This window comes from Hyla sarda, chromosome 3 (genome assembly GCF_029499605.1).
Source record: "Hyla sarda isolate aHylSar1 chromosome 3, aHylSar1.hap1, whole genome shotgun sequence".
NCBI lineage: Eukaryota > Metazoa > Chordata > Amphibia > Anura > Hylidae > Hyla > Hyla sarda.
The window spans coordinates 80,997,728-81,286,085 of NC_079191.1; the positions used below are offsets into that span (position 1 = coordinate 80,997,728).

Below are 288,358 nucleotides of genomic sequence, written 5' to 3' on the forward strand. Positions count from 1 at the left end.
GTAAAGGGAAAAAAAAAAAACAACTATATGAGAAATATTTTCTGAGGCGACAAACTTCTTTTATATTCGCTTAGTTATATAAATAGTCTTGGTAGTTTTAATATTTGTTACTGTAAAACACATCTGATGTTTTTGGTGTCAGTGGCTGCGACTGCAAATATTGAATCCCATCCAGATGTTTTAAAGCAAGCGCAGTATGCTAATCACAGTGCCTGCCACCTGATTGGTGGTGGGGCATCACAAAGTCACTATAATTAGCATATAGCACACTTATTTTAACAATTTTTTTTTATTTATTTTTTTACCATGGTGCCTGATAAAGCACAATACTACAAGCATCTTATGGATACTCTTTAGTGGACTGCCTTTCAATATTATAGTATGTACATTTTAGAGATTGTGCCTATACAAAAGAGCTTGTGGTATGATGCGTTTTATGTTTCCATAGAGGTGTGATTCAATATTATCAGAGTTATCACAGTACATGAGGGGACTGTTATGGTGCATTCACCTCAGGTTCTGAGGCTACAAGAAGGTATTCTGACATATACAATGTACATGCAACAGGCCCATTCACTTGAATACACTGGTACATTAGTGAGTATTATCTGTCTATTTACTATACATTTTTCCATTAAGTTTTGTAGACTACGGTCAGTCTATTAAAGTCGATGGACCCAAATTTTGCTGGTACTCCGCCTAATACCTCAAAATAGCGCTAAAACCTTAATGAGGTAATGGCTGCCACAGAAAATACAATAGCTGCAGTAAAAACAAACATTTACCTGTTAAATGCCCAGCTATAGTCATATGCCGTACATGTGTAAGCATGGCTGTGGTGGCCCAGTACAGGAGGTGTTACCACGAACCCTTGCTGCCCTGTCCGGCAGCCTCCCTTCAGTGTCCCCTGGGCCCCTTGTACTTGTTTCTCCTGTGTATATATGTTTTGCTCTGTATTATAATATATACAGTGACCCCCTGACCTACGATGGCCCCGACATACGATAATTTCAACATGCGATGGCCTTTCAGAGGCCATCGCATGTTGAAGGCAGCATCAACATACGATGCTTTTGTATGTCGGGGCCATCGCATAAACGGCTATCCGGCACCGCTGACTGCTTCAGCTGCCGCCGGATAGCAGTTTACGGTGCCCCGTGTGCTCCGGTGATGGTCTCCTACCTGTCCTCGGGGCTCTGGAGCATCCTCTTCACGATCCCCTCCATCGCCGCCGCTCTCCATCATCGTCATCACGTCGCAGGCACGCCGTCCCGTCATCCAATAGGAGCGGCGTGTGTGCGTAGTGACGTGATGACGGCGACGGAGAACGGAGAGCAAGGATCCTGGGGAAGCCGAGACGTCCGGAGCGTCGGGACATCACGGGGACGAGGCGACAGCGAAGGAAGGCGACATCCAGGGCAGCGGTGACGGGTCCGGAGAGGCGGGGACAGGTGAGTACAGCTTCCTATACTTTACATTGCGTGGCTCCCTCAACATACGATGGTTTCAACAAACGATGGTTCATTTGGAATGGATTACCATCGTATGTTGAGGGACCACTGTAATGTGTTGTTGCTTTAAGAAATGTACCATGTGATTGTTACCCAGGATGTACCAGTGACCAGGTGATCCCAGGGGTGACCTATGGGCTCCCTGCTAGTCTCCCCTATATACGCCCTTGGAGGAGCTAGCTCACTCTCTTTGAGCTCTGCTCTTTTCTGCTAAGCTGAGGTCCAGTCAAGTCCTAGTGTGTGTCCAGAGTCATTGGAGGCCTCAAGTCAAGTCTGCAGCCACAGTCAATTGCAAGTAAGCTACAGTCATAGCTTTGTCAGTCATCAGTCAAGTCAGTCCCTGTCAGCAACTGTCAAGTCAGCGTAGCCTGCATTAAATTGTCCAGTCCTACTACAAGTCCCAGCAAGCCCTTAAGGGCCCTGGCTGAACTGTATAGACTTTACCATCTGTCTACCCTCAGTAAAGGTAACGTTATCCGTATCTTGACGTTGGAGTCATTATTGCCTCCCATGTCTAGCCCACGATCTAGAGGTATACCTTCGGGTGGTATCGAGGATAAACCACGCGCTGGCATCATGAATGCAAGGGGTTAATGCCATCTGCCCCTAGGGTAACAACATCTGCCCTCATCACACCCCGTTACCACAACTTTTGGCATCACAAAAAAGATATGGGTGTGCGCCTTATGTCACAAGTCCTCCCTCAGTCTGAACTGTGTCCAGCATTACCAGAAAATTGCATGCTTATGCGAATAAAGTTTGTGCCAGAAAGTGCACAGATTTTGTCAGTGGAAAGTGTTTTACCCGAGGTGCTTGTAAAATAGAGGAGGTGGAAAAAAAGACTGTTATCTGCTTTTGAGAATAACCCTAACGTCGTGAACACTAGGTGCAAAATCCGTACTGAAGCAATGTTACGTGCCAAGATGTTTGCCACCATACTTGAAAGGGTTAATCTGTTGGAAGAAAAGTGCGTGAAAGGATCCTGCCAGAGCCAGCGTCCTGCCCCTGGGCGTGGAAGCCACATCGCAGTTCCTAGTCCTAAGTGGAACTTGAAAGGTCCGCCCCTTATTGCCCCTTGTTGAAGAAGAGGATGCACCGCCGAGTCACTTCCAGTCCCAGGCCCTGCTGATGAAGAAGTTACGGACGGCAGCCATTTTGCTGGAGACCGGTTTAAGAAGCAGAGCGGAGCCAGACATCTTCAGTCTTGCGGAAGTTCCTGGTGAGAGCAAGAAGAGGTTGAATGTGCAGCAGATTACGCATGCAAGGAGTCCACAGCGCACATGTTCCAAGAGTTAGCGAACCGTCTCCAAAAGATCTCCATCGGGGCCTGGGATGCCTGCTATCAAGTCCCGCTGCCCGAGGATGACGGAGACTGGCCAGCAACCCCGGCAGAAGGTACGCCGAAGTCTTTAAAAGGGCCGTCACCAGTAAGGCTGTCACCCAACCATCAGACCTGGGGATCCTGGGTAGAGATCTACACGGAAGAATCGGAAGTGAGTACCCCAGCTGAGGCCGTGTTCTCTACCCCTCCATCTACCCCCAGTCCAGAGCCTACACCCCAGGCGATGAGTCTGTATTAATCCAATTCATGAGGGACCGTCTCCTACCCCTGCCAGGGAAGTCCCATCCTTCTGTCCCAACTGCCTGGTCCGAGAAGGCCAAACGGGAGGCTAAAGTGGCTGACATAATGGATGAATTAAGGGCACAGAGGAGAAGAGAGTATGACCCTAAAGTAGTGCCTTATGAAGTACATCAAATCCAGCAGCAGGACACTAAAAGCCTTGAGGCCTTGTATATCAGAAGGCTGGAACAACTCTGAGAGGGAGAGCCACCCCTAGAGCGACGAAGGGCCACATTCATCAAGTTCGACAGAGTGACGGGGTATGGCACATTAATGGACTGTCACCATGGTGGTACTATTCTGGTCAACCAGAGAGTGGTGAAGAGAGACTACCTCCCTACACCTCTACTCTCCCTAGAGTGCGGGGAGATTGTAGAATACACCCCGGTACAGAGCCTGTGAGGGGAATGGGCAGCAGCTGTCACTAGGCCCAAGAATCCAACACAAATCCCCTTTGCCTACTTCCCCTCTGAAGATTGGGATTCAGATCCATTTGGTCTCCTGCCACCAAGCGTCAAGGGGAAAGTTGTCCAAGAAGAATGGTATCCTGTTATGGACCCCAGATATCTGCGTCGAGGGTCTTCTACAGATGTGCCCAGGCCAACTCCTGTGGTCGAGGAGGTTTGGCCTAACCAACAGGCACCAAGTAAAGTGACTCGGCCTACTCCTGTAGAGGAGGAGGTTTGGCCAGCCCAACAGGCACCTACACATGAATCCCCGGTGGCACAAGCTGCTGCTGTACAAGTGGTGGTCACAGTGAGCCCCACCATCACTTATTCCAGCTTGTCCCATGAGTCATGGAACACTCATGTCAGCCCTATGGAGGGGGCACAGTCTCGTGGTCCTAGGTACATGTCCCAGCCGAGAAAACAAGCTGACCATCAAGGTTGGGATGGAAAGTTGCCAGGCCACAGTGCTTGAGTCTTGCAAGATGTTTGCTACTATTTGAGTTGAAGAGACTAACTGTATTTTCGGCGAAAGCATTGTTATGTTACAGGTTATGTAACGTTCAAGAAGAAGTGCCTGACGAACCTGTCAAGACGTTTATTTGTAACCATATGTGTAAGTGTAGGTACCCGGCTTATAGCCGTGACCCTTTACTGGGAACTCAAAATGTACCAGAACTGTAGAGCGGTACTCTCCCTATACATTCAGAGTAATATATTTTGTCTATATTTTTGCACAGATGAATGCACATGTTCCTGTACCATATTGTTTATGGAGTGTTGTAATAAAATGTATATAACATGTATATACGGAGTTGTCTAAGATATCTCCTTGTGTTTATGGCGATTTATCTAGGAGGTATCCTGCCAGGTCAGGAGAAACGTAATTGCCTCAGCTGCATGACAAATTCCCACAAGGTACAAAGATTAGCTACCAACATAATGTGTAAAGTTATGTACCACACATAGTTAGTCCATACATCATCAAAATAGTCCACATACATGCAAATATCTAAGTTTGGACTGTAAAATCATTCGTAGTCCAGGTCCACAAATCTTCAATGTATGCATATATATGTCTAATGTTTTCTCTCCTGTCCACATGTACAGGGTACACTGGCCAGAGGGTTCCCCTGAGATATAGGTAAAAGCACGTATAGAGACAGAGTACAATATGTAAAGGTTACACTGTTGTATAGAATAAAAATGTATGTTGAGTTCTGGGGAGAAGTGTTGAGAACTGAAGGGACCCAGCTGCCAAGGTATTGGGAAGATAGCCTCCGGCAGCCCAATCCCCAATTTATGTGTATTGGTGTCTTAAATGTGTTACTAAAGCAGTTACAAGGTCTATTTCCCCCACATGTTTATTGCCTTAAAATATAGGAGCCTGTATGGACATTTACAAGTGCTACATGGACTCACCCCTGTTTAGTTTTTTATAACCAGACCTGTGAACGACATTTTGCATAATGCCCCAGGAACTGTCACTAGGCCCCCAGTGGCCACTTTGGTCATCCGCACTCCAGGACTGGGCGTCGAGGACGACTGTATTTAAGAGGGGGAGTTTGTGGTGGCCCAGTACGGGAGGTGTTACCCCGTACCCTTGCTGCCCTGTCTGGCAGCCTCCCTTCAGTGTCCCCTGGGCCCCTTGTACTTGTTTCCCCCCTATATATATGTTTTGCTATGTATTATAATATATTATGTGTTGTTGCTTTAAGAAATGTACCATGTGATTGTTACCCAGGAGGTACCAGTGACCAGGTGATCCTAGGGGTGACCTATGGGCTCCCTGCTAGTCTCCCCTATATAAGCACTGGGAGGAGCTCTCTCACTCTCTTTGAGCTCTGCTCTTTTCTGCTAAGGTGAGGTCCAGTCAAGTTGAGTCTAAGTGTGTGTCCAGAGTCATTGGAGGGAGGCCTCAAGTCCAGTCTGCAGCCACAGTCAATTGCAAGTAAGCTACAGTCATAGCTTTGTCAGTCGTCAGTCAAGTCAGTGCTGGCCTGCATTAAAATGTCCAGTCCTACTTCAAGTCCCAGCAAGCCCTTAGGGTCTCGGAGTCACTGGTCACCTCCGTGGGCCCTGGCTGAACTGTATAGACTTTTCCAACTGTCTACCCTCGGTAAAGCTACCGTTATCCGTAACTTGGCGTCGGAGTCATTATTGCCCCCATACCTAGCCCAGGATCCAGCGGTATACCTTCGGGTAGTATCGAGGATAAACCACACCCTGGCGTTATAAATACAAGGGGTTAATACCATCTGCCCCTAGGGTAACAACATCTGCCCTCATCACACCCCGTTACCACATGGCTATGTTCAGACAATGGAATGTCCCCATGGTTGATTTCCGTGCGGACATTCCACCAACTGCGGAGTGCTGGCAGAACATGCCGCGCGCTAGAACTGCTTGGAAATGCGCTGTTTTATAGATGGCAATACATTTCCATGCAGACTCCGCAGAAAGAATAGACATCTATTTATGTTTGTAATGTAATGTTTATTTTATATCATTTTATGATGTTCCTGTAATTCTTTAAACTCTCTGACAACCCTTTTATTGACATTCTTAGTTTTCTATTTTATTTTATTTTTTGGGCGGGGGGCAAGGGGGTGGGGGGTGGGGGGGTCACACCTCTCTGTGATCTCTAATCTCTAAAGGCCTTGAATTTGCTAGGAGATGTTCCTGGTCACCAAGAAATGTAGATATGTCAGGGCATGATTTTAGTTTAATGACTTTATATATTAGATATAGATATGTATTCATGCAAACGACAAGGGATGGAACCATCTGTCAGGTTTCCAACATGGTCTCCAGAAATGTACTGAATAAAATAGCACATCATGCTGTGCAGGTGTGAACCAAACTTTAGATGTGATTTCTAAAAGAAAATTCAGATACAATAATCTTCTGCTGCCCTGCTCTGACCACAGTTTATAGAGGGCCAAGGGGTAGGTTGGCAAAAAGGAATTCAGGGCTGCAGAGTAAACACATTGGTCTATAGTTATTAAAAGTGTTATCATTTTAGCCAAAGTGTAAGTTACACCTAGGCCAGGTCTGGCTCTCAGCATCCTAAACGATTAGATGATAGAAGGGGACACTGTGCTTTCCTTCCTTTTTTTATTTTCAGGAACAGCTCCATACATTGTGTAGTGGCTGTGCCTGGTATTGCTGCCAATTCACTATTCATATCTGCAGTGAAAGGGACAGCCACTACTAAGCATGCAGAGCTGTGTCTGGTAAACAATGAAGGGCACATAGAGCTTGCTGGAGCTTTACAGCCCCTTTGATCAGCTGATTGGTGGAAGTGCTGGGAGTTGGATATTCTCTGATCTGACATCAATGGCACAATCAATGTATAGGCCATCAATATCAAAGTCCTGTAAACCCCTTTAAACCCTAGGCGACATTTACGGCATGGCAGTGTAGGGAATCTATGAGCGAGCTCAGGAGCTGAGCTTGCTTCATAGACAGTGAGTGGCAGCTGCTATCAGACGGCACTCACAGTCAATGACTAACAGAAATCATGCTGATATCAGTCATTTAACCAGTTGAGTACTGCGATCAATAGCCTTTGTGGCATTTGAGACATTCAATGATAGGTGCTGCATTTGTCAGGTGCGTGATCAGCACATCTTTGCGGGGTGCTAGTCAGTTTCTATAGCAGCAGGAGGCTTTCAATAGGCCTCCATGTTTGACACTTGGTGATTGGCCTGAGGCAGACTGCCGATCTAACTGATCATGCAATAGCACAGCATTGATCAGTATAAGCAATCTAATAATTTTGTAAAGCCACATGCAGAATCGTCTGACCTATTAAAACGTTACATTGATCCTGTACAGAGAGGGGTTGTAAATGAAAACAAAAAAAAATCCTGAATTGCTGATTTTTGGTCAAAAAATATATATAATTAATTATATATATATATATATATATATATATATATATATATATATATATATATCAATAAAAAGAGATTTAAAAAGTCCCAACTAAACCAATAAAAACAACAGATCATGGTGCAAAAAAATAAAAATAAAATAAGCCCCCAAACAGCCCTTTAGATAGAAAATTATTAAAAGATGTAGGAGTTAGACTAGCCCAGTTTTAAGTATACTGATTTAGTAAAAAAAAATAAAAAAAAAAATATATATATATATATATATATATATATATATATATATATATATATATATATATTGGTATCATTTTAATTGTTTTGCACACAGAATAGATGCCAGTTTTACTGTAAAGTGAACTACGCAAGAATTTTCCCCCACAAATATTTTTTTTTAATTTTGCTATACATTTTATGGTAAAATAAAAGGCATCACTGCAGAGTCCAATTAGTCCCACAAAAAACAAGCCAGCATTTGGCTCAGTGGAGGCTAAAATAAAAGAGTTATGTCACTTAAAAGGTGAGGGGAAAAAAAAGAAAATGCCAAAATGAAAATCGTCTGTGTCCTCTAGGGCAAAACATGCTGTGACCTTAAGGGGTTAAAACTGTCAGCAGCTCAAACCATAAAAAAAAAAAAAATGCTGACATATACCATGGCATACGTATGGCATGCCCATAAGCAGACCGAAATACTCTACTTGTGGCTAGTCGGGTCTGTTTATGCCAGTATATTTTTTATTTCAATGATCACTAGAAACAATAAAGTCCAGTGGACGCAGCTGTAATCTAATGGATAGCTACTATATTAATGGAAGCAACATGGTGCTCTGATAAACAATCTTCAGAAGAATATAGTCGGCACTCACCACATCTTCTTAAAATCTTCTTTACTAGTACAGCCTTCAGCTGTATCCCCCCAGTCTATACCTCGGTCTTACAAAAACTGTACATGTGAGTACTAATAAAGAAGATTTAAGAAGATGTCGACTATTTATATTCTTCTGAACAGGGGCATAGCCAGGGGCATAGCTATAGAGGTAGCAGTCGCACCGGGCCCTGGTGCCTAAGGGGGCCCTAAAACACATCTGCCCTATAAGAGACCAGTATCTTAATTGGCACATGGGGCCCTGTTTCTGATTTAGCATCAGGGCCCAGAAGCTACAAGCTATGTCTCTGGACATAGCTATAGAGGTAGCAGTCACACCGGGGGGCCCTGGTGCCTAAGGGGGCCGCAAAGTACATCTGCCCCATAAGAGACCAGTATCATAATTGGCATATGGGGCCCTTTTGCTGATTTTTCATTGTTGCCCAGAAGCTAAAAGCTACGCCTCTGCTTCTAAAGATGATATTTATTTCAAAAGGTTAACTGAATGTCCCGTTAAAAATGGTAAGGAACTGAAACACAAAGCATATTCACAAGTGTCAAACTTTTCATTTATACAGTGATTACACTTTGTTTATGTAAATCTAGTGCTGATCACTAGAACCACTCATATTTTTACATTCATTTTCCTGTACCTACCATATCTATATGGACAATGCATATGTATATATCCCTTTCTGTCAGCAATAATCTTATACTATTGAATTGCATAAAGTATATTAATGGATTAGTTGATCTGTAGAGTTTTTAAGGAATTTCAGATTTGAGACTGGTGTTTGTTGCAATTTGTATACTTCACCTTTAAAGTTGTCCTCTTTTTACAATGCATTTGTGTTAAAAGGGTCTGCAAAAAGATAAACACAGGTTGTCCCTTTACATGGGCTCAGAGTAAACCCGTTATTTGTGGGGGAACCAACAGCAACTCCAGAATCATTGGGTCACCAAACAAGGTATCATTGATTGCTCTTGTGGTGACTATTGCGTCGCTATTTACCAGCCGTCCCATCCGCTCCTTTATTACTATTTACTCCTCCTTCTGGTGACCTGGCTCTCCGCAGCCAAGCGATTCAGCAGCATTTGTGGTCACACATCTCCCCACTTGGCTAAAATTGATACCAGACATCTAAAAAGATAAGCAAAATAAAACAAACATTTTATTAAACATTTACAACTACATGCTCATTTTACTGAAATCCAATTAAGATTTCACTTGTATGATAATTTGGAACACAGTGTAATTTTTGTACTGGTGTAAAGCTTGTGCTGTTCTGCATGTATCCTGTTACAGTATTATATATAGAACTAATAGGATATTTATAGTAGCCTTCACGTTTTCAAACAAACACTGAATAAACTTCCCAAGATGTTTTGTGTCCCCTGCATCATCATCCGAGCCATTATGTTCACCTGGCCAGCGTTTCAGGCGTCATTGTTTTTCTAATGCCTGCTGTGTGCGCAGTTCGAGCATTCCCTTTCTGGCAATGGAGGACACATGATGACACACAAAGGTGTAACTTAAAGGGGTACTCCAGTGGAAAAAAAAAATGTTTTAATCAACTGGTGCCAAAATGTTATAAAGATTTGTAAATGACTTCTATTTATAAATGTTAATCCTTCCAGTACTTATCAGCTGCTGTATAATACACAAGAAGTTATTTTCTTTTTGAATTTATTTTCTGTCTGACAACAGTGCTCTCTGCTGATACCTCTGTCCATGTACCTCATACTCTTGAAAAAGCTAGGTCCAACTAGCGAAACGTTGAGCCAGAGGAGGAAATTTTAGCTCAGTCCCCGTGTTATAACATGAATGGATCACGGTGCGCTGTGACACTATATCTCGAGACGGTGTCAGAGCAGAGTGCTGCAAACAGAGTTCTGTGATCAGGTTCATCCTTGCATAGAATGCGACAAAAACCACTACAAATAGGGACTGTAATTTTAAGCACACACTGCCACCTAGTGGTAATTTTGAGCACAAAAATTATTATTTTGGAATTTATTAAAAGCTAAGTTTTAGACCGCAGAGGGTCTCTATTCAGGGTTTCCCTGAGGGGATATATATCCCCAAGGTTGTTGTTCAACATGTCAGGAACTGTCCAGGGCAGGATAGGATTGCTATGGGGATTTGCTCCTGCTCTTGACAGTTCCTGAGACAGACAGAGAGCAGAGAGCACTGTGGTCAGACAGAAAATAAATTTAAAAAGAAAACAATTTCCTCTGGAGCAGTACTGGAAGGGTTAAGATTTTTAAATAGAAGTAATTTACAAATCTGTTAACATTCTGGCACCAGTTGATTTAAAAAAAAAAATGTTTTTCACCAGAGTACCCTTTAAAGCTGCTGGGTGCAACCCCCTATAGACCAGCCACAATCTGGAAGCACAGGGAGGTCTAAAAGTGAAGCACATCAATGCAACTTGTGCAGGGACTATGTGATGTGCAGCATTGGTGTATAACATATATATATATATATATATATATATATATATATATATATCGAGACAAAAAGCTGTCCTATAGTCTATCATCAGTCTTGATCAGCTTGTCTTGGGGTCAACATGTGTTGTAAGAAGTAAAAGCTATGAATTTTGGACTCCTAGTGGCAGCATGCCTAAGCGAAGTTGGTTTAGATGGTAAAACTAGACAAGTCTTTGTATCTACGAACCAGCGAAATTCAGATGAATTAACCCCTGCATTATTTATTAGAAGATGGCTAGGACTGTAATGACTAAATCATGTGGACATCTTAGCAGCTTTTTTTCACCAATTACCGTGTGCATTACAATCCGCAGATTAACAAGGATATTATGTTCAGTGAAAGCGTCCAAGTCACGGGTTCCATTAATCCCTTTTTAGCCTTAGAACTTATTTTTTTGGCAACATGAAGGAAATTAGACTCTATTTCTGGTTACAAATGGTGTCCTGAATCCAAGGTCATGTTTTGTCATCGTTTTAGTACTATTTGTTACATATACTTTGTTTATCGTAGACACATTATGGGGGAGATTTATCAAAACCTGTCCAGTTTATCAAAAATTGACCAGTTGTCCATAGCAACCAATCAGATTGCTTCTTTCATTTTTCAGACACCTTTTTCAAAAATGAAAGAAGCGATCTGATTGGTTGCTATGGGCAACTCAGCAACTTTTCCTCTGGGCAGGTTTTGATAAATCTCCCCCATTGTTACTGATAGGGCTTAAAGGAGATGTATGGGGTAATAACTGAGGAGCATGGCTGTTACTTCTGTACTGCTCATGGTAGGGACGGATCAGTATTAAATAGGATAAGTTGGCCAGCACATACTGATACTGATACACAACTATTGCATGGACCCGGCATACAGGTGCACGCAGCTAAGCTAAATATACACAAGCAGGAGAATACAGCAGCAGCAATTTTTCATTATAGCAATATAGCATTTCATATTTCCTCTATATCTTTGTGCTAGCAGTGTGCTGCTGTATTCTCCTGCTTGTGTATATTTAGCCTAGCAGCGTGCACCTGTACGCCAGGTCCATGCAATAGTTGTGTATCAGTATGTGCCAGCCAACTTATCCTATATTTTGTATTGCACATATGGGGGGAGGTGCTGGATGTCCTAGACCTTACAAGTCTGGTAACTGACTGCTCAGAGGCACATTCATGGTTTAGGGTCCATCCCAATGAGGTCACCTTATCGTGATGGGATGGTACACACTATTTGGCCAAATGGTAAGCGAAGCACCAACATTTTTCATTATAGCCATATAGCATTTCATATTTCATCTATATCTTTGTGCTAGCAGTGTGCTGCTGTATTCTCCTGCTTGCGGATCAGTAATAAGGGATTTCTATCCTTTTCACTAGTGACTCCTCCTCTGAAAAACCCTCTTGCTGGGAGACACATCATCAGCAGCTATGAGAGCCAAGGTAAGTAATACTCAGAAGTTTCCTAAATATAAGATATTATAATAAAGGGTGTACCTTCTTATTGGCCACCACATGACATCAGTGGATAGCACCAGGCTGTGTTTAGTCTAAGGGTACATTCACACTGCAGAATCTCCACTCGCAGAATTCCACGAGCGGAGATTACATCTGGTGGCCGCCACTGAAAACACTTCAACGGTAGGACCATGCGGCACTGCGCCATCACCATTGACGGCTATGCAGTGCTCGCGGACTTCCACACAAAGAATCACATCCTCAGTCACAAGAGGTTGGTTAAAACTGTGTAACTGCCCTGTTGCGTACATCCTTGATAAGTGGTAAACATAGCTATAACCAATCCATGATCTTTTTTTTTTTTTTTTTTGTCAAATATTTTTATTAGAGTTTTCCAAACAATACAGAAAACAAAACAAAAAAACTGCAAAAAGCAATACAAGCATGTATAGCTCAAGAAGGCAAATCAGGAATGCATATTAAACATTGAATAGAAAACAGTAAACCCAGAGGTACAGAATATGCACACAGGGTAGGGCAGGTAACCCAAACCCCAGGGGGCCTGTCGGAGTAAACAGTTGACCAGTACCACCCAATAAGAAAAGGAATAAAATGAGTCAAGGTAATTCCAGTAAGCCCAGAGAGCCCCTGAGAGCTTCCATACTGTACCACTCCGTGTAGCAAAAGGGGTGCACAATGTCAGCTATCTCCCGCACACTAAAGTGTGTCACTATAAAGGACTTCCACTTGCGGAAGAATTGCTTAGTACCTGTAAGTTAATGCCTTTCAGCATCGATCCTATCCACCCCCAGGAAGACTTTCATTTGAACTATCACCATAGGCAAGTTCGGTCTGCGAGCCATCTGGCAAAGAGGCAGCGCAATGCCACCAGCAAGGCTAAGTGGACAATCTGAGGGGGCCTCCTCCCCTCCCCATCCCCACCCTCCGGCAGACACAGTTAGTGGTAAAGCATGCCCCTCTGGGTCATAGGGACTCTCACCCCCCTATGATCATAAATATAACCGGCCACTAGTTCCCAATAGGACCTAGAATGAGTGAAAGTCCACACACTGTGATACAAATTGGTCAGTGGGGTGAGCACTTAGGACAGTTTGTTATTCTATCTGGAAAATCGGGAGAGGGGAGTATATTAAAGCCATAAAGAGCAGGGTGAGCCATTTTAAAGTATGTCCCTCTCCAGCGCTCATTAATGACACACTTGCGCACCATCATCCACCCAGAGAGAATGATCTCGCTCAATTCCTCATCACCGATCCATCTCTCCCACGTACAGAATAGTTTTTGTGGATCAACTTTCAGGAACCTGTTATGACAGGCCAAATATAAGGTTGAGATGGAAGAACGTTTAGGTCCAGTACTGATCACAATATCAAAAGTGTGAGTGAGGGATTCCTGTATAAGATCATGGAGCCTGCTAGTACAAAATGCGTACACCTGTTTGGCATATAACATATGAGAACTAGGGAGAGCAAACTTAGCTAGAAGTTCAGTGGGCGTGTGCCACCTACAATCTTCGTTATTCATAAGGTCCCCCAGCACCGAGACACCTTTCTCCTTCCAAAGGGATACCCAAGAAAAGGAATCCCCTTGCGGGAATTCAGGATGATGCATCAGGGGCATCCTCTTGGAAAGGAGAAAGGGGAGGCCAAAAACCTCACAGACCTCCTTTCAAGAAACAATAGTATCTCACAGGAGGACCGAATGCTTAACCCCAGGAGGTAACTTTGAGAATGCCGTATGAAGTAAGGACCCCAAATCCCACGGGGCTGCTAGATCACGTTCCAGTGACACATTAGAATAAAAGGGGAAACCATGAAGCCAGTCCATCACATGCCTAAACAAGCATACCAGGTTATAGCCCCTCACATTGGGTAAATTAAGGCCACCCTCCGCTTTGAACAACATGAGCTCCTGCAAAGCTATGCGAGGACGCTTACATTGCCAAATAAAGCAGGTAACCGCTGACGTGAGGCATTTAACGACAGTGTGCTTGAGCAGGATAGGGAGAGTCTGGAGAGGATACAACAATTTAGGGAAACTCACCATCTTCAAAAGATGGCATCGGCCAATAAAAGTCAGTGGCAGGGACTCCCACCTACGCAAGAAGGTTTCAGAGAAGAGAGGTGGGTAATTAAGGGAATACAGGGAATCAGGTGTCTTACCTATTTTGATACCCCGATACTGAATATGAGAGGATGCCTCAGACACCCCCAGGTTCCCCACTGTTGTGAGTCAACACGGAGGAGACAACCCCAAAGGATGAAGTTCACTCTTGGACATGTTAATTATATAACACGATAGACTCCCAAAATAAGAGAGAAAATGTAAAATGCGAGGGAAGTCCCCAGCCGGCTGACTAAGATATAAAAGGACATAATCTGCGAACAGTGACACCTTCACTTCTGAGGAGCACACTCTCACCCCTAAGTACAGATCCGAGGATTGTAAATAGTGTGCCAAGGGTTCAATGGCCAAATCAAACAAGAGGGGAGAGAGTGTGCACCCCTGTCTAGTGCCCTTATGTAGGAGGAAGGGCGTTGACAAGATCCCCAGCGTCGAGACCCTGGCTGTGAGATCCTTGTACAAACCAGCCAAGAAAAATGAAAACCTGCCACTGATTCCAAACTTCTCTATCACCAGGCCCAGCCAATCCAAATGCACATTATTAAAAGCCTTTTCGGCATATAAAGTCAGCAGTACTGGGTTGGTATTCGGCTGGGGCTGGTGCAGAGAACTATTTAACACCGCCAACACCTTCCTAATGTTTGCGACAGTAGATCTATTTTTCACGAAACCCACTTGCTGATCACCAATGAGGAAGGGGAGAAACGCCACCAACCGATCCGCCAGGATCTTGGACAGAAGTTGACATCCTGGTCAATCAAAGAAATGGGACGATAGGAACCCGGATCAACTGGGTCTTTCCCTGCTTTCGGAAGGACTTTAATGTATGCTAGCTCGGCCGAGGATGCCAAAACGCCCGCATGAAGGATGGTATTAAAATAGCTGGTGAGAGCATGTGCAATATGATCTACCAATGGCTTGTAGAAATCGCCCGGGTAACCATCGGGTCCTGGCGTCTTACCGATCTGGAGACCTTTGATCGCTACCCTCACCTCCTCCTCACTAATATCCACATTCAGGATGGACCGTTGTTCCTCAGATAGGGAGGGTAGGGTCAAAGTATCTAAGAAACACTTCCCTTCTCCCACATCTACCATGGAGGGAGAATAAAGAGAAACATAGAATTTACCTAGCAGGTCATTAACCATATGGGGATCCCTATGTACAGCACCTGACCTATCTTTCAAGGCTAAAACATGTGCCTAGGGTCTTAACCCTCTCGCCAACCTCGCCAATAATTTACCCGCCTTATTTCCCTGCTTGAAAAGATCCATCTCATAGACCGATCAATATATATACGAGTCACCAGGGTTTTTGACAAAGCGCAAGGAGGCGTGAAACAGCTTTGTAACCCAGGTGTGTGCTCCTGCCTATCCGCTCTGCATACTAGCTACGGAGTGATGTTCCTTTCATGTGAAGTTTGAAACAATAAAAGACACAGCAGCAGGACTCAGGTGTGTGCTCCTACCTTTTTTCTTCTCTTGCTACACACAGTATCTTTATATGGTGAGCACCTCCCATTACCCTGGTCTGCATTGGGACATCCTTATCTCCGTGTATCGGTAATGTGCTGTTACATAGGCATTTTATAATTGCTGGCGGTGCCCGGTCCGCTTTCTTCTTTGTGGAGTATATATACATTCCCTCCTATCCAACCATAAATCGAAACTTGCCCTTGCCTCCTGCCACTTGGCTTTGTTCTCCAGGGAAGAGAGCCCACAAACTCTGAATACGTGGCAGATATGGCCGAACTCGAAGAGTTATAACCCTCCAGAGTTTTCTTTTTAAGAGAAGCACAATGAGAAACTAGCTTACCCCATATATCGACTCTGGCTGTTTCCCAGTACAGAGCCAGCATGGCGACATGGGTCGAATTATCATAAGAATATTAAAGCCACTACCCTCTGAAGAGATCCAAAAAAGAATAGTCTCTCGCCAAATATGTGGGAAACCTCCAAAGAATGTCGGTACCCTTAGGGGACATTGGAAGAAGCTCTAATTACCATGTCTTTTATATCACCTATGTAAATCAATGTGCTAACAAAAAAGTAATCAATACGGGACCAAGAGTGATGTACATGGGAGAAATGAGAGCACTCGCACTCTTCCGGGTGGAGAAGGCGTCAAGCATCCTGAAGCCGAGTAGTAGTCAAAAACAAGGGAAGCTCACAATCCCCAGAACAGATGGTAACTGGAGAGGAAGTGGAGCGCGATACGATCAACCAGTGGGTAAAGAACAGTGTTCATGTCCCCACCCAATAACTTAAGTTGCAATGGATCACGCTGCACCACATCTGCCAGAGAGGCTAAAAATGATTGATTGTCACCATTTGGAGCATATACATTATAAATACTATAGGAGGCACCATTGTGATCTAATACTAAATGTGACGAGTGCAAGGACACCGGACTTGCCATAAACTGCTGGAAAACCATACACATGCCCCACCCATAACTTCTGCATCCGCTGATAGTCCGACTCATCCAGTTGTGTTTCCTGGAGATGAACTATATCAGGACGGTGCCGTTTCAGATAACGCAGAAGTTTGATGCATTTTTGATGTGAATAAATAAGCCAAATGGCACATTATGACCCAGATTGGTACAGGGGCCACGACCGTGAGGGAACAAGACTTCACTTTTTTCAGACATACAGTATGCAACTCCCCGGCAAGGAGTAAGGCTCCCAAAAATAACAAGGAGCCCAACCTGACTAACAGGACAGGTAGGAGAGGGAACGGAACCCGGGAAGAATGGAACAACACAGGAGGGAAAGACAGGAGGGTAGACAAGGAAGGAGAGAAGACAGACAGGGAGGCAGGAAGGACAAGACAGGGGCAGAGGGGAGGGGGGGAGGAAGGAAGGGAAAGGTGACTAAAAAGTGGGGGGGGGGAGGATCCAACTAAAACAGTACCCCACAGAAATAATTACAACGATAGCACAAATAAAGCATAATTAGCCAGTAGTATTAATAGGCCCTAGTGCAGGAGACCTGCCGGGTCCAGGGGAGAAGGCTGGAGAACTGCAACATTGGTGAGGCAGGGGATCGGGATGATCTGCAAATACCCAAGGATATAACCAGCAGAAACAGGGAACTGTAGGTTCAATAGACAATACAATACCAATAACTCAGGCCAATAACAGGACAGTCCTGAGCATGTTAATGGGCCATTCCCTCAAATGCAGCTTCAAGGATACAAGGCACAACAAGGAGGAGAGTAGAACAATAACCAAAGTTCACAGTACCTCGGTCTGTCCCAGAAACCGGGCAAACAAGCAGGATGCACCCCAGCAGCAAGCAGAAGAAGTAACACAGATGAAAAACCGCACAACTCAAGGCAGAGTCAGTCCGGGGAGGGAGAACGATCACTGCATGAAGGGTGATGTCTGGGTGATCTGCAAGGTTTCCTGCCATCCGTTGCAAGTGCCAAGCTGCGGCCGTCATCATGATCACGATGCATCCTGGAAGGACGAGCGTCCATCAGAGACCTGGAGCGGGATCAGGAGCATCGTCCGGGCAATTGTTCTGCAGGAGAAGGGTGCCGTTCACTCAGCAACGATTCCAGAGCAGAGGCAGCCTGGGATGCGGAAGTGTAAGACGTGGAAGTCCCATGAAGGTGGTGCACCTTTAAAGTGGTCAGATACAGCAGCTGGAAACATCTTTTTGCCTTGTATAGTTCCGAGCACAACTTGCTGAATGCACGTCTCTGTTTGAAATATTCAAACAGCAGGAGACGCCTGTTGCGAAATTCCAGCGGGTATGTGCGTTTACCATAGGCATGGAGAAGCTCCAACTTGTCATTGCAATCCAGGAGCTTGAAAATCACATGTCACGGCCGAGACTGTACACTGTCGTGATGATTTGAGCGTGAGACAGATGGCGGGTTGGAGCCCAGACGGTGCGCTCGCTCCACCTGGCATAGGTGTAGTAGTCCCAGGGTTTTAGGCAGGTCACGTTCATAGAACCTTTGCAGGTCAGAATGGGGGACTGATTCACTCACACCCCACTATGTGTAGGTTGTTGCGTGAGAGCAGTTCTCAAGGTCCTCAAATTTTTCACAAATCTGTTTCTGCACGGCGCAGACGGGTCGCCAGCCCGCTGTTCTCATCTTCCAGGGACACTATACGCTTTTCCGCCTCATCCAGCCGATCAGCATGGCCATATACATACTTTTGCAGCTTTAACACTGTGGCCTTCATGGTAGTCTGCATGGCCGCTTGTACGTCTGGTAAGATGAGCTGCACCATTTTAGCAGCCAGTGCCTGCAGATCTACAGGCCAGGCTTCTGCAGCTGAAGCAGCCTGCTTATTGAGCTGCAGGCTGCTTTACATGTCTGGAGGAGCCTCCTCAGCACTGAAGAGGAGCTGACTGCTGGTCTTCTCGTGCGCCTGTGCCATTGCAGAGCCTGGCGGGACCCCTGCGGGAGAAGATGAAGCTGCCGGATTCTGGCTGTTGAGGACTACGTATCGGTCCATCATCTCTCATGGCTCTAAGGTGAGGGGGAAGACAGAGCAGTGGCTAGGTGCCGGTCGGTGGTCCCACAGGATCTGTATGTGGTTCTGTGTGCCGGGGGTTGCGGGAGCGCTGTCCTCACACCTCCTGCAACGCCCACGTCAGAACCAGAATTCCAGTCCAGGATCTTGCACGCAATGCCACCAAGTAATCCTACACAATATTATTGATATTTCAGTCTGCACAGGGTACTTTACATATGTTCGCAGTTAGCATATGCAGATTGCATGTAATGACCAAATCCACCTCCATAGGGCTAGGTTTCCACACAGGTATTTTCTGGATCTTTTTTTCTTTGAAAACTGCTACTGCAGTTTTTGAGCCAAAGCCAGAAGTGTATTCAAAAGGAATGGAAACTACGGTATATAAGAAGGACTGATACATCTCCTTGCTGCTGGATCCACTTCCGACTGTGGCTCAAAAACTGCAGTGGCGGTTCCACAAAAGACACCAGAAAAAAACCTATGTGGAAACCTAGCATAATAAAGTATTCAGTTAAACAATGGCGTGATCATATGAAGCTTTCTTGGATGTAAGGGGACTCCATTGGAAGTTCTTTCTCTTTTGATAGAAAGGATATGCAGCACTATTCCTTCTGTCAAAACTACAGAAACCTTGAAAGAATACCAGTAGGCCCCATTAGAATTTCATTGGGTCTGTAGGTTATCACTTGTTCTGGCGTAAATATCATTGATAGCTGTAGAATGATCGATAAATGTGCTATCATAGCAACATTTATACAGTAAAATTATCAATTGATTTTTGTAAAAGCCATAACCAACAACTCCACGTCCGACAGGTTGAGGTTTTCTCCAAGCCAGTTAAGGGGATTGTATTGAGGGATATGCCCATCAGATAATTGTCCACAATTTTTCACACAGACTTTTAGATTGCCAACATTGAGCACTTATAGCAATCACTGACTTAAATGGAAAAACAAGATACATCATTTTATGACTGTAGAGCTCTTATGCTTTCATGCGTTCAGATACTGCTGCTTTAACATGTGGATGTTTTCCTTTTTGTACAAGGAAGTCAAGTTCGAGTAGAAATTCACCCCAAAAATAGTCAGCCACAGTTGTTCAACAGGCCACCTCTGCCTAAAGGTAAGTGCCTATGTTTTACATTTTCAAATCCCTGTAAATACTTAGTAAATGTATACAAGAGTCAGTTTTTTTATACCCAGAATTCTTTATAGTGTCATGTTGACCCTGCTTATCTCTGGACCCTGCTTATCTCTGGATTTTAATATACAAAAGAGAGGGAACACTTTCCTCAAGCCTGGTCTTTCATGTGCTCACCAATGGAGGCGTATAGAAATAATAATGTTGCAGTTGGATAAAAAATACAATAAATATATTATAGTAGGTTAAAATCATCTTGATTTATTATTAATATTTAAAGTATATTTCAGATAGCAGTATCTGCAGGGCCCTTGGAGATATGCTTAGGTATTGCTATCTATGGACACTGCTATCTGAAATATACTTTTAATATTAATAATAAATCAAGATTATGTTAACCTACTATAACATATTTATTGTATTTTTTATCCGACTGCAACATTATTATTATGTCTTTGTGCGTCTATTTCTATACGCCTCCATTGGTGAGCACATGAAAGACCAGGCTTGAGGAAAGTGTTCCCTCTCTTTTGTATATTCTTGTTCACAGGTTGTATTGGATACACAACTTTATACACTAGTACTTGTCTGGCACCACAATATCGTTTCACCTTTTTCCTCTGGTTCAGCTACCTATCCCCTTTGTTCTTATCTCTGGATTTTGCCTATTGCTTGTACTTTGGATTGTTGCTCTTCCATGAATTATTATAAATGATTTGGCCTTTCTCTGCTCCTCCTGACATGTCACACTGGAATGAGCCTCTGGTTGTGACCCTAGGCTTTGCCTGACTATTTTGTATGAGGAAAGCTCAGCCAGCGCGCTGTGGTGTGTAGTTCATGTGCAGTCGTGAAAGCCCTGGTGAGTTCAGTAGCACCAAAAAGCCTGAAAAAGCACAAAAGAAGTAGATGATTGCAAAATGATTCCCTTGCTGAAGGAAAGCCCATTTACAACATCCAGCCATACCAAGAATACCCTTTTTTTTTTTAGGGGTTAGGGGTATGTGTTTGTTTGTTCTTTATTGGTATGTGTAATTTTGTACGTTGGACGACTGTGAGATGATGGGTTATCCATACAATTGATCCTTTCTCTTTGGATGTGTATTACTTAAAAATAAAATAAATACATTTAAAAAAAGAATATCTCAAGGAGGTCGGCATTTCATGATAAAAGTCTACAATCAAACGATGCCATCATTGAATATACATACCAAGGCTTTATTGTAAGATGCCAACCACTGGTAACACTTAAGAACAGATACAACTATGATACCCATTTCTAGAACACGATTTTTTGGACAGATGATACCAGAAGGGTGAGAAGGGAACAGTATGGAGAAGGAAAGAAAGGGCTTGTGATCAGAAGACATCATCTGTCATACATGGCGGATGCAGCGTTATGGCATGGGATGTAATGGCTGCCAATGGAACTGGATCACTGGTGTTTATTGATGATGTGACCAGTGTAAAGAGCTTGACTTTATGAGTCTATATGACTTTGGCAATTCAGTAGACCACTCACTTTAGCTAAATGGAGAGGAAGTAAAAGGATACAGCACCATTTTGAAATTATAGTTACCATTTAAAGGGGTACTTTGCTGAAAACACTGTATCCCCTATACTTTGGATAGGGGATAAGATGTAAGATTGGGGTTCCCGCCGCTGGGGAGGCGGGACCCCCCCAATCTAACATCTTATCCCCTATCCTTTGGATAGGGGATAAGGCATTTTCAGCAAAGTACCCCTTTAAATGGTAACTATAATTTCAAAGAATAGGGGATAAGATGTTTTCAGCAGAGAATCCCTTTAATGCAAAGAAACAGAATATTCATCAGTGGCTCAGTAAGTCATCTGACCCCAAACTCTTCACAAGACAAATCTGAATGCAAGAAGACAAATAAGCAACAACTAAAGCATCTTAAGGGAAGAAACTCTGCATTCAGGGATGTTTGTGGGTTCCAGACTTCAGGTGGACATTGACTATAAAGTATTTGTATCTTGGTATTATGCAAAGAAACTATATATCAGAATAAAAAAAAAAAAAAAAACTTGCTCTACAATGCCACCGATTGAAGGAAGATTACCTGCAAATAAATGTTATACATTTAAAGGTCCTTAAAAAAACGTGATTGGGTTTATATGCCAAGCCAAAAAAGTTCTGTTATGGGTACAGAGACCTTTATATTGGGACTAGGGAGGTAATGCGTCTCCTTGAAGACACTGCCAAACTGTTCCATGGGGAAAAAATATGCAAAAAAGAATCCACAGTAAGAGAAGAACTTGCTCTATATTGCCGTATACAGAAGGTGGCTTAGCCTAAAATCAATGCTTGACCTTTAAAGGGTCTTAATATATGATTGTAGTGATGCACCAGTTTAGTAGTCTCCTCAAGGTGACATATTACCTCCCCAATCCCACATTGAAGGCCTCTGTTGAGGGGCAAGAACTCAGAAACAGCTGTCTATAGATGAGTAACTTTCCTTTCTGGTAGAGATTCTATCTTGGCATATAATTGCCAATCAAATTTAAAGGGAATGTGTCACCAAGTATAATTTTTTTTTTTTTTTTTTAGAGGTTAAATAATTATTTTACATTTTTTAAAATATTTTTGGAAATATTTACAAAAAAAATTACTTGTCACAAAATATGAAAAAATAAATAATAACTTGTCATATCTCCCGCTATTGACCAGCAGAGGGAGCTAACATGAGGAATCTGGTGAATGCAAGCAACTTCTCTGGCTGCTGCAAATGAGACCTCGCCTGTCTACCTTCCTCCTCTCTGCAATAGGAGAGGGGGAGGGGTTTTGTAGTTTTTTCAATACCATTTTGCTGGCGTCTGAAGAGTGGTAAAGAACAAACTAGATGTCTCTTAATAGGTCACTTCTCCTCAGGGACTTAAAAAAAATGGTACTGACTCCCCCTTTCATTTCACCTAGCTTGTGCTATGTACATGTGCATTAAGCAGTCCATGCTTTTCTATGAGACAATCTCAGTCTCAACTTTCCTATGCCCTGTGCCTGCCATAAAGCAACAGTGTAGGTGTCGTGAAGTGACACACCACAAAAAAGCTACAGTAATGACAGCCCCCAGTACACACTTTATTAATAACATTAAAACTACATTGTCCTAAAACTAAACACATAAATGACATGCTTTATCTTGATATAATAACTTTATTTATAAATAAAAACATTTCCTTTAAAGCACTTCAAGGGTCAAACATTTATTTGAACAAAAGCCACGTCTAGCTGGAAAGATTAGGAAAAAGGCTTCAAAGGAACCTGGCTCCACGGCGCTGACAGACCACAACAGGTGAACGGTAAAGGGGTTTATTTGACCAGAATGCAACGCGTTTTGCTGCGCTTGCATTCTGGTCAAATATACCCCTTTACCGTTCACCTGTTGTGGTCTGTCAACGCCGTGGAGCCAGGTTCCTTTGAAGCCTTTTTCCTAATCTTGCCATATACCTACCGGAGGGCAGCAGACGACCCATAACTATTCTATGCCTACATCATTGTTGTGTATGAATTTGCAAAACCACCCAGGGTGAGCATACCAATCTATATAATTATCTCACTACGGGATCTCAACGTTACTACTCTATGGAGCCCTTGTTTCTCTTACTTCTAGAACGTCTAGCTGGTGGCAATGTAGAACAGTGTATACAATATCAAGGAAAAGAGACTGCACTCACCATAGGCAATGGAGCTTTATTGCGGCATACCAGGTAACAGAAACAGGTCGATGGAGGGAGGCGGGGGACGTACACCAGGACAGGCTGTTTCACGCCGGAAACGGTGCTTCTTCAAGCTGGTACCAGCTTGAAGAAGGGCCGTTTCCGGCGTGAAACAGCCTGTCCTGGTGTACGTCCCCCGCCTCCCTCCATCCACCCGTTTTTGTTACCTGGTATGCCGCAATAAAGCTCCGTTGCCTATGGTGAGTGCAGTCTCTTTTCCTTGATATTGTATACATCGTTCTATACATGGACTTTGCACCTCCTATTATTGGCACTCCTACGGGGTTACACATGTACTCCACCACAGCTCCATTTCACTGACATCGTAACCTTAGTCCTGCTAGTGCCGGGTCAGTCTATGTCTCGTTGCAATGTAGAACAGGTTGTTTCCAATCTGGAGGAGAGGTACTATGCATAGTTTTTATTTCCCATGGAGCATTGATTGGCTTGTAAGACTCCAAATCCTAGTTTGGGGAGTCTCTTCAAGGAGACACACTCTCCCCTCAGTGCCTTTCATGGTATTCTAAAGAGTTAATTTTTGAACAGATATTTTGGTTAAACTGATATAATAATATTTGCAATTCATATTCATAGTGGTGGTGAACAGAGGCTAAATGATTACAATTGTTTCACTGTCCACAAATGTCTGCCTCCAAGTGTATAGTCATTATTTATCAGTTATATCTGGTAATGTTATAGGAGTTGTTAGGCAGTAGTGAGAGAGTCCATGCACTCCAGGCATCTGGAAAATCTGGGTGACAGCTCCTCTGTTTGCTATAATGGTGTCCTTAGTCATGGAAGGAATAAGCATTGTAAGGAGCAGCTGTCAAGCTTTGACCAACTTGACAGATGAGGGTAACTTATTTCCAAGCATATTTTATATTAAGAGGAAGGCTCTTTAATATCAACACAGAGAACAAATGCACTGAACTGCACCAGGAAAGCTGCCAATGCACTAAGGCTTTCAAGGTTACAAAGAAGCTTGACTGTCATGTGAGAACTTACTGGAACACATTGTATATATCTTGCAGATGTTACAGTTCCTACCTGGAATGGCAGCAGATGGGAGCAAATTTCGCAGCCTAGCGCCAAAGACTTTTATGGTAAGATGGACCCTTATGTATTTTAAAACAAAACATTATTAGAACTCACATATGGTTATGTACAACTGAATGAGAAACATTAAAGGGGGTACTCCGCCCCTAGACATCCTTTGGATAGGGGATAAGATGTCTGATCACGATCTTGGCTGCGGCACCCCAGACATCCGATGCACGGAGCGAACTGTTCGCTCCTCAATGCAAGTCTGTGGGTGGGGGTGTGGCCGTGACATCATGAGTGGGGCATGGGCGTGATGTCACGAGCCTCCTGCGCTGCACCCCACACTCTAAATGAATGCCAGGTGCAGCAGGGAGATCGCGGGGGTCCCCAGCGGTGGGACCCCTGCAATCCGACATCTTATCCCCTATCCTTTGGATAGAGGATAAAATGTCTAGGGGCGGAGTACCCCTTTAAAAAAGTATTAAGAGACTTTAAAACATAGTAGAAAGAAGTCCAAGATTAAACATCCGCCATATTAGAATTCTAATATGTACATACAAAGCAAGAGAATATGAAGAGCACACATTTATATAGATACACCTTAATAAAATGGGAATGGTTGGCGATATTAACTTCCTGTTTGTTGCACATTAGTATATGTGAGGGAGGAAACTTTTCAAGCTGGGTGGTGACCATGGCGGCCATTTTGAAGTTGGCCATTTTGAATCCAACTTTTGTTTTTTCAATAGGAAGAGGGTCATGTGACACATCAAACTTATTGGGAATTTCACAAGAAAAACAATGATGTGCTTGGTTTTAACGTAACTTTATTCTTTCATGAGTTATTTACAAGTTTCTGACCACTTATAACATGTGTTCAATGTGCTGCCCATTGTGTTAGATTGTCAATGCAACCCTCTTCTCCCACTCTTCACACACTGATAGCAACACCGCAGGAGAAATGCTAGCACAGGCTTCCAGTATCCGTAGTTTCAGGTGCTGCACATCTCGTATGTTCACAGCATAGACAATTGCCTTCAGATGACCCCAAAGATAAAAGTCTAAGGGGGTCAGATCGGGAGACCTGGGGGGCCATTCAACTAGCCCACGACGACCAATCCACTTTCCAGGAAACTGTTCATCTAGGAATGCTGGGACCTGACACCCATAATGTGGTTGTGCACCATCTTGCTGGAAAAACTCAGGGAACGTGCCAGCTTCAGTGCATACAGAGGGAAACACATCATCATGTAGCAATTTCACATATCCAGTGGCCTTGAGGTTTCCATTGATGAAGAATGGCCCAACTATCTTTGTACCCCATATACCACACCATACCATAATTTTTTGTGTTCCAACAGTCTTGGAGGGATCTATCCAATGTTGACACCAAAAAGAGAACCATACCAAACAATAAACAGAAAAGTAATAGAATGTACAAAATCAACTTTATTAATACAATTTAGTGATAAAAAATAGATATTAAAATTGGAACAAAGAGTAGATAGGCACTGGTGGACATACAAAGATATAGGACAATGGTAGGACACAAATACATCAAAATATGCAAGTATAAGGAGTAAATGCCACGGTAGCTGGTAGGATACAAGAGTGATACCTGCCAGAAATATGCAATAAAGGGTGCCAAACCATACCTACACCTGAACCCCAACGATCGTTTCGCTGTTATGCCGCTTCTTCAGGGGGCGTGACTAACCTGAGAGAGTCTGTAACCTTTATATCCTGCCCTAACCAATGGGATCCTCAGTATTATGATCGGCATCTATATACACCAATTGTAGCATAGCCCGTAGTTAACACACAGGTGCTACCACTAACCTCACTTCCTATTGTGCATGAGAGCACATATCTCCGTGGCGTGCTCTCCAGCATGGAACGCAGGAATCCCTATGGTGCGCAGGCGCAAACCGGAAGTCTCTAGTGTGTCCGTGATAGTGACATGTCACATGACCGCTATGTGCGGTCACATGACCTGTCAGCACGAAATCGCTGGAGGTACACACCAAGCGGGCGTAGCCAGAAATCTCCAGCGCGGCTGCATTGACAGCATGTCACGTGACCGCTAAGTGTAGTCTTTCTGGCTACGCCCGCTTGGTGTGTACCTCCAGCGATTTCGTGCTGACAGGTCATGAGGATCCCATTGGTTAGGGCAGGATATAAAGGTTACAGACTCTCTCAGGTTAGTCACGCCCCCTGAAGAAGCGGCATAACAGCGAAACGATCGTTGAGGTTCAGGTGTAGGTATGGTTTGGCACCCTTTATTGCATATTTCTGGCAGGTATCACTCTTGTATCCTACCAGCTACCGTGGCATTTACTCCTTATACTTGCATATTTTGATGTATTTGTGTCCTAACATTGTCCTATATCTTTGTATGTCCACCAGTGCCTATCTACTCTTTGTTCCAATTTTAATATCTATTTTTTATCACTAAATTGTATTAATAAAGTTGATTTTGTACATTCTATTACTTTTCTGTTTATTGTTTGGTATGGTTCTCTTTTTGGTGTCATAATTACAATTACATACCTTTACCTACTATATATGTAGGGTTATATATACCTTTGGAGGGATCTATCCAATGTGGATTAGTGTCAGACCAATAGCAGTGGTTTTGTTTGTTAACTTCACCATTCACATAAAAGTTTGCCTCATCACTGAACACAATCTTCGGCGTAAACTGAGGGTCCTGTTCCAATTTTTTTGGTTTTGCCCATTCTGCAGCACCTGAAACTACGGATACTGGAAGCCTGTGCTAGCATTTCTCCTGCGGTGTTGTTATCAGTGTGTGAAGAGTGGGAGAAGAGGGTTGCATTGACAATCCAACACAATGGGCAGCACATTGAACACATTTTATAAGTGGTCAGAAACGTGTAAATAACTCACGAAAGAATCAGGTTAGGTTAAAACCAAGCGCATCATTGTTTTTCTTGTGAAATTCCCAATAAGTTTGATGTGTCCCATGACCCTCTTCCTATTGAAAAAACATAAGTTGGATTCAAAATGGCCAACTTCAAAACTTCACCACCCATCTTAAAAAGTTTCCCCCCTCACATATACTAATGTGCCACAAACAGGAAGTTAATATCACCAACCATTCCCATTTTATTAAGGTGTATCCACATAAATGGCCCACCCTGTATATCTTAATATACATATTAAAATTAGAGGTATTGTGAATCAGGTACCTTATACCAAGCTCTTGAAAGGAAAACCTCAAAAGTATCCTGGGACTTACACAGTGGTGGGACATCAATGTCTGAATGGAGGGGTGCAGACACTTGGCACTGCCAGCTGTTCTGCAGAGACGTGACTCTAGAGCAGTTTCCAAAGGTCATGTTTTTTTGAATTTTCTCAATCTTTAACAGGTGATATAAGTGTAATGATGCCTGATGCACTGACCAGACTTATATCACCTGTAAAAGACAAAAAAAATCCTGAAAACATGACCTGTTGGGGGTATTTGAGAACTGCACTTAGGAAACACTGCTGTAGAGTGTACACAATGAAATGGGCCAGTACCAAATGGCTCCATTCATTGTGTAGTAGGTCATGGAGGGTTACTGCAACTCCTATTCACTACAGAACCATCTGGCCATGTTCATCACGTTCAAAGGCCATCAATGTCATTTAAAGGATTGTATCGCTCATTTAATTTTCCTAGTCTATTATTATTTAGTGATTTTAGATTATTTCTTTTTTAATTTCTGTACATGATCGCAGCCATTTTGCCTGAACCACTATTAACAGCATCAGAGATCTGCATCACTTTATATTAGAAAGTGTTCTAGGCATGCTCTGTGACCTGTTGAACCCCCCACGATCAGCTACTTATCCCTTATCCTGAGTATAGGTGATAAGTTATTTTGGCTGCAGTAACCCATTAAAAAACGTCAAAAATATTATGACAATTGGATCTAGTGATCTCTATAGAACAGATAGTATCAGCCTAGTGAGGTTTAGAGGTCAAAATGATATGAGGATTTTTTTTTATATAGCTGGATATAGTAATATAAAAACAAAAAAAATATTTAAAAACATTTTGAAAGTAAGTTCAACAAAAAACATAAAAATGCTGCAGAAATATATAGCCCAGTTTTGGAGGTCTTGGTCTTGTGTTTCCAGGTTGTACTAACTGTTTAGCAATTGTCAGCACCACAATTCCCAGAATGCATTGTTTTTCCTCCGCTCTTCATTACAGCCCACTTACCCTGCCTACTTCCACAGCAGTCCTAACACTTCCTCGCCCAGAGCTGCTACACAACATCCCATTTAACAGCAAACTATTGCACATTCAGTGAGGATGCAGCACCTGCTATTCATACCTTGTCTGCTCCTCTGCCTGAAGCTCTGCTCAGCACAAGAGAGCTGTTAGCACATATAATTCTCCCTAAGTCCCAATAAAGATATATGTGTATATGACAGGTAGATGGTGATATAAGCTGTAGGGGCTGGTCACAGGAGATGACATCACTCAGGGGGTGTGGCTTTAGCTCAAAGAAAATATCCGTCTTGAAAGAGTGGGAGGAGCTGAGGAGCTGGAGACAACCCCACTCTGACAATGAGAAGTCTACACAACTACCTTTCAGTGCTGACTCACACAAAATATGCTAAAGCCAGTACAATTTGTGATAACATTATATTAAGTTATATATCCATGGGTGATAGTCTTATTTAACTCCTTAAGGCTGCAGAGCATACCTGTACACCCTGAGTCCGCTCCCTTTCTATAACTCAGGGCTACGGCTTGGCCCCACGTCATACCGGGTCAGGCCCGGCACCTAGCAACGGCCGGGACCTGTGGCTAATAGCGTGCGGCACTGATCGCGGTACCGTGTGCTATTAACCCTTTAGACGTTTCGTTCAAAGTTGATTGCCACTTCTAAAGTGAAACTAAACTGCTCGCGGCTAACTCAGTGGACTGTTCGGGACCGCCGCAGTGAAATTGCCGCGTCCTGAACAGCTGTAGGACACGAGGAGGGTGTCCGATTGACGAATAACTGCTCAGTGCTTGAGATCCAGGCATGAGCAGTCAAGCGGCAGTATCATCGATCAATGGTTTCCTATGAGAAACCTTTGATCAATGTAAAAGATCAGTGTGTGCAGTGTTATAGCCCCCTACTTTTATACAAAAAAAAGGTGACAAAAAAAAGTTAATAAAGATCATTTAACCCCTTCCCTAATAAAAGTTTGAATCACCCCCCTTTTCCCATTTAAAAAAAATTAAACTGTGTAAGCAAAAATAAACATATGTGGTATTGCCGCATGCAGAAATGTCCGAATTATAAAAAAAAATATATCGTTAATTAAACCGCACGGTCAATGGCGTATATGCAAAAAAGTTCCAAAGTCCAAAATAGCGTATTTTTGGTAACTTTTTATATCATGAAAAAATGAATATAAAGCTATGAAAAAGTCCGACCAATACAAAATTGTACCGCTATAAACTTCAGATCACAGCGCAAAAAATGAGCCATGATAGCGCCCCGTATGCGGAAAAATAAAAAAGTTATAGGGGTCAGAAGATGACAATTTTAAACGTATAAATTTTCCTGCATGTAGTTATGATTTTTTCCAGAAGTACGACAAAATCATTTTAATTTAAATCATTTCAATTAAATAATTTTAATCGTATGGACCTACAGAATAAAGATAAAGTGTCATTTTTACCGATAAATGTTCTGCGTAGAAACAGAAGCCCCCAAAAGTTACAAAATTGAATTTTTTCTTCAATTTTGTCGCACATTGTTTTTTTTTTCTGTTTCGTCATAGATTTTTGGGTAAAATGACTGATTTAATTACAAAGTAGAATTGGTGGCACAAAAAATAAGCCATCATATGGATTTTTAGGTGCAAATTGAAAGGGTTATGATTTTTAAAAGGTAAGGAGGAAAAAACGAAAGTGCAAAAACGGAAAAACGCTCAGTCCTTAAGGGGTTAAATACAATTTTCTTAAACCGGAATACCCCCCCTTAAGGCCAAATAAGTAAACAGGAACTTCCTGTTAAAAGAGCCTCTCCGACCCAACACAAATGTAATAAATTGAATTAAATTAACCCCACAGCCGTCACACCCCCTACCATAGAATTGCATTGAGGGGGCGGGGTGTGATGTCATGTGGGGGCGGGGCTATGAAGTCACAAGCTCCCAGCTTCGGCTCCAGCGTTCGGAACAGTTTGTGCCAAACGCTGAGCAGTGGAGTACCCCTTTAATTGTATCAGGTTAACATGCCGTGAATTGGTATTTGACAAGATGCCTCACCTACTTAGTGTCCCTAGTTTGTCATGACATAATGTTTATAGCTGTATGGTCCACCTGTTGTATACATCAGTCCATACAGGTATTAAGAATAATTTATGGTTATAGTAGAATGGTAGCACTGATTATTTTGATGAATGAGCAGTTTACTGGTAAAGGTAACATGAAGAAAAAGCTATGCTATATCGATGCATCAGGCTCAGTCTTTGGAGTGAAAGCAAAGTTTGACAATAAAGTTAGAATATATTGTACTGAAAAACTTAGTTAAACGTAAACTGACACCTAGATTACCTGCACTAAAACCAATAAACAGGGTTACAGTGCAGGTGAACCTGATTTAAAAGAGGTATAACTCTGTCAGTGGTCTGGTTCCGGAAATCCAGGCTGTGATCAGGCAGGAAGCCAATATACAGAGCTTCCCTGCTTCCATCCTCTCTGCTCCCAAATGCCCATCCACCTTGCGTTTGAGCAAAAGGTCCATAAATAATTATGGGTTGGGCGGGCATATTAGTACAGGAGGGGACGGAGGCAGGTAAGCTCTATATATTGGCTCCTGGCTCTGTTGTGTAGGTGGATTATCAATGTTGCCTTTGGACAGCCTGGATCTCTGAAACCAGGCCACTGATCGGGCTAAGTTATACCTCTTTTTAATCAGGTTACTCAGGTTACTTAGTGAAGGTGAACAAGGTGTCAGCTTTTCCTTAAAAAACATATACCGTACATGTGTCATCTGTAATATTCAGAAATGTAAGATATATTTACTAACATACTATATTATTTACTAAAATAATGTTTCATTAGCTTACCCCTGGGATACATCTTGCCTTAAGTCAATGCCCGTCAACTTGAAGAACTTTGAGAAACTGGATACATATGCTGCGCAGGTAAGGAGAACAGGATATCCTTTTTCCTTTGTAATTTTATTAGGTCTGACGTTTGACTGAAATTACTAGAAAACAGATTGATCATTATTATTGAATTTATCAGTATCTGTGATATTTGTCTGGGTTCTAAGTATGAGGATTTGAATGGCAGAGAATCATTACAATGTGTCCTTCCTGCCCTAAACTTAGATTTTAATGGGGTGCTCCGGTTAAGTCGGAGGCCGTAATTGTGACGTCACGACCACGCCCTCTTGTGATGTCACACCCCGCTCCCTCCATTCATGTCTATGGGAGGGGGCGTGTCAGCTGACATGATGTGATGTCACAAGGGGGCTTGAAAGTGAAGTCATGACCACTGCTGCAGGAACCCGCCATACTAAACAAACGCCGGGTGCTGTGGGAGATCCCAGGGGCCCCAGCAGCGGGACCCCTGTGATCAGACATCTTAACTCATATCCTTTGGATAGGGGATAAGATGTCTAGCAGCGGAGTACCCCTTTAAGAACAATTTATATAAAAAAATGTAATAAAATAAAAAGACTTTATTAAAGAGAACTTCCACCAAGAGGTAGCCAAAGATTGGGAAGCATGTCTGTTTTACTTATGCTAGCAGTGCCCGAATATAGTATGCAATGGGTATATATTGTTAACATAGTCATACCCTGCCCTACAACCAAACAAAGGGCAAAAGTGGTATATGTACTGTGAATCCTTAGAGCAGTATACTGGTAAAGAGTGTCATTTGTAAAAATGTTTGACATGTCAAAGGTTTAGATTAAACCGGGTTCGAGTCCTGAGACCCAATGCGATTGTGAGTATTAACTGGCTGAAGTATGAGGCAGTGTTCTTCACTCCCCACCCAGCTGCCCGATCCAACTCTTTCACCCCATAAACTACTGCAGTGATAATGGTCAAATTTGATTGACAGCTGATGCACACTTCACCCAGCTATTACTGACAATCGCAGTGGGTCCCAGGACTGAGACCAGATGCAATCAAAACCTTTTTTTTTTTTTTTTTACAAATGACGCTACTGCTTCAAAATATGTATACTGAATTGCATATTATTATTTTTGTTAACATGAGTGTCTTATGGATGGAACTAAGTGGAGTCAGTTATGTATATATCAGTGGTATATGTTGGAAGGATATCCTGACAGACACTGTCAGACATAAGCTTTAATTCTTCTATTCAGTTGTGACAGACATTTTTGCATAGATGACAACTGAACTGATTTCTCAGTTATGGTAAAACTCATGGTAAACTCATACTCTGTCCTCAGTTCCTGAGAAATAAATTCAAGGGTGACAAGCAATTGTTTCATTTCTGCCCAAGCAAAACAGAGAAAACATTTAATAAATTGGGTGGAAATTCTAAGGAAATGCACAATCGGAAAATATTACAGAACTAGGGCTTCTAGGCTTATGCTACTTTAATTGAATAGTCCATTCTTATTGTTTGGAAATGTATTCAATTAATTAATACAATTATTTAAACCTGTTAATGATTGGCCACAAATGCTGCAGTATAACCATAAAGTCCATTCTAAGGATTGTTTGTTTTTTTGGCTGCCATTTTTAAATTAATGGTGTAATACGAAACACAATAAAAAAAAAAAAATTGAAAACACAACTAAAGGTATTTTGATTGTGGTGTTTTTGAAGCATTTTTTCCATAAGGCAGCATGCTTTGTTATTTTAACCCATTGACCATAAAGGAATATTCCAAGTGTGAATAAGATGTTAAAATAGAGAAAAAAAGCTATCCTTACCTACCTCTGGTCTCCCACTATTTGCACTGCTGTTCCCAGTTATTCAAAAAAATAAAAATAAAATAGTGTTGTGTGTAAAACCATCACATGATTTGAAGTCTGAAAACCACCACAAAGAAATGCATGTGGCAAAAAATACCCTTTATAATGGAACCAGTAATTTCATAAAAATGTGCTACATTTAGTAAACGCTGATTCCCATGCATTTTTATTGCCAAAATAGAACCGAGGGGTAGACTTACTAATACTGTCTTAAATTTAGACAGCATAAAACTAGACGAGACAGGCAGAAGCTGTGTCAAATGCATAACACCCCAGGCTGGGAGATAGATTTCACACACATTTCTAGATATATTTAGAGCCATTTTTCTCTTACCTATTCCATATTTACTTTCTTTCCCCATATTTTATACCCAAATAATAGTGCACACAAAGGTGGCCCATTTTACTACTTCTCTTAGCTAAGCCCCTATTCAAAACTGTCTAGTTAAAGAGTACCTGCCACTAAATAAACTTTTCTAAACTAACTCAGGCTATGTTCCCTTCCTTCTTAAATCATAAAATAAATCCCTGAATCAACAGGACATCTCACAAAATCTAGTATCCATAACTATAATATTTTTTTCCAGAAAAGCATCCATCCCCCCTTGAACTTGTTTATTGAGTCAGACATCACAACATCATGCGGCAGAGAGTTCCATAGTCTCACTGCTCTTACAGTAAAGAATCTCTGTCTGTGATGATGGTGAAACCTTCTTTCCTCTAGACGTAGAAGATGCCCCCTTGTCATGGTTACCGGCCTAGATATAAAAAGATCACTAGAAAGATCTCTGTATTATCCATTCATATATTTGTATATTGTGAACAGATCGCCCCCAAGACATCTTATCTCTAAACTAAATAGCCCCAAGCTTGATAACCCGTCTTAGTAGTGTGATCCTCCAAAACCATTAATTATCTTTGTCGCCCTCCTCTGCACCCTCTCCAGTTCAGCTATGTCCTTCTTATATACAGGTGCCCAAAATAATCCCCATGTGGTCTGACTAGTGATTTGTACTATGTTCTTGTCATATCTATGCATATTTTGATGCATCTCATGCTGTTCTTTGCTTGGCAGTCGCAGCCTGGCACAAGTTTAGTCTACAGTCCACCAATACTCCCAAGTCCTTTTCAGTGGTAGTTATACCCAGGAATTTACTATTTTGCACATAAGTGTACATATTGAAGGAGCAGATTGACAGATACATTGGAATACTCAGCACTGATTACATGGATTTAAATGAGTAAATAGTGTAAGTGATTTAAAGTGAGTCTTTGTGCCTGTGTTCGTAGGTGGCTAAACCAAATACAGTTGAAGAGTTGGTAAAATCACTGCTAAAGATGGCACGAACTGACCTGGAGAAAGTCCGTGCCATCTGGATGTGGATCTGTCACCACATAGGTGAGAAAACTTTAGAATTTCATAACGTACTTGTATATTTTAGGAGAAATGATCTGCCAGTCACAGTCGTGCACAGTATTAGAGATAAGTTATGTGAACAGAAGCAGAACAGTCATTTTACAATGTCTTTTGTACAATATATACAGCATATAGTATGTTGTATATAGGCTCCATCCATAGACATACACCCTGCCACTTAACTCTTGCTTTACCAGTAAGTACTGGTAATATACATCTGTCACCTAGTGGAAGCCTAAGCTTGTCATTCAAGCACATAACCATATTAATACACTAAGGGTATGTTTACATTGAGGAATTGGAGCGGAATTGAAGAGGAATAATTTTGGTAAGGAAAATGTAGATTTTTGGCATTTTCTCCCTTCTGCTGACGGAATTGATGGAGAATGAAGAGGATTGGAGGAGGAGAAGGAAATGCTGTGGGAGGGGAAATTTTCCATTTTAAAATTCCCCTTGTAAATTCTGTGTGAATTCCATGCGATATTTGTCAAGTAAAAAAAATCTCACTCACTTTAATGGGCTTTTAGCTGCAGATTCCGCCTGAAGAATGAACACGTTCAATCCTCAGGCAGAATTCAGCATCTGAATTCTGCTAGCTGTGTGAACAGGGCAGTAGATAGTCCATTAAAATCAAAGGAACTTTCAATTAAAGGGGTACTCCACCCCAGGACATCTTCCAAAAAGATATCAGGTCTGGCATCCTGAACATTTATGTTCAGAACGCTGGGTTCGGGTGGTCGTGGTCATGATGCCATGCCATGCCCTCTCCATTCATGTCTATGGGAGGGGGCATGAAATCTGTGGTCGCTCGTTACGCCCCCCTCCCATAGACATGAATGGAGGGAGCTTGGCATGGTGTTACGACCACGGTCGCCCAAACCCAGCGTTTTCAAAACAGGGGGTTTCACCCAGAGATCCTTTGGAAGATGTCCAGGGGTGGAGTACCCCTTTAATCGAATGTTCAATTGACTTTAATGGACTTTCCACTGCCCTGTTCACACTGCTAGCAGAATTCAGATTTTTAAGGATGATTTGGAGCAGAATAACCAATTGGAATTACTTGAGTAAATTCCTCTCCAATTCCTCAGTGTGAACATACTCTAAGGGTACGTTCACACTGCGTAATTCCCACAAGTAGAATTACGTGCTGTGAACCATAACATCAGTGTGAATGAGTTTTCCATTAGACCCGTTCACACTAAGGAATTTTAGCGGCGGACAATTCTGCCACTGAATTTGAACATGTTAATTTCTTGCGCAGAAGTCCGCGTGCACTGCATAGCTGTGGAAATTCTGCGGGTGGAGATTCCGCAGTGTGAACGTAGCCTTATAAAAGGGAGTACTCATCAGATACACTCTGCCTATATCATGGTCAGCAACTTGTACACAGCATCCATAAAATGCAACAAACTAAGAGTCTATTCAAATCATGTTTCAGTGTTACTCCAGAGATATACTTTGGAATACCTTCAAAAATACATTTCTACGTATATACCTCAATGTACTCACATTGGAGCCATTCACTTTAGACCGAATGTAGTCTACTAATGACAATGTTCAGTCTATTGCAACTTAAAGGCACAGTCAACCACGTAAGAGTGCTACAAAAAAAATAATAAATTAGCCAAATGTAGTCACTAGTAGACAACAGGGTGTGCCATTTATATGGATACACCTTAATAAAATGGGAATGGTTATTGATATTAACTTCCTGTTTGTGTCACATTAGTATATGTGAGGGAGGAAACTTTTCAAGATGGGTGGTGACCATGGCAGCCATTTTGAAGTCGGCCATTTTGAATCCAACTTTTGTTTTTTCAATAGGAAGAGGGTCATGTGACACATCAAACTTATTGGGAATTTCACAAGAAAAACAATGATGTGCTTGGTTTTAACATAACTTTATTTTAGATGTGTCACATGACCCTCTTCCTATTTTCCCCCCTCACATATACTAATGTGCCACAAACAGGAAGTTAATATCACCAACCATTCCCATTTTATTAAGGTGTATCCATATAAATGGCCCACCCTGTGCATTTGGTCTGCTGAAGTCTTTGAAGCAATTCTGAGTTATACTTCTGACATAGTGCCAAAATGTGACATAAATATGGTCCAGCACACACATACTTTAATCCAAGCATATTTATTAACCCTTCATACTAAGCATACTATTGATAGCGGAATTGTTAAATTTATTTTATATCTTATATAGAGTATGACTTAGAGGCTCTGGAAGATAAGTCAAAGTGGTGTGGTGACCCCAATCAGATACTGCTCACAGGGAAAGGAGCGTGTGAGGGATACGCAAGCTTGTTTGAAAACATGTGCAGGTAAGAGAAAGCAAAGGACTGGTTTGCCTGCGCCATTCTTTATATGTGAGAGAAGTTAATGAGCATTGTGTAAAATATAATGAAGTTGTATAGGCTTAAAAGGGGCACTCCAGTGGAAAACAAATGTTTTCAAATCAATTAGTGTCAGAAAGTTAAACAGATTTGTAAATTACTTCTATTTAAATATCTTAATCCTTCCAGTACTTATCAGCTGCTGTATGCTACAGAGGGAGTTGTGTAGTTCTTTCCAGTCTGACCACAGTGCTCTTTGCTGACACCTCTGCACATGTCAGGAACTGTCCACAGCAAGAGGTTTGCTAAGGGGATTTACTTCTACTCTAAACAGTTCCTGACACGGACAGAGGTGGCAGCAGAGAGCACTGTGGTCAGGCAGAAAAGAACAACACAACTTCTTCTGTAGTATACAGCAGCTGATAAGAACAGGGAAGGATTAATATATTTAAATAGAAGTAATTTACAAATCTACATAACTTTCTGGCACCAGCTGAATTTTGTTTTCCACAAGAGTACCTCTTTAAACTGGGTGTGTGAACAGGTTACCAAACAGGTTCAAAACAATTGTTGAGTGTTTATTAAGAGGTAAATGTATCTCGACAATAAACCAAAGTCACTTTCTAATGTCCATCTTATTGTATTCTCCTAATCCAAATGCTGCAGTAATATAAATATGGGGATTGCTCAGCCTACTCCATAGTAATACACTGCTCCAAATATTAAGGGAACACTAAAATAACACATCCTAGATCTGAATGAATGAACTAATCGTATGAAATACTTTGGTCTTTACATAGTTGAATGTGCTGACAACAAAATCACACAAAAAATATCAGTGGACATCAACTTCATCAACCCATGGAGGTCTGGATATGGAGTCACACTCAAAATCAAAGTGGAAAACCACACTACAGGCTGATCCAACTTTATGTAATGTCCTTAAAACAAGTCACAATGAGGCTCAGTAGTGTGTGTGGCCTCCACGTGCCGTATGACCTCCCTACAATTCCTGGGCATGCTCCTGATGAGGTGGCGGGTCTCCTTAGGGATGTCCTCCCAGACCTTGGCTAAAGCATCTGCCAACTCCTGGACAGTCTGTGGTGGACAGAGCGACACATGATGTCCCAGATGTGCTCGATCGGATTCAGGTCCGGGGAACAGGCGGGCCAGTCCATAGCATCAATGCCTTCCTCTTGCAGGAACTACTGACACACTCCAGCCACATGAGGTCTATCATTGTCTTGCATTAGGAGGAACCCAGGGCCAACCGCACCAGCATATGGTCTCACAAGGGGTCTGAGGATCTCATCACGGTACTTAATGGCAGTCAGGCTACCTCTGGCAAGCATATGGAGGGCTGTGCGGCCCCCCAAAGAAATGCCACCCCACACCATTACTGACCCACCACCAAACTGGTCATGCTAGAGGATGTTGCAGGCAGAAGAACGTTCTCCACGCCGTCTCCAGACTCAGTCACATCTGTCACATGTGCTCAGTGTGAACCTGCTTTCCTCTGTGAAGAGCACAGGGCGCCAGCTGTAAACACAACCCCCACTTGTGGATGTCGGGCTCTCATACCACCCTCATAGAGTCTGTTTCTGACCGTTTGAGTGGACACATGCACATTTGTGGCCTGCTGGAGGTCATTTTGCAGGGCTCTGGCAGTGCTCCTCCTTGCAAAAAAGGCGGAGGAAATGGTCATGCTGCTGGGTTGTTGCCCTCCTGAGGCCTCCTCCACGACTCCTGATGTACTGGCCTGTCTTCTGATAGTGCCTCCATGCTCTGGACTTTACGCTGACAGACACAGCAACCTTTCTTGCTCGCATTGATGTGCCATCCTGGATGAGCTGCACTACCTGTGCCACTTGTGTGGGTCGTAGACTCCTTCTCATGCTACCACTAGAGTGAAAGCACCGCCAGCATTCAAAAGTGACCAAAACATCAGCCAGGAAGCATAGGAACTGAGAAGTGGTCTGTGGTCACCACCTGCAGAACCACTTCTTTATTGGGGTGTTTTGCTAATTGCCTATAATTTCCACCTGTTGTCTGTTCCATTTGCACAACAGCATGTGAAAATTATTGTCAATCAGTGTTGCTTCCTGAGTGGACAGTGTGATTTCACAGAAGTCCTGGACAAAGCCTGTGAGGCGAAATGCGTCGGAGGTGCTGGGGGGTTTGGGGTCATAACATACCTGGTTGATATACTCTGCATGCTCTTTTATCCCCCACTTGGGGTTCTGTTTACCATATTATTAGTTACTTTTGTGCACTGTTACTCACTTTATGTACTATTTTTAAACAGAAGACATAGCTGTGGTTATATAGGCAATAACCTTCACTAAATGAGTGAGTCTCATACTTTATGCAGATACACCTATCCATGATCCTAGCCATCTCATTATGGTATATTGTTCCATGCACTTGCACTTTTTTCATTTTATTGTCTTTTATGCATGCTATATAGGGCTTATTATTGTGTTTGCCTGGAGAGTACTATCCCTCTTTTTTCTATGCCCATTGCTGTATGTGTATTTTTATGTACTACTTTGGTAAATTAATAAAATTATGTGATTTTATCATGATCCTACGGTCTATATAGTGGTTTTTGTTTCTCCTTTGGTACTGATCTATGGTGCCGTCAGTTCTATTAAACAGTTGAGGTTTTGTGTATAACTGAAATATACTGTATATGGTTAAACACAGGTACAATATAGTATTCTGAATAAAGGCTTTGTTACACGGAGCGTTGATTGGCATCACCCTGTGTAAAAGTGGGTACAATCTGTTGATGAATGAGCAAAGTCTTGTTTATCTGCTGATTCCTTCGTTTTGCGCTGATTAAAATCGTTGTTTGTTGGCTAGTAGAAAAGGCCTGTGTGAACGATCACTGAACCTTTGGTGTACCACAATTTTTTAGTTAAACCTTGTAATAGGCTCAGTAAATGACCATCGTTCTTTGAGATTGTTGCTTGTTTACAGAAAGTGTTGGGCCACTAAGGCCTAAGGGTAAATGTAGAAAGTTTAGAATAGAGGAAAACCTCTGCAGCAATATCAACCAAAATCTGCAAGGACAGCTACACAGCAAATCTACATCAAACTGTGAGGAATTTGGCGTGAATTTGCTGCTGCTCCCTGCAAATTTCCTAAGTGAAAAAAACATAACACACGTAACCATAGTTGTGGACTTTGCTGCAGATCCACAGGTAAGCTGCTGTAAACTATGCAGCAATAGGCTTTGACATCAAAAAGGAAAATGCACAATAAATCTGTGCAAACCATGATAGACATGTCCACACCATGTGCAGGAGAGTTGCTTAGTCCATGTCCACACCATGTGCAGGAGTTTCTTAGTCCATGTCCACACCATGTGCAGGAGAGTTGCTTAGTCCATGTCCACACCATGTGCAGGAGATTTGCTTAGTCCATGTTCTCACTATGTGCAGGAGATTTGCTTAGTCCATATCCACACCATGTGCAGGAGAGTTGCTTAGTCCATGTTCTCACTATGTGCAGGAGATTTGCTTAGTCCATAGCCACACCATGTGCAGGAGAGTTGCTTAGTCCATGTTCTTACTTTGTGCAGGAGATTTTCTTAGTCCATATCCACACCATGTGCAGGAGTTGCTTAGTCCATGTCCACACCATGTGCAGGAGAGTTGCTTAGTCCATGTCCACACCATGTGCAGGAGAGTTGCTTAGTCCATGTTCTCACTATGTGCAGGAGATTTGCTTAGTCCATATCCACACCATGTGCAGGAGAGTTGCTTAGTCCATGTTCTCACTTTGTGCAGGAGATTTTCTTAGTCCATATCCACACCATGTGCAGGAGAGTTGCTTAGTCCATGTTCTCACTATGTGCAGATTTGCTTAGTCCATGTTCTCACCATGTGCAGGAGATTTGCTTAGTCCATGTCTACACCATGTGCAGGAGATTTGCTTAGTCCATGTCCACACCATGTGCAGGAGAGTTGCTTAGTCCATGTTCTCACTATGTGCAGGAGATTTGCTTAGTCCATGTCCACACCATGTGCAGGAGATTTGCTTAGTCCATGTCGACACCATGTGCAGGAGATTTGCTTAGTCCATGTCGACACCATGTGTAGGAGATTTGCTTAGTCCATGGCTACACCATGTGCAGGAGATTTGCTTAGTCCATGTCGACACCATGTGCACAAGATTTGCTTAGTCCATGTCGACACCATGTGCAGGAGATTTGCTTAGTCCATGTCGACACCATGTGCACGAGATTTGCTTAGTCCATGTCGACACCATGTGCAGGAGATTTGCTTAGTCCATGTCCACACCATGTGTAGGAGATTTGCTTAGTCCATGTCGACACCATGTGTAGGAGATTTGCTTAGTCCATGGCTACACCATGTGCAGGAGATTTGCTTAGTCCATGTCGACACCATGTGCAGATTTGCTTAGTGCATGTCGACACCATGTGCACGAGATTTGCTTAGTCCATGTCGACACCATGTGCACGAGATTTGCTTAGTCCATGTCCACACCATTGCCAGGAGTTGCTTAGTCCATGTCCACACCATATGCAGGAGAGTTGCTTAGTCCATGCCCACACCACATGCAGGAGATTTGCTTAGTCCATGTCCTCACTATGTGCAGGAGATTTGCTTAGTCCATGTCCACACCATGTGCAGAAGACTTGCATAGTGTCACAAATAAACATTACTTATCTTATATATCTGCACGTCACTGCTGTTGCAGCACTCACCATTTCAACACAAGGAAATGTCTGTGTAGCTAATGACTGGTTGGGGCAGGTCACTGCTGTAGCTATTAGGGGAGATTTATCAAAACCTGTGTAGAGGAAGAGTACTGTAGTTGCCCATAGCAACCAATTAGATCCCTTCTTTCATTTTTTCACAGGCCTCTTTGAAAATGAAACAAGCAAGCTGATTGGTTGCTATGGGCATCCCCCATTGACTGGTTGTACAGGTATTTCCTGTGGATTTACCAAACCTTTTAGTTGTAAAAAGGAATACTAGACAGCACCATCATTAGCAACATTATCATACGGTACTTGCTGATGTTCTTTTACATCATTAATTTCTTTGAAAACCAAAATGCACCAAACTGACACAATATGATGAATAGATATAAATCTTTATTATTCTTATCAAATAGGATAAAATATGATAAAAAATCAGCAGCAGTTAGAAAGAAAAGGACTCCAAACAAAAATATCAAATATTGTCCAATAGGTACATAGAATGGCACATAAATATAAGCATATGATACTGAATACGAGGTGGACTTAAGAATAAGCCACAATACATATGTATAGGAATACACCTAAAGATGCCTCAGTAAACCCAGTACACTAATGTAAACAGAAAGGCCATATATAAAAGCATAGCATGTAAAGTGTCATTTGCCTAGTGCTATTGGCAGTATAAATGCAGGGAGACAAGGATGTTAACCATACAAGTCTGAGGGGAAGAAAACCACCTCAATAAGAGTTGGAGCATCGATTGTCCATGTGATAGAAATAATCATATAAGACTGTCCATGTATCTAGCCATCTGACACCCAGCTATACTTACACAAGTCAGGAGCCTACCCCTACGTCGTTTCGCTCACTGGCTTTCTCAGGGAGAGTCATATGGAGGGTAAACGGAAGTTTATATATATGGTATCGACCAATAAGAAGAAGTTCTATATGAATAAAATACCTGGTGCAGCTGTGCGCGCTGTTCGCGTGGCGTGTAATGGTCTGCGCCATCTTGTGTTCAACCGCGCATGCGCACGGCGCCACCGGAGTGAGTTCATATTGACGTCACCATGATGGTAGCGGGCGCACGCGCAGTGAACACAAGAAGCTGGAACTGGTAAGGGAAAATCCAACGCATGCGCAGACTGATAGGTAAGCTGCGCATGCGTGGACAAGATCGGCCCGTACTCAACAGGCGCATACATACTAAAGATAGTAGTATGGGGAGTGCTATATTTAAAGGATAGACAACACAAACCACATGTAGTGAGGACAAAAAAGTGGTCGTGCCCAAAATAAAATAAAGTGATCATGCTGGTGAACACAATGAAAGACATAAAGAAAGATGTAATAATAATACTACATAATGATGAATAAATAATGATTTAAAATAACGCATAAATGTATAGTTGTTACGATTCGGCAGGCTGGATGTGGATCCTCTGTGTCAGCGAGGGATTGGCGTGGACCGTGTCGGTGGACCGGTTCTAAGTTGCTACCGGTATTCACCAGAGCCCGCCGCAAAGCGGGATGGTCTTGCTGCGGCGGTAGCAACCAGGTCATATCCACCGGCAACGGCTCAACCTCGCTGACTGCTGAGAAGGCGTGGGACAGAAGGACTAGACAGAGGCAAGGTCAGACGTAGCAGAAGGTCGGGGCAGGCGGCAAGGTTCGTAGTCAATGTGGATAGCAGAAGATCTGGAACACAGGCTTTGGACAACACTAAACGCTTTCACTGGCACAAGGCAACAAGATCCGGCAAGGAAGTGCAGGGGAAGTGAGGTAATATAGACAGGGAGAAGGTGGAAGCTAATTAGGCTGATTGGGCCAGGCACCAATCATTGGTGCACTGGCCCTTTAAATCTTAGAGAGCTGGCGCGCGCGCGCGCGCCCTAGAGAGCGGAGCTGCGCGCGCCAGAACATGACAGCCGGAGACCGGGACGGGTAAGTGACTTGGGATGCGATTCGCGAGCGGGCGCGTCCCGCTATGCGAATCGCATCCCCGCCGGCAATGTCAGTGCAGCGCTCCCGGTCAGCGGGTCTGACCGGGGCGCTGCAGAGAGAGAGACGCCGCGAGCGCTCCGGGGAGGAGCAGGGACCCGGAGTGCTCGGCGTAATAGTACCCCCCCCTTAGGTCTCCCCTCTTTTTGTCTCCTTGTTCCTTCAAAAGAGACGAGAACATAGGGGACGCCTCTTGAGTCTCCTTCTGAAAAAAGAAGTCCTGGGTAGCTATACCAGCGGCAGGTAGTTCAGAAGAAGTGGGAGTGGGGAGGGGGGGCAGAGGGTGAAGCTTGTCACGGGGCAGAGTGTCACCAGGACGGGGGCTATGAGGAGGCACGGCACAGTCCAGATAGGCCTTGGGGAGACTAGGCACAGAAGGAGACACAGAGGCCCGACAGACGGGACTGGGAGCAGATGTGAGGCATTTCTTACGGCAAGCAGAACCCCAATTCTTGATCTCCCCGGTGGTCCAGTCAAGGGTGGGAGAATGATGCTGGAGCCATGGCAGACCGAGGAGGACTTCAGAGGTGCAGTTGGGAAGGACGAAAAATTCAATCTTTTCGTGATGGGGTCCAATGCACATTAAGAGGGGTTCTGCGCGGTAACGCACAGTACAGTCCAACTTCACTCCGTTGACCGAAGAAATGTAGAGCGGCTTGACGAGATGGGTCAGCGGGATGCAGAACTTATTCACCAAAGAGTCCAGAATAAAATTTCCAGAAGCACCAGAGTCCAAGCAGGCCACGGCTGAGAGGGAGGAGTTGGCAGAAGGAGAAATCCGCACGGGCACAGTGAGACGTGTAGAAGCAGACTTCGTACCAAGGGATGCCACACCCACGTGAGCTGGGTGCGTGCGTGCATTTCCTAGACGTGGAGGACGAATAGGGCAATCCACCAAGAAATGTTCGGTACTAGCGCAGTACAGACATAGATTTTTTTCCCTACGGCGAGTCCCCTCTTCATGGGTCAGGCGACACCGATCCACTTGCATAGCCTCTTCGGCGGAAGGCACAGGGGTAGATTGCAAAGGATACTGTGGGAGAGGTGCCCAGAGATCAAGGTCTTTTTCCTGGCGGAGCTCCTGGTGTCTCTCAGAAAAACACATGTCAATGCGGGTGGCCAAATGGATAAGTTCTTGCAGGTTGGCAGGAATCTCTCGTGCGGCCAGCACATCCTTGATGTTACTGGATAGGCCTTTTTTAAAGGTCGCGCAGAGAGCCTTGTTATTCCAAGATAATTCGGAAGCGAGAGTACGAAATTGGATGGCGTACTCGCCTACTGAAGAATTACCCTGGACCAGGTTCAGCAGGGCAGTCTCGGCAGAAGAAGCTCGGGCTGGTTCTTCGAAGACACTACGGACTTCAGCGAAGAAGAACTGGACTGTGGCAGGATCATTGCGGTCCCAGAGCGGTGTAGCCCAAAACAAGGCCTTTCCAGAAAGAAGACTCACTATGAACGCCACCTTAGACCGTTCTGTAGGAAATTGGTCCGACAACTTCTCCATATGTAGGGAACATTGAGACAAGAAGCCACGGCAGAGTCTAGAGTCCCCATCAAATTTGTCCGGCAGGGACAAGCGGAGGCTAGGAGCGGCCAGTCGCTGTGGAGGAGGTGCAGGAGCTGGCGGAGGAGATGGTTGCTGCTGTAGCAGTGGCAGAAGTTGCTGTAATGTGGCGGTCAACTGCGACAGCTGCTGTCCTTGTTGGGCAATTTGCTGCGATTGCTGAGCGACCACCGTGGATAGGTCAGCGAGACTTGGCAGCGGCACCTCAGCGGGATCCATGGCCGGATCTACTGTTACGATTCGGCAGGCTGGATGTGGATCCTCTGTGTCAGCGAGGGATTGGCGTGGACCGTGTCGGTGGACCGGTTCTAAGTTGCTACTGGTTTTCACCAGAGCCCGCCGCAAAGCGGGATGGTCTTGCTGCGGCGGTAGCAACCAGGTCGTATCCACCGGCAACGGCTCAACCTCGCTGACTGCTGAGAAGGCGTGGGACAGAAGGACTAGACAGAGGCAAGGTCAGACGTAGCAGAAGGTCGGGGCAGGCGGCAAGGTTCGTAGTCAATGTGGATAGCAGAAGATCTGGAACACAGGCTTTGGACAACACTAAACGCTTTCACTGGCACAAGGCAACAAGATCCGGCAAGGAAGTGCAGGGGAAGTGAGGTAATATAGACAGGGAGCAGGTGGAAGGTGGTGCCAGGTACCTGAAATGAAAAAGAGAAGGAAGAGGAAAGAAAACAAGAGAAAAGTAAAAGTAATAGAAACGAAAGATATATATAGACCAAGATAAAGATGTGGACAAGACAGGGAACAAGGGAAAAGGGGAAAGGAGGAAGAGGAAAAGGAAAAAGAGGGTACGAATAAGGAAAAAGAAATGCTATGCTTTTATATATGTCCTTTCTGTTTACATTAGTGTACTGGGTTTACTGAGGCATCTTTAAGTGTATTCCTATACATATGTATTGTGGCTTGTTCTTAAGTCCACCTCGTATTCAGTATCATATGCTTATATTTATGTGCCATTCTATGTACCTATTGGACAATATTTGATATTTTTGTTTGGAGTCCTTTTCTTTCTAACTGCTGCTGATTTTTTATCATATTTTATCCTATTTGATAAGAATAATAAAGATTTATATCTATTCATCATATTGTGTCAGTTTGGTGCATTTTGATAGGTTTTCTAGTATCTTTAGGCGCCAAACATTGGTCAGTACCTTGTTTGTTTATGGCCATACTTTATTGGTTCACATATTAATTTCTTTAGTTCAACTGGCAGGATCATTTTTACATAGGTGTTCTAGTACCTGGGAGGTGAAATTAGTTTACTTTCACAAAAAGCAACACATACAACTTCAACAAACAGACTTATGCTTAACATGGCTCTCTCTTCACCTTACTTCCAGACTTGCTGGCATCAAGTGCCTAAAAATTGGTGGCTATTCTAAGGGTCACAGCTATGATTTGGGCCAGACATTCTCTGACGAGACAAACCATGCCTGGAATGCGGTTTATCTAAACAAGAAATGGCATCTTCTGGACTCTACATGGGGAGCCGGACATGCAGACAGCAATAGTAGCAAGTTTAACTTTAGGTAAGTAGGTAAGAATTTAATATGCTATCATTTACCATAGACATACAATCCTTATAAAGTGGCAAATCAACCAGTTTAACATAAAGAATCCCTTGCTATGTTGGTCTAGAATCCATCTTTTCTGTAGACATAGAGAATGTTCTCATATTATAGATACAGTCTTGAGTATAAATAGGTCAGGGCAAAAACCTAAATATTAACTGTTCGCATATTTATACATACAGTACAGGAAAGAGAGGGGAGGCTCCTGCTGCAGTCAGTTATTTCACAAGCAGACAGAATAGTGAGGAGAGAGAAGGGGGGGGGGGTCATAAGCTGATCTTTCTGAACACACAGAAAATATCTCTATGTTAAGGGAAGAAGAAAATGTAAGTAGAAATTGCTAAGATTTTTTTTACATTTTCTTCAGTTTTCTTCTAAGTTTATATATGTCTGTCTACACGTAACACCCAGCTACATGGTTATCATCTTCAGTTGAATGCTAAATCTAATGAACACCCTAAATAACAAAGCATTTTTGCCTGCAGAACTGATGCAATCTGGATTCTTTTTTGTTTCTTGCACAACATCCATTACTCTGCAAAAATTGTTGTCTGAAATTAATGGGTTACCATGTAACAACATCTTCTCAGATATAAAAAACTGGAAAAAAATTACGGTAAAATAGTGACTACATTCCAGTAGATCCTCAAATGCTCTTTTCTTGATTGATGATAGCCACTATTCCAATCTAAACTGAAACAAAGTACAGTTAAAAATGTTATATTTATAGTTAGGATTTCCTTACTGGCATACTACAAACCATGAGTTATATGATGTACAGTAAATTATCCCCAATCGCACACTTCACTCCCCTGCTTATCGCCCATTCTGTCATGTTCTGCCAAGTGATAGGCTCATGGACTATAATGGAGCCAGTTTCTTAAAATGAGTAGCAAACTGGGGAGTGAAGCACGCTAACACCGAGCTTTATCTACAGATCTTGTGGGTCTCAGCACTGAGACCCTGACAGATCAAAATGTCTGCATGACATGTCAAAAGTTTCTTTTCTTTTAATGACAGTAACATTTTAAAAACAGCAAGTCATTTTAACTTGTACAACTTAATTTTATTTTTATTTTGCAGATACAATGAATTTTATTTTCTGACGCATCCAGCCTTATTTATAGAAGATCATTTCCCTGATAACCAGAACTGGCAACTATTACAAGTCCCACTCTCACTTAAACAGTTTGAAGGGAACATACGGCACAAGAGCAGCTTCTATAATGCCGGGCTGATAGCATCCTATCCAGAGACTCTCCAGGTGGAAACAGGTATAGCAATTCATATAAACACCTTGACTTGGATATTCTTTTAGCATGTTTCATCTCTAGTTTGCTTGGTTAAATATATAAAATGTTAGATATGATACTGATAAATATTATGGTACTGTAAGATAGATACTGCTACAGAAAGAAACTGTTAAACAGGATGACCTGTAAATAAATGTGGCCAATGACACTATATTCTCTCTCTTACAGTTAATGGAAAGGCCAAATTTTCAATCGAGGGACATTTCCCTGCTCTTTTTTCTTTCACTCTAAATAAAACGGAGAAGCCTGGTCTTCTGACCCTAACTAAACATGGAATGCAGCTGGAGGTGTATCCACAAGCAACTGGCAGACACCGTCTGGAACTTTTTACCAAACTTTATGATAGCACAAAGGAAACATATGAAAGCATTGTGGAATATATAATCTGCTGTGGATCTGTAGATCCTGTGTTCAAGATCCCCAGGGAATTAGATGTTGTGGTTGGCCCAAGTTGGCTGACAGACAAGAAGGGGTTTCTGCAGCTTACATGCCGTGACCCAGTGATTAACACCCCGGATGGACGCTGTACTATCGGTTTCACACTAGCCAAACGAAATGTTGTAATAGCAACTTTGCATAGTGATCTCATCAAACCTGGAGATGAGAGGAGATATGTCTTGCAAACCCTCCGAGGCAACAGAGTGGAGTTTAAGATCCATTTACCTCAACAAGGCCACTATGCCTTAAAGATACATAATTCAACTGGCCAAGGAAAGTTTGAGTGTTTTTGCAATTATCTTATTGTGTGTACAAATCCTGATGTTGCATGGCCACCATTCCCGAAAAAGCTGCAAAACCCTGTTGGGCCAACTGCCCTAATGGAAAAGAAAGGCCTTCTGCAACCATCTTGTCGTGATCCTATCATTTATTCTTCAGATGGATATTCCATTATTTCATTCACATTAAAAGATAACATAAAAATTCTGACAGCACTTCTGAGCGATGATCCATCTCTAAATGACTGTGGGGGGAAGCGCAATGTGACACAAGTGCAAAGAGGGCAGCACTTAGAACTACAAGTCCGTCTACCTCAAACAGGATCTTACGTTCTTCAGATATTTGCTGACAGTAAAACCTCTCCCCCTACCTTTGAATATATCTGTAATTACTTGATTTGCTGTTCTGGTATAGATACCTCCAGCTCTGAGGCACCTGTCATACCGCACATACCAGTGGGTTCAAGCAATACAACAGATAAAAAAGGTTTCATCCAGCCATCACAGTTAGGACAAGTAATTGATAGCCCAGATGGACGTTGCTCTCTAAATTTTTCCTTGGATAGGGATATGAACTGTTTGGCTACATTACATTCAGACGATAACAAGTGGAACAGCCAAATGGAAAGAAGATACATTCTGCAAACTCAAAGACAGCGGCAGGTGGAGTTCTACGTCCAGCTCCCAAAAAGTGGCTCATACGAATTAAGAGTCTATGCAGATAATAAATTTCAGCCAGGAAACTACGAGTTTGTATGCAGTTATCTCATTTCATGTTCAAACCCAAAGGTAGAATGGCCACCATTCCCCAACATATTGCAAAACCCAGTTGGGCCCACACCATCATTAGAGAAAAAAGGCCTTTTGCAACCATCCCAAACAAAACCAATAATCCACTCAAATGATGGTCGGTGCTCTCTATCTTTTACACTCAAGAAAGAGATGGGGATATTTGCCAGGCTACAGTCTGAAGATGTGCTATTGACTGAAGAAGGTGAAAGGAGACATGTTCTACAAGTCCAGAGACAAAACATTGTGGAGTTTCATATACAGCTGCCTCAGGCAGGCATGTACGTTCTGAAGATTTACACAGAGTCTGAGCAGGGCAGCTTTAGGTTTGCCTGTAACTATCTGATTTCTTGTGTTACTACTCAAGTGAAATGGCCTTTGCTACCAGTTGAGTTATGCAACCCTGTTGGGCCTAGTTATCTCTCTGATAAAAAAGGACTTCTCCGTCCATCTCATCTGGACCCAACGATTCATACAGATGATGGCCGCTGCTGTATTAGCTTTGCCTTGGATGAAAAGATTGAAGTTATGGCTACCCTCCATTCTGATGATATCACATCGGAGGAGGCAAGAAGGAGGTTCATTTTCCAAGCAGAAAAGGAAGGCCGGGTTGAATTTGAAATCCAACTTCCTAAAGCCGGTAACTATGTGCTGAAGGTCTGCACCAAAAAGAAGACAGACCTAAGCAACGTTTACGACTATGCCTGCAATTACCTCTTATGTTGTTCCAATACAAAAATACGGTGGTCATTTTTTCCAATGAGATATAGTGCATGGAATGTGAATTATGAACTCCTGGAACCACGGACTGGTATCCTGCCAGCCAACAGCGAGGTACAGTTCAGGATTAAGGCCAAAGGCCTGGCAGCAGTGGTCATCAAAGGCAAGAACGTTTGGCCTCTGACATTAAGTCGAGATGGATTTTGGGAAGGAGTCTGTAGCACAGCTGGAAGCAAGGACATACAAGTGCTAATGACAAATAATCTGAACAAGAATTATGCTCTAGTACTTAGTTATCAGGTGAAGGGTGCAGTTCATCAGCGTTTAATAGAAAGCTCATATTCCTCTTAGCTTCGCAAGTTGGAAAACTCCTTCCAATTCTCCAGCTCCCCTCCAATATGAATCATCTTAATGAGAACACTTGTCAGAGGTGCTAAAACCAGTTATGATCAGCTACATTGAAAGCTTTTGTGTGTGTCATATTAATGCACTCTATCCTGATCTCAGCTACAATTTGGCTGATATAGCATGCTTTTTTATTGGGGTTATCTTAGTACGGTTTGTTTAACAGCCACATTTTCCACATTCTGTCAACAAGAAGCAGATGTTTCTCCTTACCACTGAGACTGTATATATCAATTTGTCAACTATTAGTGCTGTGTGTGTGAATGACTGGACAATATTACTGCAGAATGTATGGTCACATCATACCACTGTGAACTGCAATAAGCAGCCAGCGCAATGTATCTTAAAACTGTATAGGAATTGAAACCGTGTTTACTGTAACATAAATATATATACATACACTTATGATATGGCCAGTTTTAATTGAAGGTATAAACATTTGTCCAACCCTTAGGAGCAGTATAGCTAACTCTCATATCCCTGGGTAGCTTACTGATCTGTATATTTTTACCTGTCTTACATCTGAATTTTGTCCCAAACAGTGCCAATGATACTTAAAGGGGTGACAATTTATCCCCTATATTAAAGGATCGGGGAGAAGTTGCCTGATCGCGCGGGGTCCCGCCGCTGGGGACCCCCGCGATCTCACACGCAGCACCCCGCTCTCATCAGGCCCCGGAGCGGACATCCGCTCACGGTCTGATGACTGCTGATCACGGGGCCGGAGTCTCATGACGTCACGGCTCGGCCCCCGTGTGACATCACGCTCCGCCCCTCAATGTAAGTCTATGGCCGGGGGCGAGACGTCACACGGGGGCAGAGCTGTGACATCACGATCACCGGCCCCGTCATCAGACCCGAAGCGGATGTTCGCTCCAGGGCCTGATGAGAACGGGGTGCTGCGTGCGAGATCGCGGGGGTCCCCAGCGGCGGGACCACGCGCGATCAGGCAACTTATCCCCTATCTTTTAGATAGGGGATAAATTGTCAGGACGGTAGTACCCCTTTAAAGGTACCACAAGATAGCAAAATGTTTTATAAAATCATTTTGCATACACAGATGAACAGATTAGTCATAACACACTTTTACTGGGGGGGGGGGGGGGGGGACTAAAACTTTTTTTTTTTTTTTTACTTTTTCTCTGGAGAGATTTAGAAGAAGATAGTTGAATAGCCGAAATACCTTGAATATCTAAAACAAACAGAATTACCAGGTATTTGAGAGTCTATAGGGAGAGCCAGCCAGATTATCTATGTGCAGTGTGAGAGGGTAGGAGAGAGGAGTGCAGTGTGAGTTAGCAGGCTCCTCCAAAACACTGGCCATGACCATGCTTGCAGCTCCACTGTATCTGTCACATGGCAAACAATGACAACAATGTTAAATAAATTAGGAAGAAGGCATCTGCAGCATAAAAAGAAAGGCTGCACCAAGGTACTGCATATGAGGATCTAAGAGCTCTGTGATGTGCTTATTTTATCTTTGGAGGTACCGTATATACTCGAGTATAAGCCAAGTTTTTTAGCACGATTTTTCGTTCTGAAAACGCCCCCTTGGCTTATACTCGAGTGAACTCTCCGTCTGTCAATCCCTTCTCAGTGGTCTTCAACCTGCGGACCTCCAGATGTTGCAAAACTACAACTCCCAGCATGCCTGGACAGCCATCGGCTGTCCGGGCATGCTGGGAGTTGTAGTTTTGAAAGCTCTGGAGGTCCGCCGGTTGAAGACTACTGCGGCCTTCGTCATCATCCAGACCCCCACTTTAGCTTTTTACTCGCCTCCCTTCGGTGGACTAGTGACGTTGCCTTGTCGACGATGCACAGGGACGCCCATGAACGTCTCTGTTCGTCGTTTTCAAGGCAACGTCACTAGTCCGGGGCCGGCCCGGAGTGTGGAGAAGAGGGCCCCCCCAGTGAAAATGGACACCCCGGAATGACTAACCCTCCCCACCGGACGGTCCCTGCAGCATAGATGGCCCAGACCAGCTCACCCTTCCTTCCCCCCCGAGGGGAGGTGAGTAGAAAACTAAAGGGGGGTCTGGATGATGAAGATAATGAAGGCCACAGTGGTCTTCAACCTGCGGACCTCAAGAGGTTTCAAAACTACAACTTCCAGCATGCCCGGACAGCCGATGGCTGTTGGGGCATGCTGGGAGTTGTAGTTTTGCAACATCTGGAGGTCCGCAGGTTGAAAACCACTGATGAAGGGATTGACAGGCGGTGATGATGAAGGGATTGACAGGCGGTGATGATGAAGGGGGGAATGATGACGGGGGTCTGGATGATGACATGGGGGGATGATGTATTTCCCACCCTAGGCTTATAGTCGAGTCAATAACTTTTCCTGGGTTTTTGGGGTGAAATTAGGGGCCTCGGCTTATATTCGGGTCGGCTTATACTCTAGTATATAAGGTATACTATGCTATTGCTGACTTATACCTAGGGGTACATGAAGTGGGGAAAAAAGAGCACAGATATTAAAATAAAGACAGTCCCTGTTCATATTCCCTGTGAGGGGGCCTGCTCTAGGAGCCTAAGTAATAGGTTACCAACAGCATCTCTCAATGTATCAGGCTCAAATAATACTTGTAAAATTAAATGTTTTTGTCTATTTTAGGGGTACAGTTCCCAAAGCCTGTAAAGCACAACAGCAGGCCAGTGTAATATGGCACAGTATTTGCCATTGTTATTGCATGGTCCCATGTATCTTAAGGGTACTCCACTGGTAAAAAAAAAAAAAAAAAAAAAAAAATCAACTGATGCCAGAAAGTTAAAACAGATTTGTAAATTACTTCAATTTAAAAATCTTAATCCTTCCGGTACTTATCAGCTTCTGTATTCTCTACAGGAAGTAAATTTTTTTACATTTTATTTCCTTTCTGTCTGACCACAGTGCTCTCTGCTGACACCACAAATTCCGAAGTGCGAATTTGTGAACGGAAACCCATTCACTATACTATACATTTTAGTAAGCGGAATTTCTGCCTGCAATTTCAAAGCAGAATTGCAGGCGGAAATTCAGTAGTATGAACCTAGCATTAGGGTATAAATGCAAATTGTACCTTTTCCGGAGCTGATAGTGGTTGGCAAACTAATAAAACCACCTTTTTATTTCTCAGCCAAGTGTCAAGGTGTAGGAGCCACTATTTAAAGGAGTACTCTCGTGGAAATTTTTTTTTTTTTTTTTTTTAATCAACTGGTGCCAGAAAGTTAAACAGATTTGTAATTACTTCTATTAAAATCCTTCCAGTACTTTTTAGGGGCTGTATACTACAGAGAAATCCAAAAAAGAAATGCATTTCTTCTGATGTCATGACTACATTGCTCTGCTGACCTCTGCTGTCCATTTTAGGAACTGTCCAGAGCAGGAGAAAATCCCCATAGCAAACATATGCTGCTCTCGACAGTTCCTAAAATGGACAGCAGAGGACAGCAGAGGTCAGCAGAGAGCACTGTGGTCATGAAATCAGAGGAAATGCATTTCTTTTTTGGATTTCTCTTTAGTATACAGCCCCTAAAAATTACTGGAAGGATTAAGATTTTTTAATAAAAGTGATTTACAAATCTGTTTAACTTTCTGACACCAGTTGATTTAAAAAAATAAATAAAAAATTAAGGGAATGTGTCATTTTACCGAAAAATGTACTACGTAGAAACAGAAGCCCCCAAAAGTTACAAAATTGTGTTTTTTTTTTTATTTTCTGTTTTGCCATCGAATTTTGGGTACAAAGTAGAATTGGTGGCACAAAAAATAAGCCATCATATGGATTTTTAGGTGCCAAATTGAAAGAGTTATGATTTTTTTAAAGGTAAGGAGGAAAAAAACAAAAGTGCAAAAACGGAAAAACCCGTGGTCCTTAAGGGGTTAAGTGCCATCACCTGGCATGCCTCCTTGCTCACCTTCACCACACCTCCTTGATAATAAGCCAAGCCCTGCATATCAATCAAGGAGGGGCTGGGAGGTGGTGTTGAGAAAGGAGGTGGCAATAAACTTTCTAATATACTTCATAAGAAAATTTGATATCCTTTTCATAGAAATCACGGCTTATATAATCATGGCTTTGTCCAAGCTGAAGCACAGGCATGGACAAAGTCCAGTAAGTGAGGGTGGGCTAGTACTCTTCTGTGCTCTCTCCTGTGAGTACTATCAGACAGGATAGAGCACAGAAGGGTACTATCAGACAGGATAGTACTCCTCTGTGCTCTCTCCTGTCTGATAGCACTCCTCTGTGCTCTCTCCTGTCTGATAGCACTCCTCTGTGCTCTCTCCTGTCTGATAGTTCTCCTCTGCGCTCTCTCCTGTCTGATAGTACTCCTCTGTGCTCTCTCCTGTCTGATAGTACTCCTCTGTGCTCTCTCCTGTCTGATAGTCCTCCTCTGTGCTCTCTCATGTCTGATAGAACTCCTCTGTGCTCTCTCCTGTCTGATAGTCCTCCTCTGTGCTCTCTCCTGTCTGATAGTACTCCTCTGTGCTCTCTCCTATCTGATAGTACTCCTCTGTGCTCTCTCTTGTCTGATAATACCTCTGTGCTCTCTCCTGTCTGATAGAACTCCTCTGTGCTCTCTCCTATCTGATAGTACTCCTCTGTACTCTCTCTTGTCTGATAGTACCTCTGTGCTCTCTCCTGTCTGATAGTACCTCTGCTCTCTCCTGTCTGATAGGACTTCTCTGTGCTCTCTCTTGTCTGATAGTACCTCTGTGCTCTCTCCTGTCTGATAGAACTCCTCTGTGCTCTCTCCTATCTGATAGTACTCCTCTGTACTCTCTCTTGTCTGATAGTACCTCTGTGCTCTCTCCTGTCTGATAGTACCTCTGCTCTCTCCTGTCTGATAGGACTTCTCTGTGCTCTCTTCTGTCTGATAGTACTCCTTTGTGCTCTCTCCTGTCTGATTGTACTCCTTTGTGCTCTCTCCTGTCTGATTGTACTCCTCTGTGCACTCTCCTGTCTGATAGAACTCCTCTGTGCCCTCTCCTGTCTGATAGTACTCCTCTGTGCTCTCTACTGTCTGATAGAACTCCTCTGTGCCCTCTACTGTCTGATAGTACTCCTCTGTGCTCTCTCCTGTCTGATAGCACTCCTCTGTGCCCTCTCCTGTCTGACAGTACTCCTCTGTGCTCTCTCCTCTCTGATAGGACAGAGGAGTGCTAGCCCACCCTCACTTACAGGACTTTGTCCATACCTGTGCTTCAGCTTGGACAAAGCCATGATTTCTATAAAAAGGAAATACAATTTTCTTATGAAGTATATTAGAAAGGTTAATGTTTTGCCAAGATGGACAACATATAAGAAGTTTTTGAATCTGACAGTGCCCATTTAAGCATTTTTGGCTCCGCTTTCTTGTCACTTGGCTGAGAAAAAAAAAAAAAAGGTGATTTTATAAGTTTGACAACCACCATCAACTCCAAGAAATGTACAATTTGCTTTTATGCCCTAACAGCGATCCAAAAGTGCCTGCAACTCTCAGCAGCATATACAGCGGACAGATTCCTTTTAATATAAAATGTTTTCATATAACCAATGACAGTCTTTTAAAAAACTAAATTAAACTTCAGACCTTTGGGAACGGTTTTGTTGTTGGCAATGTTGAAGGTTTTTTTGTCTGATTTTCTTATATGCTTTTGGCTTTTTATTCTGACACTGGAAAAAAAAAACTTGTACTTAATGTTATGTCTGAAATTTAATAAAAAGGTGGTGTCTGATTTTTGCACAGCAAAGTTTAGGATGTGTCAAATCTACATTTTTATAAAAATCTAATTTAAAACTGCAGCACAAAACTTGAGTCCTCTTTGGCCATGTTGCAGTCACTGGTTAAAAGATCGACTGGAGAGTTTATAATAAATAACTTAAGTGATTCTGTGAGCTTACCCAATGAATACTTAAAGGGGTACTCCAATGCCCAGCGTTCGGAACATTTTTGCTGGGTGCGGGGGTCGAGACGTCGCGGCCACACCCCTCCTGACATCACGACACACACCCGCAATGCAAGTCTAAGGGAGGGGGCGTGGTGGCTGCCACATTCACTCACATAGACTTGCATTGAGGGGGCATGGTTGTGACCCCTTTAAAGTTGGTCTGATAGTTGTTGCTGTATCTGATAGCACTACAGGAAAGAGAGGAGTACTCTGATATTGGAGATAGACTGTCATTAGAAATAAAATGTTTGACATGTTGCCAACACACAACAAAAGTTTTTGATCGCACCAGGTCTCACTCCTTAGACCTGGTGCGGTTACTAATTATAAGCTGAGAAAACAAGCGTGTTTGACTGTACAAGCTCCGTTTGTCTGTACAAGCTCCGTTTGCTTCCCCTGCTTGAAGCTAGCAATCGAAACAGGTCTCAGAAGTAAATATGTGGGCAACGTCAAAAGTTTTTTCTAATCACAGTAACCCTTTCAAGGCTTCCAGGAATCATTAAAATTGGAAAAAAACAAAACCTTGTTAAAGAGGTACTCCAGTATACTTAATACTTATCTCCCATAGATTGCCGACTCCACGGCTCAATGCACAGGGAGAGCTGAGCCCTGTACTGGAGGTCGGAGAGGATTTTCAGCAGTCAGACGACCAGCGAGCAGACACTTCTCCCCTATCCTGTAATAAAGTATCTCACATAACGGAATCCACCTCTCATCTTTTCTTGTGACAACACTGAAGAAATGACACTCTGTCACATTGTAAAGTAGTGAGTGCAGCCTGTACAACAGTGTTTAATGTCATGTCCACTAAAATAACACAACACTCACATATTAATGTCTAAACCTTGGCAACAAAAGTAAGTGCTACTGTAAGTGGAGATGTCCAAATTCGGTCCAAAGTTTCAATATTATGTGAGGCCACCAACATTTCCTCCCCCCCCCCCTCGTGACGTCACATTCCTCCCCCTTAATGAAAGTCTATGGGAGAGGGAGTGAAGGCCACCACACCCCCTCCCATAGACTTGTATTGAGGGGGAGGAACGTGATGTCACAAGGGGGGCGGAGCTGTGACATCACAATGCTCCGGCCACTGTATCGCCTTTCATTACCCGCAGAGCGAGTTTGCTCAGTGCAGTGATGACAGCGGGGTGACCTTGCACTCCCCCACCTTCCAGTTGAGGATACCCCCACAGATGATCAATAGGGTTTAGGTCTAAAGACATGCTCTGCAAGTCCATCACCTTTACCCTTAGCGTCTTCTGCAAGGCAGTGGTGGTCTTGGAGGTGTTTTTAGAGTCATTATCATTTTAGAATACTGCCCTGCGACCCAGTCTCCATGGGCAGAGTATCATGCTCTGCTTTAGTATATGATACAGTACATGTTGGCATTCATGGTTTTATAAGAACTATAGCTCCTCAGTACCAGCAGCAATCATGCAGGCCCAGATCATGACACTCCAACTACCATGCTTAACTGTAGGCAAGACACACTTATCTTTATACTTCTCACCTGGTTGCAGCCACACACGCCTGACACCATCTGAATCAAATAAGTTTATCTTTGTTTCATCAGACCACAGGACTTGGTTCCAATAATTCATGTCCTTAGTCTCCTTGTCTTCAGCAAACCATTTGCGGGCTTTCTTGTATTTCACCTTTAGAAGAGGCTTCCCTCTAGGACGACAGCCATGCAGTGTGTCTCCTATGTACCCCTTAAGTACAAACCCAATTTGAACTTACGACGTTAAGGACGCATGGCGTACAGGTACGCCCTGGCACCTAAGGACTCAGGGTATACCTGTACCTCCTGAGTCCCGTTACCCGTCACGAGCGGAGAACACTACAAAACCCGTGGGTCCCAACTGCTATCCTCAGCCAGGGCCCAGGGTTAATGCCAAAGTTGATTGCGGCATCTAAAATGAAAGTTAAACTATTCTGGCAGCTCAGCAGTGCTGATCTGCACTATCACAACAAAATCGCAATGTCCCAATCAGCTTACTGGACGATGGGAGGGTGCTCACTTGCCTCCTAGTCGTCCGATCGGCGATCTACTGCTCCAAGCCTGCTCAGCAGGCTGAAGCAGCAGAGCGCTGATAACACTGATCAATGCTATGCTATAGCATAGCACTGACCAGTATATGCAATCAGAAGATTGCATGGTATAGCCCCCTTAGGGGGCTAAAAAAAAATAAAAAAAAGTGTAAAATAAAAGTTAATAAATGTGAATAAGCCCCTCCCCTATTAAAAGTTTGAATCACCCCCCATTTCCCATTTATCAAATAAAATAATGTAATAAAAAATTTAAATAATAATATGTAGTACCACTGTGTGCCTAAATATCCGGACAATTAAAATATAAGGTTAAGGGAAAAAATAAGGTAACAAAAAAAAAAAAAAAAAAAAAAAAATGCATTTTTGGTCACTTCATATACCATAAAAATATTAATGGAAAGTGATCAAAAAGTCCCATGAAAACAAAAATGGTACCAATAAAGATTGCTGACCACAGCCCAAAAAATGAGCCCTCATATAGCCCTGTATGCAAAAAATGTAAAAAATTATTGGGGTCAGAAAATGACAAATTTTAAGTAGTAAAATTAAATAAAAACTACATAAATTGGGTATACTTGAAAACATATGGACCTACAGACTAAAGATAAGATGTAATTTTTACCGAAAAGTGTGCTGTGTAGAAATGGAAGCTCAAGAAATTTGTAAAAGTTTTTTTTTTTTTTTTTTTCGGGGGGGGGGGGGGGGGGGGGGGGGGAAAGAAAAAAATGTGGATTATGTTATAAAATAAGTGATGTAATTACAAAGTACAATTGGTGATGCAAAAAACAAGCCCTTATATGGGTCTATAGGTGCTAAATTGACTTATGATTTTTAGAAGGGATGATTTTTAGAAAAAAAAACCTTAAAAGGGGTACTCCACTGGAAAACTTAAAAAAAAAATAAAATCAATTGGTGCCAGAAAGTTAAACAGATTTGTAAATTACTTCTATTAAAAAAATCTTAATCCTTCCACTTTTCTTTCTGACCACAGTGCTCTCTGCTGACACCTCTGTCCATGTCAGGGACTGTCCAGAGCAGGATTGGTTTCCTATGGGGATTTGCTCCTACTCTGGACAGTTCCTAAAATATACAGAGGTGTCAGCAGAGAGCACAGTGGTCAGACAGAAAGGAAATTCAAAAAGAAAAGAACTTCCTGTGGAGCATAAAACAGCTAATAAGTACTGAAAGGATTAAGATTTTTAAATAGAAGTAATTTACAAATCTGTTTAACTTTCTGGCACCAGTTGATTTAGAATTTTTTTTCCCCAGTGGAGTAGGTGAAAATGGGGTTAAGGACCAGGCCAATTTTCATTTTTGTGTTTTTGTTTTTTCCTCTCCTTTTAAAATCTATAATTCTTATTTTTTCACATACATACCCATATGAGGGCTTGATTTTTGCGAGACCAATTGTACTTTGTAATGACACCTTTCATTTTACATTGAGATGTACAAAGAAACCAAAAAAATGTATATTTGCGGGGGGAAATATATAAGAAAAACTGCAATTTTGCTTTTGTGGGGTTTGGTTTTTACGCAATGCACTTTATTGTAACCATTATACATTATACAATATTCTGTAGGTCAATGCCATTAAAACAATACCCAAATGCATGTTGTTTTTCTATTATTGTACTACTTAAAAAAATGCAAACTTTGTTTCAATAAAATTCATATGCATAAAATTGGCATATTCTGACTCCGATAACTTTACTTTTCCATATACGGGGATGTATGAGGGCTCCTTTTTTGCGCCGTGACCTGTAGTTTTCATCTGTACCATTTTTGCTTTGATGTGACTTTTTGGTGCTTGATATTTTTTTAAGCTTATTGTGTGGGATCATAAAAATTATATTTTAATAGTTTGGACATTTATGCACGCGGGGATACCAACTATGTTAACTTTTTTTTTCCCCCCCTAAAATGGGAAAATAAGTGTAATTACATTTTTTATTAGGGGTCTAAAGGGTTAATGACTGTCCGCGGCAGGATCACCGCTGAATGTCATTAACAGTGAGTGTCTGGCTACTCACAGACACTATTCTAAAGTGAGCGCAGCTCCTGCCCTTGCTTCAAAGCCACTTATGGACTTAGGGCATACAGGTATGCCCTTGGTCCTTAACCCCTTAAGGACGGAGCGTTTTTCCATTTTTGCACTTTCGTTTTTTCTTTTTTTGCGCAATGATCTGAAGTTTTTAGCGGTACCAATTTTGTTTTGATCAGACTTTTTAATCGCTTTTTATAAAAAATTTTATGGTAGAAAAAGGGACCAAAAATACGCTATTTTGGACTTTGGAATTTATTTGGCCGCGTACGCCATTGACTGTGCAGTTTAATTAACTATATATTTTTATAGTTTGGACATTTACGCACACGGCGATACCACATATGTTTATTTTTATTTACACAGCTTTTATGGGAAAGGGGGGGGGGATTCAAACTTTTATTAGGGAAAGGGTTAACTTTTTTTTTTGCAATGTTATAGCTCCCATAGGGGGCTATAACATGCAGTACATTGATACAATACACTGATCCCTGCCATTGCATTCAATGGCAGGGATCAGTGTTATCAGCGGATCATTGCTCAAGCCTGGATTTCAGGCTTGGAGCAATCCATCGACGATTGGACGTGCAGGAGACAGGTGAGGGGACCTCCTGCTGCGTCTAAGCTGATCGGGACATCGCGATTTCATCGCAATGGTCCCGATCAGCCCGACTGAGCAGCCGGGATGCTTTTACTTTCACACGCGGCGATCAAAGTCTAAACAGTTAATGCCGGACATCAGCCCGATTGGCGATGTCCAGCATTAGCGTGGGTCCTGGTTTCTTATATTCGTGAGCGCGCATTATATATGGGGACGCGCATATGGACGTTCATAAACGTCCATATGCACTAAGGGGTTAAAGGGGTACTCCCCTGGAAAACTTTTTTTTTTTTAAATCAACTGGTGCCAGAAAGTTAATCAGATATGTAAATTACTTCTATTTAAGAATCTTAATCCTTCCTGTTTTATATAATCTTAGAAACTTTTTTTTTTATACACTTTTTATGTCCCCATAGGGGACTTTGATATGCATTTATGAGATTGCATTTACTGTATTATGCTATGCCTATGGCATTGCATTATACAGTGTGATCTGCGATCCACTGATATAGCCTAAGCCGGGCTACATTAATGAATCGGCGATCAGCGGTAAGAGGCAAGTAAGGGAACCCTCCTCTGCCGTTTTAACTCCCTGAACCCCAGCGATCACATAGCGCGGGTTCAGTGAGCCCCTCTGAGTTACCGGAAATTTTAAGTTTTCCTTTAGACGCAGTGATATGCATTGATTACGGCATCTAAAGGGTTAATGACTGTCAGTGTCGGGATCGCCTGCCCTTGCTTCAAAGCCACTTATGGACTTAGGGCATACAGGTATGCCCTTGGTCCTTAAGTACCAGGACGCATACTCCTTTAAGAAACATTTTTCCTTTTATAAACTGTATTTCTGATGCTTCACCGGAATGGAGTCCTAAGTGAGGTCCCAGGTTCCTTATTAATGGATTAAATCAATTTGACAATAAATGATCTATTCTAGATTAAGAAGTATAGTATAAGACTAAGGCTACATAGCTACAACTACTGACACAACACAGGTCACACATCCAAAGATCCCCATCGCTTTCCCAGAATCGTGCTACACTGCAACCAATATACCGTAAGTGAATGGACTCGCATTGTGACCCCCAAGTGGCAGCGACCTGACAATCATCAGACTTGTATCCTTGGTTGTGGCTATTTATGGATCAGAACACAATTAGCTGCAACACAGCACGATTCAGAGAGTGACAGCAATTTACACTGCATTTAACAAGAAACAAGGTATGTATTTATCTTACACGCATCAGGTACACAGGACAAAAATGGATAAAATTATAATTTATTTCAAAACCATATGGTTAAAATTCAACAAATGAGTTTATCACAAAATAAAACCAGCAGTCGGCTCTGAACTCATACAAAAATAAGTAAAATAAATAAATACATAGTTTTGTTTATCTATGTTATAATGATAAATAAGTTATTGAAGCATATTTACAGGAGATATACACAAATGAAACAAAATAAAACAAAAAGATGAAATTCACATATTGTGGAATTAAAGAATATGGGAATAAAGTATGTGCCCATGTATACATATTTATAAAGCGAAAGGTAAACTAAAGAAACACTAAGGCTTGCATAGTATTATTCATAAAATATACACAAAACATAACATTTGATAAGTAAAAGACAACATCTAAAATACAGATAATTACATATTTCAAAACAATGGGATAGCAGGTGGCAACATGGAGGTTTTATATATCTATCTAGGGGATAAGATGTATGATCGCAGGGGTCCCGCCGCTGGTGACCGCGCGATCTTGGTGCAGCCCCCGGCATTCTGTGTCAGGCGCTGCCTCTGAGACGGGGATGTGACGTCACGGCCACGCCCCCTGGCAGGCATGACGCCCCCTCAAAGATGTCACTAGGGGGCATGGCTGTGATGTCACGGTCATGTCCCCGTCTCGGAGGCAGCACCCGGCACAAAATGCCGGGGGCTGCAACGAGATCGCAGGGGTCCCCTACGATCATACATCTTATCACTTATCCTTTGGATAGGGTATAAGATGTATAAAGCCGGAATACCCCTTTAAGAGGTCTTCTCCAAAGGATAGGGTATAACTGTCTGATCGCAGGAAATACGACTGCTGGGACCCCCCACAATCTTGAAAATGGAGGCCTGAATCTCCACCCAGAATTGAGCAGTGCTGTGCATGCGGCTCCATTTATTCTCTATGGGAGCTGCTGGACATAGCTGAATGCTGTATTAGTATTAGGCTTTTTCTGGTAGTTCCCACAGAGAATGAATCTGTGACTTCTGTTCTGTCCTAAACTGGAGATTTGGACCCCCATTCTTGAGAACGTTATGGGCTTTCAGAAGGTTATACCCAATAATGGGTAGGGGATAATTTCTAATTGTAGGACAACCCAATTAAATTTTAAAGTGGACCTGTCAGCAGAAAAACATGGTTGTTAACATGCCCATGGCTAATTAGATATCAGGATTCTGGCATACCTTTTTTGTTTTTAATTCTTCCCAATGCTAAGATATAAGCCTATATCTCAGTACTGAATGGGACTCTAAAAATAAAAAAGGTATGATCTGAATCCTGATGACTAGTTCTCTCTCGCTATGGACTAACTCAGTGTTTCCCAACCAGGGGGCCTCCAGCTGTTGCAAATCTACTACTCCCAGCATGATAGGCGTAGTAGTTTTGCAACAGCTGGAGGTACGCTGGTTGGGAAACACTAGACTAACTGATTGCAGTTGCCTCCTCATCATCACCAATGTTATGAAGGTCATCTTTAACCAAAGCTTACAATTACCACCAATGATAGGAATAGTTGGGGGAGACCCTACATGTCTTTTATTTACCTCAAACCAGATGGCATTTAATGCACCACCACTTAGAAAAATGAAAGGATTAGGGCAGTGGTCTCCAAACTGGGGACCTCCTGCTGCTGTAAAAATATAAACTCTCAGCATGCCCAGGAAGCATGTAGTTTTGCAACATCTTGAGGTCCAAAGTTTGAAGAACACTGTGTTAAGGAATATCTTGTCAACACACAAGCCTCACCACATGTCTATATAAAAGCCCATGTGAACTTGTTTTACAGGTTTCTCTATGAAAGCAATAATTCATATTATTAAAGGGGTACTCCGATGGAAAACATTTTATTTTAAATCAACTGGTGCCAGAAAGTTAAACAGATTTGTAAATTACTTCTATTTAAAAATCTTAATCCTTCCAGCACTTACCAGCTGCTGTATGCTCCACAGGAAGTTATTTTCTTTTTTAATTTCTTTTCTGTCTGACCACAGTGATCTCTGCTGACACCTCTGTCAATGTCAGGAACCATCCAGAGCAGGAGAAAATCCCCATAGAAAACCTCTCCTGCTCTGGACAATTCCTGACATGGGACAGAGGTGGCAGCAGAGAGCACTGTGGTCAGACAGAAAAGAAAAAAAAAAAAAAAAAAAGAACTTCCTCTATAGCATACAGCAGCTGATAAGTACTGGAAGGATGAATATTTTTAAACTGAAGTAATTTACAAAATATGTTTAACTTTCTGGCACCAGTTGATTTAAAAAAAAATGTTTTCCACTGGAATAACCCTTTAACAAAGGAATTACAGTACAGCATTAGACCCCTATGCCTGAGCTGAGTAGTAGTGTGGTGTGGTTTAATGTTAATGCTTAGTTATTTAGATGTTTTCTTTCAACATTTAATTCAAATGTTTTATTTACAAGCACCGCTCAAAGTTTTTAATTGAAGGAGAAAGAAAGGCAGCAATGCAGATAACACGCTTCTATGTGACTATGACGGTTACTGTCTGAAAGTAAGCCGAGTCCTGAGATTGTCTTGTCACTGACATCTTGTGGAGAAAATAAGAACTTGTACCCATATCTACAAATTACCTCTATTCCAGCTGGTGGCTCTTGCAAAACTACAGCCGGGAGCATGTTGGATTTAGTAGTTCTGCAACCCTCAGGAAGCTGTCACAGACTAAGGACCACTGCTTTATGACGTCATGTTATTTCAAGCTGGTGAAGTGCTGTACTGTCCGCTGACTGTCTTGTTTCAGCTCCTCGATGTGAGAGTCCAGGCGTTGAATAAGATCCTGCGACCGAAGCTCTTCCTCCTGAAGGAATCGTGACGCTATGGTGTTAGGTGAGGTGGAGGGAGGCAAAGGGAGCTGCGAAAACAGAATGAATGGATTAAATAAGAACTTTAAATGAAGGTGTACTAAAACTATAGAGCAGTGGTCTTCAACCTGCGGACCGCCAGATGTTGCAAAACTACAACTCCCAGCATGCCCGGACAGCCAACGGCTGTCCGGGCATGCTGGGTGTTGTAGTTTTGCAACATCTGGCAGTCCGCAGGTTGAAGACCACTGCTATAGAGGATCATATTGTAACTTAAAAGGATACTCCGCCAAAAAACATCTTATCCCCTATCCAAAGGATACGGGATGAGATGTCTGATCACGGGGGTCCTGCTGCTGGGGACTCCCACATTCTCCAGCCCGGCAGCAGCGGCATCCAGGACATGGAAGCTTGGAGCTTCCGTGTTCCTGACGTCGTGCCGCGCCCTCTCTTTTCATGTCTATGGAAGGGGCAGCTGTAGTCGCCAGTCATCCGGCACGGAGCAGAGTTTGCTCCGTGCACCGGATGACTGGGGTGCCGCAGCGGAGATCGCGGGGGTCCCCAGCAGCGGGACCCCACGATCAGACATCTTACGCCCTATCCTTTGGATAGGGGATAAGATGTTTTCCCGGCAGAGTACCCCTTTATTTGTAATAATGCATTTTAAGTATTATGTTTAGGTTGCAAGAATTAGTAGCTTAAGAATAATTTTAGCTCTCCATGTAGCATATGTACAAACATTAGCAAAACAAAACACAAAACAATATTTGTAGATCACGTAGAGGAATAATTATAGGATCCACAATAAAAAACGCCACTTCTTACTTTGTTGCTCCGCCTCAGATTTTATAATGCCTGAATTCCTTGAGGCCTCGAATTTAGAGGTAATAAATGATATTCTCGGCTTTTATGATGCCTGAATTCTTTGAAGCCTTGAACTCATGGGTAATAAACAATACTCTACATATATCCAGGTGCTTCCAACTTTGTTGCAGAGCAGTGAGAGATCAGCTTTGCAGGATGGAGCCTTGTTATGAACCAATTATTTTTTAAAATTTAAACAAACTTTCACTCAAATTGAGATCTGAGTAATAAAGATGCAATAAAAAATCTATACCGTATTTATCGGGGTATACCACGCACTGGCCTATAACACGCACCCTCATTTTAACAAGGATATTTGGGTAAAAAAAGTTTTTTACCTAAATATCCTTGGTAAAATGAGGGTACGTGTGTGTGCATGTGTATACCCCGATACACTGTTTCTGACCCCGCAGAAGCCTCCAGGAAAGGCAGGGGGAGAGAAGCCGTCGCTGCCCGCTTCTCTGCCCCTGCCTTTCCTGGGGTCTAGAGCCCTGCTGCCACCGCTTCTCTCCCCCAGGCTATCGGCGCCGCTGCCCCATTGCCTCCCCCATCCCCGGTTTTATGATTACCTGTTGCCGCGGTCGGGTCCGCGCTGCTTCTGGCTCCGGTCTGCGGTGCTTCTGGCTCCGGTGTGGCGTCTATGCGTCGTTGCTATGCGCTGCGAGGCGCAATGACGAGTGGCGCGATGTCACTCGTCATTGGGCCTCGCAGCGCATAGCAACGACGCATAGACGCCACACAGGAGCCAGAAGCACCGCGGACCCCGGCAACAGGTAATCATAAAACCGGGGATGGGGGAGGCAATGGGGCAGTGGCGCCGATAGCCAGGGGGAGAGAAGCGGCGGCAGCAGGGCTCTAGACCACAGGAAAGGCAGGTGGAAAGAAACGGGGCAGCGACGGCCTCTCTCTCCCCCTGCCTTTCCTGGGGGCTTCTGCGGGGTCAGAAAAACCGGGGGGGATGGGGGAGGTAATGGGGCAGCGGCGCCGGCAGTCTCTGGACCCCAGGATAGGCAGGGGCAGAGAAGCCGGCAGCAGCGACGGTCTCTGGACCTGCAAAAGCCGCTGCAGTTCATGGATTTAAATCCAGATAGACTTTAGGCTAAAAATTTTAGCCTAAAAAATGTGTGTTATACGCCGATAAATATGGTATATATTTGACCATCCTCTACATGTTGGGGATTCTATCATTTCTGCCAGGGGTTGTAAAATCTAGTATTTTTGTAATATATCTTGATTATATTTTTCCCCCTATTTTTCAGTGTAGAAAAAAGGAGATTATTTAACACTTACCGTAAAATCTCTTTCTCGAAGGATCCATTGGGGGACACAGACCGTGGGTGTATGCTGCTGTCTCTAGGAGATGTGACACTATGGCAACAAAAACAGTTGGCTCCTCCCAGCAAGATACACCCGCCTTCAGGCTCTGAGCTAATCAGTTTAAGTTCCAGAGCAATAGGAGGAGACCAACAGGTCAAAGAAAAACCCAAAACTGTCCGAGAACCAGAAGAAAAAACATAACTGAACACACCCTCGGACAGAGAACCAAAGAAAATCCCAAAAGGGTGGGAGCTGTGTCCCCCAATGGATCCTTCGAGAAAGAGATTTTACGGTAAGTGTTAAAAAATCTCCTTTTCTCTAACGGCTCCATTGGGGGACACAGACTGTGGGACGTACCAAAGCTGTCCCTTGGGTGGGCAGATAAGCAGTCAGGCAGACGGCCGTTCCACTGCCGCCTGCAACACTTTACAGCCCAGAATAGCAACAGACAATGCGAAGGTAAGAACTCGGTAGAACCTCGAGAAAGTCTGCAAAGATGACCAGGTAGCCGCCTTGCAAATCTGCGAGGCCGAGGCTCTATTCTGGAGATCCCAGGATACCCCAAAAGAACGGGTAGAGTGAGCCACAACCCTGAAAGGAGGAATCTTCCCCTTACAGCGATAGGCCTCCGAAATGGCAGACCAAATCCACCGAGAAATGGTGGCCTTGGAAGCAGGTTGTCCCTTGCGACGACCTTCCGTAAGGACGAAAAAAGGAATCACACTGACGAAAGGAAGAAGTGATGGAGAGATAAGACCGAACAGCCAGAACTACATCCAGCTTGTGTAGTAAGCGCTCCCTAGGATGAGAAGGAGCCGGGCAAAAGGAGGGATCTGGCCGGAAAACGACCTGGTCTTGGTGGATCACCAGAAACGGAGAACGGCAGGAGAGAGCTGCCAATTCAGACACCCTCCGGGTGGAGGTGATAGCAACAAGAAACGCCACTTTCCAAGATAGGAGTCGGAGAGACACCTCACTCAGAACCAAATTCAAGTCCCAAGGGGGAGAAGGTGAGGGAGAGAAGGTGACCGCTAAGGAGGAAAGGCGTGCGCCACTCCTTGCAGGAAGGTCTGGACAAGAGGATTAGAAGCCAGGGGCCTCTGGAAAGAACAGTAAGGGCCGAAACCTGACCTTTAAAGGGGTACTCCACCCCTAGACATCTTATCCCCTATCCAAAGGATAGGGGATAAGATGTCAGTATGCCACGGTCCCGCTGCGGCACTGCGCTATCATTACAGCACAGAGCGAACTCGCTCTGTGCGTAATGACGGGCGATACAGGGGACGGAGCCGCGTGACATCATGGCTCCGCCCCTCGTGACATCACGGCCCGTCCCCTTAATGCAAGTCTATGGCAGGGGGCGTGACAACCGCCATGGCCCCTCCCATAGACTTGTATTGAAAGGGGCGGGCCGTGACGTCACAAGGGGCGGAGCCGTGACGTAACGATGCTCCGGCCCCTGTATTGCGTGTCATTACGTGCAGAGCGAACTCACTCTGTGCTGTAATGATAGCGCAGTGCCGCAGCGGGGATCCCGGGGCTCCCCAGCAGCGGGACCGCGGCGTACTGACATCTTATCCCCTATCCTTTGGATAGGGGATAAGATGTCTAGGGGCGGAGTACCCCTTTAAGGGAACTGAGAGACAACCCCAGTTCCAACCCCGACTGCAAAAAAAGAGAAGACGGAGAACCGAGAAGGTCACCGGGGAGAAGTTCTGAGCTTCACACCAACGAAAATAAGACCGCCCAGTACGGTGGTAAATTCCTGCGGAGGAGAGCTTACTAGCCTTGAGCATGGTGTGAATGACAAGAGAACCCGCGGCCCTCAAAACCGCAGTCTCAACCGCCACGCCGTCAGATGCAGCGACTGTAAATTGGGGTAGCAAAGAGGGCCCTGAGAGAGAGTAGATCCGGGTGGAGCGGAAGGCGCAGAGGAGCGTCGTCCCGGAGCCTGACTACGTCGGCGTAACACAAGCTTCGGGGCCAAACTGGAGCTATCAGAATGGCGGGGACGTCCCCTGTTTTGAGCTTCCTCAGAACCCTGGGAAGGAGAGCAAGGAGAGAAAACCGAGAGGACAGAGGAAACCCACTCCAAGGAATCCCAATGGCAGCCACGGCTAGAGCCAGGGTATCCTGGGACCTTGACACAAATGAAAGAATCTTCAGATTGTGCCGGACACGAAAGGGTCTCCGTCTAGAATGCCCCAGAGGATGTGGGTCTGCGCGAAGGCTACTGGATGTAGAGACCGCTCGCTGGGGTCGGCTGAGGAAGTCCGCTTTCCAGTGAGCACACCTGGAAGGAAACCGCCGAAAAAGGCCGGAAACATACGTTCCATCCAGAGGAGACTCTTTGACACCTCGACAACGCTGCCGAACTGCGAGCGCCGCCACGCAGACTGATGTCGAGGCGTTGTCCGACTGGATGCGGGCAGAAGATGGGACTCCCCATGAAGAAGACAAGAAGAATTGCCCCCAGGTCCGGAAGTGTATTGGAAGAAGGGCTACCCGGAGAGGCCAGAGGTCCTGAACCGACCAATCCCTGAACATGCTGCCCCAGCCCGACAGAGTGGCAGCAGTCATGACTACCTGCCCGAGTAGGGAAGGAATGGTTACCCCTGAAGAAGAAGGGGGGAACGGAGCCACCAGAGCAGAGACTCACGGATCCGACGAGGGAGAGCAACCTTGCGACCGAGAAACAGAGGAGATCTGTCCCATAGAGAGAACCGCCAGTTGAAGGGGACAATAATGAAAACTGGGGAAAGGGCACAGTCTCCATGGCCGCTACCAGCCGACCCAAGACTTCCATACAATTTTGTATGGAAACCGGGGCCGTGGCCCGAAGAGAGCGGACACCAGACAGGAGTGTCAGACAGTTGTACGGCAGAAGACAAATCCGGAAAGGGACCGCGGAAGTGAGGTCCCAGAAGATCAGAGACTGGGTGGGAGAGAGGAATGACTCGTCTCGGCTGAACATCCACCCGAAGCGATTAGGGTCTGGAGTGTAAGACCCACAGTCCCTAGAGTTTAGACTCTGATGAGAGCCTTGATGAGAAGGTCGTCCACGTAAGGAATCACCGAGACTCTGCACGATCACAACAGGACTATCACTGGTGCAGGGATCGAGGCGAAGACCCAATGAGCAGAGGCCCCAAAGGCATAGGCTACGAGATACAAGGAAAAAGCCCCTCCGGAACCGGAAGGCAAAGGAACCGCAGATGGCCGGGAAATATAGGAATATGAAGGTAGGCATCCTTGATGTCCACCGAGGAAGAAACTCCTCTTGTGCCCTGGATGCCAAGGAAGTGGCAGCGAAGATGGCGGTGAGACGCTTGAGGCCCAGAAGCGGCCGTACAGAACCGCCTTCCAGGGAGACCACAAAAAAAGGCCCCGCAAATATTCCCCTGTAGGATCGGAGACAATGACTCCCTGGGCAGGGACTAGAGGGTCAGCTGAAACTGCTTCGCGGAGGAGGAGACCGTGGTGTTCGGGACTTCCTGAATGTGTGTGGTCCCGATGTCTCGAAAACGTAAGAGATGACCTCCCACCCGAGAAAAAACCTGCGGGTGGAGGCTGCACTCCATGTGGAAGTGGGATTGCGGTTACCCGATTCGGTCAGAACGGTTGGTGTCCGACTTCCAAGGCGAACGCGCCCGGAACGAGGGGGACCTCTAGTCCCGCGAAGGTGCCTGCCGAGATCCCTTATTGGGGCCAAAGATCCGAAAGGAAGAGGACTTCCCCTGTGAATAAAAGCAAGCCTTATGCTGAGACAACAAGTAACTTTTACCCCCCGGCGCCACAGAGATAATCTCAAGAAGGCGCTTGTCAAAGAGACGGGTACTAGTAAAAGGCAACTCTGTAAGAGACCCTTTTGGAGGCGGCATCCACATCCCACGCCCAAAGCCACATGGAGCAGCAGAGGGCCGCTAGGGGACCCACAGCAAAGGCAGCATCGCGGACTGACTGCATGGAAGCAGTGCACAGAATTCCCCAGCATTGGAGAACCAAGCAAGATAGACCCTCCGGGGGAAATCCCGCCAAGATACCCAGACTGACTTGTGGGCACCAGAACAATAGGGCCTCCGAGCCTGCTGCGTCCAAGGCACACTCCGCCAAGGACTCCACCGTCTGATCCGTCGAGTCCTTGAAGGCAGCTGCCTCTACCAGCGGCCGTATAGTAGCCTAGAGAGCCAGGAAATTGGTGGAACCATTGAGAAAGGGGAAACCACCTGAGAGGCAAGGTCCTTGGCGAATGGGTAACGCACTTGAACCCTCTTCATTCCCGTAACCTCTTGTCCGGATGCTTGCATGCAGATTCTAGAAGGATGTGAAGTTCAGCGTGAGAGCTGAATCCTTGAGGTGCTGGTTAAGCACGATGAAAGAATACTTCAGGAGTAAAGTCAGAAGATCCTGGGTTCTCTAAGTGAAGGGTGTCTCTTTTGGCCGCAACCAATGAGTGCACCGTTTCAACCATATCTGAGCGATCCTCTTAGTCAGATGCCGATTCGGAAACCTGATCCGCCAGTTCTCCAGGCGAAAGTGAACGCATGGAGGCAGCCCTGGAGGGGGGCAACCCTGACCAGGTACGCGGCTCTGGCAGGGCAGAGCGGCGATTCCGTAAAGGTCCTCTGGAGGAGCGACGTCAGTGACCAGATGACACGGGGAGGCGAGACCCACGGAGGGACGCCCACATCTACCTGGAGACTCAATGAAAAAGTCAGACAAACACCCCTAGTACGCTTCGAGAGAGAGCATTAGGCTTGTGTAAAAGAGGAGCGGGACCCGCCAGAGGGTCGGCGCAGGACAGACCTCTTCCAAGTAGACACCTAGTCACGTGAGGCCTCAGCCACCACAAGGGGGACTTGAGTCAATTCAGCCATAAACTGGGATAGGAAGAAACCCCAGGCTGAAGGGGTGGCCGAATCCACCGGAATTGTAACATCCAGGGAAACTGGGGGATCTGGGGGAGCAGTGGAGCAGGCAGAGTCATTGTAGGAATATGTTATTGTGACAAAATAGAGACTAGCAGTCTAGTTGTCAGTATAGAGGGCGGGCAGAATAGCGTCCCCTATGGCAGGAAAAGAGTTAACCCCTGAGAGGGGCGTTCCCAGAGCAGGGGCACTGCCGATCGGCCCCCGCCACAAGACATGCGCGCGCAGCACTGATTGGAGGGCAATGCATGCCACCAGAAGCTCCGGCGGCCCTGTGGGCGGAGTTACCATGCCCCGGCCGTCGATAAGAACCAGAGTAATGGTGCCCGCCCCATGCCTCGAGCGCACATGCAGCCGAGGTGAAGGAAGACGGCGCTTCAAGCGCCCGACAGTACAAATCCCCACACACACTGCGAGAGAGCGCGCCCGAGAGTTCCGGCCCCTAGGGGCTGAGCTTAGTGCAAGTCGGGGACGAAGGAGTAATGGCGCCCGCACCCTGTCCCGAGCGCATATGTAAGAACATACGCGCTCGGGGGAAGTAAGCAGGCGGCAGAAAGACCGTCAGGAGCTGCCGGAGAAAATGAAAGTAAGCCAGCGCTCCGTGCGCTCGGCTAGAAAAAAGCGCCGCGGCTGTCAGCCGCAGATAAGGCGCAGCGGCACAGCCGCATAGTAAAACACAGTCTCACACAGAGCCCTTACATACAGTGTAATAAAACACAGTGTATTGGAACTAAACCAAAAAAGGGAGGGAAAAATGCAAATTGGACATAATGTCACACCAAACTCAAAAAATGGTCTGGGCAAAATTATTGACATCCTTTTAAAATTGTGGAAAAATAAAGATTGTTTCAAGCATGTGATGCTCCTTTAAACTCAACTGGGGCAAGAAACAGGTGTGGGCAATATAAAAATCACACCTGAAAGCAGATAAAAAGGAGAGAAGTTCACTTAGTCTTTGCATTGTGTGTCTGTGTGTGCCACACTAAGCATGGACAACAGAAAAAGGAGAAGAGAACTCCAGAGATCTAGATTTGCCTTTGTCCACAGTGTGCAACATTATCAAGAAGTTTGCAACCCATGGCACTGTAACTAATCTCCCTGGGCATGGACGGAAGAGAAAAATGGATGAAAGGTGTCTATGCAGGATAGTCCGGATGGTGGATAAGCAGCCCCAAACAAGTTCCAAAGATATTCAAGCTGTCCTGCAGGCTCAAGGAGCATCAGTGTCAGTGTGGACTATCCGTCGACATTTACATGAAATGAAACGCTATGGCAGGAGACCCAGGAGGACCACACTGCTGACACAGAGACATATAAAAAGCAAGACTACATTTTGCCAAAATGAACTTGAGTAAGCCAAATTCCTTCGGGTAAAATGTCTTGTGCACAGATGAGACTAAGATAGAGCTTTTTGATAAAGCACATCATTCTACTGTTTACCGAAAAAAGAATGAGGCCTACAAAGAAAAGAACACAGTACCTACAGTGAAATATATTGGAGGTTCAATGATGTTTTGGGGTTGTTTTGCTGCCTCTGGCACTGGGTGCCTTGAATGTGTGCAAGGCATCATGGAATCTGAGGATTACCAACAGATTATGGATCGCACTGTACAGCCCAGTGTCAGAAAGCTGGGTTTGCGTCCGAGATCTTGGGTCTTCAAGCAGGACAATGACCCCAAACATACGTCAAAAAGCACCCAGAAATGGATGGCAACAAAGCACTGGAGAGTTCTGAAGTGGCAGCAATGAGTCCAGATCTAAATCCCATTGAACACCTGTGGAGAGATCTTAAAATTGCTGTTGGAAAAGGTGCCCTTCCAATAAGAGTCCTGGAGCAGTTTGCAAAGGAAGAGTGGTTCAACATTCTGGCTGAGAGGTGCAAGAAGCTTATTGATGGTTATAGGAAGCGACTGATTTCAGTTATTTTTTCCAAAGGGTGTGCAACCAAATATTAAGTTAAGGGTGCCAATAATTTTGTTCAGCCCATTTTTGGAATTTGGTGTGACAGTATGTCCAATTTGCTTTTTTTCCTCTCTTTTTTTGTTTAGTTCCAATACACACAAAGGGAATAAACGTGAGTATAGCAAAACATGTGCTACTGCAATCCTTTTCTGTGACAAATACTTCATTTTCTTGAAAAATTTCAGGGGTGCCAACATTTACGACCATGACTGTATATCTGCTTTTAAACACATAAAAATCTACATGATTCCATAGACTACCCCTGATGAAGGAAGCAGGTTTGTAACATCACACTGTTAAGTACAGCTTGGACGTATGCAGAGTATGGAGTACACTTCTAGACAAGGAGTCTCCGATTTATTTTAGTTTTTTTCAGTTTTTTGGATTCTGCATAACAGAAGATTGTATTCACTCATCATCACTGGAGGACCATCAGGAAGTACAGGCTGTCGGAAAGTGATGATATGAGTCGGGGTAGTTACACTTCACTTGTTCTCTAGGTAGTATTATCTTTAAAGGAGAACTACAGGATTGAAAAATGTTTCCCCTATCCTAAGGATAGGGGATAAGATTCAGATCGCGGGGGGGTCCGATCGCTGGGGCCCCCCACGATCTCCCGTACGGGGCTGCGGCTCTTTGCATAGAGAGTGCGTGTCGACCACCGCACGAGGCGGCGGCTGACACGCGCCCTCCATTTACTGCTATGGGAGAGCCGAAGAGCTGCCTTCGGCAATTTCCTGCTCTCCCATGTATGGAGGAGGCGTGTCGGCCGCTGCTTCGTGCGGTGGTCAACACGCCCTCTCTAACCAGAGAGCCGGGGCCCCGTACGGGAGACCTTAGGATAAGGGATACATTTTTCAATCCCGTAGTTCTCCTTTAATACTCCTAAAGTAGTGTCAGTAGGAGTGCTTCTTTCTGTATGTGAATAGGCAGGCCCACAGCCACTCTGGGTCTTCTTGTACTACAACAAACTGTGAGCAAATAATTTTACGCCGTTTGGCTATAGATGCCATTGGAAGATTTATATTACCGCATTATAATGGAGGGAAGCGCAATAAGCCAATCATGCTGCTACAGATAGGTGTCAGTGTCTGTGGCACTGTATGTTAAACATGGTCTCAAGTTATCTATGTGTACGTATTGTAACCTGAGGGACCAATGTGCCTGTTTCACCATGCGCTCACTGGACCATGTTAGGAAGTACATGTACTGGAGAATTCCACAGCCTGCGGCGGTGTGGGAGAAAAAGGACACTTCTCTGGCGTTTGCTGGATGTAGGTCCGTAATTAAGATTTCAGACTTCAGAGTGGTGGAGGTAAAACAGCGTTTTTATTTGAACAAATTGGGGTGACAACACGTTTCAAGGGGACGGCTCCCCTCTTCATCAGGTCACCTGATGAAGCAGGGAGCCATCCCCTCGAAACACGGTCACCCCAATTTGTTCAAATAAAAGCGGCAGAGAAGTGTCCTTTTTCTCCCACACTGCCGCAGGCTGTGGAATTCCCCAGTTCTACGACCGTCCCAGGAATCCAGGGTTCGGACGGACACGGGCTGCTGCTGCTATCCATGCCCGCCCCCTCAGGTGATTTTCGGTGTTGTTGTGCTCGGAGAGCAACACTATAAGGTGAGCAGTTTCTTTGCACACTACATATTCTTGTTAACCCCTTAAGGGCCAGGGGTTTTTCCGTTTTTGCACTTTCATTTTTTCCTCCTTACCTTAAAAAAATCATAACTCTTTCAATTTTGCACCTAAAAATCCATATGATGGCTTAATTTTTTGTGCCACCAATTCTCCTTTGTAATGACATCAGTCATTTTATCCAAAAATCTAAGGCGAAATGGAAAAAAAAAATAATTGAGAGACAAAATTGAAGAAAAAAAACGCCATTTTGTAACTTTTGGTGGCTTCTGTTTCTATGCAATAAATTTTTCGGTAAAAATGACACCTTATCTTTATTCTGTAGGTCCATACGATTAAAATGATACCCTACTTATATAGGTTTGATTTTGTCGTACTTCTGAAAAAAATCATAACTACATGCAGGAAAATGTATACGTTTAAAATTGTCATCTTCTGGCCCCTATAACTTTTTATTTTTCAGTGTATGAGGTGGTATGAGGGGTCATTTTTTTGCGCCGTGATCTGAAGTTTTTAGCGGTACCATTTTTGTATTGACCGGACTTGTTGATCGCTTTTTATTCATTTTTCATTATATAAAAAGTGACCAAAAATACACTATTTTGGACTTTGGAATTTTTTTGCGCGCACGCCATTGACTGTGCGGTTTAATTAATGATATATTTTTATAATTCTGACATTTCCGCACCCGGCAATACCACATATGTTTATTTTTATTTACACAGGTTTTTTTTTTAAATGGGAAAAGGGGGGTCATTCAAACTTTTATTAGGGGAGATGTTAAATGATCTTTATTCACTTTTTTTTTTGCAATGTTATAGCTCCCATAGGGACCTATAACACTGCACTCACTGATATTTTACATTGATCACTGGTTTCTCATAGGAAACCAGTGATCAATGATTCTGCCGCTTGACTGCTCATGCCTGGATCTCAGGCACTGAGCAGTCATTCGGCGATCGGACACCAGGAGGCAAGGTAGGAGACCCTCCTCGTGTCCCACAGCTGTTCGGGATGCCGCGATTTCGCCGCGGACATCCCAAACAGCCCCCTGAGCTAGCCGGCAGTGATTTACTTTCACTTTAGACGCAGCGTTCAACTTTGTATGCCGCATCTAAAGGGTTAATAGCACGCGGCACAGCGATCATTGCTGCGCGCTATTATCCATGGGTCCCGGACGTTGTTAGAGGCCGGTCCCGACCCGCTATGACTCGGGGCTACGTTGTGGCCCCGCGTTATAGAAAGGGAAAGGACTCAGGACGTACCGGTACGTCCTTGGTCCTTAAGTGGTTAATACCAGTTAAAGGCACAGGGTGTACCGATATTTGTCTTGTAAGGAAGTACATGTAAGCAATGATAAAAAAAAAAACAGGAACCTTCCCAACAGTAAAGGTTACATCTTCCCCACTGCGAACTGAAGTTTCACCTGTGGCTCTTGGTGGGAATCTTCAGCATGTCCATCATCACTCTTGTCCACTTCAGAAGACACTGAATCCAGAGAACTTGTCCTTACTAAACCTTGCAGAGCAGAGGCAGCTTCCTGTGCTGAGGGTGGTGTTTGCCTAAGCTCCTCATATCGTTGGGACATTTCATTCAGACGCTCATTGAGTGCCTTCAACTCCTCCTCATGTCTGCTTAACAGTTCTTGTGTTCTCCTATGGAATTGCATTAACATTATAAACACCATTTGGTGGACAGAACATTTTTTTCAGATGTAGAAGGAACAGAAAAATTATATTCCCGTATATTTCATAATGGAGGTGAAATGTAATTATTATTTAAAAAAAAAAAAAAAAAAGCCATTTTAAATATTAAACATATTACCCCCCTTTTGGACCAAGCTTCAGGACCACACACCTTGGTATTTAAGCTTTTACTTTCAAATAAATTTTGGGCACCATGAACACACCAAACTGTGGTTACACAACAAGCTGTGATAAATTCTGTGCTCCGACACCTTTCTTTTATAACCAGCAGTAACTTTTTCTACAATTTGTGCTACAGCAGCTCATCTCTGGGATTGTACCAGATGGGCTTGTCTATGCTCTTTACACACATCAGCATCTGGAGCAAATATCAATAGAAAACCTCTCCTGCTCTGGACAGTTCCTGACACAGACAGTGGTGTCAGCAGAGAGCACTGTGGTCAGACTGGAAAGAACTACACAACTTCCTCTTTGTATACAGCAGCTAATAAGTACTGGATAGAAGTAATTTACAAATCTGTTTAACTTACTGGCACCAGTTCATTAGGAAAAAAAAAATGTTTACCACCGGAGTACCCCTTTAAGTAAACTGCATTATACATCTATCTTGGATGTGTTCGGCATGCCAACCACCTCCATCCTCCAAAAGCATCTATCTAGTGACAGATGTGAGTCCCAGAGCAGGGACCTGTATCTGTCAGATACTTATGGATATGCCATAAATATCCAGATAGGAAAACCCTTTTAAGTCCCAAAATAGGCCAGTCCCCAAAGGGTTAACAGGAGAGCAAGCCGATGTCCTTACCGTTCCACTGCGCTATGGATATCCGACTGTCTGGTGTGCAGGACAAGCTCCAGATTTCTCCTCGCCTGTGACAATTCTTTCTGTAGTCTATGATTTTCACATTCCAGGTTGTCTAAAGCCTGACAATGTAAATAACAGAGGGCAAAATGAATGAAATGCAAACAATGAAGAGCAAGGCTTTAAAAGGCCAAAGTCAATTCTATCCTAGGTTTACAACATTGAGTAGCAAACAAAAGAATAGATAACGTTTATACACGACTTGTGTATACATATGATGAGTACTAATGCACCATAGTCTTTCCATCTTACCAGCCGCACATCTGGTTCTTGTTTCTCCAACATCTTAGTCAGTTGCCGGTTTTCTTCTCGTAATGTTTCTAGGGCTGCTAGTGAAACCTTAACAAGGAATAAAATATAATTCTTTAGTGGACAGAAATAAAATTAGGTCATATATAAATATACAGAAAAGACAGAATTTTTTTAGCCAAGAGTATCATATAAAGGACACCTCTATCATAAAGATAAGGTTACAAATTTACAAGGGAAATAACCTGCAAACCTAATAAAAAGTCTTCATCAGCCCAATGCCGCCAATCAGATCAACCCCTAAAAACAACCCTGTGAAAGTAACCGAATATAAAACCACAGACCTTCTGTTTGTGGCTTCAATCTTATGGTCTGTAACTTATTCATTATTTTATTACTTGATACATTGTAATATCACTTGTTAAAAGGGGTACTCCAGTGAAAACCTTTTTTTTTTTTTTTAAATCAACTGGTGCCAAAAAGTTAAACAGATTTGTAAATTACTTCTATTAAAAAATCTTAATCCTTCCTGTACTTAGCTGCTGAATACTACAGTGGAAATTATTTTCCGTTTGAAACACAGAGCTCTCTGCTGACATCATGACTACAATGCTCTCTGCTGACATCTCTGTCCATTTTAGGAACTGCCCAGAGTAAAAGGAAATCCCCATAGCAAACATATGCGGTTCTGGACAGTTCCGAAAATGGACAGAGATGTCAGCAGAGAGCACTGTGCTCATGATGTCAGCAGACAGCTCTGTGTTTCAAAAAGAAAATCATTTCTGCTGTAGTATTCAGCAGCTAATAAGTACAGGAAGGATTAAGATTTTTTAATAGAAGTAATTTACAAATCTGTTTAACTTTCTGGCACCAGTTGATTTAAAAAAAAAAAAAAAAGTTTTTCACCGGCGTACCCCTTTAACCCCTTAAGGACTCAGGGTTTTTCCGTTTTTGCACTTTCGTTTTTTCCTCCTTACCTTTTAAAAATCATAACCCTTTCAATTTTCCACCTAAAAATCCATATTATGACTTAATCGAAAAAAAAACGCTGAGAGCTGCAGAAAACTACACAGACCATCAGCTCCTGCACTTATATCCTGAGTAAGCTGCAGGGAGGGGCTGCCTTAAAAGAGCTGAGCAGGTCACATGCTTTGGGAGCAGTGAATATAGATGAGAGGCATGTGTACCTCAGCCAAATGGAAAATACATACACTGCAGACTGAAGCACGGCTCTCTACGAGCTGAGGAGATGTTAGAGTGTGACACCGCAAAGTGAGGTGTCAGGCCCAAAATGGAAGCTGAACTCAGCTAGGTAGTGCCCGACAGTTATCATGTGTGCTAGGAACTACTGGATTTCCTGCCTAGGAGAACAGGGTTTGTGCAAAGATTACACCTGTACATTAGAAAGATATACAACTTTAACAAATGCCGCTATATATAGGTCAATTCATTTGGCTGGTGTCCTCCTTTAATACAAATACTAGTTTGTCAGCAGATAAAAGTTATATTGAAGTGAGCAGGAGAGAACAAGTGAGCTTGCAATTGGAAAAACATACACTATAATCAGGCCAATCATCTATAAAAGGGCTTCTCCATTTGTGAGGTACAGAGTGTGAATATGCAGAGAAAGATGAAAGATAGATTATTAAAGGAGTAGTCCAGTAGTGAACAAGTGGTGAACAACTTATCCCCTATCCTAAGGATAGGGGATAAGTTGCAGATCGCGGGGGGTCCGACCGCTGGGGCCCCCCGCGATCTCCCCGGCAGCCTGCGCGAAGGGGGCATGTCGACTCCCGCACGAAGCGGCGGCCGACAAGCCCCCTCAATACAACTCTATGGCAGAGCCGGAGCGCTGCCTTCGGCAATCTCCGGCTCTGCCATAGCGATGTATTAAGGGGGCGTGTCAGCCGCCGCTTCGTGCGGGGGTCGACACCCGATATCTGGCCGGAGAGCCTGGCCCCCATACAGAGAGATGGCAGGGGGCCCCAGCGATAGGGGATAAGTTTTTCACCACTGGACTACCCCTTTAAAAAAATTTGGCCACTATATTCTGGCTGGTGAGGCCACAACGTAATAAGCACAAGAATCTCTGGTCTATACTAAAGATTTCAAAATTATTTATTGTTTTCGATGTGGAACATGGTCATTTAGATATTTTGTATTCTTAGTCACAGCTTGTTCTGTGACTTCTATAGACTTTGTTGAAGAGAACCACTAACAAGCATGGCCAGCTCTGCACTGAAGTGTATGGATAAGGGTGTGTTCACACTGAGCAAATCAAGAGGAATTCACACTGAAAAATTTATGTGCGGAAAAAAAAAATTTCGCGCGGAAATGGGGGAGAAAGAAGTGAAGGGTTTTTCAGCCATTTCCGCGAAAATTCCGAGTGAAAACGATGTCAGGCGGAATTTTTTTTTACCACTGACTTTATTGATTTCTGCTAGTGGATTCCACTTGAAGAATGAACATGTTCTTTCTTCAAGTGGAAAGGAATTTCCGATGTGTGAATAGGACAGCAGAAAAAACATTAAAGGCGTTTTCCAGGAAATAAACTTTTTTTTATATATCAACTGGCTCCAGAAAGTTAAATATTTGTAAATTACTTCTATAAAAAAAAATCTTAATCCTTTCAGTACTTATGAGCTTCTGAAGTTAAGGTTGTTCTTTTCTGTCTAAGTGCTCTCTTAAGACGTGTCTCGGGAACCGCCCATTTTAGAAGAGGTTTGCTATGGGGATTTGCTTCTAAACTGGGCGGTTCCTGAGACACGTGTCATCAGAGAGCACTTAGACAGAAAAGAACAACCTTAACTTCAGAAGCTCATAAGTACTGAAAGGATTAAGATTTTTTAACAGAAGTAGTTTTCAAATCTGTTTAACTTTCTGGAGCCAGTTGATATATAAAAAAAAAGTTTTTTCCTGGATAACCCCTTTAAAGTCAATGGGCAGAAATGATGTGCATTACTGTGAAGCGGAGAATTCAAGAGGAATTACTCGAGTAAATTCCTCTTGAATTACTCAGTGTGAACGCACCCTAATGCCACAAAGGAAACTGGGATACACTGGTCATAGGGCCTGCACATATCAGGAGCTTACAACCTATCCTCTGGATAGATATATATATATATATATATATATATATACACACACACACACACACACACACACACACACACACACACACACACACATATATATGTACAGATCCGAGAGAAAAAAGGAAAAAAGGTGGCTGCAGCACTAATAAATGCAAAAGTAGGCAGTTTGTTTAAGCATGCTTAACCTTGCTATCAGCAACCAGGGCCTGCGGCTAATATCCAACATCGCAGATCGGGCTGATGTCCGGTATTAACCTTTAAGAGGGCGTGATCAGAGTTGATCGAGGCGTCTAAAACGGGAGAATACACTGCCGGTTAGCTATGCGGAGCTGTTCGGGACCGCCGCGGTGAAATTGCGGCATCCCCAACAGCTGAGAGGACAGCGGGAGGCATCTTCCCAGCTGTCCGAGAAATCCAGGCAGGAGCAATAAAGTGCAGAAAACAATGATCAATGCATTCCTATGGCAATGCATTGAACAATGCCTGCAATCAGTGTATGCAGTGATATAGCCCCTATGGGGGCTATAATACTGCATACAATTTTTTTTTAAAGTTAATAAATGTGATTTAACCCCTTCCCTAATAAAAATTAGAATATCCCTCCTTTTCCCATTTAAAAAAAATTTAAATGAAAATAAAAACAAACATATGTGGTATCGCTGCGTGCGTAAATGTCCAAACCATAAAAATATATTGTTAATTAAACCGCACTGTCAATGGCGTACACGCAAAAAAATATTCCAAAGTCCAAAATAGAGTATTTTTGGTCATTTATTATACCATAAAAAAATGGAATAAAAAGAGATCAAAAGGTCCGATCAAAAAAAAATAAAAAAAAATGGTACGGGTAAAAACTTCAGATCACGGCGCAAAAAATGAGCCCTCATACCGCCCCGTTCGTGGAAAAATCTCCTTTTCTCGGTAAGCTCAATTGGGGGACACAGGAACCGTGGGACGTACCAAAGCAGTCCCCAGGGTGGGAAAAACCCAATCAACCTGGAATCAAGCGGACGGTAAAACCACTGCTGCCTGCAAAACCTTACGCCCCAAACTGGCGTCGGCGGATGCAGAAGTGTGCACTTGGTAGAATTTGGTGAATGTGTGCACTGAAGACCAAGTGGCCGCCTTACACACCTGTAGGGCAGAAGCCCTGTTGAAGACCGCCCAAGAGGCCCCCACAGAGCGAGTGGAGTGAGCCGTAACCCGGAAGGGGGGATTCTTCCCCTTGGAACGATACGCTTCAGAAATGGCGGACCGGATCCACCTGGAGATGGTAGCCTTAGAAGCTGGCAAATACTTGCAGCGGCCCTCCGGAAGGACGAACAGCGAATCAGACCGTCGGAAGGAAGATGTTGCCGAAAGGTAAACCCGCAAAGCTCTGACCACAACTTGTCCAGATGAAGAATCAGGAAGGGAGGTTGACAAGAGAGAGCTGCCAATTCCGACACCCTGCGGATGGAGGTCACTGCAACCAGGAAGGACACCTTCCAAGACAGGAAACAAAGGGAAATGTCCCGGAGAAGTTCGAACGGGACGGACTGCAAGGCACTCAGGACTAAGTTCAGATCCCAAGGGGGAGGAGGAGACCTGTAAGGAGGATTCTCATGAGCCACCCCCTGAAGGAAGGTGCGAACCGAAGAGTCGGAAGCCAGAGGCCGCTGAAAAATAATAGACAGTGCCGACACTTGACCTTTGAGGGAACTAAGAGCCAAACGCGTCTCAAGGCCCGACTGCAAGAACGCCAGAAGGTTAGGCAGAGAAAAACGAATTGGAGAAAGAGAGCGCGCCTCACACCACCAAAAGTAGGCCCGCCAAGTCCTGTGATAAATCCTGGCCGTGGACAGCTTAAGCGCCCTGAGCATGGTGCGAATAACCCTGGAACCCTGAAAAACCCTGGAACCCTGAAAAACCACAGGCCTTCAACTGACACGCTGTCAAGCGTAGTGGCAGAGAATTGGGGTGGCAAAGTGGGCCCTGAGAGAGGAGATCGAGGAGATCCGGCAGCCGAAAGGGGACGTCTGCCATGAGCCGAACCACGTCGGCGTACCAAGAGCGTCGGGGCCAATCCGGAGCCACCAGAATTGCAGAGACACCTTCCGCCTTGAGTTTTCTCAGCACGCGGGGCAGAAGAGGAAGTGGCAGGCCAGAAAAGGGAGAGTGAAGCGCAACCAGGGAACGATGAGAGCGTCCGCGGCCAGAGCCAGAGGAGCTCGGGACTTTGCCACGAAGGCCGGAACCTGTCGGTTCAGGCGGGACGCGAAGAGGTCCACGTCCGGAATCCCCCAGCGATCGCAGATGGACGCGAACACCTCCGGGTGAAGGGACCACTCCCCGGGGTCGGGAGAGGAGCGACTTAGAAAGTCCAATTCCCAATTTTCCACCCCCGGGATGTGAATTGCTGATATGGCGGGTACCAGATGCTCCGCCCAGACCAAGATCTTGGACACCTCGGCCATGGCAGCGCGGCTGCGAGTTCCCCCTTGACGGTTGACATATGCCACCAGCGTGGCGTTGTCCATCTAAATGCGGACCGGGTGGCCCCGGAGAAGGGACTCCCAGTGCAGGAGACAAAAGGAAGATGGCCCGGATCTCCAGGACATTGATGGGAAGACGGGTTTCCTGAGGGGAACAGCGGCCCTGGACCGTCCGGTCCAGAAGGACGCCCCCAGCCGAGGAGACGCACGTCCGTCGTCAAGACCAGCCAGGCCAAGGGAAGGAATGAGCGACCGCCCAGGAGGTGAGGAGAGCGGAGCCACCGATGAAGCACCTGGCGAGTCGAGGAGGCGGATCCGATGATCCAAGGACAGGGGAGATCCGTCCCAGAGAGACAGAATGGTCCACTGGAGCGGGCGGTAACGAAACTGCACGAACGGAACTGCCACCATGGCCGCCACCATCCTGCCCAGCACCATCATGCAGGAGCCAATGTGCACTGGATGTGGGCGTCTCAAAAGCGGACACCGGACAGAAGGGCACTCCGCTTGTCCGGCGGGAGGAAAACCCGGGCTCTCCCGGTATCAAACCGAAGGCCCAGAAAAACAAGAGACTGGGAGGGAGAAAGATTGGATTTCTCCTAGTTTACCAGCCACCCGAACCTGGTCAGAGTCTGCAGGGTGATATGAAGACTCTCCTTGTTCTGGGCCAGGGAAGGGGCGTTGACAAGCAGGTCGTCCAGATAAGGAAGGACAGACACCTCTCGGGAGCGAAGGATGGCCATGACAGCCACCAGGACCTTGGTAAAGACCCTTGGGGGCTGTGGCCAGGCCGAAAGGCAGAGTGACCCTCCGGGACGGCAAACCGTAGAAACCGTTGGTGTGGAGGAAAAATCGGAATGTGGAGATAAGCATCCCGAATGTCCATGGAAGACAGGAATTCGCCCTAGTCCATGGACGCAACAATTGAGCGCAGGGACTAAATCCGAAAATGACGAAGGTGAAGGTGTCGATTGAGGAGTTTTAGGTCCAAAATCGGACGGACCGTTCCCCCTTTTTTGGGAACAACGAAGAGGTTTGAATAAAAACCCAGGAAATGTTCCTGAGGAGGAACAGGCACAATGACACGTTGCTCCAGCAGAGTGCAAATGGTAGAGCAAAAGCCTGCAGCCAGGAAGGGCGAAAGAGGAGGTCGGAACCGAAAAAAAACGAGCCCGGGGAAGAGAATCGAACTCGATTCGGTAACCGTCGGAGACGACGCCCCAAACCCAGGAATCTTGGACATGTGCTAACCAGACATCCCAAAAGAGGGACAAGCGGCTGCCCACCCGAGGGAGAGCCTCGGGTGGGGGCGCCCCTTCAGGCTGAGGTAGGTTTGAGAGTTCCCAACTTCAGGGGAAACCGGCTGGAATGGCCTTCCTGCTTCCAGGAGGGGCGAGGCTTGAAGGACGGGGCTTGCTGAGCTTGTGAGGAACCCGACTTGTCCTGGCGCCCGGGGCCCTGGGAGCAAAAGGACCGAAAGGAAGCGGTCTTGCAGAATCCCCTGCGAGCAGCAGGACGGCACGCCTTATTCTGGGGAAGCAAGGAAGCACATAGGGAGGAAGCAAGGCAGACCCAACCGCCTCGAAAGCATACTTCGCCAGGTTTTCGACCCGCTTGTTCGTGGGATCTTTAAAGGAAGCGGCATCCGCCAGCGGCAGGGTGGTGGATTTTGATAAACAAGAGACTGGGGGGTCCACCAATGGCGTAAGAGTCCATTTAGAGAAAAGATCCTGAGAAAACAGACACAGAGTCTTCAACCGTTTAGTGCCTTGGAAGCGCTTCTCCGGAAGCTTCCAGGCGGTCTCTAGAAGATCATCAAACTCCTTATGGGCACTGAAGACCTTGGGGGAGCGATGAGTACATGTAAAGGAAACTCCAGGAGCAGGGTCCGAAGTTTAAGGGTCCTGTAGATGGAAGGAGTCTTTGACAGCTGACACCAAGCTGTCCACCAAGTCCGACATGGATGACAGCTCTTCAGAATCCGATAGCGCAGCTGAGTCCGACTCCACCAGTTCCCCTGGAGACTGGGAACGGGCAGTGGAAGCTCCGGATCTAGGTGACACAAATCTGGCAGGGTGGGCCGGGGATCGGGAGCGGCCCCTAGGAGAACAACCACGCGACCGAGGACGCTGCCTAGCAGGAGAGGACCTGGAGCGCGAGCGGCGGGAAGACCTGTGCTCGGGAGAGGAGTCAGAATAAATTACCCTGGGACGCCTGTGAGAGCGCCGACGGTCCGAAGACGCCATACTTGACTCCCGAGGAGGACGCAAGGAGGACTGCTTTAAGGCTGTAGCCACCTCCCTGGAAACCTGCGCCAGATCAGAAATCGTTTGGGAGAGAGAAGCCACCCAAACCGGGGCAGGGTCAAGGGCCACGTGCTCCGGGGGGCTATCCTGAGTGGGGGGATTAGGGAGGGAGGAAGAGCAGGCAGAACAGGTGGGTTTAGCCAAACCCCCCCCGGCATTTTTACTTTACACCCCGTGCAAGCATAGTAAGTGACCGAAGCGGAGACCGCCTGTCTGAGGGAAGGTTCAAAGCTGGGGGCGGACATTGCAAAAATATACAGAGAAGTCAGCTACCCAGAGATAGAAAGAAATGGAACAAGCTCACCCAGGTTCCTGTGTCTTGCAGTCCCTGAAGTCTTGCCAGGAGCGCAGGGACAGTATCCAGAAGCCCGAGGTTCAGGTTGCTGCCGCAGATATGGAGCGGCTGAAGGCTGGAGGGAGACTCACAGGAGCAGAGTGCAGCAGATTGAGGGAGAAAGCGGTGCTGGACTCCGGAGCTGAGGCGAAACATGTGATCCCCGGCGGAGGGGAGGGGACTGATGATCCCTCCAGCACCAGGAGAGGCTGAACGGTGTCCCCGAGCGCTGACACAGGCCTCCCTGTGCGTGCGCTGTGCGGGGATAGGACGCGCGTGTAGCGCGAGGATAAGGGGACTCCCAAGAACCCGCAGGTAAGAAATAGCCGGCAGCGGTCCCCAGCAGGAGAGATAGCTGCCGGGACAAGGTATGCTGCAGTATCGGACGCATAGGGCGCCCCTGTAGGTGCCCCTGTCTAATAAAACACTCAGCTGCCGCAACAGCAGCAGGACCACTAAAGTGCCCCCTACACCCAGACCCCTAATAAAAACTGCCAACCCCATTCCCTGTGTAACCCCCGAGAGGCCACTTTAGAGAAGAAGGGAGAAGGGGTGGGGTCACATACTTACCTAAGGTGCAGATATACTTACCTTAAAGTATGCGAAGGGTGCCTCACTTCAACCATGCAAAATCAAAAATGCAAAAACTGAAAAACGCTTGGTTCTTAAGGGGCTAATAATGGACTGAAACCACCTACTTTTGCATTAAGTGCTGCAGTCGCCTTTGTTCCAGGATCTGCATTTGGGACTATGACCAGGGCTGTCAGGACTGTGTGCACCACCCCACTTCTGCAACTTGATGTTCGTGCTGCTCTTCCCATTGTTTGAGATATTATGAGTTGTAGTTTTGCAACAACTGGAGACACAATGTTTGGAAAACAGTGAGTTATGGTTTACCTTTAAGCCCCTCTGTAAGGTAACACTGTGCATATTCTGTACTTGCCATTGTTGTGTCCATTCCCAGACCTGCTGCAAAGTCCTGCTCAGAATTGTACACAGCACTAATTGTAAAATGTGTGTCTAAAAGATGTGGTACAGCGCACTACAACACACAGTAAAAAGATACTATACTTTTTGCCTGTATGAATGCCCTTATTATACCTGGATGACCTTATAAATATTTGAACTTACTTTATGCTCAGATGCTTCTCTATCCGCTCTCTCTCTCTCAGTCTGAAGCTTCCGCTCCCAGTCTTTGGCATTACAGCTGTAGGAAGCAATGCCAATGTCTTTCTGGTGCAGTTCCTGTGTCAATTGAGAGATCTCCTTCTTCATCCCATCCAGAACACTGCTATAGGAAAGTTCAGCCTGGGTTAGATGGCTCTTTAGCTGCAGGAAGATTAACAAGCAAAGTATTACAGATTCTAAAGCTGGCCATACATATTACATGAAAGCTGTCTTTGGAGGAACTAACCAACCATCTACTGTATGTGGGGGTCATGCCCCCTCCCATAGACTTGCATTGAGAGGGCGAGGCGTGACATCAAGAGGGGCAGGGCTAGGACGTCACAAGCTCCCGGCGCCGGCTCCAGCGTTCGGAACAGTTTGTTCCAAATGCTGAGCAGCGGAGTACCCCTTTAAGCCACTGCCAGGAAAGGTAGAAGCTCCTCTCAACTACCCCAGTAAAATAAAAATGCATGTTTATCCATGTGTAGGTTTATTATTAGGAGTAATAAATCTCTGTCTATAGTCTGAAAAAGGAGATTTTTTAACACTTACCGTAAAATCTCTTTCTCGAAGGATTCATTGGGGGACACAGACCGTGGGTGTATCTTGCTGTCTCTAGGAGGTGTGACACTATGGTAATAAAAAAGTCAGCTCCCCCCAGCAGGATATACCCACCTTCAGGCTCTGAGCTAGTCAGTTTAAGTCCCAGGGCAATAGGAGGAGACCAATAGGTCAAGGAAAAACAAAACTGTCCGAGAACCAGAAGAAAAAACATAACTGAACACACCCTCGGACAGAGAACCAAAAGGAAAAAACCCAAAAAGGGTGGGAGCTGTGTCCTCCGATGGAACCTTCGAGAAAGAGATTTTACGGTAAGTGTTAAAAAATCTCCTTTTCTCTATCGGCTCCATTGGGGGACACAGACCGTGGGACGTACCAAAGCAGTCCCTTGGGTGGGCAGATAAGTAATCAGGCAGACGGCCGATCCACTGCCGCCTGCAACATTTTACGCCCCAGACTAGCATCAGCCTATGCGAAAGTATGAACCCGGTAAAGCCTTGAGAAAGTGTGCAAAGACGACCAGGTAGCCGCCTTGCAAATCTGCGAGGCCGAGGCTCTATTCTGGAGAGCCCAGGATGCCCCAACAGAACGTGTGGAATGAGCCACAACCCTGAAAGGAGGAATCTTTCCCTTACAGCGATAGGCTTCCGAAATGGCGGACCGAATCCACCTAGAAATGGTGGCCTTGGAAGCAGGTTGTCCCTTGTGACGTCCTTCCGTAAGGACGAAAAAGGAATCACACTGACGAAACGATGAAGTGATGGAGAGATAAGACCGAACAGCCTGAACTATGTCCAGCTTGTGTAGTAAGCGCTCCCTAGGAGGAGAAGGAGCCAGGCAAAAGGATGGGAGGACAATGTCCTCATTGAGATGAAAGGCCGAGACCACCTTAGGTAAAAAGGAAGGGTCTGGCCGGAAAACGACCCTGTCCTGGTGGATCACCAGAAACGGAGAACGGCAAGAAAGAGCTGCCAATTCAGACACCCTCCGGATGGAGGGGATAGCAACAAGAAACGCCACTAACCAAGAAAGGAGGCGGAGAGACACCTCTCTAAGGGGCTCAAAGGGTGCACCCTGGAGGGCACTCAGAACCAAATTCAAGTCCCAAGGAGGAGAGGGTGACCAATAAGGAGGAACAGCATGCGCCACTCATTGCACGAAGGTCTGGACATGGGGATTAGAAGCCAGGGGCCGCTGGAAAAGAACAGTAAGGGCCGAAACCTGACCTTTAAGGGAACTGAGAGACAACCACAGCTCCAACCACGACTGCAAAAAGGAGAGAAGACGGGGAACAGAGAAGGTCACCGGGGAGAAGTCCTGAGCTTCACACCAACGAAAATAAGACCGCCAAGTACGGTGGTAAATTCTTGCGGAGGAGGGCTTACGAGCCTTGAGCATGGTGTGAATGACTTGGGAAGAGAACCCGCAGGCTCTCAAAATCGTGGTCTCAACCGCCATGCCGTCAAATGCAGCGACTGTAAATTGGGGTGGCAAAGAGGACCCTGAGAGAGAAGATCCGGGCGGAGCGGAAGGCGCAGAGGAGCGTCGTCCAGGAGCCTGACTACGTCGGCATACCACGACCTTCGGGGCCAATCTAGAGCTACCAGAATGGCGGGGACATCCTCTGCCTTGAGCTTCCTCAGCACCCTGGGAAGGAGTGGAAGAGGAGGAAACAGATAAGGTAGGGCGAACCCCGCCAAAGGAATCACTAGAGCGTCCACGGCCAAAGCCTGAGGGTCCCGGGACTTGGACACAAACAGTAGGATTTTCCGATTGTGCCGGGACGCGAAGAGGTCCACGTCTGGAACACCCCAGAGGTCGCAGAGCTGCGTGGAGACCTCCGGATGAAGGGACCACTCGCCGAGGTCGGGGGAGGACCGACTGAGGAAGTCCGCTTCCCAGTTGAGCACTCCCGGAATGTGGATCGCCAAAATGGCCGGAACCTTGCTCTCCGCCCAGGACAGAATTTTGGTTACCTCCGCCGCCCTGTCGATTTATGTACGCCACGGCCGTGGCGTTGCCCGACTGAACGCGGACAGGACGGGACTGAAGACGGGGCTCCCAATGAAGAAGACAAAGAAGAACCGCCCGTAATTCCAATATGTTTATCGGAAGAAGGGTCTCCTGGGGAGACCAGAGTCCCTGAACCGTCCAATCCCTGAACACGCCGCCCCAGTCCGACAGGCTGGCATCCGTCGTAACAACCTGCCAATGAAGGGGAAGAAACGACCGCCCTTGGAGAAGAAGGGGGGAGCTGAGCCACCAGAGCAGGGAATGACGGACCCTGAGAGGGAGAACAATCTGGCGATCGAGGGACAGAGGAGATCTGTTCCATCGAGAGATGGAGGGGGCGGTAATGAAAAAGGGTACGGCCTCCATAGTTGCCACCATCCGACCCAGGACTTACATACAACCATACAAGCGCGGATGGAGACTGATACCTGAGTCCGCAGGGAGCGGGCCCCCTCCCGGAGCGCCAGACGTTTGTCCGGCGGAAGACAAATTCGGGCCGAGGCCGTATCGAATCGAAGCCCCAGAAAGGTTAGAGACTGGGTAGGCCAAAGGACTGACTTGCCCCGGTTGACCAGCCACCCGAAGCAAGTCAGAGTGTGGAGAGTGACGTCCAGATTCTTCAGAGTCTGGTCTCTGGTAGGAGCCTTGATGAGAAGGTCGTCCAGATAGGGTATCACCGAGATCCCCTTCGACCGTAACAGGCCAATCACTGGCGCAAGGATCTTTGTAAAGACCCGAGGAGCCGTGGCTAGACCGAAGGGGAGGGGAACAAATTGAAAGTGCCCCTTCGGAACAGCAAAACGGAGGTACCGATGATGAAATATTGGCACATGGAGGTAGGCATCTTTGATGTCCACCGATGAAAGGAACTCCCCCTGTTCCAGGGACGCCACCACCGAGCGGAGAGATTCCATTCCGAAGTGGCGGATGAGAAGATGACGGTTGAGACGCTTGAGGTCTAGGATTGGTCACACAGAACTGTCCTTCTTGGGGACCACAAAGAGATTTGAATAGAAACCCCGAAAACGTTCCCCTGGAGGGACGGGAACGATCACCCCCTGGAGAAGCAGAGACTGGAGAGCCGCACGGAATTGCTTCGCCAGGGGAGGAGATCGGGGGGCCCAGGATCGAAAAAAAGCGATCCCTCGGAAGGGAAGCGAATTCGATTCGGTAACCGTTGGACACCACGTCCCTGACCCAAGAGTCCTGAATGTGTGAGGTCCAGACGTCTCGGAAAAACAAGAGACGACCTCCCACCCGCAAAGAAACCGAAGGTGGAGGCCTCACTTCATGAAGAAGTGGGTTTGCGGTTGCCTGATTTGAGCGCAAAACAGCCAGAGCGGTTGGAGTCCGATTTCCAAGACGGGCGTGCCCGGAACGAGGGAGCCTTCTTGTCCCGCGAGGGCGCCTGTCAAGACCCCCTAGTGGGGCCAGAGGTCCGAAAGGACCGAAAGGAAAAGGACTTCCTTTGGGAAGAAGGACAAGCCTTATTTTGAGGTAACAAGGAACTCTTATCTCCCGTTGCCTCAGAGATAATCTCATCAAGGCGTTTGCCAAAATGCGGCCGCCCGTAAAGGGAAGCTCAGTTAGAGACCTTTTGGAAGCGGCATCTGCATTCCAAGCTTTAAGCCACATAGAGCGGCAGACGGCTGCTAGGTAACCCACAGCAAAGGCAGAACAACGGGCTGACTGCATGGAAGCTGTGCATAGAAAGTCCCCAGCCTTGGCGCATCGGAGAGCCAAAGCAGATAGGTCCTCAGGGGAGGATCCCGCTAAGATATCCTGATGGAGCTGTTGGCACCACTCCGACAGGGCCTTGGAGACCCATGTCGAGGCGAAGATGGGAAGAAGAGAAGAGCCAGCTGCTTCAGAACGAACTTCGCTAAAGATTCCACCTTCTTGTCCGCGGGATCCTTGAAGGCAGCGGCATCTGCCAGAGGCAGTGTAGTCGCCTTAGAGATCCGGGAGATTGGTGGATCCACTGAGGGAGGGGAAGCCACCTTAGCGACAAAGTCCTTGTCAAATGGATAACGCTCTTGAATTGTCTTGACTCCCGGGAATCTCTTGTCTGGAGGTTTCCATGCGGATTCTAGAATGTCATCAAAGGTGCTGGCTTAGTACGATGTGCTGGCTTAGTACGATGAAAGGATACTCCTGGATTAACATCCAAAGATCCTGGGTCCTCCAAGTGAAAGGTGTCTCTTATGGCTGTCACAAATGAGTTCACCGTAGCAATTGAGTCCGAGCGGTCCTCTGGGTCAGATGCCGGTTCAGAAGCCTCGTCCACCAGGGGAATGTGAGTGAGTAGAGGCAGTCCTGGAGGGGGGCGATCCATACCGGGTACGCGGCTCTGGCGTGGCAGAGCGGCGACTCCGAGTACGTCCTCTGGAAGAGCGACGTTTGTGCCCAGATGATAGGGGGGGGGCGGGACCCGCGAGGGGAACGCTCGCGTCTATCCGAAGACTCAATGGAAGAGTCCGACGAGGTACCCCTAGCACGCTTGTGAGAGCATGAAGTACAAGGAGATGAAGAGCGGGCCCTCTCAGAGGTCCTGCGCTGGGAAGACCCCTTCAAGGCGGACACCATTTCCCGGGAGGCCTCAGCCACCGAACGGGAGACTTGGGTCAAGTCAGCCATATACTGGGTCAGGGAAGAAATCCAAGCCGGAGGGGCGGCTGAACTCACCGGGACCGAAGAGGCATCAGGGGGCACCAGAGGGGTTTGGGGGAGCAGCAAAGAAGGCAGAGCAAGCGGGCTCAGCGGAGCCAGGCATCTTGGTATGACAGTGCTTACAGGTATAGTAAGTCACTGAACTCCCAGGTTTCTGATTAGAGGGAGGAACAGCCCTGGGTAAGGACATAATGGGGTAAAAAAGAAGACAGGCACTCTCTCACCCAGATCTGTGTCCCCTGGCAGCTGCAGTGAGGAGAACTAGCTCCGTGCAGCCAGAGAGACCTAACAAGCCAGCCAATAGGGAGGGAGGGGCGTGCCTGGAACAAGGCACACAGTAACCAACTCATAGCCAAGAAAATCGCGCCCACATCGCTGATAGGGCGCTGCTTCGCGCCTCTGAGAGCTCCCAGCCCAGTGGGCGAAGCCCCAGACGGCCGAAGAAGAACTGTCATGGCGCCCGCTCCTTGTCCCGAGCGCACCTGCCTAGCTGTATATGAGCTCGGGGGAACAGAGTGGGCGGCCAGAACGCCGGCAGCGGCTGCCGGCAAAAGTGAACGTGAGCCGGCGCAGAAGCGCCCCACTCAGAACAGCGCCGCAGCCGCGAATAAGGCGCAAGCATAAGAAGGAAGTCGGCGCTGAAAGCGCCCGACCCGAGCAGTGCCGCGGCTGACAGCCGCACATAAGGCACTGAGAAGTTGCACCAACACACACACACAAAATAAAGTGTTCCATATCACATGCCCCCCAAAAGTTAGGTGCCTTATAAAAATATGCCCCCTCATGTCGCTGCTCCCCCAGCATTAGTGCAGCCCCTGTAAAATCAAGTCCCATACACTGAAGGTGGGCCAAAACAGGGGGTCTCCAGAGGTTGCGAGTCCATACCTATGGGAAAAAGGGGGGAAAGTACTTACCTCAGTCAGAAGAACTTACCTAATGGAGTCTTCAGTGAAGTCTTCAGTCAGCTTTGTTGTCCCTGCATCACGCCTGGCTGCTATGTGCGAGCGAGGCGAGCAGAGAAAAAAGGGGGACCCGGACCCATGAGGTACCACCCAGACGCTGACCGTTGGCGAGAGGGGGTTAACAGCGCATATACGCAATGCCTGTGCCCCCTTATTCGCAATGGGGAAACAGTGACCCGCAGTTCCTGAGTTCCCACCTGAAAACGGAAAAGAAAGGGAATAAAAAACTAACACGTCCCTATACTAGGAAGATAAAAAACAGAAGACCTGGACTGGAGAATCCAGCCCATGTCCACCTCCTTCAGACACTAAGCTTAAACTGACTAGCTCAGAGCCTGATGGCGGGTATATCCTGCTGGGAGGAGCTGACTTTTTTATTACCATAGTGTCACACCTCCTGGAGACAGCAAGATACACCCACGGTCTGTGTCCCCCAATGGAGCCGATAGAGAAACTACTTATTGCTTTAATTTATTACACTAAACATTTTTATGGTTGTGTTTTTTTTAAACTTGTAATTTTCACTGTGGTCACTATGCTTCCCAATAGACACACACTGCCCATTTTCTAGAGATCACCTCTCAACACAGGATCCACCATTAGCTAAAAAAATAACCCTTGGGTATCTTTGGCTTTCAAAACTAAATATATGTGCAAATCAGCTCAATTACACTAACTTCACAGGTAGCATTCCCTAAACATCAGCTTTAGCTCCAGCTACGGAGTCTGAGAAACTGATTGGGATTTATGCCAAGCTAGAATTCTCCCCAGAAGGGAAGATAACCCATCTGGAGACAGCTGTTTTGGGTGTTGTCCCTCATCAGTACAGAGCAGGGTGCAAATCTTTCCATTATTGTTTCTCTGTAGGCTCCAATCGTGCTTTTGGCAAAAAGTATGTTTAAAATACTACAAACTAAGGGTTTAAATGGCTAGAAGGAAAGTTATCTCCTGGCCATTACAGTGAAATATGGGCTGTTAGTTACAGCTGCCACCCACTAGGTAATGGTGTGGGCAAAACATCTGTGCACTCAAAAATACTAGGATGTACTATTACATTCATGGTACATTAACAGCCTATTGCACATGATTTAAATAGTACATTCTGATTCAATGTTAGTTCAAAATAGTCCTAACCTGCAGCCAAATGTCATTAACCCCTTAAGGATGCAGCCCATTTGGGCCTTAAGGACGCAGACAATTTAATTTTTACGTTTTAGTTTTTTCCTCCTCGCCTTCAAAAAATCATAACTCTTTTATATTTTCATCCACAGACTAGTATGAGGGCTTGTTTTTTGCGCGACCAGTTGTCCGTTGTAATGCCATCACTCACTTTTCCATTAAATATATGGCGCAACCAAAAAAATACTATTTGTGTGGTGAAATTAAAAAGAAAACCGCAATTTTGCTAATTTTGGAAGGTTTCGTTTTCACGCCGTACAATTTACGGTAAAAATGACATGTTCTTTATTCTTTGGGTCAATACGATTAAAATGATACCCATGATGACATACTTTTCTATTACTTTTGCGCTTAAAAAAAAAATTTCAACCAAAACTTTTTAACTTTTTAACCAAATTAGTATGTTTAAAATCCCCCTATTTTGAAGACCTATAACTTTTTCACTTTTCCGTATAAGCGGTGGTATGAGGGCTAATTTTTTGCGCCGTGATCTGTACTTTTTATTGATACCATATTTGCTTACCGTATATACTCGAGTATAAGCCGACCCGAGTATAAGCCGAGACCCCTAATTTCAACCCAAAATCCCAGGAAAAGTTATTGACTCGAGTATAAGCCTAGGGTGGGAAATACCTCATCCCCCCCTGTCATCATCCAGACCCGTCATTAACATCCTCATCATCCCCTTGTCATCATCCCACACATCCCCCCTTCATCATCCCCTTGTCATCATCCCACACATCCCCTTATCATCCCACACATCCCCCCTTCATCATCCCCTTGTCATCATCCCACACATCCCCCCTTCATCATCCCCTTGTCATCATCCCACACATCCCCTTATCCCACACATCCCCCCTTCATCATCCCCTTGTCATCATCCCACACATCCCCTTATCCCACACATCCCCCCTTCATCATCCCCTTGTCATCATCCCACACATCCCCTTATCCCACACATCCCCCCTTCATCATCCCCTTGTCATCATCCCACACATCCCCTTATCCCACACATCCCCCCTTCATCATCCCCTTGTCATCATCCCACACATCCCCCCTTCATCATCCCCTTGTCATCATCCCACACATCCCCTTATCATCCCCTTGTCATCATCCCACACATCCCCTTATCATCCCACACATCCCCCCTTCATCATCCCCTTGTAATCATCCCACACCCCCCCCCTTCATCATCCCCACCCCCCTTCATCATCCCCACACCCCCCCCCCCCCCTTCATCATCCTCTTCTCATCATTCGCCCTCAGTGGTCTTCAACCTGCGGACCTCCAGAGGTTTCAAAACTACAACTCCCAGCAAGCCCGGGCAGCCATCGGCTGTCCGGGCTTGCTGGGAGTTGTAGTTTTGAAACCTCCGGAGGTCCGCAGGTTGAAGACCACTGCGGCCTTCAACATCATCCAGCCCCCTCTCACCCCCTTTAGTTCTGAGTACTCACCTCCGCTCGGCGCTGGTCCGGTCCTGCAGGGCTGTCCGGTAAGGAGGTGGTCCGGTGAGGAGGTGGTCCGGGCTGCTATCTTCACCGGGGAGGCCTCTTCTAAGCGCTTCGGGCCCGGCCTCAGAATAGTCACGTTGCCTTGACAACCACGCAGATGCGTCGTTGTCAAGGCAACGGCTCTATTCCGGGCCGGAAGCGCGGAGAAGAGGCGCCCCCGGTGAAGATAGCAGCCCGGACCACCTCCTCACCGGACCACCTCCTTACCGGACAGCCCTGCAGGACCGGACCAGCGCCGAGCGGAGGTGAGTACTCAGAACTAAAGGGGGTGAGAGGGGGCTGGATGATGTTGAAGGCCGCAGTGGTCTTCAACCTGCGGACCTCCGGAGGTTTCAAAACTACAACTCCCAGCAAGCCCGGACAGCCGATGGCTGCCCTGGCTTGCTGGGAGTTGTAGTTTTGAAACCTCTGGAAGTCCGCAGGTTGAAGACCACTGCGGGTGGGGGAGTTCACTCGAGTATAAGCCGAGGGGGGTGTTTTCAGCACGAAAAATCGTGCTGAAAAACTCGGCTTATACTCGAGTATATACGGTATATAGAACTTTTAATCCATTTTTATAAATTTTTGGGGGAATAAAATGTTAGAGAAAAGCATCTATTTTGGACTTTTTTTATTTTTACGTTCATGCCATTCACCGTACGGTATCATTAACATTTTATTTTAATAATTCAAATATTTACACACGCGGCGATCCCAAATATGTATATAAAATATTTTTTTAACACTTTTTGGGAGTGAAATAGGGAAAATGGGACAATTTACGTTGTTATTGGGGGAGGGTGTTTTTCAAATTTTTTTTACTTTCTATTTTTACTTTTATTTTTACACTTTAATAGTCCCCATAGGGATCCTCTGTGCCCATTATGCCTCCCATTGACCTCCGTCACACTAACGGCCGTTAAAGAATAAAAAAAATTTAAAATAAAAAAAGAGCCTAAATAGCCGTTTTATGAAGGAGCCCTATGTGAAAGCGGCAGTGTGAAAGTAGCCTTATAAATATATTTCCTATAAGTTATTTTTTGCATGGCAGAAGAGATGTTATAATAAACTGCTGCTGTAGAGTAATCGCTTTGAACAACCTCAGCATAATATGGAAAGGCATCATAATATACTAGCTAAATGCCCATTCACTTAACTTGTAATAAATAAAAAGATCACTGACTTTTTTAATCTCAGTCCAGTTTTTCTTGTTCTCCTCTTCTAACAGGAGCCGTGACTCAGCCATGACCTTTATTTCTTGGGCGATTTGCTGACTCTGTTGGGTCACGGACCTGACCTGGTCCTCCCAACAGGTCACTTCTTCTTGCAGCCTCTGTTCATTCAAGCGGCTGATGGACAGCTGAGAGCGCAGCACCTCCATCTCACTGTGCCCACCTGACAGTCTGGTCTGTTTAAGTCTTTCTTCTAGTGATCTACAATTTATTATGGGGGAAAAAAGGAAGAACACACTAGAAGTTTAAAGTGGACAATCTTTTTGTTAGACGAGTCTTGCGACAATATATGTTATCAGGTGTCCAACATTTATTTTTATTTTAAATGTTTTTTTTTTATATACTTTTTGTCTCACAATTAGAGTTGACCTTGTAATTTTCCCTCTATCAATGCAATATTCCTAAATGTGCACTAGTCAGAGCACAGCATTTACACTATACTGTGAAATGAGGCAAATTTACACTAGAATGTGGATTAAAGGGTTACTCCGTTCCCCAGCGTCCGGAACATTGAGTTCCGAACGCTATGTGCGGGCTTCCATGTTCACGCATCCCCTCTCGAGACGTCCTGCCCCGTGACGTCACGGCCCCTCAATGCAAGCCTATGGGAGGGGGTGTGACTGCCGTCGCGCCCCCTTTCCCATAGACTTTCATTGAGGGAGCGGGGAGGGGAGTGACGACACGAGGGGGCGGGCGTGAACACGGAAGCCCACACCCGGCATTCGGAACTCAATGTTCCGGAGGCTGGGGAGCGGAGTAACCCTTTCACGGAGGCAGCATGTGCTGAGGAATGACCAAGAGGCAGAGTCGCACTAGAATGTGGACTGGCAAAGGAAGCATGTACACTGGATTGATTAGGGGAAGAGTTTTTGCTAGACCAGCGTTTTCCAACCAGTGTACCTGAAGCTTTTGCAAAACTACAACTCCCAACATGCCTGGACAGCCAAAGGCTGTCCAGGCATGCTGGGAGTTGCAGTTTTGCAACAGCTGAAGGCACACTTGTTGGGAAACACTGCACTAGACTATAGACTGGCCGGGGGTAGCGTTCAGGCTAACCTCTGGACAGACTGGGAGCAGTGCTTATACTAGACTGTGTGCTCTGGACATGGCAACAACACAATCGCATTTGTTTTGTTAAATAACAATCACCTGATGATGTTCTCTTTGTCCCTTAGCGTATCACTCACTCTCTGCACCTCTCTGTGAAGCTCCTCTTTCTGAGCTTTCGATCCTTCCAGAAAGTGTGAGTGAGATAGTATGGTCGCCCTCAGCTCTGCCTTTTCTTCCTGGAGAACCTAAAAAGTAAAAAAAAAATCATATTTAGCTGATCATAAGCATGTGCTTTCAGTGCGATCTGACAGCAGTCATAAGTCTATAGAACTTGGAAAACCATAAGCTAAAGGCAACAGAACAATGATCCAACATTTTGGACTTTTCCCAAACTGATCACTGCCTGGAAACTACTTATCTCCCCGTCATACATTGAAGTCATTTTTTACAATCAGCGCAAATGATATGTTCTAAAGGGAGAATCGGGGCTGAAAATTTTCAGCTAAACAGTTGTTTGCCAGAAGCTTGACAAATCAAAGAAGGCAGATGAGAAGGAGTATAAAAAGTATATAAAGATATTGCTCTGTATTTTTTGCTCAGTATCAGTCAGATTCAAAGACTGGGAAGGGGTGTTCCCCAGCAGGTGTGACATCATCTGAAGCCATACAGGGGAGAACTTCCTCCCTAACTCTGCTGCACACAGTCCAGAGAAGTTCAGTGTGAGATGAGCTCTGATTGGATAAGGCTGCACACACAACCCTCAGCATTTCCTGATTTTGGTCTTCTGCCAGGCCAGCAGGAGTCCAAAGTCTGTGCAAAAGATGGGGGGGAAATGTGCTCTGGACAAGTAGGGAGACACCTAGTGGCAGCTTTTTTAAACACAAAGAAAACTTCACTTTTTTAAACAAAGTACATTAGAAAGATTTTTTATTTACCACAAGGAGTGCATAAGCAAAAATTAGTTTTAATGACAGTGTCTATTTAATGGTTCATGTATGAAGGTTCAAGTTCTGAAAGATTATGCAACTGTAGCATAACTAGGTATTATTACAGTAGGAGCCATATGTAGTTCTTGGGTGTGCAGTTTGCAGCTTGGGTCAAAACTTGGCTTCTGGGGCAACACAATTTAAAAATGGATGTCAAATCTTCACATTAAAGATGTATTCCTATTTCAGACATCTATGACATAACAGATATGCTATAAAAGTTAAAAAGGTTGGTTTCTACCTCTGCAAGCCAGAGCAACTTGCAGAAATACATGTGTTCCAGAGTTATGAAAACAAGTGTTCCTGTTCTGATAGGTGGGGTCTTAGAGGTGGAAGCATGTACCCTGTGGAGATGCTATGCATGTCTGGTGACAGAAAACATCTTTCAGTTATTCATACTGCAACCGACCAACATGTGTGGTAAAGTATATACAAATCAAAGAAAGAATACTGATGGTTCACCATGACTTTTACCTTGCACCCTGCAGAGACAGTGCAGTGCACTAACACCCTATCACCAGTTTATGACACATGTAAAGGAGAAGCAGTGAAGATATTAGAGCACACTAGTCTCACCTTTATTGTCTGCTGAGCTTGCTCAAGTTCACGCTCTGCTCTCTCTCGCCTGGATGTAGAAGACTCCAGCTGTAACTTCAGACTTTCGAGCTTTTCTTCTTTGGCGCACAGACTGTCATTAGCACGTAGCAGCTGACCACCGAGGTGCTGGAGCTCTGAACGGCCAGCCAAACTAGTTTGTTCTAACATATGTTTCCGGCTCTGAGACTCTTCCTGAGTTGTCACACAGAAGAAAGACATTTATGAGTTCTATACATAAATAAGATTCAGAGAAAAGTGGTTAGAGACGAGACAATGCTTGGGATTGCCATGTAAGATATCACCAGATGTATAACAGGGTTTGTTTTTGAAGCATAACTGCATGAAAATAACAAATTACCACAATGGACAACACTGACAGAAGTTCCAAGAGATAGGTGAACACATGGTAATTATGGGTGAATAGTTGATAGTTAGGCAGGTGGGGAGTTTCAGTTTCTTGTTTTGTTTATTTTTCCTTTTTTCTTCTTGGTCTTACTATTCATTTTAGTTATTGTAAATTTGCTCATTGATATTGCAGATTGTGTTTATAAAATTGTAGACACTCAAAGTGGACTCTCTTTTGATGGGAACCCCCCCCCCCCCCCCCCCCCCAGAACTGGCCTTTTCAATCCTATTATTGTTAAATCAATCCCAGTTTTAAAGTTCTAAATAAATATAACATGCTTTAATTACCTGTTTTGCCCCATTGTGTCGCTACCAGAAGCCTCTTTTGGACATCAAGTGGCCACAATCACCTTTTTCGCCAGTTCAGCTTCCTCATTAAGCAGCCCCCACCACCCTCCCATGTCTGGTGGGGGCTGCTTAATGAGGAAGGGTGGGAGTACCCTTTTAACTACTCCTAACACCCCTCCTGCCCTTAAAAAACGTTTCCAAGCTTTAAAAATCTCTGTATCATCCCTTTCCCCTAGCTCAAATTGTGTGAGCTCCCGGCAGGAGAAAGTGGGCATTCCCCAGCAGGCACGACGTCACTGAAGCCTGCGAGAGCTGTGCCTCACCATGCCCCGCACGCACTTCCTCAGTTTGGTCTCCTGCCGAGTCTGGAGGAGACCAAACTGTTTGACTTGCGGCAGGGAACAGAACAGAGCCACCTAGTGGCTGTTTTTTTAATCACATTAAAAACAAAGGTTGAGAATTTTAACAGCAAGTAAATAGCAAAGTGTCCTACAATTACATAAGGAACAATACATTAAGGGGGGGGGAGGGATTTATCATAACCTGTACTCCCCTAAAAGTGTATTTTGGTGACAGGCCTGTCTAAAGAACTTGTACATACTCTTCTCACCTCCAGAACACCTAGTAAAACAGTACTCTGGAAAGTAGTCTGGAAAGTTTCCCTTCTTGTTTCTTTCTTGTGTTCCCCTAACAGAAAATCCATTAATAAGGTAGCCTCTCTACTCCAGCGTTTACAAAAAGGGTCTTAAGCACAACACTCTGTTAAGGTACAGTTAACAGCTGTCAATGTCGATCTGGATGGGCTTTTGGTGTCTGCTTGCTTGATGTCTAGATTTTTCAGGGTCATATGTACAAATGGAAAATTTGTTGTAAAGATCTGTCAGTGTCCCACTGATTTGAATCATGTTTGCAGAAATCTTAAAAACACATTTTCGAAAGCAGAAATTTCTGCAACAAATCACAGTCAATAAATGGACCAAGTACCATTTTTAACTACTATGGTAACCATGTCTTAAACTGTGTTCAGACCTGATAATAACAATGGGGGAGATTTATCAAAACCTGTCCAGAGGAAAAGTTGCCCATAGCAACAATCAGATTGAACTGGTTTTGATAAATCTCCCCCAATAACTTCACATCAATTCCATGTACCTGATATTTTTCTGTTTGCTCAGCCAAGGTCCTACGCTGAGCCTCCAATGCAGCTACCTGCTGCTGATACAGAAGACGCTGCTTCTCCCAATCTAGGGACCTTTGGCGAAATTCCTACATAACATATATAAAAAGTCCAAAATTTAAATGAATAATATTTTTGTAAAAAAAAAAGAGAAAAAAAAATTCTGATTTCTTATCTTACTGCATATAACAATTTGAACCATGGAATCTTCTAGTAAGGTAAATAGCTGGCATGGGTGAGTGTAAGCCTCATGTCAATGTAAGTCAAAAGTTGGGAAGGGTTTAATTATTTCAAGCAGACATCTTAAAAACTAGGTCTTGGTACTGAAAGTAAAGTGGAACATTTTATAACTTTATTATATACAGAATAATATACAGTATAGTGAACAGTAATGAAAAAAATATAGTGTTGTATTAGTAGCAATTATGTGAAAGAAAATAACGCATCCCAAACCAACCAATATGGCATTCAATCACCATTATTTCTGATGTGCTTTTAATGGCCACAATTAATAAACATATCCAAATACATTCTATCCTATGTACTCCAGAAAGATCTGAATGATACCAAAAAATACCATATAGTTTAATATTTACCTCCAGTCTGCGCGCCAGCCGACTGACTTCGGACCTGTCTCCTTCACCACTGCTTTTTAGCTCCATCCTCTGGTGTCTTCTCTGTACTTTTTCATATGTCTTTTTTAATCTGTTTAACTGTTAAAAATGACATATAAACATTTTTGTTTTCAAAGTAAATGAGCTTAAATGTGTTACAGATCTTGGGATCAAAAGTTCCCACTTTACCAATATGCATCAACAACACTAATATAATGCCCAGTGTCCACGCCTGATTTCAGATTGGAGAATATACCTGCACAAATACTTAAAGGGGTATTCCGGCCAAAGACATCTTATCCCCTACCCAAATAATAGGGGATAAAATGTCCACATGGAGAGGGAGTTGTGTGACGTCATGAGGGGGCGTCGGTGACATCACGTTTCCAGTCCTGGAAACACAGAGGTTTCCAAGACTGAAGAAGCAGCCCGGCATAGAATGCAGGTGCTGCACAGAGATCGTGGGGGGTCCCAGCTGCGGACCCCCGCGATCAGACATCTTATCCCCTATCCAAAGGATAAGATGTCTTTGGCCGGAATACCCCTTTAAAGTAAGTGACAAAAGCTGACATGCCATGTATTTTTTAGCTCAGATGTGGGGTGTTGGGATGGGACCATAAGGACTGACCTTACTATGAATGGTATTGCACCCAGCTCTATTCTTATGCTGGACTCACTTTTTATATCCCCCTGGCCTATATTCTGAGAAATGAGGAAGCTCTTATAAACCAGACATGTTTTGGTAGGGAGTTACAGGATTTGGATCTGTAACCCAAGAGAGCTGACACAGTGATTTAGTGTGGATTGGTATCATAGGAATAATAAAATTATACATACCTCCTCCTGAAAGCGTGCCAGCTGGGACTCATACTCCGTCGTCTTAATGAGATTATTTTCTTCTTGCTCTGTCAACTGCTTTCTCAGAGACCTAATCTGCAAACATGTTAAACAGAAAAGTAGATTTTTTTATGCTTATCGTAAAATCTCTCTCGGAAGATCCATTGGGGGACATAGAGACCGTGGGTATATCTTGCTGCCACTAGGACAGCACTAGGTATACAAAAAGAAGTCTGCCCCTCCTGGCAGGATATACCCCGCCTACTGACTCTGAGCTAATCAGTTTAGTCCCAAAGCAGTAGGAGAGACCGACAGAAAAAGAACCCAGCAGGTGTCCGAGGGAACTAGACAAAAAAAGAACCGAACACAACCCCTCGGACAGAAACATCGAACCATAGAAACCAAAACAAAGAGGTGGGTGCTGTGTCCCCCAATGGCTCCTCCAAGAAAGAGATTTTACGGTAAGCTTAAACAATCTACTTTTCTCAGTTGGCTCCATTGGGGGACACAGAGACTGTGGGGATGTACCAGAGAAGTCCCCAGGGTGGTAAAAGTACCCAAAACAGAATAAGGCAGAGGACTGAGCCAGTGCCGCCTGCAACACCTTGCGATCCAAAACGGCATCAGCGGATGCAAAAGTGTGCACCTGGTAGAATCTGGAGAAGGTGTGCAAAGACGACTAGCCGAAGCCCTATTGCGTAGCGCCCAAGAAGCCCCAAGAGAACGCGTGGAATGCGCAGTCACCTGAAAGGGTGGGACCTTCCCCTTATGACGGTAAGATTCCGAGATGGCGGAATGGATCCAGCGCAAAATGGATCAATATTCATCCAGACAATGGAGGGAACGCTCCTTGGCGTTGGATGGAGCCGGACAGAAGGAAGGAAGAACGATCTCCTTGTTAACGTGAAAGGAGGAGACCACCTTGGGCAAAAGGATTGAGGCAGCAGAAAAACAACCTTGTCCTGGAGAAGGACCAAGAAGGGAGAGCGACAAGAGAGCCGCCAGCTCAGAAACCCGAACACGAAGGGAAGCATCCCGAAGAGGTTCAAACGGAGCTTCCCTCAAAGCACCGAGCACCAGACTGAGATCACAAGGAGGGGTGGGAGACCAGTATGGCGGAGCCGCAGGAAGGGTTGGAAGCAAACGGCCGTTGAAAGAGAATAGAAAGAGCCGAAACTTGACCTTTAAGGGAGCTGAGCGTCAAAAGCTGATCCAGACCGAATTGCAAGAAGGCAATGAGGCGGAAAGGAAAAGATAACTGGACAGACAGATTGAGCTTCACACCATCTGAAATAGGCCAGCTAAGTGCAGTGGCAAATCCTAGCGGAGGAAGGCTTGCGAGCCCCTAGCATGGTGAGGATCACCCCGGAAGAAAACCCCCGAGCCCAAAGAACCGCGGTTTCAACCACCATGCAGTCAAATTCAGTGACAGTAAATTGGGGTGGCAAAGAGGACCCTGGGAGAGCAGATCAGGGCGAACCAGAAGACGCAGAAGTACGTCCGCGACCAGCCGAAGTACGTTGACGTACCACGTGTGTCTGGGCCAGTCTGGGGCCACCAGAATGGCGGGAACGCCCTCCGCCTTGAGTTTCCTCAGAACCCTGAGCAGGAGAGGCAGAGAGGGAAAGAGGTAGGGAAGACTGAAGGACGACCATGGAATTACGAGCGTGTCCACCACCAGAGTGACTTTGCTACAAAGCAGGGAACCTGTCTGTTGTGGCGAGACGCAAGGAGATCCACGTCCAGGGTCCGCAAAGAGCATAGATCTGCACGAACGCTTCTAGATGGAGAGACCACTCCCCCAGATCCGCGGAGGAGCGGCTGAGAAAGTCTGCTTCCTAATTCTCCACGCCCGGAATGTGAATCGCGGAGAGAGCAGGCACTAGAGTCTCGGCCCAGAGCAGAATCTTGGAGACCTCCCCATCGCTGAGCGGCTGCACTTGCCACCCTGGCAGTTGATGTAAGCCACCACCATGGCGTTGTCCAATTGGACTCGAACTGGAAGACCCTGAAGGAGGACCTCTCAATGGAAGAGACGAAGAAAAATGGCACGGATCTCCAGAAGATTGATGGGGAGGCGAGCCTCTTGAAAGGATCAGCGACCCTGGACGGTCAGGTCCAGAAACACACCTCCCCAACACAGGAGACTCGCATCGTCGTCATAACCTGCCAGTGGAGGAGAAGAAACGACCACTCCTGGAGGAGCAGTGGAGAGTAGAGCCACCACAGAAGAGACCGACGAACAGAGGGGGGCAGAAGAATCTGGCGATCCAGAGTGGATGGCAACTTGTCCCACCGGGCCAAGATGTCAGCTGGAGAGGGCTACAGCGGAACTGGGCGAAAGGAACCGCCACCATCCGGCCCAGCTCCTCCATGCAGAAACTAATCAGAACAGGAGAGGGGCGCCGTAGTTGACGGACACCCTCCGACAGGGAGTGCCGCTTGATCACCCAACCAAAGGTGGACAGAGTCTGCACAGTGAAATGAATGCCCTCCAAGTTTTGGGACCGGGACGGAGCTTTGATCAAAAGATCATCCAGGTAAGGGAGAATCAAGATCCCTCGAGCCCGAAGAATGGCAATCACCACCACCATGATTTGGTGAAAACCCTGAGAGCCGTTGCCAGGCCAAAGGGAAGAGCCACGAACTGGAAGTGACCCGCTGGAAAAGCAAAGCAGAAGAATCGCTGATGGGGGGGGAAAAATGGGGATGTGCAGATAGAAGTCCCGGATATCTACTGAGGAAAGAAACTCCCCTTGATCCATGGACGCTACCACCAAGCGGCGGTTGAGCAACTTGAGGTCCAAAATGGGGCGAGCAGAGACCCCCTTTTTTGGGGACTAAAAACAGATTTGAGTAGAACCCCGAAAAAACGCTCCCCTGGAGGAACTAGAACAATCACCCCCTGAGCAAGGAGGGTACTCAAAGCGCTCTGAAAGACAGCCGCCAAAGAAAGGGAACAAGGAGGAAGGGATCGGAAGAACCGGTGCCAGGGAAAAGAAGCAAACTATCCGGTAACCATCAGATATGATGTCCCGAACCTGCGCTAGCCAAATGTCCCGGAAAAGAGATAGGACGTCCTCCCACCCGAGAAGAGGATACAGGTGGGGATGTCCCTTCAGGAAGAGGGAGGCTTTCGGTTACTGGACTTGGCTGAGAAACCACTCATCTGGAAACCCTAGCCAAGTCGGAGATCAACTGGGAAAGGGAAGAGACCCACAATGGGGGAGAGGCGGACACCACGTGTTCCAAGGGGACATCCTGAGAAGCATGCACAGGAGGGATGGTGGAACAGGTGGATTCAGTGGAACTACCTGGCATTTTGGTCTTGCAGCCCACGCAAGAGTAGTAGGTGACTAAGGCTGCGGCCACCTGTCTGGGGGGAGGTTCAGGTCTGGGGTCGGACATCGATGCTAGTAAGAAAGTAGTCAGCAATAAAATGGAACAAGGTCTCACCCAGGTCCTGACTCCCGCAGCTGGAGCTGAGAAGCAGGCTGAAGCTGTCCTGTGACCGGAGATGATGAAGCGTGCAGCAGCTGAAGCGATATGGGAGGAAGCTGCACTGACTAGAGGGAGTGGCCACCAGTATGGACCCCACTAGAGGAAGAATACAGAAAATAACTCCCAAAGAGCGCGCATTGAGCTGATAGGAGAATCAGTGACCCTGGTGTGCGTGCAGGAAAACTATTGGCCGGCAGCAGGAGGAGGAGGAGGAGGACGGGAGCCCCGCCACGCGCCCGAATATGGGGAGGGGCAGAGCTAAGTACCGGACTAGGCCGCAACCTTAAATTTGCCTGCCTGACGCACAGTCCGCCCAAGAATAGGGCGAAAGCGAAAGTAAAACTGAAGAGCCGGCCGCACAACATCAGCCCAGCTGACAGGCGCAGCGCACCGGAGAACAGACAGGCTGCTGTCCAGAAGTAAGTAATGTTGGGGAGGGAGAAGGAGCTGCCCTGCGATCCCCAGAGCCCCAACAATGCTGCAATAAAAACCTGAGTCCCCATCCCAGCCACCTATAATAATAAAGAAATCCCTCTGATTCCCCTGAATGAAGATGAGGGAAAAATCTCCCCGAGTTCCCAGTTATAAGGAGGGCACCCAAAAGGCAGAGAAACATGAGAATGTAAAGGGAGAGGGGGGAGAAAGGGGGAACAATACTCACACTGTGCCCTGCACATATTCACCCAAGATGTCTTCTGCCAGCTATGGTCACCTGCGTCATGTCAGGCTGAGACAGCGGGACAAGCAGGGGAGATAGGGGGACTCTGACCCAAGGTGCAACCCCAGGCGTTGGCGGGAAGGGGTTAACTGTGCATACTCTATGCCCTATGCCCCTTAGCCACATATGAGGGAACAGGTAGCACCATGCTCCTGAACCCCAAAAAAAACAGAAAAGAAAAAGGAGAAAGAACCTAAATACAGGCTCTAGCTAGAAAATAAAAAAGAAGACAAGGTCTGGAGAACTCCAGACCTGGGTCTGCCTCATACTGACACTAAGCTAAAACTGATTAGCTCAGAGTCATTAGGCGGGGTATATCCTGTCAGGAGGGGTCGACTTCTTTTTGTATGCCTAGTGTCAGCAAGAGATAACTGCAGTCTCTGTGTCCCCCAATGAAGCCGACCGAGAAATGGGAATTAAACACGCACCTAGTTCTCAGTCAGACAAACAGGCCAACCAGACTTGTACTAAGATTATGGAGTTTCAGAATGCAGTCCTCCGTATACTGTGTAATTTCAAAGAAAGAAAAGACCAAGGCCAAATCTCTTCAAAAAGGCCCTGGCCAAACAAAGCATTAGCACTTATTATGTAGCTAGCCAAAGTCCTGCAAAGCACTGAGCTATTCAGGGTGATCTGATAAAAGTGCACTGTGCTTCTAGTTCACTAAAGAATTGGAAATTCTATGCAGCTGAGGATGCTGTGCACAGTTAAAACCACTGATGTAACATTTTACATTTTGACTATTTCATTAAAAAATTACTTTTAAAGCATTACTACAAATTTACAAAACACAGACATGTCAAATGTTATGATCAGTTGGGGTCTGGGTGTTCATACCACCACCGATTGTTAGGCTATATGTTCACATGGGCAATGTCCGCACATAAATTTTTGCTGTGCCAACAGCTTAGCGCCAGCAGAACATGCCGGCCTAGGACTGCTCGGAATTGCGACTCTCATAGACGCCAATGCATTTCCGTGTGGACTCTGCAAAATGAATAGACATGTCTATTCTTTCTGTGGACTACTGAATGGAGATTTCTGCTGCTGCGGAAATTCCATCATGTGCACAGCGCAGCAGAATCCATCAGTGCGGAAGTCTCAGTGCGGAAGTCGAATGCAGAATTCATCATGGAAATTTCATTGTGTGAACATACCCTTAGAAATAGCCAGGAGAAGAGCACAGCTGAGAGCTTCACTCACCGGCTTACTGCGGGAGATGGTTTCTATAATAAGTCAGCAGTAATTGGGAGAGAGAAACGCTCAGTCATACACTTCTTCCAGCTCATTCTAAGGATCAATGGGGGTCTGAACATCCAAACCTGACTGATCAAAATTGTGCACTATATTTCATACATTTTTCTCAGGAAGGCACAACAGAATAAAAAAAACGTAACATCATCCACGCTATTACCTGTTTAAACAGGTTAACGCAGGTGATGCTGCTGACAGATTCCCTTTAAGGTAAGTGACTACTTATCTTGGCATGCTAGACTTACTCAAGTAGTACTTAAAAGCAGCCATCTTTAATCTAGCAATACAGTGCAGTTTCTCACCAATAAGGTGTATATAACACTAGCACGGGTGGTGAGTGGACGAGTGGTTAATTGGTAAGCCCAAACTGCTGCTATACTGTACGTATGAGTCCCTGTATCTCATACATAAAAAGTATGCAATAAATATATTAAAATGACAGAGAGCGCTGAATGGGACTTTTGGTATCATTTAGTGAGAATAGTGCGTACCTGTGCATGATAAATAGGATTGTCAAACGATGACAAAGTGCATGCGTGGCTGGATTATTCAGAGGCTGAAAGAATATAAATATATCAATATGCCAAAAAGTGTTACAAGATGATAAAATATTCTACTAAGGGGAGGTGCATACCTGATACATAAGGTGCACGGTGAAGCGCAAGACAGCAATAAGGTGCATAAGAGAATGTATTATATCGAAGTTGAGAAGTCAGTTATGCAAGTGGCATATGTACTGTGCTTAATATATACATGCATGCATGGCGCAGAAAAATTATTCCTATAGCGTATTTATGTTTTCAAATCAGTAGCAAAGAATATCTAGCTTCAAGGTGTGCAGTCTATTCACCTTTATACAGTTTATTAAAAATACTAAAAAAAAAGGAGAAGCGGACTAAAATTCAGATTAGTGACAGTCAATACCTGCAGTTAAACAGAATTCAGTGTGTGCGCGGTACCTGTAGTCCAAAGCAATTTGTCCGTGTATGTACTGCATGGTCCCTGCGATCAGGATGTCTTCTAAGTGCTTTAAGGCAATCTGTAAGGGAGCGGAGATTGCAGAGTCACGGGAGTGCACCCCGGCTGGTGGCGTCTCGACTGTAGTATCTCTAGCTATAGTAGTTGCAGTGATGTCACTACAGGGTTCAATGAGGACCAAAAAGCACTCCAACGCGTTTCGGAGACAATACAACGGTCTCCTGCGTCGCCGATCCCTGACGAAGGAGACCGTTTTATTGTCTCCGAAACGCGTTGGAGTGCTTTTTGGTCCTCATTAAACCCTGTAGTGACATCACCAACTGCCAGAACCACCAGGCAACTGGAGGAACCATACAATCCATAAACGGACAAATTGCTTTGGACTACAGGTACCGCGCACACACTGGACTATTTTGCGAATCGCGCCTGTATATTCTGAAATCATACCGCTGTTTACCTGAAGATATTGACTGTCACTAATCTGAATTTTAGACCGCTCCTCTGTTTTTTAGTATTTTTAACAAACTGTATAAAGGTGAATAGGATAAAGGAATAATTTTTGTGCAGTATACATGCATGCAAGTATATATCAAGCACAGTACGTATACCACTTGCATATTTAACTGACTTTACCAAGTTTTTTTTTTTTATTGATTTACTTGTTTTTCTCATCTTAGATCCTTCGATATAATACATTCTCTTATGCACCTTATTGCTGTCTTTCACTTCACCATACACCTTATGTATCAGGTATGCACCTCCCCTGAACAGAATATTTTATCATCTTATAATCTTATACCACTTTTTAGCATATTGATATATTTATATTCGTTCAGCCAATGAATAATCCAGCCACGCATGCACTTTGTCATCGTTTGCCAATCCTATTTATCATCCACAGGTAAGCACTATTCTCACTAAATGATACCATAAGTCCCATTCAGCGCTCTCTGTCATTTTAATATATTTATTGCAGTTTCTCACCAATGTCTAGTGTTGGCGTACAGACCAAAGCATTTTCTGTAGGCAATATGAGAGCCTACCTCTTGACTCAGTCGATCTTCTTGTACTCTGGCAGAGCTGAGCTCCTGATCTCGAAGCTGCAGCAGAGTGTTGAGGGTCTCTGTATGGGCTTCCCACTCAGACTTCTTGTGCTCCAACATTATATCAATCTGCCTCATGAGCTCTTTCAACTCAGCTTCACAGGAACCAAATAGAGTTCTGAAAAACCCAAATCCATGTAAAGGAAATTAAAAAGGAAATGCGGGGGTAAACAATATAGATCCATACATACCACTTATGCTTCTATATTAGAGAAGTGCATTTACAGAAATTGTCTGTCAGCAATCTGCAGGAAATTCCATTGCAGCAGAGTGCCATTGTTTTCAATAGGATTCTGCTGCATAATGCAGGCAGAAATTCTGATAAGCCCTTCGTCGAAAGAATGAACATGTTCATTCTGTCAGCGGAATCTGCTCAGAAATGTTTTGCAGTTTATGTAATATATGGTATGGCTTCCTGTGCTATTGGAGGACATTCTGCTAATTTTCTGCCGTGTGAACGAGGCCTTATAGACGTGTGCATATATATAGGGTGCCCTTAGATTGTAAATACAGACCACAGTGTGTTATACTCACCCCATCTTCTTCTTTTGCATGCCTTGTAACAAAGCCTCCATCCCGTGCACTGGAAACCTGCAATAACTAAAATGATATGAGTAGGGTATAGAAATCAGCAATATGGGTAACATGTCATCAGCTATATGGATAACTGGGCATACCTAACTAGCCCTAACTAAAAGATGCATGGTGGGATATCTATATATATATATATATATATATATATATATATATATATATATATATATATATATATATATATAAAACTCAATGTGTGTGTGTGTGTATGTATGTATGTATGTTCCAGCATCACGTCCAAATGACTAAAGATATTAACATGAAACTTGGCACACATGTTACTAATATTTCAACAACAAACATAGGATAGGTAATTTAACCCTTACTCATCCCCATTTTCCAGGGTCGGGATTTATGTTTAAAGGGTACCTCTCATCAAATAAACTTTTGATATATTTTAGATTAATGAATGTTGAATAACTTTCCAATAGCATGTTAATGAAAAATATGCTTCTTTCTATTGTATTTTTCCCGATCAGTCCTGTCAGCAAGCATTTCTGACTCATGTTGGAGTCCTAAACACTCAGAGCTGCCAGCCTGCTTTGTTCACTGCCAAACAGGCTGTGAACAAAGCAGGCTGGCAGCTCTGAGTGTTCACCTTTGTGAACAAAGCAGACTGGCAGCTTGTGGTGTTTAGGACTCCAGCACGAGTCTGAAATGCTTGCTGCCAGGACTGGTAGGGAGACCCCTAGTGGCCATTTCTTCAAAGTGGAAAATTAAATAGAAAGAAGCATATTTTTTAATTACATGCAATTGTAAAGTTATTCTGCATACATTAATCTATAATATATCAAAAGTTTTTTTGATGAAAGGTACCCTTTAAAGTCCCATACAAGTCTATGGGAAATATATGTTACTGCATAACTTCCAAACGGCTGGAGATATTTCGATAATACTTGGTCACATGTTACTTATATGTCCACTTAAAATATAGGATAGTTAATTTAACCCTTAACTACCCCCATTTGTGAGGGTTGGGGTTTTTGTTTAAAGTCCCATGAAAATCTATGGGAAATGTATGTTCCCACATAACTTCTGTACGACTGGAGATATTTTACACACCATACACACACTGTGGTTAGGTTATATGCCTAAACCCTCATGACAGTTGCGTTTTAAAAGTGTAGGTTCACCTTATTTTTTGGACATTTTTTTTTAGATGATTCACATCTATGCTATAGCAGTATGTCAAGCGATACATTTAACCCCTTAAGGACCCGGGATTTTTCCGTTTTTGCATTTTCGTTTTTTTCCTCCTAACCTTTAACAAATCATAACTCTTTCAATTTTGCACCAAAAAATCCATCTGAAGGCTTATTTTTTGCGCCACCAATTCTACTTTGTAATTTCATTTTACCCAAAAATTTAGGGCGAAACGGAAAAAATCATTGTGAGACATTCGTAATTTTGGGGGCTTCCATTTCTACCCGGTACATTTTTCGGTAAAAATGACACCTTCTCTTTATTCTGTAGGTCCATACGATTAAAATGATACCCTACTTTTATAGGTTTGATTTTGTTGCACTTCTGGAAAAAATCATAACTATATGCAGGAAAATTTATACGTTTAAAATTGTCATCTTCTGACCCCCATAACTTTGATATTTTTCTGCTTATGGCGTGGTATGAGGGATAATTTTTTGCGCCGTGATCTGAAGATTTTAGCAGTACCATTTTTGTATTGATAGGACTTATTGATTGATTTTTTGCGCTTACGCCATTGACTGTGCGGTTTAATTAAATATATATTTTTATAATTCAGACATTTACGCACGCAGCGATACCACATATGTTTTTGGTAAACTGTGGAATGATGTGCTTTACCAAAAAGCTCTATCTTGGTCTCATCTGTCCACAAGACGTTTTCCCAGAAGGATTTTGGCTTACTCAAGTTCATTTTGGCAAAATGTAGTCTTGCTTTTTTTATGTCTCTGTGTCAGCAGTGGGGTCCTCCTGGGTCTCCTGCTATAGTATTTCATTTCATTTAAATGTCGACGGATAGTTCTCTCTGACACTGATGCTCCCTGAGCCTGCAGGACAGCTTGAATATCTTTGGAACTTGTTTGGGGCTGCTTATTCACCATCCGGACTATCCTGCGTTGACACCTTTCATCATCATTTTTCTCTTCTGTCCACGTAGCTACAGTACCATGAGTTGCAAACTTCTTGATAATGTTGCGCACTGTGGACAAAGGCAAATCTAGATCTCTGGAGATGGACTTGTCCATGCTTAGTGTGACACACACAGACACGCAAAGTGAACTTCTCTCCTTTTTATCTGCTTTCAGGTGTGATTTTTATATTGCCCACACCTGTTACTTGCCCCAGGTGAGTTTAATGAAGCATCATATGCTTGAAACAATCTTATTTATCCACAATTTTGAAAGAGTACCAATAATTTTGTCCAGCCCATTTTTGGAGTTTGATGTGACATTATGTCCAATTAGCTTTTTTTCCTCCCTTTTTTGGTTTAGTTTCAATACACACAAAGGGAATAAAGGGGTGTAGAGCAAAACACGTGTTACTGCAATCCTTTTCTGTGAGAAATACTTCCTATTCTTGAAATATTTCAGGGGTGCCAACATTTACGGCCATGACTGTATGTAGTGACACCGACATGGTTAGCTCACAACATTAGAGGGGTACTAAGACTGCAGACACAAAAGAAATTGCAGACATCCAAATATCTGGTAGTATGGGAGGCAGGCTCAGCACCCAACGTGTGTCACAACCATGCCCCTAGCAAACCAACGTGGCACACTTGGAAGGGGGAACAGAGAGTGCTGCAGTTGCTGTGAAAAGCCATGGAACCTGCAGGAAATGCCTACACCCCATCTCCTAATGGTGTAAAACACCAGGACTGCTGTCGCAGATGCAGAGATGAAGGATGCATGTGGGGCAGGAAACATGCAGACACAGGCTGATGTACCGGTATAAAAGGTCAAAGGAACCCACAGAGACACACTTTGTGGAACTTCACATGGAAAGCTGGCTATCTGGCGTAGGGAGCATGGCCACACCGGGTGCCGCATGCAGAACCACACACAAAGTGGGTTATTAGTCTTCAGCCGTGAGAGCGGCAGGCATGTAGAGAGAGACCTGGTAAAGTAGGGAACCCTGCAAACTAGTATGTGGAGCTTTGTATATGGCACACAGAGCAACATGGGGTGATTCACTCGGAACTACACCCTGGCAGTGGGTAACCTCAACTTCCGTCCATGGTGTGAAGTGCATGGTGGATGACTCAACGTATCAATAAACCATACAGATAACCGTCTGGCTGACTGGTAAAAGATTCCTGAATGTACAGGATCCCTCTATCAAACCTTCCCACAAGAAGTGGGGTACTGTAGTGAAATGATTGAGCGGGCAACCTGGTGGTGTAGGAGACCCAGCAGACCAACGGCGGCAGAAACCGTGCAGACAACGGTCTGCTAAACCAGTACACCTCAAGGCGCTGGCGAAAAGGGGACGACAGCCAGATATGCAAACACTGTACCCCCCTGTCGCATGTGGGAGGGAGGGGAGGCCTAAGAGCCATTGATAGCATCCCCGCCACTCTGGGAGATCGGGGGAGGCAGAATAGCCATGGATTGTATCCCCGTCACCCTGTATAGGGTCCATAGGACACATATGAACACTTCATCGGACCCCTCGCACAGCAGAGGAAACGGAACTCCAGTCGCAGATGCCTCAGCCGCGTGATGAATGACAGGCGGCGGAGGAACCCCGCAGACCACTGTCTGGCTTTCTGGTATGGGTCCATAGTACACAACAGGTCACTCCATCAGACACCTCGCACTAGTAGCGGGGTGCCGGAATCCAGCCGCGAAAGCGGCAGCTGTGAGATGAGTGACAGACGAGACTACTGTCTGGCATATTGATATCAGGTCCAGTCCCATGCAGGGACACTTCCATGGAGACCTCTCACTGAACGTGTGGATCCGAAGCACTAGCCGTGAATGCGGCAGCCTGTGGGAGGAGGGACGACAATGATGGGTGACTAGCAGAAAGACAGAAGAGGAACTGCCAAAGTGTCCATCAGGAATGCAAATGCCCTTGCAAGGGCATTCGGCCAGTGCCATTCACAGTAGGGGGGGGGGGGGGGTAGGTTGCTGGAATTCAGCCGAAGGCACAACAGACACAGTATGGCACCCAGCGATAGGGGAGAACAGTCACTGGCTGTATCCCCAGAATTTCTGAGGGATCGTGACTCTCCAGCAACAACTCGCCATGGCGGTCTGCATAAACTTCCCTGACAGAGTGAGAACCCATCAGAAAATAGGTATACTGGAGGCATACTGTATCTGACTCAAGGTAATTTGCCAAATCAGGTCCCTTATGAGGTGGTGGAAGCAAAGTAGGCGGCCCCCATATACAGTCCCTAGAAAAGAAGCCTAGCAGATATTTTTTTTTTCCCAAAATATTTTTTATTAACAAAGTTTTTTTTCTTTCATACAAAACAACAGGGCACTTGTGGATCAAGTGTACATAGTCCAAGATGTGGAAATGTGATATCTGATGACGAACAGGTATATACGTAGGTCTGTCCAACACATCATTACATACTACAGAATCACACAAATGACTTGAGAACAAGAACAAAAATCAACAGTTAATAGCAAAACCGGTACCTCTCATTAGTGTGCACTCTTCAGGTGTCAAAGTCTCAATTTGCTGGTTAGATGTTATGCATTTATACAAAAAGGACATAATCTGCAAAGTTTTATAGTAATGGTCTTATGCAAATATAGAGCAGAGGGGATATATAAAATCATTCACTTAAAGGAGACGAGGATTTAGAAAAGTTCCCTAGAGATAAGGTCAAATATCCCTACAGTTCGAGGAGGAGGACCAGCCTTCCCATCTTTTAAGGAAAAGCTTGTAAGTACCCGAGCCCCTCGCTATTATTTTTTCAAACGAGTATGAAGTATTTATTTTACTGATTAACATGTCAATCAAAGGCACAGTCGCGGATTTCCAGTTACTAACTATAGCTATTTTTGCTAGAATGCAAATTATACAAAAAATATCTCTATTGTGGCGTGGGAGTGAATGCAAGCGCAAAAAAAGTAAGACTGAATAGGCGTTCCAAGGTATTTGTCTGCGTAACAAGTCAGTTAAGAGACGTTTACACGAGGCCCAGAAAGGTCTGATCAAAGGGCATGACCATAGTATGTGGTAAAGGGTACCCCTGCACCCACAACCCCGCCAACAACAAGACGACACATCCGGATATATTCTGGATAACCTGTCAGGCGTATAATACCACCTAAGGATAGTCTTAAGCCCTGATTCCACATGTGTAGTGCACTGAAGTGCCTTATGCATTGTCTTAAAGGCGTGTTGCCACTCTTCACAAGAAAAGGAGAGATCAAGGTCCCTCTCCCACATTCTCATAGGGTATGATTTAGTGAACGTCTTAGTGAGTGATAAATTAGTATAAATCGGCTTCAAACCCCTTAAGGGGGAAGATTGTTGTGTAAGTAATAAACTATCAGTGATTTTCTTGGAGGGCAACAAGCCTTGAAGGAAATGACGGACTCTTAAATATTTGTAAAACTCTTGTTTGGGTAAGTCATATTTCTCTTGTATATACTGGAACGTATTTAAGGTGGAGGATGTGTAAAGATCCCTAACATGAGATATTCCTTTAAGTAGCCAAAGTCTCAAATCTAAATCTGGGATTATAGCTTGTATCAATGTGAGTGGGAGGTCTCCTTTGTTCGAGGGTCTAGGGGTAGCAGAGTGTGTTACATAGTACACTCACACATCATAGGATGCTTTGACAAGAGGGTTGCACATTTTAGGCAAAGTCACGTTCCAAAAAGGTGCATACAAGAGATCCCTAACTGAGAACGGGTGTGTCGATTCATTCTCAATCGACACCCACGGGATATCTTCCCGGTAGTGCCACCAATGCTTCGTCATGGTCACCAACGTGGCAGTATAGTAATGTCTAATATCTGGAGATCCCAGACCACCTGCATATTTAGTTTTGGACAGTATGTTCGTGGACAACCTAGGTCTGCCACCCGCCCAGATAAAGTGAGAAAGAATAGTTTGAGCTCTACGGAAAAAGGAAGCAGGAAGGGAAATAGGTAAATTATGAAAGAGGTAAAGTAGCCTCGGCAATAGAAACATCTTAAAGGTAGCCACTCTGCCCACCAAGGAAACATCTGATTTAGACAGCCGTTTTACTTCGACTCTCAAGGAGGACAACAAAGGTTCATAATTTTCGCTATAGAGTGTTTTATGTGGGAAGGATAAGTGGATTCCTAAATATTCAAGGTGTCTATTTTGCCAATCAAATTTATATTGGGCTTTAAGAGAAGTTTGCAGGGTGGTGTCGATATTTATAGGGAGGGCTTGAGTTTTTACTTCATTTAGCTGATAATAGGAGAGTTTACCAAATAATGATATATTATCCATTACCGCTGGTAATGAGATTGAGGGGTTGGATAGCATGAGGATAACATCATCCGCATATAGGGATATGATGTGCTCCTTCCTCCCTATAGTGACGCCCGCAATACGCCCATCTTGACGTATAGCTTGAGCCAGCGGCTCCATCGACAAAATATAAATGAGAGGGGACAGCGGGCAACCCTGGCGTGATCCATTTGTGATTGAAAATGGGTCCCATAACGAGCCATTCGCCAGTACCCTCGCCGTCGGATTAGAATACAAAGAAGATAAGGCTGAGATTATCCCCCCTGCAAAGCCCATACATTCCAGGACCGAGAAGACGAATGACCACCGAAGGCGATCAAACGCCTTCTCAGCGTCCAATGCCATAACCAAAGCTGAACTCCCAGTTCGCTCAAGATGATGGAACACATTGAGAAGACGTCTCGTGTTGTCAGAGGTCTGCCGTCCAGCAACAAAACCTGACTGATCGAGATTAATTAACGACGGTAAAATCAGCGACATTCTAGAGGCCAACAGCTTTGCGTATATTTTAATGTCCTGATTCAATAAAGAAATTGGCCTAAAATTTTTGGGTGTGTCGGGGGGGCTTTCCCGGTTTCGGAAGTGTGACAATAGTAGCTTGTAAGTTTTCAACCGGTAATGTCCCCGCCAGGGTTGCCGCTTGGCAAAATGCACGTAAATGGGGTATTAGAGTGTCTTTAAACATTTTATAGTAAGAAGTGACAAAGCCATCGGGCCCAGGTGCCTTTCCAGCAGGAAGTGACCGTATAACCTCTGACACCTCCTCATCGGTGATGTCCCTATTTAAATCTAACAGCTGGGACGGAGAGAGGAGCGGAAGGTTAAGCCCCACAAGGTAATCATGCACAAGAGAGTTGAGGTTATCAGGGGGAGAAATATGGTGATTTAGATTATATAAATCGGAATAAAATTGTTGAAAGCCTTCAGCAATATCGTCAGGAGTGTACAGCTTAGTGTTGTGATGTGGATGTATTAAATATGGGATGCGCGATTTTAGTTGGCGCTTTTTTAAACGGTTGGCTAAAAGTTTACCCGCCTTATTATTTTGGGAATAGTACCTAGCTTGAAGTTTCCTATGGGATTTCTCATAAGAGGAGAGCATGATACAGCGTAAATCCCTCCTCAGGGAGGCTACTTTAGAGGCGTTCTCAGCTGAGGGGAAAGTTTTATTAACGTTTTCGGCTATTTTTAAAGACTGTAGTAACTCATTTACGTGTTTCTCCCTTTCTCTTTTTAGGATAGCACCATATTTTATACAACACCCCCGTATTACCGCCTTGTGACAGTTCCAAACCACAATGGGGTCGGAGATTGAACTGGCATTAAGGCTAAAATATTCCGTGATGTCCTGTTGTAGTCGTTTAGCATAGTGGGGGTGGGACCATAAAAAGGGGTTGCTTCTCCATGTGTAAGCTGGCAGAGAGGAAGCTCTATCCGACAACTGCAGGGTCACAGCTGCATAGTCCAACCATGTAATTTGTTCTATGGAGGACCTGCCTGAGGAGGACAGTAAAGATCTGTCCAGCAAAAACAAGTCTATACGGGAATAGGAGTTGTGCACTCCTGAGTGAAAAGTAAAATTCTTCTCCGTATCATGCTGTATCCTCCATATGTCGTACAGATCTTCCTCTAGTAGTAGAGAAGAAAGGATAGCAGAGCTGTAGCGAGAGGAAGAGGTGCTGTCCAGAGAAACCTCCACTATAGTATTAAAATCCCCACAGATAAGTAAAGATCCCCAAGGAGATCCGCGAACTTTGTTAAGTAGGCGCTTTAAAAAGCGGAGTTGCCCCTTATTAGGAGCATACACCGACACAATAGTAAATTGAGAAGCATTGATGGTACACCGCAAGATAACATACCTTCCGTTTTCATCAGCAGTAAAATCTTTCAGCGAGAAAGCGACTGTATTTTTGATGGCGATGGCTACCCCCCTGGATTTTGTGCTGTAATGGGAATGGTAAATGTCAGAGAATGCAGGGTGATGTAATCTATCTACGTCTTTAGACAATAAATGAGTTTCTTGTATACATAAAATATCACACTTCAGAGACTGTGCCTCCTTCCATAAATGAGCTTGCCTATGCGGAGCGTTTAACCCATTTGCATTAAGACTAGCAATAGTTATCACCATTTGTAAAAATTGCATATGCAGTGACAATAAGTCGTAAAATATGAATCAGAAGGGGACAGAACGCACCTCCCAGCCAGCGTGCGTCTGCCGTTGTTATGCAGATCATGTACCTGAGACTTGCAAACATAAAGGTACCAATAGAATAGACAAACAACAATCAACACCAACAACAATAAAAACATGAACAAGGACAATAGGGAAAAGGACACCGTATCCCCTAAGGGGGTGTCCACAAGTAGGTGGGGGTCAGAGTCCACACTGAAACCAGAGACCGCGGGCACACGTCCAGAACCCGCCATGAAATCGCACAGATGGAAAAATCACCAGCATAGCGTTCATGAAGTAGACCAATCTGTAGCACTCCTAGGGAGACAAGTAGGTTTAGAAGGTCCAGCAACAGAAGGCAGAGGAATGTTCCATTTTTTCAATAAAGCAGTTCCTTCCTCTAATGATCGCACCAGGTGAGAAGTATCATTGCGTCTCACAATTAAACGTACAGGGAATCCCCACCGATATACAATTTTTGCAGATCGCAAGGCAGTAGTTATTGGTAGCAATGTCCTGCGGGCCTGTAGGGTAACGGCTGATAAGTCAGCGTACACAGAAATATGATGATATGGAGCAGGCAAGCCATTGTTGCGCCTAGCAAATTCCATAAACTTTTCCTTAATGTTGTAAAAATATATCCGTGCTAGTACATCCCGTGGGACAGAGTCATTCAGGTGTTTCGGGCGTGGAACCCTGTGCGCTCTGTCCACCTCCAGATCTTGCAGGGAGCTAGCGGGAAGGGTGGCTTGCAGGATGGATTTAACATATGCAGGTATCTCGGCTGGAGGTATTGATTCAGATATGCCTCTTAGTTTCACGTTATTCCTCCTGCTTCTGTCCTCCAAATCCGCCACTTTAGCTTTCAAGAATGTTATCTCATCATCCATAGAATTATGGGAATCAATCAGGTCATTATGTGAGTCCGCAAACTCGCTGAATTTAGTTTCAATGTGATCGATACGTCCCCCTAGTTCATGCACAGTGGCTTGCAAAGGGTTAACCATTTTTTGCATGTCTTGTAGGAATGAGCTGCGCAGCAGGAGCAGCATATTTTTCATGGCTGTATCAGTTAGAGATTTGTCCCCCACCTGTAAAGCTGCCAGTGGGTCACATCCCTCTGTTATGTCCTCCAGTGTTGTGCCAATGGGTCTTACCTCCTGGTCAGAGACCGGGGTGGAGAGCCGGCTCCTCTGTTTGGTAGAGCTGCCAGAAGGGGATGCAGGAGGGAGACTCTGAGCCGCTCCGGGTGAGTCGCTAGTGCTGCGGGGTGAAGATGGAGCCTCCGCTGCTGTCCCCCGTTTGCTGGAGGGGTCAGGCTGGCGGGTGTTCGGCTGCCTGCCCACCGAAGGTGAGTGAAGCTCCGAGTCAGACAGGGTGCGGCGCCGATTAGCCGGGCTGCTGGACTCATCCCTCCTGCTGCGCGGGCCTCGTCATCCTCTCGGCGGTGTGGCGCAGGCACGGTCGGCGCCATCTTGGGTCCGGGCCTCGCGCGGCTGGAAGCTAAAGCGCGCCAGAGATCCGTGCCGGGTAGGTTTCTTGCGGCGCCCGGGCATAGTGGTAGGGTCCAACGGTATTTCTGTCGGATTACAGCTGTTTTAAGGCTGGCGATTTGCTATTAATTCGGCGCTAGACGGGATCTGTTGCGGAGCTCACTCAGCGTGCGACCATCCGCTCTGGCTGCCAGGCCACGCCCCCGCCTAGCAGATATTAAGTTAAATAAAGCTCGACTTAAATTGTTGTTATCCATATTGACAGCATCAAAATGTGTAATAGCTCAATGGTGGAAATCCCCTAGAGCTCCCCCTATGTCGAGTCTCCTGGACAAGATTAGGGATATACATAGAATGGAGCACATGTCAGCCATAATTGATAATACCTCACATCTTTTTGATAAAATATGGAGGCCATGGGACCTCACTGATAACGCTTAACTTCTAGACCTCTTTTTCTTCCCCTTGGGGAAGCTCTCGTGCACGGCCGTGCAGGCTTCTAATATCTTTACTGCTCTTACTCCTTATTCTTTTTTCTTTTGTCTCTTTCTTGTTTTTGTTATTATTTGGCTTAGATTTTTCCTATATTTTTTTTTCTATTTTTCTGTTATGCTTTAAGTATACTAACCACACAGTAGACCAATGTTATACAAGTACCGATTTTGCAAGTGCCTACTACTGATATATGCATCTTCATGTATTTGAATTTAATCGACAGTGATGCAACATTGTTATGTATGTCATATCCCTTTTGTTTATGTTGTTTTAATTTTACCCCTGTATTTTATACTTGAATATCTCTTGCTTTTCACTTTGTATGGAAAAAATGTGAAAAAGTTTATAAATAAACAGTTTGAAAAAAAAAAAAAAAAGCTGATAAGAACAGATATTACAGGCTTGTAATAGCTATTGGATGTCAAGAGGGACCCCACAAGAAGAAATTAAAATACAATTCAATTAATTACCACAGGAGGGTGCCAAGAAACACCAAATTGTCAAAATGACTAGAAGCACTTTTTTGTGTGTGTGTGTGTGTGTGTGTGTATGTGTGTCTGTGATTGTACTGAACATGGCAGGAAGGAAGCATGGGGAGCAAGGTGCTCAGCGCTGTAAGTGGCAACATGAACCCTTAAGGGAGAGGGGCTAGGACGCCCACACCATGAGCAGAACGCAGGTGGGCAGCCTTAGGAGCACTGACGGCTCAGAGCAGCGCGCTATAGAAGCGCCTGGTAAGCAGCCGCACAGCTCAGAGGCCAGGAGAGTGGGGCTGCAGGAAGGGCTCCCGTCGGGCTGCACTTAGGGAGGCCAGCAGTACCGCTCTATGGAGTGCCGCCGACCTGCGCATTGATGGAGGGGCGGCGCTAGGCGCCGCTGGAGGTGCACAGAATGACAGCCACGGGTAAGTACCCGCCGATCATAAGACCGACTAGTACAGCACGCACACCTGGAGAGGAGGTGCTGCCTGGCCTCCCGGTTCGCACACTGGCTGAGAAGGGTGGAGCCACCCGCCACCATTACCCCCTGAACTCCCTCCAGTTGAATACCGCCGCCGCAGTGGTGGGAAATGAAAGATAAGACAGCTGGCGGAGCAAAGGAACAGCAAGGCTGTTCTGAGGTGAGCGGGGAAGGAAACATCTGCGGAGGGAGCCACTGCAAAGGGCCAGCGGCTGTCCTCCACAACAGAGTATGTAGAGAACACGACCCCCCAGGAGACCCCAAGCGAGCCCCACACATAGGCGCTGCCAATAAAGGACAGAGTCCATATTTTAAAGAGGAAGTGGGGGGGTACATACTCACCTGCTGGCGCCATCCTCTATACTCACCTCAGGTGTCTTCAACCAGCTTATGGCCATGCTGCATCATACCATTGAAAGATAGGGGGCGGGCAGAAACAGTGGGGGACCCGGGGTACAACCTCCAGGCGCTGGCCATTAGCAATAAGGGGTTTAAGGCCCATATTCTTATATTCCGTGCCCCTTCGTCGCATATGGGGAAACAGGTAGCACCATGCTCCTGAACCCCCACCTGAAAAGGGAAACAAAAGGGAGGAAAAAAAGCTAACTTACTAGAAAATAATTATATAAGACCAGGACTGGGGAGCTCCCAGACCTGTGTCTTACCTCCTACTGACACTAGCTAAAACTGATTACCTCACTTCCAGATGGTGGGTATATCCTGCCAGGGAGGAGCTGACTTTATTTTCCTAGTGTCTCCTAGTGGCAAGCGCATGTACCCATCAGTATCTGTGTCCCCCGATGAAGAGCGACTGAGAAAGTTTTTTATTTTTGCAGCCCGAGCACAGGGAAAGTGAAAAGTGTTGTGCCGCAGTTCTCTTTTAAGGGTAGGGTCACACCGCAGAGTATTTGACACATGCAAATATGCTGCAAACTCACATCAGACCTCCAATGAGTTTTGGTGAGTGAAATACACACCTTTTTTTTGTTCAGCAGCGTATTTGATATTGGGTATCGTTGCGGATATTGGCCCTGATTTACTAAGAGTGGAGTTTTCTTTGTGGGTTTTGGTTCCCCACAGATGTTTTTCCAAGATATTTGGTAATGCTTCCCAATGTTTTTTTTTTTTTTTCCAACTGCTCTGATCTGTGGGGTTTTCCAGAGATCAAATCCACCACATTTTCTGTAGATACATTAGTAAATATGTTGGTATTTTTTTGGGAAGTGTCGGGAACATGCCCCCTTTTCAGGTTTTATTGAGTAAAATTGGTTGGTTGGGTTTTTGAATTTTTTGGCGCAAATTTTGGCACAGACACAATTTGTGGAGCAATGCACCAAATTCTGGCACACGACCCAACAAAACAGGTCGGGTTTACAATAGTACATCAGGGCCATAAAGTGCCATAGATTTTGCTGCCACTGACATCCGCAGCGTAATTTCAAAGTAAAAATACGCTGCGGACGTGCTACATGTGACCCTGCCCTGAATGTATGCTGTGGTATACCCATAGACTTCCATTATGCCAACATAGTCAAAAGCATGTCACCACTAATAAGCGTCTGGGTATATTGCCCAGGGAAGAAATAGACCTCTACTCTGATATCTTATTTTGATCTTATTTTATTCTATCGAACTCAATACTTACTCTGATATTTATCTCGATATTTACTCGTGTATTCATCTATTTATTTATCCACCCATTAAACTGTACCTAACTTGTCTTGCTCTCTATGATATTTTAAGTTTTCTTTCTTTTTCCTTACTCTATTTCTTGATTCTCTTTCTTTGTCTGTGCTAATGCTTTATACTCTGCTTGCGTAACTATCTGAAATGGTAGATGTTTACTACGTTATAATGTCTCAATATTTCGTCTCCTGTAGCATCATCTTGGACTTTATATTATGCGGTTTAGAAAAGTTGTGCACACACCACTTTTCTGTACCACCAAAAAATTGGAAAAATCTACACAAGGTGCATAATGGGGAGCCTTAACACATAACGTTTATTTACTTGCACTAAAAACAGGGGTTTCCTTAATTAAAATAGTGCTCAAAGTATTACCATAACCATAAAAGAATTCAAACAGTCCTCCAGGACCCCACAATCTCAAAGGTTATGAAAAGGGGATTCAAATTCTGAAGCACTGTATTCCTATATTACCATAATATTTGCATATAAATGGTCTATTGAAGCTAGCTGCGGTATATGTAAGCCAGCTAATATAAACAAAGTACATTGATCCCTCAACTTACAATGGCCTCAACATACAATAGTTTCAACATACAAGGGTCTTTTCTGGACTATTGTAACTTGAAACCAGACTCAACATACAATGCTACAGACAGTCCAGATCTGTGAAATGTGAATTCCTGTCTCGTAGCGCCCCCTACAGTACAGGATGGTATTACATGTTCTGTACTACTCTTTACCTGTGCCAGAGTTAGCTGCTCCTTTGGACACCAGGTAACTGTGGCTCCATGTTCCTTTTTTAGGACATTGTGTACTGTACAGGAACCTGAAGAAGCTCCTGTCCTCTACATAGACAATGATTTACAGCTCCCAGCAGCTCTTTCTTACTTTTATATGTAAGGACTTGCTTTATTTGTATTAGTTATGTGCTTATTTTTCTTTAATCCCCATTTTTCCTATTTTTGGATGACATTTTGGTGGCTTCAGATAGTGCTGGGCGGTATGACTAAAAATGCATATCAGGGTATTTTTGTAAGAAGTTATGGCGGTTCCAAGGTATTTAACGGTATCCAACTTCCCCCCCACCCGTACTGGGAAACTAATCATATGTGACTTGCGGGCGCTGCTTTGCTTCTCTAACCACCTTCCCCCAATGAATTATCAACCGCAGCGCTGTCCCCACATTGCGGAACTAATCATTTGTGACCCGTGAGCGCTGCTCCCCCCGTCCTCCTGTGAGCCGGCTCCATACATGACAGTGCGCTCAGCCTATCATGTCATGTAAGAAGCCTAAGGATAGGGGATAAGTTTGAGATCGCGGGGGGGTCCGACCGCTGGGGCCCCCTGCGATCTCCCGTACGGAGCCCCGACAGCCCGCGGGAAGGGGGCGTGTCGACCTCCGCACGAAGCGGCGGCCGACACGCCCCCTCAATACAACTCTATGGCAGAACCGAAGCGCTGCCTTCGGCAATCTCCGGCTCTGTCATAGAGATGTATTGAGGGGGCGTGTCGGCCGCCGCTTCGTAGGGATTGATTGCACCAGGTCTCACTTCTGAGACCTGATGCGATCATAAGTTATTAACCAGGGGAGCGGGCGGCATGGTCCGCAACCCTGCGATGTAGATTGTGTGCATCTTTGTTTTATTTTCATTTTCAAATACCCCGCCCCTGAAAGGCCCAGACCATATGTATAGAAGCGCTGCAGGGGGGACAAGATCTATAGGTAGCGCAGCGGGGGGCAATATACATAGCTAGCGCAGGGGGGGGGGGGGCCAGACATACATTATCACATTATCAGCAGTATGATGCGCTGCTGATCGTATACTTCACAGATGCGCTGCGAGGGACATATGTATGCGCTTGCTGGGGTGGGGCAGATGTAAGCGCTACTAGGGGCAAAATATATAGGTAGCGCAACAGGGGGGGGCAATATACATAGCTAGAGCTGCGGGGGGCAATATACATAGCGCTATATGTCTGCCCCCCCCCACTGCGCTAGCTATGTATATTGCCCCCCGCTGTGCTACCTATAGATCTTGCCCCCCTGCAGCCACCAGTGTAGTGCAACATTACAATCTTCGCTAATGACTTTAAAAACCCTGCTGGGAGCCCTGGATGGCCCCTCGGTGCCAGCCATTCAGGGCTCCCGGCGGGGCATTTGAAAATGAAAGTAAAACACACAGACACAATCTACATCGCAGGGTTGCAGAGCATGCCGCCCGCTCCCCTGGTTAATAACTTCTGATCGCATCGGTTCTCAGAAGTGAATCCCTCAGCCCCTGTACTACTACCACCAACATGTAACAGACTTGGTTCTATGACGGGGGTAATAGTACAATCACTAATCTAGCCTCCCAGCCGCCTGCAGACTCCCACAGCAAGGGAACTACTACTCCCATAATGAAAAGAAGTATGCTCTATGATGGGAGTAGTAGTAGTCCCGGCTGCAGGAGTCTGTAGACGGCTGATACTTACGGATAAAAAAACTCATGCAAACGGATGCCACTAAATTGCATCCATTAATAGAATGGTCAGTTTAGGAGGCAATAATGGACAAAAACTAGACGGGGGACAACAGCCATGTGAACGTAGCCTAAGTATACAATGCTGAAAGAAAATGCAAATATACGAAAGGGGAATGGAGTAGTGACGCCTAATTCCCTAGTGTACTCAGGTCCCATCAGGTTGTTGCTGACTGTTATGGCGTGCGCCGTTTATCTAACTCTGAGTCCGGCGGAGCGAAACCTGCTACTGCAGGGAGCGTGTATCGTGGCCCGCTCAGTGCCGGAGAGGCCACACATCTGACGTCATGACTCAGCGTTATATAAACGGCGCATGCCATAACCGTCAGCAACAACCTGATGGGACCTTATTTTCACCGGCCACTAGGTAATTAGGAGTCACTACTCCATTACCCTTTCATATATTTGCATTTTCTTTCAGCATTGTATACTTACACAGTAAATCTGTAATATCTTATGCTTAAAGGGGTAGTCCAGTGCTGAAAAACGTATCCCCTATGCTCCTGTACGGGGCCCCGGCTCGCCGGCCAGATAGCGGGTGTCGACCACCGCACGAAGCGGCGGCTGACCCGCCCCCTCTATACATCACTCCGGCTCTGCCACAGAGTTGTATTGAGGGGCGTATCAGCCGCCACTTTGCGCGGTGGTCAACACACCCCCTTCCTGCGGGCTGCCGGGGCCCCTTACAGCAGATCGTGGGGGACCCCAGCGATCTGAAACTTATCCCCTATCCTTAGGATAGGAGATACGTTTTTCAGCACTGGATATCTCCTTTAAGTACTCTAGTAGGGGGGGGGATTGTATCATCGACCACCTACAATAGCACCCACCACATATTCGCCACCCTGATGACCTCACCTATTAAAGGGGTGACAGAAATGCGTTGGTGGCGATTTAGTGGTGTTATATTGTGTACTTTGTTTATATTAGCTGGCTTACATAAACCGCAGCTAGCTTCAATAGACCATTTATATGCAAATATTATGATAATTTGATTTGAATCCCCTTTTCATAACCTTTGAGATTGTGGGGTCCTGGAGGACTGTTTGAATTCTTTTTTGGTTACGGTAACACTTTGAGCACTATTTTAAATAAGGAAACCCCGTTTTTTAGTGCAAGCAAATAAACATTATGTGTTAAGGCTTCCCATTATGCACTTTGTGTAGATTTTCCTTTGGCGAGTACCATAACGTGGGCTACATGTGGCCCATACCCTGTGCACATGTATATCTTTTGTTTCCACCAAAAAATTGTAAATATAGATAAGAAAAATTTCCCCATAGAAATGTATTAAAGTCATATGGTGTGGTATAACTCTAAGCCTGTATGTTTCAAACGTGGACTGCCGTCTTTTATTTTTTTAATATATATATATATATATATATGATTTTAAATTCAATACATATACAGATGTCGCTAAATGTACACATTAAAAGCCTATGCAACAAGTAGTACTTGTTTTGGTAAATATGTTTATGGTATACGTTAGATGTATATATGTGTGATATAGGTGTGAATGCAACCCCATGAGCCCCTGCAATTCCCAGTCATTGACTTGTGCCCATGCTGGGACTACTAGTTCCCCAACAGTGTTTCCCATCCATTGCGCTTCAAGCTGTTGCAAAACTACAACTCCCAGCATGCCCGGACAGCCAAAGGCTGTCCGGGCATGCTGGGAGTTGTAGTTTTGCAACCGCTAGAGGAGCACTGGTTGGGGAACACTGTTTTCCAGTATAATGCCATTTGGTGACCATGCAGCTCCTCTAGTCCATTACACATTGCGACCTCACTATATCACCACACTGTACAGAAGTTATATACAACACACCGCACATACCAAACACCCGCCCCTCAAAACAGTCTTCTCCCACCGCCAGTCACGTCCCGGTAATAACATTGCAGTTCAAAATACCGGAGCAGCTTTCTAAGACGGCGAGAAGATCTACGAAAATGTCCGCGCTCACCACCATTTTGTCGACGACCACTCCAGCTATTTAAGCGCGCTGAGCGCACAACACAATGGCGCCTGCAGGTTAGACTGCTCGATGGAGCACGTGACGCTCTAGTGGTTAGTATCTGCTTGGCGCGCTGAGGAGAAGAGGTACCTGAGAGCGGGAGGGGCGGGGCCTTGTGTACAGTGTGTCACCAACCTGTGGCTGCGCAGTTGGCAGTGCATGATGGGAGTTGTAGTTTTGTAACAGCTGGAGAGCCACAGGTTGGGGAACAGTGCAGGGTCAGCTGTTGAAATAATTATGGGGTCTTATTTTATGGCTGTGTTCATATGGGGCGTTTAACCCTTAGAGGACACAGCGATTTTTCATTTTTGCATTTTCGTTTTTTTAACCTTGCATTTTAATAGTCATAAGGTCTTTACATTTTACCTACAGACCTATAGGAAGGTTTGTTTTATGCGTTACTAATTGCACTTTGTGATATCATAACACGTTTACTACAAAATCTATGGTAAAGCCCCCCCCCAAAAAAAAAAAAAAAAAAAACATAATTTGTGTGGGGAAATTAAAAAATATAACATGCAATTTAAAAATTTTTTGGGGGTTAACATTTTTACAGAGTGTGCTTTATGGTTAAAATAACACATATTTAATGGAGTATTTCAGTATTGGAAAACTTATCCCCTATCCTAAGGATAAGGGATACGTTTCAGATCACAGGGGGTCCGACCAATGGGACCCCCGCGATCTCCCGTACGGGGCCCCGGCTCTCTGGCCAGATAACGCGCGTCGACCACCTTGCAAAGCGGTGGCCGACACACACCCTCAATACAGCACTATGGCAGAGCCGGAGATTGTCGAATGCAGCGCTCCAGATCTCCCATAGAGTTGTTTTGAGGGGGCGTGTTAGTTGCTGCTTTGTGCGGTGTTCGACACTCCCCCTTTCCGGGAACTGCCGGGGCCCCATACGGAAGATCGCGGAGGGGGGGGGGGGGGGGAGGAATAGGATAGGGGATACGTTTTCCAATACTGAACTACTCCTTTAATCTTTAGGGCCTTACGATTACATTGATGCACAATTTAAATAGATTTATATTTTATTTTACTGCTTTTAAAAAAATTATAACTTTTTGTAAGAAAAGGATTAAATTGTCCTCTTCTGACCCCAATAACACTTTTATTTTTCATAAATGTGGCTGTATGAGGGCTAATTTTTTTGAGCTGTGATCTATATTTTTTATCGGTACTATTTTTGTATGGGATTTTTGATCACTTTTTAATAATAATTTTTATTTCTGGTATATGAAGTGACCAAAAATCTGCAATTCTGAAATTTGTTTTTTTTTTTTTTATGTTTATGCCATTTACTGTTCCTTTTCAATAACATTATATTTTAATAGTTCAGATATTTCCACACATGGCGATACCAAATACATTTATTTTTGTGTTCATTATTTTATTTGAAACATGGGAAATGGGAGGAGGATTCAAACTTTAATTAGGGGAGGGACTTAATCACATTTATTAACTTTTAAAAAAAATTATTTTATTCAGCATTTTTTAGTCCCCATAGGGGAGTATTACATGCAATCTTTTGATTGTTAACACTAGTCACTGTTATGCCATAGCATTGTAATGACCAGTGTTAGGCCATGTTCACACGTCGGAATTTCCGAGTGAATTCTGTGGAAATATTCCATTTGAAATGTCCTATTAATTTCAATGGGATTCCACTGCACCGTGTACATTTCAGTGGTGGAAACATCTTTTCTGGAAATCCTGATTTCGGCTCTCGCTAAAACAATGAACATTGCTGTCTATTGAGACATTTTGCACATTTGCCATTGTGTGAACATAGGCCCAGATTTATCAAACTGTGTGAGAGAAAAATATAGGGGAAGATTTATCAAAACCTGTGCAAAGGAGAAGTTGCCCATAGCAACCAATCAGATCACTTCTTTCATTTCGGAGAGGCCTTGTTAAAAATGAAAGAAGCGATCTGATTGGTTGCTATGGGCAACTGGGCAACTTTTCATCTGGACATTTTTTTGAAAAATCACTATGGGGGAGATTTATCAAAACATGTCCAGAGGAAAAGTTGCCCAGTTAGCAAGCAATCAGATTGTTTTTTTGCATTTTTAACAAGGCCTCTCCAAAATGAAAGAAGAGATCTGATTGGTTGCTATGGGAAAATCACTCTATTTTTCTCTCACACAGTTTGATAAATCTGGGCCTTTATTAGCACCCTGCCCCAACATATCCCCAACATATCCCCAACATATCCCCACACCTCTTGTTTGAATAGTTATTGTGTAATATTATGTCTGATACTTGTCTTTGTTTGTACCCCATAATTGTAAGCGCTGCGGAATCTGTAGGCGCTATATAAATAAAATAAATAAAAAATAAATAATCTCAACTGATGGAAATTGTCCATCATCTGGTTTGTGACAGGAGACACTAAGGTCATTGGTTGTCAGACTGGCCTATGGTGCCCCTAGCTGGTGTGATTGTATGATTTATAGGATGCAGACAGGCAGTATTGTCACGGGGGGCGCTGTGGTTGACTTCTTTATGAAGCACTAACACCAACCGTGTGAATTGTTATGTGGCTCAATATTTAGAGATCCTATCTGATAATCTCCCCATGTGAAGGCCCGGGAACACATAGGGGGAGATTTATTAAAAACCTGTGTAAAGGAAGAGTGATGCAGTTGCCTATAGCAACCAATCAGATTGCTTCTTTCATTTCTAAAAAGGCCTTTGAAAAATTAAAGAAGCAACCTGATTTCTATGGACAACTAACCCACTTTTTCCCTACACAGGTTTTTACCAATCTCCGCCATAGAGATTTCACTATCTGTAATGATCAGGATGAAATCTGCCAACTATATGAAAATCTATAGCAAAGTTTTCATGTGTAAACATAGCCTTATTAGGTCCCTTTGTTGGCCACTGACATTCTTGCCCTGTCATTAGGGACAATGTGGTTGGCTGTGTTAATGGTAAATGGCAGAAATAAATGGGACCAGTTCCAATATGGGGGGGAGACATGAAAGTCATGAAGATGTTGTGTTGCTGAGCCCCTTTAATCAGTTGGAATAGGCCCCCCGCCAATAGTTTAAAACCTGTATTTTCACATTACGGAATCTTTACAGATTATTATGTTCGCATTACATATTTCATCTGCTGCTGTGCCAACTGAATGAATAAACAAGATCATCTTTTTGGCCAGAATTAGAATTTCCGCCGCAGTGTGATGGTGCAGAAAAATCCCATTGAAAATAATGGAGGTTGGATCCCTGTGATCGGACACTTATACCTTTTCCTGTGGCTATAGGATATGTTAAAAAATGCGAGAGTATCCCTTTAACTCTTTAATACTTCACATATATAAAACGTGTGTGGCGCTAACAGCATGTATCACCTGTGATGACTGAAGTCTGACCGCCGGAACCTCCAGCAATTTTAAAAACATGTGCCCTTTGGGAATGGAGAGGTAGTGGTCAAGCTCAATCCAAGACAGTCTCATAGCAGTGAATGGAGCAGTAGCTACATAAGCGCAATACCACTTCATTCATAAAGTGGAACTCCGGAATCTCTGTTCTGGAGATTAGTGGGTGTTTTGGAGGTTGGACATTTTTCACCTATTCTGTAGATAGGTGATAAATGCCAATAGGAGGCCAACCTCTTTAGCTGTTTTGTAACATCATATGACTTACTGGTAACATTTTCACCTTTTTCACATTTTGTTATGGTGCTTGTGCTAAAATAAAAAATAAAAGTTTTCCCATCATTCTGCACTCAGTGCAATGCTCCAAGGTTATAACACAACCTTATTTGCCTATAGGCAAAACATTCTTTCCCAACAGTAGATTCAGTTAACTGTGTTGGAAAACAAAGTCAATGTTTTGCCCATAGGCAAATATGGTTGTGTCATGATTACTGGAGACCGACCAACAGTAGATAAGTGTGGTGAGGGTGTGATGCAGGGCAGATGGAATTACCCTAGGGGCAGATGGCATTAACCCCTTGTGTTCATGACACCAGGGCGTGGTTTAACCCCTTAAGGACAAATCCCATTTTGACCTTAAATGGGCACTGTCAGATAAAAAAAACTTTTGATATGTTGTAAAGCATGGAAAACCAATAGGTTTTGCAATTGTTTCATTAGAAAATTTTCAGTATTTCATACTGAAAAAGCCAGTTAAACAACTGCCCCCCTGCCTTCTTGGACACATACTAGTGCATCATGGACACACTTCCTTGATTGACAGCTGTGAGTGCAGGGCTCACAGCTCTGGGAAAAATCCTCCCACTGTCAGCTTGTGTCCCGCTACTGTCAGTGAGGACAAGCTGGGGGTTGTAGTTTTGCTAATGCTAGAGGAGATGTGAGCAGACAGTATACTGAGGGAGGGGGCGGAGACCTGCACAGTGAGGCCACGCCCCCTCCATTTGAGAGGAATTTAGACTAGTGAGCTAAATTGAAAGTGTAATAAAAAAAATAAATAAAGGTGCTAGACACATAAAAATTATATGTACATGGTCAGGATTAGGTACTGAGTGATGAATTAAAAAATGTTTTTTGTTGGATCTGACGGGTACGCTTTAAGGACCAGTCACATTTTATTTTTGCGTTTTCGTTTTTTCCTCCTCGCCTTCTAAAATCCATAACTCTTTTATGTTTCCATCTACAGACCAATATAAGGGTTTTTGTTTTTTTTGCGTGAGCAATTGTACTTTGTAATGAAACCTCTCATTTTACCAAAAAATTCGAGGGTTTCGTATTTACACTGTACACTTTACGGTCAAAATGACATGTGTTCTTTATTCTGTGGATCAATACGATTAAAATGATACGCATGGCTAGATACTTTTCTATTTTTGTACCGCTGAAAAAAACTTTTTGTACAAAATCAGTAATAAAAAATCGCCTTATTTTGACCACCTATAACTTTTTCATTTTTCTTATATGGGGTGGTATGAGTGCTCCTTTTTTTGCGCTGTCATCTGTACTTTCTATTGATACCACATGTGCATATATAAAACTTTTAAGTCACTTTTTATACATTTTTTTGAGAATAAAATGTGACAAAAAGCTGCATCTTTGAACTTTTTTTATTTTTTACCTTTGCGACATTCACTGTACAAGATCATTAACATTATATTTTGATAGTTCGGACATTTACGCACACGGCGATACCAAATATGTTTATAAAAACATTTTATTACGCTTTTTGGGGGTAAAATGGGAAAAAGGGACAATTTTCGTTTTTATGGGGAGGGGATTTTTCACTTTTTTTTTACTTTTACATTTTTCACCTTTTATTTTTTTTTACACTTTTTATGTCCCCATAGGGGACTATCAATAGCAATCAGTTGATTGCTAATACTGAATGCATAGCACTGATCCGGTTTTTCTCTGTTCTGGTCTGCCTCCGGCCACCAATACAGATGATCAGATCCCCGTGGCAGCCCTGCGGGCGATCCGATCATCTATTTTAACATGCGCATTGCCGCAGATGCCGTGATCTGTATTGATCACGGCATCTGAGGGGTTAATGGCGGTCATCCGCGCGATCGTGGATGCTGGGACCTGCAGAGTATGACGCGAGCACCGCTCCGATGTCATACACAGGACGTAATTGTACGTCCTGGTGAGCTAAGTACCGACAGACCAGGACGTACATTTATGTGCATGATCGTTAAGGGGTTAACCACTTCACCACCCGAAGGTAGGCCGCTGGATCCTGGGCTATGCACGGGGGCAAATAATGACTCCAACGCCAAGTTACAGAACAACGGCAGCTTTACTGAGTCAGAAAGATGTAACAGTATATACAGCTTGGCTAGGTCCACGGAGGTGACCAGTGACTTCAGAGACCACAGTGCTTGCTGGGACTTATGGTGGACTTGGGCAATTTGATGCAGTGTCACGCTGACTTGGTATAATTGACTTGGACTGACTTGACTATTACAGACTATGACTGACTTCACCCCTTCTGTAGCTTACCAGGCTTTGATTTGATCTGTGGGGCAATTTATTTGAGAACCCGTGGCTACGTAGTAGACTTTGGCCTCCTCTGGACTCCAGACACACACCTAGGACTTGACCTTGCCGCACTCAGCTGAGCAGGAAAAAAAATTGTGTGCTAGCTCCACCCAGGGTTTTTATGGGGGAGACTCAGGATGGGTTCCATAGGTCACCCTGTAGGTCACATGTCACTGTACCTTCCCTGGTTACAATCACATGACAACAGTTCTTAAAGGTATAACACATTTTATGTACTATACACTATATAACAGGCATAAAAGGGGTCCCTGGATGGAGTCTACTGGACAGGGCAGCTAGGGTCAAGGGTGCAACTCTTGTACTGGACCACCGCATAAGGGTCCATTTTGTTTGGAATGTTACATGATGCCACAAGGTTTACACACCTGGATTTGAGGATTTTCTTCTCTGCAGATCCTCTCAAGCTCTGTCAGATTGGATAGGGATTGTTGGTGGAAGCCATTTTCAGGTGTCTCCAGAGATGTTCGATTGGGTTTAAAGGGGTACTCCGCTGCTCAGTGTTTTGAACAAACTGTTCTGATAGCTGGAGCCTGCAACAGGAGCTCGTGATGTCATAGCTCCGCCCCCATGACTTCACGCCCTGCCCCCCCCCAATGCAAGTCTATGGAAGGGGGCATGTTTGTTCAAGACGCTGAGCAGCAGAGTACCCCTTTAAGTGAGGACTTTAGCTGGGCCACATAAGGGCATTCATAGAGTCGTCCCTAAGCCCCTCTTGTGTTGTCATGGCTGTGAGCTTAGGGTCATTGTCTTGTTGGAAGGTGAACTGTCCACCAAGTCTGAGGTCCAGATCATTCTGGATAAGGTTTTCATTAAGATTATCTTTACTTTGCTCCATTCACTTTTCCCTCAACCCTGATCAGGCTACCATTTCCAGCAAATGAAAAAGACCCCCACAGCATGATGCTGCCCCCACAATGCTTCACTGTATTGGATTTTTGGTCACCTCTCTTACCAAGGCCCTTCTCCCCCAATTACATAGTATGGTGGGGCCTCCAACTCTAGATAGAGTCCTGGTTGTTCTAAACTTCTGGAGGCTACTGTGCTCCTAGAAACTTTCAGTGCAACATAATTTTTTTCAGTCCTCTTCTCCAGATCTGTGCCTCCACACAATCCTGTCTCTGAGCTCTTCAGGCAGTTCCTTCCTGCTCATGGTTTGGTTTTTGCTCTGATATGCATTGTCAGCTGTGAGACCTTATATAGATGGGGCTGTCTTGCCAAATCATATCAGATCAACTGAATTTACCACAGACGACTCCATTCAATAAAAGACAAAGCTTTGCAAAGTTTGCACAGCACCTGTCTCCAGTACGAGACCTAGTGAACTCTGATTCTATGACAGATCGGGAAGCTTTGTCTCCTATTGAATAGGTATATCCAGTGGGGAGAAGATTTAAAATTTATTTCATTTACAAAAAGAACTATCTTGCACAGTTCTGGACAATAGCCCTTTTTAAAATAAAATGAAGGAGACGTTGGAGGTACGCTTTTGCCTTCAATTCCTTCATATTGAATGCCCTGAGTGCAGGAAAACCTAGCTACTCCTCTGACTGAACCTTTCTGCAATTGTGGATTACGGAGCTGATATAACAGATTTACCCAGCTCAGCACCTTAAGCGGCCCTCCGCAGGCTCACATCCACAGCTGTTCCTGCTGCTAAGCTGCGGGGTAAGTAGGATGCGCTTACACTAGCCCGGCTCTGTTGTATTAATTCCCACAGGGTAACTGATAATGTCACTTTTTATGGCTTGCCAAGAGATATTGAAGCATCTAACATTCATATTTGGTGAGGCCATGATTTAGCTGGCACTTACTTCTCTACAGGAGGTTGTTTGAAGCTTAGATCAGCAACAAAACATAAGATTACATGCAATGACAAATGTATTTGGAAAGTATTTTAACCCCCTTGTGCTAATGGTATAGAGGAAATGACTAAAGAATATCAGATTGCTGGTCAGTGTCCAATATGCAAGGAATATGTCTCGTGTTCTCAGTGGTATGACCAGCACTTCCTGACTTTCATCTTATTAACATATATGTATGTGCAGAAGTATGTACACTGATCAGCCATAGTATTAAATCCACCTGCCTATTCCCTTCTTGCTGCAGAGCTCTGATCCATCAATGCATGGACTACACAAGACCTCAGAACATGTCCTGAAGTGTCTGGACCCAACATTACAGTAGGTCTATTACATCCTTCCCATAGTACATCCTGGTGTCATCTCTTCCCCAAGTAAGTGATTCCCAACAAGCCATTCACATGATGTAGAAGAATATGTTATTCAACTGATCAGGCCACCTTCTTCCATTGCCCTAAGGTCCAGTTATGATAATTCTTTGCCTAAAGTATGCACTTTTAGCAGTGAACATGTGTCAGTAGCAGTGCTGTGTAGTCGAAGTCAAGGAAAAAAAAGCAAGTTTAAATGTCCCAATTCACAAAAAGTTATAATTAATGGCTTCTCTACTGTAAGAATAAAGACCAATGCATGCAGTGCCTCACGTAACCGCAAAACGAACACGTTAGGTGACTATATGGCACGCAACGCACAATTAGGAGTGGCAATACATTCCATAGTGTTGTGTTCTGCTGTTACAGGGAACCCATGGTAACCTAGCCTCTCACTGATAAGGGATTAACCTGTTCAGGACGCCGGGCGTATGCATACGCCCTGCATCCCGAGTCCTTAAGGATGTGGGGCGTATGCATACGCCCGCTAGCCGGTTGGGGACCAGACCGGGATGCCTGCTGAAATCATTCAGCAGGCAACCCTGCACATCGCCCAGGGGGGGTCCTGAGACCCCCCCATGTCGGCGATCGCAGAAAATCGCATGGCAACCCCCCATTCTGCCCACCCCTGGATGTCGAGGGGAACATAGAAGATGAAGGCCGGGTACCTGCAAAGAAGATCTTCGCTGGAGACTGCTGGATCCTGGCTCAGGTAGGGAAGCGACGGTGGGAGGGAATTGAAAGTGAAAGTAAAATGATCTTTACTGTGGCAACCACTAGGAAGGCCAAAGTGCAACTCCCAGCATGCCCAGACAGCCAAAGGCTGTCTGGGCATGCTGGGAGTTGTAGTTTTGCAACATCTGGAGGGTCACAGTTTGGAGACCACTGTTACAGTGGTGCCCAAAAGGTAGCCCTCCAGATGTTGCCAAACTACAACTCTCAGCATGCCTGGACTGCCCAGGCATGCTGGGAGTTGTAATTCTGTAACATCTGTCCCTTCAGATTTAGCAATTTTCATGAAATTTTTGAAAATTGCTGCTCTACTATGAAGCCTTCTAATAAAAAAAAAAAATCAAAAATATGTCCATTTTATGATGCCAACATAAAGTGGACATATTGTATTTGTGAAGAAAAATAAAATTTATTGGGAATATCCATTTTCCTTACAAGTAGAGAGCTTCAACGTTAGGAAAATGCAAAGTTTTCAAAATTTTCAGGAAATTGGGGATTTTTCACCAAAAAAGGATGCAAGTAATGCCGAAAATTTACCACCAAAATAAAGTAGAATATGTCACGAAAAAAAAAAAATCTCAGAATCAGAATATTTGGTAAAAGCGTTTTTGCTTTATTAATTTGTAAAGCAACGGTGGTCAGAATTGTGAAAAAGGGCTCAGTCCTTAAGGTGAAAAAGGGCTGCGTCCTTAAGGGGTTAAGTAAATATGTTTTTTGCAGGACCAGAGACACTTGTATAAGTGAAGGGAATGGAGGGTCAATAGTTCAAGACTGAAGCTGTAAACCATTGGAAAAACTGCTGCCATTCAGCTAAGGCTATAAAAACTTGTAAACTCTGATTGTTAGCTTAAACTTTAAATTTGACTATGGGATTCTACTAGGGAAATCATGTTTTATAATAAATGCCCCTTCCTGGATCCTCCCACTTCCCTATCTTCAGCAGCAGATCAGCACACAAAAAGGAGAAGGCAGCAGCTTCTTCCCAACTACCTCTCTCTGCTAGAAGAACTTAGAAGAACTTGGTGGAACAGCTTCCTGGATTCTTATATCCAACAGCTTCTTGGATATAAGTGTTTATAAATACATTTGCATATTAATACAGAGGAGTCGGAGTCAGAAGTACAAAAAACTGCGGAGTCGGAAGTACAAAAAACTGCGGAGTCGGAACATTTATCTACCGTCTCCACAGCCCTGGTCAATAGGGGCTCTGACTGGTCTGTGGCTATTCAGCCCTATACATAGTGAGCTGCGGTGTCCATTATCTTTTTCAGCAATTTGTGCTATAGCAGCTCTACTGTGGGCAGGCTAGCCTTCTCACTGAGCCTTGGGCACCCATGACCCTTTTGCTGATTTGCTTGTTGTCCTTCCTTGGACCATTTATGGTAGTTACTAGCCTCTGCAGAACACCCCACGGGACCGAATGTTTTGGAGATGCTCTGACCAAATCATCACAGTTTGGCCAATATCAACGCAATGCAGATCCTGCCTATTTTCCTTGACATGTGCATTTGTCATGAGATGATATTATAAACAGAGGAGAAATGAAGTGGCGCTTACTCAATCTGTCCATGCACAGATACAAAACTTTATCAGGCATGGACACCAGTGTGTAGTGCTCTTAATGGGGATAGCTTTTTTGCAGCACTCCAATGGAACACAATATTGAAAAATATGCAGTCTCTTTATTAACAAATGCTATAAAAAATAATAACAACTCTATATATATATATATATATATATATGCATAAAAATATACACAGTCTGTATACCTAGGTTGGTATTGTACATGACAAGTAATCAGATTTCACACAGTGTTTATTATTTTTGGATTGCTATTTCATATCTCATTGTGTCATTGCCTGTGTTTATATTCTTCAGGATATACACCTAGTTCTAGCGATCTATTTGTTTTTCATGGTGTATTTTCCTTTTAGGACACTGTTTCTTTGGGTGTAGCTCATTGTGCCATCTTGCATGTTTTTTAGTTCCATTATTGTGGACTATGCTCTTTTTTTGAAGTCATTACATGGTATGTGCTTAAAGGGGTATTCCAGGAAAAAACTTTTATATATATATATTATATAATATATCGGTTTGGCCGATATTATCGGCCGATAATCACAATTTTGGGCATTATCGGTATCGGCAATTACCTTGCCGATAAGCCGATAATGCCCCGCACCGCGGTGGCCCCCCCAACCGACCCGCCGCACCGCGACTGCCCCCCCCCCCGACCCGCCGCACCCCCCACTGCACCGCCCCGGCCCTATTGCCTCCCCCATACCCGGTTTTATAATTACCTGTTCCCGGGTCGTGGCGCGGTGCGGCGGTGGGGGGAGCGGTGGTGGTGATAGGACTCAGGACCCCCGGACAGGCAGGGGGAGAGAAGCGGGTGGCGGCGGCGGCCTATGGCACCGCAAAAGCCACTGCAGTGCATTGATTTAAAGCGCTCACTTTAAATCAATGATCTGCAGCGGTGTCGCGGGGGGATGAATAGCCGATAACTTATACCGAAATATCGGTATAAGTTATCGGCTATCGGCCCTAACCTCCACCGATTATAGTTATCGGCCCAAAAAAAAACGGTATCGGTCGATCCTTAATATATATATATCTATCATCTGGCTCCAGAAAGTAAAACAGATTCATAAATTACTTCTATTAAAAAATCGTAATCCTTTTAATAATATCAGCTGCTGAAGTTGAGTTGTTCTTTTCTGTCTGACAACAGTGCTCTCTGATGACATTTGTCTCGGGAACTGCACAGAGTAGAAGAGGTTTGCCATGGGAATTTGCTTCTACTCCGGACAGTTCCCGAGACAGGTGTCATCAGAGAGCACTTAGACAGAAAAGAAAAGCTCAATTTCAGCAGCTCATAAGTACTGAAAGCATTAAGATTTTTTAATAGACGTAATTTACAAATCTGTTTAACTTTCTGGTGCCAGTTGATATATACAAAAAAGTTTTATCCTGGATAACCCCTTTAATTAACACCTAGAACATCCATTGAGCTATTGTGCTTGAGAGGGTGAACAATTCCCCCCACCAATGTCGACATAATGACATTTCAGTGTGTGCTTCTGAATTTTCCAGGGTTGTAATTAGTGTTGAGCGGCATAGGCCATATTCGAATTCGCGAATATTCGCGAATATTCGTCATATATTCGCGAATATTCGCATATTCGTTATATCCTCGTTTTATTTTCGCATATGCGAAAATTCGCGTATGCGAAAATTTGCGGATGTGAAAATTAGCATATACAAAAGTAGCATAAGGTAAAATTCGCATATACGAAAATTCGCATATGCTAATTTTCGCATATGCGAATTTTCGCACGCCAGTCTCACACAGTAGTATTAGAGCCTTCTTTACACCACACAAGCTGGAAGCAGAGAGGGGTGATCACTGTGATGTGTACTGTGAAAAAAAAAAAAAAAAAAAAAAAAAAAAAAACGAATATTCGTAATTACGAATATATAGCGCTATATTCGCGAAATTCGCGAATTCGCGAATATGCGATATTCGCGAATAATATTCGAATTGCGAATATTCGCGAGCAACACTAGTTGTAATCTGTTTATAACGTGTATATGTTGCAAACCTATACAAATGCATACAGTACTCTTGTGAGAGTAGAGTTCTGAGCTATATGGAAGGAATAAAACATTATTTTATCAACTAGGGAACCTAAGGTATCTGTGGGAGGTATTGGTTTAAAGCTGTACTGCAGTTTTAGACACTTATCCCCTGTCCGCAGGATCTGATCGCGGGGGGGGGGGGGGGGGGGGGGAGACGACTGACAGCTGGGATGCCCCCTCCATACAGCCCCCTCTATCTGCCTTTCCCATAGAGATACAGGAGAGCCGCAGCAAAGCCAGGGCCCCATACAGGGGATCGCGGGGGGTGTCCCAGCATTCGGACCCCCCCCCCCCCCCCCCCCCCCCGCGATCAGACACTTATCCTCTATCTTGCGGATAGGGGATAAGATGTATGAGGCTGCAGTACTCCTTTAAGGTGGTTATCCAGCTTTTACAAATTGGTAGTCTATACCTCGGGATAGCACAAATTCCAGGTGGCATTATCAATGCAGCAGTAATGTTAGTGTTTAATACAAAGTAGAAGATTTGATACTCCAGATTAGGTCTTCATGACCACAAGTGCAGATACCTTATTGACGCAAAAAACACTACTGTGAAATATTTCAGGTCAGGGACACTTCATCAGGCAAAGAGCAAAACAGATAGGAGCTAAGATAGGAACACTTTAGATACAAAGTACATTAGGAACACCACATTGGCCTATTGTGGAAGCATATAACATACATAAACCCCTAGGCGACATACATATAAAGCGCTGCCATCTGGAGAACGATGTGCTTGCGTTGCATTGTATTGTCAGTCTAAAAAGTGAACGCAGGAGCTTCGCTTGCTTCATAGATGGTAAGCGCTACTAGCATATGGCACTCACCGCTAGTGATGGACATCAGTGATCATGCTCATATGTGCCATTAGCCTCCTCAATGCTGCGCTGCTGTACTGGCGATCTACTTATAGAGTCTGCCTCACACAGACCTTACTAGCAGAGTGCTGATCTTACTCAGCAATGCTATGCAATATAAAGCATTGTTTAGCATAAGTATAGAGAGACTGAAAAATTGTAAAATATTTATTAAAATGTAACCCACCCCCCTTTTCCCATTTTCCAAATAAAAAATGAATAAATAAATGTAAACATATTTGGTATCCTAACTATTAAAATAACATTTTTGATCCCATGAGGTGAGAGGTGTGAACAAAAAAAGAACAAAACTGAATGTGTGTGTGTGTATATGTGGTGTCCCGGTACCATATTGCATCCTGTACCTAGTGTAGAGGTCCCCAAAGTTAGAGTAACTACGTTCAGGTAGGGTTCCTCAGGTGGGACAGCCCCTAGTCACCTCTCCTTATGTCTAACTTTAATGTTAAGAAATGTATATATTAATAATTATAGCTATATTGTATAGAAATGTATAGTACTTACCTTGTTTAGCGTCGCAGGACCTTCAGTCATGTGACCAAGTTAGTAACCTCTATGGTATGTTGCAGGACCTTAGGAGGTCCTTGGGTCACGTGTTACCCACAAATCTCTGTAAAGGTGATTGACATCAGTTTGGACCAATTAGCGTTAGTCCAGCCCCTGCCCATATAAGGGAGCTGCGTCCATTTATCGCTCTCTTGGGTTGCTGCTCTTGTGGATGCTGGAGCCCTCACCCTGGCGTCATGAATAGCAAGGGTTAACAAGCACCCTTTAATACCAGCACAGCTACACTCCCCATTACCCTACACCCCCCCAAGCTACCACATATATATATATGTGGTAGCTTGGGGGGTGTAGGGTATGGGGAGTGTAACTGTGCTGGTGGCACTACTGTCCTAGCAGGCAATGAAACCAGTAGTGCCAGTACCAGGTGGCACTACTGTCATACCACGCAATGAAAGGGTAAATTACTGTATCAGTATAAGGAGTGCCCAGGTATTGGATGAAATAGCGATAGTGGAGACCATTCATATATACAATAAGTCGTCGATAGTGCTAGGATAAAATAAAGGATAGGTGCATCACATATACGGTCTATAGGAACAAAAAAGATATCCGCACTCACCGCAGGATTCGCGACTTGATCCTCCTATCCAGAGCAGCTGGCGGGTCTCGGTGACTGGTGATGAAGAGCGTTCAGAGGCTATTACCGGCAATTTCGTGCGCAAATCGCCTCTTCCGGCCTCCAGTCACATCATCACGCTGTGCCTTTTAACTAAAGGTGAGGTGTGGTCACGTGATCGCAACAGGTGAGCAAAGATACGGGTGAAAACATAAACGAGCACAATATTAGAATATGTTTCAAATCTTGAAAGGAAAGTTAGATTTAGGAATGAAAGTAAGTAGGGACCATATAATAAGGGTTAAATTAAAGAAATGGTGCCATATCAATCCTATCATTGAAGTCGAGTGGACCTTGTGCATCTAAGCGCAGTATCCACATCGCTTCAGAGCGGAGCAAGCGAGTCTCACGGTCTAAAGTGGAGGGAAGGTGTTTGATCACTTCTAAACCTCCAAATCTAATATTGTCTGTCTTGCTGTTGTGTACTTCACGCATATGTTGAATGATATGGGGAGCTCTAATGCCTGTTTTTACGCCTGTTCGTGCTCTAAAAAATCTACTGAAATTCAAGAACAGCTCTTTGTTTTCGCTTTTAAAAATAGTGCAATGAATTCCTCAATTAAGATGGCCATCAATAAAAATTGGCACATCCTTGAAGGCGACAAAGACCTAGCTCAAGTCATTGCAAAAAAACGATAATCACTTACTGAAGAAATAAAACGTAAGGTCAATTGATTAATCATAATACCAGTTCTACTGATAAATCAAAAGAAAATTGGTTACTAAAATACAGTCCAAAAGGCAGTAAAAAATGTGGTAACTGTCCACAATGCAAATACAACGTTTATACTGACCATATAAAATTAGAACACTCTTTTTGTTCCATTCACGATCTGATTACGTGTCGCACGACCTATGTAGTTTATTTTGTTACAAGGCACAGCGTGATGACGTGACTGAAGGCCAGAAGAAGCGCTTTGTGCGCAAAATTGCCGGTAATAGCCTCTGAACGCTCTTCATCACCAGTCACCAAGATGCGCCGGGTGCTCTGGATAGGAGGATCAAGTCGCGAATCCTGTGGTGAGTGCGGATATCTTTTTTGTTTCTATAGACCGTATATATAAATTAATATAAATTATACAAAAAGATATAAAAGCAGTTAAAGCAAAATAGTACCAATAAAACTACAGATATCCCAGTGCAAAACAATGAGCCCTTATACAGCCACCTAGACAGAAAAAAATAACTGTTATAGAGGCCAGAATAGGGCGCTTTTAAGCTTACTTATTTTGTTTAAAAAAAAGCTTAATATTTAAAAAAAAGTAGCACAATACTACAAGACTAGTACAAGTAAATATGGGTATCATTGTAATCGTATTGACCCACAAAACAAAGAGAACAAAAGCGAAAAAAATGTTAATAAAAAAGTAGCTAAATAGCAATTGTTTTTTAATTATTAAGTTTGATTTTGCCATACATTTTATTGTAAAATGAAAGATGTCATTACCAAGTACGATTGGTCACCCAAAGAACAAGTCCTCATGTGGATCTGTGGATGGAAAAATTAAAGAATTACGCCCCTTAAATTGTATGGAGGAAAAAACGAAACCGCACAAATGAAAATTGTATATGTCCTCAAAGCCAAAACGTGCTATGTCCTGAAGGGGTTAATAAAACTGTCTAGCAAAAACCCAAAGAAGACATCTGTAATGCACATCACTATATAATATGTGGGTTCATAGAGGAGCAGGTCTGGCCTGCAAGTAGAATCTGGAAATAGTTTCTCCACGTGGGTCTCTCTTGACAATTCCACATGGAGGAACTACTTACCTGATTCTACCTCCATACCAGGCCTGATCTTCTATGAACCTACACGTTATAGGACGATGTGCACTACAGATGTCTTCTTTGGGTCTTTGCTAGACAAAGTCATTAATGTATGTTTATATGTCTCTATAATTGACCGACAAGTTGTGCCTAATGTACTTTGTATCTGTTTACCTGATATCCTGATAACACCACGCATTGGTAGCAGCAGCTGTAGTTTATAAAATATAAAAAATATTATAATATTATTTTATGGTTGGTGAAGATCATTGCTGTGCTATATATATGTATATATATATATATATATATATATATATATATATATATATATGTAGATATATATAGATCTATATCTCATTGTATATATTTGGAGTGACCACTGGAGGGCAGCTGAAGTCTATGTCATTGTTTCTGGTCTGTGAAAGAATTCTGGTCTGTTATTAAGTGTATGAAGCTGCTGATATTTGTATATAAAGTGCATTTTATCTTTAAAGGGGTTATCCAGGAAAAAACTTTTTTTTTTTATATATCAACTGGCACCAGAAAGTTAAACAGATTTGTAAATTACTTCTATTAAAAAATATCCTTTCAGTACTTATGAGCTGCTGAAGTTGAATTGTTCTTTTCTGTCTAAGTGCTCTCTGATGACACCTGTCTCGGGAACTGTCCAGAGTAGAAGCAAATCCCCATAGCAAACCTCTTCTACTCTGTGCAGTTCCCGAGACAAGCAGAGATGTCAGCAGAGAGCACTGTTGCCAGACAGAAAAGAACAACTCAACTTCAGCAGCTGATAATTATTGGAAGAATTAAGATTTTTTAATAGAAGTAATTTACAAATCTGTTTAACTTTCTGGAGCCAGTTGATATACAAGAAAAAAGTTTTTTCATGGAATACCCCTTTAATTCTTGTCTTGTAATGCACAGTGTTTTTTGGGCTTCATTTATAGGAGTTTTCAATGACAATTACCCTTATATATTCGGTGTATGACACCTGACCAATAATCCAACATCTATAAAATCTTATTATTATCCATATCAATTTAAATGGTAATATTTTATTTTAGTTTTAGCAAATAGCTCAAAGTAGAGCTAATATTCCAAACAAACAGAAACATAGACAATAAAAGGAAAATATAGGTAACCTTATGGCTTAAAGGGGTACTCCAGTGGAATACTTTTTTTATTTTTATTATTTATTTATTTTTTTTTCAACTGGGGCCAGAACGTTAAACAGATTTGTAAATTACTTCTATTAAAAAATCTTAATCCTTCCAGTACTTATTAGCAGCTGTATACTACAGAGGAAATTCTTTTCTTTTTGGATTTCTTTTCTCTCTGTCCACAGTGCTCTCTGCTGACACCTCTGTCCATGTCAGGAACTGACAGGAACTAAGAGTTTCCTCTGTAGTATACAGCAGCTAATAGGTACTGGAAGGATTAAGATTTTTTAATAGAAGTAATTTACAAATCTTTAACTTTTTGGCAGCTGCAGCAGGCCCAGACAGGGGCTTAAAACATTAACCAGTGGCTGCGGACCGGACCATAACATCAGCAGATAACACGCAGGTAGGGATTTAGCTTGTAATTTTAGTTTTAAAATACAGTAGATTGCTTTGATGTCTGTCATTACCGGTAGATGTATGCTGCTAATAGCAACGGGCATCTACCGGTTATGATGCAGACCCGATTTGCGGGCCTGCCCCATATTCCCCTCACCCAACCCATTATGTACCGATATGTCAAGGGTCAGGAAGAGGTTAAAGGGGTTATCCAGGAAAAAACTTTTTTTTATATATCAACTGGCTCCAGAAAGTTAAACAGATTTGTAAATTATTTCTATAAAAAAATCTTAATCCTTTCAGTACTTATGAGCTTCTGAAGTTAAGGTTGTTCTTTTCTGTCTAAGTCCTCTCTGATGACACGTGTCTCGGGAACCGCCCAGTTTAGAAGAGGTTTGCTATGGGGATTTGCTTCTAAACTGGGCGGTTCCTGAGACATGTGTCATCAGAGAGCACTTAGACAGAAAAGAACAACCTTAACTTCAGAAGCTCATAAGTACTGAAAGGATTAAGATTTTTTAATAGAAGTAATTTACAAATCTGTAACTTTCTGGAGCCAGTTGACATATATATATATATATATATATATATATATATATATATATATATATATATATATATATATATATATATAAGATTTTTCCTGGACTACCCCTTTAAAGTATGTAATGTAATGTAGTCTTGTAAACAGAAGCAGAAGAATATTTAGTTGACCATCTTGACTTTAACATGTGATCAGATATTACTGATCATTATTAGTTACTTTGTCCTATTTTGTAGAACAAAAGGTAGATTTTCAGTGCAAAATTCTGAACTGATAATCCACAACTATGTACAGTACAATGCAAGTTATTGAGATTTAAGAAATACAAAGTCACATACTTTGGCAAAATTCTGCATATTTCAGAGAATGCTATGGATTTTTAAAACCATGGTTATCTCTTTATCTGACAAATTGTTTAAATGAAGGGAGTCCTGAGCAGAGGACATGTGTAAAGCTGTCAGTATACCTTCAATTGTTGTTGGCAAAATGCTAGTTTTACCAACAGATATTCTTCTCCACCCCTTACTCTACACATACTGTATATGCTTACATGGGGGAATGGAATATGCCAGTGCCACTCTGGCAGCAGCCTATTACCTGTGAGAACAAATGGTTCATTTTGCTGAAATCCACCATGCCCATACTTATTTCCCCCAGATATTTTCCATCAGGGGACACACCTGTATAGACCATGATATAGTTGACCAATCCCACTGAGATCGGTGGATTATTCCACTTTGCTCTAATGTGTATAGGCACCTTTAGCTTCACATGTCCTATAGTGGTTAATGATGACAAAGATGTGATGGTGTGAGGGGCATATTTTACTGTCTTGGAGACATCCTTGCTAATGATAGTTTCAATTTAAAGGGGTACTCCGGTGGAAAACTTTATATATATATATATATATATATATATATATATATATATATATATATATATATATTTATATCAACTGGTGCAAGAAAGTTAAACAGATTTGTAAATTACTTCTATTAAAAAATCTTAATCCTTCCACTACTTATTAGCTACTGAATAGAACATGGGAAATTATTTTCATTTTGGAACACAGTGCTCTCTGCTGACATCTCTGTCCATTTTAGGAACTGGCCAGAGCAGCATATGTTTGCTTTGGGGATTTTCTCCTACTCTGGACAGTTCTTAAAATGAAAAGGAAGAAAAACTCCAAGGAATGGCGCTATCCCGTACGAAATAAATTAAAATCTTAAAATGGACAGTTCTTAAAATGGAGATGTCAGCAGAGAGCTCTGTGTTTCAAAAAAAAAAAAAAAAACATTTCCTATGAAGTATTCAGCAGCTAATAAGTACTGGAAGGATTAAGATTTTTTAATAGAAGTAATTTACAAATCTAGAATAATAAAAACCTATAGCTTATGCCTCTAGGACCTCACCAATGGTGCATAATGGTGTGGGCAAAGATAGATATAACAGCGTTTATTCAAAAAAATGTTTTTAATTCAGATTATAAAATATAAAATGTAATATATATATAAATAAAACAGTAACAAAATATCACATTACACTGGCATTTATCTAGTGAAAATCTCACTGGGCCCTAGTGAGATATAAAAAAATGTATGAATAAATTAATATTCAAATGAGTCCATAAATCTGCAGATAAAAGATAAAATAAAAATACAAATAAAATAATTCCGTGAAAGGTGTTTGGATTTGTGGCAAAATGATTGTAACATAAAGTTAATAAAAAAAAATTAATAAAAAAGTTGATGAATGAATGATACAGAGTATCTCTCACCACTGCTTCTGGCTTGATCTGTTGTAATAGATGAGTCGCAGCCTTGTGTTCCTCATGTGCCCCAATGAGTAGAAGGGGGCACAGGTTGATGAGTCTCCCTTAGCAGCCCCGTTGGCAGGGGGGCGCAAATAGATGTTGCGTACCGTGAGCACCGATAGCGGGGGAGCATGCGGCAGTTTCAGCGCTCGGGACCTCGTTCGCTTACCGGCTTAGCACAAACGGCACTAGTCTGGCACTCCGGCGGGAGTGTCAGTCGGCTCGGGTGCGACAACGGGTCTGATGGTGGTGGTACTCCGGGAGCGATGGAAGGTCCGGGATTGGCGTCCCACGTGGAAGCAGGAGATGAGGCTATGCAATGCAGTAGATGGTAAGGTTACAGCCAGGCAGGGCGGAGTAGAACAGATTTAACTCCTCTGTTGCCAAGATATTTGCAGATGGACACTGATGGTGACTGTGTGAATAGTGCCAGATTTCTAAACGCGTTTCGGGGTACTGGGAAACAAAGACCTCCGACCCCTTCCTCAGTAGAAATGTGTATATGATACAATTTGATAATAACGCTGTTTTTATAGTGAATTCACACCTGATAGGGGTTAATAACATTCAAAAACAATACACGGTCATGGAATTGTAATGGATTGACTCTTAGGGCTAGTAAAAAAATGGAGTGGAGCAGCTCTTTGACAATGAAAAACCGGATAATGAAATAGGACGTTATTCACACCCTGTTAGCTCTGGTAGTAAAATCGGTCATGTTGCTTATAGTTAGACAATGTGAAATAACTAATAAGTGAATTAACTATAACTAATACACGTAACAATAAAAGAGTGTTATATTAAATCGACCCATGTACAGAGAAATAAAATAAAAATGAAATGAAGATATTGAAAATAATATATAGAAAATAGGTATAGAAAAAAATGATAAATATAGAAAAAAATATATTAGGATATATAAAATGAGGATAGAAATGAAGATAAAAATAAATATAAAAATTAAAATTAAAATTAAAAATAAAATAAAATAAAAATAAAATAAAATTAAAATAAAATAAAAAATGAAAATAAATAAAAATAAACATAAAAATAAAATAAAAATAAAAAAGAAATAGAAGAATAAAATAAAATAAATGGATAAAGCAAAACAAAACAAATAAAACAATAAGAAAATAAAATAAAAATAAAAACATGAAAAATAAAAAATGAATAAAAAATGGTACATGATAAATAATAATAATAGGAATATAAATAAAAATAAAAATATAAATTAAAAATAATAATAAATAAATAATAAATAAAAAATGAAAATAAAAATAAAATAAAAGCAAATAACATGAAAAAGAAAAAGAGATTAATATTAAGCACGGAATATCTGAAACCTGGAAGATGATTGTTGAGAGGTTCCCATCAAACCACGGACCGCCGACAAAGGTAAAACATGGCGGCGGGTGGTGGTCGGAGGGGAACCACATCATAGAAAACCAAACAATTCAAAGCTGGAGTTCAAACCTTTGGGTTCCATTAATCCAAATTCATAGATCATTTTGCTGTCGGCCCTAGACATTTGGAGCATATAGCTGCCACCCCTCCAATCTGGTTTAATAGTTCGGAGTCCTACAAATCTTAATTTTGATGGATCTCTGTTATGGGTAATTGAAAAATGTGTTGATAATGGATGTTTTAAATCCCCTTTTTTAATATTATTAATGTGTTCAAAAAAATAAATAAATAAATAAAATAAATAAACTGTAGAAGTAAAATCCCGAACTAACAATTTCATATGGAAAATAGATGAGTGCATTACTTGCAATACAAAAGGAGTCATATATATTTTGGAATGTGACTGTAAAAAACAGTATGTGGGGAGAACAAAAAGAACACTGAAACTAAGAATAGCAGAACACATTAATAACATTAAAAAAAGGGGATTTAAAACATCCATTATCAACACATTTTTCAATTACCCATAACAGAGATCCATCAAAATTAAGATTTGTAGGACTCCGAACTATTAAACCAGATTGGAGGGGTGGCAGCTATATGGTCCAAATGTCTAGGGCCGAGAGCAAAATGATCTATGAATTTGGATCAATGGAAACCAAAGGTTTGAACTCCAGCTTTGAATTGTTTGGTTTTCTATGATGTGGTTCCCCTCCGACCACCACCCGCCGCCATGTTTTACCTTTGTTGGCGGTCCGTGGTTTGATGGGAACCTCTCAACAATCATCTTCCAGGTTTCAGATATTCCGTGCTTAATATTAATCTCTTTTTCTTTTTCATGTTATTTGCTTTTATTTTATTTTTATTTTCATTTTTTATTTATTATTTATTTATTATTATTTTTTATTTATCTTTTTATTTCTATTCCTATTATTATTATTTATCATGTACCATTTTTTATTCATTTTTTATTTTTCATATTTTTATTTTTATTTTCTTATTGTTTTATTTGTTTTGTTTTATCCATTTATTTTATTTTATTATTCTATTTCTTTTTTATTTTTATTTTATTTTTATATTTATTTTTATCTTCATTTTTATCCTCATTTTATATATCCTAATATATTTTTTTCTATATTTATCATTTTTTTTCTATACCTATTTTCTATATATTATTTTCAATATCTTCATTTCATGTTTTATTTTATTTCTCTGTACATGGGTCGATTTAATATTGTTACGTGTATTAGTTATAGTTATTTCACTTATTAGTTATTTCACTTATTAGTTATTTCACATTGTCTAACTATAAGCAACATGACCGATTTTACTACCAGAGCTAACAGGGTGTGAATAACGTCCTATTTCATTATCCGGTTTTTCATTGTCAAAGAGCTGCTCCACTCCATTTTTTTACTAGCCCTAAGAGTCAATCCATTACAATTCCATGACCGTGTATTGTTTTTGAACGTTATTAACCCCTATCAGGTGTGAATTCACTATAAAAACAGCGTTATTATCAAATTGTATCATATACACATTTCTACTGAGGAAGGGGTCGGAGGTCTTTGTTTCCCAGTACCCCGAAACGCGTTTAGAAATCTGGCACTATTCACACAGTCACCATCAGTGTCCATCTGCAAATATCTTGGCAACAGAGGAGTTAAATCTGTTCTACTCCGCCCTGCCTGGCTGTAACCTTACCATCTACTGCATTGCATAGCCTCATCTCCTGCTTCCACGTGGGACGCCAATCCCGGACCTTCCATCGCTCCCGGAGTACCACCATCATCAGACCCGTTGTCGCACCCGAGCCGACTGACACTCCCGCCGGAGTGCCAGACTAGTGCCGTTTGTGCTAAGCCGGTAAGCGAACGAGGTCCCGAGCGCTGAAACTGCCGCATGCTCCCCCGCTATCGGAGCTCACGGTACGCAACATCTATTTGCGCCCCCCTGCCAACGGGGCTGCTAAGGGAGACTCATCAACGTGTGCCCCCTTCTACTCATTGGGGCACATGAGGAACACAAGGCTGCGACTCATCTATTACAACAGATCAAGCCAGAAGCAGTGGTGAGAGATACTCTGTATCATTCATTCATCAACTTTTTTATTAATTTTTTTTATTGACTTTATGTTACAATCATTTTGCCACAAATCCAAACACCTTTCACAGAATTATTTTATTTGTATTTTTATTTTATCTTTTATCTGCAGATTTATGGACTCATTTGAATATTAATTTATTCATACATTTTTTGATATCTCAATATGGCCCAGTGAGATTTTCACTAGATAAATGCCAGTGTAATGTGATATTTTGTCACTGTTTTATTTATATATATATATATATATATATATATATATATATATTACATTTTATATTTTATAATCTGAATTAAAAACAATTTTTTAAATAAACGCTGTTATAGCTATCTTTGCCCACACCATTATGCACCATTGGTGAGGTCCTAGAGGCATAAGCTATAGGTTTTTATTATTCTATATTATTGTTGCCGGTGGGGTCCGGCTTTAGCTTTAACTGCCTCGGTCCTTCTGTTGTGAGCTGCACCTTATTTTTAATTTACAAATCTGTTTAACTTTCTGGCACCAGTTGATTACATTTTTTCCCACTGTAGTACCTCTTTAAGGCTTCATAGGTGATGATTTCACGTACAAGACAAAACTTCCTTGGTGACATCACTAATGACAATATTAATGGGGGTGCGTGGCTTGTCTACAATATGGGTTGGTGGGCACTAGTGTATGTGGTGATGTCACAGGAATGGTAGGAACTGTCATAATGGGCACTGTCATGTGTCATAGCATAAAGTTGCACTGTTCCATGGCCACTTTTAATCTGGCCCAACACGTCACCGATATGAATTGTTCTTTTCTAGGAACAAAAAGCTCTGAGCAGTGCTACAGGCAGAAAAGAGCATCTGTCAGAAAAATGCTGTTTGTCTAAGTTTTTAGCCCAAGCACTTTGGAATGACGTACGAAACTAAACTGCCCATAAGAAATTACAACAGGTGACAATTGCTAGATTGAAGACCTCATGTTAAAGGGGTACTCTGCCCCTAAACATTGTATCCTCTATCCAAAGGATAGGGGATGAGATGTCTGATCACGGGGTCCCGCCGCTGGGGACATCATGGTCACGCCCTGCTCGTGATGTCATGGTCACGCCCCCTCAATGCAAGTATATAAACTTGCATTGAGGGGGCATGGCCGTAAAGTCACGAGTGGGGCGTGACTGTGACATCACGAGCCTCTGCCCTGCATTGCCAGTCATCCAGCACGAAGCGAAGTTCGCTCCTTGCACCGGATGTCTGGGATGCCGCAGCCAAGATTGCAGGGTTTCCCAGTGGCGGGACCCCCGCGATCAGACATCTTATCCCCTATTCTTTGGATAGGGGATAAGATGTCTAGGGGAAGAGTACCCCCTTAATCAAAATGATAAAATATAAATATTTATACCAATGTTTACCAGACCAATGTTCATAAGATAACATTCCTCTTTATTACAGATTCATTAAATATTGGCAAAACACAACTGCAGTGTTTCAGACAGCATCACTATGTCAAGCCAAATGAGAATTACAAGGAAAATTGACAAAGCCTATATTGGCTGAAATACTGCAGTTCTATTTTGGATTCACAAAGGGATCTCTAGGATTGTACCATAATATATATTTTTTATTATTATAATTTTTTATTTAATATTAGCAAACTTTACCCAGGGTTGGACTACAATACTCTCCAGTAGGCCCCGGCCCTGACATAATAATGGACCACTAAGGTCTGGTAGATGACAACCCTATTCAACACTGTTTCAAAGCCAAACACTTGGTGTTAGGGACAATTCTAACTGGTTCTATTTACAAGTCATGCATTAGAATGTATTAAAGGGGAACTCCGCCCCTAGACATCCAAAGGATAGGGGATAAGATGTCCGATTGCAGGGGTCCCACCGCTTGGAACCCCCACGATCTCTCCTGCAGCACCCTGTGTCATCTGCTGCACAGAGCAAAGTTCGCTCTGTGCCTTATGACAGGGGCCAGAGTATCGTGACGTCACGGCCTCTCCCCCTTGTGACGTCACGGCCCGCCGCTTCAATGCAAGTCTATGGGAGGGGGCGTGGTACCCCTTTAATATGGTTGTAATTATAAGTGTGTGGGTACATGTTTTGTATAGATTAAAGGGGTTATCCAGGAAACTTTTTTTATATACCAACTGGCTCCAGAAAGTTACAGATTTGTAAATTACTTCTATTAAAAAAATCTTAATCCTTTCATTACTTATGAGCTTCTGAAGTTAAGGTTGTTCTTTTCTGTCTAAATCCTCTCTGATGACACGTGTCTCGGGAACTGTCCAGTTTAGAAGCAAATCCCCATAGCAAGCCTCTTCTAAACTGGGTGGTTCCCGAGACATGTGTCATCAGAGAGCACTTAGACAGAAAAGAACAAACTTAACTTCAGAAGCTCATAAGTACTGAAAGGATTAAGATTTTTTAATAGAAGTAATTTACAAATCTGTTTAACTTTCTGGAGCCAGTTGATATATACCGTATATACTCGAGTATAAGCCGAGTTTTTCAGCACGATTTTTCGTGCTGAAAACACCCCCCTCGGCTTATACTCGAGTGAACTCTCCACCCGCAGTGGTCTTCAACCTGCGGACCTCCAGAGGTTTCAAAACTACAACTCCCAGCAAGCCCGGGCAGCCATCAGCTGTCCGGGCTTGCTGGGAGTTGTAGTTTTGAAACCTCCGGAGGTCCGCAGGTTGAAGACCACTGCGGCCTTCGACATCATCCAGCCCCCTCTCACCCCCCTTTAGTTCTGTACTCACCTCCGCACGGCGCTGGTCCGGTGCTGCAGGGCTGTCCGGAGAGGAGGTGGTCCGGTGGGATAGTGGTTCCGGGCGGCTATCTTCACTGGGGAGGCCTCTTCTAAGCGCTTCGGGCCCGGCCTCAGAATAGTCACGTTGCCTTGACAACGACGCAGAGGTGCGTTCATTGCCAATGTACTTCTGCGTCGTTGTCAAGGCAACGCCTCTATTCCGGGCCGGAAGCGCGGAGAAGAGGCGCCCCCGGTGAAGATAGCCGCCCGGAACCACTATCCCACCGGACGACCTACTCACCGGACAGCCCTGCAGGACCGGACCAGCGCCGAGCGGAGGTGAGTACAGAACTAAAGGGGGGTGAGAGGGGGCTGGATGATGTCGAAGGCCGCAGTGGTCTTCAACCTGCGGACCTCCGGAGGTTTCAAAACTACAACTCCCAGCAAGCCCGGACAGCCGAGCTGGGAGTTGTAGTTTTGAAACCTCTGGAGGTCCGCAGGTTGAAAACCACTGAGGGCGGATGATGAGAAGAGGATGATGAAGGGGGGGTGTGGGATGATGACAAGAGGATGATGAAGGGGGGGGATGATGAAGGGGGGTGTGTGGGATGATTACAAGGGGATGATGAAGGGGGGATGTGTGGGATGATGACAAGGGGATGATGAAGGGGGGATGTGTGGGATGATGACAAGGGGATGATGAAGGGGGGATGTGTGGGATGATGACAAGGGGATGATGACAGGTGATGATGATGAGGGTCTGGATGATGACAGGCGGTGATGATGATGAGGATGTTAATGACGGGTCTGGATGATGACAGGGGGGGGATGATGTATTTCCCACCCTAGGCTTATACTCGAGTCAATAACTTTTCCTGGGATTTTGGGTTGAAATTAGGGGTCTCGGCTTATACTCGGGTCGGCTTATACTCGAGTATATACGGTATATAAAAAAAGTTTTTTCCTGGGTAATCCCTTTAATGGTAGGCCTTCAGAATCGTTGTATCTGGTGGGCCCAAGGCAGACTAGTTTGACTGCTGCAATCTATGTATATTACATACAAGTAAAGGTTCAAATAATAAACAAATGTCCCATTTGTATACAATCATTCACCCCTAGGATCTTTTTCTTCGATTAACAAAATAAGACTTTATTAGTAATTTGTCCAGTGTGCGCAATGATAACAACAGTATTTATGACCAGGTAACAGTGAATGACATGCGGTCTATATGGGTGGAATGTGGGCCCTCAGAATAGTTTCCTCTGCTGCCCCAAGGTGTCCCCAGTTCGATATTGAGTCTTCACCAATTCAGACTACTCAGATGTATCTATGACATACTGTAGCTGATCTTTGAGACTGACTTTCCCCTTTAACTAGTTTTGCAATATGGCCGCCTTCACTGTGTTTATTACATATCCTTAAAAATGTTTGCCAGTTCTTTTCACATCAAACAGGCAAAAACATACTGTACCAGGGGCCAGCCCAGCTGAAGTCATGTTTATTTCCTTCCTCGTTGCCAATGACATTATTATACAATCATTTTCTGTCTCATAATGTCAATAAAAATATGTAGAAAAAAAGGATTGTTTTCTTCCTTTCCCCAAAATCCTGTGAAATATCTTCTGCAGTTAGAGGTGTCTTACATATTACTGGCTATATTTCATGTATTTAGTATTAGTTTAATTAATCATGTAGAAAATAATTTGTGTTTTTTATGTTGTACTTACATTTTTATGTGAGTGCGGTCATATGGGAGATACACATTTGCTTCAAAACATTACTGTATAAACATTATAGCAGGGTGTGTGCTTTAAAGGGGTACTTCGCTGCTCAGTATTTGGAACAAAATGTTCTGAATCCTTATAGCCGGCGCCGGGAGCTTGTGATGTCATAGCCCCGCCCCTTATGATGTCACACCCCGCCCCCTCAATGCAAGTCTATGGGAAAGGGGGGTGGCGGCTGTTATTTATTATAGTAAATTCCCAAGGGAATTTTACTATATATTTTTACTATAATAAATATCTGGCTTTAATTTGAGAAGCGAATCTATTGTATTTTATACTGTATCCTACTTATTACTTGTATGATACATACCAATATTATTTTATTGAAATATATATATAATATCCATGACCTTGAGCCCCAAATTCATATATAGATTTGTAAATTACTTCTATTTAAAAAGCTTAATCCTTCCAGCACTTATCAGCTGCTGTATACTACAGAGGAAGTTCTTTTCTTTTTGAATTTCTTTCTTTTTTTTAAACACAGTGCTCTCTGCTGAAACCTCTGTCCATGTCAGGAACTGTTCAGAGCAGGATAAGTTTGCTATGGGGATTTGCTCCTGCTCTGGACAGTTCCTGACATGGACAGAGATGTCAGCAGAGAGCACTGTGGTCAGACAGAAAAGAAATTCAAAGCTTCCATCATTCTGACAAGAAACACTGGGTACACCTGGAAACACATTCAGCGGGTATCCATCCGAAATCTCTCCTCTGGCTCCAACCCCAGGACCTCCCCAGGTCCGTCCTGTCTTCCTTACCACCGATTCTACACTCGATCGCCTGCGTTCACTAAACATATCTGAAAAGCTCCTCTTTTCTCCTGCCTGGCGGGCCGTTGACCCCGATCTTCGGTGTCAAGGCGTTTACACCGGCTCTTACATCCTCGTCCTTCCTCGGCCGAAGCAGAGGGGAGGGGTTATCTTTTTTCCCCTTCTCTCATCGAGCGCCCTGAAGCCTGCCACTGAAATTCTGCTTAACATACCGCCTTCCCCAGCCCTCTGTCTCCAACTTCTACATCGCCTCCAGACACACTCTTCAACTCCACCGCCAGTTGACGCCCTTTGAACATTTATGCGCCTCGGAGGAGGTGACACACCGCCCGGTGAGTGTACTGTATAGTCTCTTGTTGGATAGATATAGCTCGCTGCCCCTACCCTCCCGTGTGAGTTGGGAGTGGGAACTGAATTGCACCCTCTGTGATCTTGAATGGGAAATGGCCTTGTGCCACAAAACTTCTATCTCGTGTAAGGCCAAGGAGACCAACTACAAGTTACTCACCAGGTGGTACAGAGTCCCTTCCCTCCTAGCCCGCATATACCCTTCCGTCCCTGATGTCTGTTGGCGATGTGGCTCGCCGGGGGGCTCGATAACTCATTGTCCGTCACTGGATCTGTTTTGGAGTCAGGTCCTTGATGTAATCCAGCGGCTGACCTCGATATCACTACCCTGTGACCCACGACCTCTCCTCCTCAGTGTTCTACCAGGCTCCCTATCAAAATGGTCGAAATCTCTATTACGTTTTCTCCTCCTGGCACCTAGGACAGTGGTTCCTAGACTATGGAGGTCCCCGTCCGCCCCCACCGTTTCGTCTTGGCTTCAGGAAATATCCCACCTTCACAGAATGGAGGAACTCATGGCGGACTCGCACGGCCATTCGTCTAAACATTTCACATTATGGCGGCCAAGGACTGAATTTATATCCACTGCGGAGTTCCGAGACCTTCAAACTACTACACATATATTGACGTCACCCTCACCACCACTCCCCGCCGCTCTATGACCACCTCATACATTGTACCCCTCTCCTGCTGCGGTCTTGTCGACTGGAGGGTCGGTCGTGTCTTACAAGGTAACTACCTACACTTCCTTCTTCCTGCCCATCCCCGCTCTCCTGACCCTTTCTGTCCCTCCCCCTCTTTCCTTGTTCTTTTTATCCCTTGACTTCCCTCTCCCCTATGCCTGATGTAGCGGTCACACGTCTATTTTCTATGTTTGACTCCCTTTGGGATGCTGAATTTTTATTTTGATTGTATTTGTGGCTGGAGCCCAGAGTGGACTCTCCCCAACCTTATTGTTGATTGTTCGCCATGTGACCGCTCTGCCAGTTGCTACCTGACATTTCTCTGACAGTTGTATGACTGTACTTTCTTGAAAATGTTAATAAAAATTTTATACGGAAAAAAAAGAAAATAAATTCAAAAGGAAAAGAACTTCATGTGGAGCATACAGCAGCTGATAAGTACTGGAAGGATTTTTAAATAGAAATAATTTACAAATCTGTTTATCTTTCTGGCACCAGTTGATTTAAACAAAATTGTTTTCCACCGAAGTACCCCTTTAACACTGCACCCAATATGTTTATTGCCTGGGAGTGGAGCATTCTCTAGGGCAACCGCAGCATCTAAGCATTTGGATGCTCCATATTCAATCCCATTGTGCCCCCCCCCCCCCCTGCAGTTTGGTTGTGGAGTGCTAATGGGTTTCCTTCAGTGTATGCCAGATAGATCATAATAGAGGACAGTTTAATGCTGACATGCATAATGCACTGCAATACAGAATTATTGCAGAGCTGTATATGAGCGGTCAGAGGATTGCGTGTTCCTTATTGGGACTAAAAATAGAAATATGGAACAAAATGTATTTTCCCTTTAAAGGGAATCAGTCAGCTCTATATCATTCTTAGAGTGGCAGATGTGGGCAGATAAGTTATAGGGAGATGAAACAAATTATACCTGTCTCTTAGCAAATTAGAAAGTTATAAAATCATGTTTTTCATCCTAGCTTGAGTCGTAGAGGCCGATCTGAGCTACTATATATGCGCCTCCACCAACCCTCCCTGCATGAATTCATGTGCAAGGTTCAGCACTGAAAGCCATACCCTGTGCATGATTTTAAAACTTTGCAAACAGCCATCAGATAAGAGAATGGTATCATTCGTATTATCTCCCTGCGAGTTATATGTCCGTGTTTGTAGCTTGGAGCATTATTTTATTATCTGAAAAATTAAAAACAAATGTACATAATTAACATTGCTGCATCTTGAACAACTCTAACTATGTAAAATCACATTATTCACAAAAAAAAGTGATCAAACAGTTGTATGTACAGTGCCCTTAAAAAAAAAACTACAGCTCCCTCTGCCTAAAATATGCCCTCAAAAAGGTCTATTAATAAAACATAAAAACATTGTATACCTATAGCATTGTTGTAATCATACTGACCCACAAAATATAGCTAACACATCAATTGTGCTATCATGTGATTTTCCTAGAAATTAAAGGGGTATTCCAGGCAAAAAACATTTTATCCCCTATCCAAAGGAATAGAATCTCCAGTCATGCCCCCTCCCATAGACATGAATGGAGGGGGCGTGGCGTGACATCACGTCCCCAGTACCGGAAACCCGGAGGTTTCCGAAACTGGAGTTTCAGCACCCTCATAGAATGCGGGTGGTGCAGGGAGATAGGGGATACAATGTTTTTGCCCGGCATACCCCTTTAAATCCATACATTTACACCCCCATAAAAAAATACATTAAAATAAATGTAAATTTGCTATGTTTTTTCACCTCACAATAAGTAAAAAATAAAAGGTTTTAATACATTATATGTATCCCCAAACTCAGTCTTCAAACAATAAGCCCAAAACAGCTGCATTGGTTATTTCAGGTTGGTACCTTGAACATGTTCTTTTTACAAACCTTCCATTGTAGCTTACATTATACCATATAAGAATGTTACTGCAGGATCTTCAGACAATAGCAGAGGAGGTAGGACATTACACCTAGGAATCTGAAAAGACTCCAGAATATGTCAGAATGCATGTTTTTATGCTCCATGGTAACTCATTTGTTAGATTGTTCTCATTCTTGGCTTTATAGGTGAAGAACATACCGTAATATATTACATTGCTGTGGAACTGGAACCAGAGGACAAAAATAAAAAAATTATGTTTGGCCGCTAGGAATACAGTGAAGCAGTTATGCAATGTCTTCTTTACAGCCAATAAACATTATGTCCTATAAATTCAGTAACAAGTTATTGATGGGATACAACCTTATAAAAGTGTTCCACAAAATAACCAGATGACCACTGTTTGTGGAGGAGCACCTGGAGTTCAGGATTCTGAAACATGGGTTTAGGTTAGCATATGTGACAAAATCCTCAGCACCATCCACCGTATCAGTATCTTACCATGGCCTAGCTGCCAGCATCTTAAAATAACTTGTAGAGACACCATGCTGCTGCATTTTAGCGTTCATGACCGTCACACACTGTCCTGGTTTTGCATCTGACAATGTCATGTTTACTGAATTCCATTACCATCTAAAATAAATGTGCTTTAGTGCCATTACATGGAAATTACAATAGCACATCGTATTTAATGACTGTCAATGTGATCATGTTGTGACAAGCAACAAAATGCAATTGCAACTCAGCTGTCACTAAAAATTCTAATTTCCTGGATTTTAGGATATAGGTTACAAGTTACATGCACTTTCCATCCCAGACTAATTGTAAATCATCATGCTTGTCACTGTCATGAATGGGGGCAGAGAGAAGTGAGCCCTAAGCTGTCCCTAAGACCACTCTCCCTGCCTACTTGCCCATCCACCCTAAATGACGGTTTGACTATTTGGAACCGGTCCGTTCTTTGTGCTAAAGTGCATGGGCGTTGAAGTCAACAAAACAAACAGAACTGTACAAAGTTGGGGAACAAGTCAGGAACATAACTCAATATAACCAACAAACAGATATATAGGTACAAACAAGGCAGGATATAGCATACTAACATAAAACGGGTCAGGAAATCAAGGGCACTGTTCACACTGGACTCCCCACTCCAATCATGGAGGGACATCAATACCAAAGCCAAATAGGCTCCTAGCCAGCGGGCACTCTCCACGAAGTGATCAGGATACTGGCCCAGGAGGAAACAAAAATCCTAAATACAAGCGAACACGAATACAGGCACAAGACTAACTCACTCCTAGATAGACGGAATAGCACAAGGCTCAGAACAGGATTCTATCCTAGGAGATCCAGGATTAAACAAAGTCAAAACAGGACTGACAAATGCACAGTGTGAATACAGACTAAGGCAACACAAAGCAAATCCAGAAGGAACATACCCAAATACTAAAACCGACAAATGTACTAAAACAAGGTACACGAAAATCTATATATATCAAACAGGACAGATAACCATGGTTAAAACTTAGGACATGTACACAGAGACAAAGTTAACATGATGCCAACATGGCCAGAATACAGGTCTAATAACCAGCAGAGAGCAGCAAGAGGCCTTATGTATCCACCAAGTGTTGAAGGGTTAACTCTTCCCAAACAGGGAGAAAAAACACAGAAACTGTTCACACATAAACAATGTCTGAAAAGGACCCAAAGCAGAAAATACAAAATACAGATATATGTTCTATATCTAAAACACAAATTAAAAAATATTGAGTTGCAGAAAAATCACAGGTTTTGTGGTGGTGTGACTTGTCCGAGTTTTGTCGTGCCACCTTGTAGCTCTAGTCTCATGATAATAGAAAATGAAATGTATGCAGTAATGCACATGTTACTGGTCATGAAAACCATTACCAAGACACTACCTTTTCAGCTGACATTGTCTCTCCCCATCCCCCTATACACATGTACCATAGGAAATGGATAGGTAACGGATTTGTATATCACTATAATATATATCATACTGTGTGATATATGTATATGCATTTTAATGGTTACAACACAGCACCACACGCATTTGCCTACAGAGTCAAACGCAGGTTACAACACAGTGACATCTAGTGGTCAAATGTCAGACTAGTGCTTTCCCTAAAAAGCAAGGGGAAAGACAGGTCCTGTTCTGCAAGGTTACAGGCACATGTCAGGGCATGTGAGTCAGAGCCCATAAAGGCCCTGGGTCACCTGCCCATAGTTTAGGAGTCTGAGTTCAGATAGAGAGACAGAAGCTGTGTTCACGTAGCCAAGACTAGGCTGACAGGATAGTGCTATAATGGGTTGCATTGAAAGCAGGTACTCAGCATACTTCATTTCACTATGTCTCAGTCCAGTCGGCAGAAGGATAAACAAGTCAGGGATACCCACTCGGGTGCATAGAAGGATGTTGTTGGATCCTGTGCTGTTCTACCAAAAGTTACTTTAGCTACGCCCCTGGAAAGATTCTGGACAATTAGTACTAATTGTCCAGAATCTTTCCAGGGGCGTAGCTAAAGTACCTTGAAACATTTCTCATTGCAGAACAAGGCTATCACCATTGGGACCTTTAAAGAAATCCAGGGAAAGAGCTTACCTCTGAGTAAGACACTGAGAAAGCACAAGTCATTAAAGGGGTACTCTGGTGCTAAGCATCTTATCCCCAATCAAAAGGATAGGGGATAAGATGTTAGATCGTGGGGATCCCGCCACTGCAGACCACCACAATCCCTCCTGCAGCACCCCTGTTTTTCACCTGCACAGACCGATAGGGATAAGATGTTTAGTGCCGGAGTACCCCTTTAATTTCAAGCCAAATTCATCTTTCACTGTCACACTTAAGCAGCACCTTTCCTCTGCAGCAGGCTCAAGAGTAACTCTTTCAGTACCACCAGTCGGGGAAACTACTGACTGTTTACTGTCATACTATCTGCAAGTTACCTAGTAAAATTGCGTTGCACCGTCTTTTTATATCAATGTTTTTGGTTTCCTGCACCCACAACACCAAGGACACCCTGACTTCCATCTGCCAATACACAGTAAACTGAGGCACGCACCGAGGATTCCACTACACTACCATCACGTGGGCTATTGACAAGGGCTGTGTGAGCCTTAGAGTTTACATGGAACGCTATTCACACCAGTAAAAATACCACAGAGAAATAACCACAGAAGAACAACAAGTCTCCGCATTGCCCCCTGGCGCACCACATATGCATACTAGACTGTTGGCCTAGTTAGCAGTACTATAGGGTGAGCTCCAAACCCTACTGCATTCAGGAAGATAAAGCCCTTTCCACCACATGCCTGAAATGTAAATGTTACGTTGTTAATAACCATTAGAAGTGTAAATGAACATTTCAGAAAGCAAAGATACAGAAACGTATCTGTAAGTGTTAAGGTCTGCGAGACGTAAAAGCAATGTTATGCTAACAATGAACATTCCAGTCGCCTGAAGAATGCAGAAATATTATAGAAAGATGGGAGATATGTGGGGAATTTCAGCCTGTATGTAAGTAACCCGCTTGCTGCCAAAATGTGTTACCAAAGATTGTAACTTCTGCTATTCTGTTTGGTTTTCAGCTGGTTTTCACACTGAACACATATATCCACCCAAAATGTTAGGGGATTTCTACCTTATACATTTTTCTAACCAATATGCCGCCTACTGTTGCAAAACTACAACTTCCAGCACGCCTGGACACAAGTACAGTAAATGTGGAACAGTAAATGACTGATATAAAGGGAGAGAGTGCCCTGCCCGCAAGGGCATACAATCTACTGGGGTAGAGGGAGGTAGACAGTAGGTGGGGGGACAGCTGGTCATCAAGGAGCAGTTGGGGAAGCAGTTGGGGTTATTGTAGGTTGTAGCCTGTCCTAAAGAGATGGGTTTTTAAGTTATTTTTGAAGGTCTTGTGTGTGGGTGACAGCTGAATGGGTTGGAGTAGCTTGTTCCAGTGTACAATGGTCCCTCAACATACTATGGTAATTCGTTCCAAATGACCCATCGTTTTTCGAGTCCATCGTATGTTGAGGGATTCGTGCAAAGTAAAGTATAGGAAGTTATACTCACCTGTCCCCGCCACTCCGGACCGCGTTCTCACCGCTCCCGATGCTGTCCCAGGGGCTCCCGATGCTGTCCCGCTGCTCCGGGTCCACTTCGGGATCCTCCGGCTTCTTCTGCAGGGTCCAGGCCTCGCTTTCTGGTGACATTATTACGCTGCTGCGCCGACACGGCGTGCATAGCGACGTAATAACGATGCCGGAAAGTGAGGCCCGGACCCTGGAGAAGATACAGAAGACACCGGAGGATCGCAAAGTGGACCCGGAGCGGTGGGGATAGGTAAGCGAACCTGTCCGGGATGCTTAAACTGCTACCCGACAGCAGCTTAAGCTTTTTGCGCTGTCAAATTGCAGTTAATGCGATGGCCCAGACATATAAAAGTATCGTATGTCGATGCTGACATCGACGTGCGATGGCCACTGAGAGGCCATCGTATGTCGATTTGATCATATGTCGGGGCCATCGCATGTCGGGGGGGTTACTGTATGGGGAAAGTATGGGAGAATTCTTGGAAAAACAAAACAAAGGAAATTGGCACTGTGTATGGACTCCAGGTCCGGGTGAGTGCTCTGCGACTTAAGGCCTGACTCTGTGCCTTATGCAACAATCAATCCACCAAATAGAGAAGCGGCACTCCAGGATGAAGAAGAGTATAGTTTATTAACCCATCAGGTTACAAGTTTATCTTCATACTGGAGTGCCACTTCTCTATTTGGTAGAGAATTCTTGGAGATGGTGGTTTGAGAGTTTTGAGGTTTAAAATTGCTATTGGGAAAAGGCACCCTTCCAATATGAGAGACCTTGAACAGTTTGCCAGAGTGGTCCAACATTCCGGCTGAGAGGTGTAAGAAGCTTATTGATGGTTATAGGAAGCAACTGATTTCAGTTATTTTTTTCCAAAGGGTGTGCAACCAAATATTAAGTTAAGGGTAAGAAAATTAAGGAAAGTCCAGCTCACCTACATGGAATCGTGCTCGGATCCTCAGGCTCAGCATGTCCAACAATGAAAGAAACAAAATGATCCAGCACTGATGAAATTCACAGCTTTATTCAATCCTCTATAAAAACAGCACGGCAACACACATTTACGAGGTCTCAGCAATCTTGACATGTTTCGAGCACATGCGCTCTTTGTCAAAAGATATGTTCTATGGTAACCTGCACAAAGAAATAGGTAGTGCTCCAGGTATATTCCATTAATTTATCAAGCAACCTGGTTTTGCTCTGGTGTGCGTCCCCTGCGTCGTTGCTATGTGCTGTGAGACGCAATGACGAGTGACGTCACTCATCATTGCGCCGCGCCGTGCAGCGCATAGCAATGACGCAGGGAACGCACACCGGAGGCCTGAAGCATCACGGACCCGACCCCGACAACAGGTAATTATACAACCGGGGATGGGGGGAGGCAACGGGGCAGCGGCGCCGGCAATGGGTGCCGCTGCCCCTTCTCTCCCCCTGTCTGTCGGCGACGCTTCTCTCCCCCTGGCTATCGGCGCTGGCAATGGGGCAGCAGCACCGATAGCAGGGGGAGAGAAGCCGGCAGCGACGGCAGGTCTCTGCACCTTAAAAGCCGCTGCAGTTCATTGATTTAAAGCGCCCGCTTTAAAGGGTACCTCTCATCAAATAAACTTTTGATATATTTTAGATTTGAATAACTTTCCAATAGCATGTTAATGAAAAATACGCTTTTTTCTATTGTATTTTTCCCGATCAGTCCTGTCAGCAAGCATTTCTGACTCATGCTGGAGTCCTAAACACTCAGAGCTGCCAGCCTGCTTTATTCACAGCCAAACAGGCTGTGAACAAAGCAGGCTGGTAGCTCTGAGTGTTCTCCTTTGTGAACAAAGAAGACTGGCAGCTCGTAGTGTTTAGGACTCCACCATGAGTCTGAAATGCTTGTTGCCAGGACTGGTAGGGAGACCCCTAGTGGTCATTTCTTCAAAGTGGAAAATTACCGTATTTATCGGCGTATAACACGCACTTTTTAGGCTAAAATTTTTAGCCTAAAGTCTGTGTGCGTGTTATACGCCGATACACCCCCAGGAAAGGCAGGGGGAGAGAGGCCGTCGCTGCCCGCTTCTCTCCCCCTGCCTTTCCTGGGTTCTAGAGTGCTGCTGTCGGCCCTTCTCACCCCCTGGTTATCGGCGCCGCTGCCCGTTCTGTCCCCCTGACTATCGGTGCCGGCGCCGATAGCCAGGGAGAGAGAAGCGGCGCCGACAGCCAGGGGGAGAGAAGGGGCAGCGGCACCCATTGCCGGCGCCGCTGCCCCGTTGCCTCCCCCCATCCCCGGTGGCATAATTACCTGAGTCGGGTCCGCGCTGCTCCAGGCCTCCGTCGTGCGTCCCCGGCGTCATTGCTATGCGCTGAACGGTGCGGCGCATGACGTCAGAGCGCCGTGCATAGCAACGTCGCTGGGGACGCACGACGGGGCAGCGGCGCCGGCAATGGGTGCCGCTGCCCCTTCTCTCCCCCTGGCTGTCGGCGCCGCTTCTCTCCCCCTGGCTATCGGCGCCGGCACCGATAGTCAGGGGGACAGAACGGGCAGCGGCGCCGATAACCAGGGGGTGAAAAGGGCCGACAGCAGCGCTCTAGACCCCAGGAAAGGCAGGGGGAGAAAAGCGGGCAGCGATGGCCTCTCTCCCCCTGCCTTTCCTGGGGGTATATCGGGGTATACACGCGCACACACGCACCCTCATTTTATCATGGATATTTGGGTAAAAAACTTTTTTTACCCAAATATCCTTGGTAAAATGAGGGTGCGTGTTATAGGCCGGTGCGTGGTATACCCCGATAAATACGGTAAATAGAAAGAAGAATATTTTTTAATAACATGCAATTGTAAAGTTATTCTGCATACATTAATCTATAATATATCAAAAGTTTTTTTGATGAGAGGTACCCTTTAAATAATTGAACTGCAGCGGCTTATGGGTGTATAACACGCAGATAGACTTTAGGCTAAAAATGTTAGCCTAAAAAATGCATGTTATATGCCAATAAATTGGGTATTTCCACTTTTAGAGCCCTATTAGATGGGCTAATATACAGTGTAAACAAGCAACCGTCTTGTAGATGGGCGGCCATGTGCAGAACCTATTACAAGGCTCATGGAGGACTGCATTAATGATTGCAGGATCGCTCGTGTTGCCCTCTGCATCTTTCATTCATGGGCCACACAACCACTATTACACAGAAGGATGTTCATCCGACGAGAGCTGATTTTTTTAAGATAGAAAAAACTAAGGGTTTGCTCATTTGTCTGCTGATTGCCGACCCTATTACACAGGGCGATATCGGCATGTTCGGCTGATAACCACTCCATGTAACAGGGCCAGTAACTCAAGGAATCCACCTATAAACTTATGATAATGAAGGCATTTAAATCTCTAGGAAGGTATTATGGAGAATCTGTTCTGGAAGATCTGAAAGACTTTGCCTGCACTGTTTAAGGTCTTGTATTCATGAAGCCATTGTTAGGAAAACAATGGGCAAGAATAGTGTGCATACCAGGAAACCAAGGACAAAGCCTTCAGAGACATTCCTATACCCTGTCATACATTTGTCAAAGACCGTTAATCCTGAGGGGAAATCTGGTCAGAAAGAAACCACAGCATTTTTCTAAATGTACAGTATATTATATTGTAGGTAAACTTCATGCAGAGCCCATGGCTGCAGTACATTGAGGCAGCAGGGTTTAAGAAGGAAATTTGCTGCCATGGAATATTTCTATCAGACTGATTATAGATATAAATACAAATATTCATAGGGTAAAATATAAATAGAGGTGTAGGTAGATATGCAGGATGGCACTACCAGTTATCAAGGTAGCTCACGGGTTAACGCATCTCAGGTCACAAGTACCATATATACTCGAGTATAAGCCTAGTTTTTCAGCACGATTTTTCGTGCTGAAAACGCCCCCCTCGGCTTATACTCGAGTGAACTCTCCGCCTGTCAATCCCTTCTCAGTGGTCTTCAACCTGCGGACCTCCAGATGTTGCAAAACTACAGCTCCCAGCATGCCCGGACAGCGATCGGCATGCTGGGAGTTGTAGTTTTGAAACATCTGGAGGTCCGCAGGTTGTAGACCACTGCGGCCTTCGTCATCATCCAGACCCCCCTTTAGTTTTCTACTCAACTCCCCTCGGTGGGAAGGAAGGGTGAGCTGGTCTGGGAGGTCCCTGCGCATGAACGTCCCTGTGCATCATCGTCAAGGCAACAACACTAGTCCAGGGCCGGCCCGGAGTGAAGAAGAGGGCCTCCCGGTGAAGATGGACAGCCTGGAACGACTAACCCTCCCCACCGGACGGTCCCTGCAGCATAGATGGCCCGGACCAGCTCACCCTTCCTTCCCACCGAGGGGAGGTGAGTAGAAAACTAAAGGGGGTGTCTGGATGATGATGAAGGCCGCAGTGGTCTTCAACCTGCGGACCTCCAGAGGTTTCAAAACTACAACTCCCAGCATGCCCGGACAGCCATCGGCTGTCCGGGCATGCTGGGAGTTGTAGTTTTGAAACATCTGTAGGTCCGCAGATGTTGAAGACCACTGATGAAGGGATTAACAGGCGGTGATGATGTATTTCCCACCCTAGGCTTATAGTCGAGTCAATAACTTTTCCTGGGTTTTTGGGTTGAAATTAGGGGCCTCTGCTTATATTCGGGTCGGCTTATACTCGAGTATATACGGTATGTAGATGTCTGTGCAGCAATGGAACACTATCAAGAGAGCCAGCGGTGGTGCTGGAAACAAGTATCGAAATAGATATGTTACAATAAGTGGTTATAACAGAATCCAAAGATCTGAGCGCTATGCTCGGTCTGACACCCGGGTCCATTGGAGTCTCTAACTAGGAGCATCGAGTCGCGTTCTGTGCGGTGAGTGCGGATAATCTTTGGATTCTGTTATAACCACTTATTGTAACATATAAATAGATTAATAAGGTATAAAAAGTTAAAATATGAACAAAATAGACTAGTAACAGGATGGCCGTCAGGGCCAGGTTTTGTGAGGTTTCTCTTATGTGCGTCATGTTATCCTATGTTATTTTCTAATGTGATGCTTTTGTTGGGGATTTTTGGTGCAGATTTGGCACTTGTGACAAGTGTGGCTCATGATGATAAAAAAAATACTACAAAAACTGCCTTTTCCCTTATTCAGCATTTGGCAATCCAAAACATTTCATGTCATTATGGGAATTTCATGACATTTCATTACGTTTACATTTTGAGCATTAAAAAAATAAAAACAAAAAAATAAACTTTTTCCACTCATAGAATTGTATAAAAATTTATAATTTTACACATATTACAAATAGGGAACAGATTGACAATGAGTGGTTAATTGCTATTTTTCATCCAAAAAGACCATCATTTTTTTTGCAGTTATCATAATGGCCCTTATTTACTAAGAGTGTTGTGTAGTTTTCTTTGTGGGTTTTAATTCCTTACAATTTCTTTTCCACAGTATTTACTAAGGTTTCCCTACATTTTGCTCTTTTCCCTACATTTTGCTCTTTTTTACACATGCTCTGACCTGTCGGGTTTTCCTCAGCTCAAATCCAGCACATTTTCTGTGGAAACCTTAGTAAATATGTTGGGTTTTTGTGAAAATGTCGAGTTCTCTCAGTAAAATGTAGAGTTGGTCAGGTTTTTTTTATTCTGGCGCAGCTCTGGCACATGTTGGGTTTACAACAGTAAATCAGGGCCAATATGTATAATAAATATGGGGGGGGGGGGGGATTGTATGCTTATTTAAAACCACGCCCCTTTTGGCAGGGTTTCCAGTAGTTTTGTCGGGACATTTAAGGATTTCTGGCACACCATGGCGCAGGATGTTTCATCAATATCGCACAAAGCGCGCGCCAAAGAAAAACATGAATACAGGTTGGATTCAGTTTACTAATGGAGGCCTGATACCTTGGGCAACAAACATTTGGAACCAGGAAATCGCAGCTCACCTAATCTAGTTTTCCTTCTCATTGACATAAAGCTTCATTCACATCTGAATCGTAGATTCAGTTTTTCTGTTCAGTCATGAAAGCAGAAAAAAAACTAAAACATAAAAATATGATAAATCTCTTTCACAATGGACACAAGCAGTGCCAACACACCCCTTATAATATATATTAACCCCTTAAGGACCAAGCCTATTATGACCTTAAGGACCAGAGCATTTTTTGCACATCTGACCACTGTCACTTTAGGCATTAATAACTCTGGGATGCTTTTACTTATGAATTTGATTCCGAGATAGTTTTTTCGTGACATATTCTACTTAATGTTAATGGTAATTTTTTGTTGATAATTTCATGAAAAATTAAAAAATCTTGCATTTTTCTAACTTTGAAGCTCTCTGCTTGTATGGAAAATAGACATACCAAATAAATGATATATTGATTCACGTTTACAATATGTCTACTATATGTTGACATCATAAAGTTGACATGTTTTTCCTCTTAGAAGACATTAGAGGGCTTCAAAGTATGGCAGCAATTTTTCAATTTTTCATGAAATTTTCAAAATCTGAATTTGTCAGGGACCAGTTAAATTTTGAAGTGAATTTGAGGGTCTTTATGTTAGAAATACCCCATAATGGACCCCATTCGAAATCAATCTTCAAATTCAAAATCTTAATTTTTTACAATAACATGTTTTTGTCGACCCATATTTTTTACTTTTAAGGGATAAAAGGAGAAAAAGCGCACCAAAATTTGTAACCTTATTTCTCTCGAGTAAAGAAATGCCTTATATGCGGATGTAAGTTCTGTGGGTGCACTAGAGGGCTCAAAAGGGAAGGAGCGACAATGGGATTTTGGAGAACGAATGTTGCTGAAATGGTTTTTGGGGGGCATGTTGCTTTTAGGAAGCCCCCCATGGTGCCAGAACAGCAAAAAAAAAACACCCATATGGCACATTATTTAGGAAACTACACTCCTCACGGAACGTAGCAAGTGGTACAGTGAGCCTTAACACCCTACAGGTGACTGACAAACTTTCATTAAAGTGGGATGTGAAAATGAAAAATCAGATTTTTTTTCACTAAAATGCTGATGTTACCCCAAATTTTTCATTTTCACAAGGGGTAATAGGTGAAAATGTCCCCAAAAATTTGTAACTCCATTTCTCTCGAGTAAGGAAATATCTCATATGTGTATGTAAAGTGCTCTGTGAGTGCACTAGAGGGTTCAGAAGGGAAGGAGCGACAATGGGATTTTGGAAAGTGAATTTTGCTGAAATGGTTTTTGGGGGGCACGTCGCATTTAGGAAGCACCTATGGTGCCAGAACAGCAAAAAGAAAAAAACACACAGCATACTATTTGGGAAACTACACCCCTCAAGGAACGTAACAAGGGGTACAGTGAGCCTTAACACCCCACAGGTGATTGACGAATTTTCACTAAAGTTGGACATTTTTACAAGGGGTAATAGGAGAAAAACCTAGAAAAAGAGTATGGAAATACCCGATATGTGGATGTAAAAGTGCTCTGTGGGCACACTACAGGGCTCAGAAGAGAAGGAGTGCCATTTGGGCTTTTGGTGAGAGAATTTGCCTGGAATTGAAGGCCATGTGCGTTGCATCATGTACAGGTATGCCCTTGGTCCTCGACTGGAAAACATTATTATTATTTTTTTTAATCAACTTGTACCAGAAAGTTTAACAGATTTGTTAATTACTTCTATTTTAAAAATCTTAATCCTTCCAGTACTCAGCTGCTATATGCTCCACAGGAAGTTCTTTTCTTTTTGAATTTCCTTTGTCTCTGACCACAGTGCTCTCTGCTGACACCTCTGTCCATTTTAGGAACTGTCCAGAGCAGGATTTCTATGGGAATTTGTTTCTACTCTGGACAGTTCCTAAAATGGACAGAGGTGTCAGCAGAGAGCACTGTGGTCAGACAGAAAGGAAATTCAAAAAGAAAATAACTTCCTGTGGAGCATATAGCAGCTGATAAGTACTAGAAGGATCAAGATTTTTTAATAGAAGTAATTGACAAATCTGTTTACCTTTATGGCACCAGTTGATTAAACATTTTTTTTTTTCCAGCAGAGTACCCCTTTAAGTACCAGCGAGCAAGGGTGTACCTGTCCACCCTTGGTGCCTAACAAGTTAGAGTGGTACTCCAGTGAAAAACATTTTTTTTTAAAATCAACTCGTGCCAGAACGTTAAACAGATTTGTAAATTACTTCTATTCAAAAATCTTAATCATTCCAGTACTTATCAGCTGCTGTATACTACAGAGGAAGTTCTTTCCTTTTTAAATTTCTTTTTTGTCTGACCACAGTGCTTTCTGCTCTTGGTCTCATCTGTCCACAAGACGTTTTCCTAGAAGGATTTTGGCTTAATCAAGTTCATTTTGGCAAAATATAGTCTTGCTTTTTTATGTCTCTGTGTGAGCAGTGGGGTCCTCCTGGATCTCCTGCCATAGCGTTTCATTTCATTTAAATAAGTTGACGGATAGTCCGCTCTGACACTGATGCTGCCTGAGCCTGCAGGACAGCTTGAGTATCTTTGGAACTTGTTTCGGGCTGCTTATCCACCATCCGGACTATCCTGCATTGACACCTTTCATCAATTTTTCTCTTCCATACACGCCCAGTAAGATTAGCTACAGTGCCATGGGTTTCAAACTTCTTGATAATGTTGCACACTGTGGACAAAGGCAAATCTAGATCTCTGGAGATGGACTTGTAACCTTGAGATTGTTGATATTTTTCCACAATTTTGGTTCTCAAGTCCTCAGACAGTTCTCTTCTCCTCTTTCTGTTGTCCATGCTTAGTGTGGCACACACAGATACACAAATGCAAAGACTAAGTGAACTTCTCTCCTTTTTTATCTGCTTTCAGGTGTGATTTTTATATTGCACACACCTGTTACTTGGCCCAGGTGAGTTTAAAGGAGCATCACATGCTTGAAACAATCTTATTTTTCCACAATTTTGAAAGGGTGCCAATAATTTTTTCCAGCCCATTTTTGGAGTTTGGTGTCACATTATGTCCAATTTGCTTTTTTTCCTCCCTTTTTTGGTTTAGTTCCAATACACACAAAGGGAATAAACATGTGTATGACAAAACATGTGTTACTGCAATCCTTTTCTGTGAGAAATACTTCATTTTTTAGAAAAATTTCAGGGGTGCCAACATTTACGGCCATGACTGTAGGTGTCTCCATGGCCTTCTTTGCTAGCGCCCTTCTTGATCTATCACTTTAGTTTTGAGAACACCCTGCTCTCACAACTGGGCCATATCCTTTTTATTTTTAATGACTAACTAAAAGTGGTTATCCCACAATGCAAAGTTATCCCCTATCCTCATGATAGTAAATAACAAGCTGATCGGTGAGGGTTGGACCACTGGGATCCCCCCTCCCCCCGATCCTGAGAACAGAGGACAATTCTCTTCTAAAGCAGTAGTCTCCAAACTGGCCCATCCAGTTTTTACAAAACTACAACTCCCAGCATGCCCTGACAGCCGGTGGTAACATCTGGAGGGCCACAGTTTGTTGACTATTGCTCTAAACGAACGGAGCTGCAGCATGCACATGTGGCTGGTGCTCCATTCATTCTCTGTGGGGCACCTAAACATTGCTAAACTCAGCACTTGACAATGTGCAGAAACCTTGTAGCTCCATTTCTTCAAGAGACAACTGTCCTCCGTTTTCGGGATTAGAGAGGCTTCCAACAGTTGGATCCCCACCAATCAGCTAGTTATCCTGTGGATAGGGGATAACTTTTATCAACTTTAAAGGGATTGTCCAACACACTAAAATGTTTAGACAATCCTTGCTTCCCGGCCCTTCACTACCATTGACTGTGGTGCTGCAGCGGAGATCATGGGGGTCCCCACGATCTAACATCTTATCCCCTGTCCCATTGATAGGGGATGAGATGTTTGCAGCGGAGTTCCCCTTTAAGGGATACGTAGAAATGTTCATCCTCTGCCTGTTTTCAATATCTTTTCACCGAGTGTACATTAGTTTTCATTTGTCTTGATGGGGTTGTTTTTGCCATCAAACAGTGGTTGGATCTTCTAGATACAGTTGCCTTTCTACTAACAATAGTTTAACAAACAGTCTCAGACTTATGAGAGACTTATGGGGTATGAGATATATCTCCTCAATAGTGTCCAACCAGCACACATCTGTGCCCCATGGAACCCCATACGGTTATAATGCTATATGACCTCCAAAAAGATACACAAGAAAACATAGGAAAAGAGGAGTCATTCCAAAAATATGGTGAGAATAATAATAATCTTTATTGATAATATTTAAAAATGGAGGAACAAATGAAAAAGTGTCACTCCAGCGTCTTTAAATGCCTATACATACATGTATAATGCAGCACCTACAAAACCATATGACTATTTAAAGTGCAAGTGCATAAAGGCAGAATCACATATATAAAGATTACATCATAGAATATACTGAGGCGCTACTACATCACCATACATTAATCACGAGGCAAGAGGACACTGGAGTGACACCACCCCAATGCGGCATTTAATAGTTTAATGAATACCGTATATACTCGAGTATAAGCCGACCCGTATATAAGCCGAGGCCCCTAATTTTACCCCAAAAACCCAGGAAAAGTTATTGACTCGACTATAGGCCTAGGGTGGGAAATACATCATCCCCCCTGTCATCATCCAGACCCCTGTCATCATCCAGACCCCCTGGATGAACTTTCCTGTGCGTCGTCGTCAAAGCAACGTCACTACTCCGGGGCCACAGCGCGGAGAAGAAGACAGCCTGCAACTACTAACCATCCCCACCGGGCGGTCCCTGCAGCATAGATGGCCCGGACCAGCTCACCCTAATGTCCCGCCGAGGGGAGGTAAGTACAAAACAAAAGGGGGGAGGGGGCTGGATGATGACGAAGGCCACAGTGGTCTTCAACCTGCTGACCTCCAGAGGTTTCAAAACTTCAACACCCAGCATGCGCTGGGAGTTGTAGTTTTGCAACATCTGGAGGTCCGCAGGTTGAAGACCACTGATGAAGGGATTAACAGGCGGAGTTCATTCGAGTATAAGCCCAGGGGGGCATTTTCAGCACGAAAAATTGTGCTGAAAAACTCGGCTTATACTTGAATATATACAGTAGGTTATCTCTGTTTCACTAATAAAGTGATTTCTAAAACCAATTGGCTTCTCAACAGATCTTTTCGTAGTGATGGAAGTGAATGGTTACATACAGTCGTTTTTTGTTCATTATTAGGAATGAATGTAGATCACTTTATAGAGAGTTATTCTTTCACAGTCGCTCACAACAACTTTGTGGAATAAGTGATAAAAGTTTGAGCAGATTTATAAAGCGATTTTATTCCGCACTCCATTGGATTCCAGTTAGTTCATGTCCTAAACGGGTTAATAGTGAGAGCATGGGATGGTATTTTAATGTATCCCATATGTGCTCCTTATGTACACATACCAATGACAAGAATGCTGGGGACACGCAGAGCCAGGGAAAACCTGGCTCAATACATGCGTAATGTTATAATCCAACAACACAGCAGTAAATGTAACACGGTCCCATGAGCCATTTATTAATTTCTTCTGTTTATTTTGTTTTTAAATATTTTCACCCTCCACCACCGCTTCACCAACCCCCCCTCCCTTCTTCTTCTTCTCTGGCGTTTGAGGTATTACAAAGGGAATCTGGGCCCGTGTCCAACACGAGTGGAATTTGGATCACCATAGCAACTGTATTTTGGGATGGCAACAAACATTGGTGGAAATGAATGCCTGAAATTCATGAGCAGGTCTCTGAGGGCCTGGAAAAGGCAAAAGGAATGTATAAATAGGATTGAAGAGCGGAGAGGAGGGAGAAGAAATGTACCAGAATGCCAGAGACTAGAGAGAAGAGCTAGCGAAAAAGCTCAACGCCATCTCTACCATGACCGTCGGGTTGTCCTATTTATTTGCCAGTGGAAATGATATACTGTATATTGTTTTACACCATACGTATAGTCCAGACATGACTTCTTTACTTTCAGTTAATGAAATTGATTTTGTATGTGATAAGCTAGTGTCTGGGATCTCTAGTGATCAGCTGTAATCTGTGGTGGAATCTAGCAGCAACTGTTCAATTTTCCTGCAGCGCCGCCACAGGGGAAATTAAGCATTACACAGTGCCATTGATATCAATGGCTCATCCATGTAACACAGACATGCCAGGCAGGGGTAGCATAGAAATATTCAGCAAATGGTTCCCTGACTTCTGATTGCCATAGCTGTGCGCTTCTTCCGGCCATATCTAGAGATTGGTGAGAGTCTCAGCACTGAGATCCTAACCGATCAAAACTTTTGACAAGTCAGGGGAAAAAAGCTGTAGAAGCATAAAGCATCGCTTATTTGTTTTGATGGTTTTGGAGATTTTAGTCCTGTACTTCCCGGTTGTAATTTCTGGTTGAGTAGTTGCTCAGCTCCCACAACAATCCTGACAGTTTCCAGATGAGCTGTTGCAGAACATCTCATTTCACAGTAGACATTGCAGCACATGCTATTCCTTCCCTGTCTGCTCCTCTGCCTGTAGCATTGTTCAGCACATGGCAGCATTCTGTAAACACACAGTATTCCTAAATGTCCCAATAAAGATATATATGTAAATGTGTATATGACAGGGAGATGTAGGCTTTAGGGGCTGGTCAGAGGTGATGACATCACTCAGGGGTGGGACCAGAGCTCAGAGACAAGATCCAGCGAAAACTTTGGAGGATGTGTTGTCTTGGGAGAGAGGAAGAAAGTGCAGACAACACCACACTGACAATAAAAGAACTATACAACCTCCTGTCAGGGGTTAATTACGCAAAACACTCTAAAGCCAGGATAATTTGCGATAACACTATTATAGTGATTTATATACTGTATCTTGGGGTGATAGTGTAATTTTAATTTAAAAAAAAATATGAAATAGGAGTACCACTTTAAGTTGCAAGATAACTTACAAAGGCAGCATGTGAAGAGTGATGAGTGACAAAATAAACTTTTTGCCCTTGTGCATTAACATATGGTTCTGCGCTGATGCTGTGGTAGTTCACGCACCTACACCTAGCAATGTGCTAAAAAGATTATTATGAAATTATTTTTATCTTATTTTCCTTTTTCATAAAGGAGTGGGGTGCTTTAAAAATAACAAACAAACCATACTCACCTACCTCAATCCCCTGCAACTGCTGTTCCAATGGCCACCAGTCACCACTGCTCTCCACTCCTTCCTCTGATGTCATCACTGCAGGAGCTGCCTGTTTAGACAATCACTGGACACAGCAGTGATTTACCTCAGCCAGTAAGTGGGCAGTTTGTGCAAGATCGACAAGTCAGAGGAAGGAGGGGAGAGCAGTGGGAACTGGGAGCCATTGGAACAACAGTTGCGGGGGATCAAGGCAGGTGAGTATGGTTTGTTTGTTATATTTAAAGCACCCCTGTGGTCTGCTGGGATTTTATGCAATTGATTTTAAACATAAAGAAAATTGGTCAGAATGTCCAATAATCATCCACTATAAATATAGAGGCGCACCTGCCATTGCTGAAAGACAAATACAGAAATGACAGAAGCACACTACCAAGTACTAAGATACATAGATATTTTAAACTGCAATTTTGATATGGAAAAAATGGAAATTCTTAACATACCATCTGATCAAATAATGTGCACCGTCATCCTTAATGTGATCCCATCTGGATTTGAAACATATTGGGGGGATTTACTAAGACAGGCATTTCAAGGTTAAACATCCGCCAGTGTAGGATTGAGCCTCGCGATCAGTGCAGGCACATGCGAGGATGCCCGCTAGGAGCTCGTATAGATTTTCGCTACAATTTACATCTGCTCACAGATGTAAATTTTAGTAAATTAGGCATGTGGGAGGGCCAGCTCTGTTTCACGCTAAACCTTGTGCCCTGAGTGCTAAGCCCCCCCCCCCCATTTGGCGTGGGTATATAGATTTGTTAAATTTTCAAGTTGTAATCAATCTGCGCCTGTCACAGACCTTAGTAGATTCCCCCCTTTGTTTTTTGTTTTGGTGCAAAAACCCTGCAGGTTTTCTGCAACTGATACGCATTGTGTGAACATACCCTGAGGCTAGGTTCACAAACGACTTTATAACTGTGCTGTGATGCATACAGCTCCGTAGAAAAATCTACAGTCAAGTCCATTGATATTAAGAGTTGAGTCATACGTAGCTCATACACTGCATATTTTGCCCTGAATATTTTACTCTGTGTATTACAGTGCTAGACAAGTCTATGGGTGTTTATTATTACTCTCATAGAGTTTACTTGCACAGAAATACGAAGCGTAAAATATGCAGCGTAAAATACGCAGCCTCAAATGCGCTGTGTATGTGCTACGTGTAACCCTACTCTAAATGTGCAGTTTGTTAATGTTGGTGTGGAATTAACCATGGACTTAACTCATTGCAGGGTGGTTTGATACACAAGTTTTTCATTCCGATTTTAAGCAAATGCCAGAAGTGGATTCAAAAGGAATAAAATGATGACTTCTCCTGCTGGATCCACTTCTGGCTTTGGCTCTAAAAACTGAATTAAAGGGGTACCGGTGGAAAACTTTTTATTTGTATTTATTTACAAATCAACTGGTGCCAGAAAGTTAAACAGTTTTGTAAATGATTTCTATTTAAAAATCTTAATCGTTCCAGTACTTATAAGCTGCTGTTTGCTCCAGAGAAAGTTGTATTTCTTTTTGAATTTCTTTCCTTCATGACCACAGTGCTCTCTGCTGACACCTCTGTCCATGACAGGAACTGTCCAAAGCAGGAGAGGTTTGCAATGGAGATTTGCTTGTACTCTGGACAGTTCCTGACATAGACAGAGGTGTCAGCAGAGAGCACTGTGGTCAGACAGAAAAGAAACTATACACTTCCTCTGTAGTTGATCGCCACGTCTAAAGTGAAAGTAAACTGCTCCCAGCTAGCTCAATAAAATAAAAAAAATCATAAAATAAAAAAGTTATAGCGGTCAGAAGATGACAATTTGAAACGTATACATTTTCCTGCATGTAGTTATGATTTTTTCCAGAAGTACGACCAAATCAAACCTATATAATTAGGGTATCATTTTAATTGTAGGGACCTACAGAATAAAGATAAGGTGTCATTTTTACTGGAAAATGTACGGCGTAGAAACGGAAGGCGTTTTTTCTTAAATTTTGTCGCACAGTGATTTTTGTTTCCGTTTTGCCGTAGATTTTTGGGGAAAATTACTGATGTAATTACAAAGTAGAATTGGTGGCGCATAAAATAAGCCCTCATGTGGATTTTTAGGTGCAAAATTGAAAGAATTATGGAATTTTGTTGTGGAATTTTGTTGGGGATACTGCGACTAAAATTCTGCAACATATCGACAATGAGTAGATTCAGCCTAAAGAGCCAGTCCTTTGTTTAGATTTTATATACTGTTATTATTTATTCAGAAAAATTCTTAAAATTGCCAAGTCCCATTAACACTGTGCCAAGGCACACATTATAATTTTTATATACAGTGATCCCTCAACTTACAATGGCCTCAACATGCAATAGTTTCAACATACAATGGTCTTTACTGGACGATCGTAAGTTAAAACCATACTCAACATACAATGTACAGACAGTCCGGATCTGTGAAACGTGTCAATGGCCGGAATAACCGACCAATCAAAATGGGCATTCACTGGTAAAACCCCTGTATTACTGAAGTGTATGCACTGACTGGTGTCTGGTAGCGCCCCCTACAGTACAGGGAGGTATTACATGTTCTGTACTCTTTACCTGTATTACTGAAGTGTATGCACTGACTGGTGTCTGGTAGCACCCCCTACAGTACAGGGAGGTATTACATGTTCTGTACTCTTTACCTGTATTACTGAAGTGTATGCACTGACTGGTGTCTGGTAGCGCCCCCTACAGTACAGGGAGGTATTACATGTTCTGTACGCTTTACCTGTACCTGGGTTACCTGCTCCTTTGGACACCAGGTGAGGATGACTCCATTACTTTTTGACTTACAGGACCCTGAAAAAGCTCCTGTCCTCTACATAGACCAGTGTTTCCCAAGCAGGGAGCCTCCAGCTGTTGCAAAACTACAACTCCCAGCATGCCCGGACAGCCTTTGGCTGTCCGGGCATGCTGGGAGTTGTAGTTTTGCAACAGCTGGAGGCTCCCTGCTTGGGAAACACTGACATAGACAGTAATTTACAGTTCCCAGCAGCTCTTTCTTACTTTTATATATAAGGATTTGCTTTATCTATATTAGTTATCTACTTATTTTTCTTTGATCCTCCCTTTTTTTCCTATTTTTTGGATGACATTTTGGTGCCTTTAGAACCAATTACCAGGTTTCCATAGAGTTCTGGTCTCAACATACAATGGTTTCAACATACAATGGTCGTCCTGGAACCAATTAATATTGTAACTTGAGGGACCACTGTATATATATATATATATATATATATATATATATATATATATATATATTTTTTTTTTTTTTATTACTAATTAATATGCATATGGCTTTATTTTTCTGTGGATATAACTTTACATATCAGTATCGGTACTAAATATGCTTTTGTGATATGTTTTATTAGATTTTTGAGATATTTGTTGGGCAAACAAACATTTCTTTTACAGTGAAATGTTCATGACCATATTAATCATGCTTGTAGTACATGACTCCTGTCTCATCCTACTTTAATGCCACTTACTCTCAGGTTGAGAGACAGTCACAGACAGACATTTTATTCATAGGAAAGAAACTTGTCCTGACAATACATGAGGTTGATGCAACATTTTTTCTGAATGATGCAAATTGCAACCCCAAATCCAACAGCAGAGGGCGCCAATGTATTTGTCTGTTCTGTTTCTTCATCACGTGGAGCAGTTCTTGCTGCATTTTTACATGGTGAATTCTATGTTAGGCTGGGTTCACACTACGTTTTTGCCATACTGTTTTCAATCAGTTTTTCTAAAGAAAACCGTATGGCAAAAAACGTATGGAACAGTATGGAAAAAAGTAAACCGTATGCGTTTTTAAACAGTATACTGTTTTTAAAAGTGCATACAGTTCCGTCAGTTTAAAAAAAAACAAAAAAATATACGTTTTTGAAAATGTTCTCCATTTTTAATGGGAGGGGTCTTGGTTGGGGACTTTAGGATTCAAATACGCATGTGCAAAGTAAAAACGTGTACGTTTTTCACGTATGGAACCGTATACATGTGCGTTTCCCATTGACGTCCATGTTAAAAAAAACGTATGCGGTTGCAGTACGGTTTTTAAACCGCAGTCAAAACCGTGGTTGACCATAATTTTGTCTCGTTAAAAAACTGTACTGCAACCGCATAAGTTTTTTTTAACATGGACGTCAATGGGAAACGCACATGTATACGGTTCCATAAGGGAAAAATGTATACGTTTTTATTTTGCACATGCGCATTTGAATCCTAAAGTCCCCACCCAAGACCCCTCCCATTAAAAATGGAAAAAAAAATCAAAAACATGTTTTTTTTTTTAAACTGACGGAACTGTATGCACTTTTAAAAACAGTATACTGTTTAAAAACACATACGGTTTACTTTTTTCCATACTGTTCCATCCGTTTTTTTTGCCATACGGTTTTCTTTAGAAAAACGGATTGAAAACAGTATGGCAAAAACGTAGTGTGAACCCAGCCTTACCTCATGTGATGGCCACAGTTGAGCCTATAAAATAGATTTGGTTTTAACCTGGTCAGATTTATTTTAGTTCTGAAGCAGTTAGCAAGTTAGAATATTCTTACAAGCATATTAAATATCACTGGCTTAGGCTGGGTTCACACTTTGTTTCTGCCATACTGTTCTCAATCCGTTTTTCTAAAGAAAACCGTATGGCAAAAAAACAGATGGAACAGTATGGAAAAAAGTAAACCGTATGCGTTTTTAAACAGTATACTGTTTTTAAAAGTGCATACAGTTCTGTCAGTTTTTATTTTTAAAAAAACCCATAAGTTTTTGAAAATTTTGTCCATTTTTAATGGCAGGGGTCTTGGGTGGGGACTTTAGGATTCAAATGCGCATGTGCAAAGTAAAAACGTATACGTTTTTCCCGTATGGAACTGTATACATGTGCGTTTCCCATTGATGTCCATGTTAAAAAAAGACCACAATTTTGTCTCCGGTTTAAAAACCGTACTGCAACCGCATACGTTTTTTTAACATGGACGTCAATGGGAAACGCACATGTATACGGTTCCATACGGGAAAACGTATACGTTTTTACTTTGCACATGCGCATTTGAATCCTAAAGTCCCCACCCAAGACCCCTCCCATTAAAAATGGACATTTTCAAAAACGTACAGGTTTTTTTTTTTTATAAAAACTGACAGAACTGTATGCACTTTTAAAAACAGTATACTGTTTAAAAACGCATACGGTTTACTTTTTTCCCCCATACTGTTCCATCCGTTTTTTTGCTATGCGGTTTTCTTTAGAAAAACGGATTGAAAACAGTATGGCAAAAACGTAGTGTGAACCCAGCCTGACACTGGTGTTGAATTAAAGGGGTTATTTATCCAGCAGTGTTTACATCCCCGATGGAGCGCCGTCGCAGAATATGTATAATAAGCGGGAAGAGAGCATACACAAAATGCTGCTAGCAGTAATTTTTTGTCTTTTCAGGTCTCACTAAATAAATGGACACCAGATAGACCCCATTGAAATAAATGCAACTTCGTTTTCTAGCTCCAAAGCAGATGTGAATGAGGCCTTACAAAATTGATGACCTGTTCTCAAGATAGGCCACCAATATTAGATCAGCAGGGGTCCAACTCCTGCCACCTCTGCCTTTTAGCTCTTTAGAGGGACAATGGCACTCCTGTTAAATAAGTGAATTCACCTTTAAATGATAAAACAATAGAGAGGACAAGCAGTAGTCAACGCTGAAGAAGCAGCAGCACCTATTGAAACAGCTGATCTGCGAGAGTCCCGGAAGTTGGCCCTCCACCGCTTTAAAGGATACCTTTCATCAAAAAAACATTTTATATATTATAGATTAATGTATGCAGAATAACTTTCCAATTGCATGTTATTAAAAAGTATGCTTCTTTCTATTAAATTTTCCACTTTGAAAAAATGACCACTAGAGGTCTCCCTACCAGTCCTGGCCGCAAGCACTTTTTATAGATTTCAGACTCATGCTGGAGTCCTAAATCTCAGACTGCAGCCGAGACACAGACAAGCTCAGCACTGCTCCCTGTCTGTCAATCAGACAGGCAGGAGCCAGCACTGTGCTCATAGCACAGCAGGGCATACTCCTGACTCTGCCTTACTGCATGCCCTCATTCATTTTACTATCTGAGCTCCGATTTTTCTTCTCTCTGCACATGCAGTTGTAAACAGAGAGGAGAAGATTCAGAGCTGCCAGCTGAGCTTGTCTGTGTCCCGGCTGCAGTCTGAGATTTAAGACTCCAGAGTCTGAATCTATAAAAAGGACTTGCGGCCAGGGCTGGTAGGGAAACCTCTAGTGTTCATTTTTCAAAGTGGAAAATTAAATAGAAAGAAGCATATTTTTTAATAACATGCTATTGGAAAGTTATTCTGCATACATTAATCTATAATATATCAAAAGTTTTTTTTGATGAAAGGTACCCTTTAACATCTTGAGGATAGGCCATCAATTTTAGTTACTTTGAATCCAAGGCTGGGTGCACATATTGCATTTTACATCCTGTTCTCATTTATACCCTTTCTTCTCTCTGGCATCTATTTGTCCTAATGAAAATCACATGTAAGATTTGTCGTGTGAGCCCGGTCCGAAGGTTACATATTTATCATTTGTAGGAGGGGGGGGGGGATTCTCTTTACATCATGTTTATGTGACCAATTGTATATGTACAGTGATCCCTCAACTTACAATGGCCTCAACATACAATAGTTTCAACATACAATGTTATTTTTCTGGACCATTGTAACTTGAAACCAGACTCAACATACAATGCTACAGACAGTCCAGACCAGTGAGACGTGTCACAACTGGAGGAACTGACCAATCAGAATGGGAATTCACTGGTAAATCACCTGTATTACTGAGGTGCAAGCTCTGACTGGCTGTCTGGTAGCGCCCCCTACAGTACAGGGAGGAACTACAAGTTCTGTACTACTCCTTACCTGTGCCAGGGTTAGCTGGTCCTTTGGACACCAAGTATGGGCGGCTCCATTTGGGACACTGTGTGTACTGTATAGGACCCTAAAGAAGCTCCTGTCCTCTACATAAACCATTGTTTCCCAACCAGGTTGTCTCCAGCTGTTGCAAAAGTACAACTCCCAGCATGCCCAGACAGCCAACGGCTGTCCGAGCATGTTGGGAGTTGTAGTTTTGCAACAGCTGGAGGCACCCTGGTTGGGAAACACTGACATAGACAGTGATTTACAGCTCCCAGCAGCTTACCAGGTTTCCATAGAGTTATGATCTCAACATACAAAGGTTTCAACATACAATGGTCATCCTGGAACCAATTAATATTGTAACTTGAGGTATCACTGTATATGTATTTATTGCTGTCCTACTTGTAATTGTGTCAAAGGGATGGACCTGCTTGTCAGGCATTTGTTGTAGTGGTTAGGGCTTCAGCCTTGTAAGGAATCAGTTTTGGGGACTTGACCCTAGAAGAGAGCCAAGGCAGGTGGGGTTATCGGAAGGGCTGCATGGTACTTGTAGTTGGTAAAACAGGTTTGTGGTGATAGGAGAGTTCTCAGAAAGAGAGCTAGTTGTGTTTGTGTAATTTCATGTAGTTAAAGTGTACCTGTCATCAACAAAAACATTTTAAATAACGTAGATAATACCATTATATGTATATTTGTAATATACACTGGTTAAAAAATATGTATATTTTTGTCCCTGCAGCTATCGAATGTGTGTCTCTATGAGGAGTCCAAATACAGGAAGTGAGGGTGGAAAAGCCGGGCTCTGTACACTGAGGACAAGCAGGGCTCTGTATACTGAGGACAAGCAGGGCTCTGTACACTGAGGACAAGCAGGGCTCTGTATACTGAGGACAAGCAGGGCTCTGTACACTGGGAACAAGCAAGGCTCTGTGCACTCACTGAGGACAAGCAGGGCTCTGTACACTGAGGACAAGCAGGGCTCTGTACACTGAGGACAAGCAGGGCTCTGTATACTGAGGACAAGCAGGGCTCTGTACACTGAGGACAAGCAGGGCTCTGTATACTGAGGAAAAGCAGGGCTCTGTACGCTGAGGACAAGCAGGGCTCTGTACACTGAGGACAAGCAGGGCTCTGTACACTGAGGACAAGCAGGGCTCTGTACACTGAGGACAAGCAGGGCTCTGTGCACTGAGGACAAGCAGGGTTCTGTACACTGAAGACAAGCAGGGTTCTGTACACTGAGGACAAGCAGGGCTCTGTACACTGAGGACAAGCAGGGCTCTGTGCACTGAGGACAAGCAGGGTTCTGTACACTGAGGACAAGCAGGGCTCTGTACACTGAGGACAAGCAGGACTCTGTGCACTAAGGAAAAGCAGGGATCTGTACACTAAGGAAAAGCAGGACAGTGTGCACTGAGGCTCTATAACATGCTCCTGGCTCATACATCAGGATGATTGACAAGCCAGGAGCCAGCACAAATCCCTGCTTGTCCGACCCTCACTTTCTGTTTTTGGACTCCTCACAGAGACCCACATACAATACCTGCAAGGACAGCCTTTTTCCCAACAAAAATATACACAATTTTTAACCAATGTATATTAGAAATATACATATAGTGGTATTATCTACATTATATAAAAAGTTTTTGTTGACGACAGGTACACTTTAAATGCTGTGTGTTAGTGTGTTTGTCAGTATGGGGATGGCACTGGCCTGAGGACTTGTGAGGCTGATGTAGTCCTGACTGGAAATAGAGTGTTTGTGAATGAGGAACTTTAGAGACTGGGAGAGATGTGTGAAGTCAACACTGTCCTGGGTGTCTGTGTGAAGGCTACACAGCACGAGGTCACTGTGAGAATAGTTATGTACATTTAGATAGATGTGTCAAAACTATCTTAAAGAAGGACTGTTTTTTCGTTGCCCATAGCAATTAATCACAATGCAGACTCATTTTACCTGATGAGAATAAAAAATGAAAGCTGAGCTAAGATTGGTTACTATGGGCAACAAAGACAGTTTTTCTTCTAGAGGGTTTTGCTAAATGAGGCCCAGTGCTTCAGAGTGTTCAAGTTGTGTTGTGAAACGTTCAAGCATTAGCGCCACCTAGAATCTATTGCAATTACTGCACATCTTGGGGGAGATTTATCAAAACCTGTGCAGAGGAAGAGTGGTGCAGTTGCCCATAGCAACCAATCAGATTGCTTCTTTCATTTTCCACAGGCCTCTTTAGAGGCCTGTGGAAAATGAAAGAAGCAATCTGATTGGTTGCTATGGGCAACTGCACCACTCTTCCTCTGCACAGGTTTTGATAAATCTCCCCCATTGTGCCTTATTATTAAAAAAAACAGAGTCCATACAGGTTTGTGCAGATCCATGTGCAGATGGGTGGTGCCTGAGTCTAGGTTAGAAGTGGGAGATTTAACAAAACCTGTGTAGAGGAAAAGTGGTCCAGTTGCCCATAGCAACCAATCAGCTCGCTTCTTTCATTTTTAAAGAGGCCTGGAAAAAATGAAAGAAGCAATCTGATTGGTTGCTATGGGCAACTGCACCACTTTTCCTCTACACAGATTTGGATGAATTTCCCCCGAAGTTCTTAGTGCTATAGCATGTAAAGAATTCACACTTTGTTTTTCTTACAAATGTACAGAATGTAGATACAGAGGCAAATGGAGATAAGGGCTGTGGGTTCCATATCACTGATCCACACAACATAGATATATAATGCAGACATGTGTGTGAGCCATAGAAACACCACTTACTCGTCAATAGTAATGTTCCTTTTGTCTTCAAGGTATAAAAAAACACACAGTTGTCATGACTTCCCCAAACTAAGACGAGTATATAAAAGATAATTAAACACAAAAACACCATTATTAATGCAGTTACTGCATGGAAAAAAACTGCACTGCAACGCAACTTATGTGTGTGGTTCTTACCTATTAACAAATGCCGGATGCCTAGATTGGGGAGTATCATCTATAATCTATGGTTGATATAGAACTCCAATTACTCTAGGAAAGAACGTCTCTAAGAAAGTAGGTGTAGACTGCGCAGTATGCAATGAAACTGCAGTATCACCCTTCCCTATACAGTCCCCCTTCCACCATAGGGTCTATCGGACAGTGCATTTTTGAAGTGTTACCAAGACTGAATGCAATATATTTAGTGCTTTGACAAAAAACTCCTAAGGGTAACGTTGAAGGAGGAATGCAGCCTCAGAATTCACACTCCATAAGTGTGGAATCAGGGTCAGTAAGTATTAGTTATCTTGCTATTTCTAATGCATAGAAGAAAAATAAACTTTTGGCTGTACCAAACATTCATGTATGTATGGGGAGGTCAGGAGAGATAACTGCGGGCAAAACAAAAATTTTACTAACAATTATTGAAAGTGTATGGCCACCTATAGATCACAAATACTAATGTTTTAGTAGTAGACTTTATGTTCATATCAGGTATGAGATAATCAGTGTTTATATTATTGTGGTAGCCCTTGGGGGGTGTATGGTAGTTGGGGTGTTGTTTAGGTAGATGAGGGGTTAAGGTTAACCCTATAGTTCGTGACACCAGGCTGAGGGCTAGTATGCTGAGGTAATTCTCCGGGCTATTGCCGCCCTTCCCAGTAACGATAGGTGCATGCATAAAATGACTGAAGGTCCACAAGGTAGTTGAACTTGAACTTGGATAACTTTACTTAAATGCTTGCAGTACATCCAATGAACAGTGACAGTCTCATGCAAACAGTCTCTATATAGTTTAGTGACTGACAGTTGTTGCAGACCTTAAATAGTAATACAAGTCTCTGAATTTAGAGTAATTTGCGAAGATCCGTCCGGCTTTAGGGGATAGATAAGGTCCGGTGATCTTGCAGAGTGCTTAGGGATTGATACACTCACGATTCTGAATAGATCAGCCGTTGCCGCAAGGCTCGGGCCTAACTCACTGCGGAAGGTAGCTGCGCAGATCCTGCTCGTTTGACAACCCGTGAACAAGAGAGATGCTTACTGCTTGGCTGCACAGGAACAAGAGAGATGCTTGGCTGCGTAGGAACAAGAGAGATGCTTACTGCTTGGCTCCACAGGAACAAGAGAGATGCTTACTGCTTGGCTGCGCAGGAACAAGAGAGATGCTTACTGCTTGGCTGCGCAGGAACAAGAGAGAGAATCATGGCCGCCGCTCCCTTATACAGGCAGGGGCGGGATTGTTTTTATTGGTCCGAATATCTGTCACTCACCGCCACAAAGCATTGTGGGTGCAATACGTCACAGGGACCTCCAAAGGTCCTAAAGCAAAAACCATAGAGTTTACCTGATCACGTGACCCGCAGGTCCTGCTAAGCTCCGGACAGGTAATTAACTAGTTATATACATTAGTACTATAATATTTACATAAATCCTGAATAAACTGTTAGTTTAATGACTATCTAGATGAGAGGTGACAAGGCCAGACCAGACAAAAAGGACCCGACGTCCTAGGACTCTGGCTATGGGGACCTATATACACAGGTACCGGATAGGATGCGGTACCGGGACACCACATTATCATACCAGGTATCAGATGAGCAACACAATTTTAAAGGGGTACTCCGGCGCTAAGACATCTTATCCCCTATCTAAAGGATAAGAGATAAGATGCCTGATCGCGGGGGTCCCGCCGTGATCTTGCATGCAGCACCCCGTTATAATCAGTCCCCAGAGCATGTTCGCTCCGGGTCTGATTACTGGCGATCACGGGGGCCGGAGCATTGTGATGTCATGGCCCCGCCCCCATGTGCTGTCATGCTCCGCCCCCTCAATGCAAGCCTATGGGAGGGGGCGTGATATGTATTCATAATGCACTCTAGTACGCATTGGAGGCGGCTCATCCAGCTCCCCTGCCTCCTCAATATTCTTCCCCCACGGTCTGCCCCCACCTTGAATATTCATTGTCTTCACTCCCAGCTGAAGCTTTGCTACACCAGACTTCCGGGTGCAGCGAGGCAGTTGCACCTTACCACCCCTGCCGGCTCTCACGTCCTAGTGACATGGGAGTGAAGACTATGAATATTCAAGACAGGGGCGGGCCAGGGGAGGAATATTGAGGAGGCAGTGGAGCTGGATTATCTGACTCCCCACCTCCAGTGTGCACTGGAGCACATAATGAATACAACTATAACTACATACCATACATACCATATGTGCGTCTTATACGGCGAATACACACCTATCACGGCGGTCCCTGCAGCCATCAACGGCCGGGACCCGCGGCTAATACAGTACATCACCGATCGCGGTGATGCCCTGTATTAACCCTTCAGACGTAGCGATCAAAGTTGACCGCCGCGTCTGAAGCCAAAATAACACTAACCCGGCTGTTCGGGACCGCCGCGGTGAAATCACGGCGTCCCGAACAGCTTACAGGACACCGGGAGGGACCTTACCTGCCTCCTCGGTGTCTGCTCCGTGCCGGGATCCCCTGCATGGCCGGCGCTCTCCTTCGACGCCATCATGTCATCGTGCACGTCGTCCCGTCATCCAATAGGAGCGGCGTGCGTAGCGACATGATGACGGCGATGGAGAGTGTGGATCCCGGGGAAGAAGACGCCCGGAGTATCGCGGACACCACGGGGACGCGGCGACAGCGATGGAGCGACATCAAGGGCAGCGGTGACGAGCGGTGACGGGTCCGGAGCGGCGGAGACACGTGAGTATTACCTCCTATACCAGTTGTCTTCAACCTGCGGACCGCCAGATGTTGCAAAACTACAACTCCCAGCATGCCCGGACAGCCAACGGCTGTCCGGACATGCTGGGAGTTGTAGTTTTGCAACATCTGGAGGTCCGCAGGTTGAAGATCACTGTTAGGTTCAGAATCTTTTTTTTCTTCTAGATTTTGCACCTTTAAAATTGGGTGCGTCTTATATGCCGATGCGTCCTATAGGGCGGAAAATACGGTATAACTCTGCTCCGAAGGCAGCCAAAACAGTAAGTGACCCCTCAATTTACAGATCCTTACCTGCACCATTACCCAGTATACTGGATTTAGAGTGGGTGAACCAGCTGACAGATTCTCCATAAAAAGTAGCTGACTGAGGGTTTCCCATACCACAATCCAGAGATGGAGCGACACAATAGAATACAGATGGACACACGACGTGAGATGATCAGTGGAAACATACAATATAAAATATAGAGGTAGTACTGCAATAGATTGTGCTTTGTTTATGTCCCTAGGAGAGGTTAAAACATTATATCGGTGACATGGGTGAATAAATAAAGAATTAATATCTAGTAAAGTGCTGCCTCACTATATATTTTGAGCATATCCTCTAAATAGGATGTGAACTGCAGTAGTGCTATATCACATTAGCAGTGTCAGAACCATATACAGTACTGTACATTGTTAGTAATATAATAGCAAAGACATAATAATAATACATTATATACTGAATTAGATTTATAGAGCTCCCAGCAATGCCTGTCAATATGCCAACATTAAAGGGATATTCCAGGAAAAAAAACTTTTTTTTATATCATCTGGCTCCAGAAAGTTAAACAAATTTGTAAATTACTTCTGTTAAAAAAAATCTTAATCCTTCCGAAAATTATCAGCTGCTGAAGTTGAGTTGTTCTTTTCTGTCTGGCAACAGTGCTCTCTACTGACATCTCTGCTTGTCTCGGGTACTGCACAGAGTAGAAGAGGTTTGCTATGGGGATTTGCTTCTACTCTGGACAGTTCCCGAGACAAGTGTCATCAGAGAGCACTTAGACAGAAAAGAACAACTCAACTTCAGCAGCTCATAAGTACTGAAAGGATTAAGATTTTTTAATAGAAGTAATTTACAAATCTGTTTACCTTTCTGGAGCCAGTTGATATGTAAAAAAAAAAGTGTTTTTTTCTGGATAACCCCTTTAAATGCCATGACCACTAGTAATTGACTAGTATTAGCAATAGCGCCAGATCCCAACCATCAACACTATACTGCTTTTCTCTGGCACTTTATGGGGTTAACAAAAAATTCTTCATTTGGAGCTACTGCATAACTTAAGTCCAAAAATTGCATCCAGGCCTCAGCCGTGGATAATGGGCCTATAAAAGTGGTTTAGCAATGCTGTAATGGATCTCCGTGCTGTTCTGCAGAGTAACATATTTTTCTTTGACATTCCTATAACTCTCCTTCTCGCAAGAGGCCTCTCCAGTTACACCTTTACATTCCCTTTCTGGATCGGCCCGTCACCACTTCCTATTAAAGGAAATTCCATAATGCAATCACTCTTTGGATAACAAGGGCCTTGTTCCCATGCTGCTAAAGACCGCCATCATCATGTTCTTAATGGTGGATGTGCTGTACGTCATTTCTGTGTAAATAACCTACATACGTGTATATGGACGGCACATTTAAAGCTCGGATCCACTCTTTTTCTTTTAACCAGAGTGGCCTAGATGGACTGAAAAGAAAAGGAATTTCTCGCCAGTACTTGAAAATATGTAGATCAAAGGTTTATACAAGTACAAAATCACTTCCCCCTTTGAAACATTCCTGAAATGCCTCAGAGCTAGCCGAGTCTCTTATCTACCATGACCACAAGGCTGATGTCTTCCTATAAAGTGCCTGAAAAAGGCTGATATTTAAAGTAGCAGATCACACATATTTAATCTTCTGCTCTGCTGCTAATTCTGTGTTGTAATTCCTACATATTTTGGATATGAAGATTTTGTTTCAACAATATTTCAGGGACATAAAAAAAAATTAAAACCATATACCCTGATGATCTATAACATAAGAAGAAAAAAAAAAAAAAACAGCCTAATATTGTGTCAGTTCCGTTATGCTGCCAAAACAGTAGAGGCCCATCGGGGCATGGGCTCCACAAGACCTTTGTCCTGTGGTATCTGGCACCAAAATGTTAGGAGCAGATCCATGTGCTGTAAGTTGTGATGTGAGGCTAACATGGATTGGACTTGTTTTTCCAACACATCCCACTGATCAGATTAAAGCTAAATCAAAACAAAAACAAAAAATGTTCATAAAAATTGTCCTCTAATAATGCATTTTGTTAAAGTGTACCTGCTATTTCCAGTGACTTTTAAGGATAAGCTGTCCTGTGTGGACATAAGGAGCAGCACTATTTCTGACTATTATTATATTTCTGCTCTGCAGGCTTCATCACTAATTTGCAGTTCTCCCAGAGATGGTGGGTGGAGCTCCCTCCTCCCCTCTCCATAGACGTGTATTGCTTGTCTTGCAGACACAGGACAAAGCTGAGCTGATTTTCAAAGTGGAATACAGTCTCACAGGAGAGGTAGGAGAGGAAAGAAGTGTGATAACTAGAGAAAGAAGCACATATAAGATATATTACAAAGTTTTATATATTCGATTGTACTATTGTTCTATTTAACATTTCTTTAACCTGTTCAGGACGCCAGGCGTATGCATACGCCCTGCATCCCAAGTCCTTAAGAACGTGGGGCATATGCATACGCCCGTGGGAATTCCGGTCCCCGCCGCTAGCCGGTTGGGGACCAGACCGGAATGCCTGCTGAAATCATTCAACAGGCACCCCGGCACATCGCCCAGGGGGGTCCTGAGACCCCCCATGTCGGCGATCGCAGAAAATCCCATGTCAATTCAGACATGCGATTTCCTGCTATTCCGGGAATTGAAAGTGAATGTAAAGTGATCTTTACTGTGGCAACCACTAGGAAGGCCAAACTGCAACTCCCAGCATGCCCAGACAGCCAAAGGCTGTCTGGGCATGCTGGGAGTTGTAGTTTTGCAACATCTGGAGGGTCACAGTTTGGAGACCACTGTTACAGTGGTGCCCAAACGGTAGCCCTCCAGATGTTGCCAAACTACAACTCTGGTGAGGTACCTAGAGGTCGACGGTGACGCCCCGTCTTCTCCCCGTCCCCATACAGTTCTATGGGGGAGACGGGAAGGCACGAATGCTGCCTCCCCGCCTCTCCCATAGAGATGTATGGAGGAGGCGTGCCGGCTGCAACGTCATGCTGCGGCTGGCACGCCCCCTGCACGGGACAGCCACGGCCCCGTACAGGAGATCACAGGGGGTCCCAGCGGTCGGATCCCCCGCGATCAAACACTTATCCCCTATGGATAGGGGATAAGTGTTAATCACGTTGCAGATGTCCCTTAAGGGGTTAAATTACAGTGTCTATGTAATGCCTATAGAAAAGCAGTTATAGTGCACACATTATTTTTTTTAAAAAGGGCACAATTCAACTTTTTTTTTAATGTGTACCCTCATAGCCAGTTTGGTTGGCTGGATGCACTTTTTAAATTACATTTATAAAGTCTGTGTTACGCCGAGCGCTCCGGGTCCCTGCTCCTCCCCGGAGTGCTCACGGCGTTCCTCTCTCTGCAGTGCCCCGGTAAGACCCGCTGACCGGGAGCGCTGCACTGACACTGCCGGCGGGGATGCGATTCGCATAGCGGGACGCGCCCGCTCGCGAATCGCATCCCAAGTCACTCACCTGTCCCGGTCCCTGGCTGTCACATCTTGGCGCGTGCGGCTCCGCTCCTTAGGGTGCGCGCGCCAGCTCTCTAAGATTTAAAGGGCCAGTCTGATTAGCTTCCACCTGTGCACCTGTCTATATAACCTCACTTCCCCTTCCCTTCCCTGCCGGATCTTGTTGCCCTTGTGCCTAGTGAAAGCGTTTACAGTGTTTGCCTTACCAGTGTTCCTGACCTCTTGCTGTTGCTATTGACTATGAACCTTGCCGCCTGCCCCGACCTTCTGCTACGTCTGACCTTGCCTTTGTCTAGTCCTTCTGTCCCACGCCTTCTCAGCAGTCAGCGAGGTTGAGCCGTTGCCGGTGGATACGACCTGGTTGCTACAGCCGCAGCAAGACCATCCCGCTTTGCGGCGGGCTCTGGTGAATACCAGTAGCAACCTAGAACCGGTCCACCGACACGGTCCACGCCAATCCCTCGCTGACACAGAGGATCCACATCCAGCCTGCCGAATCCTAACAGTCTGTGGCTTGTAGATTGATCTTTCTGGGTATGTCTTCAGCTAGATGTTGTGGACAATGAGCCTGCCATGATTCGTTAAACTAGTAGGATAATAACTTATTTTGCATTTGGCTACATTGTTCTCGATTAAGTTTAACAAAGTTTTTGACCAGTTATCACTGTTTTTGTATCTTTTATTATACTAACAATTTTAGGAATTTTTGGCAAAATGTACTTTTTTTTGCACTTTTTTTCAGCTGCCATTACCATTAAAAAAATCACTTATCATTTTTCACTAACACACTTCACTTTATTATTGCCTTTTGATGCATTGTTTTTTGTTTTCTTGTTTTTTATTTCTATTATTTATTGTTTTTATAGATTTTCATGCTTTATTTTATAAAAACGTTTTTATTTAAAATGTTTCATGTATTATTCATTATTTTTTATTATGGTCTGCTTTTTATTTGTACCTTATTTTTTATATTCATTTTTATTTGCATGTATAGGTCCGCAATATATTGTTTATTTCATGTATTTAAATATTATTCATATTATCTGTAATAAGCTGCTTTATATTCATGTTCTCACTGATATTCCTGGTGTATTCCACTAGATGTCAGCAGCATGTATTTTGCATACTTGTACATCCTGACTAATGAATGGAGTGTGTACACATGCGCAGCAAACTCTTGCCCGTGCCTTGGGATTGCCATCTCTATGTCATATACCATGTGAAGTCAGTGGCTCGTCAGGTCATGTGATACCTGATCCAGAAGCCAGTGAAGCAGCATCATGCACCATGTAAGTACTCCCTTTATCCCAGCCATCCACAGTGATTATTAGGACATATTTATACCTACCTAACTGTATAGAATGCCACCCCCAGAAGAAGGTGACATTACCAAAATCTACGTCGGGGGCCAGCACTCCTTAGGCCCTCCAGTGCAGCACTGTATTGTTGGTAATACATGTGCACTTTTTCTCTTTTTCTCCTGTTGCCACAAAGTTTTTGCACTTGCGCTGTATTTTTCTTTGGATTAAAAAGCATTTGTGCAGTAGCTTTAACATTTAGATTTTTATTATATTCTTGCTGTTTGTCGTTTCTGCAGCATAGCATTCATTTTAAGTATAGTAATTTTTTTCTGTTGTTTGCCTGGAGGTCCTTGACGGTCTGTTTTCTGTCAGTTGCTGTAACCTGTCGATTTTTTCTTATATTCATTTGTATTGTGATCTGATATTAACAAAGATCGTAGTTTTTATCATTACTGCTGCAACGTGTCTTTGTAGGTGTAATGTTTCCGTGGTGTACTTGCATATAGCAGTCTATAATTTACTATTATATTCATGGCATGGACTACAAGTTAATATATGCCTACAAATCTGTCAATCTGAAGAAGGGGTATGCTAACCCCGAAACGTGTTGTTGATGTGAACCAATAAAACTTGAACTTCTATCCACTTCCATGACTTGGCTGTGAGATCTTTCTGGACTTCTGAGCACCTGGTCAAAGGTCACTTTTTTCCTGCTACACAGTCATGGACGTAAATGTTGGCACCCCTGAAATTTTTCTAGAAAATTAAGTATTTCTCACAGAAAAGGATTGCAGTGAAACATGTTTTGCTGTACATATGTTTATTCCCTTTGTGTGTATTGGAACTAAAACAAAAAAGGGAGGAAAAAAAGCAAATTGGACATAATGTCAGACCAAGCTCCAAAAATGGGCTGGACAAAATTATTTGCACCCTTAACTTAATATTTGGTTGCACACTCTTTGGAAAAAATTACTGAAATTAGTCGCTTTGTATAACCATCAATAAGCTTCTTACACTTCTCAGCCGGAATGTTGGCCCACTCTTCCTTTGCAAACTTCTCCAGCTCTCTCTTATTGGAAGGGTGCCTTTTCCCAACAGCAATTTTAAGATCTCTCCACAGGTGTTCAATGGGATTTAGATCTGGACTCATTGCTGCCACTTCAGAACTCTCCAGCGCTTTGTTGCCATCCATTTCTGGGTGCTTTTGATGTATGTTTGGGGTCATTGTCCTACTGAAAGACCCAAGATCTCGGACACAAACCCAGCTTTCTGACACTGGGCTGTACAGTGTGACCATTGGTAATCCTCAGATTTCATGATTCCTTGCACACATTCAAGGCACCCAGTGCCAGAGGCAGCAAAACAACCCCAAAACATCATTGAACCTCCACCATATTTCACTGTAGGTACTGTGTTCTTTTCTTTGTAGGTCTCATTCCATTTTCGGCAAACATTAGAATCATGTGCTTTACCAAAAAGCTCTCTCTTGGTTTCATCTGTCCAAAAAACATTTTCCCAGAAAGATTTTGGCTTACTCAAGTTCATTTTGGCAAAATGTATACTTGCTTTTGTATGTCTCTGTGTCAGCAGTGTGGTCCTCCTGGGTCTCCTGCCATAGCATTTCATTTCATTTAAATGTCGACGGATAGTTCGCTCTAACACTGATGCTCCCTGAGTCTGCAGCTTGAATATTGTCACGATGCCGGCTGGCAGGAGGTGGATCCTCTGTGCCAGAGAGGGATTGGCGTGGACCGTGCTAGTGGACCGGTTCTAAGTTACTACTGGTGTTCACCAGAGCCCGCCGCAAAGCGGGATGGTCTTGCTGCGGCGGTAGTAACCAGGTCGTATCCACTAGCAACGGCTCAACCTCTCTGACTGCTGAAGATAGGCGCGGTACAAGGGAGTAGACAAAAGCAAGGTCGGACGTAGCAGAAGGTCGGGGCAGGCAGCAAGGATCGTAGTCAGGGGCAACGGCAGGAGGTCTGGAACACAGGCTAGGAACACACAAGGGAACGCTTTCACTAGGCACAAGGGCAACAAGATCCGGCGAGGGAGTGCAGGGGAAGTGAGGTATACATAGGGAGTGCACAGGTGAAGACACTAATTGGAACCACTGCGCCAATCAGTGGCGCAGTGGCCCTTTAAATCGCAGAGACCCGGCGCGCGCGCGCCGGGACAGGACCGAGGGAGAGCGAGTCAGGTACGGAAGCCGGGGTGCGCATCGCGAGCGGGCGCCACCCGCATCGCGAATCGCATCCCGGCTGGAGGCGGTATCGCAGCGCACCCGGTCAGTGGATCTGACCGGGGCGCTGCCGTAGCGAGGATGTTGCGAGCGCTCCGGGGAGGAGCGGGGACCCGGAGCGCTCGGCGTAACAGTACCCCCCCCTTGGGTCTCCCCCTCTTCTTAGAGCCTGAGAACCTGAGGACCAGACTTTTATCTAGGATATTGTCCTCAGGTTCCCAGGATCTCTCTTCAGGACCACAGCCCTCCCAGTCCACTAAAAAAAAAGTTTTTCCTCTGACCTTTTTGGAGGCCAGTATCTCCTTTACGGTGAAGATGTCTGAAGAACCGGAGACAGGAGTAGGAGAAATAAGTTTGGGAGAGAAACGGTTGATGATGAGTGGTTTAAGAAGAGAGACATGAAAGGCATTAGGAATACGAAGAGAAGGAGGAAGAAGAAGTTTGTAAGAGACAGGATTAATTTGGCACAAGATTTTGAAAGGACCAAGATAGCGTGGTCCCAATTTGTAGCTGGGAACACGGAAGCGGACATATTTAGCGGAGAGCCATACCTTGTCTCCGGGAGAAAAAATGGGGGGAGTTCTTCTTTTCTTATCAGCAAACTTCTTCATGCGTGATGAGGCCTGTAAGAGAGAATTTTGGGTCTCTTTCCATATGGTGGAAAGATCACGAGTTATTTCATCCACAGCGGGCAAACCAGAGGGCAAGGGAGTAGGGAGGGGGGGAAGAGGGTGACGGCCGTACACCACGAAAAATGGGGATTTGGAAGAAGATTCAGAGACTCTGAAGTTGTACGAGAATTCGGCCCATGGAAGAAGATCTGCCCAGTCATCCTGGCGGGAGGAAACAAAATGCCGTAAATAATCACCCAGGACCTGGTTAATTCTTTCTACTTGCCCATTGGATTGAGGATGATAAGCAGAAGAAAAGTTTAATTTAATCTTGAGTTGTTTACAGAGAGCCCTCCAGAATTTTGACACGAATTGGACGCCTCTATCCGAGACGATCTGCGTGGGCAACCCGTGAAGACGAAAAATGTGTACAAAAAATTGTTTAGCCAACTGAGGCGCTGAAGGAAGACCAGGAAGAGGAATAAAATGTGCCATCTTGGAAAATCGATCAACGACCACCCAAACAACAGTGTTGCCACGGGATGGGGGTAAGTCTGTAATAAAGTCCATACCAATCAGAGACCAAGGCTGTTCGGGGACAGGCAGAGGATGAAGAAGACCAGCAGGCTTCTGGCGAGGAGTCTTATCCCGGGCACAGACAGTGCAGGCCCGCACAAAATCAACAACATCCGTTTCCAGAGTCGGCCACCAATAGAAACGAGAGATGAGTTGCAAGGATTTCTTGATGCCCGCATGGCCTGCGAGATGGGAGGAGTGACCCCATTTGAGGATTCCGAGGCGTTGGCGTGGAGAGACGAAGGTCTTCCCTGGAGGAGTTTGCCTGATGGAGGCTGGAGAAGTGGAGATCAGGCAGTCAGGAGGAATGATGTGTTGCGGAGAGAGCTCTACTTCCGAGGCATCCGAGGAACGAGAGAGAGCATCGGCCCTAATGTTCTTATCGGCAGGGCGAAAGTGAATTTCAAAATTAAACCGGGCAAAGAACAGAGACCACCTGGCCTGGCGAGGGTTCAGCCGTTGGGCAGACTGGAGATAGGAGAGATTCTTGTGATCGGTGTAAATAATAACTGGAAATTTTGATCCCTCCAGCAGATGCCTCCATTCCTCAAGTGCTAATTTAATGGCCAGTAGCTCTCGATCCCCGATGGAGTAGTTCCTCTCCGCCGGAGAGAAGGTCCTAGAAAAAAAACCACAAGTAACAGCATGCCCAGAAGAATTTTTTTGTAGAAGAACCGCTCCTGCTCCTACTGAGGAGGCATCAACCTCCAATAGGAAGGGTTTAGATGGGTCAGGTCTGGAGAGCACGGGAGCAGAAGAAAAGGCAGACTTGAGCCGTTTAAAGGCGTCTTCCGCTTGAGGAGGCCATGACTTAGGATTGGCATTCTTCTTGGTTAAAGCCACGATAGGAGCCACAATGGTGGAAAAATGTGGAATAAATTGTCTGTAATAATTGGCGAACCCCAAAAAACGTTGGATAGCACGGAGTCCGGAGGGGCGTGGCCAATCTAAGACGGCAGAGAGTTTGTCTGGGTCCATTTGTAGTCCCTGGCCAGAGACCAAGTATCCTAGGAAAGGAAGAGATTGACATTCAAACAGACATTTCTCCATTTTGGCATAAAGTTGATTGTCTCGAAGTCTCTGAAGAACCATGCGGACATGCTGGCGGTGTTCTTCTAGGTTGGCAGAAAAAATCAGAATATCGTCCAGATACACAACAACACAGGAATATAAGAGATCACGAAAAATTTCATTAACAAAGTCTTGGAAGACGGCAGGGGCGTTGCACAGGCCAAAGGGCATGACCAGATACTCAAAGTGTCCATCTCTAGTGTTAAATGCCGTTTTCCATTCGTCCCCCTCCCTGATGCGGATGAGATTATAAGCACCTCTTAAGTCCAGTTTGGTAAAGATGTGGGCACCTTGGAGGCGATCAAAAAGTTCAGAGATAAGAGGTAGAGGGTAGCGGTTCTTTACCGTGATTTTATTAAGTCCGCGGTAGTCAATGCAAGGACGTAGGGAGCCATCTTTTTTGGACACAAAGAAAAATCCAGCTCCGGCAGGAGAGGAGGATTTGCGGATAAACCCCTTTTTTAAATTTTCCTGGATGTACTCGGACATAGCAAGAGTCTCTGGGGCGGACAGAGGATAAATTCTGCCCCGGGGTGGAGTAGTGCCCGGGAGGAGGTCAATAGGACAGTCATAAGGCCTGTGAGGAGGTAGAGTCTCAGCTTGTTTCTTGCAAAATACGTCAGCATAGTCCATATAGGCCTTAGGGAGACCGGTTACAGGGGGAACCACAGGGTCACGGCAGGGAGTACTGGGAACCGGTTTAAGGCAGTCCTTGAAACAAGAGGTACCCCAGCTCTTGATCTCCCCTGTGGACCAATCCAGGGTTGGGGAATGGCGTTGAAGCCACGGTAGTCCAAGGAGAATTTCGGAAGTGCAATTGGGGAGGACCAAAAATTCAATTTTTTCATGAGGAGGTCCGATGCACATTAGGAGGGGCTCCGTGCGGTAACGTATGGTACAGTCCAATCTTTCATTGTTAACACAATTGATGTAGAGGGGTCTGGCGAGACTGGTTACCGGGATGTTGAACCTGTTGATGAGAGAGGCCAAAATAAAGTTTCCTGCAGATCCGGAATCCAAGAAGGCCATAGTAGAGAAGGAGAAGGTAGATGCAGATATCCGCACAGGCACAGTAAGACGTGGAGAAGCAGAGTTGACATCAAGGACTGTCTCACCTTTGTGCGGAGTCAGCGTGCGTCTTTCCAGGCGGGAAGGACGGATAGGACAATCCTTCAGGAAGTGTTCGGTACCGGCACAGTACAGGCAGAGATTCTCCATGCGGCGTCGTGTCCTCTCTTGAGGTGTCAGGCGAGACCGGTCAACTTGCATAGCCTCCACGGCGGGAGGCACAGGAACGGATTGCAGAGGACCAGAGGAGAGAGGAGCCGGGGAGAAAAAACGCCTCGTGCGAACAAAGTCCATATCCTGGCGGAGCTCCTGACGCCTTTCGGAAAAACGCATGTCAATGCGAGTGGCAAGATGAATGAGTTCATGTAGATTAGCAGGAATTTCTCGTGCGGCCAGAACATCTTTAATGTTGCTGGATAGGCCTTTTTTAACCCCTTAAGGACACATGACGTACTGGAACGTCATGTGTCCACTCCCGATCTATAACGCGGGGCCACGGCGTGGCCCCGCGTCATAGCGGTTCGGGCCCGGCCTCTAACAACGGCCGGGACCCGTGGCTAATAGCGCGCGGCATTGATCGCTGTGCCGCGCGCTATTAACCCTTTAGACGCGGCGTTCAAAGTTGAACGCCGCGTCTAAAGTGAAACCGAAAGCATGCCGGCTAGCTCAGTGGGCTGTTCGGGATAGCCGCGGTGAAATCGCGGCATCCCGAACAGCTGACAGGACAGCGGGAGGGCCCCTACCTGCCTCCTCGCTGTCCGATCGCCGAATGACTGCTCAGTGCCTGAGATCCAGGCATGAGCAGTCATGCGGCAGAATCGTTGATCACTGGTTTCTTATGAGAAACCAGGGATCAATGTGAAAGATCAGTGTGTGCAGTGTTATAGGTCCCTATGGGACCTATAACACTGCAAAAAAAAAGTGCAAAAAAAAAGTGAATAAACATCATTTAACCCCTTCCCTATTAAAAGTTTGAATCACCCCCCTTTTCCCATAAAAGAAAAAACACAGTGTAAATAAAAATAAAAATAAACATAAATGGTATCGCCGCGTGCGGAAATGTCCGAATTATAAAAATATATCGTTAATTAAACCGCACGGTCAATGGCGTGCGCGCAAAAAAATTCCAAAGTCCAAAATAGTGCATTTTTGGTCACTTTTTATATCATGAAAAAATGAATAAAAAGCGATCAATAAGTCCTATCAATGCAAAAATGGTACCGTTAAAAACTTCAGATCACGGCGCAAAAAATGAGCCCTCATACCGCCCCATACACGGAAAAATAAAAAAGTTATAGGGGTCAGAAGATGACAATTTTAAACGTATTAATTTTCCTGCATGTAGTTATGATTTTTTCCAGAAGTCCGACAAAATCAAACCTATATAAGTAGGGTATCATTTTAATCGTATGGACCTACAGAATACATATCAGGTGTCATTTTTACCGAAAAATGTACTACGTAGAAACGGAAGCCCCCAAAAGTTACAAAACAGCGTTTTTTTTTAAATTTTGTCGCACAATGATTTTTTTTCCCGCTTCACCATAGATTTTTGGGCAAAATGACTGACGTCATTACAAAGTAGAATTGGTGGCGCAAAAAATAAGCCATCATATGGATTTTTAGGTGTAAATTTGAAAGAGTTATGATTTTTTAAAGGCAAGGAGCAAAAAACGAAAATGCAAAAACGGAAAAACCTCCGGTCTTTAAGGGGTTAAAGGTCGCGCAGAGGGCCTCATTATTCCAGGATAGTTCAGAAGCAAGAGTACGGAATTGTATGGCGTACTCGCCAACGGAAGAATTACCCTGGACCAGGTTCAGCAGGGCAGTCTCAGCAGAAGAGGCTCGGGCAGGTTCCTCAAAGACACTACGAATTTCCGAGAAGAAGGAGTGTACAGAGGCAGTGACGGGGTCATTGCGGTCCCAGAGCGGTGTGGCCCATGACAGAGCTTTTCCAGACAGAAGGCTGACTACGAAAGCCACCTTAGACCTTTCAGTAGGAAACTGGTCCGACATCATCTCCAAGTGCAGGGAACATTGTGAAAGAAAGCCACGGCAAAACTTAGAGTCCCCATCAAATTTATCCGGCAAGGATAGTCGTAGGCCTGAAGCGGCCACTCGCTGCGGAGGAGGTGCAGGAGCTGGCGGAGGAGATGATTGCTGAAGCTGTGGTAGTAGCTGCTGTAGCATCACGGTCAGTTGAGACAGCTGTTGGCCTTGTTGCGCTATCTGTTGTGACTGCTGGGCGACCACCGTGGTGAGGTCGGCGACAACTGGCAGAGGTACTTCAGCGGGATCCATGGCCGGATCTACTTTCACGATGCCGGCTGGCAGGAGGTGGATCCTCTGTGCCAGAGAGGGATTGGCGTGGACCGTGCTAGTGGACCGGTTCTAAGTTACTACTGGTGTTCACCAGAGCCCGCCGCAAAGCGGGATGGTCTTGCTGCGGCGGTAGTAACCAGGTCGTATCCACTAGCAACGGCTCAACCTCTCTGACTGCTGAAGATAGGCGCGGTACAAGGGAGTAGACAAAAGCAAGGTCGGACGTAGCAGAAGGTCGGGGCAGGCAGCAAGGATCGTAGTCAGGGGCAACGGCAGGAGGTCTGGAACACAGGCTAGGAACACACAAGGGAACGCTTTCACTAGGCACAAGGGCAACAAGATCCGGCGAGGGAGTGCAGGGGAAGTGAGGTATACATAGGGAGTGCACAGGTGAAGACACTAATTGGAACCACTGCGCCAATCAGTGGCGCAGTGGCCCTTTAAATCGCAGAGACCCGGCCCGACCTAGGGAGCGGGGCCGCGCGCGCCGGGACAGGACCGAGGGAGAGCGAGTCAGGTACGGAAGCCGGGGGGGGGAACCGCGAGCGGGCGCCACCCGCATCGCGAATCGCATCCCGGCTGGAGGCGGTATCGCAGCGCACCCGGTCAGTGGATCTGACCGGGGCGCTGCCGTAGCGAGGATGTTGCGAGCGCTCCGGGGAGGAGCGGGGACCCGGAGCGCTCGGCGTAACAAATATCTTTGGAACTTGTTTGGGACTGCTTATCCACCATCCAGACTATCTTGCGTTGACACCTTGATTGATTGATTAGCTACAGTGCCATGGGTTGCAAACTTCTTGATAATGTTGAGCACTGCGGACAAAGGCAAATCTAGATCTTTAGAGATGGACTTGTAACATTGAGATTGTTGATATTTTTCCACAATTTTGGTTCTCAAGTCCTCAGACAGTTCTCTTCTCCTCTTTCTGTTGTTCATGCTTGGTGCGGCACCCACAGTCACACAATACAAAGTGAACTTCTCTCCTTTTAATCTGCTTTCAGGTGTGATATATTATATTGCCCACACCTGTTACTTGCCCTAGGTCAGTTTAAAGGAGCATCATATGCTTGAAACAATCTTATTTTTCCACAATTTTGAAAGGGTGCAAATAATTTTGTCCAGCCCATTTTTGGAGTTTGATGTGACATAATGTCCAATTAGCTTTTTTTCCTCCCTTTTTTTGGTTTAGTTCCAATACACAAAGAGAATAAACATGCGTATAGCAAAACTTGTATTACTGCAATCCTTTTCTGTGAGAAATACTTCATTGTAAGACTCATGGCAGTAGGCTGTAGCACTCAGGGTAGTAGTGCATCCGCTGGACCTGTGTGGTAGATGAAGTGGGCTGTGCCAGGGAGTGGAGTCTAAGGAGCAGCTGTTTTTCACCAGAGCCCGTTGCAAAGCCTGGTGGATTTGCTGCGGCAGTCGGCACCCAGGTCACAACCCTGGCACGACTCGACCACACAGGCGGCTGAGGAGATTCGAGGCACAGGAGGGATACTGCAACTCATAGTCTGGATAGCAGAAGGTCAGGGCAGGCAGCACAGATGCAAATTCAGGATAGAAGCAGGAGGTCGATAGGCAGGCGGCACAGGAGCAAGGTCAGGTCACGGAACAATCGGGTCAGGAACAAGGCAAGGCAAGACTACAAACGCTTTCTCTAGGGTACTAAGGCAAACAAAGCTCCAGCAGGGGTTAGTGGGAGGTGCTGATACTTAAAAGATAGCTGCAGGAGTAAAAGATAATTATGGGCGCACTGGCCCTTTAAATCTTAGAGCTCCGGCACTTAGAGTGCCAGCGCTGCAAGAGAACTGGAGGGACAACGGAGAGCAGAGGTGAGTGATGGGCTGGGATGCGCATGCGTGTGTGTCCTGCAATGCGAATCCCAGCCCCGCCGGCAGAGGAGGACAGAGGAGGGGAGTGCTCATGGCCAGCGTGTATGGCCGAAGCGCAGAGCATAACATTCATTTTCTTGAAAAATTTCAGGGGTGCCAACATTTACGGCCATGACTGTAAATTCCTGCACTGTGATATTGGTCTGTTAAGTGCGTGAACTTCATCTAAGACTGGGAGGATTTGGAGGCCAAGTCAGCATTTTGAATCTTTGACATGTTCTTCAAACCCTTCCTGATCATTTTTTTGTGCTGTGACTGAGGCATTATCCTGCCAAAGGAGGCCACTGCCATTAAAAAATCGTGTTGCAATGAAGGGGTGTACTTGGTCTGTACAATGTTTAGATTGGTGGTATGTGTCAAAATAACATCTACATAAATGTCAGCACCCAAGATTTTCTTGCAGAACATTGCCCAGAGAATCACACAGCCTCCATGAGCTTGTATTCCTTTTATAGTGCAATCTATAAGTCAAACAGTAGAGCTTCTTATTGGAAAGTATGTAAGAACTAATTTAGCCATTTCGGGCTCCATGTAGGGGTATGTGCTCTTTTCCTGTTGTGTTCAAGACACAACAGCTTACAAGGGTGATACCTTTAAGGTGGTGCTGCCTCTGGAGCTCGGACTTGGGTGCTATGCCTGCTGACATGTATCAGGTGTAAATAAAAGGAAAAAGCCCAGATAAATGGCGGAATAAACCAGTATAGTAGATAAAAATAACTGACAAGTGCTATATTTGTACAGTTTTGTTAATGCCAAGACATCAAAACAGGTTTTGAGACTAGTTTTTGCCTCTTCATCAGAGGAAAACAATGGTTATTCCTCTTATACTGATTCCATGCACGAGTAAGCAATGCACGAGCACCCAGCCCCCTATGTAAAAGAAAATGTGGTACATAGACTCCTCCACCTTCTTCTATTGCTCTGGCAGTTATGATGCTCATGCGCCCTTTATAAGCACTTTTAACAGTCAAACAAAGACGCTTTATTTAGAAAATGTGGATAGCTGAGTACTGGGTTAGATATCTTCAAAAAAATCAACACAAGAAACGCCCTTCTGGGCAACAATATAAATCAGCATGTCAGTAATCAAGAATAGGACAATTCCGAAAGCAAGTGAAAATATGCAGTAAAGCAACGATAACGTACATGTAAGTAAAGTACATCATATCTGTGTACATGTTCATTACACAATGCAAAAGAATAAAGTACAGTTGGTGACACTCCTCCTGGTTAGTATAACGTGAAACAATGCGTCATAGGCGGGCAAGAAGAGGATGATATCCACGGGTCCCACACCACTTCAAACCTCTTCACAGTGTCCTCTCTAATTGCGGCAAGTTTCTCATTCAGCATAATGGTGTTAATTCGGTGGAGGACCGGGGGCAATGTCAGAGTGGGTCGTTTCCATTGAGAGGCTATATAAATACGCGCAAGATATGTTGGGCCAATTTAAAGATGTGAAATGGCATCCTACCAGGCCTGTGACTCAATAAGCAAAATGTTGGAGTACGTGGAACTGTACACGGCAAAAGTTCTGACATCAACCCCAGCACCCCCCTCCAGAGAGCAACAACAATCGGACAACTCCACCACACATGGTACATAGTGCCTCTGCCCCCACACTGTCTAAAACAGAGCGGGGATACAGTAGGATAGATGTCATGAAGCCTATCCGGTACCAAATAGGTTCTATGTAACACCTCAAGGGATGTCTCTACCAGAGAAACCTGCCAACTTCCTCTACTCACTGCATCGCAGCAGGCATGCCTTTGAGCTAGCGAAAGCTCAGAATGTAGGTCCGACTCCCATGCCAACATAAACTTCAGTTTCCTATCCGAGGGAACAGGAGCATTAAATTGCGCATATAGCGTAGATAACAGGCCTGGCATCCCTGGCGTGTATAGAGAGTAAGCTTCGAATGGGGTCGTGTTTACCTCTTGGTGTCTACTAATTTGTGATGAGAAAAAGGAGAGTATTTGAGCAGCCCGATATCTTTCAGTGAGAGGTACTACAAACCGAGTAATCAGCAGATCCATAGAGATCAGTTTTTTCTTAATCAAGAAGTCTGATAGTCGGGTCAACTTAGCTGCAATCCACCAGCTAAATACCGACTTCTGTAGACCCAGGTGGAACGAGGGGTTGGCAATAAAAGATAGAAGTGGGGAGACGGGATTGTAGCGACAGTTTGAACTGTACGGTTCTCCACAGTGACAAAGCCTGGAGGGAGATCCAAGCCGAAGAGGGTAGCAAAGAGGAAATAGAGCAGGAGGACCATAGCAGAGCAGAATATGAGTAAGGAGAAAAAAAGGAAGACTCCAAAGTGACCCAGCGTGGTGCACCCTTCCCAACCTGAACTAAGGCCAGCTGCGCAATTCTGGTGGCGTAGTAGTATCTGATAAAATGGGGCACAGACATCCCACCAACCCTTTTGTGATGATGCATCAAGGATCGGCTAATCCTAGGGCGATTATTCGACCAAATATACCGAAAAACATAATTTTGAGGTTTTCTCAGATCAGGTAGTGGGACAGGAATGGGCAATGTGCGAAAGAGATAAAGTAAGCGGGGCAATATAACCATTTTAACAACATTAATCCGACCTATCCATGAAATATAGGGCAATGACCATTTACGTAAATCGGAGCATATAGAAGAATATAGGGACGGGTAATTATTTTGGTATAGAAGCGGTAATTTAGGAGTAATTTTGATTCCCAAATAAGGCAAGCCTTTACTAGAATCTTTAAACCCCAAATTAAGAGTAATCAAACGTTGGGTGGCGTCAGGTACATTACAAAACAGCACCTCCGACTTCGCTATATTTACTTTAAGACCTGACCGCTCATGGAAAGTAAGCAAAAGTTGAAACAAAGTGGGCAGCGATACTAGGGGTTTAGTCAGTGTGAGCAGGAGATCATCTGCAAACAAGTTCGTTTTATATTCAGCTGACCCCACCACTACAACACTGATGTCTGGGTTTCAGCGTATCATGGTAGCCAACGGCTCCATCACCAACGGAAGAGCGCGGGTGCCCCGTCTAATAGCCATAGGTCTGGGTGTGGAAGTGGGCAATTTCAGGTAGGCAGTCCGGTTGGAGTATAGGAGACGGAGGACATGCAAAAAAGGGCCAAAAATCCGAACTTCAATAGAACAGAAAACAGGTACGGCCAGGTGACACTATCCAAGGCCTTCTCGATGTCTAGGGCTAAGGCCAGCATGGGGGTGGTGGTAGTATTAGACCACTGTATGAGATTCAAGATAGTGCGGACATTATCAGGAGCCTGCCTACCAGGAACAAACCCCACTTGGTCAGAGTGCACCAACGCTGGAAGGAAACGGTTAAGACGGGTGGCAAGGATAGAACTTAGTAGTTTGGAGTCAGAAGAGAGATAGGGCGGTAATTGGCAAGAAGAGTATGGTCTTTAAGGGTTTTAGGAAGAACAGTGATGAGTGCATCCAAGAAGTCCGGAGAAAGAGAGACAGAGAAAAGTAGCGAGTTAAAGAAAGCCGTAAGATGGGGGAGTAGGAGGGGAGAGAATTTTTTGTAATAGGGAGCAGAAAACCCATCAGGGCCTGGAGACTTACCATTTTCAACCTATCAATCGCTTCCTGCACCTCCTCTTCCGATATCGGGCCGTTCAAAACCTCCCAATCCTCCGGGGAGAGGGATGGCAGTGGAACAGTTGACAAAAAGTCCCGTATCTTAGATTCATCAGCAAGCACACTATTAGGAGCTGAGTATAAAGAAGAGTAAAAATCATGAAAGGCATCATAAATCTTGTTTGGGTGGGAAGTGCGGAGGCCGGGGCGCAGCTGGATACTGTGAACTCTGTTAAAAGATGTAGTTTTTTTCAGCATGGATGCTAATAATCTATCGGGTTTATTTGCAAACTTATAAGTTGCTCCCGTCCAACGGATTTCTTTTTCTACTTGTGTTGAAAGAAGGGCATCCAGCTGTGTCCTAGCATTGCTAATGGATTTTTAGTGCATAGATGGAGATTGCTGATGTGCCAAAGATAATCAAATTTAGTCTCAAGTGCCCTCTGCACCGGCATCCTATCCCTCCTAATACCGGTCGACAGAGAGATCAATTTACCTCTCATATAACCCTTATGGGCAAGCCAGACCCACTGCGGGTCGGAGTCAGTGACAGAATTAGAAGTGAAATAGCTCACCAAATCTCCCTCCAATTGGGTCCTAACTCGACGCCACCTAAAGGGAGAAGTGGTGCGATGGCCAAAATCAAAGGCCGCTAAAACCAGGTCGTGATCTGACCACGAGGCCAGGACATGTCTAGCATACAATAAACAATTCAGGGAGAGCGTGTTAGTCAATATCCAGTCAATCCTGGTATAGTGGTGATGAACCGGGGATTAGTAAGAGTAACCTCGGGTGGTGCCATTGTGTTCTCTCCACACATCAGCTAAATGGAGGATTAGCAAACAGGGAATGGAGTAAGCGGTGCTGAGGCCCTGTCCTATGAAACAGTACGGTGTTGGACCGATCAAGTCTACCGTTAAGCACAAAATTTTAATCGCCAACCCAAAGCAATGCATCCTAGGAGAGGTGTCCCAATTCATCACACATAGTAGCAAAATGCACATACGTCGATCTAAATAATCTCCCAACAGAAATAAAAAACGCCCCTCCGGATCAGTTTTAGTCTCAGATATCGATAAAGGGAAATAATTATTAAGTAATATGAGAACCCCTCTACTCTTTGTGGTAAAGGACGACATGTAGCACCTTCTATATGATTTGTGAAAATAATGAGGAAAATTTTCCCTTGTAAAGTGTGTTTCATGTATACATATGATATCAGGAGTGTGACGTGCATAATCCCTAAAGGCCTTCGCCCTCTTGCCCGGAGAGTTGAATCCTCTCACATTATGAGAAATAATTTTACACATTACAGTATAGAGCAATCTCAAGATAGCCAACAGTAATAATAGGATAAGGAGCAAAATATATCAGGAGGCTCAGGAGGAGTATCACCGACACAGCAGACATTAATAATTCGGCAAAGCCACAGTAAAGACTGACATGGTAAATATACGTTAAATAAAACAAAAAACAAAACAAGAACAAAACAACCAAAACAGACATAAATAGGAAAGATAGCACACCAGGGGGAGTGTACCATCGTACTTCCATTTGCAGACCAAGTGCGTTGGGGACACATCAATCTGCTCCACACCCAGCCAACTCCGAAAGATGCTGCAGCTACCAGCATCATGGTCAACGCCATGAGATTTATAAGCACTTTTAATCGTAAATAGGAGTAGCATGGGCATTGTTGCTGCTGTTTTTTCTTGACTCCCGCTACCATAAATCCTTGCTTATTTTAGTCAAAATATGGCATGTACCAAGTCATAGAGGTTATGTTATCATGTCTAGCTTTTGCAGTGTACTTTGTCCTTCAAACCTAGCCTATAGCTCATTAACAATTTTGATGCCTGTGCATTTTTGTCTGACAGAGAGTGGACAAGGCACTTGCCCTAAGACCTCATGGTTATTACATGAACTTCTAACATTCTCAACTCTCATTTAGAGTTGCAAACAGGAATCTAAGATTTTTCAAGAGTTTTTAAGAGGTTGTCTTATCTGGATGACCTCTTCTCTAAAACCCCAGCAGTCAGCTGTTATTGCCAGGAAAAGCTGTGTGTGGCCATGTGAACAATTTTCCTTAAAGGACAACTATGGTGAAACATTTTTCGTTTCCTCTGTGCCCGGACTGCAAAAAAACCCAAAAAACTTTAAATCACCTTTTTAGCTTGGAGCTTTTTAGTCAGTGTTAAGTCTAAGTAATTGAGGAGCTGCAATTGAGTGCAATCAAGTCACTCTGCACTTCCCTATGTGCCAAAGTCTGTAGTGTAACAGATTAAAAAATTCCTGCCTCAGTAAAGATAGTCATCAGTAACCTTACATCGGTGTCATCAATGTCCCCGTGCTTGGCCCAGGGGAAGCTATCTCAACCTCAGACCATGTAGGTTAACAGTGCCCTGGCGTCACAAACTGACCTATACACCCTTACACCTTGCACACAGTTAGCAGTCGCTACATTTACACACTGTGATATTGGTTTGTTGAGTGTGTGTACCTCACCTAAGTCGAGACTAGTACTTGCCTCTTCATCAGAGGAAACTGAAACTTAAAGGGAATGGATCACCTTGATTTTATACTGATTAGAGCAAGATACTGAACCATGTATTTTTTGCTAATCTGTTTCAATTTTTTTTTTACTCTATGGGGGCTGCCATCTTGCCTGGGCTGTTTTTAACAGCTTTTAGAGATATGCTTTACAGCAGGACCCATGAACAGAGGCAACAATAAACTGAATCTGTCCCATTCAGATGTATCGCAGACACTACTGAACGTTCTCTGTGGCCTTTAAAAGGTTATTCCACAGAGAGAGGGAGGCTAAGCCGTGAGCTACATCTATTGTCACTGTGATGCTGTACAGATCACTTTTTTTTTTCCAGCAGACTCCTCCTATCACATACAGAATAAGAAGTCTCAGGTTAGTTTTAGACTTAGTGTTGTTAATGAAAACATTTTCTTAACAAGTTTTCAGGATTATTTTAGAGTATAGATAATAAATGGAAAATTAGAGAAAAAAGAAAACATCACCAAAAATAAAAAATAAAAATAAATATGTTTAACATAAAATTTTTACTTAGAGTACCTGTCATGATCTTGTTCAATTTTATAACACTCCCAGTTCACTGCTGCCATCATGATAAACCACCCCCTGCCTTTATTTTTATTATTTGTTAGTTTTCTACCTTGATATTGCTCTGTATTTTCTGCTCAGTCTTAGTCAGATTCACAGACTGGGAAGGGGCGTTACCAAGCAGGCGTGATGTCATCTGAAGCCATACAGAGGAGTACTTCCTCCCTCACTCTGCTACACACAGCCCACAGCAGTTCAATGTGTGAGATGAGCTCTGATTGGCTAGGCTAAGGCTGCACCCCCCCCCCCCCCCCTCAGTACTCCAGATTGCATTTCCTGATTTTGGGCTTCTCCCAGGCCAGCAGGAATCGAACGTCTGGGCAAGAGATAGGGGGAAATGTGCTCTGGAAAAGTAGGGAGACAGCTTTTTTAAACATAAATAAAACATAGAAAACTACATTTTTTTAAACAAAGTACATTAGAAAGAGATTTTATTTACCATAAGGCGTGCAATAGCAAAAAAATGTTTAATAACAGTGCCTATTTAAATTTTAGATTCCGCATGAAGCTGTCACTATATTTTATGGATGTTCGATTTAAACCAGTGGTCTCAAACTGTGGCCCTTCAAATGTTGCAAAACTTCAACTCCCAGCATGCCCGGACAGCCGTTGGCTGTCCGGGCATGATGGGAGTTGAAGTTTTGCAACATCTGAGGGGCCACAGTTTGAGACCACTGGTTTAAACCATAGGTAAGTTTGTGATGACACATTTTTAAGGACAAACCAGATATCTTGTTGTACTCAGGCTGATCCCTCCACAGATAGTTTATCTGATCATACGATAATAAACCTGGCAATAAAGCTAACGCAGTTGTATCCCGTAAAACACTTTACTTATTTGTTGTGTTGCTCCTACGAACCGGTGTGTTCAGGCCGAACCTGAAGAACAATCGTCTTCCATCTAGAATGTAACAGGTTAACAGGCTTTGGACTGTTTAAAAAAAGAAAGAGTGAGAAAAATTTCTAGGTAAAGTTGCCAAAACAAACAGCAGCCTCTGGATGGAAATGCCTGCAATATTTCTACAGTATACACAGCACTCGGGCTTACAGAGTGGGGGCAGCCTGCCAGAGTTTTGCCTCTTACGCTGCACATGGGCAGCCACTTGGGGTATCCGTCGTACACGTGTGGTCAGGGTACACAGTGTTCTCATAATAATCTTTGTCCTCCATAACTGTAATCTTTCCTGATGTTTATTGAAACATAACATTGTACAGTGCAGCACGATTCCTATAATAAAGCAATAAAAATACTTTGCCGCAGATGATTTATGTATTACAGTGACGGCCATAGTGGCATCATGACAATGCACTCCCCGAGTTACTGATAACTACTATGTCTGTAGTGCAGGCTTAGGGAATTGGCCATGTAAATGGTAGTGTACCTGTAAATAATACAGTCACTAAATAAAGGTCAGATATCATTATACACAGGGCAGTTACATCCTGGGACTCAGGGGGGACTTTTTCTATGAGTGGTTTACTTGCCCTTTTCTTCTCTATCTGGGCCAGACCGCCATGATGACATCTTCAAGTCACGACTTGTCTCTGCTCACAAACTCCCAAAGCTGCTTCTACCCCAGATGCCCTTTATACAGTGATAATGCCTTTCTTTGTGCCCCACAAATGACTAGTGCCCCACAAAATAATGATTCCTCCACATAGTAATAATCCTACCCATTGTGCCACACAATAATAATGCCCGTTTTGTTTCTCACAACACCTTTGTGCCCCCCACACAGTAGCAATGCTAGGTTCCCCCATTTCATTAGTACCTACAATACAGTAAAACCTATACTAGCTTAACCCTATTCCCACATCAAGCTGAGCAACTCATTTTCTTTGCCCAAGCAGGACAAGGATGTCTGTTACGCCGAGCGCTCCGGGTCCCTGCTCCTCCCCGGAGCGCTCGCGGCGTCCCTCTCTCTGCAGCGCCCCGGTCAGACCCGCTGACCGGGAGCGCTGCACTGTCATTGCCGGCGGGGATGCGATTCGCATAGCGGGACGCGCCCGCTCGCGAATCGCATCCCAAGTCTCTCACTTGCCCCGGTCCCCGGCTGTCATGCTCTGGCGCGCGCGGCTCCGCTCTCTAGGGCGCGCGCGCGCCAGCTCTCTGAGATTTAAAGGGCCAGTGCACCAATGATGGTGCCTGGCCCAATCTCCCTAATTAGTTTCCACCTGTGCACTCCCTACTTATACCTCACTTCCCCTGCACTCCCTTGCTGGATATTGTTGCCCTTGTGCCAGAGAAAGCCTTTCCTTGAGTGTTCCCAGCCTGTGTTCCAGACCTCCTGCCGTTGCCCCTGACTACGATCCTTGCTGCCTGCCCTGACCTTCTGCTACGTCCGACCTTGCTCTTGCCTGATCCCTTGTACCATGCCTATCTCAGCAGTCAGAGAGGTTGAGCCATTGCCGGTGGATACGACCTGGTTGCTACCACCGCTGCAAGACCATCCCGCTTTGCCGCGGGCTCTGGTGAAAACCAGTAGCAACTTAGAACCGGTCCACCGACACGGTCCACGCCAATACCTCTCTGACACAGAGGATCCACCTCCAGCCTGCCGAATCGTGACAATGTCACTGTGACTTTCTGTACATGGCCCTGGCATCTTGTACACCACAAGCCTAAAGTAGCCCAGGGTATTCTAGAGTGCATGGTGGTAAGGAAAATGGGATCTTGTGACCTTTATGCTAATTCATAAAGGTCACCAGCACCCAGTTCTTTCAGTAACTCCTATAGACGTCAATGGAGTAACCCATGGACAGGAACAGGAATGTCACAATTCATCTGCTTTTCTCCATCTATCAATCCAGTGTTTAAAGGGGTACTCTGGTGGAAAACATTTTTTTTTTTTTTAAATCAACTGATGCCAGATAGATCAGATATGTAAACTACTTCTGAAAAAATAGAACGGAATCCAGCTCAAATGCAGATCAAATATGCGCAGCTTTATTTCGACATCACGCCCAAAGCAACAGGTACAAGTCGGAAATGACGCGTTTCGGCCAGGTGCTGGCCTTAGTCATACTTTTCCGTGCTCAATATCCGGACCAGGGGTGAGCTGGCTTTTGCTTTAAAGTTTCTTGTAAATTACTTCTATTTCAAAATCTTAACCCTTCTAGTACTTATCAGCTGCTGTATGCTCCAGAGGAAGCTCTTTTCTTTTTGAATTTCTTTTCTGTCTGACCACAGTGCGCTCTGCTGCCACCTCTGTCCATGCCAGGAACTGTATGTACTCCTTTACATTTTTAGGATGGTTTGGTAACAAGCTATATGTCTGCCATAAGAGCTCCATGTTATACAGTGATAATGTAGTGGAGGATAAACTGCTGCAACAAATAAAGAGATTTGCCATTTGGGGGTCTGGGAAACCTTGGTGAGGACCCTTCAGTTGCTATGGTGGCCATATTGGTTGATTTTCGATGAATAGATGTAACTAAGAAAAGACTGAATATATTTTTTCTCATCCAGGAAGAGTCCTGGACTTCGATTTACCGGAGATTATTTTCATTTTGTAAGAAAGTTGTCTCCGAAGGATAGCGTGCGGACGTGCTGTCTCCTTGATGAAAGTGACTGCAGTTAACCAGGTTCTTGTAGAAGTCCTAGTGTTAAAGCTTTGTGAAGTGTATAAGATTTCCTGTTTGCGTCACACGTTATTTGTGAATTCCACCGAATGCATTTTTAGCTGGAATTTCTTTGAGGACAACAATGAGGGGAAGCTTATCACAGCAAGGATGGCTCTGAATATGAAAGTATCAGCATTCTTCAGTTTGTTGTCCTGAAAGACGTGCAATTGTTTGTTTGGTGTAAGACAACGGTCTCACAGAGTGCGTTCCCCAAAGCAAAATTCCTACTACAAAGCTCTGCTTTTCAGGTGGCCTGTGGAATGTGGAGCGAGATGGACGGGGTATTCTATTGTTAACAGACGTCACAGCATTTCAGTAGAGGGCTTTTTGGCTCCTTTTATCCTACTGCAACATATACTTACTGGCTTCTGCCCAAGTGCAATAAGGCCAAAACAGTTGTATGTGCAGCACATGGGGAGGCTAGCTGGAAATAGTAGTCCCTCAAGAATATAGATAGTAATGTCACTTAGCAGGGTGGTGTAGCTAAGGCTTTTTTCACACTGCCAGCATGATCCTGCCTGCTCTTAACCTGTTATTTATCAATAATGGGTAATGAATTAAGGGATCAAATAGCTGATCACAACGGATCATAATGGGTGGCCAATGTCCATTATTTTAACAGACATTCTGTTAAAATAATAGACATTGGCCAACTGTTATGATCTGTTATTTTATCCGTTATGATCCGTTATTGCCTGCTAACTTTAACCCCTTTTTGACTTCTTGGTTGAGAGGCTATGACTGGTGACAACAGATGCTCCAAAAATCTCATTGACATGAATGGGATTCTTTGACGGCTGCTTTCAGGATTTTACAATGGAAGATTATAATGGGAGAATTTACAGGGTGAGAACGATAGTGTGAAAGAGGCCTAACCTAAAGTTCTCCTATGAGCCCAACACTCTCTATTTCTTAAATAAATTGTCCCCATGATGTGATGACAGGAAAGATAACTCTGGACGCTGGGATAACGTAAAAACAACTTGGAACCTTATTGAATGTTCTTTGCAAGGCCAGTTATTACACAGTGTTTGCCAGCATTGTCCCCAGGGTGCTCTTACATGGACAAAAAAGAAATTGATGCACATATAATTAGTAGAAAAAACTGAAGTGCAGCACTCACCAGGTTAGATACATAAATGCTTTATTTCTGATTCCACATAACATGCATAGCAAGGGGATTGAGGAAAGAAAAATCACTGGAGCTCCGCTGAGCTGTGCACGATATGTGGAATCGTTAATAAAGCGTTTATGCATCTAACCTGGTGAGTGCTGCACTTCAGTTTTTTCTACTATTTATATGGGCAGTCTCTGACAGGATACGGTCCATTTATACATTCTCTACTGTGGAAGGCCTACAACCTACATAGCTGAGGAACTGCTGGGTAGACCAGTCAGTCAGTTTAGTTATTTAGGGAAAAGTGTTTGTGCCAAGTCTAGAGTATATCGCCTGAGTCCAGTAAGTATCGTACCAGAAGAAAGAGAATCTCTAGTTGAGTGTGCCTCCTGAGACAAGTTCAGTACTCTTCAATGCCCTGTATCTTTTTCAAGCTAAACCCTGCTTTAAGCAAGTCACTGTCCTGTTCTAGTTGCAAGTTTCATTACCTGAGACAGATCCAGGCCATATGTACAATGCCCACAACACTGCGCAGAGTTTGGAGGATTTTACCCAAAAAGTCTTCAGTCCACAGTGTGAACACATTAAGGAAGATTTATCAAAATCTGTGGAGAGGCAAAGTTGACCAGTTGCCCATAGCAACCAATCAGCTCGCTTCTTTCATTTTTCAGAGGCCTTGTTAAGAATGTAAGAATCAAGCTGATTGGTTTCTATGGACAACTTTGACTCTCCACAGCTTTTGATAAATCTCCCCCATTGTGTTCAAGAGTCCAGCTCTTAGAAGGAATATCTACTAGCCAGAGGAGAAAAAAAAAAGCTGCACAGGGATCCCTTTGTGTACAAGGCGTATGCAAATATTTAACCCATACATTCTTATTATACCTATGCTATTAAGCCATTTTAGTGGTTTTCTCTGCCACATGACAACTTCTGGTATACTGTAGCTGGAACATGGTACTGAGACATTGGATATGTTGAAAAAAAGAAGTCTGTACAAAGGGTTGTCTCATCTGCACACTATCTTTCCTTAAACCCTATTACATGGGCTAAGAATCCCCTCCATGCAGACAGTAGCTCTGCTTGGCCATGCATTACATAGTTGGCTATTTAGTGGACATCATGTAATACTACAGGGTGGGCCATTTCTATTGATACATAATAAAATGGGAATGGTTGGTGATATTAACTTCCTGTTTGTGGCACATTAGTATATGTGAGGGGGAAACTTTTCAAGATGGGTGGTGACCATGGCGGCCATTTTGAATCCAACTTTTGTTTTTTCAATAGGAAGAGGATCATGTGACACATCAAACTTATTGGGAATTTCACAAGAAAAACAATGATGTGCTTGGTTTTAACGTAACTTTATTATTTCATGAGTTATTTACAAGTTTCTGACCACTTATAAAATGTGTTCAATGTGCTGCCCATTGTGTTGGATTGTCAATGCAACCCTCTTCTCCCACTCTTCACACAATGATAGCAACACCGCAGGAGAAATGCTAGCACAGGCTTCCAGTATCCGTAGTTTCAGGTGCTGCAGAATGGGCAAAAAAAAATTGGAACAGGACCGTTAGTTTACGCAGATTTTGTTAAGTGATGAGGCAAACTTTTATGTGAATGGTGACGTTAACAAACAAAACCACCGCTATTGGTCTGACACTAACCCACATTGGGTAGATCCCTCCAAGACTGTTGGAACACAAAAATTGATGGTATGGTGTGGTATATGGGGCACAAAGATAGTGGGGCCATTCTTCATCAATGGAAACCTCAAGGCCACTGGATATGCAAAATTGTTGCATGATGATGTGTTTCCCTCTTTATGCACTGAAGCTGGCATGGTCCCTGAGTTTTTCCAGCAAGATGGTGCCCCACCACATTATGGGTTCCAGGTCCGAGAATTCCTAGATGAACAGTTTCCTGGAAAGTGGATTGGTCGTCATGGGCCAGTTGAATGGCCCCCAAGGTCTCCCGATCTGACCCCCTTCGACTTTTATCTTTGGGGTCATCTGAAGGCAATTGTCTATGCTGTGAAGATATGAGATGTGCAGCACCTGAAACTACGGATACTGAAAGCCTGTGCTAGCATTTCTCCTGTGGTGTTGCTATCAGTGTGTGAAGAGTGGGAGAAGAGGGTTGCATTGACAATCCAACACAATGGGCAGCACATTGAACACATTTTATAAGTGGTCAGAAACTTGTAAATAACTCATGAAAGAATAAAGTTACGTTAAAACCAAGCACATCATTGTTTTTCTTGTGAAGTTTGATGTGTCACATGACCCTCTTCCTATTGAAAAAACAAAAGTTGGATTCAAAATGGCCGACTTCAAAATGGTCGCCATGGTCACCACCCATCTTGAAAAGTTTCCCCACTCACATATACTAATGTGCCACAAACAGGAAGTTAATATCACCAACTATTTCCATTTTAGTAAGGTGTATCCATATAAATAGCCAACCCTGTACATAAATACAATCAGAAAGTTTGGGTTGCTGGGCTTTTTTGGTCTGAGAAAATGTTGTCCAGCTGGGACAACCCCTTTAGAAAAGTTTTTTTTTCCAGCTTTTGGCCATGTGTGGTATCTGGTATTGTAGCTCAGTCCAACTCACATTTATGGGAATGAGCTGCATTTGTAGACACAGCCCATAGTAAAGAGTAATGCTATTTCTGGGAAAAAAGCAGTCCCTTCATACTCTTGAGCAGGCCATATAATCCATGCAACACAAGCTTTTGGTGCATAGTCAACCAAGGCAAAGACAAAGAATATTGTCTATGTCTGTGCCCACTATCTCCAAATGAGGAAGAAATGCCTTGTTCTCGGGTTGTGATGGATCCATCATTAAAACAACGTATGAATTGCTATTTTGTTGCTCTATTTTTTATTTAAGGGAAAATTCCCCTTTGACGTGGGTGGGCAGCCACATTCCGCTCATAAAGAATGCAAATATGGGACGTAACAGTAGCTTTCTCAAAGTGAAAGAGGTAGCGGTGACCCTGCAATGACCGGTCACCTGGGAACTTGGCCATTGCAGGATCTACTGTTACATCCCATGTTTGAATGCCCACCCTTGTCCAAGGGGCTGATATGCGACCGGGAATAGTTACATAGTTAGTACGGTTAAAAAAAGACATACGTCCATCAAGTTCAACCAGGGAATTGAAGGGTAGGGGTGTGGCCCGATATTGGGGAAGGGATGGGATTTTATATTTCTTCATAAGCATTAATGTTATTTTGTTCCAGGAATGTTTCTAACCCTGTTTTAAAGCTGTTAATTTTTCCTGCTGTGACCAGTTCCTGAGGTAGACTGTTCCATAAGTTTACAGTTCTGATGGTAAAGAAGGCGTGTCGCCCCTTGAGACTAAACCTTTTCTTCTCCAGACGGAGGGAGTGCCCCCTCGTCCTTTGGGGGGGTTTGACCTGGAACAGTTTTTCTCCATATTTTTTGTATGGGCCATTAATATACTTATATACATTTATCATATCCCCCCCTAAATGTCTCTTCTCAGGATTAAACAATTGTAACTCCTTTAATCGCTCCTTATAGCTAAGATGTTCCATGCCCCATATTAGTTTAGTCGTGCGTCTCTGCACCCTTTCCAGCTCCACAGTGTCCCTTTTATGGACCGATACCCAAAACTGAACAGCATATTCCAGGTGAGGCCGTACCAATGCTTTATAAGGGGGGAGTATTATGTCCCTGTCCCTTGAGTCCATGCCTCTTTTGATACATGACAATATCCTGCCGGCTTTGGAAGCAGCAACCTGACATTGCATGCTATTCTGTAGTCAGTGATCTACAAGTACACCCAGATCCTTCTCTACCAGTGACTCTGCCAGTTTAATCCCTCCTAAGACATGTGACGCATGCATGTTATTAGTACCCAATGATGGTGAAGTATTCATTATAGTTTGTCCAGGATACTGTATTCTCTGGGGGTCATGTTTATTGGTTGACTTATTACTATCATTGCTTCTACTATAGATTTATTGTTTACATTCTAGTATTTGCACACTCCCCTTGCTTGGTCCCCTGAGCAAGTGCTTGCATCACTGTTGTAAATTGTCACATGCACAGAAACGCGTTGCGAATGGGATGCATTGTGCAGTATATGACTTTTTTGCATTTGTGTGACTATTGGAGCAACTTCTTTTTGTGTGATCAACTGATATCAATATAATAGATTTGTAACTGACCATGTTACTAGTTCATTGATTGCGAAATTTGGGACCAGCACTTCATTTTATTCTCTGATGTGTTTATTTGGTAGCACTTTTTTCATGATAGCTATTCACAACATTAGGGTTCAGATTTCCAAACAAATGTCTTTACTAAAATGAACACTTGACTTCATGTTAGATCCAAATGCTATTCACAGTAGAATTTAGATTCCCAAACAATTAGTATCCTTGTTTCTGAGAGGACTGTTGCCCAGCTGAGAAACCTAAAAGCATATTGTCCAGATTAGTTATAAACAAAAAAAAAAAAATACTCCAATGGTTCCTAGTGCCTAGACACTATCATCAGTCACTTTTGTCCTTGTAGACTAAATTATTATAGTTCCATTGTTTAAAAAGAAACACCCCTGACCTTCATTGTTATTACAGGACATCCATTAAAAGCTCTGAGCCATATGGGCGATATTCTAATAGTAGGTCTTAGAATCAGTAATGCGTTATATAGCGGTACTTTTAGAGAGGTACTATAAAAGTTATATAGTGCAGAATTCTGGCATGCAGGAGAATCTAATTTACAAGATGGATGGCTACAGACAGGATATACATGTGAATAGGTCTTCCTGTCTTATGAGTGTCAATGCCTTTACAATTTAGATTTTTCTCTAGTAAGATAGTATTATGCCACTTTAATGATGTTTTATTAAATAAAAAAAATGAAAAATAAAAAATAATAATAAAAATATATATATATATATATATATATATATATATATATGTATATATATATATAAAAGAAACCTCTTAAGGCTATACATTTTGTCACCAGTAGTAGATGAATGTACCAGAATGTATTAAGTTGTCTACAACAATTAGAATTTGTGGCTGAATTTCGATAAATGTGTTATATGATCCAATATCTTGCAAAGGCAACTATTTAATGGAATTTGCCCTTAAAGCTGGCAATAGAAATATCTAAACCGCATGAACCGCATCCTCTGCACAGCCTATGTCCTTGGATGGTCAGGTAAGGAAAGTAAGACATCAACATATAGTCACATAGTATAGTTGTATAAAGACATGTGTCCTAAGGGGGAAAAAAAGATGTGTATGCAGGGGAGAGGTATAGGAAACTTTTTCCCCCTCTGTTGATTCAGAGTAAGATGAGAAACCCACAAGGCAACCAATTGAACAGACGGTATCAATATTCAAATAAGTGGGGGGGATTTTACTATCTGCCGTGTTTTGGTGCCTCACACATTAGTACAGCTCTGCACATTTTCTGTCCACTGGACTTTAGGTGTTGCAAATCGACCTTAAAGTTGCACGTGAGGATGAGCCCTCTTCCAGCCACCTTCATGCCCCCTAGGCATGAGCGACGAAATCAGAGATGCCCCTAGTGGTGGCGTTCAGGAACAGCGATGCTGTTCATATCCTATGTGCTTGCCAATTGTGTGATAATGTAGGAAATTGATAGCAGATCACAGTTGATGGCTGTGGATCTCATACATACAAATAGGATTTAACAATGAAGTCCAGTCTGCCACTGAGATACAATTCATAGACACATTAGGGTAGGGCTAGGCTAGGGTCCCAATGACAAGTTGGATGGCTACAGAAAGGAAACCAGTGTGAATGGGTCTTCCTGTGCTACATCAGTGTCAGGGCCTTGACAATGTAGATTTTCCTTTGCTTCTATTTGTGTTCTTTAGTTGTGTTTGAACAGCCAAATCCATGAAATGCCTTGTTTTTTATGTTTATAGTATAATAAGGCAACATCATATTTCCTGGTATAGGTATATATAACTAGTGTTTGATGCTTAGCCTACTGTATGAGTCTGTGCATTTGGACGGGCACTGTAAACCAGTCTTGTCAAATATTACAGTCCACGGTGGATGGAGCTATTCTGTTGGAGCAGAGATCTTTAACCTGTGATTTTCCAGTTATGATAATGAGACTTACTACTACAACCCCCAGCATGCATTTACAGTTACAGACTGCCATGCCATATAAGTAGCTGTAGATTCACCATACCTGGAAAGCAACATGTGGCAATGCTCATATTATGTTATGGGAAAAAAGTAGCACAAAGTACAGCTCCAGCCTTCCTGGACTTTATTTATTGATTAAATAACAAGAACCTTGTTGTAGTTCTTCATGTACTAAACCCAGCTGTGCATAAAATGTTTTTCTTAGGTTATTGCATATGGAATGACTAGTATGGTGCCAAATTCTTCTGTAAAGATAATCAGTCAGTTATTCTAAAAATGGGTCCAGATAGAAGAAGTAAAGAAATGCATGTGGCACTTACCAAATTGTGAAAAGCCTCTTTATTTCAAACGGTGCAGGTAATTGGGGTGGGGGGGAGCGGCGTTCAGAAAACAGGGACGCTTCCAGAAGCTCCCCTTGTTGTCTGACCGCTGCCCCAATTGCCTGTACCTATGTGCACCTTTTCAAATAGAGAAGCTTTCACAGTCGGTGAGTTCCTCATGCATTTCTTTACTTGTTCTGTCTGGACTTGTATTAGCGATATACAGTATAGTAGAGTGCACCTTCAGAGTGTAGCACGTGACCTGTTTCACACATGAGTCTCAGGTGAAGGACTTTTAGCCACCTTTGCTGTAGTGCCAGACCCTTACGTTCTATATGGTGGACATTCTAATAGTGGCCTTAGGATGACCATACACGTTGTGAATAAGAAAAGGGAACCTCATGCGGTAGCTGCATGCAGTAACCCTTGTGCTTCATTTGTAGTTGATGAAAATCAGAATCAATTTGCAGTAAAGCATGGAAAATCATGGTAAACCAGTTTATTGCAAAGAATTCACAACAAATAAAACAACAAGTACTATATCTGGCCAATTAAGCCTCCTAACATAAGTAAACTTTCTTGATAATTCTCTCGTCTGACCGATCTCACACATTTCTACATACCTGTCTGAGACTCAGCCTTGGTGTCGCGGAGACTGGAGCTAGACTCGACCGCGAGGTACGTCTGCATTCCTTGTTTGTCCTGCACCCTCACCCCCTCCTATTTGTTTCCCTTCCCCTTTATTTTTCTTTCTTTCTTCCCAAATTTTCTATCTACGCTTCTTGTCCTCTTCTCTCTTCCTCTGTTCTGTTATTCTTATACAACTATCAAGGTAACCATCGACTCAGACCCCTCTTGTATCCTTTGAACCCAGATTTTATATTCGGATTATTTGTCCTGATCCCTATCACTGCACTATACTCCTTTGCGATACTGTTACCTGTTTGTTTGGATTGTTGCTAGTTTGTCCACCTGATATATTTTCCTACTGAAAGATGCTTTCCTTTTACCATGTGATGTCCTGTTGCCATGTTGAATAGCATTAAAATACCTTGTTTGTTTGTTTGTTTGTAAATCTAACAGTAAACTTAATCAAAGTTTATTTTGAAAAAGAACAAAAAAAGTTATTTTCATATATATATTTTTTTTATATTTTATTTTAGACTTAATTTTACAACCAGTAATAAAGCATAAACTATTAATGCCAGTACATATTTTATAAAAGCTTCCTCCCCTGCCCTACACACCCCTTGTCTACCCCGAGGCAAAGAAAAAAAAAGTTATTTTCTTTTTTCATTTCCTTTCTGTCTAACCACAGTGCTCTCTGCTGACACCTCTGTCCATGTCAGGAACTGTCCAGAGTACAAGCAAATCCCCATAGTAAACCTCTCCTGCTCTGGACAGGTCCTAAAATGGACAGATGTGTCAGCAGAGAGCACTGTGGTCAGACAGAAAGGAAATTCAAGAAGAAAATAACTTCCTGTGGAGCATATAGCAGCTGATAGGTACTAGAAGGGTTAAGATTTTTAAATACAAATAAATTACAAATCTGTTTAACTTTCTGGCACCAGTTGATTAAAAAAAAATATTTTCCAGTGGAGTGCCCCTTTAAGTGATAAGACACATGCTCGGCTGTTGCTCCATTCAATACTGCTGCTCCATTAATTTAAATATATAATGTACTGGTACAAATGTATGAATTCAAATAGTATGTATGCTTCAGGCAGTGTACTAAGGCCTGTGTGCAGACTATGAACATAGCACCATAGACCCTGACATCTCTCCCAGTCGTCGGTGCGTCACTTACATAGCTCGCATGCCTACATTTTTTCCGCTTCTCTGTATCGCTCAGTATCTTTATTATTACTATGTGAACAATGCATGTAATGCCATAAATACTTTACAGGTTTTCTGTTTACTTTTCCAAAAATGTTTGGGATTTTTTTCTATTTGTGGTAAAGGAAAGAGAGTCTGAAGCAATAGGTACACAGGACAGAGAGCACAATCCTCAGCTACCATGGGGCTCCAAAATTTACATATATATCACTACAAAGTTGTCGTTGTTATGCAAACTTTATTCCTTTCATGCACTATATATGGTAGCAAATTTCATTCTCTAGTTTATATTAGATACATTCACTATATGACATGTGTGCGGTATATTCACCATACATATGTTTTAACTTACAATAAAGAGATCAACACAATTTGCCTAAGCAAATACCTTAAGGGGTATTTCAGTTTCTGAAAATTGTATTTAAATAATCACCCAAGATATATTAATAATATAGTGTTATTACAAATTGTACTGGCTTCAGCATGCCTGATTTACCCTTGACAGGAAGTTGTGTAATTCTTTCATTTTCTGTATGGTGTTGTCTCAGCAGCTCCCTGGCTCCTCCTCCTCTACCAAGACAATGTATCATCCTCTGCTGTTTAGAAGGCTTTGCTGAATCTTGTCTTTGAACTTTATCCCCACCCCCTGGGTGATATCATCACCTCTAACCAGCCTCTATAGCCTACATCAGCATCTCCCTGTCATATACACATATACTGTACATACATTACTTTATTAGGACGTTTAGGACGTTTAGGCAAGAAAGAGTTGTGTTTATGCCATGAGCAATGCCACAGGCAGAGGAGCAGATAGGAAATGAATACAGCATGTGCTGCAACTTCACTGATTGTGTGATAGTCTGTTGTAAAAATAGATGTTCTGCAGCAGTTCTGGGCAGGGAACTGGCAGGAGTGCTGTATGATGGGTAGTAAGCAAGGAATGTGATTAGGAGCTGAGTGGAAATAATACATTCTAGAAATTGTAGTACTGAGAAACTGCTCAACCAGGAGGTACAACCAGGAAATATAGGACTAAGACCCTAAAACAAATAGATTTTTGATGGTTTCAGAACTGGGGAAGACAAGTAAGCAACGCTGTAAGCTTTTTCAGCATTTTTTTACCTGATGTTGGCGTGCCCTTTAAACTGGAAATACACATTATATGGCCATTAATTTAAATGGGACTGGTCAACCATCTGATAAGTATGGTTGCCCCTCAACATCATCTGTCAGTGGAGGAAGGGTTGGGCAGTTGGATTTTAAATACCTCATCCTTTTGTTCATAGGGTCGATAAGTCACTTCCAAAGAAGTCTGGCAGCAGCTTACACCTTGTGAACACATCACCTTGAAAACACATCACTACTCAGCCGAGCCAAGAGTGCATGTGTAAGGTGGGGGTTAAGGAGCAAAATCTAAACTATTATCCAGCCTTTAACTAGAAATTAAGCAACTTTGTAACTTTGTCACTTACTTTTCTAAAACCATCCTAATTGTGCCATTATCCCCATGGGTCATGTGACACTGACCTTCCTTTTTGCTCTTCTTGTACACTGGATCCAGTATCCACTGCAGCACATTATATGGGTATCTTATTACCAACATATGTAAAAATGGTCTCTACCTCGATCTTCTCATACTGAGCATGCTATAAGAAGACTGAAGTATGGCCTATTTCTCTATACATCGGAGCTGACATATCTGTACACTGCACTGCAATGCATGCTGGACTTAGTGTACATGAGGTCAACATAAGAAGAGGAAAAATGAACATTGGCATCACATGACCCATCTTGAAATTGGCGCCATAGGACTGTTTTGTACAGGCGATTGAGAAAGTTGTTTAGTTTCATAATTCTAGTTGAATTAAAGGACAACTGCAGTGAAATAAACTTATCCTCTATCCGTAGGACAGTGTCTGATCGTGGGGGGTCCGACCGCTGGGACCCCCCGTGATCCCCTTAACGGGGCCCCGGCATTGCCACGCTGTGCGACGGCTAATGCGCGTGTGGTCAAGCTCACTGAGCTCGGCGGACAAGCCACCCCCCCCCCTTATACAGCTCTATGGGAGAGGCGGGGATGCACGAACGCTGCATCCCCCCCTCTCCCATAGGAATACATAGGGGAGGCCTGTTGGACGCCTCCTGCACAAGAGAGCCGCGACAAAGCTGGGGCCCTGTGGCAGGAGATCGCGGGGGATCCCAGCGTTCGGACCCTCCGCAATCAGATACTTATAGGGGATACGTTTATTTTACTGCAGATTTCCTTTAAATGCTGGTTTAGGTATTGTACCAACTCTTTAACCTCCTGCGTGTTATCGGTAAAGTTAGTACATTATATAACAACCTACATTATGTATTGAAGCATCGCTGACATAAAAAAAAAAAAAAAAAATGAAATGACATGTCATAGAGACATGTTAAAAGTTTTGATTGGTCGGGATCTCAGTGCTGAGGCCTTCACCGATCGACAGAAGGAGAGGGGAGAAGCTCTCAGCTAAGCACTCTTGTCTCTTCTTGTTTTCAATCCATGGGGGTCTCAGCACTTTTGACATGTTTTGAATTCTCTATGACCTTTTTTTTTTTAGTGTCAAACAACCAATTTTATTGTAATAGGCAAAAAGGTAGCAATACCAAAGTAAAGCAGAAGTATCGGGACGCAGCCCGAATCAACAAAAAGGCAAAATCAAATGAATTAAAGGGAATAGGAAAATAAAGAAGTCCATGGGTCAGACATGTGTGGATAAAAACAGACAGCAGGGTAATAAAACAGAACGGGTGTTGTCAGTGATTACGTTAGAGACAAAGTATGGCGAATCTCCGGGCAATAGGAGGATGATATCCAAGGAGACCAGACCCTCTCGTAGGAGGCCATTATGTCGGCGCGAACCGCGTTAATTTTTTCAAAGATCAGAATATCATTAACTCTATCAACTACTCTATCAATAGACAGGACTGGGCTCTTCCAGCATGTTGCTATATGGATCCGCGCAGCCAGCAGTATGAATTGCGCTAATCTAAATTGGCTGTTGGGCATCCTGCGCGGCCGTCTGCTGAGGAGACAAAAAGCAGGTTGGAGGGGACAGCGAAAAGAGAGAACAGAACGAAGAATAGAAAGAACAGATGTCCAGAAAGTTCTGGCGAGAGGACAGGTCCACCACATATGAAGCATGGTTCCCCTATCTGCGCAACCTCTAAAACATAAGGGAGAGGCACAGGGGAAGATGGAATGTATTCTCGTGGGAACATAATACGTCCTATGTAATATCTTCAGTGACGTCTCAGTAAGGGACACTTGCCAGCTCCCTCTACTCAAGGTATCGCAGCACTCCCTCCATTCCTCCAGAGACAGCTCCATATGGAAATCAGCCTCCCATTGAATCATGAACGACAGTTTAGTGACGGGTGGGGGAGAATTTAGTATACCATATATTATGGCTAGAAGTCCTCGTCTAGAAGGATTATATTGCATAAGACGTTCAAACCTAGTCAACTGTGGTATGGTGCGTGCAGGAAAATTAGAATGTAGGAATGAAAAGATCTGGTGCATTCGGAAGAGTTCTGAGGGTGGGGGGTGAAATTGTAGAGTAAACACTTCCTTTGTCATCAGAACCCCTCGAGTATGGAATTGATGAGCAGTAGTCAGGGACTGTGAAGTCCACCAACGGAATGAGGAATGAGCAAGACCGGGTGGAAAAAAAGGGTTACAGAGGAAGGGCAGGAGGGGAGGAGGGCAAGATTGTAGGTGAAAGCGAAAGCGGACCAGTCGCCAAAGGGAAAGGGAATGAAGAGTGAGAAGAGCAGAGTAAGGGACGTATTTAGCGACAGGTTGAGTAGACCACATTAGGGAAGAGAAGGAGTGGGGAGAGATGAGAGAGGATACGAGGTGAACCCAAATGGGGGTATCGCCATCCGCCAGGTACCAGGCCATCTGTCCTAGTCTGGCAGCATAATAGTATTTTTGGAAGTTGGGGACGGACATACCACCTAAACGCTTATGAAGGTACATTACATTACGTGCTATGCGGGGGGTCTTGGATTTCCATATAAATCTAAAGACATCGGACTGAAGGGACTTGAGATCCGCAGTCGAGACCGGAACTGGAAGAGTGCGAAACAGGTATAGTAGTTTAGGCAGAATCACCATTTTAAACGTGTTTATTCTTCCGATCCATGATAAGTATGGCCTGTCCCAAGTGCGGATATCATGTCGGATAGATTTGTATAGGGGCAGGTAGTTCGCACCATAGAGGGAAGCAACCGCCGGGGTTATACGAACACCTAGATAGGACAGGGCAGGCATTGGAGGGGGAAAGTTAAAGTTAAGGGAAATCAACTTTTGCGTATGGAGGGGAACATGTATATAGAGTGTTTCAGACTTAGATGGACTAATCCGGAGGCCCGAGCAAGACGAGAAGTCTGTGAGTAGGCGAAACAGGTTAGGTAAAGATGATAGGGGGTGTGTCAGGGATAGAAGGAGGTCATCGGCAAACAAACAAAGTTTATGGATGGAGTCCTTAATCGTGACCCCCAGTACAGTGGGGGAGGCTCGTAGGGATCTCGCCAGGGGCTCCATCGCCAGAGCAAAAAGAGCAGGGGACAACGGGCATCCCTGGCGAGTGCCCCTCTTAATAATAATCGGGGAAGGGGAAGAGGTAGGGAGTTTGAGAAAAGCCGTAGGATTGGAGTACAGCAGGTGCAGAAGGTGTACAAACGGCCCAGTGAACCCCATTTTAGAGAGGACCCCCCAAAGGTATGGCCAGAGAACTGAGTCGAAGGCCTTTTCTATGTCTAAGGCCAATAGCATAACAGGAGTAGAAGTGGAGGAAGCCCAGTGTACTACCCCCAGCACCTTTCTAATATTGTCCGCCGCCTGTCTCCCCGGTATAAAGCCCACTTGGTCAGCGTGAATAACACGGGGCAATATAGTGTTCAGTCTGCGTGCCAGGATAGACGTTAATATCTTCGTATCCAGATTAATTAAGGAGATTGGGCGGTAATTTGAGACCAGGGATGGGTCCTTCTGGGGTTTGGGGATCACCGTTATAAGGGCATCTAAGTATTCAGGGGGTAAAGAGGGAGCCTTAAAGAGGTTATTATAAAGGTTAACTAGATGGGGAACTAGAATAGGAGAGAATTTCTTATAATACATTGCAGACAGGCCATCTGGGCCAGGGGCTTTTCCCAATTTCAGGGACGCAATTGTATCTGATACATCTTCGTATGAAATTGGAGAATTAAGGAGATCCCTCTTGGGGTCAGTGAGAGAGGGGAGGGAGGTAGAGTTAAGAAAAGAGTTCAGACTGGGAGCAAAGGTAGGCGACTGGTCAGGGACAGAATAGAGTCTAGAGTAGTAAGAGTGAAAAGTCTGGTAAATCTTGTCGGGGTGGGAAGACCGGGAACCAGGGTGCAACTGAATGGTGTGAACATAATTAAGCCGTTGTTTGCTGCGGAGCATATTGGCAAGCAACCTATCCGGCTTATTGGCATAGCGGTAGTATGTGGCCTTAGTCCACCTAAGCGCTTTTTCCACTCCGGTGGACAGGACAGCATCCAGACGCAACCTGGTGTCCCGGATAGCATTGTGGAGATAAAGAGAGGGGGCACGCATGTGAGCCAGGGTGAGTCGAGAAAGCTTGTTGTGTAGCGTATGTTGAAGGTGGGAGCGACCTCTTTTCATGTATGAGGCTAGCGATATGAGCCGTCCCCTAATGAAAGCCTTGTGGGCAGACCATACCCAGATCGGGTTTGAATTCGGAGTAGCATTGGTGGAGAAGTAGGATGTGAGATCCGCTGTAAGAGAACGTTTAACTGTCTGGTTAGTCAGCATAGACTCGTTAAGTCTCCAGGTAAAAGGTGTGGTAGGACCACCTATAAGATCCAGCTCTACACATACCATCTCATGGTCAGACCAGGGAGAGGCAATGTGTCTCGCGTACAGGAGGCACGGCAGAGTAGAGGTGTTGAGAAGTAGCCAGTCTATGCGAGTGTAATTTTTCTGGGAGGATGAATAGTAAGAATACCCCCTCGACTGACCATTGTGCTCCCTCCATGCATCCGCAAGTTGAAGTGAATGGAAGGCCGAAACCAACCTTTTCTGCAACGCTCTAAACCTACCTAAGGGACTAGGGGAGGACCTATCCAAGACGCCATCGTAGACGAAATTAAAATCGCCCGCCCACACCAGAACATCATAAGAGTATGATAGGAGTAAAGAGCAGAGAGAAAGAAAGAATGAAATAGGAGAAGAGTTAGGAGCATAAGAGTTAAGTAGACAGATCTGCTTACCATACAGGGTGCCCAACAGCAAGACATACCTGCCTTCGGAGTCTGTATGAACGCGGGTCACCTCGAATGGCAACGTATTTTTCAAACAAATCAGTACCCCCCTGCTTTTGGAGACAAAAGAGGAGACATATAACCGGGAGTACTGGGAGTGGAGGAAGCTAGGGCAGGAAGACTGGGAGAAGTGAGTCTCCTGAATGCAAATTATATCAGGGCAGTAGCATCTATAATCTATGAAAGCTTTCCTCCGTTTGGAGGGGGAATTAAATCCCCTGACATTATGGGAAATTATCTTACACATAAGACGGAAGACCAGGCAATGCGGAGACGGGACAAACACGCAAAGACAGAACAACCATAGAACACATGGACCCACTGACGAACAAAAATGAACAACATCAAACCACAAACAAAACACTGAACAAACAGAAAAAGGTCAAACTGGAAAGCGAAGCCGTATAATATAGCGGCTCCGCTTACTTCCATCTCTTGAAGTAAACGAAGGAAACATCAGTCCAGTCACACCAGCCCTTCTAGGATCGGTGGCTTCAGGGCGCCAGGTGAGAGGGGGTCATTGGCAACTGTGAGTCAACCTTCCGGGGCCATCCCCAGGCACCGCTGTGATTTACGCTGGGCCGAGGGAACACTGGTCCAGGACCTGGAGGGTCGGGGGCCCATTCGAGGCAAGTCGGTCGCAGGAGGCTGTTCTGGGGCAGTCCAGGGGATACCCTCTTTAGTGAGGGTAGTTTGGGCCTCAGTCAGGGAGCGAAATTGGTAGGGGTGCCCCTTAAGTTGGCAGATGAGGGAGAATGGAAATCCCCATTTATACTTCACCCCCTCCCGGACCAGGGCCAGCGTGATGTGGCGGAATGTCCTGCGCCGTTCCAGCGTGGACGGGGATAAATCCGAGTAGAGGCGCACTTCAGCGGGCATGCCAGGTAACGCTGTCAGGTTGGGGGCAGCAAAGAGCAGGGGATCTCTCACCTCCGGGTAGTGCAGTCGGAGGACCACGTCCCTCGGCATTTCAGAAGATCTCGGGCGACCCAGGGCTCTGTGGACACGGTCCATACGGAGAAGCTCGGGCTCATATTGCGGCAGTAGGGCCTGGAACATCGCATCGACCGCAGATTTCAGGTTAGTCTCCGACTCAGGTAGTCCCCGAATGCGAATATTGGCTCTGCGGGAGCGGTTCTCCAGATCTTCAAGTTTGAGGTCGATAGCATCAAGCTTGGCCGCATGTAGATCGATATCCCGGCGGTCAGACTCCGCAGCCTCTGCTAAGTCGTCCAATTTGTTTTCATTGTCGGAGACTCTCTGGCCCAGATCTTGAAGTTGCGCTGCGAAGTCTGAGACAGCTTTTCTGAGCTCCGACTGGAACATTTGCTTGATCTGGCGGAACATATCTGCCGGGGACATCTGCGCCAGGTCCGGCTCCCCCTCTTCATCGGACGCCATATCAGAGCGGTGTGGGGAGGCTGCCGCCGCCGCCGCCATATTGGGTTTCGGGGAGGCTCTGAAAAAGTCCGGAATGGACTGAGAAAGACGCTGAGAGAGGTTCTTATTTCGTGACCGCTGCCTCCTGGGCATGACCAGGTCCAGTTCGCACTGAAACCACAGCGTGTGGAGCCTTTAGGGCGCTGATTAGGGCTTAGATAGGTGAGACTGGCGCGGAGCTTACATCACCCACGTCTCTTCCGGTAAGCCGCGCGCATGCGCCTCCGACCTTTTTTTTTTTATTGACAGTAATTAATATTATAATAATAAGAGATATCTAATAACATGTTTCTCCAATAAGTTGCAAACTCCAAGCTTAGCACCTATGCGCAGGATAGATGCCGGATTAAGAGAATAGGGGTCATGTGTCCCTCCCATTTGAATGGAACATGGGTTAAAGAGGTTATCCAGGTATAGGAAAACAGAGCTGATTTCTTCAAAGAACAGCACCACCCCTGTCCTCAGGTGGTGTGTGGTATTGCAGCTCAGTTCCATTAAAGTCAATGGAGTCAAATTGTAATACCACACACAACCTGATGACAGAGTGATACTGTTTTTGAAAGAAATTAGCTCAGTTTTTCTAATCCTGGATAACCCCTTTAAGCATTTGTAATGCTGATCCATTTAAAGTCCATGGAACTGCCAAAGATAGCTGATTGCAATGCCCTTTTAATACAAATATTTACAAAAAAAAACAGGCATAACGTGTAGCTTCAGGGCCACAATTCAAAATCAGTATTAGTGCCCAGTGTCTACTGTGTGCCATTAATAATACTAGTATTTTCTTATGGGGCAGAGGTGCCTTTGGTCCCCGTTAGGCATCAGGGCCTGGGTGCGAATGCTAACTCTGCACCTCCTATAGTTACGCCAAGAAAGAATACTACATCGGTATGATGGAGTTGTATAAGCATACACACAGCTGCATATGTCCCGCCAAAACATACACCATACATGGCGGTAGTTTAGCCTTACAGCTCTTTATTTTAAAGAAGAAGTATCATGGAAAAAATCTTATCCCCTATCCACTATATAGCTCTATGGGAGAGCCGAAGATTGCCGAACAGCTCTCCCATAGAGCTTTATGGAGGGGGCGTGGTGGCCCCCACTTTGGGCAGGGGTCGTGACTTGCCGCTGTGAAGGAGAGCCAAGGCTCCAAACAGAAGATTGCTGGGGGGGCCCAGCGCTCAGATCCCCTGCAATCTAAAACTTAGTTTTCTTCCATGATACTTTTTCTTTAGACACCTGCCGTGGTCAGCTGAAAAGACAAGGGTTTGATGCCATGTTAGCCAGTTGAAAAAAATATGTATTGCTCAGCATTGAGAGTTACCGGCCTCTGCTGTAATACTCATTTAGCCTAAGCCAATACTTCTCTAAAGTCATTAATTTTTTCAGTAAACTGCGGCACACTCCTTGTCAGATCCTACAGGTGCTTGCTATCTTATAGAACAGAAGGAAGCCCAAGGGCCGGCTGTCAGATGTGAGGAAATAAGAGAGCCACCTGCCCACTTACTGGCCCTCACAAGTAGGGTTGCCTACTCATGCTGATGACTGAGGAAGTAGGGACATACCTCATGGCTGAGTGATGCAAGGAGGGTGGATGTGACAGGATGCTCTACCTATTACATCCTGTTCTCCAGGAAATTAGTCTCAGGCTAATGAAATCTCATTGAACAGCCATATCTTCTACTCCTCACCATGGTAATGCTCAATGTGTCAGCAGATAAGAACTCTTTGATCAGTGCTGAGCTATTGAAACTTCCCACCAATTATTAGGGACAGTTAATCTGGCATTACAGAGGAGAAGACCCTAAGTAGGCAAATCTACAACTGCAGGTGTAGAAATAGCTCCATGAGTTGTAGAGAATCCCAGTGGAGTCCATTCCTTCCAACCTTGTTGCTTAGGCCTCCTTCATATTGCTGTCGGACTATTTTGTTCTTTGCTAAATTCCTGTAAAATTACCGGATCATCAACTAACCCCATGCAAGTGAATGGGGTCTATTGGGACCCGAAAGTAGCCGTTTACATCCGACCCATTTCAGGGTCGGATTGGTTCAAAAACGGGTAACAGGTAAGATGTGAGTGGCAATGTGAACGAACCCTTATGTTGCTGAAGCTATGAAATGATCTCGAAAAATGGCCTCAAACTGTGCAAAACTTCAACTCCCAGCATGCCCGGACAGATCTAGAACTGATCAAGGACTAGGAAGAGCTGCAATCGGGTGATCAGTCAGTGACTGATCGACATTAAAGGAGAAGTATCATGGAAGAAAACAAACCCCCTGTCCCCTAAACTTATCCCTACCCCTCCATATAGCTCTATGGGAGAGCCATTCGGCAATCTTGAACACCCCCATAGAGCTATATAAAGGGGGCGGGGTAACCTCCGCTTTGGGCGGGTTCGTGACATGCCGCTGTGAAGGAGAGCCAGGGCTCCAAACAGGAGATCTCGGGGGCCCCAGTGCTCGGACCATCCCCCCGCGCGATCTAAAACTTAACCATGGGACTACCAAAAATCCAGTTTATTGAGTTGAGCACAGGATGCGTCAAAGTTTGTGATATTTTTTGTGTATAAAGAGCTAGTTTTCATTTTTGCACAAAAATTTGCTGCTTTTTTGTTCTTGAAAAGTTACCCGTTTTGTTTCAAGATACAGCGAAAAATTCTCAAAAAAGCCGACCTTCTTATCCAGACCAGTTTTTCTGTGACATATTTTCAGTGCCACATTTATTATACACTATTTGAGAAGACCTTGCATACGTTGGGGTAGATTTATCAAAACCTGTGTAGAGGAAGAGTGGTGGAGTTACCCATAGCAACCAATCAGATTGCTTCTCTCATTTTTCACAGGTCTCTTTAAAAAAAGAAGCAATCTGTTTGGTTGCTATGGGCAACTGCACCACTCTTCCTCTACACACCTCCTCTACCCGGATTTTGATAAATCTCCCTTTATACAACATGCTTATTCATAATTCATATTTTATGTATATTTTTTGTATGTTTTATGTATATGCTTTACCTGCATGTTAAAATTTTACCCATTAAGGGTTTATTCACATACACAAACAGTATTCTGCGCAGATCTGATGCGCAGATTAAATGCGCAGGATATTCTGATGCAGATTTCAATGTAAACTGAATGACTGAACACAGCTTGAAATCCAGCACATGAAATATGCGCATCAAATCTGGGCAGAATACTCTACATGTGAATAGACCTTAAGGGTCTATTCACTTGTTCAGTATTCTGTGCATATTTGATGTGCAGGATTTGAAGCTGCAAATTAAAAGCTGTGGCATATTTTGAAGCGTATTTGCTGCTGCATATTTTCCTACCCATTAAAGTCAATAGGTAGCAAAACCAGCTGCGTATTTTGCTACCCATTGACTTCAGTAGGTAGGAAAATACGCAGCAGCAAATACACAGCAAAATACGGCACGTGTGACCCTACCCTTGGGTTACATTTAATTTCTGCAGCATGAGATCTGGAGCTTCAAATCCTCTGCATCAAATATACACAGGATGCTGTACATGTGAATCAACTTTAAAGGGGTACTGCAACCCTAGACATTTCATCCCCTATCCAAAGAATAGGGGATCATATGTCTGATCGTGGGGGGTTGCCGCTGGGACCCCCACGATCTCCGGCACGGAACCCCAGTCATCTGGGGGCATGGAGCAAACTTCACTCCATGCCGATCACAGCTGTCACGCCCCCTCCATTCATGTCTATGGGAGGAGGTGTGACAGCTATGTACTTAGCCATCACGCTCCCTCCCATAGACATGAATGAATGGTATGACATCACGAACATGGAAGCTCCAAGTTTCCATGTTCAGAGCACCGTGGTGCCGGCCCTGAGGTTGCAGGAGTCCCAGCGTCCAGACCCTCTGCGATCAGACATCCTTTGCATAGGGGATAAGATGTTTTGGGGCGGAGTATCCCTTTAAGGGTTAATTTTTTACTACTTAAGTATTGTACCTGTGTTGCCTAAATATTCCTGATGAAGCAGTTGTTGCCGTGAAACGAGTTGAATGCTGGGTGATGAACCTGTTGTTTCTTACGACTCTGGTGTGGAAGTTCTCTTGGCGCCCATGGTAATCCCATCATCCACCCAGAGTAATTGTCTGCTATATCGTATCAGAGACGTCTCAGGTTTAATGTATTTGTTTGCTGTCAGGAAAGGAGAAAACTCTTATTTACATTCAAAGGCTGCAAACCTGTACATAGCTGAGGAGTAACCAGTCTACATAATGATTTGTAAGCTGAATACAGTTGTAGCCACTGCCAGCTTATTGGCAGCATGATACGCTGTCCACCTGGCGCGTCATGCTGTTGACGCACAGTGCATTGTGGGCCAGCGGCTCTTGAGAGCCACGCATCACAGCCATGTAGTTACCTTTATCTTGGGGAGAACATAAAAACTCCATTCAGATGTCACCTCCAAATGGATTCAAACCCAGGACTACAGTGATTGACCAGTGACATTACTATGGAATAAACACAATGAAACAGAACATGTCCCTATTATAACAACAACACCTAATGCTACAGCCTTAATAACCTAATGTTGGGAATATTTTCACCGGGTGATGTCACATATGGACTCAACATCTTGGCCATGCTAATTTGCATAGTTCATTATATATGCGTAATATCACATTTTTTTTTTTTAATTAAATGCGGGAGTTGCAGTTAGTTACTAACTACAACTCCCAGCATGCCCTGATACAGCCTATGGCTGAGCAGCTGCCCCAAACAAAAACTATAACTCCCAGCATGTTGGACTATAGTATAGGTCAGGGTTTTCCAACCAGGGGTGCCTCCAGCTGTTGCAGAACTACAACTCCCAGCATATTGGACTATATAGTAGGAGTAGTATATAGTATAGGTCAGTGTTTCCCAACCAAGGGCACCTCCAGCTGTTGCAAAACTACAACTCCCAGTGTCGGCTGTCCGGGGCATGCTGGGAGTTGTAGTTTTGCAACAGCTGGAGGCGTTCTGGTTGGGAAACACTGTTACAGTATATGGTGCAACATTCTGGGAGTTGGAAGATTCGTTAGATAAATACCGGCCATTGCATTACCGGTATTTTTAATAGAAAAATACCGGCAGGGTGGCCAAAATACCGTCTGTGCTGGTAAAATACCGACCAGGTGGCAACCCTAGCAACACACCTAGAACCAACCCATACTGTATATCAAATCTCATAGAGATGTTACACTTTCTCCCTTAATAGGAGAAATCAGAAGAAACTGACCTAATTTCAAGGTGCAAAGCAGTCAGCATTTCATTAAAAACACAAATATTATCAACTAGCTGAGTACCCGGTGTTGCCCGGTTTTTCCTTCCTAATCCTTGTTGGGGAGGAAAATAAACAAAGGAGGAATCTTTTGACTTCATATCCCGTCCTCATATATTGTTGCCATATCCCGACCTCTAATCCTGACCTCCTATCCCGACCTCCTATCCCGACCTCCTTTCCCGTCCTATCCCATCCTCCGATCTTGACCTCCTATCTCGACCTCCTATCTTGACCTCCTATCCCTTCCTCATATCCCATTCTCCTATCCCGACCTCCTATCCTGAACTCCTATCCCGTCCTCCTATCCCATCCTCCTATCTCGACCTCCTATCTCGACCTCCTATCCCGACCTCCTATCCCGACCTCCTATTCCGTCCTCCTATCTCGACCTCCTATCTCGACCTCCTATCCCGACCTCCTACCCCCGACCTCCTATACCGAACCCCTATCCTGAACCCCTAACCTGACCCCCTATCCCGTCATCCTATCCCGTCCTCCTATCCCGTCCTCCTATCCCATCCTCCTATCTCGACCTCCTATCCCGACCTCCTATCTCGACCTCCTATCCTGACCCGTAATATGTGTACCAGGTATTGAAATATGTCCAGCTGTACAGAAGTTATGTGGGAACATACATTTGCCATTGATTTGCATGGGACTTTAAACATAAACCCCGACCCTCACAAATGGGGGTAGTTAAGGGTTAAATTAACTATCCTATATTTTAAGTGGACATATAAGTAACATGTGACCAAGTATTATTGGAATATCTCCAGCCGTTTGGAAGTTATGCAGTAACATATATTTCCCATAGACTTGTATGGGACTTTAAACAAAAAACCCTGCCCCTGGCAAATGGGGGGGGAGTAAGGGTTAAATCACCTATCCTATGTTTGTTGTTGACATATAAGTAACATGTGTGCCAAGTTTCATGTTAATATCTTTAGCCGTTTGGATGTGATGCTGGAACATACACACATACATACACACATTGGGGGATATTTATCAAAGGACTAGCTGAGTACCCAGTGTTGCCCTGTTTTTCCTTCATAATCCTTGTTGGGGAGGAAAATAAACAAAGGGGGGAAGCTTTTGACTTCATATCCCATCCTCATATATTGCTGCCATATCCCGACCTCCTATTCCGACCACCTATCCCGACCTCCTATCCCGACCTCCTATCCCGTCCTCCTTTCTCGACCTCCTATCCCGACCTTCTATCCTGACCTCCTATCCCGTCCTCCTATCCCGTCCTCCTATCCCGTCCTCCTATCCCGTCCTCCTATCCCATCCTCCTATCCCGTCCTCCTATCCAGACCTCCTATCCCGTCCTTCTATCCTGACCTTCTATCCTGACCTCCTATCCCGACCTCCTATCCCGTCCTCCTATCCCTTCCTCCTATCCCATCCTCCTATCCCGTCCTCCTATCCAGACCTCCTATCCCGTCCTCCTATCCCGTCCTCATATCCCGACCTGTAATATGTGTACCAGGTATTGAAATATCTCCAGCCGTTTGGAAGTTATGTGGGAACATACATTTCCCATTGATTTGCATGGGACTTTAAACAAAAACCCCGACATTTACAAATGGGGTTAGTTAAGGGTTAAATGAACTATCCTATACTTTAAGTGGACATATAAGTAACATGTGACCAAGTATTATTGAAATATGTCCAGCCGTTTGGAAGTTATGCAGTAACATATATTTCCCATTGACTTGTATGGGACTTTAAACAAAAACCCTGCCCCTGGCAAATGGGGGTGAGTAAGTGTTAAATCACCTATCCTATGTTTGTTGTTGACATATAAGTAACATGTGTGCCAAGTTTCATGTTAATATCTTTAGCCATTTGGATGTGATGCTGGAACATACATACATACATACACACATTGGGGGATGTTTATCAAAGGACTAGCTGAGTACCCGGTGTTGCCCTGTTTTTCCTTCATAATCCTTGTTGGGGAGGAAAATAAACAAAGGGGGGAAGCTTTTGACTTCATATCCCATCCTCATATATTGTTGTCATATCCCGTCCTCCTTTTCCGACCACCTATCCCGACCTCCTATCCCGACCTCCTATCCCGTCCTCCTTTCTCGACCTCCTATCCCGACCTTCTATCCTGACCTCCTATCCCAACCTCCTATCCCGTCCTCCTATCCCGTCCTCCTATCCCATCCTCCTATCCCGTCCTCCTATCCAGACCTCCTATCCCGTCTTCCTATCCCGACCTTCTATCCTGACCTCCTATCCCGACCTCCTATCCCGTCCTCCTATCCCGTCCTCCTATCCCATCCTCCTATCCCGTCCTCCTATCCAGACCTCCTATCCCGTCCTCCTATCCCGTCCTCCTATCCCGTCCTCATATCCCGACCTGTAATATGTGTACCAGGTATTGAAATATCTCCAGCCGTTTGGAAGTTATGTGAGAACATACATTTCCCATTGATTTGCATGGGACTTTAAACAAAAACCCCGACATTTACAAATGGGGTTAGTTAAGGGTTAAATGAACTATCCTATACTTTAAGTGGACATATAAGTAACATGTGACCAAGTATTATTGAAATATCTCCAGCCGTTTGGAAGTTATGCAGTAACATATATTTCCCATTGACTTGTATGGGACTTTAAACATAAACCCCGCCCCTGGCAAATGGGGGTGAGTAAGGGTTAAATCTCCTATCCTATGTTTGTTGTTGACATATAAGTAACATGTGTGCCAAGTTTCATGTTAATATCATTAGCCGTTTGGACGTGATGCTGGAACATACACACATACATACACACATACATACACACACACACATATACATACACACAAATTGAGTTTTATATATAGATTTAGATAGTTTTTTCCTGTCTAAATTTGTCACACAGAAAGTCGCAGTCTAAGGGTATGTTCACACTACAGAGTGTGAACGGAATCTCTGCTCGCTGAATTCAGCGAGCGGAGATTCAGACTGGCAGCCGTCACCATTGACGGCTATGCAGTACTCGCGGACTTCCGCGCAAAGAATGAACATGTTCTTTCTTTGCACGGAACAATTTCAGCAGCTGAATTGTCCGCCGCTGAAATTCAGCAGTGTGAACGGGTCTCGCGGAGACCCATTCACACTAATGTTAAGTTCACACTGCGGAATTCCGTTCGCGGAATTCCGTAGTGTGAACATACCGTTAATATGTGCAACTTTTCTGCGACTTTTGCTTTAGAGGATTTTTAGAACATGATGCATTCTAGTCTATTTTAGACGGAAAAATGCATTGGTGCTGAATTTATTAAAAGCGACTTTTCAGCGACAAGTCGCATCGGCTGAAAGTACGCCGAAATGTCAGACCATGTTGGAGCAGGTTTAAATACAGTCTAAAGCATAGATCCTGAAGTCTGTGCGCAGAATTTATCAAGAGCTGTGCGACTTTTGATAAATTAGGGGCCCAATAGACCGGCCTAACGCTCTGTAGGTTGATCTATATTGATGCAGGACATAGACAACTTTGATAAATATGCCCTATTGAGTTTTATATATATAGCTAAAACATTGAGACAACCTGATGAAAGAGGACAGTGACAGAGCCTTACCGCCGCCTGTAAAGATTTGTGTATATGTGCTTTACCTTAGTGTGAAACCCGTCTAGCACTAGCACTATCAGATATAGCTTTCATCACACACCCGGCAGCCTGTTTACTCTGAAATTTTGCTAAAAATATTAGTCTTGCAGATTGAATTATACAGTTTGTCAATTATCTTGGCACTGTCAGACATGGTGCTATGATATATCAGCCACTGAGCCTGATGCGAGCATTGGCATGGGCCAAAGGAAGGAAGGGAGGTAATGGCGCAGACAATAGATTAATGTCAGCTGGACCTGTCGATGAGAAACTAGTCGCCCATGTGATTAAAATGGTGGCCTCTCGAATCCCAACTATTTCATATGGTGGCGAAAAGGCTGAGGCAATAGATTTAAATAGGCCGATTCAAATAGGGAGTTAACCTGGCACTGCGTTCCAAGTAGTAGATATATTGCTATGCGATCCCGATGTCAGTGGAATACACAGCCTCTTAGTGGCGGTGCCCACGGTAACTGACAGTCACTTTATGAATAAATGTGGAGCAGAGAGAAAAAGAAATGCAGATCACTTACCACTGTTGCAAAAGCTGTGTTCTTTATTGCGTGCTCATTAGCTCAGATGGCTGGTAACGGATAGATGTTACGGCAAGGCAGTATCTGCAGGGAGCACCGTCCGAGGCGACGACACCGTTTCACGCCCACAAGACGTTTCTTCAGGCCCAAAATAGCAGGCCTGAAGAAATGCCTTGTGGGCGTGAAACGATGCCATCGCTTTGGATGGTCCTACCTGTAGATACTGCCCTGCCATAACATCTTCTGGCCAACAGGAGTCTCCCTTCTTGGCCAGAACACATTCTGTCTTTTCAAAATCTCAGATTTTGGTCTCCTGCTTGTAATGGCAAAAGTCCAAACTCAGGAAGTGTTTCTCTGCATTGAGCTTGATTGACAGCTGCAAAGAGCCTCACTGACAGCTGCACAGACTAAAAGCTGAACAGAGCCTCACTGAAAGATACACAGACTGAAAACTACTGCTCAGAGCTTGAGGTCTTCTATTCATCAGAGCACTGCATCGATGTGAGGGCGGAAGTGGTCCCCAGCAGGCTTCAGTGATGTTATGGCTGCTGGGAAACGCCCACTTTCTTCTGCTGGAAGATTTCACAATGTGAGCAATAATTAAGGTAAGATACACAGCTTTTTTTAAGCTCTGAAATTTTTTCTAAGGGTGGAAGGAGTGTTAGGAGTAGTTAGGGAACATAGCCTGACTTAGTTTAAAAAAGTTTATTTAGTGACAGGTACTTTTTAAATGTGCCAGTCTATGCTCCTCTGTGAGTTAAAACACTTTGACATTCGGCCTGATACACATGGTTTTATTATGGCTCTATGCTTTCAATACGCATTCCTGATGAATTTAAATAGCGTGCTTCATCAGGTGTCATATTACAGGTGTAATTTACATTAGAGGCCTTGCTAGGAATACAATATTGTAGTGCTCTCCACTGGATGTCACATTACATAGGTAATCTCCTCTAGCTACATTACTTCTGTGGAATATGCCTGTGAAATATGGTTCTTGTTACAAATAGCAGGAACAATTCTGCTGTTCTGTCCATTAGTTGTTTGGGAAAGTTGCCATGATATTGCTTGATTGTTTCAAGTCGAGTTCCTATTGGTAAGCATCTCTTTAAAATATCCTTGGCATGTGCAGTTCTGTGTGAATTATAATGTATGCTCTATGAGTCTCTACCAAGTCTTTCTTAGATTTTGGTTCATATTATTGTTCATAGTTCCTTAAAGGGGTACTCTGCCCCTAGACATCTTATGCCCTATCCAATGGATAGGGGATAAGATGTCTGATTAGAGGTCTTTGCATCACATCGATACTTGGTGGTGTAGGGGGCACATGGTGTTTTTTGCACACCTTTCCTTTTGTTTGATTTAAAAAAAAAATGTGGGTCCATATATTTTATCCTTAGAGTATTGTTAAAAGTGAAGTTTTACATAATGCATATCCTCAATACTTACTTGTGGTCTGATGTGGAGGAATGTCTGTAACTGGGGACCAGCGCCTTGAATCTGTTTGGCACTATCCATATTTGTGAAGTGTTGGTGTGGCACCATGGTCAATCTACTCTGATGCATCAGGCATTGGTGGGTGGAAATCCTGGCTGATACATGCCTGATTCATCTTCACAAAGGTCAGTCTCTCCACATTTTTTCGTGGAGAGACGAGTTCTCCATGGGGTTACTATGGCCCCCGCCGCACTAAACACCCGCTCTGATGGAACACTACTGGCAACATATGGAGGGTGGAATTCCAACGTGTGGAAACGTCTCAAATCAGACTATGTTGAGGGATGCCGTTCTGATGGTGCAGGTCAAGGAGGGTGTGCTTTGCGGTGTACGAGTGGCTGAAGTGCAAGCAAAATTTCCTTCCCATTGTTAGGATGTCTTGCAGACGGGGGGAACACTTCAGGAACCACTTGACAACCAAATTGGAAACGTGTGCCATGCAGGGCGCATGTCTCAGGCTTCCTTGTTGCAGCACCCGTTGTCGGTCACCATCGTTCCCATTTCCAGTTTCTGTGGAGTAAGCCATGATTTGATTTCTTCATGAATGAATTTTAGCAGCTCCTCCCCGTGTGACTCCATTCGCCAAGGCAAACCATGTGAAGAATAGTGTGACACCACTGTGCCCTGCACACATGGTATGCTAAAGGAGCACTGAGACTTGACCGTGCAGTGGAGGCTGAGGACACGGTGGAAGATGAGAAGGAGGAGTCGCACACTGTCACAGGACCAATGGCCTGAGAGCGTGGAGGCGGAAGCGGCATGACCTGTCCAAGTTGCTGTTGTGGCTGTGCAGGAACCACATTCACCCAGTGAGCCGTAAAGGACATGTATTGTCCCTGATCGAAGTTACAGCTCCACACATTGGCGCTGCCATGCACTTTGGTACACACAGACAGGCTCAAGGACTGGGCCACCTTCTGGTCCACAAAATTGTGCAGGGCTGGTACTGCCTTCTTTACAAAGAAATGACAGCTTGGCACAAGCCATCAGTTCTCTGAAAGGTTCAGAGTCCACCACTTAAAAGGGGAGGGACTGCAGCACCAGCAACTTGGACAGGAGCAAATTCAGCTTCTGCACCATTGGATGAGTGGGCGCATACTGTTGTCTCTTGGCCATGGCTTCGCCGATGGATTGCTGGCGGAATGACTGATTCGAAGTAGGAGAAGCAGGAGCATCTGGAGCGACAGAAGATGGGTATGACACACAGCTCCCTTCGGATGAGGTGGTGGAGCCTTGGCTGGCTGAAACAGGGAGCGGTGTGCCACTGGGTGATGCAGCAGGTAGGACCACCACATCGGAGCCACGGTTCTCCCAGGCCACTTCATGGTAATGCTGCATATGTTGACACAGGGCCGTGCCGCCAACATTGGGACTCTGGCCACGTTTCACCTTCTGCCGACACATCTTGCATGTGGTCATGTTAACCTCCTCCGGATGCTTAATGAAAAACTGCCACACTGCCGAGTAGCTGATTTTCACACCAACAGTCCGCACTGATTAACTGCTACTGCCGCCTACTCTAGGAACCCCTGTTTCACTACCTCCTGGGAAGGTAGGCTGCCGCAAAGCAGTTGGTCTACTCCATGCATGCTTGGCTCCAGACTTTCCACTTCTGCTACCTTGCTAACTGCCAACCATGCGACCACCTTGCTGGCTCAGCTGCTGCCTCAAGGGCAACCTGCAACCCTCTTCTCCTGATGATGATGAAGCTCCTTCTGCACCCGGCTCCCAAGTGCGATCGGATTAATCATCATCGAGTTGTGTCTGCACATCACTGATGTCCTCCTCAGGTTCCTCAACAGTGTTTGCTTCAGGAGCCTGAACGCTCGCAGCAGCACCTCCCATGCCATTCTCCTCATCACTACTTGCCTGCCTAGCGGAGGAAGTGGCGGATGTCTCCTCCACTTCTTGGCTGGGCAGTAGCTGCTAACTATCCTCTAGATCATCCTCACTAAATAGTGGAGCTGAACCCACAGCATAAGATACTTCTGTGGGGGAGGGAACAACATAGGACATAGGCAGTGGGAGGACAGGGACCTCTCCCGGGCCATGCCAACTGAGGGTTGTATCTGAGGAGCCCACCGACTGTTAACTGGGGGTGTCAGATGTCACTTGTGATGAAGTGGATGACCATGTTAACCAATCGATGACAGAAGATGGGTTGCTGGTCGAGACATGACCGCTAGCTGATACCGGGAGCTCAGGCCTCTCGCTATGACTCCTGCTGCCACTCACCCCTAGTCTGCTGCAACCTCTGCCTGATGAAATTAGGCCTCTGCCACTCCTCTGTGCACATCCTGGCACTTCTCTGCCTTCTCCACACTTCGTTCGTATATGAGTACAATACGCTGCACAGTATTTGTGTACAACACCAGCCGGTGTGTACTGTTGCCTGGCCTTTCCAGTATATAGGCCCTTAAGACTTTAACAGGAACAAAATAGTACACCACTTAGATGTACGTATGTGGTATGCACTTATGAGGGCAAGACAATGCGCTCCAGTACTCTTAAAACAGTATTTGTGTACAATACCAGCTTGTGTGTACTTTTGGCTGGCCTTTCACAGTATCTAGGCCCTTAAAACTGTTAAAGGAACAAAATAGTACACCCTTGAGATGTACGTATGTGGTATGCACTTATGAGGGGAGGACAATGCACTCCAGTACACACCAGCAGTACACACCAGTGCTGCAGCACACAGTCGCTGTGTACTACTCCCAAATCTCAATCTCACTCACCTCCCTATCAGTGCTTCTAGGCCGGATTTGGGCTTGAGGTGAATTGCTCTGTTCTGTTTAACACACTATGCAACACACTGCTCTCTGTCCCTCTCTGTAATAGAATGCTGTAGTGACTGGGAGGGGAATCGCTGCTGTAAAAATGCTTTTCTGTGCAACACACACTGCTCTCTGTCCCTCTCTCTGTGCAATAGAACGCTGATGTGACTGGGAGGTGAATCGCTGCTGGAAAAATGCTTTTCTGTGCAAAACAGTGCTGTCTGTCCCTCTTTATCTCTCTGCAATAAAAGTCTGAAGTGACTGGCTGCAAGATGGTTGCCGATTATATAGGGCTGTGACATCACAGGGGTGGCTGTCTGCTGATAGGCTGCATGCTGCATGTGATTCGGGGGTCATCCCGACTTGTGCACTAGAAAAATTTTCGTTTAATTTCGTTTCGTTTTTTCGTTTTGGAAAAAATTTTCGGTTCGGCAATATTTTTGCTTTAGATTTTTCGGATACATTCGGTATTCGGGTATTCGTGTGTTGTTTTTTCGGATACATTCGGTATTCGGGTACATTCGGTAAATCTTTTTAGTCTTTTTTTGGACTTTAGCGATCCTAATAAATAATGGAGATACCTTTTTTATTAAAATTTCGCAGGGTATCATAAAAAAATCATAATAAAAAAGATACAGTGGTGATGAAAAAAATTGTATCTAACGAAATGTATCTTTTTTATTATGAAATGTTTATTCATTTTTAAACAGGGATCAATTTATGTGAGCGGGTAAAGCACTAAAAATGTAGCCGACCATAATGAAAATGTAGTGTGTGCGTGTTTTTCACTTTTTTTTAAAACATTTTTTAGGTAGTACTACTACTCCCAGCATGGAACACACTCTTCCATGATGGGAGTAGTAGTTACCTGTACTAATTGACAGATGGCAGGGGTCCCTTGCGATCCTCTTGTATAATGTACAGATGCGGCAGGAGCTCTTCTATGGTCCCCTGCACTCACGTATATGTACACATATTCATATTTCCCGCAGAGCTGTGATTGGTCAGATGGTTCCAGCCAATCACAGCTCTCTGTGAGAAATAGGAATATGTGTATATATACGGCCGTGCAGGGGACCATAGAAGAGCGGCCGCCGCATTCATACATTATACTGGAGAATCGCAGCGGGTGTCAGGAGTGATACCCGCAGTGATCTTTCCTTTACTACAAGTACTAATACTCCCAACATGGAGTACACTCTGCTCCATGCTGGGAACTGTAGTACCTGCATTAATAGACAGATCGCAGCGGGTGTCAGAAGTTACACTCGCTGCCATATGTCTATTAATGCAGGTACTACAGCTCCCAGCATGGAGCAGAGTGTGCTCCATGTTGGGAGTATTAGTACCTGCAGTAAGGGACAGATCCCAGGGATGTCACTTCTCCTGACACCCGCTGCGATCGTCCTTATGTGAATGTCGGGATCAGCTGTTCTCAGGGCTACAGAGCCGGGAGAACAGCTGACGCTGAGCCGTAGGTATACATCGTATATCTACTGCCCAGCAAGAGCTTACAGTGAGCCTGCAATGTGTATACAGTATACACATTGCTGGCTCACTTAACCCCTTGCTGAGCTGTGCGCTATGCGCAAGCCCAGCAAGGGAAGAGTTAACTTACACTGCTGGACAGTGTAGGTTAACCCTTTGGGCGGTATACACTATATACAGCTATCTATAGATAGCTGTATACAGTGTATACAGAAGACGAAGTCCAGCTTACTTCCCTCGAGTCCCGGGCCGGGTTTGTGTAGCTCCGCCCCTAGTGATGACGTCATTAGGGGGCGGAGCTACAGAAGGGAACAAGGCTAATTAATCTGAAGCTCTGTTCACATTGTACGTTTTGTATAATGTGAACAGACCCTTCTGGCAGTGTCTACCCAGACAGGGAGACTCCAGCTGTTGCTAAACTACAACTCCCAGCATGCCCAGACAGCCAAAGGCTGTCTGGGCATGCTGGGAGTTATAGTTTTGCACCAATTGGTGGCTCCCTGTTTGGGTAGACATTGCATCATGGGTGCTCTCCCCAGCGGACAGCGCCAAAAATGTCATAACCAATTTTTTGTGTTTTTTTCTTCTCGTTTCAGATCCGTGTATGCAGAGGATTACTGCGGATTCGATGGATTACGGCGGATTATTTATTTTTTCCTTTAATAAAATGGTTAACGAGGGCTGTGGGGGAGTGTTTTTTTAAATAAAATAATTTTTCCAATGTGTTGTGTTTTTTTTTTTTTTTTTTATTGAATTTTCAAGGTTGGTAGTGGACGCTGTCTTATTGACGGAATCCATTACTAGGCCAGGGCTTAGTGCTAGCCCCAAAAACAGCTAGCGCTAACCCCCAATTATTACCCCAGTACCCACCGCCACAGGGGTGCCGGGAAGAGCCGGTACCAACAGGCCCGGAGCGTCAAAAATGGCGCTCCTGGACCTAGGCGGTAACAGGCTGGCGTTATTTAGGCTGGGGAGGGCCAGTAACAATGGTCCTCACCCACCCTGGTAACGTCAGGCTGTTGCTGTTTGGTTGGTATTGTGCTGAGAATGAAAATACGGGGAACCCTATGCGTTTTTTTTTTTTAAATTTAAATAAAAAAATAAAAAAAAAAAACGCATAGGGTTCCCCGTATTTTCATTCTCAGCCAGATACCAACCAAACAGCAACAGCCTGACGTTACCAGGGTGGGCGAGGACCATTGTTTTTGGCCCTCCCCAGCCTAAATAACGCCAGCCTGTTACCGCCTAGGCCCAGGAGCGCCATTTTGACGCTCCGGGCCTGTTGGTACCGGCTCTTCCCGGCACCCCTGTGGCGGTGGGTACCGGGGTAATAATTGGGGGTTAGCGCTAGCTGTTTTTGGGGCTAGCACTAAGCCCTGGCCTAGTAATGGATTCCGTCAATAAGACAGCGTCCACTACCAACCTTGAAAATTCAATTAAAAAAAAAAAAAAAACACAACACATTGGAAAAATTATTTTATTTAAAAAAACACTCCCCCACAGCCCTCGTTAACCATTTTATTAAAGGAAAAAATAAATAATCCGCCGTAATCCATCTAATCCTCAGTAATCCTCTGCATACACGGATCTGAAACGAGAAGAAAAAAACACAAAAAATTGGTTATGACATTTTTGGCGCTGTCCGCTGGGGAGAGCACCCATGATGCAATGTCTACCCAAACAGGGAGCCACCAATTGGTGCAAAACTATAACTCCCAGCATGCCCAGACAGCCTTTGGCTGTCTGGGCATGCTGGGAGTTGTAGTTTAGCAACAGCTGGAGTCTCCCTGTCTGGGTAGACACTGCCAGAAGGGTCTGTTCACATTATACAAAACGTACAATGTGAACAGAGCTTCAGATTAATTAGCCTTGTTCCCTTCTGTAGCTCCGCCCCTAATTACGTCATCACTAGGGGGCGGAGCTACACGAACCCCGTCCGGGACTCGAGGGAAGTAAGCTGGACTTCGTCTTCTGTATACACTGTATACAGCTATCTATAGATAGCTGTATATAGTGTATACCGCCCAAAGGGTTAACCTACACTGTCCAGCAGTGTAAGTTAACTCTTCCCTTGCTGGGCTTGCGCATAGCGCACAGCTCAGCAAGGGGTTAAGTGAGCCAGCAATGTGTATACTGTATACACATTGCAAGCTCACTGTAAGTTCTTGCTGGGCAGTAGATATACGATGTATACCTACGGCTCAGCGTCAGCTGTTCTCCCGGCTCTGTAGCCCTGAGAACAGCTGATCCTGACATTCACATAAGGACGATCGCAGCGGGTGTCAGGAGGAGTGACATCCCTGGGATCTGTCCCTTACTGCAGGTACTAATACTCCCAACATGGAGCACACTCTGCTCCATGCTGGGAGCTGTAGTACCTGCATTAATAGACATATGGCAGCGAGTGTAACTTCTGACACCCGCTGCGATCTGTCTATTAATACAGGTACTACAGTTCCCAGCATGGAGCAGAGTGTACTCCATGTTGGGAGTATTAGTACTTGTAGTAAAGGAAAGATCACTGCGGGTATCACTCCTGACACCCGCTGGGATCCTCCAGTATAATGTATGAATGCGGCGGCCGCTCTCCTATGGTCCCCTGCACGGCCGTATATATACACATATTCCTATTTCTCACAGAGAGCTGTGATTGGCTGGAACCATCTGGCCAATCACAGCTCTGCGGGAAATATGAATATGTGTACATATACGTGAGTGCAGGGGACCATAGAAGAGCTCCTGCCGCATCTATACATTATACAAGAGAATCGCAAGGGACCCCGGGGATCTGTCAATTAGTACAGGTAACTACTACTCCCATCATGGAAGAGTGTGTTCCATGCTGGGAGTAGTAGTACTACCTAAAAAATGTTTTAAAAAAAAGTGAAAAACACGCACACACTACATTTTCATTATTGTCGGCTACATTTTTAGTGCTTTACCCGCTCACATAAATTGATCCCTGTTTAAAAATGAATAAACATTTCATAATAAAAATGATACATTTCATTAGATACAATTTTTTCCATCACCACTGTATCTTTTTTATTATGATTTTTTTATGATACCCTACGAAATTTTTATCTCCATAATTTTTTAGGATCGCTAAAGTCCAAAAAAAGACTAAAAAGATTTACCGAATGTACCCGAATACCGAATGTATGCGAAAAATCAAACTATATTCGTTCGTTTACGGATAACGAATGCATTCGTTATTTACAGCATTATTGTCGGGAAATAACGAATGTATTCGTTACTTTGCTATTCGTATTATCGTGGCTATTCGGGAATGTTCAAAATATGTTTTCGTGCATTCGGATAGGTCCGAATGCACGAAAACGGTAAAATTCGTTAATTTAGACATTCGTGCCGAACCGAATTGCACATGTCTACCGCCTACCCTTGTTCCCACCTTCCCAGGATTCCTTGCACTATGTCCTTACATGTGGATCCACCATTTTAAACATCCTGGAGCCTGGACTGCACTAAATGGAGTTTAATGAAGTGATTAGCGCGATCGTATCGAGGCGACATTCGCATTAGTTGCAAATCGAATTTTTCCTGAAATTCGAAACGAATTCGGATTTGTCAGATTCGATTCGCTCTTCTCCACATATAACTCAAAAACAATACAGAAAAAGAAAATTATTGTATTTACAAAGTTGCTCAACAATTTATGCAAGTTTCCAAGAAAATGGATAGCAGTATTTTTTTGGAGGGTCAAATACTAATGTGTGAACTTTTTCACCCGAAACATTTCAGATATTACTGGAGACAAGACCTGGTCTTCTGCCGTAGGTGATGACTACATTCCCAGGCTCCAACCTCCACGTAGTGGCTGCTGATGGAGAAATTGATGGATGTTCTAAACAGGATGCAAACATCTCAAGTTATAATAAAGCCTCAAGAGATAAGGGAAGGGTTAGGTGAACTAAGAAGGCTAAAGACAACTTTTAATCACAAACAGTAGTCTACGGTAGAGAAAAGAAATCATGTGATGTAGAACATTTCTAAAAAATATAATTTCCCCAACACTTTCTCATTGACAAACATGGTACAAATTTCAACTACTCTGATGTATGGACTCATGTAAAGTAGCTCTTTAGAAGACCTATCAACAATATAAAATACTAGACTGACTTGGAATAGTCTGCCCTACAAGTTTCTTGACTTAGAAACTACCAGGCAGGGATTCCGAAGTATAGGGGATAAGTTATAGATCATGGGGGGGGGGGGGGGGGTCAGGGAGCTGGGACCCCTGCGATCTCATGCCGGAAGAGAGTGTTTTGTCCCCCTTACTCAATACCTCCCCATGGTTAATGTTGACAGTTCTGCAGTTCTGTATAGCTCAGTAGCCTCGCAACCCTTGACAAAGGTGATTCGTCACCGAAACGTCGGGGAGGCCTACAGTCTAAGTTTTAGTTAGCGTGGTACAGGGGAATTCTAGTAACAAAGGAGTGAGGGATAACTGTGCACTAGTGGACACTGGAATCACCAGTGGCCCACAGAGTGGAATCAAATAAATGCGCAGCTGCCCCGAACACCCCCTAGTGTGTGAATTCCTTTACACTTGACCATAAATAATCCCCTACCACTGCAGATTTTAACTATTTTGGGGTCATATATTTTAACTAATACCAAATAAAGTAATTATTTTATAGGGAGGGTTCTAGTGAGGGTTGTCCCCATAAGGGGGTCACCCCTTATAGGTTGTTTATTACCCTCTGGGTATATCACGCTTGCTACATACTTTTGCTATGTGTACTAGCTCCATTCTGTGGTGTTACCACCTTTATCATAATTAATCTTTTTCATTTTGTTCTCTACTTACCCATGTTGTCCAATTTTCATTGTTCTAATGTAATTAACATGTCATTCACTTTATTGTACCTGTTATTTTATTTGAACATTTTTCAATAAAAACCATTGAAACAGAAATGCCTCCTCCATGTATCTCTATGGGATACATGAGGAGGCAGGTTGTCCGCGTCATGTTGGGGATGGACACGCCCCCTTCCAGCAGAATGCCAGGGCCCCGTAAGGAGATCATGGGGGTCCCAGCGCCCGGACCCCCCCCACAATCTATAACTTATCCCCTTTCTGTCGGATAGGGGATACGTTATTTTACACTACAGATGTCCTTTAAACTCTTGGCTACCAAGGAAACATGCAATAATTAGTGCTAAGATACTTTTGAAAGATATCAGATAGAAGAATGGCACCTATAGTTTTCACTTAATTATATACTTCTAAAAACAATAGCATAGCGCTCCATGGAATGTACGTACAGGAGTAGGAACTCCTGTCTATTACCAGTCTTCCTGTTTCTATCATCGGACTTCCTGCTCCTGTATAGTACTGAGTAGTGATGCATACAATCAATCCAAGCTGGAGAGACCGCTTTTAAGACTCTTCCGTAGTGCCACAGCTTGGGTTTTAACACTAAAGTTTTCTCGGCAATGCAATAGGGTTTCAGAGCATGAAATAGGGCATGTAATGATAGGTTATATAACCGTAGACAGAGAAAAAGAGAACTCCTGCACTCACCGCATCCTTGGAAGTTACCCTCCCGACATGGAAGCATCGGAGAATGGGAGGAAGAGGTCCAGTGTGCGGTGCTCAGAGGTGACTTCAGTCACTTCTGAGCCCCCTAATGCTGGACCTGATCCTCCTGTCCTCCGGTGCTTCCATGTCGGGAGCGTAATTTCCAAGGATGCGGTGAGTGCAGGAGTTTTCTTTTTCTCTGTCTACGGTTAGGTTGCATTGGTACTTGCTATTAACTCCCTGCACCTATGTTTGGATAGTATGTTGAGCTGATCTTCACTTACCTGCTCCAGCCAGCTGGGGTGTCTAGTTCCTATATGCGGCTCTGTGGTACAGTTCTGATTCTCTCTGCATACGTTTATATTATAGCTTATAATCATTAGATTTCTGAGGTTGGGCGTTAATCCAGGGATTTGTTCCAATTGCCAGGCTTGGACATGGGAGGCAATTTTGGCCCCTAAAATGGGGAAAGGTGACTTAGCCTAATGTTTTTATTTATTTTTTTACTTCTTCTGGATCAGAACTGTGGGGTAATGGGCTAAACACTATAGGACAATGGACATGTGTCTTTTTTCTGCATTAAAAACTATGTGTTACTGTGAAGAAGGAGCCTGCGAAGGGTAGAATTCACCAGCACGAGGAGAGGGGCTAACTCTCTAATGCACATTCCTATACTGTGAGGTTTTAGGTATTAACAGGACACGGCTTAAACATTTAAACCACAAAGACGAATTCCACAGAGGCGAATTATGAGTTAAAAACTCATATTTTTTCTATATGGCAGCTTTTATGACCCTTCAATAACTTTCTGGTAGTACTTTAATAAGAATCCAACTTCATGTGTGTGTGTGTGTGCACACATGTGTGCATATGTTTGTATGTGTCCCTTATTACAAACACGGAGAACAGTATGTTCTTGGCATTTCAGGAATTAAAATGGGAGGGGGACAAGAGTTTTGAGCAAATCCCTGAGGGGAAAAAAGAAGCATTGGATATGGAGGAATGTCAGCTACGTTATGGAGAATATCTACAGCATGAAATAATTAGGAGGCTGTACGGTGTCCAGGAGGTCTGAGCTGTATGTAGGCATGCTACAGAACATGGACTCTGATATATATATATATATATATATATATATATAATATATAAATATTACCCGACACACTGGTCTCCTCAACCCTGCTATATTGCGTGACTTCCTAAAGAAGAGGCTATAAAGTGTCAGAATCAAAACAGTCCATTACTTCTTGAGAACTAGGCCTCAATGACCTCTTTCTCTGTACCTCTCTGTAATAGAATCATCTTCAAAAAGTTAGTGATAAATACATCAGGTCACATACAGTACATCAACTAGTCTACAATGCAATACAATACTAGTCCTTTCTTCCTGTTAAAGTCCTATGTTTGAAATACCGTATTTTTCACTGTATAAGACGCACTTTTTCTAACCCAAAACCTGGGGGGAAAAGTTGGTGCGTCATATACGGCAAATACACATTAAAACCGGCGGTCCCTGCGGCCATCAACGGCCGGGACCCGCGGCTAATACAGGACATCACCGATCGCGGTGATGCCCTGTGTTAACCCTTCAGACGCGGCGATCAAAGCTGACCGCCGCGTCTGATGCGAAAGTGACACTAGCCCGGCTGCTCAGTCGGGCTGTTCGGGACCGCCACGGTGAAATCGCGGCGTCCCGAACAGCTTACAGGACACCGGGAGGGACCATACCTGCCTCCTCGGTGTCTGCTCCGTGCTGGGATCCCCTTCGTCATCATCACGTCATCGTGCACTTCGTCCCGTCATCCAATAGGAGCGACGTGAGTAGCGACGTGATGGTGGCGACGGAGAGCAAGGATACTGGGCAGCAGAGACGTTCCAGAGCGACGGGGACACCCCGGGGACGCGGCCACATCGATGCAGGGCGACATCCAGGGCAGCGGTGACGAGTGGTGACGGGTCTGGAGCGGCGGGGTCACGTGAGTACTACCTCCTATACCAGTGGTCTTCAACCTGCTGACCACCAGATGTTGCAAAACTACAACTCCCAGCATGCCCGGACAGCCAACGGCTGTCCGGGCATGCTGGGAGTTGTAGTTTTGCAACATCTTAAGGTCCACAGGTTGAAGATCACTGTCCTATACTTTACATTGTATTTGGTTCAGAATCTTTATTTTCTAGATTTTTATCCTTTAAAATTGGGTTCGTCTTATATGCCGGAGCGTCTTATATGACGAAAAATACGGTATATGTTGGAAAAAGGTTATAAAGCAAGCTCATCAAAAGCGATCAAGTCCCCTGATGGATACCAAAAAGAGGGCCCTTTTGTCCTTCATCGGGTATATCCATTAGTATACCTTTTTTATATAGAAAAACCTAGTTCACTGCATTTAGTAAAAAAGTATTCCACATTGTATTTCCTGGCAATACTGCTGACATACATCTGACTGAAGGCTCCAGCATATTTTGAATGGGGTCTAAAAGGTTAAGTCTGATATAGAAAACCCATTTTTAAATATCCTGTGTGTTCTCACACAATATATTCTAAGAGGGAAAAAAAAATACATTTCAAAATAGAAAATCTGAGGGTAGCCTTTTGACACTTAGGACCACATTTTTGAATGCAGATTAACCCTATTTCAATGGGCATATATAGAAGATGTGAACTGCGGCTTGTATTTTCCATGAAAATAATGTGGTGTCCCAGTACCGCATTCTATACGGTACTTGTTTATTTATGGGTCCCCATAGCCAGAGTCCCTAGGACTTAGGGATCCCTCTTAGCCAGTCTACCCCTAGTCGCCTCTATTCTAGTGTATAAATCTCTAATTTATGCATAGGTTAATGTAAATAGGATAGTATATGTAAATAAATGGTTAATTACTTGTTTCCATGGCGTCTTCGGGTCATGTGATGCGTTCCAAGCCTCACTATGGATGCGTTCCAAGCCTCACTTTGGTATTTCTAGCCTCGTTTTGGTTTTATTATGTGTATAGGACCTGTATAGGAAGTCAGATGATCACCCAGAAGCCTGTGTGACGGTGAGTGACAGCTGACCTTGGACCTATCAAATTAGGCTCCGCCCCCTGTTCATATAAGGAACGTGGCGGCCATTTTAGTTCTTTTTTGTTCCTGGGTTGCCAATCGAGCAACATCTCTCTATAGAACCTGCGCTGCTAAAAACCGTGAGTTAGGCCCAAGCCTCGCAGCAACGGCCGTTCCTTAGCAAATATAGAGTGTATCAATCCCCAAACACTCTGCGGGACCACCGTACCTAATCTACCCCTAAATCCGGAGGGATCCACGCACCAATTACCTTGATTCTATTAACCTGCAAAAGACGCAAGGTCCGCAGCAACTGTCAGTCATTGAAGTCTATAGAAGTGTATTGCAGAGACTGTAACTGTATTCAGAATGTACTGCAAGTTCAAGAGGAAAGCTTACTTCAGTTCAAGTTTAAATCTAGTCTGGACCTTCAGTCATTACCTGCATACGTCATTTCTGGGAAGGGCGACGATAGGCCGAAACTATACCTCGGTAATACCAGCCCTCACCCTGGTGTCACGAGTGACAGGGTTAATATTAACCCCTCATATACCGATACCATACCACCACTATACAACCCCCCAAGGGCTACCACAAAGCCTTTTTGGTGTCACGAACAGGATTCGGGTGTGTGCCTACCATTGCCACTAGTGAAAGTGTACTCCCCCCTAAGAAGTGGACTATATTCATGTGTTGCTGTGTACAAGAACGGTGCTTGTGGTGCACCATACAAGGGGGCCAAGAGAAAAGTAAGGGGGGTGGCGAAAATCTGCTTGCAACTACAATGTGTAAACTGCGCAACTAATTTATGCTGCGATCCTCTGGTCCAGTCAGCAAGGGCGGACCTCAACTGTTACCAGAAAAGCGCGCAAAGAAAGCCCGCGCTGCGCCACGCCCCGCCCTTGGGAGTGGCCACCAAGTTGCTGTGTCAAAGCCGAAGGGGAACTCAGAGATGCAGGAATCGATTCTGGAGGGACCGGAAGTCGGGGCTGCACTGATAGTGTCCTTCCTGCCCAGCACCATTTTGGAGCAGCCTACTATAAAAGACTCCACGCAGAGCAACCTCTTCAGTCTGCAGAGAGTGCCGGAGAGTACAGGCATGGCGGAGAGTAGTGTTCTACGTGGTCAAGTTGGCAAAATGGTGCCGGAAACACGGAAAGTTGGGGCAGTCGCAGCCCAACTTTTCCAAGAGCTTGCTGACCGTCTGCAGCGGTTGTCATTAGACGAAGAGGGGGCCTGCAATCTTCCCCCACTGCCTGATGAGGACAACGATTGGCCAGAGACACCTCCAGTGAACAGTGCAGGGACACCTGGAGGTGCGTCACCAGTGAGATTGTCCCCTCAACACAGGACCTGGGGCTCGTGGGCCGAGATCCCGTCGGAGGAGTCTGCTGTGAGTACCCCGCCAGAGGCGGCCTATTCTTTCTCCTCCAGCCCTGAGGTCATTCCTCGATCAAGTTTGCCAAGTGCACGACCGTGCTCACCAAAATTGCCGCAATGGGTGTTCGGAGATGAACCGGAGCTGAACAAGTACATGCACAGAGTACTTCAACCGCTACCTGGGAAGACACTCCCCCCCCAATCCCAACTGCAGAAAGGGAAAGGGCCCGTCAAGAAGCCGAGCTGGCTGAATTGATGGAAAAACTAAAGGCCCGATACAAGGAACTCTATCCTCCAAAGCACGTACACTTGCCCTATGAAGAAAGAGTGCAGTATCAAGAAAATACCAAGGAAATGGAGGCATTGTACATCCATAGATGGGATCACCCCCGAGAAGGGGAGGAGCCATTAGAAAGGAGAAGAGCAACTGTGGCCAAGTTCGACAAGGTCAGAGGTTATGGGACACTCCTTGACTGCCACACTGGGCATACCATCTTCGTAAACCGGCGAGCAGTGCAAAGGCCATATCTCCATAAGAAGTTCAACACCTTGGAGGTGGGTGAAATTGTGGAGTACACCCCCGTCTAGAGCCTTCGCGGAGAATGGGCTGCAGCGGTCACCAGACCAACAGCCCCAACACAGCTTCCTTTCAAATATTTCCCATCAACAGATTGGGAGTCCGATCCCTTCAACTTGAGGCCGATAAGGTCTTCTCCTAAAGCCTCCACCAGCGTACCCAAGGAGGAGGAGCCTAAGGAGTCAAGTTCATCATCTTCTGTGTACACACGAAGAGTCAAGTTCATCATCTTCTATGTACAGCAAAGAACCAAGTTCTTCATCTCCTTCATACCATCGAGAGTCAAGTTCTGCACAGGGTGAAGAAAACAGGCCAAAGTTGCGGCCACCCAAGTCGGTACCTAGACCCTCTCGGAGCAGTGAGAGTTTGTCTAACCCTGGGGTACCCACAGATGTACCAAGGCCCTCTCGGAGCAGTGAGAGTTTGCCAATTCCTACAGTACCAACGAAAGGGTCATGGGTTGCTCCTAATTTGGAGATGGTGCTCAAGCCCTATTGCTCCACTGTGATCCCGGCTAGTAAGCCTATAACCCCTTCTCAAGCTGCCTTCCACAACTCCATTCTCACCAATGTAGTGTGGCAAAGCTATGTTAAGTCTGATCCTGCACCTGATATTGGTAGATATAGGGGAACCAAGAGAGGCACTACAAGAGTGAAGAAGAACATCTTCTAAAGAGACTCTAAAGTAATGTCTTATTGTTTTTTTTCTCTGTCTAACCATTTTGTCTTACAGTAACCAAGTTCAAGAAAAGTGCCTAGCAGGACTGTGCTAAGTTTGTTTCAGTTTAAAGTTCAGCAACGTAACCACTAAGCTTGTGCCTGACTATTAAGTCAAGAGACTCCTAGCCAGTAGGAGATTCACTAAGGACTGTACCCGGCTGAGTTGTGGTTAAGGCCTTGTTCATTTTTTCAATTGAACTCCTAGTGTAGGTGGACTGCTGATCCTTACACACCAACTTGTATGTTGTCCTGGACTCCTAGTGTAGGTGGACTGCTGATCCTTACACGCTTGCTTCATGTATATACCACCAACTTCATAAGAACTCTTATGATAAATGTTGCACTTATCGGGTGAATGCACCTGAAATCTGTTGGAGTGTTGATAAATATATAGTTAATTTGTATATGGTTCCGTACACAGAAAGATGTCCCTGTGTCTGTGTACATAAATAGTAAGTAAGGTTTGTACATAGAAAATATAGTCAAATATCTATGTACATTAAAATAGCTCAGAGTTGTACATGGAAAATGTCGACGTACAGCACGTCTACACTCAACACTAAAAATATGTATACATTTTTGTACATACAAATGTATCATAAATCAAAGGTGTTTAGTAGTAACTCAATAAGGGACACCTCGGCTCCTCCAAGGGTAGTATTATTGCTGTCGCCCATCGCTAGCACCTGTCTCAACCAAAAATGATAGGGAGGATTCCCTTTCAAATAGTACTTGCACATAGTACCCTAGATTACTCACTTAATGTACTACCTCAAAATTTCTCTAGTACATAAATCAAATAAATATCTCACTTCAGAAAACTCTTAAGGAATTGTAGCATATTTATACCCAATTCCTGCCACTGTTAGGTACACTTCTTCTCTTCTTTATTCATTGCGTGTGTGAGATGCTCTGCCTGGCCAGTAGATGCTCTTGCTAGTACAAAAATAAACACGTAATTCTTAGAATAACCTGGATAGATTGTTTTTAAAGTGCTCTAGGGGTAAGTAGCGTGCAGTCGATAGACCCTAGTAGCCACCCTTACTGTGACCTAGCTTCCGGCTAGCCAGTATACCTTTCGTGTACTAACTAACAAGTTACTTAATGTTTGGCATATAGAATGTATGAGATAATACAAATGTCTAGTCAGCTTGATGCAAAAGGTAAATAGAGCTGTACTAATGTGTAGCTAGCCTTATGTACAGAAGTATGTGCTAATGTTCAGTTTAACCTTATCAAAATGCACAGAGAGCTAATAAAAGTGTCTTAGGTAGCTATTTAACTGTCTAGGGAGACCTAATTGCCTAGTAAGCTTCAGTTGTATAATAGGTTTTATAAAGTTGTATAGGAAGCTAGAAACTAAAGGATAGATAGCTTTCTTTAAATGTCTAGATAGCATTCAATTGTCTAGATAGTATTCAAATGTTTAGATAGCATTCAAATGTCTTGATAGCATCAAAATGTGTTTAGTCTACTTAGGATGTATAGCAAATGTACAGATCATCCTGTTCTATAGCATCCTGTTCTAGTCCTAGTCCCTATGTCTCAGGGGACAGACATCGAGGCCGACTTATCTTTAGTAAAGGGGTTTGTGGTCTCCCAGTACCGCATTCTATACGGTACTTGTTTATTTATGGGTTCCCATAGCCAGAGTCCCTAGGACTTAGGGATCCCTCTTAGCCAGTCTACCCCTAGTCGCCTCTATTCTAGTGTATAAATCTCTAATTTATGCATAGGTTAATGTAAATAGGATAGTATATGTAAATAAATGGTTAATTACTTGTTTCCATGGCGTCGCAGGGCCTTCGGGTCATGTGATCTGTTCCAAGCCTCACTATGGATGCGTTCCAGGCCTCACTTTGGTATTTCTAGCCTCGTTTTTTTTTTTTTTTTTTATGTGTATAGGACCTGTATAGGAAGTCAGATGATCACCCAGAAGCCTGTGTGATGGTGAGTGACAGCTGACCTTGGACCTATCAAATAAGGCTCCGCCCCCTGTCCATATAAGGGAAGCGGCTGCCATTTTAGTTATTTTTTGTTCCTGGGTTGCCAAGCAAGCAACATCTCTCCATAGAACCTGTGCTGCTAAAAACCGTGATTTAGGCCCAAGCCTCGTAGCAACGGCAGATCCTTAGCAAATATAGAGTGTATCAGTCACCAAACACTCTGCGGGACCACGGGACCTAATCTATCCCTAAATCGGGATGGATCCATGCACCAATTACCTTGATTCTATTAACCTGCAACTGTCAGTCATTGAAGTCTATAGAAGTGTATTGCAGAGACTGTAACTGTATTCTGAATGTACTGCAAGTTCAAGAGTAAAGCTTACTTCAGTTCAAGTTTAACTCCAGTGTGGACCTTCAGTCATTACCTGCATATGCCTGTCGTTTCTGGGAAGGGCGGCGATAGGCCAAAACTATACCTCAGTAATAACAGCCCTCACCCTGGCATCACGAGTGACAGGGTTAATATTAACCCCTCATATACCGATCCCATACCACCACCCCCATACACCCCCCCAAGGGCTACCACAATAATAACTGTGCTTTGCACATGTTTTTGTAATGTATTTTGGCATATAATACTTGTCACTATAAATGCCCAGAAACTCAGCCTTAGGAAGTTGAAAGCTCATCATAAAAGTAGTATTACAGCAAAAAAAAAATGTATATGCTTCTGTCATACATACCTACCCTATTTTTCTGAGGTAGGTCACAGGTCCTCTTTAAAGGAGTTTATAGCTATAGATAAGCACCCAGTATTAGATCTGTGGAGGTTGAAGAGGCTGTTGTTCTCTGGCAGCACTGTGTGTACCAGCCATAACTGCCTCCATATATATATGGAACTGTGCCTGGTAAACAACAAACAAGCCACATTTCTAGTGGCATGGGGGTGCATGGATTCCTAATCACTTCGTGACACCAGGGCACCATTAGCCTATACACGGTCCGAGGTGGAGACAGCTTCTCCTGGGCCAGACACGGGGAGTAAAGAAACACACCGATTTTGGGTTACAGATAACTGTCTTTATTGAGCAGAGTGCAGATGGTATTACACATACACAGTATGGTGCAGAATTAAGAGGATGCAGTGTAACGCGCTGGGAGCCCTGTAGCATTGCTGGGACTTATGGTACTTTTCCCCCACTTGATTTATAATACTGACTTGAGATAATATACTGATGATTCTCCAGGCCGGCTAGGGTTCTGACAAGGTCGAATTACATTCTCCTGCAAGGAGGATCACTAGCAGAATGGCTGGTAGACTTTTGAAGAGATATTTTCTTAGGCTTCCCTCAGAATTCTCCACACAACTTCACCTCCTTTCCACACTTGTGCTCAGCTTGAGCTCACACAGGAACTGAACTGAACTGGGGCAATTCCTCCCCCACTATATTATATACCTAACAATTTAGGGTTTCCCATTGGGCAGGCAGGGTCACATGGCTCACACTGCTCCTCTGCTCTTAAAGGTATAACACACATAAATAACGTATTAAGCAGTGCACATGAGAAACATAATAAAACGGATGATAAAGTGCATGAACATTTCAAATACAGCAGACAGTCTCTTAGTGGACCCAACACCTGTGCCACAGGTCTGCCCGAGGAGAGGTGAGCTGGTCCGGGCCATCTATGCTGCAGGGACCGTCCGGTGGGGATGGTTGCGCATGAACATCTCTGTGCGTCGTCGTCAAGGCAACGTCACTAGTCCGGGGCCGGGCTCGAAGCGAGGAGAAGAGGCCCCCTCCGGTGAAAATGGACAGCCCGCAATGACTAATCCTCCCCACCGGACAGTCCCTGCAGTATAGATGGCCCGGACCAGCGCACCCTAACTTCCCGCCGAGGGGAGGTGAGTACAAAACAAAAGGGGGGGGGGTCTGGATGATGACAAAGGCCGCAGTGGTCTTCAACCTACGGACCTCCAGAGGTTTCAAAACTACAACACCCAGCATGCCCGGACAGCCGGTGGCTGTCCGGGCATGCTGGGAGTTGTAGTTTTGCAACATCTGGAGGTCCGCAGGTTGAAGACCACTGATGATGGGTTTGACAGGCGGAGAGCTCACTCGAGTATAAGCCGAGGTGGGCGTTTTCAGCACGAAAAATCGTGCTGAAAAACTCGGCTTATACTCGAGTATATACGGTAAATGCAAATCAAATTTCTAGTTATAAATCTCTTACATGTGCTGAATGTCCTCAACTAATTCCAGATACTATCCCAGACAATACCCCCATTCTCCCCTAAAAAATTCTCTTCATATCAGGCATGCCTCCAGGAATTGTGTTGCAACATTTCCTGGGAATTGTTCCTTTTATCTTTCAGAAGACATTTCATTTTCAAATTTTCAAATGTCTTTACATTTTTGTAGGGAGCTATAGAGCCTACACTTGGCATTCCTTTATTGTTATATGCATTTGGACATGGTTATCTATGGTGTGTATCTAATTGCTGTTATGTAATTCTTGCTTTGTATAGTGCTATGGCAAAATGATGGTATATGATAGTAATAACTAATATGAAATATGTTGTTTAACACGTTCCTGCTGAACAACGAACAGCTAGGTCAGCAATGTAAGACAGTATCAGTGTGCAGCTAGCATGCACTTAGGGACTTCCTGAGTCGCGATTGTTGACAACAGTGGAAAACTCTCTCCGAGTCGTCCTTCTTTGAAAAAATATTTTTATCTTTAGTTTACATTCTGCTCCAGAAATAGCATCGGGGTGCATTCATATGATGGAAACTGTATGGAAAATAATAAACTCTTTGTGAACGTACCCTGAAGGGAAATTTCCAAAAATACAGAGTTTCGTAGAGACTACATTTTTAGCATGTTTGTGATCAGAAATACAGGGTTTCACTAGAATGGGTTATTCAAAGGCATTTTCCCACAAAGGACATTTATCACATATCCAAGGTCTTATTCATAGCTCATGCTGCCCTAGGCACTCCAACAGAATACACCCCATAAGGATAATTCCACAAGCTTTGGAATTTTTTTCACAAAACATACCATGCAGGTTTTGTTGCATATTCACAGTAGATCTCACCCCTATGCACAGAATATGGTGAAATTGATCACAAATCCACAATACAATGGGCTGATGTGGCAGGGAAAAGCTATTCTGACCCATATACATTCAACCAAAGGGGGTAATACTTTGTTTTCTCCATTCCTCAGATGGGGACAGCAGCTACATCCGATGTATTTTTCTTATTTTTTATACTTACTGAAGTTTTGCCTCCCTCGACACTGCTGCCCTAGGCAAAGGCCCACAGATGCCTAATCACACATATGGCCATGCACGTATCCCCTGGCTGTCAATGTGCTTGGCTTTTTATGTCAGTCCCATAGTCTTTACCTGTCACCAAAGAAAACTTTTAATATAGTGCTTCTTGTGTAATTAGCAGACACTTTCCCATTCACTTTACTTTTAAAAATTTTTAAATTATCAACATAAACATGTTTAAAATGTAATATAAAAAACAGCCTCTAGGTGGCTCTGTTCTGTTCCCTGCTGCAATTAATACAGTGCGTTTTGTCTCCTTCCGGCCTGGCAGGAGACCAAACTCGGGAAGTGTTTCTCTGCACTGAGCTTGATTGACAGCTGTACAGAGCCTCACTGAAAGCTGCAAAGAGCCTCATTAAAGGCTGCAAAGAGCCTCACTCAAAGCTGCAAAGAGCCTCTTTGAAAGCTGCAAAGAGCCTGAGGTCTTATATTCATCACAGCACTGCAATCATGTGAGGGCAGAAGTGGTCCCCCAGTAGACTTCATTGATGTCATGCCTGCTGGGAAACACCCACTTTCTACAGCTGGGAGATTGCACTAATGAGCAAAAGAAAGGTATTATACACAGTTTTTCAAAGTTTATTTGGTGACAGGTACTTTTTAAATGTAGTGGCAGTGTGTATGCTTGCCACTGCTCTATTTATATTTTCCCACACCAAGTTTGTGAGAATGAACAGGATACTCAGTACTCCATATGAGTGTTAATGGGAGTCCCGGCAATTATTCATTTATTATCTTCGGGCTCCTTATGGTTACACCCCCAGTCTATATCATACTTGAGAGGATTAAAGTTATCAGGGGGATAACATTTTTTTATATATATGGTTGGTCGTGATGTAAAAATAAAAACAATAAGATATTCATTTACGCTGATTCCCCACAGCTGCTGCTCCACTATCTCCTTGTTCTTACTCTTCATGGCTCCTTCCAGGTGACACTTTGTCCCTCTAAGAACTGCCCGCTCAGTCAGTCATTTACTGTGGCTTTACAATGTTATGGCCAGTGATTGGCAGGGACTGCTTTTTTATTTTTTATACCACCCCAGCCATTTAATTTAATAAGCAGTTATCTACTTATACATGATTTCAAGTTATAGATAGTTTATTTATAGATACCGCATTTATCGGGGTATACTACGCAACGGCCTATAACACGCACCCTCATTTCACCAAGGATAGTTGGTTAAAAAAAGTTTTTTACCCAAATATCCTTGGTAAAATGAGGGTGCATGTGTAAACCCCGATACACTGTTTCTGACCCCGCAGAAGCCCCCAGGAAAGGCAGGGGGAAAGAGGCCGTCGCTGCCCGCTTCTCTCCCCCTGCCTTTCCTGGGGTCTAGAGCCCTGCTGCCGCCGCTTCTCTCCCCCTGGCTATTGGCGCCGCTGCCCCTTCTCTCCCCCTGGCTATCGGTGCCGCTGCCCCATTGCCGGCGGTGATAGCCAGGGGGAGAGAAGCGGCGCCGGCAATGGGGCAGCGGCGTCGATAGCCAGGGGGAGAGAAGGGGCAGCAGCACCCATTGCTGGCGTCGCTGCCCCGTTGCCTCCCCCATCCCCGGTTATATAATTACCTGTTGCCGGGGTCGGGTCCGTGCTGCTTCTGGCCTCCGGTGTGGCGTCCCCTGCATCGTTGCTATGCGCTGCACTGCGCAATGACGAGTGACATCACTCGTCATTGCATCTCGCAGCGCATAGCAACGACCTAGGGGACGCCACACCGGAGGCCAGAAGCAGCGCGGACACAACCCCGGCAACAGGTAATTATACAACCGGGGATGGGGGAGGCAACGGGGCAGCGGCGCCGGCAATGGGTGCCGCTGCCCCTTCTTTCCCCCTTGCTATCGGCGCCGCTGCCCCTTTGCCGGCGTCGCTTCTCTCCCCCTGGCTATCGGTGCCGATAGCAAGGTGGAGAGAAGCGGCGGCAGCAGAGCTCTAGACCCGAGGAAAGGCAGGGGCAGAGAAGCCGGCAGGTCTCTGCACCTGCAAAAGCCGCTGCAGTTCATTGATTTAAAGAACCCGCTTTAAATCATTGAACTGCAGCGGCTTATCGGCGTACAACACGAAGATAGACTTTAGGCTAAAAATTTTAGCCTAAAAAATGCGTGTTATATGCCGATAAATACGGTAGTTTATAGATAGTTATTCTGATATAAAATCATGGTAAGAACAATTTTTGAGCCATTACTAACTTTTGGGATTTTTAGAATAAAATGTATGTTATTAAACTCTAATCATATGACTCATTTTGCCAGTTGTGGACTTTTCAATAAGTAAGGGTACTGTATGTATACCATGTAAGCAACACATTTGGTTTCCATTACACTAGCTCATACTTACTCTGTAGTCCATGCCCCTTTCCTAACATCAGTGTGAACATGTGCAAGGCTTCCCATTTTTACAGACATCTTCTTTCCTTATTTGCTAACATTGAGGTATGACTTGAAGTTCATGCCACCTTTTCCTCTAACAACTGATGAGAAGGAGAGAAGACAAACAAACTCTGGGCCACCCTCAAGTGCAGTGTTTGTACCATCTCTGGTAGGGTTGTCTTCTTCTGAATTGCTATAAAGCCTTCTTGTCCCTGTACAGTGATCTCTCAACTTAAAATGGCATCAACATACAATAGTTTCAACATACAATGGTCTTTTCTGGACCATTGTAATGTGCAACAAGACTCAACCTACAATGTTACAGACAGTCCAGATCTGTGAGATGTGTCAATGGCCGGAAGAACTGGTCAGTTAGAATGGGCATTCACTGGTCAAACCCCCTTTACTACTGAAAGACATGTACTGACTGGATGTCTGGTAGCGCCCCCTACAGTAAAGGGTGGTACTACATGTTCTGTACTATTCCTTAACCCCTTAAGGACCAAGGACATACCGGTACGTCCTGAGTCCTTTCCCTTTCTATAACACGGGGCCACGACGTGGCCCCTCATCATAGCGGGTTGGGCCCAGCCTCAAACAACGGCCGTGACCCGTGGCTAATAGCGCGCGGCAGTGATCGCGGTGCCGCGCGCTATTAACCCTTTAGACGCGGCGTTCAATGTTGAATGCTTCGTCTAAAGTGGAAGTGAAACCATGCCGGTTAGCTCAGGGAGCTGTTCGGGATCGCCGCGGCGACCCGAACAGCTGTTAGACACGAGGAGGGTCTCCTACCTTGCCTCCTTGCTGTCCGATCGCCGAATGACTGCTCAGTACCTGAGATCCAGGCATGAACAGTCAAGCGGCAGAATCATCGATCACTGGTTTCCTATGAGAAACCAGTGATCAATGTAAAAGATCAGTGTGTGCAGTTTTATATGTCCCTATGAGAGCTATAACATTGCAAAAAAAAAAGTGAATAAAGATCATTTAACACCTCCCCTATTAAAAGTTTGAATCACCCCCCTTTTCCATAAAAAAAAAGTGTAAATAAAAATAAACATATGTGATATCGCCGCATGCGGAAATGTCCGAATTATAAAAATATATTGTTAATTAAACCGCACGGTCAATGGCGTACGCGCAAAAAAATTCCAAAGTCCAAAATAGTGTCTTTTTGGTCACTTTTTATATCATGAAAAAATGAATAAAAAGTGATCAACAAGTCCTATCAATACAAAAAGGGTACAGCTAAAAACTTCAGATCACGGCGCAAAAAATTAGCCCTCATACCGACCCATACACGGTAAAATAAAAAAGTTATAGGGGTCAGAAGATGACAATTTTAAACGTATACATTTTCCTGCATGTAGTTATGATTTTTTTCAGAAATACGACAAAATCAAACCGATATCAGTCGGGTATCATTTTAATCGTATGGACCTACAGAATGTGCTGCGTAGAAACAGAAGCCCCCAAAAGTTACAAAATGGCGTTTTTTTTTTTCTTCAATTTTGTCTCACAAGGATTTTTTTAGGTAAGGAGGAAAAAACGAAAGTGCAAAAACGGAAAAACCCCTGGTCCTTAAGGGGTTAAAGGGGTACTCCCGTGGAAAACTTTTTTTTTAATTAACTGGTGCCAGAAAGTTAAACAGATTTGTAAATTACTTCTATTAAAAATCCTTAATCCTTCCAGTACTTATTAGCTGGACATCTCTGTCCATTTTAAGAACTGTCCAGACTAGGAGAAAATCCCCATAGCAAACATATGCTGCTCTGGACAGTTCCTAAAATGGACAGAGATATCAGTAGAGGGCACTGTGGTCATGATGTCAGCAGAGAGCTCTATGTTCCAAAAAGAAAACCATTTCCTCTGTAGTATACAGACCCTAAAAAGTACTGGAAAGATTTTAATAGAATTAATTTATAAATCTGTTGAACTTTCTGGCACCAGTTGATTTAAAAAAAAAAAAAAAAAAGTTTTCCACGGTAGGACCCCTTTAACTGTGCCACAGATACAGTGGAGATAAAAAGTTTGGGCACGCCAGGTAAAAATTTGTATTAATGTGCGTAAAGAAGCCAAGGAAAGATGGAAAAATCTCCAAAAGGCATCAACTTACAGGCTAGACATTCTTATAATATGTCAACAAAAGTTAGATTTTATTTCCATCATTTACACTTTCAAAATAACAGAAAACAAAAAAATGGCGTCTGCAAAAGTTTGGGCACCCTGCAGAGTTAATATTTTTTACTGCCCCCTTTGGCAAGTATGACAGCTTGTTAACGCTATCTTTGCCCATTCTTCCTTACAAAAGTCTTCCAGTTCTTTGAGATTTCTGGGCTGTCTGCCACGCACTGCTCTTTTAAGGTCTATCCATAGATTTTCATTATGTTGAGGTCAGGAGATTGTGACGGCCATGGCAAAACCTTCAGTTTACGCCTCTTGATGTAATCGCCCGTGGATTTTGAGGTGTTTTTAGGATCATTATCCATTTGTATAAGCCATCCTCTCTTTAACTTCCGCTTTTTCGCAGATGGCATCAAGTTAGCATCCAAAATTTGCTGAAATTTTATTGAATCCATTTTTCCTTCTACTCGTGAGATGTTCCCTGTGCCACTGGCTGCAATACAACCCCAAAGCATGATTGATCCACCCCCATGCTTAACAGTTGGACAGAGGTTCTTTTCATTCAATTCTGTTCCCCTTCTTCTGTTCCCCTCCAAATGTACCTTTGCTCATTCCGGCCAAAAAGTTAAATTTTAACCTCATCGGTCCACAGAACTTGTTTCCAAAATGCATCAGTGTTACGCCGAGCGCTCCGGGTCCCCGCTCCTCCCCGGAGCGCTCGCTACACTTTCCTCACTGCAGCGCTCCGGTCGGTTCCACGGACCTGGGGCGCTGCGATACTGCCTCCGGCCGGGATGCGATTCGCGATGCGGGTAGCGCCCGCTCGCGATGCGCACCCCGGCTCCCGTACCTGACTCGCTCTCCGTCAGTTCTGTCCCGGCGCGCGCGGCCCCGCTCCCTAGGGCGCGCGCGCGCCGGGTCTTTGCGATTTAAAGGGCCACTGCGCCGCTGATTGGCGCAGTGGTTCCAATTAGTGTTTACACCTGTGCACTTCCCTATATCACCTCACTTCCCCTTCACTCCCTCGCCGGATCTTGTTGCCATCGTGCCAGTGAAAGCGTTTCCTTGTGTGTTCCTAGCCTGTGTTCCAGACCTCCTGCCGTTGCCCCTGACTACGATCCTTGCTGCCTGCCCCGACCTTCTGCTACGTCCGACCTTGCTTCTGTCTACTCCCTTGTACCGCGCCTATCTTCAGCAGCCAGAGAGGTTGAGCCGTTGCTAGGGGATACGACCTGGTCACTACCGCCGCAGCAAGACCATCCCGCTTTGCGGCGGGCTCTGGTGAAAACCAGTAGTGACTTAGAACCGATCCTCTAGCACGGTCCACGCCAATCCCTCCCTGGCACAGAGGATCCACTACCTGCCAGCCGGCATCGTGACAGTAGATCCGGCCATGGATCCCGCTGAAGTTCCTCTGCCAGTTGTCGCTGACCTCACCACGGTGGTCGCCCAGCAGTCACAACAGATAGCGCAACAAGGCCAACAGCTGTCTCAACTGACTGTTATGCTACAACAGTTACTACCACAGCTCCAGCAATCATCTCCTCCGCCAGCTCCTGCACCTCCTCCGCAGCGAGTGGCCGCTTCTGGACTACGACTATCCTTGCCGGATAAATTTGATGGGGACTCTAAGTTTTGCCGTGGCTTTCTTTCCCAATGTTCATTACACTTGGAGATGATGTCGGACCAGTTCCCCACTGAAAGGTCTAAGGTGGCTTTCGTAGTCAGCCTGCTGTCTGGAAAAGCCCTGGCTTGGGCCACACCGCTCTGGGACCGCAATGACCCCGTCACTGCCTCTGTACACTCCTTCTTCTCGGAAATTCGAAGTGTCTTTGAGGAACCTGCCCGAGCCTCTTCTGCTGAGACTGCCCTGTTGAACCTGGTCCAGGGTAATTCTTCCGTTGGCGAGTATGCCGTACAATTCCGTACTCTTGCTTCAGAATTATCCTGGAATAATGAGGCACTCTGCGCGACCTTTAAAAAAGGCCTATCCAGCAACATTAAAGATGTTCTGGCCGCACGAGAAATCCCTGCTAATCTACATGAACTCATTCACCTTGCCACTCGCATTGACATGCGTTTTTCCGAAAGGCGTCAGGAGCTCCGCCAGGATATGGACTCTGTTCGCACGAGGCGTTTCTTCTCCCCGGCTCCTCTCTCCTCTGGTCCCCTGCAATCTGTTCCTGTGCCTCCCGCCGTGGAGGCTATGCAGGTCGACCGGTCTCGCCTGACACCTCAAGAGAGGACACGACGCCGCATGGAGAATCTCTGCCTGTACTGTGCTAGTACCGAACACTTCCTGAGGGATTGTCCTATCCGTCCTCCCCGCCTGGAAAGACGTACGCTGACTCCGCACAAAGGTGAGACAGTCCTTGATGTCTACTCTGCTTCTCCACGTCTTACTGTGCCTGTGCGGATGTCTGCCTCTGCCTTCTCCTTCTCTGCTGTGGCCTTCTTGGACTCTGGATCTGCAGGAAATTTTATTTTGGCCTCTCTCGTCAACAGGTTCAACATCCCGGTGACCAGTCTCGCCAAGCCCCTCTACATCAATTGTGTAAACAATGAAAGATTGGACTGTACTATACGTTTCCGCACGGAGCCCCTTCTAATGTGCATCGGATCTCATCACGAGAGGATTGAACTTTTGGTCCTCCCCAATTGCACTTCTGAAATTCTCCTTGGACTTCCCTGGCTTCAACTCCATTCCCCAACCCTGGATTGGTCCACTGGGGAGATCAAGAGTTGGGGGCCCTCTTGTTCCAAGGACTGCCTAAAACCGGTTCCCAGTAACCCTTGCCGTGACTCTGTGGTTCCTCCTGTAACCGGTCTCCCTAAGGCCTATATGGACTTTGCGGACGTTTTTTGCAAAAAACAAGCTGAGACTCTACCTCCTCACAGGCCTTATGATTGTCCTATTGACCTCCTCCCGGGCACTACTCCACCCCGGGGCAGAATCTATCCTCTGTCCGTCCCAGAGACTCTTGCCATGTCTGAATATGTCCAGGAAAATTTAAAAAAGGGCTTTATCCGTAAATCCTCCTCTCCTGCCGGAGCCGGATTTTTCTTTGTGTCCAAAAAAGATGGCTCTCTACGTCCTTGCATTGACTACCGCGGTCTTAATAAAATCACGGTTAAGAACCGCTACCCCCTACCCCTCATCTCTGAACTCTTTGATCGTCTCCAAGGTGCCCATATTTTTACCAAACTGGACTTAAGAGGTGCTTATAATCTCATCCGCATCAGAGAGGGGGATGAATGGAAAACGGCATTTAACACCAGAGATGGACACTTTGAGTATCTGGTCATGCCCTTTGGCCTGTGTAACGCCCCTGCCGTCTTCCAAGACTTTGTTAATGAAATTTTTCGTGATCTCCTATACTCCTGTGTTGTTGTATATCTGGACGATATCCTGATTTTTTCTACCAATCTAGAAGAACACCGCCAGCATGTCCGTATGGTTCTTCAGAGACTTCGTGACAATCAACTCTATGCCAAAATAGAGAAATGTCTGTTTGAATGCCAATCTCTTCCTTTTCTAGGATACTTGGTCTCTGGCCAGGGACTACAAATGGACCCAGATAAACTCTCTGCCGTCTTAGATTGGCCACGCCCCTCCGGACTCCGTGCCATCCAACGTTTTTTGGGGTTCGCCAATTATTACAGGCAATTTATTCCACATTTTTCTACCATTGTGGCTCCTATTGTGGCTTTAACCAAAAAATATGCCGATCCCAAGTCTTGGCCTCCTCAAGCGGAAGACGCCTTTAAACGACTCAAGTCTGCCTTTTCTTCGGCTCCCGTGCTCTCCAGACCTGACCCATCTAAACCCTTCCTATTGGAGGTTGATGCCTCCTCAGTGGGAGCTGGAGCTGTCCTTCTACAAAAAAACTCTTCCGGGCATGCTGTTACTTGTGGTTTTTTTTCTAGGACCTTCTCTCCGGCGGAGAGGAACTACTCCATCGGGGATCGAGAGCTTCTAGCCATTAAATTAGCACTTGAGGAATGGAGGCATCTGCTGGAAGGATCAAGATTTCCAATTATTATTTACACCGATCACAAGAACCTCTCCTACCTCCAGTCTGCCCAACGGCTGAATCCTCGTCAGGCCAGGTGGTCTCTGTTCTTTGCCCGATTTAATTTTGAAATTCACTTTCGGCCTGCTGATAAGAACATTAGGGCCGATGCTCTCTCTCGTTCCTCAGATGCTTCTGAAATTGAACTCTCTCCTCAACACATCATTCCTCCTGACTGCCTGATTTCCACTTCTCCAGCCTCCATCAGGCAAACTCCTCCAGGAAAGACCTTTGTTTCTCCACGCCAACGCCTCGGAATCCTCAAATGGGGTCACTCCTCCCATCTCGCAGGTCATGCGGGCATCAAGAAATCTCTGCAACTCATCTCTCGCTTCTATTGGTGGCCGACTCTAGAGACGGATGTTATGGACTTTGTGCGAGCCTGCACTATCTGTGCCCGGGATAAGACTCCTCGCCAGAAGCCCGCTGGTTTTCTTCATCCTCTGCCTGTCCCCGAACAACCTTGGTCTCTGATTGGTATGGATTTTATTACTGACTTACCCCCATCCCATGGCAACACTGTTATTTGGGTGGTCGTTGATCGATTCTCCAAAATGGCACATTTCATCCCTCTTCCTGGTCTTCCTTCAGCGCCTCAGTTGGCTAAACAATTTTTTGTACACATTTTTCGTCTTCACGGGTTGCCTACGCAGATCGTCTCGGATAGAGGCGTCCAATTTGTGTCTAAATTCTGGAGGGCTCTCTGTAAACAACTCAAGATTAAATTAAATTTTTCTTCTGCATACCATCCTCAATCCAATGGACAAGTAGAAAGAATTAACCAGGTCTTGGGTGACTATTTACGACATTTTGTTTCCTCCCGCCAGGATGACTGGGCAGATCTTCTACCTTGGGCCGAATTCTCGTATAATTTCAGAATCTCTGAATCTTCCTCCAAATCCCCGTTTTTCGTGGTGTACGGCCGTCACCCTCTTCCCCCCCTTCCTACCCCCTTGCCCTCTGGTCTGCCCGCTGTGGATGAAATTTCTCGTGATCTTTCCATCATATGGAGAGAGACCCAAAATTCTCTCTTACAGGCTTCTTCACGCATGAAGAGATTCGCGGATAAGAAAAGAAGAGCTCCTCCCATTTTTTCCCCTGGAGACAAGGTATGGCTCTCTGCTAAATATGTCCGCTTCCGTGTCCCTAGCTATAAGTTGGGACCACGCTATCTTGGTCCTTTCAAGATTTTGCGCCAGATTAATCCTGTCTCTTACAAACTTCTTCTTCCTCCTTCTCTTCGTATTCCTAATGCCTTTCACGTTTCTCTTCTTAAACCACTTGTCATTAACCGTTTCTCTCCCAAATCCGTTCCCCCCACTCCTGTCTCCGGCTCCTCGGACATCTTCTCCGTCAAAGAAATTTTAGCATCTAAAAAGGTCAGAGGGAAAACCTTCTTTTTAGTGGATTGGGAGGGTTGTGGTCCAGAAGAGAGGTCCTGGGAACCTGAGGACAATATCCTGGACAAAAGTCTGATCCTCAGGTTCTCAGGCTCCAAGAAGAGGGGGAGACCCAAGGGGGGGGGTACTGTTACGCCGAGCGCTCCGGGTCCCCGCTCCTCCCCGGAGCGCTCGCTACACTTTCCTCACTGCAGCGCTCCGGTCGGTTCCACGGACCCGGGGCGCTGCGATACTGCCTCCGGCCGGGATGCGATGCGCACCCCGGCTCCCGTACCTGACTCGCTCTCCGTCAGTTCTGTCCCGGCGCGCGCGGCCCCGCTCCCTAGGGCGCGCGCGCGCCGGGTCTTTGCGATTTAAAGGGCCACTGCGCCGCTGATTGGCGCAGTGGTTCCAATTAGTGTTTACACCTGTGCACTTCCCTATATCACCTCACTTCCCCTTCACTCCCTCGCCGGATCTTGTTGCCATCGTGCCAGTGAAAGCGTTTCCTTGTGTGTTCCTAGCCTGTGTTCCAGACCTCCTGCCGTTGCCCCTGACTACGATCCTTGCTGCCTGCCCCGACCTTCTGCTACGTCCGACCTTGCTTCTGTCTACTCCCTTGTACCGCGCCTATCTTCAGCAGCCAGAGAGGTTGAGCCGTTGCTAGGGGATACGACCTGGTCACTACCGCCGCAGCAAGACCATCCCGCTTTGCGGCGGGCTCTGGTGAAAACCAGTAGTGACTTAGAACCGATCCTCTAGCACGGTCCACGCCAATCCCTCCCTGGCACAGAGGATCCACTACCTGCCAGCCGGCATCGTGACAATCAGGCTTGTCTATATGTTCATTTGCAAAGTTCAAATGCTGATTTTTGTGGTGAGGACGTGGAAGAGGTTTTCTTCTACTGACTCTTCCATGAAGACCATATTTGTACAAGTATCTCTTTATAGTGGTATAGTGTACCACAACTCCAGTGTCTGCCAGATCTTTCTGGAGGAATTGTGCAGTCAAACATGAGTTTTGAATAGTTTTTTCACAATCCTGCGACCTGTTCTGTCTGATATTTTTCTTGGTCTTCCAGATCTTGCTTTAGCTTCTACTGTTCCTGATGACTGCCATTTCTTAATTACATTCCGAACAGAGGATATTAACATCTGAAAATGTTTTGCTATCTTCTTATAGCCTTCTCCAGCTTTGTGAGCGTTACCTATTTTCAGTTTCAGATTTCTAGACAACTGCTTAGAAGAACCCATGGTGCTGATTGTTGGGGCAAGGTCAGATGAGTCTGGGCATTTAAAACCTTTGAGCTTGACATCACCTGGTCTTCCCAGATGATGATTGAGAACAATCCATGACACTGCCCGGTCTCAGCTTTGCAAAGGGACGGTGCATGCTATAAATTCTGCAGGGTGCCCAAACTTTTGCAGATTAATTTTTTGGTTTTCTGATATTTTGAAAGTGTAAATGATGGAAATAAAATCTAACTTTTGTTCACATATTATAAGAATGTCTAATCTGTAATTTGATGCCTTTTGGAGATTTTTCCATCTTTCTTGGCTTCTTTATGCACATTAATACAAATTTTTTCCTGGGGTGCCCAAACTTTTGATCCCCACTGTAGTTGCTCCTTTGGACACCAAGTAAGGGCGGTTCCATTTTCATTTTTTAGGACATTGCGTGTACTGTACAGGGCCCTGAAGAAGCTCCTCTCCTCTACATAAACAGTGATTTACAGCTCCCAGCATCTCTTTCTTACTTTTATATGTAAGGAGTTGCTTTATCTATACTAGTTATCTACTTATTTTTGTTTGATCCTCATTTTTTCCTATTTTTGGATGACATTTTGGGGCTTCAAAACCAATTACCAGGTTTCCATAGAGTAATGGTCTCAATATACAATGGTTTCAACATACAATGGTCATCCTGGAACCAATTAATATTGTAACTTGAGGGACCACTGTACTTTGCTGAGAAGTGTATGTTTAAGACTCATGGCAGTAGGCAGGACACACATAGAGGCAGTGGATCTGCTGGACCTGTGTGGCAGATGACACGGGCCGTGCCAGGGAGCAGAGTCTAAGGTGCCAATGGTTTTCCCCAGAGCCCGCCGAAAGCGGCATGGTCTTGCGGCAGGCAGCACCCAGGTCGCTACCCCTGGCATGATGACTACACAGGCGGCTGAGGTGATGCGAAGAACAGGAAGGACAGGCAAGACATGGTCTGGAAAGCAGGAGGTCAGGGCTGGCGGCAGAGGAGTGAAGGAGGAACGAAGCTGAGGGTCACGGCAGAGCAACACAGAATACACTTTCACTAAGGGACAAGGCAATAAAGATCTGGCAGGGATTGAAGGGGGGTGCAGAAACTTATAAGAGAGGTGCAGGTGGAAAGAATAAGGGCGTACTGGCCCTTTAAATCTCAGAGCTCCGGCAGGGGCATGCATGCCGGCACTGAAAGACCACAGAAAGGATAGTGGAGACTGCAGGTAAGTGTTGGTGAGGGATTCGCATGCGTGTGCATCCCGCAATGTGAATCCTGGCCCCACCAACTGAGGAGAAGGAGTGAGAAGGAAAGCGCTCACGGCCTCAGAGCTCCGGCAGGGGCATGCATGCCGGCACTGAAAGACCACAGAAAGGATAGTGGAGACTGCAGGTAAGTGTTGGTGAGGGATTCGCATGCGTGTTCATCCCGCAATGTGAATCCTGGCCCCACCAACTGAGGAGAAGGAGTGAGAAGGAAAGCGCTCACGGCCAGCATGTCTGGCCGGAGCGCAGATCATAACAGTAACCCCCCCTTTGGTCTCCCCCTCTTTTTGAGGTTCAAAAAATGCCTGAGTAGGTTACGATCCAGGATGTTCTCCTCTGGCTCCCAAGATCTTTCCTCTGGACCAAATCCCTTCCAGTCAACTAAGAAGAATTGTCTCCCTCTAATGGTCTTAGAGGCAAAAAATCTCTTTGACTTCATAGACATCAGAAGAACCAGAGACAGGCGTGGGACGAAAATTATTTCGAAAGTACCGGTTGATGACAAGAGGCAATCAGAGTTTATAAAGAGAATGGATTAATTTTTCTTAAGACCTCAAACAGACCCAGGAAATGAGGACCCAACTTGTAACTCGGAATTTTGAAACGGATGTATCTGGAGGATAACCAAACTTTATCACCGGGAGAGAAGGACAGAGAAGGTCTTCTTTTCTTTTCAGCCTCGACTTTCATACGAGTAGAGGCTTGAGACAGAGAATGTCTGTTGCCAGATGGAGGAGAAGTCTCAAACAAGTTCATCAACAGCTGGCACGCCAGAAGAGACTGGAATAGGTAGAGGAGAACGAGGGTGATGTCCATAAACAATGAAAAATGGAGAAGTCCTCGTAGATTCAGTATCCTTATGATTATAGGAAAATTCTGCTCAAGGTAGAAGGTCAACCCAATCCATCCTGTCGAGCAGAAACAAAATGAAGGAGATAACCTTCCAACACTGCTGCCTTAGGCAAAGGCCCACAGATGCCTAATCACAGATATGGCCATGCACGTTTCCACTGGCCGTCACTGTGCTTGGTTTTCTATGTCAGTCCCATAGTCTTTAAAGAGTATCTGTCACCAAAGATTACTTTTAATATAGTGCTTCTTGTGTAATTAGCAGACACTTTCCCATTCACTTCACTTCACTTTTAAAATTATCAACATAAATATGTTTAAAATGTAATATAAAAAATGGCCACTAGGTGGCTCTGTTCTGTTCCCTGCTGCAATTAATACAGTGAGTTTGGTCTCCTTCCGGCCTGGCAGGAGACCAAACTCAGGAAGTGTTTCTCTGCACTGAGCTTGATTGACAGCTGCACAGAGGCGCTGAAAAACCAGACGGACATGTGAACGATGGTCCTCTAAGTTGGATGAGAAGATCAAGATGTCATCAAGATACGTGACAACACAGGTGTAGAGAAGATTTCAAAAGATATCATTGACAAATTCTTGAAAGACAGCTGGAGCATTGCAGAGGCCAAAAGGCATCACGAGATACTCAAAATGACCATCACGGGTATTAAAGGCCATTTTCCATTTGTCTCCCTTGCGGATACGAATAAGATTATATGCTCCCCGCAAATCCAACTTTGAGAAGACCTTGGCACCCCGTAGACAATCAAAAAGTTCAGAGATTAGAAGAAGTGGATGACGATTTTTGATCGTGATCTTGTTTAGACCCCTTTATTCAATACATGGACGGAGAGAACCATCCTTCTTTCCCATAAAGAAGAAACATGCTCCGGCAGGAAAGGAGGACTTTCGGGGAAAATCCCTTTTGGAGGTTCTCTTAGATATATTTTGCCATGGCTTGTGTCTCAGGAACAGATAATGGATAGATTCTTCCTCGAGGAGGCATAGTTCCAGGCTGTAAATCAATGGGGCAATCGTAAGGACGATGTGGTGGAAGGGTCTCGGCCTGCTTTTCGCAGAATTCATCTGAATAATCTTGATATGGAAGAGGCAGACCAGACATAGGAGGAAGAGAAGAGACAGGTTTTGACTGGACTGGCATAAGACAGTGATTTTGGCAAAACTGTCCCCAACGTGTGATTTCACCAGATTTCCAGTCCAGTTGTGGAGAATGACGTTGAAGGCATGGAAGACCGAGAAGAAGCTCCGAAGTACAATGTGGAAGCACATAGAATTCAATCTTTTCCTTGTGCAAGACTCCTACTTGCATGACGAGAGGAAATGCGGAATAGCACCTTGCAATCCAAATTTTGACTATTAACAGAAGAAATATACAAGGGCTTAGCAAGCCGAATCACAGGAAGTTGATGTTTATGGACCAAGGAAGCATCAATGTGGTCGCCAGCGGAACCAGAGTCCAGACATGCAGAAGGGATGAATGAAGACTTGGCAGAGGTATAGACTTGAACAGGAATGGTCAATTGAGGAGAGGTAGTATTCAAACCTAGGGACGCGTCTCCCACGTATCCTAGGTGGGAGCGTTTCCTGGACGCTGTGGACGTATAGAACAGTCTTTGAGAAAGTGCTCCGGACTGGCACAATATAGGCACAAATTCCCATTGCTTTGTTGGGATCTTTCCAGCTGCATTAAGCAAGAACAGTCCACTTTCATAGCCTCTTCAGCAAGAGGCAAAGAAGACTGTAGAGATGGAGATTGGAACACCGGTGCCAAGCGAGGAAATCGCTGTGTTCGGGCAGGTTCTCTTTCCATATGAAGCTCTTCCTGCCTCTCGGCAAAACAGACATCAATACGAGAGGCTAAATGGATTAGTTCACACAGAGTAGATGGAGGATCTCGTGCAGCAAGAGCATCCTTAATTCTACTGGACAGTCCTTTTTTAAATGTAGCACACAAGGCCTCATTGTTCCAAGCCAGTTCAGAGGCAAGAGTGCGGAATTGAACTGCATAGTATCCAATGGAGGAAGTCCCTTGGCAGAAGTTCAGAAGAGTCGTCTTGGCAGAGGCTCATGCAGGTTCTTCAAATACAGTGCGGAATTCTGCTAGGAAGGCCGGCAGGTTAGAAGTAACTGGATCATCCCAGAGAGGAGTTGCCCAGGGCAGGGCTTTTCCAGATAAAAGACTGACCACAAATGTCACTTTAGCTTGTTCCATTGGGAACTGATCCGCCATGAGCTCCAGATGCATAGAACACTGAGTCACGAAGCCTCTACACAACTTTGGATCACCTTCATACTTCGTGGGTAAGGATAAACAAAGCTTGGATCCAGAAGAAGCAGCAGGAACAAGTGGTGAGACAGGAGCGGTTTGCGGCTGCTGCTGTGGTTGTTGCTGCACAGCTAGAAGCTGTTGCATCATGGCAGGGGGGCACTCAACTGCAGTTAAAACAATGCTGATAACAATGTTCCAATGTTGCAATATGAAGGGGGAAAAAGATTAGTCCTGTGCGTAATGCAGAATGATGTAAATCATGGAATAAATATACGGTATGTATGCGAACATTGTGGCGATTGTTAACAATGTTCATCAATAATGCGCAAATGAAATTAGAGATGATCCTGTAATAGATACTGGTACACGGTACCACTCACCCTTAGCCGTTCAAGTGAGTCCTCCCTGGTCCTTGCAGTGAGAGCGCCTGCTAGCGGAGTCCCATGAGCCCTCTCAGTATGCAGACCTAGATGTGACGAAGCAGGGGTACCTCGCTGGTTCTGCGGTGCTGGCTGTGGTGTGTAGTTCATCTTGCGCTGTGGTATGTAGTTCTTTTTGCGCTGGCCGGCACATATGGCAGTGTGCAAGTACGGCAGATGAAGTCGGCGAGCCAGGTCTGAGGTTTCCCAAAAGGTACGGACAAGGATTCCAAAAAAAAAAAAAAATTAATTAATAGCAGAGAGCGATATAAGATATAGCGATATAGTAGTACTACAGTGGAGGCGGTGCTAAATCTATATTAGACGCGTTTCGGAACCTCCATAGGTTCCTTCTTCAGAAAAAGGTTCAGAAACCCGTCTAATATAGATTTAGCACAGCCACCACTGTAGTACTACTATAATACATTTTATCTTATATCACTCTGCTATTTTTTTATTTTTTGGGAGACCTCAGACCTGGCGCGCAGACTTTAAACGAGGCAGACGCCAGCTCGCGGACTTCATCTGCCGTACTTGCACACTGCCATATGTGCCGGCCATTGCAAAAAGAACTACACACCGCAGCCAGCACCACAGACCCAGCGAGGTACCCCCGCTTTGCCACATCTAGGTCTGCATACTGAGAGGACTCGCGGGACTCCGCTTGCAGCCGCTCTCACTGCAAGAACCAGCGAGGACTCGCTTGAACAGCTAAGGGTGAGCGGTACCGTGTACCAGTATCTATTACAGAATCATCTCTTATTTCCTTTGCGCATTATTGATGAACATTGTTAACAATCGCCATAATCTTTGCATACATACCGTATGTTTATTCCATGATTTACATCATTCTGCATTACACACAGGAATAATCTTTTCCCCCCCATTCATATTGGAACATTGAAACATTATCAGCATTGTTTTTACTGTAGTTGAGTGGTGGCCCCCTTTTTATCATCTTTTTTTCAGCTTTTTAAGGTTTTATATATATTTTATGCTGCTATCCTTATTTATTTATTATTTTTTATATATATTTTTTTCTTTGCATCATTTGTACATTTATCTTACCATAACCACCCACAAGGGCCCTGTGGGTGGACTGAGTATATGCATTTGACTACTTCTTTTATTTAATACAATAAATTAATTGATTTTCAACTCATCTGTATCCATATATTTTTTAGACCTTGAGGTCCAAATTCCTTTCTCGTATTTCTGTTTATCCTATTGTACCTAGGGTATTGGTGCAACATTTGGCCAGCTCGGTCTACAGTATCTCTAATCTTGCTCTTGATTTGTGAGCTATCCCATTTATCCTTTTTTTTAGACAATTGACTCAGTTGTTAGCCTGACAGGCTAACTGCTGTGACTGTAGAACCATGACGGAGGAGAGGTCCGAAACTTCTGGCAGCGGTACCTAAGTGGGATCCATGGCCGGATCTTACTGTAAGACTCACGGCAGTAGGCAGGACACAGACGGAGGTAGTGGATCTTCTGGACCTGTGTGGCAGATGACAAGGGCCATGCCAGGGAGCAGAGTCTAAGGTGCCACTGGTTTTCACCAGAGCACCACGCAAAGCTGGATGGTCTTGCTGAGGCAGGCAGCACCCAGGTCGTTACCCCCAGCACGACTCAGCTGAGGTGATGCGAGGCGCAGGAGGGACAGGCAAGACATGGTCTAGATAGCAGTAGGTCAGGGCTGGCGGTAGAGGAGCAAGGTCAGGAACAAGGCAACAAAGATCTGTCAGGAAGTGAGGGAGGTGCAGAAACTTATAAGAGAGGTGCAGGTGGAAACAATAATTAAGGGCGTAGTGGCCCTTTAAATCTCAGAGCTCCAGCGTGCGCGCCCTAGGAGGCAGGGGGCACCAGCGCGTCAGTGCTGAGAGAGAACAGAAGGGACAGTGGAGGGCGGAGGTAAGTCACGGGCTGGGATTCACATGCAGGCACGTCCCGCAATGCAAATCCCGGTCCTGCTGGCTGAGGAGTGAGAAGAAAAGTGCTCACGGCCAGCATGGATGGCCGGAGCGCAGATCCTAACAGTATGTACCATAGCAATCCATGACATTATTATGGACCCATGCAAGAGCATGCCTGGACTAAACAAGTATGTTTAGACATCTCTTCAGATGAATAAAAGTAGAGGAAATAAGTTGCCAATGCCTTATCTTTAGTGGTATCAGAATGACTTGTTTTACTATGCATCTTCAGATGGACCCCTCTATTACTCTGAGAGAGTCACTTGAGAGGCCATGCATGCAGAGTGAGGCTATTTATTTGTTGATCTTGACTTGCTGCCTGTTGGGTTATTAAGAAATGCATGGAGTGGAACAGATACGGCTTCTAATAGGCAGGAGATGGACGGGGATCTTTAGTATGACGCTTAGCTGACACGTCACTTACCTCATGGAATGTGTTTCGTCTCCATTACATCTTGATGGTATACATACATTCTCCTGGCTTACATTTTCTTATAGCTATTATTGCTCAAAGCCTTACTCTGCACACATGGAAATTCAAGTGTAATAAGCTTAAAGGAGTTTTTTGCCTAAAGGAATAAAATAACAGAAGAAGCAATAAATGACCTGCCTGATTGTTTTGTCATGTTCCTTCTTTTGCACCTCTTGGAAAAACCTTTAAATGGACACCTTAATTAAAACTATTTTTTGCTATTGCACTCCTTATGGTAAATGAAAAATCTTTCTAATGTACTTTGTTTAAAAAGAAAGTTTTCTATGTTTTGTGTTTAAAAAATCTGCCATTAGGTGTCTCCCTACTCGTTCAGAGCACATCCCCCCCCCCCCCCCATCTTTTGCACAGACCTTGGACTCCAGCTGGCCTGGCAGAAGTCCAAAATCAAAAAATGCAGTCTGAAGTGCTGAGGGGGGTGTGCAGCCTTAGCCAATCATAGCTCATCTCACACTGAACTGCTCTGGGCTGCGTGTAGCAGAGTGAGGGAGGAAGTTCTCCCCTGTATGGCTTCAGATGATGTCGCGCCTGCTGGGTAACGCCCCTTCCCAGTCTGTGAATCTGACTGAGCAGAAAATACAGAGCAATATCAAGGTAGAAAACTAACAAATAATAAAAATAAAGGCAGGGGGTGGTTTATCATGATGGGGGCAGTGAACTGGGAGGATTATAAAATTGAACAAGATCATGAGAGGTACTCTTTAATATCTCAGTAAACCCTTTTGATGTCTGGTCCCCTCTGTGCAGTGGCTAAGCTGTAGTCCATGGTGATGTTATATGTCAAATTTGTGACGCCAGAAATAGTGTATGGTGTATGAGGAGGGTTGTAGTATAACATGGCTTGAATGGTGTCTTGAAGAAAAACAGCACCACACCTGTCCTCAGGCTGTGTGTGGTATTGTAGCTTAGTTTCATTTGAATTCAATGGAGCCAAGTTGTAAAACCACAAACAACCTGAGGACAGGGGTGACACTGTTTTTGGAAGAAATTAGCTCAGTTTTTTTAAATTTCTGGATAACCCATTGAGGGCTAGGAGGGGGACATGTGACTAGTGACTAGATACTGCTTTGTACATGGAGAAATAGACTTTTGAGTAGGAATAGTTAAAGGGGTACAGTGGAAAACTATATTTTTTTTAAATCAACTGGTGCCAGAAAGTTAAACAGATTTGTAAATTATTTCTATAAAAAAAATCGTAATCCTTCCAGTACTTATTAGCTGCTGAATACTACAGAGGAAATTCTTTTCTTTTTGGATCACAGAGCTCTCTGCTGACATCACAAGCACAGTGCTCTCTGCTGACATCTCTGTCCATTTTAGGAATTCTCCAGAGTAGGAGAAAATCCCCATAGCAAACATATGTTGTTCTGGTTAGTTCCTAAAATGGACAGAGATGTCAGCAGAGAGCACTGTGCTCGTGATGTCAGCAGAGAGCTCTGTGTTCCAAAAAGAAAATAATTTCTTCTGTACTATTCAGCAGCTAATAAGTACTGGAAGGATTAAGATGTTTTAATAATAATAATTTACAAATCTGTTTAACTTTCTGACACCAGTCGTACCCCTTTAACCCCTTATGCTCTGTATACGACCCAGTGAATGCATGCAGCATGCAGAAACATAAAAAAATACATTTGAAATGTAATTAACACAGAAATATAGGCCTCAGCATTTTAGAGAAAGGCTTTTGACTAACCAGCAAACCTTGTAAGACTACAGCCACCACATTTGCTTTGGGGAATATTTTCGGCAAGTATCCACTCTAGGCTTCATCCCCTCACATATGTAAAAGTCTCCATCCGACCATGTACTGAATCTACCTTTGGGGCAGATTTTCCATGTGAATTCTGCACAGGACTTGCCTTCTTGAATAGCCAGCTGTGCTGCCTGCTGCCTATCACTGACCTCTGACCTGCTCCTAACCTTTTGTTTGATGTCCTTATGGCACATCTTGTGTTGCTGGTACTTGTTGTTCTCATGATTCCATTTATTGATATTTACTGACTATGGGTTGAAGCAGAGTTTTCCAAAAAGTGTGTCTCCAGCTGTTGCAAAACTACAATTCCCAGTGTGAGGCTGTCCAGGCATGCTGGGAATTGTAGTTTTGCAACAGCTGGAGATACACTGTTTGGAAAACACTAAGTTGAAGACTTGGAAGAAGTCAAATTAAGAAAACCTATTTTGATACAGGCTAAAAGGAAATTCCAAGCTGGTAAAGAGGATTCTCTGATCAGGATCCTTATTTCTAGGGCAGAGCAGAAAGTGGTGTCACTGGTTTTGATGGACCTTCCTGTCCTATGTTACACAGTCAACTCACCGAATTTAATGGCTCATGTGTAATACTTAAAGGGTTTTTAAATCAACTGGGGCCAAAAATGTTAACAGATTTGTAAATTACTTCTATTTTAAAATCTTAATCCTTCCAGTACTTATTTGCTGCGGTGTGCTGCAGAGGAAATTGTATAGTTCTTGTCTGACCACAGTGCTCTCTGCTGACACCTCTGTCCATGTCAGGAACTGTCCAAAGTAGGAGCAAATCCATATAGCAAACCTCTCCTGCTCCGGACACTGTGGTCAGATGAAAGAACCATACTAATTCCTCTGCAGCATACAGCAACTAATAAGTACTGGAAGGATTAAGATTTTTAAATAGAAGTAATTTACAAATCCGTTTAACTTTCT

General features: G+C 44.3%; 2 protein-coding genes across 10 annotated transcripts; one reads left to right on the plus strand and one right to left on the minus strand.

Moving 5' to 3' along the window:
- Window positions 1–8,801: 8,801 nt before the first annotated feature.
- CEP63 (centrosomal protein 63) lies at window positions 8,802–189,675 on the minus strand. 8 transcript variants are annotated; one of them, XR_008891004.1, is made up of 17 exons: window positions 130,828–130,963; window positions 113,143–113,208; window positions 112,549–112,726; window positions 105,055–105,150; window positions 104,200–104,316; window positions 103,579–103,692; window positions 101,713–101,925; window positions 100,250–100,395; window positions 99,052–99,301; window positions 88,958–89,155; window positions 79,621–79,707; window positions 79,312–79,430; window positions 78,227–78,455; window positions 65,863–66,140; window positions 31,922–32,064; window positions 24,843–24,910; window positions 8,802–9,480 (listed from the first exon to the last, which is right to left on the minus strand). XR_008891004.1 is itself a non-coding variant. In XM_056564396.1 (14 exons), the coding sequence occupies exons 2-14, from the start codon at window positions 113,181–113,183 to the stop codon at window positions 65,979–65,981; spliced, it is 1,950 nt and encodes a 649-aa protein (XP_056420371.1). In that variant the 5' UTR covers window positions 113,184–113,199; window positions 189,658–189,675; the 3' UTR covers window positions 65,504–65,978. The 8 variants fall into 8 exon arrangements, 7 of the variants coding, with proteins under 7 accessions (XP_056420371.1, XP_056420368.1, XP_056420367.1 ...); XM_056564396.1 differs by lacking the exons at window positions 8,802–9,480; window positions 24,843–24,910; window positions 31,922–32,064; window positions 130,828–130,963 and adding an exon at window positions 189,658–189,675 and having other exon boundaries at window positions 65,504–66,140; window positions 113,143–113,199; XM_056564393.1 differs by lacking the exons at window positions 8,802–9,480; window positions 24,843–24,910; window positions 31,922–32,064 and having other exon boundaries at window positions 65,504–66,140; window positions 130,955–131,042.
- On the plus strand, window positions 12,013–51,936 carry LOC130361426 (kyphoscoliosis peptidase-like). Of its 2 annotated transcripts, XM_056564389.1 has the most exons (10): window positions 12,013–12,065; window positions 12,201–12,263; window positions 19,968–20,042; window positions 24,827–24,898; window positions 31,917–31,999; window positions 35,104–35,212; window positions 37,446–37,563; window positions 47,222–47,410; window positions 48,536–48,726; window positions 48,934–51,936. In XM_056564389.1, exons 1-10 carry the CDS (start codon window positions 12,017–12,019, stop codon window positions 51,339–51,341), a joined length of 3,357 nt encoding a protein of 1,118 aa, XP_056420364.1. In that variant the 5' UTR covers window positions 12,013–12,016; the 3' UTR covers window positions 51,342–51,936. The 2 variants fall into 2 exon arrangements, with proteins under 2 accessions (XP_056420364.1, XP_056420365.1); XM_056564390.1 differs by lacking the exons at window positions 12,013–12,065; window positions 12,201–12,263 and adding an exon at window positions 17,670–18,918.
- Window positions 189,676–288,358: the final 98,683 nt, after the last annotated feature.

Excerpts from the sequence above, each read along its gene's own strand:
- CEP63 (XM_056564396.1), bottom strand. The coding sequence starts at position 113,183 with ATGGAGGCTTTGTTACAAGGCATGCAAAAGAAGAAGATGGG. Across the intron at positions 78,456-79,311 it reads ATCCATAGCGCAGTGGAACG|GAGAACACAAGAACTGTTAA; the intron begins GTAAGGACATCG and ends GCAATTCCATAG. Across the intron at positions 66,141-78,226 it reads ATTCCCACCAAGAGCCACAG|CTCCCTTTGCCTCCCTCCAC; the intron begins GTGAAACTTCAG and ends CTGTTTTCGCAG.
- LOC130361426 (XM_056564389.1), top strand. The coding sequence starts at position 12,017 with ATGAGGTCACCTTATCGTGATGGGATGGTACACACTATTTGGCCAAAT. Across the intron at positions 12,066-12,200 it reads ACACACTATTTGGCCAAATG|TGACTCCTCCTCTGAAAAAC; the intron begins GTAAGCGAAGCA and ends CCTTTTCACTAG. Across the intron at positions 32,000-35,103 it reads TGGATACATATGCTGCGCAG|GTGGCTAAACCAAATACAGT; the intron begins GTAAGGAGAACA and ends CTGTGTTCGTAG.